This window comes from Lathyrus oleraceus, chromosome 5, assembly GCF_024323335.1.
Source record: "Lathyrus oleraceus cultivar Zhongwan6 chromosome 5, CAAS_Psat_ZW6_1.0, whole genome shotgun sequence".
NCBI lineage: Eukaryota > Viridiplantae > Streptophyta > Magnoliopsida > Fabales > Fabaceae > Lathyrus > Lathyrus oleraceus.
Genome location: NC_066583.1, coordinates 431,594,559 through 431,882,916, shown reverse-complemented (window position 1 = coordinate 431,882,916; position 288,358 = coordinate 431,594,559). Strand labels below are relative to the sequence as shown.

The 288,358-nt window shown below is 39.0% G+C and overlaps 3 protein-coding genes across 3 annotated transcripts; all 3 read left to right on the top strand.

The window, feature by feature from the left end:
• Positions 1–88,604: 88,604 nt before the first annotated feature.
• On the top strand, positions 88,605–89,345 carry LOC127081179 (uncharacterized). The gene has a single exon (XM_051021462.1). It carries the CDS (start codon positions 88,605–88,607, stop codon positions 89,343–89,345), a length of 741 nt encoding a protein of 246 aa, XP_050877419.1.
• A 570-nt stretch (positions 89,346–89,915) lies between these two features.
• Positions 89,916–90,662, top strand: LOC127081178 (uncharacterized). The gene has a single exon (XM_051021461.1). The coding sequence runs from the start codon at positions 89,916–89,918 to the stop codon at positions 90,660–90,662; it is 747 nt and encodes a 248-aa protein (XP_050877418.1).
• A 33-nt stretch (positions 90,663–90,695) lies between these two features.
• LOC127081177 (uncharacterized) lies at positions 90,696–220,594 on the top strand. The gene is made up of 2 exons (XM_051021460.1): positions 90,696–91,231; positions 220,504–220,594. Exons 1-2 carry the CDS (start codon positions 90,696–90,698, stop codon positions 220,592–220,594), a joined length of 627 nt encoding a protein of 208 aa, XP_050877417.1.
• Positions 220,595–288,358: the final 67,764 nt, after the last annotated feature.

Here is a 288,358-nt window from a genome sequence, read left to right as displayed (position 1 = left end):
TATCTAATGCTGAAGAGGAGTCAGAAGCAGGATATACTGAAGGTGATGAAAGTATATCAGAAGCCTTAGCCATGCTTGGGAGACAGTTCAACAAGTTCGTGAAGAAGATTGATCAAAGAGGGAGACCTAATGTCAAGAACATCCCGTCTGACATCAGGAAAAGATCAACTTCTGAAGAAAAGTTCAACCAAGGCAAGGGAATCCAGTGTCATGGTTGTGAAGGGTATGGACACGTCAGAGCTGAATGTCCTACTTATCTCAAGATGAAACAGAAGGGGCTAACTATCACATGGTCTGAAGGAGATTCTGAAAGTGAATCTGAAGGAGAATCTGCCAAACATGTCACTGCACTAACCAGTGTTTGTGCCTCTGATGATGACTCAAGTGCAGATGAACTGACCTTTGATGAACTTGCTGCAGCCTATAAGAAGTTGTGTACCACCAGTGCAGAAGTGCGTGCACAAGGAGAAAAGCAGAAGAACCTCATCAAGGAACTGGAAGATGAGAGACAGAAGCAACTGTCTGTCATAGAGGGTCTAAATGGTGAGATAGCCCTGCTGACCTCCAAGCTGAATCAGATGACCAAATCCATCAGAATGATGAATAAGGGAACTGACATCTTGGAAGAGATACTAAAGGTGGGACAGTAGTCTGGAACCAAATCTGGCCTAGGATTTGGGAAAAGATCCTCAGCTGAACACAAACGCCCAAAGGCTAAAGTTCAGAAGTTCAAGCGGAAGTCAAAGCCAATGTCTCAACATCGAGGAACTAGGATGAATGATCATCAGAAGAGGAAATACCAGGAGTGGAGGTGTCACCACTGTGGTAGGCTTGGTCATATAAAAGCCTTCTGCTACTGGATTCATGGTTTCCCTAACCAAGCCACGCATGTCAAGCCTAAGCATAAACCATATAAGCGCTATGTTCCCATCAAGAAGCAACAATGGTATGCTAGGATAGCACACACTGCTCTAAGGGCTTCTACCAGAGAAGACTGGTACTTTGACAGTGGATGCTCAAGACATATGACTGGTATGGAAAATCTACTGGTGGATATTCAACCTCACACTGTAACACCCTTCTTAATACCCCAATTATTTAATTAAAATAATAACAATATCAATCAGAGTAATTATGCCCCGAAGGGTGCCACACAATCGTTTCATAACAATCATCAAAATATCCTGTCATGCTCATTTATTTAATCAAATAAAACATTTGCATAATTCGCAGCGGAATAGAATCCAACATCAATACAAAACATGTAAGCTTATTCAGCAATCATCAATGAAAACAAGTCAAACATCACGTCCCGATGTTACATCTATCAGAGCATGACCCGCTAAAGAACTACACTAGACTCCAAGCATTCGCTTCTACTCAACTCATTTCTCGTTACCTGAAAAATAGTTGTAAGGGTGAGTTCCTCAATCAATATAATAAGCATTATAAAACATTATGTAATGCTAAGTAATTTTAACACATTTCATCACCCTAATCCAAACATATATTCAGTAACAGCACATCAACTCAACATAATACTCAACACCAACACAAACACACGTATAATATTGGAATACATCCATTCATATTATACGCCATACATAATTTATGCAATGAGACTCCACACATGCGGTACCGACTATTCTTGAACATATAGTTCAAGCTCACCGATCCCTCCAGATACGGCTACTAAGCTCACTAGTCCCACTCATTTGAGACCTAGTGACTCACTCACTAATTCCTCACTATGGAAATTAGCTACAGCCCCGAAGGCTAGACTATGCACACTAATCATCTAGCATGCAAACATCAACAACAAAACCACAATGGTTCACTCACTAATTCCTCACTATGGGAATTAGCTATAGCCCCACAGGCTATGCTATGCACGCTAATCATCTAGCAATGCAACATCAATAACAATCCAAAATGGACACATGCTCACACTCTAAGCCATACAACAGTCCATTCACAAATACATGCATAATATATACATTCACAGCATTATGCATTTCATCATACATCATCAACACATGTATCAACACATCATATCATATCAAATAATTAAACACAGTATTAGCACACTCTACTAATACCTATACTGCTCAAAACAACGGAAAATGATCCCTACTACGTCATACATCAGCTAAGTTACATCACTCAGCCTAAACAACCAAAAACTGCACAACAACAGTTCAGAAAAACCACAAGTCTGCCCATACGCGTATTGCCTATGCCCATACGCGTATGGCGCATTTCCTCGCCCAACCCATACGCGTATCATCCATCTCATACGCGTATGCTACGCGTACCACTCTCCCATACGCGTACCAACAGAGACAAGATCTACGTTCAAATTATCATTTTCCTCACCCATACGTGTAAGGCCTCATCCATACGCGTACCAGCCACATCATACGCGTATTGCCTAGTGCCATACGCGTATGACCAGAAACCAGAATTTCCAGATCTGCAATGGCTTTCTCTGCTACGAGATCTATCCAATTCAACCTTCCACAATCCAAATTTTACACACAATTCATTCATCTCATCTAACACGAATCATACACTTTCGATTTCACAAATTGCTAACCTTTCTACCTCTAATTCCTACGAATTTCTTCAATTTTAATCCCAATTTCGTTCATCCCAAAAGTTCACAAATTCATCATACATCATTCAATCAGAGGCAAATCAATGGTTTCTCACTACCCATCACATATTATCCCATAATACCCATTAATCGATGATAAACCCCCCTTACCTGAGTTAATCCGGCGAATCTTTAAGCGTCCAGCTTTCCTTCCTTCAACCCTTGTTCCCTTGCTCTTTCTCCACTTTCTGTCTTCTTTTCCCTTTTCACGTGAAAATAACCTTTTTACCAAAAATGGGATTTTCTAAATTCCAACTTATATATTTTCCAATAATTATTATCCCAATAATAATAATAATAATAATAATTCCAAAATAATAATAATAATAATCCAATTATCCAATTAAATTAATAAATATATTATTAACTTAATTTAAATAATTATCATATTATTATCGGGGTGTTACAACTCTCCCCCACTAAAGAGTTTTCGTCCTCGAAAACATACCTCAAGCGAACAACTCTGGGTAAGACTCCTTCATCTTACTCTCCAGTTCCCAAGTCACATTGCCACCTGCTGGTCCTCCCCAAGCTACCTTCACCAAGGCAATCTCTTTACCCCGCAACTGCTTCAACTCTCGATCCTCAATCCTCATAGGTGATGTTTCAACAGTCAGGTTATCTCTCACCTGCACATCATCTACTTGGACTACATGCGACGGATCATGAGTGTACCTCCTCAACTGAGACACATGAAAAACCTCATGCAAATTCGCAAGCGACGGCGGTAAAGCGATACGATAGGCTACCTCTCCTATCCTCTCCAAAATCTGATAAGGACCAATAAATCGAGGTGTCAACTTTCTTGACTTCAAAGCTCGACCAACACCAGTTATTGGAGTAACACGAAGAAACACATGATCTCCCTCTTGGAACTCAAGTGACTTCCTCCTCTTATTATGATAACTCTTCTGACGACTCTGAGCAATTCTCATCTTCTCCTGAATCATCTTAATCTTTTCCGTAGTTTGTTGAACAATCTCCGGTCCAACCACAGCACTCTCACCGGACTCATACCAACATAAAGGTGTCCGACATCTCCTACCATACAAAGCTTCAAACGGTGCCATACCAATGCTCGAATGAAAACTATTGTTGTAGGTAAACTCAATCAAAGGCAAATGACAATCCCAAGCACCTCCCTTTTCCAAAACACAAGCCCTCAACAGATCCTCTAGTGACTGAATCGTCCTCTCAGTCTGACCATCAGTCTGCGGATGATATGCAGAACTCAATCTCAGTTTAGTTCCCAAAGCCCTCTGCAAACCTTCCCAGAACTTCGATGTAAATCTAGGATCCCTGTCCGAAACAATACTCGACGGAATACCATGCAAACTTACAATCTTCTCAATATACAACTCGGCTAATCTCTCTAACGGATAATCCATTCTGATCGGAATGAAATGAGCCGACTTTGTCAATCTGTCAACAATCACCCAAATAGCTTCAAAATTCTTATTTGTCCTCGGCAAACCAGAAACAAAATCCATACTGATACTATCCCACTTCCACTCTGGAATAGCCAACGGTTGCATTAGCCCAGACGGCTTCTGATGCTCAATCTTTGACTTCTGACAAGTCAAACAGGAATAAACAAAACTCGCAATTTCTCTTTTCATTCCCGGCCACCAAAATAATTTCTTCAAATCATGATACATCTTTGTAGCTCCAGGATGAATACTCAAGCCACTACGATGTCCTTCTTCAAGGATACTCTTCTTAAGTTCGGTAACATCCGGAATACACACCCGATTACCAAACTTCAAAACACCATTCTCATCAACTCTAAATTCACCACCTTGACCTTGATTTACTAAAGTCAACTTATCAACCAAAAGCATATCAGATTTCTGACCCTCTCTGATCTCATCCAGAATACCACTCGTTAGCTTCAACATTCCCAATTTAACACTATTGTGAGTACTCTCACACACCAAACTCAAGTCTCTAAACTGCTCAATTAAATCCAATTCCTTAACCATTAACATAGACATATGCAATGATTTCCGGCTCAACGCATCAGCCACTACATTTGCTTTACCCGGATGGTAATTCAAACCAAAGTCATAATCCTTCAGAAATTCTAACCATCTCCTCTGTCTCATATTCAGTTCTTTCTGATCAAACAAATACTTTAAACTTTTATGATCACTGAAAACCTCAAATCTTGACCCGTACAAATAGTGTCTCCATAACTTCAGAACAAATACCACAGCTGCCAACTCTAAATCGTGTGTCGGATAGTTCCTCTCATGAACCCTCAGTTGTCTCGAAGCGTAAGCTATAACCTGCTTATTCTGCATCAACACACCACCCAAACCCAACAATGAAGCATCACAGTAAACTTCAAATGGTTCCGACGAACTCGGTAATATCAGAATAGGAGCAGTAGTCAACCTTCTCTTTAACTCTTGGAAACCTTCTTCACATTTTGAGTCCCAAACAAATGCTTGCCCCTTTCTAGTCAACATCGTCAACGGTAACGCCAACTTAGAAAATCCCTCAATGAACTTCCTATAATAACCAACCAAACCAAGAAAACTTCGAATCTCAGCAACAGACTTCGGAGCTTCCCACTTAGATACCGCTTCTATTTTGGAAGGATCAACAGCAACACCACCTCTTGAAATCACATGACCAAGAAAACTAACCTCTTCTAACCAAAATTCACACTTAGACAGTTTAGCAAATAACTTCTTTTCTCGGAGAACTTCTAAAACCACTCTCAAATGCTCAGCATGCTCTTCTTCAGATTTCGAATACACCAAAATGTCATCAATAAACACCACAACAAACTTATCTAGGTACGGATGGAAAATCCTATTCATATATTCCATAAATACTCCAGGCGCATTAGTCACACCAAAAGGCATTACAGAATACTCATCATGTCCATACCTTGTCCTAAAAGCAGTCTTCTGAATATCCTCAGTTTTCACACGTATCTGATGATACCCAGATCTCAAATCTATCTTGCTGAACACACTCGCACCAACCAACTGATCCATCAAATCATCAATCCTCGGCAAAGGATACCGATTCTTGATCGTCACTTTATTCAGTTGCCTGTAGTCCACACACAACCTCATAGTACCTTCTTTCTTCTTAACCAGCAACACTGGTGCACCCCACGGTGACACACTCGGACGAATAAATTTCTTATCCAACAGATCTTCCAACTGACTCTTCAATTCAGCTAACTCAACCGCAGACATACGGTACGGAGCCATCGATATCGGTCTAGTACCAGGTACCAAATCAATCGAGAACTCAACTTCACGTTCTGGCGGCAATTCATTCACTTCTTCAGGAAACACATCAGGAAAATCACACACCACTGCTAGATCGCCAATCACCAGTTTATCTTTAGCCTCCAGAGTCGCTAACAGCATAAACAACTCCGCCCCATCTGCTACTTCCTCATTCACCTGCCTGGCTGATAGAAACAAACTCTTTCCTTCTTCGATCTCAGGAAATATCACAGTCTTATCAAAACAGTTAATAGAAACTCGGTTAAACACCAACCAGTTCATGCCCAGGATAACATCAATCTGCACTAGTGGAAGACACACAAGGTCTATCCCAAAATCTCTACCAAAAATACTCAAAGGACAACCCAAGCAAACTGAAGTAGTAGTCACTGAACCCTTTGCAGGAGTATCAATCACCATACTACCATACATCTCAGATATCTCTAACTTAAGTTTCACAGCACAATCCAAAGATATAAAGGAATGAGTAGCACCGGTGTCAATAATAGCTACAAGAGGAAAGCCATTAATATAACACGTACCTCGGATCAAACGATCATCTGCAGAAGTCTCAGAACCCGATAAAGCAAAGACCTTGCCTCCCGACTGGTTCTCTCTCTTCGGCTTAGGACACTGTGGACTGATATGACCCAACTCTCCACAGTTGAAACAAGTTACAGTCTTCAATCGACACTCTGCAGCCAAATGACCACCTTTTCCACACTTGAAACACTTCATCTCAGCACTGGTACACTCATGGACACGATGTCCAGCCCGACCACATCTATAACACTTAGCAGGGGCACTAGAGTCTCCCCCACTAGGCCTCTTCATCCCACTCTGTTTCCGGAAACCTTTGCCAGCTGCATACGGTTTTCCACGATCATTCTGATTCTTGCCCTTCCTATCAACTCTCTGTTGATAGCTCTCTGCTCTGGCTTTGGAATCCTGTTCAAAAATCCTGCAACAGTCAACCAAGTCAGAAAACACTCTGATCCGCTGATATCCAATAGCCTGCTTGATCTCAGGACGCAACCCGTTCTCAAACTTCACACATTTCGAAAATTCTCTAGCAGCCTCATTATAGGGAGTATAATACTTTGACAGCTCTGTGAACTTAGCAGCATACTCCGTAACAGACTTGTTACCCTGCTTTAATTCCAAGAACTCTATCTCTTTCTTTCCTCTAACATCTTCTGGAAAGTACTTCCTCAGAAATCTCTCTCTGAACACCGCCCAAGTGATCTCAGCATTCCCAGCAGATTCCAACTCAGTGCGGGTAGCAACCCACCAGTCATCTGCTTCTTCTGACAGCATATGCGTACCGAACCTGACCTTCTGGTTATCGGCACATTCAGTCACTCGGAAGATCCTCTCTATCTCCTTCAACCACTTCTGAGCGCCATCTGGATCGTATGCTCCCTTGAACATTGGAGGATTGTTCTTCTGGAACTCACTCAGTTGACGAGCAGCTCCCATTCCCACAACATTCGGATTCCCTCCGAGTACTCCAGCTAGCATACCCAGAGCCTCAGAAAATGCAGCATCATCTCTACCTCTTCCAGCCATCTCTATTCTGAAAACCCAAACAACTAAAAACAATGAGTACTGATAGGGTTTAACAACACCTATACCGTACAGGGGAAACAGAATAATTACGACTCGACTCGACCGACTATGCTCTGATACCACTAATGTAACACCCTTCTTAATACCCCAATTATTTAATTAAAATAATAACAATATCAATCAGAGTAATTATGCCCCGAAGGGTGCCACACAATCGTTTCATAACAATCATCAAAATATCCTGTCATGCTCATTTATTTAATCAAATAAAACATTTGCATAATTCGCAGCGGAATAGAATCCAACATCAATACAAAACATGTAAGCTTATTCATCAATCATCAATGAAAACAAGTCAAACATCCCGTCCCGATGTTACATCTATCAGAGCATGACCCGCTAAAGAACTACACTAGACTCCAAGCATTCGCTTCTACTCAACTCATTTCTCGTTACCTGAAAAATAGTTGTAAGGGTGAGTTCCTCAATCAATATAATAAGCATTATAAAACATTATGTAATGCTAAGTAATTTTAACACATTTCATCACCCTAATCCAAACATATATTCAGTAATAGCACATCAACTCAACATAATACTCAACACCAACACAAACACACGTATAATATTGGAATACATCCATTCATATTATACGCCATACATAATTTATGCAATGAGACTCCACACATGCGGTACCTGTAACACCCAGAATATTGTTAGATTAATTTAAATATTATTTTAATATGATTATTGGAAGGTAAAATGAATTATTAAATAATATTGGGAATTATTATTATTATTATAGATGTTATTTATTTTAATAATAATTAAATAAATAAAATAAATGGAATATGAAGAGTGGAAGGGTAAAAGTGGAAATGGATAAAAGAGGCCAAGGTGAGAACTCAGAGTGTTTTCACGTATTTTTGCCTCAGAGTCAGAGAAAGGGAGAAACGCTGAAGAGAAAGAGAAGGAAGAGGAAAAGGCCAAAGATTGCTCAGAACTTCCTTCAATCCAAAGAGGTAAGGGGTCTGAACCTTATTAAACGATAATATGCGAGCAAATTCATGATATATGTTGGATTGTTGATGGATTTTGGGGATTTTAGGGAGATTGGGAAAGTTTGGGGTTTTGATGGAAATTCTCCGATCTGTGAGTTTTGTTGAGTTATATGCTTAGAAGCCCGCGCGTCCACTGTTTCCGCACTTAAAATCTTATTTATGCACATAACAGCCAAATGACGTTCGCCATTATGCCTTTGGCGCTCGCCATTTGGGCTTTTTTCCAGAATAAGAGCGTTTAACGCTAATGGCGTTCGCCATTAGTCTAATGGCGTTCGCCATATCAGTTTGACGGATAGTTTTTCCAGAATAAGAGCGTTTAACGCTAATGGCGTTCGCCATTAGCCTAATGGCGTTCGCCATATCAGTTTGACGGATAGTTTTTCCAGAATAAGAGCGTTTAACGCTAATGGCGTTCGCCATTAGCCTAATGGCGTTCGCCATATCAGTTTGACGGACAGCTTTCGCGGTTTAAACTCCCAGATGTGATATCGTTGTAATGTTGTTGTTGTTTTGTTGAGTTGTATGTCATGCTATTAATGATGATGATAACATGACTATATGATGCTGTTGTTGCTATGTTGATTATGATGCATGTTTGGTGTGCATGCATTCATGAAAGGCCGATGCCTAGTGATGAACGGACTGAGTTCCAATGATGTTGTTGACTCCGGGCTTGTGGAGAGGCTTGGTTCCTTGCGGGGAACTCGGATTCTATGGTGATGAATCTGGGAGTGGTGATCCTGTAGTTGGTCACAAAATGGGTATACCGAGTCGTGTTGAGTCATGCATGGGTGTGTGCATTGCATTTGATATGTTGTTTTGTTGATGTTCATGAGTATGTTGATTATGATGATTATGATGAGCTGTGTTGGCATATGTGAAATATATTTATGTTTATATTTCTGTCGTTATATTATTATTTAATAATGTAATTCTCACCCCTTCTGCATGTGTTTATGTTCATCTATGATGAGCAATGTGCAGATAAAGAGGAGTAGCTATTGTTGAGGTTTGAAGAATAAGTGTAGAATTATTCTACGGAGTCGAGTCAAATGCTCTGGTCATGTGACACCGGGGTTATGGGATTCGATAGATAATTGGTTATTATTTACGTTGTTTATGATGACTAATATGTTGAGATGCTTTGTTGAGATAATGTTGAAACATTGTTATGAAATGTTATATGATGACTGATAATATTTGTGTTGTTGTCCGCTGCGAAGTTTTAGTAAAATAAATAATATGTTTTATGTTGTGATGCGATAAGTGTTATGTTGTAAGAAATGTAAACTCTTCTACATGTTGTACTCTGATAATTTATTTAAATATGTCGTTTGGGTAGAAGGGTGTTACATTAGTGGTATCAGAGCATAGTCAGTCCAGTCGAGTCATAATGTGATGTTTTCCCTGTTGGTCGATTAGTGTAAATGACACTGTCGATATTTAACGGTGGTGGTTGTGTTGTGCAGAGTATGGCTGGAGAAAATGACCGTGCGATTGCTAAGGCTTTGGCTGCTATGGCGCAGGCTATGCAGGCGCAGCAGAATCCGCCGGTCGACGAGTTTAAGAATTTGGGAAGGTTTCTGAAGAATAACCCTCCTACATTCAAAGGGCGCTATGATCCAGATGGTGCTCAGATTTGGCTGAGGGAAATTGAGAAGATTTTCCGGGTGATGACGTGTACTGAAGCACAGAAGGTGCAGTTTGGTACGCATATGTTATCTGAAGAGGCTGAAAACTGGTGGGATAACACTCGCCAGAGAATTGAAGTACCAGGTGCTGAGATGACTTGGGAAAGGTTCAAGACGGTCTTTCTGGAGAAGTATTTTCCTGCTGATGTGCGATGTAAGAAGGAGATGGAATTTCTAGAACTGAAGCAGGGTAACATGTCTGTTGCTGATTACGCTTCGAAGTTTGAGGAGCTGGTGCAGTATTGTCCTCATTATAATGATGCTGATGCTGAGGAATCCAAGTGTGTCAAGTTTGAGAACGGGTTGCGTCCCGAGATCAAAGAAGGCATTGGTTACCAGGAGATTCGTAGGTTTCCTACACTGGTTAATAAGTGCAGGATATTTGATGAAGATAGCAAGGCTAGGACTGCTCATTACAAGAGTCTTAGTGAGAAGAAGAATAAGGATCGTGGTAGTCCTTATGCATCTCCGAATGGTAAAGGTAAGCAGAAAGTAGTAGATGAGAAGAAGCCAAGTGGGGGAGGATCTCCCATAGCTGGTAAATGTTTCAAGTGTGGCGAGCCAGGCCACCGTGCTGATAGCTGTACCAAGAAAGTGCTGAGATGTTTCCGATGCGGTCAGGCTGGTCATAGAGTTACTGAATGTAAGGATGCTGGTCCGACATGTTTTAATTGTGGCGAGAAAGGCCATATCAGTTCGCAGTGCTCGAAACCGAAGAAGGCGGCTACTGCAGCTCATACTACTGGTAGGGTGTTTGCCCTGAGTGGGGCTGAAGCTCCTAAAGAAGATAATCTGATTAAAGGTACTTGCTTGATTAATAATGTTGAATTGCTTGCTATTGTTGACACTGGTGCTACTCATTCGTTTATTTCGTATGAGTGTGCGACCAGGATTGGTGTGATTATGTCGTCCCTAGGCGGAAGTATGGTGATAGATACTCCTGCTAATGGTTCTGTGAAGACTTCTGTTGTCTGTCGAGGTTGTCATTTGACGATCTTTGAGAGAGAGTTCGTGATTGATTTGGTGTGCTTACCCTTGCACCAAATTGATATTATTCTGGGAATGAATTGGCTAGAATTCTATGGCGTGTTTATCAACTGCTATAGGAAGACGGTGCGGTTTTCTGAAGTTGGTGAGAATGATGAGGCAAGATTTCTATCTGCTAGGCAGGTGGGGGATTTTGTGAAAGATGAAGCTCAGATATTCGCTTTATTTGCGTCTCTGCAAGCGGATAAGAAAGTGGTGAGTGTAGATTTGCCTGTTGTCTGTGAATTTCAGGATGTGTTTCCGGAGGATGTAAGTGATTTACCTCCAGAACGTGAAGTCGAATTTGCCATTGACTTAGTACCAGGTACGAGTCCAGTGTCGATGTCTCCTTATAGAATGTCGGCAACTGAATTAGTTGAATTGAAGAAGCAACTTGAAGAACTGCTTGAGAAGAAGTTTGTGCGTCCAAGTGTTTCTCCTTGGGGTGCACCAGTATTGTTAGTGAAGAAGAAAGAAGGTACGATGAGGTTGTGTGTCGATTATCGGCAGTTGAATAAGGTGACTATCAAGAATCGGTATCCATTGCCGAGGATTGATGATTTGATGGACCAGTTGGTTGGAGCTCATGTTTTCAGTAAGATTGATTTGCGGTCGGGTTATCATCAGATCCGAGTGAAGTCAGATGATATTGCGAAGACTGCTTTCCGTACGAGGTATGGTCATTATGAATACACTGTGATGCCGTTCGGTGTGTCTAATGCTCCAGGTGTGTTTATGGAATATATGAATCGTATATTTCATCCGTACCTTGATAATTTTGTTGTGGTGTTCATAGATGATATATTGATATATTCTAAGACGGAAGAAGAGCATGCAGGACATCTGAGAATTGTTTTGCAGGTGTTAAGAGAAAAGAAATTATATGCAAAGTTATCTAAATGTGAGTTCTGGTTGAAGGAAGTGAGTTTCCTTGGCCATGTGATTTCGAGTGGTGGGATTTCTGTTGATCCTGCTAAAGTTGATGCTGTATTACAGTGGGAGACTCCGAAGTCTGCTACTGAGATACGCAGTTTTCTGGGGTTAGCTGGTTATTATCGCAGATTTATTGAGGGCTTCTCTAAGTTGGCATTGTCGTTGACGCAGTTGACTAAGAAGGGTCAAGTGTATGTGTGGGATGCAGCTTGTGAAGCGAGTTTTGTTGAGTTGAAGAGGCGGTTGACCAGTGCTCCAGTGTTGATCTTGCCTAATCCTGGTAAGTCCTTCGTTGTTTATTGTGATGCTTCTTTGATGGGTCTTGGTGGTGTTTTGATGCAGAATAGTAAAGTTGTAGCTTATGCTTCTAGACAGTTGAAAGTTCATGAGAGGAATTATCCTACGCATGATCTAGAACTTGCAGCTATTGTATTTGTGTTGAAAATGTGGAGGCATTATCTGTATGGTTCCAGATTCGAAGTGTTCAGTGATCACAAGAGTCTGAAGTATCTGTTTGATCAGAAAGAGTTAAATATGAGGCAGAGAAGGTGGTTAGAATTACTGAAGGATTTTGACTTTGAATTGAGTTATCATCCCGGTAAGGCTAATGTAGTTGCAGATGCGCTGAGTAGAAAGTCTCTACATATGTCTATGATGATGGTTCGGGAGCTTGAGTTAATTGAACAGTTCCGTGATATGAGTTTGGGTTGTGAAGTTTCCGCTGATAGTGTAGAGTTGGGTATGCTGAAGTTGACTAGTGAAATTCTGGAAGATATTCGGAATGGTCAGCAAGTTGATGTCGCTCTAGTTGATCATATTACTATGGTTAACCAGGGTAATGGTGGTAATTTTGAGATTGATGAGAATGGCATCCTGCGATTTAAAGGTAGAGTTTGTGTTCCTGAGGTGTCTGAATTGAAAAAGAGTATTCTTGAAGAGGGCCATAGGAGTGGATTGAGTATCCATCCAGGTGCAACTAAAATGTATCAAGATTTGAAGAAGTTGTTTTGGTGGGCTGGTATGAAAAGAGATGTTGCTAAGTTTGTGTATGCCTGTTTGACTTGTCAGAAGTCAAAGATTGAACCTCAGAAACCGGCAGGTATGATGCAACCTTTGAAGATTCCTGAATGGAAGTGGGATAGCATTTCCATGGATTTTGTGACGGGATTGCCGAGGACGGTGAAAGGTAATGATTCTATTTGGGTGATTGTGGATCGATTGACTAAGTCGGCGCATTTCTTGCCGATGAAGATTAATCACTCTTTAGAGAAGTTGGCAGAGTTGTATATTGAGGAGATAGTGAGGCTGCATGGTATTCCATCCAGTATTGTGTCTGATAGAGATCCCAGATTTACTTCTAGATTTTGGGAAAGTTTGCAGAAAGCGTTGGGGACTAAGTTGAGGTTGAGTTCAGCTTATCATCCTCAGACTGATGGTCAGACTGAAAGAACTATCCAATCCTTGGAGGATTTGTTGAGAGCTTGTGTGTTGGAGCAGAGTGGTTCTTGGGATAGTTATTTGCCGTTGGTGGAGTTTACTTATAATAATAGTTTTCATGCTAGTATCGGTATGGCTCCATATGAAGCATTGTATGGTAGGAGGTGTAGAACTCCATTGTGTTGGTATGAACCAGGTGAGAGTGTTGTACTCGGACCTGAGATTGTGCAGCAGACGACTGAAAGGGTTAAGATGATTCAGGAGAAAATGAAGATTTCTCAAAGTCGTCAGAAGAGTTATCATGATAAGAGGAGGAAGGCACTTGAGTTCCAAGAGGGAGATCATGTGTTCTTGAGAGTTACTCCGACGACAGGTGTGGGTAGAGCTTTAAAGTCTAAAAAGCTTACTCCGAGGTTTGTGGGTCCGTATCAGGTTTTGAAGAGGGTTGGGGAAGTGGCGTATCGGATAGCTTTACCGCCATCGCTTTCTAATCTGCATGATGTGTTTCATGTATCTCAGTTGAGAAAATATATTGCGGATCCTTCGCATGTTGTTCAGTTGGATGATATCCAGGTGAGGGATAATTTGACCGTTGAGGTGTTGCCAATTCGGATAGATGACCGAGAAGAGAAGACCCTGAGAGGTAAGAAGATTGCTCTAGTGAAAGTTGTTTGGGGAGGTCCAGCTGGTGAGAGCTTGACTTGGGAGCGTGAAGATCAGATGAAGGAGTCGTATCCGGCTCTATTTGCTTGAGGTATGTTTTCGAGGACGAAAACTTCTAAAGTGGGGGAGAGTTGTAACACCCAGAATATTGTTAGATTAATTTAAATATTATTTTAATATGATTATTGGAAGGTAAAATGAATTATTAAATAATATTGGGAATTATTATTATTATTATTATAGATGTTATTTATTTTAATAATAATTAAATAAATAAAATAAATGGAATATGAAGAGTGGAAGGGTAAAAGTGGAAATGGATAAAAGAGGCCAAGGTGAGAACTCAGAGTGTTTTCATGTATTTTTGCCTCAGAGTCAGAGAAAGGGAGAAACGCTGAAGAGAAAGAGAAGGAAGAGGAAAAGGCCAAAGATTGCTCAGAACTTCCTTCAATCCAAAGAGGTAAGGGGTCTGAACCTTATTAAACGATAATATGCGAGCAAATTCATGATATATGTTGGATTGTTGATGGATTTTGGGGATTTTAGGGAGATTGGGAAAGTTTGGGGTTTTGATGGAAATTCTCCGATCTGTGAGTTTTGTTGAGTTATATGCTTAGAAGCCCGCGCGTCCACTGTTTCCGCACTTAAAATCTTATTTATGCACATAACAGCCAAATGACGTTCGCCATTATGCCTTTGGCGCTCGCCATTTGGGCTTTTTTCCAGAATAAGAGCGTTTAACGCTAATGGCGTTCGCCATTAGTCTAATGGCGTTCGCCATATCAGTTTGACGGATAGTTTTTCCAGAATAAGAGCGTTTAAAGCTAATGGCGTTCGCCATTAGCCTAATGGCGTTCGCCATATCAGTTTGACGGATAGTTTTTCCAGAATAAGAGCGTTTAACGCTAATGGCATTCGCCATTAGCCTAATGGCGTTCGCCATATCAGTTTGACGGACAGCTTTCGCGGTTTAAACTCCCAGATGTGATATCGTTGTAATGTTGTTGTTGTTTTGTTGAGTTGTATGTCATGCTATTAATGATGATGATAACATGACTATATGATGCTGTTGTTGCTATGTTGATTATGATGCATGTTTGGTGTGCATGCATTCATGAAAGGCCGATGCCTAGTGATGAACGGACTGAGTTCCAATGATGTTGTTGACTCCGGGCTTGTGGAGAGGCTTGGTTCCTTGCGGGGAACTCGGATTCTATGGTGATGAATCTGGGAGTGGTGATCCTGTAGTTGGTCACAAAATGGGTATACCGAGTCGTGTTGAGTCATGCATGGGTGTGTGCATTGCATTTGATATGTTGTTTTGTTGATGTTCATGAGTATGTTGATTATGATGATTATGATGAGCTGTGTTGGCATATGTGAAATATATTTATGTTTATATTTCTGTCGTTATATTATTATTTAATAATGTAATTCTCACCCCTTCTGCATGTGTTTATGTTCATCTATGATGAGCAATGTGCAGATAAAGAGGAGTAGCTATTGTTGAGGTTTGAAGAATAAGTGTAGAATTATTCTACGGAGTCGAGTCAAATGCTCTGGTCATGTGACACCGGGGTTATGGGATTCGATAGATAATTGGTTATTATTTACGTTGTTTATGATGACTAATATGTTGAGATGCTTTGTTGAGATAATGTTGAAACATTGTTATGAATTGTTATATGATGAATGATAATATTTGTGTTGTTGTCCGCTGCGAAGTTTTAGTAAAATAAATAATATGTTTTATGTTGTGATGCGATAAGTGTTATGTTGTAAGAAATGTAAACTCTTCTACATGTTGTACTCTGATAATTTATTTAAATATGTCGTTTGGGTAGAAGGGTGTTACAGTACCGACTATTCTTGAACATATAGTTCAAGCTCACCGATCCCTCCAGATACGGCTACTAAGCTCACTAGTCCCACTCATTTGAGACCTAGTGACTCACTCACTAATTCCTCACTATGGAAATTAGCTACAGCCCCGAAGGCTAGACTATGCACACTAATCATCTAGCATGCAAACATCAACAACAAAACCACAATGGTTCACTCACTAATTCCTCACTATGGGAATTAGCTACAGCCCCACAGGCTATGCTATGCACGCTAATCATCTAGCAATGCAACATCAACAACAATCCACAATGGACACATGCTCACACTCTAAGCCATACAACAGTCCATTCACAAATACATGCATAATATATACATTCACAGCATTATGCATTTCATCATACATCATCAACACATGTATCAACACATCATATCATATCAAATAATTAAACACAGTATTAGCACACTCTACTAATACCTATACTGCTCAAAACAACGGGAAATGATCCCTACTACGTCATACATCAGCTAAGTTACATCACTCAGCCTAAACAACCAAAAACTGCACAACAACAGTTCAGAAAAACCACAAGTCTGCCCATACGCGTATTGCCTATGCCCATACGCGTATGGCGCATTTCCTCGCCCAACCCATACGCGTATCATCCATCTCATACGCGTATGCTACGCGTACCACTCTCCCATACGCGTACCAACAGAGACAAGATCTACGTTCAAATTATCATTTTCCTCACCCATACGCGTAAGGCCTCATCCATACGCGTACCAGCCACATCATACGCGTATTGCCTAGTGCCATACGCGTATGACCAGAAACCAGAATTTCCAGATCTGCAATGGCTTTCTCTGCTACGAGATCTATCCAATTCAACCTTCCACAATCCAAATTTTACACACAATTCATTCATCTCATCTAACACGAATCATACACTTTCGATTTCACAAATTGCTAACCTTTCTACCTCTAATTCCTACGAATTTCTTCAATTTTAATCCCAATTTCGTTCATCCCAAAAGTTCACAAATTCATCATACATCATTCAATCAGAGGCAAATCAATGGTTTCTCACTACCCATCACATATTATCCCATAATACCCATTAATCGATGATAAACCCCCCTTACCTGAGTTAATCCGGCGAATCTTTAAGCGTCCAGCTTTCCTTCCTTCAACCCTTGTTCCCTTGCTCTTTCTCCACTTTCTGTCTTCTTTTCCCTTTTCACGTGAAAATAACCTTTTTACCAAAAATGGGATTTTCTAAATTCCAACTTATATATTTTCCAATAATTATTATCCCAATAATAATAATAATAATAATAATTCCAAAATAATAATAATAATCCAATTATCCAATTAAATTAATAAATATATTATTAACTTAATTTAAATAATTATCATTTTATTATCGGGGTGTTACACACACTACCAGCTATGTGACCTTTGGTGATGGTGCCAAAGGTAAAATAAAAGGTGTGGGTAAGCTGGACTGCTCTGGAGTTCCAAAACTGAATAATGTGCTGTTAGTAAGAGGACTAACTGCAAACCTCATCAGCATAAGTCATCTGTGTGATCAAGGGTTTCATGTTCAGTTTACTAAGGAGCTTTGCATTGTGGCTACTGGTGACAATCAGGAAGTTATGAGAGGAACCAGGTCCAAAGATAACTGTTATCTGTGGGAACCTAAAGTCTCTAACTTTTCTACAATATGCTCCTCAACCAAGGAAGAACAGGAGGTGAAGATGTGGCATAGACGTCTTGGACATCTCCACTTAAGGGGAATGAAGAAGATTATATCCAAGGAAGCAGTCAGAGGGATCCCAAAGCTGCTTATTGATGAAGGAAGAGTCTGTGGTGAATGCCAGGTGGGCAAGCAAACCAAGATGTCACATCCGAAGCTGGGACATCCTACAACTTCCAGAGTTCTGGAACTGTTGCATATGGACTGACGAATACTGGATCATTGCCATGCAAGAGGAACTTGAGCAGTTCAAAAGGAATGAAGTATGGGAGCTAGTTCCAAGACCTGAAGGGACCAACATCATTGGTACCAAGTGGATCTACAAAAACAAATCTGATGAGAAAGGAGTAATTACTAGGAATAAGGCAAGACTAGTGGCTCAAGGATACACTCAAGTTGAAGGGGTAGATTTTGATGAGACATTTGCTCCTGTGGCTAGGCTTGAGTCCATCAGATTGCTGTTAGGGGTAGCATGCATCCTGAAGTTTAAACTATTCCAAATGGATGTGAAGAGTGCATTCTTGAATGGCTACTTGAATGAAGAAGTCTTTGTGGAACAACCTAAAGGGTTTTGTGATCCTAACCAACCTAAGCATGTATACAAGTTGAGGAAAGCCTTGTATGGGTTGAAACAAGCACCTAGAGCATGGTATGAAAGGTTGACCGAATTTCTGACCTCAAATGGATACAGAAAAGGTGGAATAGATAAAACTTTGTTTGTGAAGGATGAAGACGGCAAAATCATGATTGCTCAAATCTATGTGGATGATATAGTCTTTGGTGGAATGTCAGAACAAATGGTTCAACAATTTGTTCACCAGATGCAATCTGAGTTTGAAATGAGTCTAGTTGGAGAACTGACCTATTTCCTTGGAATGCAAGTAAACCAAATGGAGGACTCTATGTTTCTCTCCCAAAGCAAGTATGCCAAGAACATAGTTAAGAAGTTTGGTATGGATAATGCTAGGCACAAGAGGACTCATGCGCCTACTCATCTGAAGTTAACCAAAGATGATGGAGGGCCTGGTGTTGATCAATGCTTGTATAGAAGCATGATAGGAAGTCTACTTTACCTAACTGCAAGTAGACCTGACATTTATTATGCAGTTGGAGTATGTGCTAGATACCAATCAGAGCCTAAGGTGAGCCACTTGAATCAAGTCAAAAGGATTCTCAAGTACATCAATGGGACTTGTGACTATTGGATGCTGTATTCACATGGGTCTGAACCTGTCCTATCTGGGTACTGTGACGCTGACTGGGCTGGGAGTGCTGATGACAGAAAAAGCACATCAGGTGGATGTTTCTTCTTAGGAGACAATCTCATATCTTGGTTCAGCAAGAAGCAGAATTGTGTTTCTCTGTCCACTGCAGAGGCTGAATACATAGCTGCTGGAAGCAGTTGTTCCCAACTGGTTTGGATGAAACAGATGCTCACTGAGTACAATGTCACTCAAAATGTCATGACATTGTTCTGTGATAATCTCAGTGCCATCAATATCTCCAAGAATCCCATCCAACACAGCAGGACCAAACATATTGACATTAGGCACCACTTCATCAGAGATCTGGTGGAAGACAAGGTGATCACTTTGGTACATGTAGCCACGGACCTTCAACTGGCTGACATATTTACAAAGGCTCTGGATGCTACTCAGTTTGAAAACTTAAGGAGCAAACTGGGAATATGTCTCTCTGAGAGCTTATAGCAACCACTGATGTTTGGGATGTATTGTTTAATATCTCTGCCTATTAAACAATTGGTACTATGCTCTGATTGTTCAACAGATCACAGCTATGCTACTTGCAACAAGTGTGGCTACAAGTAAGGAGACACCCTACCGTGAGAAGGCCAATGTACCTGCAGGAGTTCAAGGATGTTGTTCATGCAGGAGTGGTTCTGGATGTCAGAAACAAAATCATGGCATCTGATATGGTGGTACCTACTGTAAAGCAAAAGTGGGTGATTAATTGATCAAAGCTGTGAAGTAAGATCAAGTGGATGCTAACTTGGTTGAAACTGTGGAGTAAAACCAAGTTTGTAACTCTGCCATTATTCTCTGGTTTTGTTGTTGGCTTTGGCAACATTTTTGAGAAAAAGGGGGAGTAATAACCACCACCCCTGACAAACAGAGTGGGTCTCTACAACAGACTCTCGTGACAGATTCCCTCCCCTGCAGTATTCTCTTCACTTGGTTTATGTGACTGACTTTTGGTTCAGCTTGATACCTAGCACAAACACCTACAGCAAATGCAATGTCAGGTTAGCTTGCTGTGAGATATAACAGACTACCTATCATGCTTCTGTACAGACTCTGATCTACACTGACACCATTTTCATCTTTGGAGGTTTTCACATGAGTAGAAGCAGGTGTCCTTTTATGGCTTGCATTTTCCATGCCAAACTTCTTCACAATGTTCTTGGCATACTTGCTTTGAGATAGAAAGATAAAGTCTTCCATCTGTTTGACTTGTAGCCCAAGAAAGTAGGTCAATTCTCCAACAAGGCTCATCTCAAACTCAGATTGCATTTGTCTAACAAAATGTTCAACCATCTGTTCTGACATCCCACCAAATACAATGTCATCTACATATATTTGTGCCACCATGAGCTTCCCTCCTTCATTCTTCACAAACAGAGTTTTGTCAATACCTTCTTTCCTGTATCCATTGTCAGTGAGGAACACTATGAGTCTCTCATACCAAGTTCTGGGAGCTTGCTTCAACCCATAAAGGGCTTTCTTCAATCTGTACACATGTTGTGGAAGACTTGGATTTGTGAATCCTTTATGTAGGTGTTTAATTGGCTGCATTATATGGTAAAACACTAGCTGGTTACAAATGTCATGACATGGTATGTATGTGTGACTACATTGTAGGTTAGAATATCTAACTGTACTCTGATGTCTTGACTGATGTCATGACACACTTGAGTAGTTACTGCAGGATTAGCTAACACAGGATTTATTGAATGTCAAACTAGATGCTGTGACATTCATACCTGTCAACAGATACTAAGGAATAGAACAGCTGGTGTTCTGTTAGAACTTAGTATTTATTTCCAGTCTGGTTATCAAGGAAAGACCATACCTGGCATAAGGCCTACTGACTGAATGTCAAATTGGATGTTATGACATTCATCACTGACAGCAGCTACTGAACATTAGACAGAATGGTGTTCTGCTATACTTCAGCATGTAACTTAGTTTGTTCTTCAAGAGAATAACAGAACTAACTTAAGGCCAAATGTGTAAATGTTAAGTTGGACACTTTAACATTTATTAATGTAAGCTGTTACTGTAGTATGGTCATCTTGATCATGTACAGGTCAGCAAAATTGTACAGTCTGTTTTCTGGAAAAACAGACTCAGCATATGGACCTTGATGTCAAGCTGAATGTCGTGACATTCATTCCTGACAGCATATGCTATATTGTAGGTTGTTCAGTTTTCTGTTTCAGCTTTTCTTGGGCTATTCTTCAGGAAGTCAACAGCTTAGAGAAAAACCAGGAAACCAACAACCAAGTTACATTTAATGAACCTAACAAATAGCCTATTTGTTAGTAACCTAAATGTTGAATTTATGGGAACTCGTGTGACCTTAAGTTCAGGAGAATACAGGTGCAAAAGCCCAGGTACTGCAATATAAAAAGGAAGGCGTTCCTTCATTCAGTTTCGGGGATTTTAAGGCGTGAAGATTAAGTGTGTCCATCATACTTCACTGCTGTATTTTTGTGAGTCTTGTATTAGACATATCTTGTAAGCCAAGCCATTGTCACGTTGATGATTGTTTTGGTATAGGGTGTTCATTGAGTTGTAAGTGTTGTGTCACTCAAAGCTTTTAAGCGTGAGTGCTGTGTATCTTGATTAAAGCTGTGAAGCACAATCAAGAGTTGTTTGAAGTGTGACTTCAAAGTGTCTTTCATATTGATTAAAGGTAGTAATCACTGAGGTGATTGAGGGGGAGTGAGTAGGAACTCTGATCTTAGTGTAAGATTGAAACTGCATTGGGTAGGGATTAAGTGATAAGTTGTAAATGGGTGAGTTTAGCTTTGAATTGATACTACTAATAGTGGATTTCCTCCCTGGCTTGGTAGCCCCCAGATGTAGGTCGTGTTGGACTGAACTGGGTAAACAATCACTTGTGTTATTTACTGCACTTACGTTTAAGTTCTGCATAATTCCTGTCTGTGCAGAATTGGATGTCATAAAAACCCGTGTGACATCTAAAGTCTGATAACTAGAATTTCACTTTAGGCTGTTCAACATATACTTCTTCATTTAAGTAGCCATTCAGGAAGGCACTCTTTACATCCATTTGGAACAGTTTGAATTTCAGAATACAAGCCACTCCAAGCAATAATCTAATTGACTCAAGGAGAGCTACAGGAGCAAATGTTTCATCAAAGTCTACTCCTTCAACTTGAGTATATCCTTGAGCTACTAATCTAGCTTTGTTTTTAGTAACAACCCCTTGTTCATCAGATTTATTCTTATATACCCACTTTGTACCTATGACATTTACTCCTTCAGGTCTAGGAACCAATTCCCATACTTCATTCCTCTTGAATTGGCCTAACTCCTCCTGCATGGCATTGATCCAGAACTCATCAGTCAAGCCTTCCTTGACATTCTTGGGTTCAACCTTTGACACAAAGCAACCATGTGAGATCACTTCCCTTGATCTGGTAGTGACTCCTTTATCTGGATCTCCTATGATAAGATCTTTGGGATGATCCTTCTGAATTCTAATAGAGGGTCCCTTGTTGATTTTGTCATCTTCAGGTTCAGCTTGAGGAGGTTCTCCTTCCTTATTTTTGTCTGATAAGTCAACTGGAGATTCATTCAGAGATGTCTCGACATCGTCTGTGACATCAGTCTGTTGGTCATCAACCACAACATTAATGGATTCCATCAATACATTAATTCTGGAATTAAAGACCCTGTAAGCTTTGTTGTTTGTTGAATAGCCCAGAAATATTCCCTCATCACTTTTGGGATCCATCTTCCTTCTTTGCTCACGATCAGCCAAGATATAGCATTTGCTATCAAATACATGGAAGTATTTGACTGTAGGTTTTCTTCCTTTCCAAACTTCATATAGGGTTGTGGGAGTCCCTTTCTTCGATGTCACTCTGTTGTGAACATAGCAGGCTGTGTTCATGGCTTCAGCCTAAAAATGGTAGGGCAATTTCTTAGCGTGAATCATAGCTCTGGCTGATTCTTGAAGAGTCCTATTTTTTCTTTCCACCACACAATTTTGCTGGGGAGTGATGGGAGATGAGAACTCATGATGAATTCCTTCTGAAGAACAAAATTCAGCAAATTTGTTGTTCTCAAATTCCTTCCCATGATCACTTCTAATTTTGATAACAAGACTTTCTTTTTCTCTTTGAAGTTTTAGACAAAGCTCCTTAAATACTTCAAATACATCAGATTTTTCTCTTATAAAATTGATCCAGGTGTATCTGGAGAAATCATCCACCACCACATATGCATACTTCTTCCCACCAAGGCTTTCTACTTGCATTGGTCCCATCAAGTCCATATGAAGGAGTTCCAAAACTTTAGTAGTGGTGTCATGTCTGAGCTTCTGGTGTGACATCCTTGTTTGTTTTCCAATCTGACATTCTCCACAGATTTTTCCCTCATCTATTTTTAAGTTGGGAATTCCTCTAACAGCTTCAACTGATATGATCCTCTTCATACCTTTAAGGTGCAGGTGGCCCAATCTTTGATGCCACATCTTCACTTCTTCCTCTTTGGCTAAGGTACACATTGAAGAGTATCCAGTTTCTTGAGAGCTCCACATGTAGCAGTTGCCTTTGGACCTAACTCCCTTCATGATTACTTCATTTTCCTTGTTAGTAATCAGACATTCAGTTCTGGTGAAGTTTACATTCAGACCTTGATCACACAGTTGACTGATGCTTATAAGATTAACAGTTAATCCCTTAACAAGTAGGACATTGTCAAGGTCAGGAACCCCAGGGCAATCCAACTTACCCATTCCCTTGATCTCACCTTTTGCACCATCACCAAAGGTAACATAACTCATGGTATGAGGATGAAGTTCAGTTAGCCGATTTTTGTTCCCAGTCATATGTCTGGAGCAACCACTATCAAAATACCAATCTTCTTGGGCTGAAGCTCTGAAGGAAGTGTGAGCTATTAGACTTGTAACCTTTGTCTTAGGAACCCATTGCTTTTTGTTGGCAGTCCTGTGATGCTTGGATCTTGATTGATATTGAGACTTAACAGGGCTAGAATAACCATATAGCTTATAGCAGAAGGGCTTCAGGTGGCCAAATTTTCCACAGTATTGGCATCTCCATCTTTGATGTTTCCCTTTCTGCTGTTGTGACATCTCAGGTTTGCTTTTAACATGGCTGCACTTAGGTTTGGGTTTTGGTTTGCAACCAGTGTAAATGCACTCAACCTTGAATCCAATGCTAGATTTGTTTCCTGTTATTTGGCCAGTCTGGAGAATCTTGTCTAAGATGGCAGATCCATTGTTAAGCATTCTAACATACTTAGTCATCTCATCTAGTTTGGAATTCAAGAATACATCTTCAGTCTTTAATTTTGATATGGTTTCCACATACTCTTCCTTTTCATTTTCCAGCTGAGCTATCACTTTCTTCTGGCTTTCAACTAGTCTGGACACTCCTGCACTTTTGTGGCATAACTCTTTGTAGGTAGAGGCCATCTCTTCAAAGGTTCTCTCTTCATCAATTGACTCTTTCTCAGACCCCAATCTTCCTGTCAAAGCAGTCACATGGTTTATAGCTTCTTCTGTTTCACTTCCATCAGACCAAGAGGCAGCAAGATTCCTCTTTTGTTTCTTAAGGTAGGTTCCACATTCAGTTTTAATATGACCATACCCGTTACACAAATAGCACTAAACTTCTTTGGGCTTTTCTTCAGACTTTGTTCTCTTACCAAAGCTGTTGGACTTACTGATGTCAGATGCGATGTTCTTGACATTTCCCTTTGCTCTCACATCTACCTTTTTCATCAGTCTGTTGAACTGTCTTCCCAACATTGCTATCTCATTTTCCAGATCTTCATCACTATCTTAACCACCTTCCTCATCTTCCTCTTTAGTGTTTGACATGAATGCTATGCTCTTTGCTTTCTTTTCAGCTCCATCACATATTCCCATCTCAAATGTTTGGAGGGATCCAATTAGCTCATCAACTCTCATATTTGAGATGTCTTGAGATTCTTCTATGGCTGTTACTTTCATAGCAAATATCTTGGGGAGTGATCTGAGTATTTTTCTTACTAATTTTTCATCTGACATCTTCTCTCCCAAGGCACCAGAGGCATTGGCAATTTCAAGGATACTCATGTGAAATTCATGAATATTTTCATCTTCTTTCATCCTTAAGTTTTCAAACTTGGTGGTTAGCAGCTATAGTCTAGACATTTTCACTCTAGAGGTGCCTTCATGAGTGGTTTTGAGAATGTCCCAAACATCTTTAGCTACCTCACAGTTGTTCACTAATCTGAAGATGTTCTTGTCTACTCCATTGAAGATGGCATTCAATGCTTTAGAATTTCCAAGGGCTAGGTCATCCTCCTCCTTGGACCATTGTTCTTCAGGATTTTTCTCAGCAGTGGCTTCACCTTCTTTAGTAACAACAGGGTGCACCCAACCTATTAACACAGCCTTCCAAGCCTTGTTATCAAGAGATTTTAGAAAGGCTACCATTCGAGGTTTCCAATAGTCGTAGTTAGAACCATCCAAAATTGGTGGCCTGTGAATAGATCCTCAATCTCTCTCCATTGTACCAGAAAGTATTGTCCCTAGATCTCACCCAGAACCAGAGCAGGATGCCTGCTCTGATACCAATTGAAATTCTGGTATCAGATATAAGATGTCGAAGGTAATGTCACGTCATCAATATCTGTTAACACAACCAGGATAAAGATACAGAATGGTAAAGCAAAAGACACAAGCAATTGTTAACCCAGTTCGGTGCAACTCACCTACGTCTGGGGGCTACCAAGCCAGGAAGGAAATTCACTAAAATAGAATCAGTTCAAAGACTCTCCGTACACTTCAACAAGTTACAGTCTTTCTCACCTAATCTCTACCCGTGCAATTTCTACCTAAGCACTCTTAGATATGAGAACCCACTCACTTCCCTACAATCACACCTGTGATCTTAAACAACAATCCCTTGAGAAAAGAAAACACTTTTCAATAACACACTCTTGATTTTACTTCACAGTTTCAATCAAGAAGACACACTCTTGATCTTGCTTCACAGCTTTGATCAAGAAGACACACACTTGATCTTGCTTCACATATTTGATCAAGTGGACACACACTCTTGCTTCACAGCTTTAGAGTGACAAAATTACAAGCACAAATCAGTCCAATTCAATCATCAAAAGATGACTTGAATGGCTTACAAGTCTTACGACTAAACAGACACAAACCCTAACTCTCTCTCTATATTTCGCTCAGTATTGGTTGTGTGTTAAACAGGTTTTCTAAGTCCCTTTTTATAGAAGCTTTCAGCTGGGCTTGGACATCTTGAAAACCCTAAATCTATTTTCCAATCAAATCTTCTTATGACAGCTGGTTAGATCTCCTTGGAAAATAAGTAAATCAGGTTGTAATCAATGATTGAATGCGACTGCAAATAAGATCTTCAATCATACATAGATTTCCATTAATTATGCAATCACAAAACACCAGACATTCATACTGAATGTTCTGTGTACATGATGTCATGACATCGGGTCTGACATCCTGGAAAAATCCTGCATAATTCCATAATTCCTTTTATAACTTCCAGCTGGTACAACCATATCATATGCCATGACCTTGTGTATAACATCTTGAAACAATCCTGTATGAACATGTCTGTCATTTAAACTCCAGCAGGTACACATATATCAGATGCCATGACCTTGTGTATGACATTCTGAAACAATCCTGCATGATCATGTTCTTGAACTCCAGCAGGTACATAGGATATCTTATGTTAAGACATCACACATAACATCTTGTGAACACTCTTTGTTTTACCAAAATTGCTGCCAACACTTAGAATCAACATTTTGTAAATAAACCTAACTTGTAAATATAACCCATTTCAAGTAGTTTTGTGGTTCCAATGGCCACTTGTTAAAACCTTTTTAGAAACATTAGTCATAGGTTTGGGTTATCATAGTGGTTGATGTAAATCTCACCTCATCCTTAGTGTTGGATTATAAGTCTTCCATGCTTATTATAGGGTTAACCCCTCACTAGCATGTTGAAGCCTTCCTCACATGGTGGATTATTGGTTTAGGTTGAGTTTTCTCCCTTTGATAACAAAAGACCTTAAGGCTTTTGATCAAAATCAATTCACAAATCTTTGAGATTTTTTACCACGAACTACGAGGTTTTGATCCTGCTTTGTGAGGGTACGTAGGCAATGGGTTCGTCCATTCAAACAATAAAATTTGTAAATATAATCTATTCTCTTCTCATCCCTCCAATCTTTTGCACAAATCTTTTCACAAATATCAACCTACAACACATATTTGCAAAAAGAGGTTCCCTTAGAGTACTAAGGATGTTTTGGGTGCGTAAAACCTTCCCATTTCATAACCAACCCCCTTACCTAGATCTCTGACATTTTTATTAGTTTTTGATTTGAAAAACTTCTTACTTGGCTTTTGTTCGCTTTTTAGCCTTTCCTTTGGACAAATAAAAGTGTGGTGGCGACTCGAATTGTATGTTGACTTTTGGTTTAGTCAATAAACCTAAAGGTAACGAAAACCCCGCTACACCTGTGCCTAACGCCTATCTTTGAGTTCATCTGATACATGGGAGATTATGAAGAAGATCATGGAGTTTCTAAGCTTGGATGTGGCTATCTTTATTTGATGCCTTTCTCTTCATCTTGCTCTTTGTGTATTGATATTGCTTGATTCTAAAGTCCAAGGGAAATTTGGATTTCTATATGACATTCTTGTCTATTGGATTGCAGCCCATTGGTTAGATCTTTTCAACTCTTAACTTTTAATTTTTGCTTAGGATTAGTCTCTTCATCTCTTCTCCTCCTCTTTGATTTCAAACCTCTCCCTCCTTTTAAAATCTTCATTGATTGTGTTTTTTTAACTTAGACCATATTGCAAATTAGAAACTTTGGCCTTATGCCATTGCATTTTTAAACTCTTTTCTTAATCAAACTTGTAAATGAACCTGACTATACTTGACTTAAAATTTCAAAAGACAAAAAGAACTAGCACTCATTCAAACCTTTTTAGGTCTTTTGTGCCTTTGTTAAACTTAAATTTTTGTTAAAAGCAATACACCCATTTTGAAATTGTTACCACGAAACTACGAGGTTTTGATCCCTAATTTTATGTTGGTACGTAGGCACAAGTCTGAATGTCTTGTCAAACACAAAAATATAATTAATAAATTCTTTTCTCATCCCTCCACTCTATTTTTTTTCCAACATCATTTTGTACAAGAACATACATGCACACAAAAAAGGGCTCCCTAGGAGTACCTAGGACACTTTGGGTGCTAACACCTTTCCTTTGTGTAACCAACCCCCTTACCTGTATTCTCTGGCATTTTACTAGTTTTGATTTGAAAACTTCTTATCTTTGGGTTTTGTTCGTACTTTTCCCTTTTCCCTTGGAAACAATAAAAGCGTGATGGCGACTCTGGTTTAATTGACGTCTAGCTTATCCATAGCTTGATGGTCATGAATTTACCGCTATAGAAATTAAGTGGAGATTCTACTGGGGAGTAGTCTCCAGTGGGTTTAGCCTACTTTTGTGTGTGTATATAATTGTATATTTGTTTGTATGATATAATCTGCTTGTTGTGCTTGGTGATCTCTGAGTGGTGAGATAAGTTCTAACCCGAACTTGAGTGCAATTAAGGTAGGAGGATGGTATAGTTGTAAGACCCAAATTTTGACCCTAAGATCCCTCATGCAATTCCATCATAAGCATTAGCGTTGGGACCATACCTTGGCATCCTCCTTACCCCTCTTTCATTGGGTTTGTTTTGGGAGAGATCACCAAGCACTTTGTGATTGTATCATACTTGTATATTATCATTTTACTAACTAAAATACCAAAAATATGTCTTTGCATTTGTCTAACTCTTTTGTAGGAAGGGCATGATTCATTGATTCATCAAGTTCACATCTAGGGTTTGAGACCCTCATGAACAAAGAGCACAACTAAGAATTGATACAAGAATGGTTATGAGCATCATATATGAGTCCCAATTATCTCTACATTTTATATTGATCAAGTTTTCTTCAAGAGTTTGAGGGTGATTTGCCTTGGAAACCCTAGTTTGACTAGGTATCTTGAGTAACTTCTCCAACAAGCTATCTCACCAATTGATCAAATTTCTCAAGGTACACTTCAAATTTCATCATCTTATGAATATTTGATCTACCATGAGCCAATAAAGTCAAGAGAAGTGGAAGTTAGCAAGTTGGTTGATGGTGGTTGGCCAGATGAATTCATCTAATCAAAACTGGGTCTCCCTAGACCCTATCTCCTACAGTTTTCACCATATGAAAATTATTCCAAGAAAAAACTTACTCTAAATAACATTACAAACAACTTTCATGTTGAGACCTAGAGCTAGTTTTTCTTGGAAAATCATTTTCTATGTTGAAATATTATAGGTCATTTTGTCTAAACCCTAATTTGAAAGTCAACTTCCCAAGGCCATAACTTGCTCAATTTTTATAATATGAAAGATTTCCAAGTTTCAAAATCAAATTCAATGTATCTACTTTAATGTTTATGTTTGGAGTGGGAGCTAATTCAACTTTTTTGAGCATGTGATATGAGGTTACGTTATAGGTCACTTTTGACCTATACCATTGATCAAGTGATTTTTCCAAACTTCAAAAATGCATAACTCTATCATTTCAAATCCAAATGACATGAAATTTGTGACAATTTTAAAGGTATTTGAGATAGCTACAACTTTGATGAAGACACGTTTCTCATTTGAAGCTCCTATAAAAAGTTAAGCAAAGTGGAATATTGAGACATATGGCTTGACACTTAGAAAAAATTTGATATGTCAAAAATTTCCAAACTTCCACCTGAAAAATATCCATGTTCCAAGCTCCAAATGAAAACGTTTTGAACATGAAATTTTTTCCTCTTGATCTCACCTTTCCAAAGAGCTCAAATTCATCCATTTTGGACAAGGAATGCATAGGCTGCGCATGGCTTGAACATGGTGATATCACTTGGCAAGGATCAAACTTCAAACATCAATGCACACTTGCCTTGCAATCCAAGATTACTTCAGACCATCCAATATTCATGTGTGGACCTCAAGAAATGATTTCATGGGCCTGTGCGCGCCCATGCACCCTTGCATCACCATTTGCCAAAATTGGAAAGTGATTTGAAGTGTGCAATTATCAACTGTTTTGGCTATAAATAGAGCTTCATTTGCTCAGAAATGAACACACATTTGCGTCAGCTTTAATCCCCCATCTCAAACCCTCACTTTGCAAAGGATAAGCCTGAGAAATTCTTTTGAATTTGAGGTTGAATTTCCACTATTTTGAAATTCAAATCTCCAGGAATCCATAACCTTTCAAGCATCTAATCCTTCTCCTGCAAGAAAGTGGAGTGAGATCAAGCACAAGCAAGATCAAGATCAGTTGAATCCAGACCTCCATTGAAGGTATTTTCCCAAAATTTTGAACTCTTCGATTCTCTCAAATTCTTGCTCAATTCTATTGAGTCTTTGGTTGTCTGAAGTCTTACCAATGTAGGCAAGAAAATTGAGTTGCTTTGAGGCCAAATCGAAGCAACTCAGTTCCTGTACCTCAAATTTCAACTCCAAGTATTTCTCAATATACTTGGAGTTAGAGTGAATTGAGGCTAGATTCGAGCTCAATGCCATTTTTACTTTAAAATCATGTCCTTGTTTTTCATTTTGGTGATGGTTAATGGTGGACCAGTCCGGTGAGGTCCACCGGAGAAGATGACTGGAGCTCTGGCTCCGGCGATGTGTTGGCAAGACTCTGAACCACATGACCCATTCATTATGTTTTAATCCTGAGTGTTGGTTTTGATTACAAAGTTGCCGCGCGCTGACTAAGGTCTATGGTGGATAGCGTGCTCCTGGCCACTTGATCTGCCACCTCAATTAATGAGGGAGATCAAGTGGTCCACGTATTTTTGATTTTTTTTATTTTTGATTTTAATTGTATTATTTTCAATAATTCATATTAAATTCAAATTGATCCAAAAAATATGGGACTTTCACCAAAAAAATTCAAATATTCTTCTCTTCCATATTCTGAATTAAAATTATTTTTTGGATCATTATTAATATTTTTCATGAATTAATTGAGTTTGCATTTGTTTTTAATTGTTTAAAAATATTTTTAAATGTCCAAAAATTATGATTTTTTTTCTCCAAGGTCCTTTGACCTTGTTTGACCTATGATAAATCTCATGGCCATTTCTTTGGTGTTTTGATGAGATTTTAGGAATTGGACAAACCATATTTAATTTAAATTCACTATTTTAATATTTTTAATTTGAGTAAATGCAAAATAAATTTGTTGACCAATTGTGATGACTTTGTTTATGTTTGACTCTTGTTGTTGGGCCTTGGTCAAGGTTGATTTGACTTTGTCAAATTAATATCATTGGATTTAGGGGATTGATGGAATGTACATTCCATCTCCCAAAATGAATGAATGATATTAATTTGGTAAAAATCCTCCTTTAACCAATTTGTGATTTCATTCCTTCCCCTCCCACTTCATCTCATTCCTCTTCTTTATTCATTCATTCCATTTGGCCTATGACATCTCAAAGTCCTAATGCTAGTTGATTAAAAAATAAACATGAGTATGGATGAGATTAGGCCACCTCTTTTGCATATTCTTTTTGTGTGTGGTATGTTTCATGAGCATAGTCCATTATACTATGTCTCTAACATGCATTAACACCAAAATTCTATTGCCCGACCTCAAATAGTTGTGGCTTCTACATAAGTCCAATTACAATTGCTTAACATAGCGCTAAATTTGTGACATAAAAGGCATAAGCATTCTAGTTAGTGAGATTGTAAGTCTCCTCTCTTTAATGGTATTGTGTGGAAACTTGGCCTTCTTTCCTTCCTTTGGAAGATGTTTTGGTTCAAGGATCCATGCTTGTGATAAGTGGGTTGAGTGTTCTCCAAAGAATATCTTGAAATGAAAAGCAAAAGCAAAACAATACTAACTCTTAATCTACTAACTACTAACTTTTAATTTCAAGCTTTTTACTTTAATGCAATTTACTTTTAGCACTCTATTTCATTTTCCATTGTTCATATCATTCTAATTGTTTATGTTAATGCAATTCTCAGTTTGTCCATTTGGACCATATTGTGTGATATATTTTGTTTGTGTATACTTTGATAGTTTGTGCAGTCTTTGACCATTAATGTACATAATAATAACAAAAACCCTAAAAACTTTTGAGTGGACTGTTGGCTTGATCTTGGACAAATGGACTTAGAATCTAGGCAACCTCCCCATGCTAAAGGACTTGGCCAATGCCAACTTGTTGAAGAACCAAGTGTTTGCAGTTTGAACTTCATCTGATACATCTTTGAAGACCTCTCTAAGTTCATCTGCAACATGATCATTGTGAAGCTGTTATTTTGAACCTGTGACTTATGGAATTCATCTGTTACATGGGCTATTTTGAAGAAGATCATGGAATGGATAAGCTTGGATGTGGCCATCTTTATTTGATTCCTTGCTCTTCAAGATAATTTAATTGTGCATTTGTGTATTTCTTGATTCTAAAAGTCCAAGGGAATTCTGGGTTTCTATTGACATTTTTGTTTATTGGACTGCTACCCATTTGGTCAGTCTTTTCAAATCTAAACTTTTAATTTTGTACATAGGAGATTCTCTTCAAACCTTTTTTGTTTAAAGAACTTTTAATTTTGTTTAAAGAACTTTTAGGCCTTTGTGCCTTTTAGGCCTTTGTGCCTTTCAAACTTAATTTTTGTTAAAAGCAATGCATCCATTTTGAAATTTGTATCACGAACTACAGGGTTTTGATCCCTCATTTTTATGTTGGCACGTAGGCACAAGACCGAAGATCTTGTCAAACACAAAAATATAATTAATGAATTCTTTTCTCATCCCCCATTCTATTTGTTTGTAAACATCACTTTATACAAAATACATATGCATACAAAAAGGGATCCCTAGGAGTACCTAGGACACTTTTGATGCTAACACCTCCCCTCTGTGTAACCAAACCCCTTACCTGTGATCTTTGACTTTTATTAGTTTTTATTTGAAAACTTCTTACTTTTTTGGGTTTTGTTCGTACTTTTTCCCTTTTCCCTTGGAAACAATAAAAGCGCGATGGAGACTCTTGTTAATTGATCTCTAGCTTGTCAATAGCTTGAGGATCATGAATTTCCCGCTACAATAGTCATGTTCGACTTGTGTGGAGTAGTCCTTAACAAGTTGGCTTGAGACTCATCTACTCAGTGGAGACCCTTTTGGAGTTATGAGTGTCACATAAGTCATTTGTGGTTAGGCATTACTCTATCTGATTTAGGGTCCGAGAAGCTGAGGACCGTAGAACATTTAACCCAACTTGGCCTATTTAGGACGTAGTGTGGAGACTGTTCAGGTGTAGACTCGATAACAGTTGTTACGCGATACTACACTCAAACGAGTTTCTCTTGAGAATATTATGGGTTGATGAGTCATTCATCCTAAACTGTAATGTCCAATAGATGGAATTAAGACTCTGGGAACTTTTTAGAATATGGTCTACAGGTTTTATCATTAGTACACTCCTTTGGGATGGTTCTTAACCTGACTCCATGCTCGTGACTCACAACAAACCCTTGATTCTTAGTTGATCCAATCAAGTCTTGTCAATATCAATGGAACTTGGATGTTGATAAGGTGAAAACCATAATCCACCAAAATGGATGATTGATCTTGATAATGACTTGATTCATCCCTTGACATTTGTTTGTTTGCCTTGTGTGTGATCTCTTATTTGTGATTATGGCATTCATGCATTCATGCGCATCATAACATTCATCATACCAAAAATAATTTCAAGGAACTGAGGTCTTATTTGAAAATATTTTCAAACCATGGATTATGGATGAAGGAACACTAAGAAGTATAGTTTCAGATGTCCAGATTTGAAAGAGTTAAGGAAGCTATCATCTTTTGTATTATATCCCTTAGATTCAAGCAACGCCATAGGAAGCTTCTGTCTATCTTGTCTGCTGATGTGGTTGAAGGAATTTGGAGTGTGTTGGTTCAGTTCTATGATCCTCTCTACCATTGCTTCACTTTTCCTGGTTATCAGCTTGTGCCTACGTTGGATGAGTATGCCCATCTCTTGGGAACACTTGTGTCTAGCAAAGTGCCTTTTAGTGGATTGGAGGAGATTCCCAGATCTCACATCATAGCTGAAGCACTTCACTTGAAGAAGTCTGAGATAGAGGCTCATTGGGTGAAGAAAGGAGGATTGTTTGGATTAACTTCTGAGTTCCTCATCAAGGAAGCTACTTCTTTTGCTCAAGTCGGTAGTGTGGATGTTTTTGAAGCTATCTTTGTGGTGCTCATCTATGGTTTGGCTTTGTTCCCTAACATTGATGGTTTTGTTGATGTTAACTCCATTAGAATTTTCTTGATTGAGAATCTTGTGCCTACTCTGTTAGGAGATATGTATTTATCTTTGCACATAAGGAATTCTAAAGGTGGTGGGACTATTGTACGTTGTGTTCCCCTTCTGTACAAGTGGTTTATTTCGCACTTGCCTCAGACGCCTGCTTTTGTGGAGAACAAACGATGTCTAAGATGGTCTCAGAGACTTATGTCTCTCACTAATGATGATATAGTTTGGTATGATTCTTCATTGGGTATCTTGGAGATTATTGATTTTTGTGGTGAATTCTCTAATGTGCCTCTCATTGGTACACAAGGAGGAATCAACTACAACCCTGCTTTGGCTCGTCGTCAACTTGGGTTCCCCTTGAGAGACAAACCTAATAACACTTTGTTAGAAGGTCTTTTCTATCAAGAGGGTAAAGATCCCCAACATTTGAAGCAGAAGATTATGCATGCTTGGCATAATGTGCATAGGAAAGGAAGATCCGAGCTTGGTCCGTGCAACTGTGTAGCTTTGGAAGCTTACACTCTTTGGGTGAAGAAGAGAGCTTTGGAATTGAAGATGCCTTATGCTTGTGAAAGACCTATGTCTATGGTTCTAGTTGAGCCATTAGCTCTCCTTAACCAAGACGTAGAGGAGTTAGAAGACACACTTTCCAATTTTGAAGCAAGAGAAGGATATGTGGGAAGAGTGTTTCCATGCTTTGAGTAGAAAGCATGAGAAGTTGCAGCTTGAGTCTAAGGACAACGATGCACTTATTGAGCTTCTTGAAGATCGAGTAGTGAAGAGACAGAGAGAACCATAGGTTTCATCTTCCTCTAGTATGCCTCAGCCTTCTGTTGCTTGGAAGAAGATTGTCGATCAGCTTGTCCTCGAGAAGACTCAGATGAATACTTCTTTTGAGTCCGAGATCCGACGCATTCGAAGGAAGTACGCGCCTGCGGCTAGATCTTCTGACATCGTTGTTTGGGATCCCTAGGATGATTAGTTTCCTTTTCTCTTGTATTTTGTATTTTGGTTTATGAAATTGTACTAAGTGTAATCCTTCCAATTATATAAATAAAAGAGATTTTATGGTCAAACAAAATTGTGCAATTGTTATTATTATATATTTGCAAATAAAATAGTATGTTCCTTGAAAATAAAAACAAACAAGCATTGCATTTCATGCATCATTTGCATACAGGTTTCTCTTTCGCTAGATGTCTTATTGGTTCTTCTTCTGTACTTCAGCCAAGCTGACTCATCGATACAATACCTGTGCCAATCATCCGCGATTCATGGAACATCTAGAGCAAGAGAACAGAGACATGAAGGATGAGATCACCCGTCTGACTGCCATGATGGAGTCAGTCCTAGCTGCTCAAAGCCAATCTTCTCCAACGCCTGTAACTCCTCCTCCTCAAAGGACGGTCATATCAGAGGTTTTTTCTTCAACCGTGCCTGCCGCTCATTTCGCTCTTGCCATGCCTACCGAATTCCCGTGGGGAATGCCGCCCAACTTTGTGCCTGAGGGTTTCGCACCTACTTTTGCTTCCATGTCGGCATCTAGCCCGGTCATGTCTGTTCCACCGCCGATTATTCACACCCTGCCTCGTGTTGAGGACACCATCTATCATTCCGAGCCGTCTGAGGGTCCGGGTGTTTATGAAAAGATGGATGAAATGAAAGACCAATCCTTGAGCTGCGAAAGGAGTTGAAGACCTTGAGGGGAAAAGATTTGTTTGGTAAGAGTGTTGCGGAACTTTGTTTGGTTCCTAATGTTAAGATCCTGATGAAGTTCGAAGTCCCTGACTTTGAAAAGTATAAGGGGAATACTTGTCTACTCAGTCATCTTATCATGTATGCTAGAAAGATGTCAATGCAAACTAATAATGATCAGTTACTAATTCATTACTTCCAAGACAGTCTGACTGGTGCCGCTCTGAGGTGGTACATGGGTTTGGATAATGCGAGTGTTCGCACGTTCAATGATTTGGGTGAGGATTTCATGAAACAGTACAAGTATAATATGGATATGGCGCCGGATAGGGACCAATTGAGGCCATTCTCTCAAAAGGACAAAGAGACGTTTAAGGAATATGCTCAACGATAGAGAGAGCTTGCCGCTAAGATTAATCCTCCGTTGGAAGAAAAGGAGATGACTAAGATTTTTCTCAAGACCCTGAGCTCATTTTACTATGAGCGCATGCTTTCCAGTTCCCCCAGTGATTTTATCGAAATGGTAAACATGGGGATGAGACTAGAAGAAGGTGTCCGGGAGGGACGGTTGTCTAAAGAGGAGGTTTCGTCTAGCAAGAAGTATGGCAGTGGGTTTGCCAGAAAGAAAGAAGGCGAGACTAATGCAGTATCCGTTGGGAGGCAGAGGAGGCCTCATGTTAGAAGGAGTCCACAACCCCGTCAACACCATCATCAAGTATCATCTATTATTTTGGTATTTTCCAACAACCAATCAATGCCCGTTCAATAACAACGTCAACAACAACCACCGCAAAGAAGAAGCAACTACAACAACAACAATACCAACAATCATCAATAAAAATAAAACTTCGAGAGGAAGAAGGTATCGTTTGACCCGATTCCTATGTCTTATGCTGAATTGTACCCATCATTGGTTCTCAAGAACCTTCTGCAACCAAGAAATCCTCCACAGATTCCTGAACCACTTCCATGGTGGTACAAGCCAGAGCTTCACTGTGCCTTTCACCAAGGGGCTTCTGGGCATGATATTGAGAACTGTTACCCCCTGAAGTTCGAAGTCCAGAAGTTGGTCGAAAGTGGGATGGTGTCCTTTGAGGACCGTGCTCCTAATGTCAAAGCTAACCCACTACCTACTCATGGTAATCCTTCTGTCAATATGGTAGATGGATATCCTGGGGAGTTCAAGGTATATGATGTCCGTTTCATTAGAAGATCTTTGGTGACGATGCACAAGGATATCTGTTTGGTAAGTGATTGTGAGCATGACCATGATGGTTATGCAATCTGCAGTCCCAACCCCTGAGGTTTTGTGGTTGTGAAGAGAGACATCCAGAGGTTGATGGATGAAGATATGATCCAGATTCTTCAGTCCCGTCATTTGGGTGATAATGTGAATGTAATAGTTCATGTGTTCAAGACACCGGAGAGAGTGGTAATCCAATTTGATAGTAGCAGCAGTAACAGTGTCAGCAATAGATCGATATCGTCGTTGGTTATACGGTTAACGGGTCCAATCCCGTATGCATCCGATAAAGCTGTTCTGTACCAGTATAATGTGACTATGTTGGAGAATGGTCAAGAGGTTCCATTGCCTACGACCAGTTCTATTGTAAGCATTATTGATGTTACAAAGGTGACCCATAGCGGTCGTGTTTTTAGGCTGGTGCTCCCAAAGAGTGTAGAAGATGTATCTGTCAGTAAGAGTGTTGAAGTGCCTGCAGTTGATCCGGTTAGTGCTCCAAAGTGTCAGTCAGGTGAGTCCAGTGGTTTGAAGCCTAGTGATGATGAGGTACTCCCGTTGATTAAGAAAAGTGAATTTAATATGGTGGAGCAATTGCTCCAAACCCCTTCCAAGATTTCAGTGTTGTCTCTTCTTATGAACTCTGAAGCGCACAAAGAAGCATTGCAAAAAGTATTGGAGCAAGCTTAAGTAGAGCATGATGTAATGATTGATCAGTTTGATCATATCATGGCTAGCATCACCTTCTGTAACAATTTGAGCTTCTGTGATGAGGAACTTCCTGAGGAGGGTAGAAATCACAATTAGCGTTGCACATTTCAATGAATTGCAAGGAGGATGCTTTTTCGAACGTATTGGTTGATACCGGTTCTTCATTGAATGATCTTCCCAAATCAACTCTTTCCAGATTGTCATATTAAGGAGCTCCAATGAGATATAGTGGTGTGATCGTCAAAGAATTTGACGATTCTCACAAGACTGTGATTGGTGAGGTGGACCTTCCTATGAAGATAGGTCCGAGTGATTTCCAAATTACTTTCCAAGTAATGGATATCCACCCGGCCTATAGTTGCTTGTTAGGAAGGCCATGGATACATGAGGCAGGAGCCGTTACGTCAAAGTTACATCAGAAATTGAAGTTTGTCAAGAATGGAAAGCTTGTTATTATTGGTGGGGAGAAGGCTTTGTTGGTAAGCCACATGTCGTCTTTCTCTTATGTATAAGCTGAGGATAAGGTTGGAACTCCGTTCCATGCTCTATCTATTGCTGAGGAAAAGAGTGTTGGGGCACCCATGTCCTCCTTTAAAGACGCTTAGAAGATTGTTGAAGAAGGTATTTCTGATCAGGGGGGCCGGATGGTAGAGGTCACCAAGAACCAGAGCAGAGCCGATTTGGGATTCCAACGAGGTTCATATGAGATTAGAGCTGAAGATGTACAACCCAGTTTCCATAGCGGAGGGTTCATTCATGGTAATGAACAACACTTAGCTGCCATGATCGAGGGTGATGAAGATGAAGACTGCACCAATTTTGTGACTCATGGAAAAGCTTGCAACAATTGAACTGCTGTTGATGTTCCTATTATTATGCATCATTATAAGTAATTTTTTTTATTATTTTTGAAAATCCTTCTTTTATGCCTAAGGAAGAAGTGAACATTATTGGCATTTTCAAATTTGATCATTAATAAAATTCAATTCTATTCATCCATATCTATGATGTTTTATTTTTCTTTTTGCTTTTTCTGAAAATGGTAATCACAAAAAACATGAATAAATAAATATAATTGTCAATCTGCATAATAATTGGTCAGCAAATCACTTCTCTAAAATCAAAATATCAATTCATTATACAAGTTGGTTTTTAAACCCATTGAATACAATGATCCTACTCCTTCGCCAAATTTTGAATTCCATGTGTTTGAGGATGAGGAAGGAAGTGATGAAGAAATATCTGATGATTTGTCTTGTCTACTTAAGCACGAGGAAGAATCCATTTAGCCGTTCGAAGAGCAGATTGAGTTAGTCAACTTGGGTTCTGAGAATGATGTGAAGGAAGTCAAGGTTGGGTCTCGACTGTGTCCAGAAGTGAAGAAGGGGTTGGTTGATCTTCTCTGAGAGTATTCACATGTGTTTATCTGGTCTTATCAAGACATGCATGGTTTGGATTATGAGATTGTGGAGCATAGATTTCTGTTGAAGCCAGAATGCCCGCCAGTCAAGTAGAAATTGAGGAGGACTCATCCTGATATGGCAGTAAAGATCAAAGAAGAAGTGCAGAAGCAAATTGATGTTGGTTTCCTTATTACTGTTGAGTATCCGCAGTGGGTGGTCAATATTGTGCATGTTCCGAAGAAAGATGGAAAAGTCCGTATGTGTGTTGATTATAGAGATTTGAATAAATCCAATCCGAAAGATGATTTTCCTCTGCGACACATTGATATGTTGGTAGACAATACAACTAAATTCAAAGTCTTTTCGTTTATGGACGGATTTTCCGGATATAATCAGATTAAGATGGCACCCAAGGATATGGAGAAGACCATATTCATTACACCCTAGGGAACATTCTGTTATAGAGTGGTGTCTTTCAGTCTAAAGAATGCTGGTGCAACTTACCAGAGGGCAATGACTACTCTTTTTCATGATATGATGCATAAAGAGATTGAAGTCTATGTTGATGATATGATTGTCAAATCCATTGATGAAGAGAAACATGTTGAGCATTTGTTGAAGCTATTCCAGTGTTTGAGGAAATACAAAGTCCGCTTGAATCCCAATAAGTGTACTTCTGGTGTTCGTTCTGGTAAGTTGTTGGGCTTTATTGTCAGCGAGAAGGGTATTGAAGTTGATCCCGCCAAGGTCAAAGCAATACAAGAGATGCCTGCGCCCAAAACTGAGAAGCAAGTCAGGAGTTTTCTCGGCCGCTTGAATTATTTCTCAAGATTCATTTCACACATGACTGCCACATATGCGCCCATATTCAAGCTTCTTCGGAATGATCAGTCTTGTGATTGGACCGAAGACTGCCAGAAAGCTTTTGATAGTATCAAAGAGTATCTGCTTGAGCCTCTGATTCTGTCTCCTCCTTGTAGCGGGGTATTAATTACCTTTAGATTTATTGACTAAATCAGAAGTAAATCATACAATTCGAGTCGCCACCGCACTTCTATTTATCCAAAGGAAAGGTTAGAAAGCGAACAAAAACCAAGAAGTTTTATCAAATCAAAAACTAATAAAAATGTCAGATATCTGGGTAAGGGGGTTGGTTATGTAATGGGAAGGTTTTAAGCACCCAAAACATCCTTAGTACTCTAAGGGAGCCCTTTTTACAAATATTGTATGGTAGGTTGGTATTTGTGAAAATATTTGTGCAAACATGATTGGGGAGATGAGAAAAGAATATACAAGTTATTTACAATTTTGTGTTTGAATGGATAAACCCATTGCCTATGTACCATCTTAAAAAAGATAGGATCAAAACCTCGTAGTTCGGGGTAAAAATCTCAAAATAAGTTGGTGAATTGATTGGCAAATGCCTTAAGGTATTTTGTTATCAAAGGGAGAAAACTCAACCCAAAACCACAAATCACCATGTGAGGAGAGCTTCAACATGCTACTGAGGGGTTAACCCTATAATAAGCATGGAAGACTTATAGTCCAATCACTAAGGATATAAGTGAGTATTATATCAACCTCTATGATAACTCAAACCTAATAGCTAGTGTTTATGAAAAGCTTTGGCAAAAGTGGCCATTGGAACCACAAAAACAATTGAGTGAGTTGGATTTCCAAATGAAAATTATTAACAAAATAATGTCAAAGTTGACTTAAGATTCAATTCAAAATAAGTGTTATGAAAAAGAGTTTTAAAAATCAAAGGAATAATGCCTAGGTTTCTAATTTTGAAAGCAATGTTAATGTTTGCACAAAAAGTTTGGCTTGGGTTAAAGTGGAGAGAAGAAGAGAAGGGCTAGATCCTAAACATCCAAAGATGAGGGAAGAGAAATAAAACCACTTGGAGTTCTCTTCTTGAGATCATAAAGATGATCCAAGTTGCTCCTTTCCTTTGGATTTAGCAAGCAATAAGCAAATGACTTAAGCAATCAAGCAAATAATCAATTGAGCTCCTAGGAATCTTCCAATTGGCTTTTGTATCTCTTATCTTGGATGTCCATGACAATGGTTCTTCTAATTGGCTCAAGTTTAGGATCCATATCACACAAGAACACACAAATCAAAAAGTTCCACAATGCAAATAAAAGAATGGACAAGAGTGAGTTTAGAATTAGGGTCCTTTCAATGTCATCTTCAAGATTAAGCATTCTAAAGGCATGAGGCATAGTTGCTCTTCAACATATTTAGCATTCTAAAGGCATGAGGCCTAATTGCTCTTGAAACTCCATTTAGCATAGGTAAGGTCCAAAATCTAAGTCCTTTCTCCATTTGCATTGGGTTCACACAAACAAAAACAAAACAAAACACAAGGCAATAGTATATTCACAATAATGTGCTCAAGTGAGCAAAAGGCAAATGACATAAACATAAACATGAGCTCAAGTGAGCAAAGGGCAAAGACAAATGAATTAATGAGAAAGAAATTAAATTGCATTAAAGTAAATTGCAAGAATTAAATGCTTGAATTAAAAGTTAGTGATTAGTAGTTACTGTTAGTGTGCCATAAGGCAATTTAGCGCTATGTTAAGCAATCGTAAATGGACTAATGTAGTAGTCACACCTATCTGAGGCCGATCAATAAAACTATAGGCAAACAAACATAAGTTAGAGACCGTGACTAGTAAGCGAAGCTCCTATAACTTGCCATGCCAAAAGAAAAGAAGAATGACCTTGTATGGATTTAGATTTTTTGCTTGACCAAGAAGCAACTTATCTTTAATGCAAAGCAATTCACTTGATCTTTGATCAAGATGAATTTGATTTGGATCAGAGAAGGTTAAGCCTCTCATATGTCAAGGCTAACCACCAATCATTAACTCATTGGTCAAAAAGAAAAAGAAAAAGAAAAAGAAGAAGATGGAAATGGAATGTACATAATTGAAATTCAAATGACATAACCAACACTCATTGATTAAACATGAACTAAATCAACATCAATAAATGGTAAACAGAAGCGAGATGAAGATTAGAAGTCAAGAAACAATAAAAATATTTTTGGTATTTTTTTGGAATTAAAATATTACTTGAATTAAAATGAACAAATAAAGGTCAAACTTCAAATCCAATTCAAATCAACTTTGAAAAGTCCAATTGGATCATCATAAGTCTAACATGGTCAAACAAGGTTTGACAAAAATTTTCATCAGTTTATGAAAACAGAAACTAATTTTAGACAATTAAAAATGAAGAAAGATAACATAATTGAACTAAAATCTCAAATAAATCTCAAATCAATTAATAAATTTATGAGAATATTTTTCATAGATTAGTCATCATTCAAAGATGTTAAGAAAATATTTTTGGCATTTTTTAATATAGGGAAGTATTTTAAATGAATTAAAAATAACCAGAAAAGAAATAATTCACAAAAAATATTAAATGGAATCACAAAAATAATTAAAAACCATTTTTAGAAACTAGAATTCAAGAGAAATGTTTTGTAATTGGTCCCATATTTTTGTGATTCCAAATAAAGAAGTTATGAATTTTTAAATATAATTGGAATAAAAGAAAATAAAATGGAATTTCAGAAAGTGCAAAAAATCCACAGCGATTGGTTCTTGGTTCATTAATTGACGTGGCGCATCTGGTGGCTGGGAGACGCGCACGCATTGAACACTTGAGTCAACATCCTCACACATGGCATTAAATGAAGTCAGCCAAACCAAGAGCCAAGATTAGATCAGAGGCAATGGATCCAAGGGCCAGGAACTCATCCACGTGGGGACGGTGGTGGAAACCACCGTCTTCTCCGGTGAACCTCACTGTTCCGGCCAGAGTTGCAGGTTTCACAACCTCAACCAAAATTCATGATCCATACATCATTCGAAAGTTGGGTTGACGTACATCACCCCTGTGCCCTTAGTTTTTGCTCAAGACTCTCATAAGAGGAGAAATCTGAGATGGAAAAACAAGGTGTTCAAATTGAACTTTCTTAATTCAGAAAATTAAAAGCACAAATCAATTTCCTCTCACATGAGGACTTCAGAGGTACCAACCAATACAAGAAATGCTCAAAATTAAGAGAGATTTGAATCAAAACAGTTTGAATATAAACCTTTGAAGTGCAACTTTCAATGGCACGATCTGATCCAATTCTTCAGTGTGGCTTGTTCTTGAATTGACAAGGAAGCAAGGCTAAGGAATTATAAGTCAGAGATCAACCAATGAAGTTGAAATCTGAGCTTGAAAATTTGAGAGAAAAATCAAAATTCCTTTAATGGAGGTTTGGGATTTCACTTGTGCAAAATTTCAGGCGCCTTTAGGTTGAAGTTTGAAGTGAATGAAGCCTTCTATTTATAGCCAAGGGTGATGCAATGCCATGAAGAATTCGTGTGCATGTGAAGTTGGATCCTCCATGCATGGGCCTGTACAGGCGCATGGGAGGCCTAAAAGCAATTGCAATTGACTGCTAATCATCAACCAAATGGAAATGGACGTGCAGATTTCATGATATCAGCTTGTGCATGGAATTTTGATATGTTATGCATAATTGAACCCAAAACTTCTCCTCTTCAAAAATGCCATTTGCAAAATTGAAACATAGGCATGTGGGTAATGGTTGGAAAGATCTTGACATAAGGAACAAATGTTATGTTGAACAAAAATCCATTTGGAGTTGGGAAAATATTGAAAACTGGTCATGAAGTTCAATGTACAAAACATGTATATGGAAATTTTGCCAAAATGGACCAACTTCAAGCCCTTCTGTTTCAATGATGCAAGCCTCAAATGACAAAACCTTCAACATCAAATTTGTACTTGAAGTTGGACTTTTTCACATTTCAATGACTTTGGTCCAAAGTGACCTATAATGTTTTGTACTATCACATGTGTTTCTTTTAGGATTATGAAATTTTGTCCAACATAAGCATTGAAGTAGACATCTTAAAATTTCCAATTCACTTGGTCCCACATCAAAATCATAAAAAATGAAGGAGTTAGGTCCTTGGTAAGTTGACCCAAAATTAGGGTTTCAGTCAAAATGACCTATAATGTTTTGAAATGAATGGTGACCTTCTAAGTTTCAAATGAAATTTTGATGAACATGAAAGTTGTTCATATGGTTCTTAAGAACATATTTCCTCTTGGGGTCATCTCTATTTGACAAACACATCAAACGTTAGGTCTCAGTGGATTTCAAAATAGTCAGATGAATTGACTGATCAACTTCTCAAGTCCAAACTTCAAACCTTGATGAATGAGTGATTGAGGACACCTACATAAGCTTATATATGCATAAAATGATGAATGAAAGAACTTCCCTTGATTTTATTTGATCATAGGTTGAGGTTGCTTCATGAGCAAGGCACAGTCAATGCACAGTTGAATTAGGGTTTCCTCGGGAAGCAAGCCTCAAGCCTTTTGGTTTATCTGGATCAAATTGACAAATAGATACTTGGGAGACATATATGATGTTTGAGAGATTTAGGAACCATTATCATGGTTGCTTTCACTTTCATCTGGCCACTTCAATGGGCATAGGGGCCTCCTAGGAGCCTTGGATCACATGACTGCTTGTGCTTCAAAACAAACAAAGTTAGTGACATATTTTTGTGCTTTTGGTTAGTAAACAAAATAAGAAAAGCAATAATATACTATTCAAGCATACTTGGTGGTCTCAAACCAACTCACACAAGTCCCAACCCTAGGGTAAGGAGCCAAGATGCTGTGATCCTTGAGGCAAATGCAATGTGCAATGATATGATGCCATGAGGGATCTTAGGGTCAAAATTAGGGTCTTATAGATGCACCTATTTAAGGTCATTCTAGTCGGAGATATGAAGGTTAAAATCTCTGTCTCGATGAGGTAGAATGGGCTTAAATAATAACAAAAAGACGAATTTTGGTCCCTAAGAGACCTAATGATGCAAATGTATGTATGCAAAAGTTAATACTCTGTGGGGATATATGTCTACAAAGGAAAAAGAAATTAGGAGAAACTGAAAATCCATATGAGTGATACACTCATAAATGGGATAGAGACTCTAGGGACTTTACTGGGAGAATAAAGGAGATAAAATGCGTGAGCAGGTCATGACTTAAAATTTGCTAAGAGACACGAAGGGATTCCATGAAAATAAATCAATGGAAATACTCGAGCTGACGCAAAGATGCATGTATTGGGGAATAGGCCAATACAGCAAACTATCCATAAAGGATACTTCGGATAAAAATCCGGACTCATGCTGGGAATGTCCACAAAAGGACTCAGCTGAGGAAATGATAAGTGAGGTATTACGGTTACTAGGTAATAAGCTCAAAGAGACAAGTGATCAAATACACCGGTATAAGGGCGAGAGAACAACATGCTCGGGGAGAAAGAATATCTAAGACCGGTATAAGGGTGAGAGATATCAATAATCCAAACATCTGAGGAAGACCTAAAGAGGTACACTTCGACTTAGGAAGATCTGACTCCACTAGGGACAAAAAGTCATAATAGGGAGCAGAAAGGAAGGAAACACCAGGGATACCGGTTACTGGGCATATAATAGGTGACCAACCAGGCGTGAATTGGGGAATATTTCCAAGACACTCATCATCCGAAAGGAGGGATGGAAAAAGCAAACTCGATTACAGGATGGACATTCGATTCCATAAGGAAATACGAGTCTTACTTAACTGGGGAAGGAAAAAAAACTTCAACCGAAGAGTGCATGAGATATATTATCTATTACCGTCAGAACGTAGATAATATACTCGCATGGAAGATTATCCACAACCAATTACTGGGTTAATAAAGGATAAATCGACCGAAAAGAAAGGACATCGGGGTACCAGTTACAGGGTATAAAATGATGGCCAATCAAGGGGAGAATCAATCATTACCAATCAAAGGGTAAATGAAAGATGACTCGCTGGGGATAAATTGCTTGATCAGAGCAATTACCCAAAAGATATATCACCGGTTACTGGGTGGTATACTCACAAAATGAAGGAATATCAATACCGAATATTGGATAACGATAACCAACAAAGAGGGGATTACATCTACCAGTTACTGGGTAGAAAAGCACAGAAGAGAGTAACCGTCATCGGTTAGGATGAACAACAAGCAAGGGTTAACTCTTCAAGGGGACAAAATGGGGTTTACAACTACCGGTTACTGGGTAGAAGACCATAGAAATAAGACTTATAACTATCGGTTACTCGGTAGAAGGCCACAGCACCCGCTGGGGAGAGAATGAGCAATCACTGTTTACTGAGCAATTGGTCACTTGAACCACAGGGAACTGCATAGGAAATATCAAGAGTAGTCGATCTAGGAACAAACTAGAGAGACACAATGAAACAATACCCAACCCAATGAGGATATAACTCAGGGAAGTAATTCCATCTCAATACGTGTTTTGGGAGGAAACTGAAAAAGTAATCATCCACGAGGACATAACTCAGTGGGGATGTGGAAGAAAAGATAAACATTTTCTTCCTATGGGGCTGACTCTATATGGAGAGATCAGACACAATCATCTGCTTGGGGAAATGTTTCACCATTAGCAGGAGATAACAAACAAAGATATATGGCAAAGAAATGCAACATGAATATTTGAATGTTATAATTATGCACGTATATGCATGGTTTATGTATGATTAATCCTGACAAACAAACATATCTAACACAAACAGGTCCGAGAATCAATGGACATACATCCGGTACTACATCTCAAAAGAGAAAGCCAGGCCCACTGGAGAAAATCCAATCTGGTGGGGCCAACAACCACCAGGAAACCAATTATCACCGGGGATCAGAGACCGCAGTTGGGGACAAAGACCACTATTAGGAGAATAAACAGGATCACCGGGGATCAGAGACCGCTGTTGGGAATAAGCAAATGATCACAACCACCTAAGTTGGGGATCTTCCAACAGTACGCAGAGACATAGATAAAATCAGTCATAGAAGAACTCTACTAAGAATCTTATCAAGGGGTGATGTGGAATTCTGAGGGGGGGAACAACCACTAAAAAGAAGCACATCAAACAACATTCACTTCTAACCACGGAAGGAATGTCTCTGCTATGGAGACAACATCAAACACTCCGCTGGGGGAGAAGATAAAACATCTTCCTTAGAGTTCCAAATCCACAATAGGATCAAGTAGATTCTTAGCCGGGGAAGCTAAACACGGATAAGATCCACCGTAGAAGTAACTCTAATGGGGAAAAACCAAGGAAAGATAAGAAACTTTGCGGGGAATAACCACCGAACAAAAGTTCTAATAACCATCACAATTCCTCATACTGCTGGAAAAACAATCTCTGCCGAGGAGAAGAGAAACACCGCTCAGTTGGGGATAGAAAAATAAACATTTTCATCACCCACTCTGCTAGGAGGAAAACTATCCAAGAAGGAGGAAGTAACAACAATCAGGCTCCGATCAGGCAACTCCACTAGGGAAACAACTGCTGATGACTGAACCGGGAATAACCTGTAGGCGATCAGCTGGAAATAACCTACTAGTGACCAAACTGGGGAAATCTAATGTGATCAAACCTGCTGAGGATGAACGGTAGGCAAACCTGCTGGATATCAATGTGGGTGAATCCACTGGGGATAAGCTACAAACCAACTTGTTGAGAATTCCTCTCATGCTGGGATTTCCTGCTCACTTTGCGGGAGATTTCCACTCTGAATGAGAGAAGACCAACTTCTTTGAAGAAGATAGCATGTCAATTTATCAATCTATAAGGATTTTAAGTCAATCCGCACAAGGGATGACAACCATATAATTGATGAAACACAGATGCTAGATCTAGACTCACTAGGGAGCTAGAAGACTGAGACCATACTCCAGACTCTCTGGGGACTTTGGTGGTGTATTACCTCTTCTCTACGCTCACTAAGGAGACAACTTGAAAGATGATGAAGAGGACACAAGTATGCCAGGAATATGAGCAAATGTATTACCCTTTCAGAAATCATACTTATCCTTGGGAGAGCACTGAAGACATTCCATTTATCTTTTCAGTCCTTGTGAATGTTTACTTTGTTTAAAAACAGTTTATAAAACTTTATTTGTTTAAAACAATGATATTTATCAATTAAAACATGCAAATATTTGTTGAACAGAAACAAATAAGAGTGCAAAGAATTGGATAAAGGCTCAAATTTATTTGATGGAATGGTAGTCTGCAAATGGCAAGACTCCATGGACCTTTACAAATTTGAAATTGGTGATATATATTGGAAAAGGGCTACATTGAACATAATGACTGTTTCTCCACCAACTCTGAATCCAATGTATTTGAAGCTTCAGTTGATGATGACTGAGCGAGAATCTCTGACAGAAGACGGCTGAAAAACAAAGTCTTGTCAGGCTGCAATTACTTGCCAAATCCCTAATTTTTTCCTAGATTTCCCCAGGGTGAGGTACTCAATCTAGCGGGATATATATTCATTTTTTTATGCCTCTAATTTTTTCCTGGATCGCCCTTTCGGGTTTTCAATCCACCGAGACGCTCATTTTTGCCTAAGTCGCCCTTTCGCGTTTTCAACTTAGCGAGCTATTCTGTTTTTATTTAGGCGAAGCATTTCTTGACTGCATCTGAATTCACAGGACGAGTGAAATCCTCCCCATCCATAGTTGTAAGTATCAAAGCACCGCCTGAAAAGGCTCTCTTAACAACATATGGACCTTCATAGTTTGGAGTCCACTTGCCCCTGGAATCGGGCGAGAAAGACAAGACTTTCTTGAGCACAAGGTCACCTTCTCGGAAGACACGAGGCTTGACTTTCTTATCGAAGACTTTCTTCATTCTTTGCTGATACAACTGACCATGACACATGGCAGTCAATCTCTTCTCTTCAATCAAATTCAGTTGGTCATAACGACTCTGAACCCATTCAGCCTCAGTCAACTTGGCTTCCATCAAGACTTTCATTGATGGGATCTCAACCTCCACGGGGAGCACAACCTCCATGCCATATACTAGGGAGAAATGGGTTGCCCCTATTGAAGTGCGGACAGATGTACGATAACCATGCAAAGCAAATGGCAGCATCTCATGCCAATCTTTGTACGTAACAACCATCTTTTGAATAATCTTCTTGATGTTCTTATTAGCAGCTTCAACAGCCCCATTCATCTTGGGTCTATAAGGAGAGGAATTATGATGTGAAATCTTGAACTCACTACACAGCTCTTTCATCATCTTGTCTGGCACACCATAACGGCATATGAGTTAATTCTTGATAAACTTCACAACCACCTGCTTGGTCACGTTCGCATACGATGCTGCTTCGACCCACTTGGTGAAGTAATCAATTACTACGAGAATAAACTTGTGACCGTTGGATGCTTTTGGCTATATCATGCCAATCATGTCAATTCCCCACATAGAGAAAGGCCATGGTGATGAAATCACATTCAGGAGTGTCGGGGGATTATGAATCTTATTCGCATAAATCTGACACTTGTGGCATTTCTTCACGTATTTGCAGCAGTCAGACTCCATTGTCAGCCAATAGTAGCCTGCTCTCAACATCTTCTTTGCCATGGCATGTCCATTGGAATGAGTACCAAATGAACCCGCATGGACTTCAGTCATTAACGGGTCTACTTCGTGCCTATCCACGCATCAGAGCAAAACCATGTCAAAGTTCCTCTTGTAAAGCACATCGCCATTGAGGTAGAAACTTCCAGATAATCTCCTCAAAGTCTTCCTATCTTTAACAGATGCCCCAGGCGGGTAAATGTGACTCTGAAGGAAACACTTGATATCATAATACCAAGGCTTATCATCTTTCACTTCTTCAACTGCAAATACATGAGATGGTCTATCCAAGCGCATCACAGTAATATTGGGGACTTCATTCCAGAATTTCACCACAATCATCGAAGCAAGTGCAGCAAGAGCATCTGCCATCCGATTCTCATCTCGAGGAATATGATGGAATTCAACCTCAGTAAAGAACGTTGAAATCCTCCTCGCATAATCTCTGTATGGGATGAGGCCAAGCTGATTCGTCTCCCATTCACCCTTAATCTGATTAACAACAAGGGCCCAATCACCGTACACATCAAGATGTTTGATCCTAAGATTAATACACTCTTCCAAACCCATAATACATGCCTCATAATCCACCATATTATTCGTGCATTTGAAAGTTGGCCTTGCTGTAAAAGGAAAATGTGTGCCCTGAGGAGTAATATTCACTGCCCCAATACCATTTCCACATTGATTTACAGCGCCATTAAACACCATGCTCCAACGGGAACCAGGCTATGGCCCTTCATCAAGCGTAGGCTCATCGCAATCTTTCATTTTCAAATACAGAATCTCCTGATCTGGGAAGTCGTACTGAACAGACTGATAATCATCAATTGGTTGATGTGCCAAGTGGTCAGCCAAGATACTACCCTTAATAGCTTTCTGTGCTCGATACTCAATATCATATTCAGACAACAGCATCTGCCAACAGGCGATTCTCCCAGTTAAAGCAGGCTTCTCAAAGATATACTTGATTGGATCCATTTTGGATATCAACCAAGTTGTATGATTCAACATATACTGGCGTAAGCGCTTAGCAGCCCAAGCCAAAGCACAACATGTCTTCTCAAGCATTGAGTATCGTGACTCACAATCAGTGAACTTCTTACTCAGATAGTATATGGCATATTCTTTCTTCCCTGATTCGTCTTGCTGACCCAGTACGCAACCCATAGAGTCTTCGAGAACAGTCAAATACATAATCAAGGGTCTCCCTTCAACAGGCGGAGACAGAATCGGAGGCTCGGACAAATACTCTTTGATACTGTCAAAGGCCTTCTGGAAATCCTTAGTCCAATCACGATGCTGATCTTTCCGGAGGAGCTTGAATATTGGCGTACATGTGGCAGTCATGTGGGATATAAATCTGGAAATATAATTCAAGCGGCCAAGAAAACCTCAGACTTGCTTCTCAATTATGGGCGCAGGCATCTCTTTTATTGCTTTGACCTTGGCAGGATCAACTTCAATACCTCTCTCGCTGACAATAAAGCCCAATAACTTTCCGGAACGGACTCCAAATGTACACTTGTTCGGATTCAGACGGAGTTTGTACTTCCTCAAACGCTGAAAAACCTTCAACAAGTGCTCTACATGTTCAACTTCCGTTCTCGACTTTGCAATCATATCATCAACATACACCTTGATTTCCTTGTGCATCATATCATGAAACAAGGTAGTCATAGCACGTTGATACGTGGCTCCGGCATTCTTCAAAAAGAAGGGCATCACTCGATAACAGAATGTTCCCCAAGGTGTGATGAATATTGTCTTCTCCATATCCTCGGGTGCCATTTTGATATGATTATAGCCGGAAAATCCATCCATAAATGAGAAGACATTGAATTTAGTTGTATTATCTACCAACATATCAATATGTGGTAGAGGAAAATCAACTTTCGGACTAGCTTTATTCAAGTCTCTATAGTCCACATACATTCACACTTTTCCATCTTTCTTAGGTACAGGCACAATATTGACCACCCATTAAGGATATGTAGAAGTCACCAGAAACCCCGTATCAATTTTCTTCTGAACTTCTTCTTTAATCTTCGCTGCCATATCAAGATAAGTTCTTCTGAGCTTTTGCTTCACAGGCACACACTCAGGCTTCAAAGGCAGGAAATGTTGCATGATATTAGTATCCAGACCAGGCATGTCTTCATATGACCAGGCAAAGACGTCGACATATTCTCGTAGCAACTCAATCAACCCCTTCTTTACAGACTCTTCCAGGAGTTCCCCAATCTTCACCTCACGAACACAATCTTTAGACCCCAAGTTGACTGTTTCCAGATTCTCAAGATATGGCTGAATGATCTTCTCTTCGTACTCAAGCAGACGAGTAATCTCATCAGGAATCTCTTCAAAATCATCTTCTTCGGTCTCAAATACAGGGAACTCAAAGTTGGGAGATGGTGTTGGATCATTATGTTCAATGGGTTTGATCAACCTACATAATGATTTTGGATATAAAAGAGATTTTAGAATTCAAGCAAAGCAAATCATTATGCAGATGAAAAGATTGATTTTATTCTCTTTTTTAGGGTTTTTTGTGATCATCAATTTCATGCAAAAAGCAAAAAGTGAAAATAGTTTGGAAAAAACAAACATTTAACATGTAATTATTGAATGAATATCATTGTATTTATGTGCCAACAATGTCATCACTTCTCCTTTTGGCATAGGAGAAGGGTTTTTAAACAAAAATGAACATTACGTGGACTTATGGACAACTGTTGAAACATCAACAGCGACCCAATTATTACAGACTTCTCCAGGTATGACAAAGTTGTCAGAATCTTCTTCTGCATCATCCTCCACTACAGCAGCAGCTTCCTGGTCTTCGACCGTGTGGATGAAACCACCACTCTGAAATAAACCATGCTTGTTGAAAGTGCCTGAAGAGTACCCTATGCCAGCCCAGGATTTATTATCTTCCAGCTTAATCATTTGTCCTAAACCAGTAGTTGCGTCATGCTCAATGGCCAACTTCGCATCATTGTAGGACGCAAATGAAGAAGTTCCTTTCTTAGAAGTCTCAGCAATATACAAGGCTTGGAACAACGTCCCAACCTCATCCTCAACATCAATATAAGAAAAGGAAGACAAATGGCTTACCAAGAGAGCCTTCTCTCCCCCAACCACCACCAACTTCTTGTTCTTGACGAACTTTAACTTTTGGTGTAGGGTGGATGTCACGACGCCTGCCTCGTGAATCCATGGTCTGCCTAACAAACAACTATATGATGGGTGGATATCCATGACCTGGAAAGTGATCTGGAAATCACTAGGTCCTATCTTGATTGGGAGCTCAACCTTGCCAATCACAGTCTTCGAGATCCATCAAAAGCTTTGACGACCACTCCACTCTGCCTCATGGGAGGCCCCTGGTATGAAAGTTTTGTCAAAGTGGATTTTGGCAACACATTTAGTGATGACTCTGTGTCTACCAGCACTTTAGACAAGGCATCATCCTTGCAGTTCATTGAGATGTGAAGTGCCAAATTGTGGTTTTTTCCCTCCTCGGGAAGATCAACATCGCAGAAGCTCAGGTTGTTACAAGAAGTAATGTTTGCAACAATGCTATCAAACTGTTATATGGTGACGTCATGATCCACATACGCCACGTCCAACACCTTCTACAAAGCTTCTCGGTGTGGCTCAGAGTTCATCAACAAAGACAACACATATATCTTTGATGGAGTTTGTAGCAGTTGATCTACATTATACTCGCTCCTCTTGATGAGCCTCAGCATCTCATCACAGTCCTCTCTCAACATGCCATTCTGGCCAGCAGGGACAGGAGCTCTCGTAGTCACGGCAGGTCTATCAACAACAAGTGCCGGATTCAGAGAAGAAGAAGAATTTCCCACAGGACGAGCAGCACCATCAACAACCTCAGTTCTTCTGGTGTCAACCTGGGGTTTCGGCGGCGCCAAGAAAACACGACCACTGCAGGTCAAACCACTGACATCAGAGATACTAGTTGTAACACCCCTTTTTCTACCCCAAAATACTTAACATATAATCAGAGTAAATAAGCACGCATATAAACAAAAGGGCGTCACATCGACGTTTTCAAAAACTAAAAGCTTTCAAAAACCAACACCATTCATCATCAATACACAATACACCTGGTCATTTAAAATAACACATTTCAATTATCATGAATATTCAAGAATATGCGTTCGCAGCGGAAAATAATGAATACTCATGCATTTCATAAAATGATCCATGTCCCATACCATGATCATCTCGCAATAATCTCCTCAAGATAAAATAAAATCATATGCAGAATATTTGGCACGATGGCCTCTCCAACAGAAATTTCAAATAAATATGTTCACAAGTAATAACACAATGCTTATCCAAGCAAGATATGAGTTCAATACTACCAATCTACCCCGTGTTACATGACCAGAGCATTGACTCATTACCTAGTCTTCAAACTAAAAAACGGAAACTCTCCGACTAATCTCGAGTGAGCTACCGTCCACTTACTTTAGCAATACTACTCTGGAGTATATGCACGATGCCGTGTAAAGGATCATTCCAACAGAAGGGTAAGAATTCAAATCATTATGAAGAAGTATAATAAAGCACAATGATTAAATTAAAGGAATTCATCACAGTTCGTATAACCATGTAAATAATACTAACCAATATTTAAATCCAATACTATATTCCCAAATATACACATAACTATAATTATCACATAATCACATATTTTGCCAAGTTATGTATCCAAACATCACCAAATTCAATTACCAAATCTCATACACACCAACTCAATCACATCAATGCATACACTCAATTATCACATAACTCTAATGTGACTCAATGCAAGACATGTGACTCTATGCATGTGGTACCGCAATGTGAACCCAACGTTTCACCACTTTCCGATTCAATATCTAGAATCCAATCCATGCTTCCGATCCGGACAAGATCAAAGCCACTACGTCTATTTCCAATTAAGGATCAACATCTACTACGCCTATTTCCAATTAAGGATCAACGTATGCTACGCCTATTTCCAATTAAGGATCAACGTCTACTACGCCTATTTCCAATTAAGGATCAATGTATGCTACGCCTATTTCCATTCAAGGATCAACGTCTAATACCATGTGAACCCACAGTTTCACCGCTTCCACCATGAAGCCGACCATGCCATGAATGAATGTAAAAATACCAACACATATGCAATTAAGATCATCTCTACCATCTTAACATTCCACATATCACCATAATTCAACTCTATGAATTATCCAACAATGGTACATATACACATTCATAACAATATATCATTCACAAATATAGGCTAATTACCAAATACGCACACCAGATTTCATTGCAAATGAATACAACTTTTAAAATCTCAATTTTTCATTTTTCAATAGTGGTAACCGGTTAACGCTCGGTGGGTAACCAGTTAACATAAAACAGAGCAAGTAACCGGTTAACGCTCGGTGGGTACCCGGTTAACGTAAAACTGAATCAATTTCCTACGCAGATTTTCAAGCAAGTAACTGGTTAATGCTCGGTGAGTAACCGGTTAATGTAAAACAGGATTAACAGATTTTTAAGCAAGTAACCAGTTAACGCTCGGTGGGTAACCGGTTAACATAAAACAGAATTGACAGATTTTCTGCGTTTTTCATCGTTGGAGGACTTTCGGACCTCCGATTTCGATTTCGTAAAAAGCCAAACGTTCAGAAAATTATAACTCATACAATACTCTAAGTATATAACGTTAATTTGCAGTTTTACACAATCAAATCACCACAAATCAAGAATACTCATCAAAACCTAACAATTTCAAACAACTATACAAAATTAGGGATTTAACCTAAACATACTTCTACCCATTGACCCAATCATACTAACCCATAATAATAAGGATTCTCCCCCTTACCTCTTCAATTTTCTGGAAACCCTAGCTCCTCTCTTGTTCTTCCCCTCTTCTCCTTACTTTTCCTCTTCTCATTCTCTATTGTTGTCAAATGATCAAATGAATCATAATTCTCACTCTCCTCACCTCTTATATACTAGTATTCTATTTGGGCTTAAAGCATGATGCCTCTAATTTAATTAATAGGCCCAATAAGGCCTAATATTATAATATCTATATTTAATTCAAATAAATTAAACCAACTCAATATGCACACCAAGTTAATTAATTCAATTATTCATTATATCTCATATCAACTAAATAATTAATTAACACACCAAATTAATTAACATAATCAACTATTATATTACCTAACAACCAATTAATTAATTAACACTCTAAATAAATAAAATAAAATATAATAATAATATTATAAGAAATAATTACTAAAATTTGGGTTGTTACACTAGTCACAGAAGTGGAGGGTAAAGGAACTTCCTTCCCATCTTCCAATGCAACTGCATTATATCGATAGGGAACAACCTTGTCTGAAGAGTATGGAACAGGGTCAACTGGCTTAATGACGAGAGTAGGAGAGGCCTTCTGTTTGCTGCCGTCATATCTGACAACAACATGCTCAGGTATTCTGAATATAGGGGATATAACATTAACTTCATCCTCATCACGATTCTGAAGTATCTCGATCACACCCTGATCCAGCATTTCTTGGATGTCTTTTCTGACTTGACGACACCCCCTCTCATTGACAGTGCATACACGGCAGCTGTCGCGGTCATGCTCATAATGACTGTATCCACATAACAGTCTGTGCATCTCGACCAATGATTGTCTGATATGGATGACATATCTGACCTTGTACTTGCCAGGACAACCCTGAACCATATTAACAGCAGATTTCCCATGCTCGGGCAATGGGTTCTTCTTCACATTAGGACCTACGTCCTCGAAAAACAAAATACCGCTTCTAACAAGGTCTTGAACATTGGTCTTGAGAGGGTAACAGTTCTGCACATCATGTCCGGGACCACCGGAATGATAAACACAGTGAAGCTCGGGCTTATACCACCATTGAGGGTTCGTTGGTATAGCAGGTGGGTCACGTGGAATGATCAACTTCCTTTCAATCAGTGAAGGATATAGCTTGGCATAAGTCATTGGAATAGGATCAAAGGTGACCCTCTTCCTATCATAGCTAGTGCTGGTTTGATTGTTGTTTCGAGGCTGGTAGGCCTGCTGTTGCGGACGATGTTGTTGCTTTTGATATTGTTGATGTTGATGTTGTTGGTTCCGATGCTGATAATGTTGGTTCTCTCTGAATGCAGGTGCTATATGAGCCACCTGGTGCTGGTTACTGGTGGGACGCACAGTCTTCCTCTTCACAGAGGGTCTTCGTTGTTTGACATGGGAGGTCACAACATGTGCCTCTCCATCTTTCTTCTTGGAAAACGCCCCATAACGTTTGGCAGAAGAGCCTTCTTCTCTGGTCAGGCGCCCTTCCCTAACTCCCTCTTCTAGTCGCATCCCCATGTTCACCATCTCGGTGAAGTCAGAGGGAGCACTAGCGATCATCCGCTCGTAAAAGAAAGAGCTTAAAGTCTTGAGAAAGATCTTCGTCATTTCTTTCTCTTTGAGCGGGGGCACAATCTATGCAACCAATTCACGCCAGCTCTAGGCGTACTCCTTGAATGTTTCTTTCTCCTTCTTGGATATGACCCTTAGTTGGTCCCTATCGGGAGCCATATCAATGTTGTACTTGTACTGCTTAACGAAGGCTTCGCCAAGGTCGTTGAAGGAGAGGATGTTCACACTATCCAGACCCATTGACCATCTCAATGCGGCACCAGATAAGCTGTCCTGGAAGTAGTGGATCAGGAGTTGATCATTGTCGGTTTGAGTTGACATCTTGCGTGCGTACATCACAAGATGGCTGAGTGGGAAAGTGTTTCCTTTGTACTTTTCAAAGTCAGACAATTTGAATTTGATAGGAATCTTGACATTTGGCACGAGGCACAGCTCAACACCAGATTTGCCGAAGAGGTCCTTGCCTCTAAGAGTTTTAAGTTCCTTGCGCAGCTCAAGGAATTGATCATTCATAGCGTCCATTTTCTCGTACACATCTGGGCCCTCAGATGGCTTAGAGTGATAAATGGTGTCATCAACTCTTGGCAAAGTATGCACGACTAGAGGTGGCACAGCGAGGACCGGGCTAGATGCCGACAGAGAAGCAAATGTAGGGGCGAGACCCTCTGGAACAAAATTGGCAGGCATCCCCCAGGGAAACCCGGCTGGCATAGCAGACGGAGCAAAGTGAGCACTGGCAGCAGGCACGGTAGAGGAAGCAACCTCTGAAATGACCGCCCTCTAGGGAGGAGTTGAAGGCGTTGGAGAAGACTGGCTTTGGGCGGCCAAGAATGACTCCATCAGGGTAGTTAATCTTGCCACTTCCTCCTTGAGTTCTCTGTTTTCTTGCTCGAGGTGATCCATTAGCTTTGATGAGTTGGCTCTGGTATAGTATCGGTGCGTCAGCTTGTCTTCAAAATAAATGAATAACACAGAGTTAGACCACTGATCAAGAAGCTTGGAACAAAACCTGCTTATGCACATGATGCATGCAATGCTTGTGCATATGATTTATTTTTTAATCAGAGGAACTTTTAGAGATCTATTCGCAAATATTTGAAAATATTAATCATTTAGACATATATGGAATAATCATATCGATAATATCTGGAAACATTTTACACCAAAGAAGTACAGTCTTGGTAACCAAATACAATACAAGACAGAAGGAAAATGAACATCCTATGGAAACCTAGAAACAAACGTCCAAAGCTCTCGAGACCGGAAGATAAGCTACACAAAGCCTCTTCACCTCTCTCTCATAGACTGCCTCCATATTTGCCTTCTCCTTGGCGAGTCGATCATACTTCCTCTTCCAAAACCTAGAAGACTGAGGAAGAAGAGAAGTCACCATATCATCAGGCTCGTCGATAACCTGATGCTCCAGAAATTCTATCAAAGCATCCTTATCTCTGAGTTCCTGAAGTAGCTCCTCTCGCTCACGGACCCAAGCACGCGAACGATCTTCATCTCTCAACTCCTATACTCCTTGGTTAGGGAGGGTTGAAGGCCCAACCATAACCATAGGTGTAGGTCTCGGGTAATCATAGGGCATGCGATACTCAGAAGCTCTCCTCCTAACCCACGAGGTATAGGGTTCCAAAGCAATACAATTCTTCGGACCAAGCTCTTTCCTACCCTTCCTATGAATCTTATGCCAAACGCGGACCATCCTGCCCTTCAAGTTTTGGGATTCTTTACCCTCTTGAAAGAACACACCCTCTAACAAAATGTAATTAGGTTTATCCTTTAAGGGGAACCCAAGATGACGACGTGCCAAAACAAGGTTGTAGTTAATCCCACCACATGTACCAAGAAGAGGCACATTGGAGAACTCACCACAAGAGTCAATGATCTGCACACCATCATAGACACGGTTATACCAAAAGATATCATCATTAGTGAGAGACATAAGTCTCGTGGACCACCGTAGACATCCTTCGTTCTCCTTGAAGGCGAGTGTCTGTGGCAAGTGCGAAATAAACCACTTGTAAAACAGAGGCAAACATCACACAATGGTACCACCACCCTTTGCATTCCTCATATGCAAAGAGAAATAAGTGTCACCCAACAGAGTAGGGACGAGATTAAGAGTAGAGAAAATCCTAATAGCGTTCACATCCACAAAATTGTCGATGTTGGGGAATAACACTAGCCCATAGATGAGAAGTACAAATATGGCTTCAAAGGCGTCCTCGCTCATTGCCTTCCCAAACATAGTAGCTTGAGCAATAAGGAAATCAGATGGGAGACCTTGAGTTCCACCTTTGGTAGTCATATGAGCACCAACAGTAGATTCATCTATATGTAATAGATCAATAATCTCTTGGGCAGACGGAACTCTCTCCAAGCCACTGAACGACAACTGATCCAGGATAGGTATACCCACAAGATAGGCATACTCCTCAAGCGTAGGCAAAAGTTGGAAATCCGGAAAAGTGAAGCAACGGTACAAGGGATCATAGAACTGCACCAACACACTCACCAGACCTTCATCCACCTGAGTAGCAAGAATAGACAGAAGCTTCCCATGGTGAGCTTTGAACTCCAAGGGATCTAATACATAGGATGTCAAACTCCTTAACTCTTTCAAGTCGGGTTGTCTGAAACTCTAGTTCTTCGTATTCCTTCTTTGCTTATCCATGTCTGAAAATTTTCAAATAGACCTCTTAAGTTCCTTGAAAATTTTCTCATTGTTGATGATATGGATGTGTATGAATGCATGAATGCATGGATGTAACAATCACACTCAAGGATCAAGCAAATCACACCATACAAAGGTCACAGGATGGATCAAGTCATGCTTAATATCAATCATCCATTTTGGTGGATTATGGTTTACACCTTATCAACACCCAAGTTCCATTGATATTAAGGATATACGAGAACAGATCAACAGTGAATTAAGGGTTTGTTGCAAGTCACGAGCATGGAGTCTCGGTTAAGAACCACCCAAAGGGAGTGTACTATGGTTAAACCTGACAATCATGTTCTACAAGAGGTTCCCATAGTCATCATCCCATCTTTCGGATATTATCGGATAAACGACTACTCGTATTCCCAAAATATTCTCAAGAGAGACTCTTATGAGTGTAGTATCGCGTAGCAATCGTATAAAATCTTACACTTGAACGACCTCCGCACTACATCCTAAAATAGGCCAAGATGGGCTAGGTAATCTAAGGTCCTTGGCTTCTAAGGCATATATTGGAAAGAGTAATGCCTAACCACGACTACTCATGTGACATTATTGATCCCAACATAACCTCCACCAAGTGAATGGGCTTGCGAGTCAACTTGCTAAGAAATAACTCCACACAAGTCAACAAGACTATGCCATTCTCCTATCATAAGTGCACTCGAGTTCGGGTATAGAACTCATCTCACAAGAGACCACCAAACACACAAGCAATCGATATATCAAGCAATTCATAAATTACAAACAATACAGTCATCCCAAATTTGCACAAAAATATGTCACAAAATAATATAAACATACAATATAACAAAGGTAAAAAGTAGGCAAAACCCACTAGGCAAATGTCATCCCCAGTGAAGTCGCCACTTTTCTGTAGCGGGGTATTCGTTACCTTTAGATTTATTGACTAAATCAAAAGTAAATCATACAATTCGAGTCTCCACCGCACTTCTATTTATCCAAAGGAAAGGTTAGAAAGTGAACAAAAACAAAGAAGTTTTATCAAATCAAAAACTAATAAAAATGTAAGAGATCTGGGTAAGGGGGTTGGTTATGCAATGGGAAGGTTTTAAGCACCCAAAACATCCTTAGTACTCTAAGGGAGCCCTTTTTACAAATGTTGTATGGTAGGTTGGTATTTGTGAAAATATTTGTGCAAACATGATTGAGGAGATGAGAAAAGAATATATAAGTTATTTACAATTTTTTGTTTGAATGGATAAACCCATTGCCTACGTACCATCTTAAAAAAGATAGGATCAAAACCTCGTAGTTCGGGGTAAAAATCTCAAAATAAGTTGGTGAATTGATTGGTCAAAAGCCTTAAGGTCTTTTGTTATCAAAGGGAGAAAACTCAACCCAAAACCACAAATCCACCATGTGAGGAGAGCTTCAACATGCTAGTGAGGGGTTAACCCTATAATAAGCATGGAAGACTTATAGTCCAATCACTAAGGATATAGGTGAGTATTATATCAACCTCTATGATAAATCAAACCTAATAGCTAGTGTTTATGAAAAGCTTTGGCAAAAGTGGCCATTGGAACCACAAAAACAATTGAGTGAGTTGGATTTACAAATGAAAAGTATTCACAAAATAATGTCAAAGTTGACTTAAGATTCAATTCAAAATAAGTGTTATGAAAAAGAGTTTGAAAAATCAAAGGAATAATGCCTAGGTTTCTAATTTTGAAAGCAATGTTAATGTTTGCACAAAAAGTTTGGCTTGGGTTAGAGTGGAGAGAAGAAGAGAAGGGCTAGATCCTAAACATGCAAAGATGAGGGAAGAGAAATAAAACCACTTGGAGTTCTCTTCTTGAGATCATAAAGATGATCCAAGTTGCTCCTTTCCTTTGGATTTAGCAAGCAATAAGCAAATGACTCAAGCAATTAAGCAAATAATCAATCAAGCTCCTAGGAATCTTCCAATTGGCTTTTGTATCTCTTATCTTGGATGTCCATGACAATGGTTCTTCTAATAGGCTCAAGTTTAGGATCCCTATCACACAAGAACACACAAATCAAAAAGTTCCACAATGCAAATAAAAGAATGGACAAAAGTGAGTTTAGAATTAGGGTCCTTTCAATGTCATCTTCAAGATTAAGCATTTTAAAGGCATGAGGCCTAGTTGCTCTTCAATATATTTAGCATTCTAAAGGCATGAGGCCTAGTTGCTCTTGAAACTCCATTTAGCATAGGTGAGGTCCTAAATTTAAGTCCTTTCTCCATTTGCATTGGGTTCACACAAACAAAAACAAAACAAAACACAAGGCAATAGTATATTCACAATAATGTGCTCAAGTGAGCAAAAGGCAAATGGCATAAACATAAACATGAGCTCAAGTGAGCAAAGGGCAAAGACAAATGAATTAATGAGCAAGAAATTAAATTGCATTAAAGTAAATTGCAAGAATTAAATTCTTGAATTAAAAGTTAGTGATTAGTAGTTAGTATTAGTGTGCCATAAGGCAATTTAGCGATATGTTAAGCAATCGTAAGTGGACTAATGTAGTAGTCACACCTATCTGAGGCCGGTCAATAAAACTATTGGCAAACAAACACAAGTTAGAAACCATGACTAGTAAGCCAAGATCCTACAACTTGTCATGCCAAAAGAAAAGAAGAATGACCTTGTACGGATTTAGGTTTTTTGCTTGACCAAGAAGCAACCTATCTTTAATGCAAAGCAATTCACTTGATCTTTGATCAAGATGAATTTGATTTGGATCAGAGAAAGTTAAGCCTCTCATATGTCAAGGCTAACCACCAATCATTACCTCATTGGTCAAAAAGAAAAAGAAAAAGAAAAAGAAAAAGAAGAAGATGGAAATGGAATGTTCATAATTGAAATTCAAATGACATAACCAACACACATTGATCAAACATGAATGGAATCAACATCAATCAATTGTAAACAGAAGTGAGATGAAGATTAGAAGTCAAGAAACAATAAAAATATTTGTGGTAATTTTTTGGAATTAAAATAATACTTGAATTAAAATAAACAAATAAAGGTCAAACTTCAAATCCAATTCAAATCAACTTGGAAAAGTCCAATTGTATCATCATAAGTCTAACTTGGTCAGACAAGGTTTGACAAAAAATTTCATCATTATTTGAAAACAGAAACTAATTTTAAACAATTAAAATGAAGAAAAATAACATAATTGAACTAAAATCTCAAATAAATCTCAAACCAATTAAGAAGTTGATGAGAATATTTTTCATAGATTCATCATCATTCAAAGATGTTAAGAAAATATTTTTGGCATTTTTGAATATAGGAAAGTATTTTAAATGAATTAAAAATAACCAGAAAAGAAATAAATCACAAAAAAAATTAAATGGAATCACAAAAATAATTAAAAATCGTTTTTAGAAACTAGAATTCAAGAGAAATTTTTTGCAATTGGTCCCATATTTTTGTGATTCCAAATAAAGAAGTTATGAATTTTTAAAAATAATTGGAATAAAAGAAAATAAAATGGAATTTCAGAAATTGCAAAAAATCCACAGCGCTTGGATCTTGGTTCATTAATTGACGTGGCGCATCTGGTGGCTGGGAGACGGACGCGCATGGAACACTTGAGTCAACAGCATCACACATGGCATTAAATGAAGTCAGTCAAACCAAGAGCCAAGATTAGATCTGAGGCAATGGATCCAAGGGCCAGGAACTCATCCACGTGGGAACGGTGGTGGAAACCACCGTCTTCTCCGGTGAACCTCACTGTTCCGGCAGAGTTGCAGGTTTCACAACCCCAACCAAAATTCATGATCCATACATCATTCGAAAGCTGGGGTGATGTACATCACCCCTGTGCCCTTAGATTTTGCTCAAGACTCTCATAGGAGGAGAAATCTGAGATGGAAAAACAAGGTGTTCAAACTGAACTTGCTCAATTCACAAAATTAAAAGCACAAATCAATTGTCTCTCACATGTGGACTTCAGAGGTACCAACCAATACAAGAAATGCTCAATATTAAGAGAGATTCGAATCAAAACAGTTTGAATATAAACCTTTGAAGTGCAGCTTTCAATGGCACGATCTGATCCAATTCTTCAGTGTAGCTTGTTCTTGAAGTGACAAGGAAGCAAGGCTAAGGAATTATAAGTCAGAGATCAACCAATGAAGTTGAAATCTGAGCTTGAGAATTGAGAGAAAAATCAAAATTCCTTTAATGGAGGTTTGGGATTTCACTTGTGCAGAATTTCAGGCGCCTTTAGGTTGAAGTTTGAAGTGAATGAAGCCTTCTATTTATAGCCAAGGGTGATGCAATGCCATGAAGAATTCGTGTGCATGTGAAGTTGGGTCCTCCATGCATGGGCCTGTACAGGCGCATGGGAGGCCCAAAAGCAATTGCAATTGTGTGCTAATCATCAACCAAATGGAAATGGACGTGCAAATTTCATGATATCAGCTTGTGCATGGAATTTTGATATGTTATGCATAATTGAACCTAAAACTTCTCCTCTTCGAAAAGGCCATATGCAAAATTGAAACATAGGCATGTGGGTAATGGTTGGAAAGATCTTGACATAAGGAACAAATGTTATGTTGAACAAAAATCTATTTGGAGTTGGTAAAATATTGAAAACTGGTCATGAAGTTCAATGTACAAAACATGTATATGGAAATTTTGCCAAAATGGAACAACTTCAAGCCCTTATGTTTCAATGATGCACGCCTCAAATAACAAAACCTTCAACATCAAAGTTGTATATCGTTTCAATAAAATCAATTTGGACTTAAATTGTGCATCATTTGGATTTTTTATGAGAGTTATGGGGACTTGAAGTTGGACTTTTTCACATTTCACTAACTTTGGTCCAAAGTGACCTATAATGTTTTGTATTATCACATGTGTTTCTTTTAGGATTATGAAATTTTGTCCAACATAACAATTGAAGTAGACATATTAAACTTTTCAATGAACTTGGTACCACCTCAAAATCATAAAAAATGAAGGAGTTGGGTCCTTGGGAAGTTGACCCAAAATTAGGGTTTTAGTCAAAATGACCTATAATGTTTTGAAATGAATGATGACCTTCCAAGTTTCAAATGAAATTTTGATGAACATTAAAGTTGTTAATATGGTTCTTAAGAACATTTTTTCTCTTGGGGTCATATCCATTTGACAAACACATCAAAATTTAGGTCTTAGTGGATTTCAAAATAGTTAGATGAATTGACTGATCAACTTCTCAAGTCCAAACTTCAAACCTTGATGAATGAATGATTGAGGAAACCCATATAAGCTCATATATGCATAAAATGATGAATTAAATAACTTCCCTTGATTGTATTTGATCATAGGTTGAGGTTGCTTCATGAGCAAGGCACAGTCAATGCATAGTTGAATTAGGGTTTCCTTGGGAAGCAAGCCTCAAGCCTTTTGGTTTATCTAGATAAAATTGACAAATTGAGATACTTGGGAGACATATATGATGTTTGAGAGCTTTGGGGACCATTTTCATGGTTGCTTTCACTTTCATCTGGCCAGTTCAATGGGCATAGGGGCCTCCTATGAGCCTTGGATCACATGACTGCTTGAGCTTCAAAACAAACAAAGTTAGTGACATATTTTTGTGCTTTTGGTTAGTAAACAAAATAAGAAAAGCAATAATATACAATTCAAGCATACTTGGTGGTCTCAAACCAACTCACACAAGTCCTAACCCTAGGGCAAGGAGCCAAGATGCTGTGATCCTTGGGGAAAATGCAATGTGCAATGATATGATGCCATGAGGGATATTAGGGTCAAAATTAGGGTCTTACACTCCTGTTGAAGGAAGACCATTGATCATGTATTTGATTGTGCTTGATGAGAGTATGAGTTGTGTTCTTGGTCAGCAAGATGAGACTGGAAAGAAAGAAGATGTTATTTACTACCTCAGTAAGAAGTTCACCGATTATGAGACTCGGTTTTCTATGCTTGATAAGACTTGTTGCACATTGGCTTGGGCTGCTAAGCGTCTGCGTCAATATATGTTGAATCATACCACTTGGTTGATATCCAAAATGGATCCAATCAAGTATATTTTTGAGAAACCTGCTTTAACTGGGAGGGTTGCTCGTTGGCAGATGTTGTTATCCGAGTATGATATTGAATACCGATCTCAAAAAGCTATTAAAGGTTGTGTCTTGGCTGACCATTTGGCTCACTAACCAATTGAAGATTATTAGTCAGTGTAGTATGATTTTCTGATGAAAAGATCTTGTACTTGAAAATGAAATATTGTGATTAACCATTGCTTGAAGAAGGGCTAGAATATGGTTTCCGTTGGGGTATGGTATTTGATGGAGCTATTAATCAATATGGTAATGGCATTGGGGCAGTGATTATTACTCCTCAAGGCACTCATTTTCCGTTTACAGATAGATTGACTTTCAAGTGTACAAATAATATGGATGAGTATGAAGCTTACATTATGGGACATTAAGAAGCCATAGATCTCAGAATCAAGTATTTAGACGTCTATGGAGATTCAGCTTTGGTTGTGAATCAGATCAAAGGGGAACGGGAGACGAATCAACCCGGTTTGATACCATATAGAGATTATGCAAGGAGGATTTCAACTTTATTTACAAAGGTTGAGTTTCATCATATCCCTTGACATGAAAATCGGATGGCAGATGCTCTTGCAACATTGGCTTCAATGATTATGGTGAAGTATTGGAATGAAGTTCCTAATTTGACTATGATGCGTCTTGATAGGCCAACTCATGTGTTTGCTGTTGAAGAAGCCAAAGATGAAAATCCGTGGTATTTTGATATCAAGTGTTTCCTCAAAAGTCAGATTTACCCGCCCGAGGCATCTTTGAAAGATAAGAAGACTTTGAGAAGATTAGCCGACAATTTCTACCTGAATGGTGATGTATTGTACAAGAGAAACTTCGATATGGTTGTGCTCAGATGCGTGGATAGACACGAAGTAGACCTATTGATGACTGAAGTCCATGAAGGTTTCTTTGGTACTCATTCCAATGGACATGCTATGGCAAAGAAGATGTTGCGAGCAGGTTACTATTGGTTGACAATAGAATCTGACTGTTGCAAGTTTGTGAAGAAATGCCACAAGTATCAAATTTATGTAGATAAGATTCACGTTCCTCTGATACTGTTGAATGTCATTTCCTCCCCATGGCCCTTTTCCATGTGGGGAATTGATATGATTGGTATGATTGAGCCTAAAGCTTCAAATGGACATCGTTTCATTTTGGTGGCTATTGACTACTTCACAAAGTGGGTTGAAGCGGCATCGTATGCAAATGTAACCAAGCAAGTTGTTATAAGGTTTATCAAGAATCATATTATATGCCGGTATGGTTTGCCAAGTAAGATCATTATTGACAATGGATCAAACTTGAACAATAATATGGTGGAAGCTCTTTGCAAAGACTTCAAGATTGCACATCATAATTCTTCTCCCTACAGACCTAAGATGAATGGGGCTGTTGAAACTGCAAACAAGAACATCAAGAAGATTATCCAGAAGATGGTTGTGATGTACAAGGATTGGCATGAGATGCTCCCATTTGCTTTGCATGGGTATCATACTTCCATCCGCACTTCAACAGGGGCAACCCCTTTCTCACTTTTTTATGGCATGGAAGATGTGCTTCTAGTAGGGGTTGAGATCCCATCATTGCGTGTCTTGATGGAAGCCAAGTTGACTGAGGCTGAATGGTGTCAGACCAGGTATGACCAGTTGGATTTTTGATTGAAGAGAAGAGGTTGACGACCATGTGTCATGGTTAGTTATATCAGCAAAGGATGAAGGAAGCTTTTGATAAGAAGGTCAGACCTCGTATGTTCAGAGAAGGTGACCTTGTGCTCAAGAAAATTCTATCTTTCAAGCCAGATTCTATGGGCAAATGGACTCCTAATTATGAAGGCTCATATGTTGTTAAGAGAGCCTTTTAAGGCGGTGCTTTGATTCTTACAACTATGGATGGTGAAGAGTCCACTCGTCCTGTGAATGCAGATGCAGTCAAGAAATACTTCGCCTAAAAAAAATAAAAAGAACAGCTCGCTAAGTTGAAAACCTGAAAGGCCGGCTTAGGAAAAAATGAGCGTCTCGGTAGATTGAAACCCGAAAGGGCGATGCAGGCAAAAATTAGAGACATAAAATAGAAAGAATTATCCCGATAAATTGAGTACCCCACCTTGGGGAAATTTATGCAAAAATTAGGGATTATGGCAAGTAACTGCATTTTGCTAATCTTCAATTTTGAAGACATTCTCCAGCCGTCGCCAAGAGCAATATGGATATCGAAAGTTGGTAGAAGGATTAGTGATCATTGTATTCAATGTAGCCCTTTTACATATAAATTACCATTTTTCAACTTTTGTAAAGATCTATGGAGTCTTGTCATTTACAGACTACCATCATATTAAATAAAGTTGAGCTTTTTGTCCAATTGTTTCTACTCTTGTTTAATTCAGCCAAATATATTTAAATTTTATTATGATCATTTTTGAAATTAATTTTTTAAAATCAAAAACATGTTTTCTTAAATATATAAAAGAAATTATTTTAAGAAGTCGATATCATTTAAAAGAATATCAACAGCGGTTTGAAGAGCGGTAAGCCCTAAATGCGGAGCAGTATTGGTTCTCCCCAAGCAGTGGGCGTAATCCCCATTTCACCCCCGACAACGTTTCAGTAGCCGAGTTCTGTTGGTTTCCCCAGTCGAGTTTGTTGGCCACCCTTGAGATGTAGGCGTGTTGTTTCGGCAGATTGCATGGTTTCGGAAAATTTCGTTTCTCCGCAAGTCGTCAGAGTTACTCCTGATTTTGAGCAGCTATTGTGTTAATCCCCTGCAGGGTTGTCTCCCATTTGGTATGGTGTTGACCTAAAACTCCCCGCAGGAGTTGTAGCAATTTCTCAGCAGATCCTCTCCTTGTGCTTTACCCATCCAGGATTAAGCCTTTGAGACGTTTGTTCGTTTCTCTCCAGAAGTTGTTTCCCTCCTGTGAGGATTGGCTAAGGGTTGTATCGATGATTCAAATCAGTGAAATTTGTATCCTTTGTGATTGTTTTGTCAGCATAATCATCATATATAGATATACACTCATATAATTTCATTATTGCATTATTGCACTTTGTGATTCTCTCTGATCCTCTACTATGGCAATATACTTTCTCCCCATGCAAATTTGGTTTATTTGTCCTCTTGCAATTGTAGAGTGTCAGCCTATTAAGCAGGAAGACTTTAACCTTTCTCTTTCCCCCTCTGAGTTATTTCCTCGTGGATGGCCATTATTTCAGCATCCTCCCTAGTTGATTATCTGGATGGAACCACTCCCCTAGAGTTATATCCTCATTGGATTGAGTCCTTTGATTGACCTTTTATTTCTAGATCTTACCTAGATAGATGCTTTTGGTCCCCTGAGAGCCTATTACCCAGTAACTGGTAATATTCTTCTCATGTTTGTCATTTTTGCCCAATACCCGGCAAAGGTAACCTTGTTTCCCCAACGGATTCGTTTCCACGTCTACCAGGAAGTATATCCTTGATATGTTCATCCTAACCGATGACAAATATTTTCTTCCCTTGTTTGAGTTTATCCTTGATATGTTCATCCTAATCGGTGACGGATATTCTCTCCTTGAGGTCTTCTACCCAATAACCAGAAGTTGCAATCCCTATTTTGTTCCCCAGAGAGTTAATCCTTGATATGTTCATCCTAACTGGTGATGGATTTCCTTCTCTTTACAGTCTTCTGCCCGGTAACCGGTAGTTGTAAATTCTGCTTTTTCCTCTTTGTAGAGTTTATCCTTGGTATGTTCATCCTAACCGGCGACAGATATTCTCTTGTTGGTATTCTATCTAGTAACTGATAGATGCAATTCCTATTTCTCCCCTCTGAGTCTATCCTTGATATGTTCATCCTAACCAATGACGGATATTCTCTTTTCGGTGTTCTATCCAGTATTCGATAGATGTAATCCCCACTTTTCAGGCAGTTTATCCTTGATATATTAATCCTAACCGATGATAGATACCCTTCCTAAATTCCCCAAGCAAGTCTATCCTTGATATGTTCATCCTAACCGATGACGGATTTTCTTTCCTATGAGTCTATCCTTGATATGTTCACTTTAACCAGTGACGGATATTCTCTCTCTTTGGTGTTCTGCCCAGTAGCCGATAGTTGTAAATGCTATTTTATGGCTTTTCCCCAACAGTTTATTATTACCCAGTAACTGGTAACGAATACACCTCCTGGTTTCCCTCAGCGAGTCATCCTTGATATGTTTACCCTAACGGGTAACAGATGTCCTCCCTGTCAGACCTTGTTATTCCCTTACCCAGAAACCGGTAATGGATAATATATTTCTGCTCTGTAAAACCCTAATTTGGACCCAAAGATCCCTCATGGCATCATATCATTGCTCAGTGCATTGCCTCAAGGATCATAGCATGTTTGGCTCCTTAACCCTAGGGTGGGACTTGTGTGAGTGGTTTGAGACCATCAAGCATGCTTGTATTGTCTATTATTTCTTATCTCATTTTTATTACTAACCAAAAGCACAAAAATATGTCACTAAATATTTTTGTTTTGAAGCTCAAGTGATCAGGTGCTCCAATGCTCATAAGAGGCTCCAAAGCTCAATGAAGTGGCTAGATGAAGATGAGAATAAGCATGACAATGGTCCACAAAGCTCCTATTCATCGTATATGTCTCCCAAGTGTCTCAAATTTCCAATTTGATCAAGATAACCCAAAGGGCTTGAGGATTGTTTCCCAAGGAAACCCTAATTCAACCGTGCTTTGACTGTGCCTTGCTCATGAAGAAACCTCAACCTATGATCAGATTTAATCAAGGGAAGTTCTTTCATTAATTATTTTATGCATATATGAGCCTATTTGAGGCCCCTCAATCATTTATTCATCAAGATTGGAAGTTTGGCCTAGAAAAGTTGACCAGTCAAGTCATCTGACTAAGCTGAGGGTCCATGAGATACAACTTCTAATGTGTTATTCAAATCAAGATGACCCCAAGAGAAAACATGTTCTTAAGAACTATATGAACAACTTTAAGGTTCATAAAAAATACATTTGAAACTTTTAAGGTCATCATTCATTTCAAAACATTATAGGTCATTTTGACTGAAACCCTAATTTTGGGTCAACTTCCCAAGGACCTAACTTCCTTAATATTTATGATTTTGAGGTGAGACCAAATGCATTGGAAATCTTAAGATGTATAATTCAAATGTTATGTTGGACAAAATTTCATAATCCTAAAATAAATACATGTGATAATACAAAACATTATAGGTTACTTTGGACCTAAGTCATTGAATTTGAAAAATGCCCAACTTCAAATGCCCATAACTTTCTCATGAAAAATCCAAATGATGCAAAATTTGAGTCTAAATTGATCATCTTGTAAAGATATACAACTTTGATGTTGGAGGTTTTTTCATTTGAATCTTGCATCACTGAAACAGAAGGGCTTGAAAAGGCTTGCTTTTGGTGAAAATTTTCAAAGGGTGACTTAGACATGTTTTGTGCCCAAACTTTCACAGCCAGTTTTCATTAATTTCCAAAAGCCAAATGAATTTTTTCCCAACATGACTTTTGTTCCTTATTTCAAGGGCTTTCCAACCATTACTCACATTTTTTTTTACTTTCCATGTGTGAGTTTCGAAGAGCTTTCTCTTTATGTCCATTTTGGCATTTCATGATATAACTTGATGTGCAAGCTTGTGTGGTTCATTATGCACGTCCAATTCATTTCCAGTTGACCTCAGCATGGTGTATCACCCATCATTGGGCCATACATGCGCCTGTACAGGCCCATGAAAGGAGAATTCAAATCTCATGCACACGAGGGAAGCATGATCTCAGCCACATTTCAGCCATAAATAGGAGCTCAATCCCATTCATTTTGCAACCAAGTGGAGACCTGAATTGCTGCTGAATTGAAATCCCAACCCTCACTAAAGGAATTTTCAGATTTCTCTTTCTCTTTCAAGCTTGAAATTCAACATCATTAGTTGATTTTCAAAGCTCAATTCCTTAACCTATCATCTCCATCACACTTCCAGAGCAAAAGCAGATCAAGATCTTGAAGAATTCGTGGCATTTGAGGCTTCATTTCAGAGGTAGAACCTCAAACTTTCTTGATCTAGATCTTGCAATTCAATGTGATTTTCTTTGGTTTATGAGGTTTTTTGAAGTCCTCATACTTGAGGCAGGCGAGTGGTGGTCTTAATTGTTCAAATCGTGCCATTCCAGTTGACACACCATGATCTTCTATCTCACATTTCTCTCTAAATAGGAAGAGTGAGGATGATCCATGGTTACAGTGGTGATGTACATCACCTGAGCTTCATTTTGATGTCCTTACATTTCATTTTTATTACAAAAAAATTTCCTGCGTGTGCTGGCCAGAGATTGTTGGATCACCGGAGAAGAAGGTGTTTTCCACTGCCTGTACCACGTGTGCACCTTCCCAGCCCTTGGATTGTGCTTCCACGTTATAATCTTGACCATCCAGTGTGTTTACTTATTTTAATGCAATTTGTTGCGCGCTTGACTTGAGTTCACCATGCATCCGCGCCTCTGAGCCTTTGATCCCTTGCCGCATCAATTAATGAATTGATCTGATGGCTGCGCATTTTCCTATTATTCCTATTTTCTTCTATTTTCAGTTAATTCCATTTATTTTCAAAAATTCATAGAAAATTCATTTGAAGTCACAATAATATAAGACCAATGCCAATAAAATTCTCGAAAAATCTAGTTCCATATTTTGATTTTTAATCATTTTTGTGACTTCATTTAATATTTTTTGTGAATTATTTGATTTTTATTAGTTTTAATTCATTTTAAAATACTTTTTGATATTTAAAAAATCCAAAAATATTTTCCTAACACCTATGGATCATGATAAGTCAATGAAAAATAGTCTCATCAATTTTATGTTTGATTTGAGATTTATTTGAGATTTTAATTCATATTGTGTTATTTTCCTTTGTTTTTTAATGGTTTTTTAATAGTTTCTGATTTCTAAAATTGTTGAGCATTTGTCAAAGTTTGTTTGACCATGTTAGACCTATGAGAATCTAATTGGACTTGTTGAAGTTGATTTGAATTAAATTTGAGGTTTGACCATATTTTGTTTATTTTATTTTTCATTTACTTTTAATTCAAAAATTACCAAAAAATTATGGTTGACTTGTTGACTTGTAATCTTCATTTCTCTTTTGTTTGGCATTGATTGATGATGACTTGGTTCACATTTGATCAATTGAGTTTGATACTTGAATTCTCTTTCCATCCATTTCATCTTCATCCCTTTCTTTTCATACTTTGGCCAATGAGTTAATGCCTTATGGTTGGTCTTGACAAATGAGAGGTTTAACCTTCTTTGATCCAAACTAAACTCAACTTGATCCAAGATCAAGTGAGTTGTTTTGTGTCCAAGATAGGTTGCTTCTTAGTCAAGCAAAAAACCTAAAGTCCATACAAGGCCCTTCCCCTTTTGTTTTGGCATGGCAAGTTTGTGGAGCTTGGCTTACTAGTCATGATCTCTAACTTGTGTTTATTTGCCTATAATTTTATTGACCGGCCTCAGATAGGTGTGACTACTACATTAGTCCACTTACGATTGCTTAACATAGCGCTACATTGTCTTATGACAAACTAACATGACTCCACTAATTACTAACTTTAATTTGAGCATTTAATTTCTTGCCCTTTACTTTAATGCCATTTATTTCTTGCTCATTTATTCATATTTCTTTTCATTTTGCTCACTTGAGCATATATTTTATGTTTATGTCATTTTTCTTTTGCTCATTTGTGCTCATTATTGTATATAAACATATTGTTGCCTTGTGTTTGTTTTGTCTTTGTTTTGTGTGAACTTAATGCAAAAAGGATAAAGGACTTAGAATTAGGACATAATTATGCTTAAAGGAGTTCAAGAGCAACTAGGCCTCATGCCTTTAGAATACTAAACTTGTTGAAGAGCAATTAGGCCTCATGCCTTTAGAATGCTAAATTTCAAAGTTAACTTTAAAAGACTTCTCACCTAAACTTATTCTTTGTCCATTCCCCTTATTGTGTTGTGAACTTTTTGATGTTTGCTCTTGTGTGATAGGGATTCCATCTTGAGATTGTGTAAGAGGACCATTGTCATGAATAGCCAAGTTAAGAGAGACAAGCCAAAATGGAGATCCTAGGAGCTTGAATCTAAATTGTTTGATTGCTTGATTGTGTGCTAAGTACAAAGGAAAGGAGTATCTTGAATCATCTCTATGATTTCAAGAAAAGGAACTCCAAGGGTTTTATCTTCTTTCTCTTATCTTTGTATGCTTTAGGACTAGCCCTTCTCTTATTCTCCTCACTCTAACCCAAGCCAAAATCTTTTCTTGCAAACTTTGATATTGCTTTCAAATTAGAACCTAGGCCTTATGCCTTCGACTTTTCAAAATCTTTTCATTAATACTCATTGTGAATGAATCTTAATCTAACTTTGACTTCATTTTGTAAACACATCTAACTTGTAAATATAAATCACTTCAAGTTGTTTTTGTGGTTCCAATGGCCACCTTTGTTAAGAATTTTCATAAACATTAGTCACATGTTTGAGTTATCATAGTGGTTGATGTGAACATCACCTTGTCCTTAGTGATTGGATTATAAGTCTTCCATACTTATTATAGGGTTAACCCCTCACTAGTATGTTGAAGCTTTCCTCACATGGTGGATTGTTGGTTTAGGTTGAGTTTTCTCCCTTTGATAACAAAAGACCTTAAGGCTTTTGATCAAATAAATTCACCAATCTTTGTGATTTTTACCCCGAACTACGAGGTTTTGATCCTATCTTTGTGATGGTACGTAGGCAATGGGTTCATCCATTCAAACAACAAATTTGTAAATATAATCTATTCTCTTCTCATCCCTCCAATCTTTTGCACATATTTTCACAAATACGAACCTACAACACATGTTTGCAAAAAGAGGTTCCCTTAGAGTACTAAGGATGTTTTGGGTGCGTAAAACCTTCCCATTTCATAACCAACCCCCTTACTTAGATCTCTGACTTTTTTATTAGTTTTTGATTTGATAAAACTTCTTACCTTGGATTTTGTTCGCTTTTTAGCCTTTCCTTTGGACAAATAAAAGTGCGGTGGCGACTCGAATTGTATGTTTACTTTTGGTTTAATCAATAAACCAAAAGGTAACGAAAACCCCGCTACATGCTCCTCCTATGTTGAAGATCTTTTCATCCCCAGTTAAGTTTTAGTGCGCATTTCCTTAGTGAAATGGTTGTTTCCTGTTTGGTTCGAGTATTTTAGCTTTGTTCTGATCTACTCACAGACGTTCCTCTTGTTCCCTGGCTGAGTCGTTCCATTGATTTATTTTCATGGAATCCCCCGAGTCCCCCAATTGTTTTAAGTTGTAGCTTGGCCTACGCACAACCCTTTTTCCCCAGAGTCTCATTCTCCCGAGTGAGTTTTCCTTATGGAATGCATTACACTCCTGTGGACTTTCGGTCTCTCTAGATTCTTTTTCTTTGTGGTAACATTTCCCCACAAAGATTATTTCAACATTTCATATCATATGCATCATGAGGTCTCTTAGGGACCAAAATTTGTTTCTATATGTTGTTATTTAATCCCATTCTACTGAGTCGATGCGAAGATTTTAACCTTCATCTCCTCAGCTAGAACATCCTTAAATAGGGGCATCTGTAAGACCGCAATTTTGGCCCTAAGATCCCTCATGCTATCTCATCATATGCATTAGAATGAGGATCACATCTTGGCATCCTCCTTACCCCTCATTCATTGGATTTGCATTGGGAGAGATCACCAAGCACCATTTGATTGTATCATACTTTGTATTTTATCATTTTTATAACCAAAATACCAAAAATATGTCTTTGTATAATCTAACTCTTTTGTAGGTAGAGCACATGCTCACCTTTGATCTATCAAGCTCACATCTAGGGTTTAAGACCCTTAATGCAAGGAGTTCAATCAAGAATTGGTTTACTATGGCTCTAAGAATCATATATTAATCTCCATGGTCTTTACATGTTATTTTGATCAAGAATGCATCAAGAGTTTGGAGTTGGTTTGCCTTGGAAACCGTAATTCATCTAGGTATCTTGTGTAACTTCTTCAACAAGCTTCTTCACCAATTGATCAAATATTTCACTGGATACTTCAAATTTCATCATCTTATGCATATATGATCCTCCATGAGTCCCAAAAGTTAAGAGAATATCAAGCTAGCAAGTTGGTTCATGGTTGTTGACTAGAGGAATTCATCTTATCAAAATTGGGGTTCCCTAGACCCTATCTCCTACAATTTTTGTCATGAGAAAATGATTCCAAGAGAAAAGTTACTCTAAATGACATTCCAAACAACTTTCATATTAAGGTAAAGAGTTAGTTTTTCTTAGAAAGTCATTTTTTATGGTGAAAGATTATAGGTCATTTTGTCTAAACCCTAATTGGGAGGTCAACTTCCCAAGGCCATAACTGGATCAATTTTTATGATATGAAAGATATTCAGGTTGCACAATCAAATTCAAGATGCCTAGTTCAACTTTGATGTTTGGAGGAAGAGTAAATTCAAATTTTATATGCATGTGATATAAGGAGACATTATAGGTCATTTTGGACCAATGCCATTGAACAAGTGATTTTCCTCAACTTCAAAAATGCATATCTCCTTCATTCTAAATCCAAATGAGGTCAAATTTGTGACCATTTTGAAGGACTTTGAGAGAGATACAACTTTTATGAAGGAACGTTTCTCATTTGAAGCTCATATAAAAAGTTAGCCAAGGTGGAATAAGTAAACATATGGCAAGATCAAGAGCAATTGGAAGCAAGATCGTGTTCATACAGACCTGCATTGAAGGTGATTTTCAGAATTTTTCATCTCTTCGATTCTCACTCAATTCTCCATAATTCTTCTTGATCTTTGGTTGTCTGGAGTCCTACCAATGTAGGCAACAAGACTGAGTTGCTTTGAGGTTAAATCGAAGCAACTCAGATCATGATCCTCAAATTTCAACTCCCTGTATCTTTCAAGGTCTTGAGGTCTTGAGCATTTTTAAGGCCAAATTAAGGCCAAATTCGAGGTCTTGAGCATTTTCAAGGTCTTGAGGTCTAGATGAAATTAAGGCCAAATTCGAGGTCTTGAGCATTTTTACTTTAAATTCATGTCCTTCTTTTTTATTTTGGTGATGGTTGAGAGTGAACCAGTCCGGTAAGACCCACTTGAGAAGGAGACCGGAGCTTTGGCTCCGGTGGTGTGTTGACGTTCATTTGAGCCATAGGATCCTTTTAAATGTTCTAATCCCGCACGTTGGTTCTGATTACCTTTCCTACTGCGCATTGACTAAAGTCTATTGTGGAACGCGCACTAGGAGCCACTTGATATGCCACCTCAATTAATGAGGGAGATCAAGTGGTCCACGTTTTTTTTTTTCTATTTTCTGATTTTCATTTTATTTGGTTTATTCTCATTAATTCATATTAATTTTAATATTGATCCAAAAAATATGAGAGTTTCACCAAAAAATTTTAAATAAATTCCTCTTTCATTTTCTGAATTAAAATTATTTTTTGGATCATTATTAATATATTTCATGGTTTAATTGTTTTTGTGAATATTTTTAATTTGATAAAAGTCCTTCTTTGACCAATTTGTGTTGATTCCATTTCCCCTCTCTCTTCATCTCAATCCCATTCTCTTCTCGTTCATTTCATGGATCTATGATGTCTCTATATCCTAAGGCTAGTTTATTGTAAAATTAACATAAGTTTGGATGAGATTAGGTCCACCCCTTTTGCATATTATTTTAAGTGTGATATGTTTTAGGAATATGGTTCATAATGCCATATCTCTAAGATGCATTAACACTAAAAAATTTATTTCCCGGCCTAAAATAGTTGTGACTTCTACATAAGTCCAATTACGATTGTTTAATATAGTGCTAAATTTTTGACACAAAAGGCATAGCATTCTAGTAAGTGAGATTGCAAGTCTCCCCACTTTCATGGTATTGTGTGGAAACTTGGCCTTTTTTCCTTCCTTTGGAAGATGTCTTGGTTCAAGAATCCATGCTTGTGAATAGTGGGTTGAGTGTTCTCCAAAGAATGACTTAAACAAAACAAAAGCAAAAGCAATACTAACTTCTAATCAACTAACAACTAACATTTAATTTCAAGCCATTTACTTTTATGCACTATAATTTTTAAGTCTTTATTCATTTGCCATTATTCATACCATTTAACTTGTTTACCTTAATGTCATTTTCACTTTGCTCATTTGAGCCTTATCTTGTGATTATATTTTGATTGTATATACTTGCTTGTGTTTGTGGTCCTTTGACCTTAATGTACATAATAACAACAAAAACCCTAAAAGACATTTGTGTGGACTGTTGGATTGGATCTGAGATATTGGACTTAGAATTAGGCAACACTCCCTATGCAAAAGGAATTGGCCAATGCCAACTTTCATGAAACCAAGTGCTTGTGAATTGAAACTTCATCAGAAGCAAGTATTGAAGATCCATTTGAGTTCATCTGCTACATGGTCTTATTGAAGCTATTACTTTGAACCTGTGCCTAGTGCCTATCTTTGAGTTCATCTGATACATGGGAGATTATGAATAAGATCATGGAGTTGCTAAGCTTGGATGTGGCTATCTTTATTTGATGCCTTGCTCTTCATCTTGCTATTTGTGTATTGATATTGCTTGATTATAAAGTCCAAGGGAAATTTGGGTTTCTATATGACATTCTTGTCTATTGGATTGCAGCCCATTGGTCAGGTCTTTTCAACTCTTAACTTTTAATTTTTTCTTAGGATTAGTCTCTTCATCTCTTCCCTACCTCTTTAATTTCAAATCTCTCCCTCCTTTTAAAATCTTCTTTGCTTGTGTTTTTTAACTTTAACCATATTGCAAATTAGAAACTTTGACCTTATGCCATTGCATTTTTAAACTCTTTTCTTAATCAAATTTTTAAATGAACCTAACTATACTTGACTTAAAATTTCAAAAGAAAAAAAGAATTAACACTCATTCAAACCTTTTTAGGCGGTTTGTGCCTTTGTTAAACTTAAATTTTTGTTAAAAGCAATACACCCATTTTAAATTTGTTACCACGAACTACGAGGTTTTGATCCCTCATTTTATGTTGGTACGTAGGCACAAGTCTGAGGGTATTGTCTAACATAAAAATATAATTAATAAATTCTTTTCTCATCCCTCCACTCTATTTTTTTTTGCCAATATCATTTTGTACAAAAACACATATGCATACAAAAAAGGGCTCCCTAGGAGTACCTAGGACACTTTGGGTGCTAACATCTTCCCTCTGTGTAACCAACCCCCTTACCTGTAATCTCTGACATTTTATTAGTTTTGATTTGAAAACTTCTTATGTTTGAGTTTTGTTCGTACTTTTCCCTTTTCCCTTAGAAACAATAAAAGCACGACGGCGACTCTGGTTTAATTGACGTCTAGCTTATCCATAGCTTGATGGTCATGAATTTACCGCCACACTCCTCACTGGAAACCAAGACCATCGTGAGTTTCTTGAATCGCCGCGGTCTAATATAGAATCTTTAACAAGGAATTTAGCCAGAGAGTGAACAACTAAATTTTGGAAAGAATAGGCAGCAATATCCATATATGGGCTTTGTCTAAAAAAAATGATTTTCATATATACATTGCTTTTTTTCTTCATTTCAGGCGCTATCTAATGGTGAATATTAGACAATGCTTTTGTTTTTTTAGCCTTATCTTAAAAAAAAACGGTAATTTTACATATTTTTCAATAATTTTTTATTTTTATTTAGCATATAAAAAATGTTTATACAAAGAAGCGTTGTAATATTTGTCTTATACGACACTAATTTTTCAAAACATTGGACTCATTTTTTAAAAAATGTTTTTTACTCATTTTTCTTTCTCCATTTTAGCCTTGTATCTATGGAATGTTGAAGATGATGGACAATTTCTTCTCTTCATTTTTTTAGTTATTAAATTTTCTACTTAAGATGAAATCACTCTTTATAAAGGCTTTATTGTGTATTTAGATAGGAAGGAATCTATTACTATATATAAAGGGGATACATGAAAATGGTATGGCCTTTTTTTTCTTCCAATTTTATCCTTTATCAATTCTTACAATTACTATCAATTATTAAATTTAAAAAAAAATACAAAAAAAAACTCATTTATTAAATATGTAACCTCCATGAACACATCAAATAACTTCCTCTAACACATCAACTATACTAAATAACTTCCTCCTACACCACTATATATGATAACTGCATATTTCAAAAATAAAAACATTTATTTCTTTCTCTCTCTTTCTTTCTCTCTCCATGTCAAAGTTAGGAGAAAAATTCATAACCATACAAACCCCACATTTGCCTCCTTCCTCTTTTACTATATCTCTCTCTTCCATAACCAAATCATTTTCTCAAATTCATTTTGAAATAAGAGGTACGAGTATGTTTGAAATGAATTGAATCTTAATTTCAGTGGATTGCTTCTAAGAAAATTGTTCACTGACTTAACTTTTTGATATATGGAGGATTATGTGGTTTATGTTTTGATTTCTATTACTCTTTTTCTGTGTTTTATCACTTACTTAATTTGGCCTAAAACTGATTGCAGTGTCTATTTGAATGGATGGATTGAGTGATGGGTGTTATAGTAAGATGTGTGAGGTTAGAGATAGTTGTTCTTATTGTCTAAGGTGAAACGCGGTGATGTATTTCTAAATATGAAGGATATGTCATCAGATCAACTTCCATGGTTGAATTTTTGACTTAATTAATGGTACTTGTGAAAGACGTAAAAATCAATTGAATATTCATGTAGCTTTTTATAAGGACTGAAGCTATACTATGGATATTTTGTTGCAAAAAAATGTCATGGATTGTGTAAAATATGATATATCTTTTTGTCATAATCTTGATCTGATCATAATTATAAGGATTCATTGTAGGTATATTTCTTATGTCCTTAACTGACTTGCTCAATATTTATCTGTTGCAGGGAGAAGTTTTGGAAGTGAAAGTAAACAAATTAACATCAATAAAGACCCAGCTCCCATACTCATATTATTCACTTCCTTATCCTGCACCAAAAAAAATACAAGATAGTGCAGAAAATCTTGGGGAAGTGCTTCGCGTTGACCGCATTGAAAATTCACTCTATGTGGTCAGTTTCACATGTTAATTCTTGAATCTTTATCAATTTATAAGAAAGGAATTCTTAATGAAATATATAGCTTTGGAAACATTTAACCTCTGAATTGGTTAGCCACCATGTTGGAAGGGTAGTTAGTTAATGGGTAATCACTCTTTAATTAATTTAATTAATTATATTTAATTGATTTAGTGGATTGTCATGTCCACAACTTCTAGAATCATATTGGTTGTTATATTTTATGAAAAATGTAAAGGAAAACAAGAGATCAAATGACTGCCACTACATATTTTCTTTTAAAAGAAAACATAATAATAACGCAAAAAATAGTCAAACCCTATAACAACATACAAAATCGCCTCTCTTAAATTTTGGAATATAAGCTTCCAAATTTATGGTATATATAATAGTCATAAGAGAGAAGCTTACCGATAAGACGATTTCCTGCTGCATCTATTGTTGCTGTCATTGAAACTGATAAGTTTTGTTCATTGTCGGATGATTCCAAACCAGAAATAGATGGATGGTCAACATAACCTGCCTCCATCAAGCCATGGTTCAATTGAAGAGAATTGAAGTTTTGAAGTGCGAGTAGGTGAGCCTTCACGCCAAACAGAATAAATAAAATAATACAGAAAACAATCAGATGACAAAATAAATTGATCAGATCAAAACATTTTATTCATTTTAAAGGGTTTAGTTTTACTCATGATACGACAATATTCTATTTGCATGACCATGAACTTAGGATCAACAATCCAAACATTTTTGTTTGGGCACCAACATGTTTTAGATGAGTGGCTAGAATGCCCTAGCAGGATTTCAGAATCCAAAAGTCAAAGCCAACTAATATCCTGAAAGTCCTATGACATAACAAAACTCAAAATACAAAATCAAGTAAGACTAAGGCTTGAAATTTAAAACCATCCCACCTTTAATTTTAATTTTGGAGAGAAGCATTATTGTAGAAAAATGAAAGTTTAGAGGGAAATTTGAGATTTGAATGTTGAGAATGATTTTTCAACAGAGTACAGATAAACAAATTCCACAAACCAAAGAGTACAAATGCGTAGTCTTTGGCAAAATAAAACAAACTACATAGTAGTAAAGCATACCAAAGTGCTTAGTAGTTAGTAGACTACATTGTTTGGAATAACGAAACAATGAAGGGATTCAAAGGCGTGCAAGATTGAGTCAGTTCAAGTTGTATAAAGACACACCTTTCTGGGCCTTACAGGAACATGAAACTCCATTCCCCAATGCACGTGTATTTTTATAGGACATATTTATATTTTTATAGGAACATGAAACCTGATGAAACCTTTCATAGGGTCATCATAAAATTCTGCATATCTTCCTTTTGATGCAAAGTTCCTGTTAGCCTACATATCCATAATGAAATTGTAACTATGTGTCTGCAATCATATAACATCACACTGATATTGACAAGTCTGTAATAAAGAAAAATGTAAATCTATACCTATATATAAAGTGGATACCGTTTTTTATGTAGCTTTTTTCCCTTCAATTTTTCCCATCATTTAAACTATTTTATTTATAATTTTGTATAATCAACTTTGTGATATGCTTTTTCATATTTATTTTGCATTGCATTTTGACTTTGTTCTCTCTTATAGAATACAATTTTTTTTAATTTTAATTTTACGGTAAAGATGAAGATGAAATAAATATTTTTGATATTGTGTAATATTTATGCATCTAAATATGAAAATAATTACCAAGTACATAGTATGAAAATAATTACCAAGTACACAATTTTTTTAATTATATTGTGTTATTTATTTACAAAGAACTAAAGATAAATTATGCCATCTATATATAGGTATAGGTAACTTATAACATGCATAGTTAATTTTATTTAGTCTATAATATGTAGTGATTGAAAAAGAAAATTTATATCAAATCATCTTCTGATGATATATCAGTTCTCGATCAATTGTTTTTGTAGAGGACTCGGTATAGTTTCCAGTTGACAATTACATTAATAAAATGGAAAATAATACCCGTCAAATATCAAGTCAACAACAGAGGTCAAGAAGGGCCGAAAATGAAAGGAAGAGGAGACAAAATATGAGCAACGAGCAGAGAGAAAATAATTTGTCAAGACGACGTGGAAATTATAGGCGGCGAAAAGAGCAAGAGAAACAAGCTCAAACATCTCGCCCTATAAACAGTCAGTCGAGAGTTCCATTTCAAAATTTTACAAATATGACTTTTCCAAGATCACACTTTCAAGGAACTCATGACAGTGAAGTCGGCCCAAGTAGAATTGCACATGTTAATGATGTTGCACTTGGTTGGTGATGATCAATATATATATTATACATTACATTTCATAATTTTGTTCGCTTTCGTCATATCTTATTTTATGTATTTAAACCCGCAGATCGTAATTGTACATCACCTAATCAATGAAACAACACGAGTCAATCCGATACAGGTATAAGTGATATAGTTCTAAGTATGCGAATATTAAGTTTTACAAATGTATATATATTAATTATTATTTTTGTATCAGATGATATGGATGTTGATGAAGCTTTTGAGGATGCAGTAATATCATATGTTAACATGGATGCCAGAGAAAATGGTGCATTATCACGTCGTCCTCAAGGTATGTTCGTAAAAAATTTGCTTCAAATAAATGTAGCCTTTGCTCATGTGACATAAAATTTAAAATCATGCAATATTAAAATATAATAATTGAGGCATCTTGCATATATTTTTTATTTGTATTTTAGATTTTAGATAATATTTAGTAATCAATATCAAACTCCTGCCTGTAGAATCAGGACATGCTTTTCGAGCAAAGCACAATATTGCTCGAAATTTCAAAAATAATATGATGATGGCAAAATCCCGGTTGCCTCATCCATTTACCTGTAGACACTGCAATGCAATATTGTTTCATCATGAATCACGTGACACGTGTTGTAATGGTGGTAAGGTATCATTCTCACGAGTTGATGCTCCTATAGAATTGCAACAATTATTTTTGGATGGTTCAGCTGAAGGAAAACATTTTAGGCAACATATTCGAAGTTATAACCATGTGCTTTCATTCACTTCAATTGGTGTTCATGTTGATGAGAATATTCTTGCATCTGGTCGTGGTATATACACATTTCGTGCTCAAGGTGCTTTTTACCGTAACATAGGAGGTTTCTATCCAAATGAGGGTGTCAGACCGTGTTTCTTACAACTATACATCTACGACACCGATAATGAGCAACATAATAGAATGCAGGAAAATCTACAGCTGCACCAAAATGTAGTTCACAAATTACAGAAAATGCTCCATCAGTTTAATCCTTTTGTAATTAGGTTCAAGCAACTTTCAATACTTCCAAATATCAGTGAATGTAGCCTCATACTTAAAGAGTGTCCACGTAATCACCATCAATACAATCTTCCAACTGTTGAACAAGTTTCGGCAATTATTGTTGGATGTGGTGCAAATTCTATGGATTATGGAAGGGATATTAATGTTATTCGTTGTGATGGAAATCTCAAGAAAGTTCAAGAGACAAAGGGATATTATGATCCTTTGCAATACCCTGTATTGTTTCCATTTGGGACGCATGGTTGGGACATCAACACAACAAATTGCAATGGACGAAGAGTGTCATGTCGAGCATATTACAGTTACATGCTTCAAGTAAATTTGGATTAATTTTAGTAGATAATCGACTTAGCTAAGTGTTGTTTAAAAAACTTTACATTTAACACCGACATTTTTTTCAATCAACTGTAGATTCGCCCAAATGATCAATCAATGTTGTTAAATGCGGGTCGACTGTTGAAACAATATGTTGTAGACAATTATGTCAATATTGAATCAGGGAGATTAAGGTGGATTAAAGAGCACCAAAGTGATATACGTTCTGAGTTGTACCAAGGTTTACATGATGCTTTGCATGTTGGTGAAACTAATGCAGGTACAAATTCATATAGCATAAATATACAGTTTTGGATTAATAATCAGTTGTACTTCTAATGCTAATAATTCATATATTCTAATACTAATGCATTTCATGAATCATCGTAGAAAACATTGGAAAAAGAACAATATTGCCATCATCATTTATTGGCAGTCGTCGAGACATGACACAACGTTATGAAGATGGCATGGCTATTGTTCTTAATGGCGGTAAACCAAATATTTTTCTAACAATGACTGTCGCATTACGCGAAAAACCGGCGGGAAAACAAAACAACAGAGCCGCCACCGTGCGTTATTTATCCCAAAGGAGGGAAAGGAAACGCTCGAAGTAAACCTGGAAAAGACATGGTCTCGCGACCAAAGAGAATGGGATCGGGAGTCGGTTATGCGAAGGGAAGGTATTAGCACCCCTACGCATCCGTCGTACTCGACGGGATCCACGCACAAAAGGAAGGATAAAGGTTGCTAACCGCTCAAACATCAAACACTGGCTGAAAAGAGACACAGGAAACAAAAGAAACTAACTCGACAGGATATCGCATCCTGGGCCTACGTAGTCTGTCAGGCACAGACATCAGAGTCGACGTAGTTCGGGACAGGGGAAACATGCTCGCTAGGATGTCGCATCCTATGCATACGTATCTTCTCGGACTAAAGAAGAATCAGAGCACTCGTAGCTCGGCTAACGCACGCCAAACAAAACCAACACAGGAAACCGACTGCCAATCGCTGGACTTACGTCAGACTCCACACAACCAGGCAAACATGGAAACCGAATGCCAATCGCTGGACTTACATCAGACTCCGAACCAACAAACACACACTCAGGAAACCAACTGCCAATCACTGGACTTACGTCAGACTCTAAGCACACAATAGAAGGATACAGAATGCCAATCGTTGGGCTTACATCCATCTCCTAACATACACAAAGACAAAACAAAACGGGCGCCTGGAGAGATCAACTCATCTCCTGCCTACGTACCTCATCTGGTATAAGGATCAGGGCGACGTAGTTCCCCTACGCAGGGACAAAGGACTAGCCTAACCAGAGACTGGGAAATGACAAACTAGAAGGGAGACTAACTCGAGCCTAATAGTTATCATGCAAATTCACCATGGTCCTAGGTCAAGGTTTCTAGCTAACTTGCACAGGGAGCAAGCTAAACCTAAGCAGCACACGCAAAGCAATCAATCACACAAATAGCACACACTATATACAAACAAAGTGGGCTCACACAAGGTTAGGCTATGAAACACAAGCCAACTGGAATCGGGTGATGTTAGCTCTTAACCCTAACATTGAGAGTTAGGGTGAAGCAGATGAAATGCGAGGTGAGGGAGTTAGGGATTCAAGAACAAAAGTCCACCAAAATTTAAATCCAGCATATCATTAGATTCATCTTCCAACGTACATTAACATGCTATAATCAATTTGACCTAATTCTCATTATCATGCACAGATCGAGCAAAAGAAGTTTTGTGTATCAAACTTAAAATCAACAGAACTAAGTCATTTCTTAATGAAATTCGATACTACAAAGCTCAGTGTGATCACCAATGAAGGATCTACCAAAAGCATACAACAATTTCATGAATGGTGATGATCGAATTCTAACCTTAATTGAAGTGCAGAAGTGAAACAAGTTGATTCAAGCTTTGCCACATCCAAACAGTCCTTCTTTAGCTCTTGTATGATGATTTGGATGAAGGTTTGGAGATTGATCTTGCACGATCTAGCTGGAATCTTCAACTGCCATTGATGAGCAAAACTTCAACAGTTCCAAAATATGCTTGTAATCCTTCGAATCTTGCTTCAATCCAGCTCCAAAATGGTCGTGGATCATAGATTAATCAAGATGAAAGCAATGTTTGTGAAGAAAATTGAAGAAAAATTGAGAGAAAAAAATGTGAAGATTGGTGAATAAGATCTAGATCTGAGCAAAATGAAATGTTAACCAGGTTTTCTGTTATGATTATCTTTATATATGAGCTGCTAATGATGCTCCTAATCATAATTAGGCAAATGCAATTGGAATTAGTGAAATCCAAGGTGTAAGTGCAAATTTTCCAATGCACCCTCATGCATGAAATGAATGCTACAATACACGATTTTCTTCTCAATTCACTTGCAAAACCTGTTTTGAGCCAAATGCACATGATTGGAAGTGAAAACAATGCATAGTTTTTGAATTTGGAAATTCCCTCCAAAATTCAAATGGAAAATGCAAAAAATTTGTAATGGAAGTGCATGGTATATGATGCATGAATTGGATAGTAGAGATCAAGAGAGAAATGTTCCAAAAAGAACCATCTCATTTGGCCTTTTGGTTCAAAAGTTATGCACTTGTGAAGTTCAAATTCCATTGACCATGATTGATCCATATCTTGCCAACCACACATGGGAAATTCATGTTCTTGGACTTTTTGAAAATGGGAGAACAATATCTTCAACTTTCATGTTGGACAAAATTTCATTTGAAGCTTTCTTGATGATGTAAACTTGAGGAGAAAACCTTTCCATTTTTGGCAATTTCAAAATACAGGTCACTTACTATTTTTGGAAACTTTTCATCTGACCTCAAATTCTTCATTGTTGATGTTTGCAATGTCAAATGAGACTTGTATGGACATGAATGAAGCCTCTCTAACCATCTCCCACCTTCAAATCCATGATTGAATGCACAGTTGACTTTGGTTGACTTTCTAGGGTTTCAGATGAATTGCATCTTGACTGATGATCTCTGAGACTCCAATCTTTGGTCAAACCACTTCAAAATGATCCCTAGGTCATATGAACTCAATGGACCAACCCTAGGGCTTTTCTTCAATTGGAATTGCACTTGCTTGCTTGCACAATTGGATCTCCTGACCAGTCTTGATTGATGACTTGCACTTGGGCAATGGACAATGCAATGCTATGCAGTGGACAATACTAATGTTAATGACCTAAAATGAAAATGAATGTACAAAATGGGAGGTGCAAATTTGAGGTGCTACAATGACATGCAATCCTTCTTGGAGTGAGATGACATCAGAACTTTTGCCTTTTCAAACACCACAAGATCGTCCAGATTTGCTAACAAGAATATTTCGTTCGAAATTTGAGAAATTGAAGGATGATGTTATTAATAAAAGAGTCTTGGGTAAAGTTAAAAGCTACATGTATGTCACTGAATTTCAAAAGCGAGGACTGCCGCATGTGCATATGTTATTGGTCTTAGAAAGTAACGATAAGTTGCGTGACCCAAAAGATTATGATAGTATGGTAAGAGCAGAAATACCTAAATTAGAATGTGAACCACAGTTGCATGAAGCTGTTGTAAGACATATGATCCACGGGCCTTGTGGCAGAATCAACCGAAAGTCTCCATGTATGAAAGACGGACATTGTAAAAAAAGGTATCCCAAACAATTCTTGGATGAAACACGTCAAGGCACTGACTCATATCCCGAGTATAGGAGAAGGTTTGATGAGTCTGTATCGTTAGGTAAAGATAGGTCTGTCGAGAATAGATGGGTGGTTCCTTATAACCCTTGGTTATTATTAAAGTATGACTGTCACATCAATGTAGAGATTTGCAGTAGCACTAAAAGTATCAAGTATCTATATAAATATGTGTACAAGGGCCCTGATCGTGTGGCTATGGAGGTTCATAAAGGATCATACATGGATGAAGTTCAGCAATATGTTGATGCAAGATGGATTTGTGCTCCCGAGGCATTATGGAAAATATTTTGATTCACTCTTTACCGATTATATCCTTCGGTTGAAAGATTGCAGACCCACTTGCCGAACCACCATCAAGTGCGCTTTTATGATCATCAGCAAACTGCAGATGTGTTAAATAATGAACATAAATCCAAAACAATGCTCACACAATTCTTTGCATTGAATCTACGAGATCCACAAGCAAGAAAGTATCTGTATAGAGAGATTCCAGAGCATTCTTGTTAGAACAAGCGGGATATGGAATGGCATCGTAGGCGATCAACAAGAAAAGTTATCGGGAGAATATATACAGTATCACCTTCGGAGGGGGATAAGTTTTACTTGCGACTGTTGTTATCGCATGTCACAGGTCCAACCAGTTGGGAATATCTTCTTACAAATAATGGAATGACTTTCAGTACATTCAAAAAACCAGCCGAGGATAGGGGATTTCTAGAGACTGGTCATAGTATTCGTGATTGTTTGGTTGAGGCTACGAGTCTCTGAATGCCATATGCTTTACGAAGTTTATTCGTGACGATTTTAATATTTTGTGAACCTACTGATGTTAGAGGCCTTTGGAATGAGTTTTTTACACATATGGTAGAGGATTATCAAACAACTAACAATGTTGTGGAATCAAACTTAACTAATATGTTGTTGAAGGACTTGAATGAACTCCTAAACCTGCACGGTAAAAAGATTGATGATTATGATCTCCCATCTTTACCCCCTAATACAATAGACAGAGGTGCAGTTCCAAGTATCATACAAGAGGAGTTAGCGATCGATATCCCCAATGAAGATATTGAATCTATTACTAAGTTAAATAATGATCAAATGATTGCATTCAACACCATTATGAATGTAATTGTTAAAAAACACAGTGGGGTATTTTTTGTTGATGGTCCAGGAGGAACAGGTAAAACATTCCTTTATAGAACATTAATGGCAAGTTTAAGAAGTAGAGGAGAAATTGTCTTAGCAACTGCATCATCTGGTATAGCTGCAACATTGTTACCCGGTGGTAGGACTGCACACTCTCGATTTAAGATACCTATTGATATTCAACCGAGTTCCATTTGTGGTATTGAAAAGCAAAAGGATCTTGCAAATCTCATTAGAGTTGCTTCCGCAATAATTTGGGATGAAGCACCAATGACAAACAAAAACTGTTTGGAAGCCTTAGATCGATCATTACAAGACATTTGTAGCAACAATGCTCCATTTGGTGGAAAAGTTCTGATCATGGGGGGGGGGGGGGATTTTTGTCAAGTTCTTCCTGTTGTAAGAAAAGGTACTAAGGCACAAATGATTTCAGCGTGTATTGTTCAGTCTCATTTATAGAATCATACCAAGATTTTGCATTTGTATCAAAAAATGCGATCATTGCATGATCAAGAGTTTGCAGAATTTCTTATTCGCATTGGTGATGGTGTTGAACCTACCAAACCAGGTGACATGGTGAGGTTACCTTTACATATTGCAATCCCATGGGAAGGTGAACATTCCATACAAGTACTTATCCAACATATTTTTCCTAATTTAGAATTGCATGGTTGGGATGCCCCATATATGGTACAAAGAGCTATTTTGACACCAATAAATGATGATGTCCAGAAATTGAATGATATGATTATCGATCAGTTTCCAGGAGAAGAACATAATTTGTTATCGTTTGATAAGGTTGAAGGAGATAATCATAATTTATACCAGCAAGAATTCTTAAACTCAATCGCACAAGGTAGTTTGCCACCACATATTCTAAAGATAAAAAAGGGTGCACCATTGATGTTGTTACAAAATCTAGATTCTAGATATGGATTGTGTAATAGGACCCGGTTATTATGTCCTGGTTTATTTATGAATATGTTGGATGTGGAAATCTTGACAGGAAGCAACACAGGTGTAGCGGGGTATTTGTTACCATTAGAGATATTGATTAAATCCAAGGTAAACCATACAAGTCGAGTCGCCACCGCACTTCTATTTATCCAAAGGAATGGGTAGAAAGCGAATAAAAACCTAAAAGTTTTTATCAAATCAAAAACTAGTAAAAATCTCAGAGATCTGGGTAAGGGGGTTGGTTATGCAATGGGAAGGTTTTAAGCACCCAAAACATCTTAGGTACTCCTACGGAGCCCTTTTCATACTTGTTGTAAGGTTGGGTATTTTGTGAAAGTTTATTTGTGCAAACATGATTGAAGAGATGAGAAGAGAATATACAAGTTATTTACATTTTGTGTTTGGATGGATAAACCCATTGCCTACGTGCCATCTTAAAAAAGATTAGGATCAAAACCTTGTAGTTCGGGGTAAAAAATCTCAAAATGAGTTGGTGAATTGATTGGTCCAAAAGCCTTAAGGTCTTTTGTTATCCAAGGGAGAAAACTCACCCTAAAACCACAAATCCACCATGTGAGGATAGCGTCAACATGCTAGTGAGGGGTTAACCCTATAATAAGCATGGAAGACTCATTGTCCATCACTAAGGATATAGGTGAGTATTACATCTACCTCAAGGATAACTCAAACCTAATAGCTAAGGGTTATGGAAAATTTGATTAAGAAGGTGGCCATTGAAACCACAAAAAGGCATTTGAATGGGTTATATTTACCAATGAAAAGTATGTACAAAATATGGTCAAAGTTGATTTAAGGATTCAATTCAAAATAAGTGTTATGAAAAGAGTTTGAAAATCAAAAACATAAGGCTTAGGTTTCTAATGTTTGAAAACAAATGTTAAATGTTTGCACAAAAGCTTTGGCTTGGGTTAGAGTGGAGGGAAGAAGAAGAATGGCTAAAGTCCTAGACATACAAGAGATAATGGATAAGAGAACAAGACCACAAATGGAGTTCCTCTCTTGAGATCATATTGATGATCCAAGTAGTTCCCATCCTTTGGAATATGCAAGCAAAATAATAGTAAGCTCAAGCAATCAACAATCAATTTAGCCCTTGGAAAGTTCCTCAATGGCTCTTAGATCTCTCTCTCTTAGAAGCTCATGGCAATGGTTCCTCACTTAGGCTCAATGTTGGAATCCCTAGCACAAGAACAAACACATTAAAAGGTTCCATAAAAAAAACAAGAATGAACAAGAAGGAGTTTTTAGAGGTTGGTCCTTTCAAAGTTCTCTTCAACATTTATAGCATTATAAAGGCCCAATGCCTAGTTGCTCTTTGACTTTTATAGCACTCTAAAGGCTCAATGCCTAGTTGCTCTTTGACTCCACATTTGCATAGGGAAAGTCCTAAAGTCTAAGTCCATTTGTCCATTTCTTTGCATTTGGTCCACAACAATCAAAACAAAACACAAGCACAATGATATATACACAAATATGTGCTCAAGTGAGCAAAAGGCAAATTGCATTAACATAAACATGTGCTCAAGTGAGCAAAGGAAAAAAATCAAATGAATAATATGTACAAGAATAATAAATTGCATAAAAGTAAAGGTCAAAAAGTAAATGTTAATTGTTAATGATTAATGTTAGTAGTTAGTGTGCCATAAGGCAAATTTAGCGCTATGTTAAGCAATCGTAATTGGACTTATGTAGAAGTCACAACTATCTGAGGTCGGTCAATAATAATGTAGGCAACAACATAAGTTAGAAGTCTTGATTAGTGAACCATGTTCCAACAACTTGCCATGCCAAAAAGAAGATGAGAAATGATCTTGTATTGGTTTAAGTCCTTTGCATGATTTAAGAAGCAATCTATCCTTAATGCAAAGCCATTCACTTGATCATTTGATCAAGAAGAATTAGATTTGAATCAAGGAAGATTAAACCTCCCTAATCAATGCTAACTTATCAACCTTTAACTCATTGATCAAAAAAAGAAAAGAAGAAGAAGAAGATGAAGGAGATGGATAATAGAAATGAAGAAAATAAAGTGCATCCAATGAAAAGGAATGTACCAATCCATAAATGTTGACCAAAGATAGGGAAGATCAAGGTCAAACCCTCAAAATCAGAAATGAGATGAGGATTGGAAGTCAAGAAATAAACAAAATATTTTTGGCATTTTTAATATTTGAAAATAAACTTGAATTAAAATATTAAAGAAAGGTCAAACTTCAAAATCAACTCAAATCAACTTTAAAAAGTCCAAGTGAATTATCCCAAGTTCAACAAGGTCAAACCAAGTTTGACAAAAAATTTCAGCATTTTTAAAAGTCAGAAACTATTTTTTATCAATTAAAAATGAAGAAAAATAACCTAATTGAACTAAAATCTCAAATAAATCTCAAATCAATTAATAAATTGATGAGAATATTTTCCATAGATCTATCATCATTCAAAGAGGTTGAGAAAATATTTTTGTATTTTTTTGAATATCAAAAACTATTTAAAATGAATTAAAAATAAACAGAAAAGAGAAAATTCACAAAAAATATCAAATGATAAAGTAAAAATTATTAAAAATCATTTTTAGAAACTAGAATTAAAAAGAGAAATAACGTAATTGGTCCCATATTTTTTGGACCAATAGTAAAAGAGATATGAATTTTTGAAATAAAAGGAAATAAAAATCAGAAATAAGAAAATAGCAAAAAATCAGGAAGCGTTGGATGACTTCATTAATTGACGTGGCAACATCCAATGGATCAGGAGCGCGCGCGTTCCATAGTCATTAGTCAACTGAGAAACATATTGAATTAAAAAAAGTCATAACAATGGAGCGTGGAGATTAGATCTGGAGATTGAGATCAATGGCTCACAATCAATCTGGCAATGAGACGGTGGCCAGCGCCACCGTCTTCTCCGGTGACCTCCGGCGAAGGTCAAAAAATGCAGAGACTCAAATGCTCACTAAAATGGACGATCCAGGCACCATTCGAAAGGTGAAGTGATGTACATCACTCCTATATCACTCACTTCCACTCTAGATTCCTATTAAGAGAGAAATCAGGGATGGAAGTTTGGTGATGTTCAACTGAACTTGCTTGATTTCAACAATTAAGCACTTAATAATAATGCCTCTATAGAGAGGACTTCAGACCACACAATATCAAGGTTAATAGATCAAAGAATAAGGAGATTCGAAGCAAAAACCATTTGATCCAAACCTTTTGATTATGAAGATTTGAGTCCCTTTCCTTGGTTCCTTTTGCAAAACAGAACTTCAATAGATCAAATGATGAAGGTCTAGGAACTTTAGATCTGAAAATTCAACCAAATGCAATTGAATTTCAGATCTGAATTTTTGAAGAAAGATGAACTTGTTCCTTTAGGTATGGATAGGGATTCAATCTTGCAGCATTTCAGGCGCCTTCAGGTTGGAGAATTATGAAGCATAGCACATGTATTTATAGCTGGAAAGGGCTGAGTGCATGAGTTAGCTTGTGTGTATGGAAAATGGATTTTTCATTGGATGGGCTTGTGTGATCATGTGGAAGGCCCAATGAAGGCTGAAATAACCTGCTGAGTTCATGTGAATTGCAAATGGTCGTGTACAATAAGTATAAACAGCTCATGCATGGCAATTTGAATGGAATTTCACAAAATGCACTTAATCTTCATGTCTTCGAAAATGGTGCTTCCAAACTCCAAATGCCACCTTATGAGTAATGGTTAGAGAGCTTGTTGCATAAGGAACAAATGATATGTTGATCAAAATTTCAATTGGGCCTTGGAAATTAGTGAATTTTGAGTTTAAAGTGTAGGGTACAAAACATGCATGAGTGAAGTTTCCAAATTTGGCCAATGTTCAAGCCCTTCTGTCTCAATGATGCAAGCTCCAAATGATAAAACCTTCAACATCAAAGTTGTAGATCTTTTCAATAAAATCAATTTGGACTTAAATTTTTCATAATTTGGATTTTTAATGAAAAAGTTATGGGCACTTGAAGTTGGACTTTTTTCCATTTCAATGACTTTGGTCCAAAGTGACCTATAATGTCTTGCATTATCACATGTATTTCTTTTGAGATTTGGAAAAAAATTTCTCAACATAACATTTGAAGTAAACACAATAAGCCTTCCAATTCATTTGGTTCCACCTCAAAATCATCAAAAATGAATGAGTTATGTTCTTGGGAAGTTGACCCAAAATTAGGGTTTCAGTCAAAATGACCTATAATGTCTTGGAATGGATGATGATTTTCCAAGCTTCAAATCCAATTTTGATGAACATGAACGTTGTTCACATTGTCCTTAAGAACATTGTTTATCTTGGGATTATCTCCATTTGACCAACACATGAAAAGTTAGGTCTCAATGTATTTCAACAAGGACAGATGAATTGACTGATCAACTTCTCAAGTCCACAACTCATACCTTGACGAAATGATGATTGAGGACACTCAAATAAGTTCAAATATGCATGGAATAATGAATTTAAGAACTTCCCTTGATGGTATTTGACCATGGGCTGAGGTTGCTTCATGAGCAAGGCATTGTTGATGATCAGATGAATCAGGGTTTCCTTGAGAAACAATCCTTAAATCCTTTGACTTGCTTTGATCAAAAATGATGAATTGAGATACTAGGGAGGCATATTTGATGGATGAGATCTTTGGGAACCATTTCCATGCTTGCTTTCATCTTCTCTTGACCTTATCATTACACAAAGGATCTCCTAGAAGCTTTTAGACTTTGTGATTGCTCAAACTGCAAACAAGAAGTGTTAGTGACATATTTTTGTGCTTTTGGTTAGTAAAATAAAATGAGAAAAAGCAATGATATACAATTCAAGCATGCTTGGTGATCTCAAACCACTCACAAGAGGTCCCACCCAAAGGCAAAGGGAACCAAGATGCTCATGATCCTTGAGGCTTTTGCAAATGCAATGCTATGATGCCATGAGGGATCTTAGGGCCAAAATTGGGGTCTTACAGATGCCCCTATTTAAGGTCATTCTAGACGAAGATATGAAGGTTAAAATCTTCGTCTCGACGAGATAGAATGGGCTTAAATAATAACAAAGAGACGAATTTTGGTCCTAAGAGACCTCATGATGCAGATGTATGTATGCAAGAAAGGGTAATACTTCGTGGGGATATGTGTCCACAAAGAAGAAAAGAAATCCGGGGAAACTGACAATCCATATGAGTAATACACTCAATGGGACAGAGACTCTGGGACTTCTATGGGGATAGAAAAGGGGATAAATTGCGTGAGCAGGACACGACTCAAAGCTTGGGGAGCAGAATTCCAAAAGAATAAATCAATGGAGAGCCCTGAGCTGACTCCAAGGCACACGTATTGGGGATTATGCCAATATAGCGGAGTTATCCACCAAGGATACTTCGGATGAAAATCCGGACTCAGATGGGGAGAATCCACTAAAGGATCTCGCTGGGGAACATCCAAACAGGACTTCTCCGGGGAAACACCAGGGCGAGGTATTACTGGTTACTGGGTAATAAGCTCAAGGAGACATATGATAAAAACACCGGTATGAGGGTGAAAGAACAACATGCTCGGGGAGAATGAATATCTAAGACCGATATAAGGGTGAGAGATATCAAACATCCGAAATCATCTAAGGAAAACCTAAAAGGGTATATTTCAACTCAGGAAACATCTGACTCCCCAGGGGACAAAGGTCATAATAGGGAGCAGAGAGGAAGGAACACCAGGGATACCGGTTACTGGGCATATAATAGGTGACCGACCAAGGCGTGAATTGGGGAATATTCCCAAGACACTCATCATCCAAAAGAGGGCTAAAAGCAAACTCAATTACAGGATGGGCATTCGACTCCGCAAAGGGGATACGAATCTTACTCGACTGGGGCAGAACAAAGACTTCGTCCGACGAGTGCATGAGATATATTATCTATTACCGTCAGAACATAGATAACATACTCGCATGGAGGATTATCCACAATCGGTTACTGGGTTAATAAAGGATAAATCGAACGAAAAGAAAGGACATTGGGATACCGAAACCAGGTATAAAATAATGACCAATCAAAGGGAGAAACGATCATAGCCGACAAACGGCAAATGAAAGATGACCCGCTGAGGATTATTGACGAAGGAAATGATCAGGGAGATATATTCAAAAGGGGTGAAGGACTATCAATTACCGAATATTGGGTAGTGATAACCGTCAAGGAGGGGATTACATATACCAGTTACTGGGTAGAAAACCACGGAAAAGTAACCGTCATCGGTTAACTCTGCCAAGAGGATAAACAAAAGGGTTTACAACTACCGGTATGAGGGAAGAAAACCACAGATTCCTCCGTGGAAAAGATGGATAATTACTGGTTACTGAGCAATCATTCATCCGACTACGGGGAACTGCAAGGATAATCTCCAGAAGCCAAATCTAGGAACGAACTAGAGATGCACAATGAAACAAGACTCATCCCTATGAGGATATAACTCAATGGGGGGTTCCATCCCAATATATGTGTTGGGAGGAAACAGAAACAAACATCATCCACGAGGTCGTAACTCGGTGGGGAATATGGAAGAAAGGATACACATTTTCTGCTTATGGGGCTGACTCTTCATGGGGAGACCAGACACAAACAATCTGCTTGGGAATATGTTTCCAACTAGCAGGAGATAACAAACAAAGATATATGGCAAAGGATGCAACATGAATATCTGAATGTTAAAATTATGCATGTATGTATGGTTTATGTATAATGAATGCTGACAGAACAGACATATCTAACACAAACAAGTCCACCGATCGATTGAGTAAACATCCGGTACTACATCTCAGGAGAGAAAGCCAGACTTAAAGGAGAACATCCTTTCTGCCGGGGATCAGGAACAAAGATCTCTGCAGGGGAATGAACAACAACCAATCCAACTAGGAACAGGATCATGGCACAGATAAGTTCCGCTGGGGAAGCCACTCTAACGGGAAAATAATCAAAGGGGATGATGGATCTTCGTGGGGATACAACCACCAATCAAGAGCTTCCAAGGGTCAACCAAGTATTATCCCCACCCAAGATCACATCTGCTGAGGAGGAAAGGAGGCTGAATACCTTTACCATACACTCTGCTCGGGAAAGGAAACCACAAAAGGCTTCGGAGGGAGAGGATACCAATCACTCCAGGAATATGAACGAATGTCTTACCCTGTTGAGAATCATGCCATCTTTAGGAGAGCACTGAAAACATCCCCAATATCCTTTTTGTCATTGTGAATGTTCACTTTGCTTAAAAACAAGTTATGAAAAATTTATTTATTTAAAACAATGATATTTCTCAATTAAAACATGCAAAAAATTTGTTAAATAGAAACAAATAAGAGTGTAAATAATTGGATAAAGGCTCAAATTTATTTGATGGAATGGTAGTCCGCAAATGGTAAGACTCCATAGATCTTTACAAATTTGAAATTGGTGATATATATTGGAAAAGGGCTACATTGAACATAATGACCATTTCTCCACCAACTCTAAATCCGATGTATTTGAAGCTTCAGTTGACAATGACTGAGCGAGAATCTCTGACGGATGACAGTTTGTAAAACAAAGTCTTGTCAGGATGCGGTTACTTGCCAAATCCCTAATTTTTGCCTAGATTGCCCCAGGATGAGGTGCTCAATCTAGCGGGATACGTATTTATTTTTTATGTCTCTAACTTTTGCCTGGATCGCCCTTTCGGGTTTTCAATCCACCGAGACGCTCATTTTTGCCTAAGCCGCCCTTTCGGGTTTTCAACTTAGCGAGCTATTCTGTTTTCATTTTTAGGCGAAGTATTTCTTGACTGCATCTGAATTCACAGGATGAGTGAAATCCTCCCCATCCATAGTTGTAAGTATCAATGCACTGCCTGAAAAGGCTCTCTTGACAACATATGGACCTTCATAGTTTGGAGTCCACTTGCCCCTGGAATTGGGCGCGAAAGACAAGACTTTCTTGAGCACAAGGTCACCTTCTCGGAACACACGAGGCTTGACCTTCTTATCAAAAGCTTTCTTCGTCCTCTGCTGATATAACTGACCATGTCACATGGCAGTCAATCCCTTTTCTTCAATCAAATTCAGCTGGTCATAACGACTCTAAATCCATTCAGCATCAGTCAACTTGGCTTCCATCAAGACTCTCATTGATGGGATCTCCACCTCTACTTGGAGCACAACCTCCATGCCGTAAACAAGAGAGAAAGGGTTTTCCCCTGCTGAAGTGCGGACAGATGTACGATATCCATGCAAAGCAAATGGCAACATCTCATGCCAATCTTTGTACGTAACAACCATCTTCTGGATAATCTTATTGATAGTCTTATTAGCAGCTTCAGCAGCCCCATTCATCTTGGGTCTATAGGGAGAAGAATTATGATGCGCAATCTTGAACTCATTACACAACTCTTTCATCGTCTTGTTGTTCAAGTTAGATCCATTATCAGTAATGATCTTATCTGGCACACCATACTGGCATATGAGTTGATTATTGATAAACTTCACGACCACCTGCCTAGTCACATTTGCATATGATGCCGCTTCCACCCACATGGTGAAGTAATCAATTGCTACGAGAATGAATATGTGACTATTGGACGCTTTCGGCTCTATCATGCCAATCATGTCAATTCCCCACATAGAGAAAAGCCATGGCGATGAAATCACATTCAGAAGTGTTGGGGGAATATGAATCGTATCCGTGTAGATCTGACACTTATGGCATTTCTTCACGTATTTGCAGAAATCAGACTCCATTGTCAGCCAATAGTAGCCTGCTCTCAACATCTTTCTAGCCATGGCATGTCCATTGGAATGAGTGCCAAATGAACCCTCATGAACCTCAATCATTAACAGGTCTGCTTCGCGTCTATCCACGCATCTGAGCAGAAGCATGTCGAAATTTCTCTTATAAAGCACATCGCCATTGAGGTAGAAATTGTCTGACAATCTCCTCAAAGTCTTCCTATCTTTCACCGATGCCCCAGGGGGCAAATCTGGCTCTGAAGAAAGCACTTGATATCATAATACCACGGCTTACCATCTTGCACTTCCTCTACTGCAAATACATGAGCTGGTCTGTCCAAGCGCATCATAGTGATATTGGGAACTTCATTCCAAAGTCTTACCACAATCATCGAAGCAAGTGTAGCAAGAGCATCTTCCATCCGATTCTCGTCTCGAGGAATATGATGAAAGTCAACCTCATTAAAGAATGTGGAAATCCTCCTCGCATAATCTCTATATGGGATGAGGCCAGGCTGATTCGTTTCCCATTCACCCTTAATCTGGTTAACAACGAGGGCCGAATCACCATAAACATCAAGATGCTTGATCCTTAGATCAATGCACTCTTCCAATCCCATGATACAAGCCTCATACTCAGCCATATTATTTGTGCATTTGAAAGTTAGCCTTGCTGTAAAAGGAAAATGTGTACCCTGAGGAGTAATAATCACTGCCCCAATACCATTTCCATATTGATTTACAGCGTCATCAAACACCATACTCCCTCTGGAACCAGGCTCTAGCCCTTCATCGAGCGTAGGCTCATCGCAATCTTTCATTTTCAAATACAGAATCTCCTCATCTGGGAAGTCATACTGAACTAACTGATAGTCTTCATTCGGTTGATGTGCCAAGTGGTCAGCCAAAATACTACCTTTTATCTCCTTCTGAGCTCGATAATCAATACCGTACTCAGATAACAACATCTGCCAACGTGAAATCCTTCTAGTTAAAGCAGGCTTCTCAAAGATATACTTGATTGGATCCATTTTGGATATCAACCAAGTCGTATGATTCAACATATACTGGCGTAAGCGCTTAGCAGCCCAAGCCAAATCACATCATGTCTTCTCAAGCATTGAGTCTCGAGACTCACAATCAGTAAACTTCTTACTCAAGTAGTAGATAGCATATTCTTTCTTCCCAGATTCATCTTGCTGACCAAGGACACAACCCATTGAGTCTTCAAGAACTGCCAGATACATAATCAATGGTCTCCCTTCCACAGGCGGAAATAGAATTGGAGGTTCAGACAAATACTTTTTAATGCTATCAAAAGCTTTTTGGCAATCCTCGGTCCAATCATGAGACTGATCTTTCCGGAAGAGCTTGAATATGGGCGCACATGTGGCAGTCATGTGGGATATGAATCTGGAAATATAATTCAAGCGACCAAGAAACCCTCGGACTTGCTTCTCAGTTTTGGGCGCAGGCATCTCTTATCTTGCTTTGACCTTTGCAGGATCAACCTCAATACCTCTTTCACTAACGATAAAGCCCAATAACTTGTCGGAACGGACTCCAAATATACACTTGTTGGGGTTCAAACGAAGCTTATACTTCCTCAAATGCTGAAAAAGCTTCAACAAGTGCTCTACATGTTCAACTTCCGTTCTCGACTTTGCAATCATATCATCAACATATACCTCGATCTCCTTGTGCATCATATCATGAAACAAGGTAGTCATAGCTCGTTGATATGTGGCTCCGGCGTTCTTCAAACCGAAGGGCATCACTCAATAACAGAATGTTCCCCAAGCTGTGATGAATGTCGTCTTCTCCATATCCTCGGGTGCCATTTTAATCTGATTATATCCGGAAAATTCGTCCATAAAGGAGAAGACATTGAATTTAGCTGTATTGTCTACCAACATATCAATGTGTGGTAGAGGTAAATCATCTTTCGCACTAGCTTTATTCAAGTCTCTATAGTCCACACACATTTGGACTTTTCCATCTTTCTTAGGCACAGGCATAATATTGGCCACCCATTGAGGATATGTAGAAGTCACCAAAAACCCCGCGTCAATTTGCTTCTGAACTTCTTCTTTGGTCTTTACTGCCATGTCGGGATGAGTTCTTCTGAGCTTCTGCTTCACAGGCACGCACTCAGGCTTCAAAGGCAAGAAATGTTGTACAATATTTGTATCTAGACCAAGCATGTCTTCATATGACCAGGAAAAGACGTCGACGTATTCTCGTAGCAACTCAATCAACCCCTTCTTAACAGACTCTTCCAGGAGTGCCCCAATCTTCACTTCTCGCACACAATCTTCAGACCCTAAGTTGACTGTTTCTAGATTCTCAAGATGCGGCTGAATGATCTTCTCTTCATGCTCAAGTAGACGGGTAATCTCCTCAGGAATCTCTTCAACATCATCTTCTTCCGCCTCAAATACAGGGAATTCAAAATTGGGAGATGGTGTTGGATCATTATGTTCAATGGGTTTGATCAACCTGCATAATGGTTTTGGATATGAAAAGATTTTATAATTCAAACAAGGCAAATCATTATGCAGATGAAAAGATTGATCTTATGTTTATTTTTAGGGTTTTATGTGATCACCATTTTCATGCAAAAAGCAAAAAGGGAAAATAATTGGAAAAACAAACATTTAACATGAATTTATTGAATGAAAATATCATTGTATTTATGCGCCAACAATGTCATCACTTCTCCTTTTGGCATGGGTGTCGCATTACGCGAAAAACCGGCGGGAAAACAGAACAACAGAGCCGCCACCGTGCGTTATTTATCCCAAAAGAGGGAAAGGAAACGCTCAGAGTAAACCTGGAAAAGACGTGGTCTCGCGACCAAAGAGAATGGGATCGGGAGTCGGTTATGCGAAGGGAAGGTATTAGCACCCCTACGCATCCGTCGTACTCGACGGGATCCACGCACAATAGGAAGGGAAAATGGTTGCTAAAACACTGCTCAAACACACACACTGGCTGAAAGAGACACAAGAAAACAGACTGAAATTGACTCGGCAGGATATCGTGTCCTGGGCCTACTTAGTCTATCAGGCATAGACATCAGAGTCGAAGTAGTTCGGACTGGGAAACGACACATGCTCGCTAGGATGTCGCATCCTATGCATACGTATCTTCTTGGACGAAGAAGAATCAGAGCATTCGTAGCTCGACTGACACGCACACAAACAAACACTGGCAAAGGCAAACGTGGAGCCCGACTGCTAATCACTGGACTTACATCAACATCCGAACCAAAACACACACAAAGAGGCAAACATGGAGCCCGAATGCCAATCACTGGACTTACATCAGCATCCGAACCAAACAAAACCACACTGGAACCCAAATGCCACTCGATGGACTTATATCAGCTTCCAAGCACACAACAAACACACACAGAGGGATAACACAAAAAGACACAAAGGTTGAAAAAGAAAAAGGGCGCCCGGAGAGATCAGCTCATCTCCTGCCTACGTACCTCATCTGGTATGAGGATCAGGGCGACGTAGTTCCCCTACGCAGGGACACAGGACTAGCCTAACCAGATAACAGAGGGAGACACAACTATGGAGACTACGACTCGAGCCTAGATGTTATCATGCAAATCATCCCTAAGTTAAGGTTTCTAGCTAACTTGCACAGGAAGCAAGCCTAAACTAAACCTAACTTGCACAGGAAGCAAGCCTAAACACACAAGCACAAGTAACACACACTATATGCAAGCAATGGGCTCAAACAAGGTTAGGTTTTAGTGGAGGGGTCATATCAACCTCAACAAACAAACCACTGGAACTGGGTAGTGTTAGCTCTTAACCTTGCCATTGAGGGGCTAAGGTGAAGCAGATGAAAGGAGATGATGGGTGTGCCTCATTGCTCTTATCCCTGGTCAGGGAGAGCATTCGAATATCAGAAGATGTGGGAGTTCAGAAAGTGGGAACTCTCTCCACAAGTTAGACTCTATAGATCTTGGGTTTTTACTCACTATGCATCAACACAGGTAGTGTGAGCAAGGTGAGTGACACACAGAATAGTAGGAGATAGGTTGCTTATCTCTTGGATTCTACCAATTGCCTCTTCACTTAGGAGGTCTTTGAATATGCAAGGACAAATGTAAACAGTCACAAACATTGCCTCTTAAGGAGGACTTCAGACAGTTGCCTGGCCAAGTAACAGGCCAGGTCTTCCAGACTACATGAAGATAAGAAAATATACCTCAGTGCAAATTGCTCTTAAGCAAAGCAAAGCAAAGTTCTTAAAGAACTATAAGCAACTAAAGGCACCTGAAACCAGTCAGACAACATCAGTATTCAATTCAAAGTCAAATCAAAATGAGGTAGAGATCAACAGTCAACACAAACAGTTAAATGTGCAATGCACAAGGCTCAAAGCATTTGAGCCAAGCAACCTACAAAACAAACAAGTTAGTCATGATAATCCATCAAACTCAACCAATTTGTATTGGTCTCTTTGGGTATTTGTTTCTTAACCTGAAAAAATGAACTCAAACATGAGCAACAAGACCACTAGGACAAGCCTAGGGTCAAAAGGGGATGAGAAAGTCAAAACAGCAAGTGGAATCCAATCAAAATCATATTCAAACACTCAAGAAGAAAACTCAAGTGGTTCCATGTTCATATCATTCATCATTATGATTTCATAAGCAAATTAGGTCAAAGCATGGCATATGGAAGCTCCTAGAAGTCAACAGAAATATGCAACTCAAATCCAATCACAAACAATTCAAAAAATTCTCAAATAATTCATGATCAAACACCATCCATAACATGATAAGCACACCAAATTTCAGCTCAATTGGATCATGGTAAGTAGGGAAATGAAAATCAGAAAGGCAGGGCAAGTTCAAACATACTCAAAGAAGTCAACCAAACATGCACCAACTTCAATAAATCATAAATCAGTGACAACATATGAGAAATGAATGGGATTAAAACCATGATAAACCTTAAGATGTCTACTAATCACATGTCAAATTTCAAGTTCATCCAATAATGTATGAGAATTTCACAAATCATATGGCATCATGTGTGACAAAAGTCAACATTTTGGTCCAACAGGGGAGAAATTATCAATCAAATAGAAAATGCACTCCAAAATTCCAGAAAGATTCATACACACTCTCAACACCCATAAGCATGTTCATGCAAAAAATCAGACCAATTTGAGTTCATTAGGCAAGGTAATTAAAATCATGAAGTTGGACATCAATGGTGTGACACAAATTGTCACACCCTAATTCAAAAAATCATAACTCACAAACCAGCAATGATAAATTCACAAACTCTACACCAAAATCATCATGGATGTGTCTAGTTTGAGCACAAAAAATTTGGGAAGCATTGGATAAAGTATCATCATTTCACAATTGATTTGGCAACACATACATAAAATGGACACATATGACAAACCCTAGCACACTTTAAAATCCATACATGCAAAAAATCTGGAAAAATCATGATAAAAAACTAGAGATCAAGATGAACATTTTGCAAAAAATCCCATGCATTTTGGATTAAAAATGAGTGCTCTATGATTTTTGTAATATGGCCATGGCAAATGAAATAAAATTGCAAAATAACATGAATTAATTAAATAATAAAACGTGGAATGGCAGTTTGGTAATTATTTGGAACTTAAATGGAACGCTGCGTTCCACTTAGCCTGCGTGGCGCCCTCTGATTCGCTCATGGCCAATGTAATAATGAACACATGTAGAACAAAAACTCAGCAACCATACGTGAATTCTGGAAAAACATGAAACTAGGGTTTTGTGTGCTACAGTACATCATCAACATGATGAAGAACAAAAATCCCAGAGAATGGAATTGAGCAAAGCATTCGAACCAGCAAACATCACACAATCCAAATCCAAGTTTATTTTTCATTAATTCGAGCTAAACAGTAAGAAACAAACACAAACATATATGATAACCAAACTTCAACTCAACATAACTTCTACAATACTTGACCATTTTCAATGATTCAAAGCTCAAAGTGTTCAGCGTGAAGAGATCTATACAAAGCATGGCATGATTTTGAGAAATGGGAGAGTCGAATTCTTACCAAATTTGGAGAACAGTTGTGATTCGATGGTTATTTGGCTGTATGCGCTCGAAACAGATGCTCCTGGAGGTTCCAAATGTTGATTGGATAGTAGCTCGTGGCTCAAGCTTGCTTGATTGTGCTCAAAATGAAAACTGCCATGGATGAGAGCTTAGTGCAACAGTCACGATTCCTTGCTTACAGCTGGACAATAATGCTCACAATAGCTCCCAAATGGTTGGTATATGATGGAACAATCAAACAAGGCTCGTGTTCTTTGAGAATTTTCAGCAAAAGTTCAAATGGAGCAAAAGTGAGTTTTTAAGAGAAAGAGATTTTTTGATCTGTTTGCAAAGAGTGGCTAGGGCTTCTGCAGATTGGAAAATGAAATATATATGTCTGTTTAGCATTGTTAATCATGATTAATTGAAATGGTAATTGGAATTTGGTTAAAAGAGGTGTTTTGCCAATTTTGCTAAAGACCAACACAAGTTGCATGGGGGTGCATGGATGTGCACGAATTTGGGCCTTAGACAACCTCTAAACATGATTTCTGAACTATTCCAATTGGCACAAAGTGTTGGAAATGCTTATTTTGAAAGTCCATTTTTTTACTTCACTTAATTTAATTCATGCTACTTTGAAAATGGCCATTTTGATTGGTAAACTTTTGATGAATTGTGATGACAAATTTGGATAGAGCACATCAAATAGGACTTGTAGCAAAAAGCCCCCACCCAATTTGGCCAAATGGTTTGGAAGATATGCCACTTTGAAGTTCAAAAATTTTTGAGAATGATTTGATCATAACTTACCAACCATACATGGGAATTGAGTGTTCTTTGACTTTTTGGAAAGGCAAGAACAAGATCTTCAACTTTCATGTTGGGCAAAAACTCATTTGAAGCTTGTATCATGATGTAATTTTGAGGATCAAGACTTTCCATTTTGGGCAAATTCCAATTACAGGTCAACTTTCTATTTTTGGAAATTTCTTGTTTGACTTCAAATTCTTCAATCTTGACCTTTGAAATGTTGAATGAGACTTGTATGGACATGAATGAGACCTCTCAAACCAATTCCCACCATCCAATCAGTGATTAAATGCACAGTTGACCACAGTTGACCATATTTGACCTCCTAGGGTTTCTGGTGGACTGCACATTGACTGATGACTTCTGAGCAACCAATCCTTGACCAAAACACTTCCAAAGGACCCCTAAGTCATGTGAACATGTTGGACCAACCCTAGGGCCTTGTCTCAATGGAAATTGCACTAGCTTGCTTGATGGACTGATCTCCTGACCAGTTTGACCTAATTCTGTCAGTTGAACTTGCACTTGGGCAAAGGACAATGCAATGCTATGCAGTGGACTATGTTAATGTTATGACCTAATAATGAAAATGTATGTAGAATGATTGGTGCAAATTTGAGGTGCTACAGCTGCCCCTATTCAATCAGCTGGGAACCCGAACGGATGATAGCAACGGCTGTCAGACTTTCAGGGTAAACAGGGATTGAATACCAAAGAACCGTGGAAATTTGCACTCTGCCGGATATGATACAAGAAGAACCACGTCATTTACCGATGACGACTGCAAGACAAACTTCAAGAAAGCAAAACCATTTACCGATGGTTGGATACTGGAAACTTGATATTTACCGATATCAACTTCAGCGAGACCATTTACCGATGGCTGCTGGGAAACAACTTGATGTTAAGAGGAAGCAAGACCATTTACCGATGGTGGCTTCAGAGAAACTTGACATTTACTGATATCAACTTCAACAAGACCATTTACCGATGGCTGCTCCAACTGGGGATTCGATATTTACCGATATCGAAGAAAACAGGGCCATTTACCGATGGCGGATAAAACTGGGCATTCGATATTTACCGATATCGAAGAAAACAGGGACATTTACCGATGGCGTCTCCACTTGGGGAGGAACGAAATATATTTGTAACGGAATCAGACAAGACGTTTACTGACGACTCTTGGAGATCTTGATTTTATTAACAAGAAAATAAAGCACGACCAGACCTTTACCGATGACTGGGACGAGACTCGATGTTTACCGACATCGAAAGATGATGTTTACCGACATCCAAAAACGACCAGACATTTACCGATGACTGGGGACGAGACTCGATGTTTACCGACACCGAAAGATGATGTTTACGGACACCAAAAAAAGATCGACCAGACATTTACTGATGAATGGGAAAAAGAGAAATACAACCAGACGTCAACGGAAGAATGGGAAAAACTCGGCGTTTATCGAAACCAACGGAGAGGTAAATCCACATGGGGAATGGTACTACTAGACATCATCGGATGACTAGGAAAAACTCAACGTTTATTGACACCAACGGAGAGGAGGAATCTTCACTAGGGAAGGGAGGACGACGTTACGAACATCGAAAGATGATGTTTACCGACATCAAAAGAAGACCAGACACTTACGCATGACTGGGAAAGCACCGAAAGATGGTGTTTACCGACACCAAAGAAGACCAGACACTTACGCATGACTGGGAAATCACCGAAAGATGGTGTTTACCGACACCAAGGAAACAACACACGCGGGTGCTGATAGGGTAATGACATCTACATGTCTGGGCAAGGCTACACACTTGCAGGGGATCTCACTGGGGATCAAGGTCACGACAGCGAGCAAACAGGAAGGAACACCAAGGATACCGGGTTGTAGGTATGAAACAGGTGACCGACCAAAGCGTGAATTGGTTTGTGTTCCAAAACACTCAACATCCTGAAGAGGGCTAGAAAAGCAGTCTTGTTAAAGGATGGACATCCGATTCCATAGGGAATACGAATCTTACTCTGCTGGAGAAAACAATCAAAAGATTGACCAAAGAGTGCATGAGATATATCATCTATAGCCGTCAAAACGTAGATAATACATTCGCAAGGAAGATTATCCATAACCGGGTTGGTTGTTAGATGGATAGATCGACCGACAAGAAAGGCATCGGGATACCAGGACTAGGTATGCAAAGATGACCAATCAAAAAGGACAGGGAAAGGCCCGCTGGGGATAAGGTTGCTGACTCGGAGCAAATATCCAAAAGGATGGGAATATCAATTCCAACTGGATAATGATAACCACAAAGAGGGGATTACATCTACCGGTTAGTAGGCAGAAGACCACCAAGATAGGACTTACAACTACTGGTTCGTAGGCAGAGGCCAACACAATCTGCTGAGGATAAGATGAATGAGTGCCGGTTAGTGAGTCACTATTCATTTATGCCCCAGGGAGGCACAAGAGACAGTTACAAGGAAGCCAGTTTAGGATCGATCCAAAAAGGCAAACTGAATCAAGACTCATCCTAATGAGGAAAGAACTCAATAGGGAAAACCCATCCCATTATATGTAGGGAGGGAACGGAAACAACCGTCATCCACGAGGATGTATCTCATGGGGGAAATGGCAGGAAAGGATAGACACTTTCTGCTTAAGGGGTTGGCTCTACATGGAGAGATCAGACACACCCATATCTGCTAGGGAGGATCTACTGGAGAGATCTGTATCAACAAATAGCAGGAGACAACCATCAACAGATACACGGCAACAGCTGCATCATGAGTATCCGAATGCTATGATTATGCATGTATGCATTATGCATGATGAATGTATGATGAATGCTGACAAACAGACATGTAAACACACAGGTCCAGGAATCAACCACCCGGTACTACTCTTCTTCCATAGGGAAGGCCAAAAACACCAGAGAGCAAACGCGATCTGCGGGAAACCGGGATATCAGGGAACAACACCATCCTGCGGGGAGAGGAGAAGACTGCTCTGCTGGAGAGACGAACGCTAACGTCTTCAGTAAACACTCTGCCTGGGGAACTGCCCCACAAAAGTATTTCAACAGCAACCTTGCTGGGAATGCCCCACGGTAGGGCTCAAACAAACCTATACTGGAGATGCCCCACAATAGGGTTAACAGGGACTTGGAGGAAGAATGTTGTACTGCCGGGAACGTGAAGGCGAACAACTTCAACCGACACTGCACTGAGCAACCTTGCTGAGGAGAAGCCAAAAGAGGTTCGACAGGAAAAAGATACAGTTATGCTCGAGATACGAACAAATGTCTTACCTGTTGGTAATCATACCACCCTCGGGAGAGCACTGCGGATCTCCTAAGTATCCTTCCATCATCGTGAATGTTCACTTTGTTTAAGAATAATTTTTTTGAAAAATTTGTTTATTTTGAAAACAATGATACTTTATCAATTAAAAACATGCAAAACATTTGTTGAGTTGAAACAAATAAGAATGCAAATAATTGGATAAAAGCTCAAATTGATGTGATGGAATGGTAGTCTGCAAAGGGCAGGACTCCATAGATCTGTACAAGTTTGAAATTGGTGATATATATTGGAGAGGGCTACATTGAACATAATGACCTTTCCTCTACCATTCCGAATTTTCGATGTATTCAGAGCTTCAGTCGATGACGAATCGAGAATCACTGACGGATGACAGATATAGAGCACAGTCTTGTCAAGATGCAGTTACTTGCCAAATCCCTAATTTTTGCCTAGATTGCCCCAGTGTGAGGTGATCAATCCAGCGGGATGCAAATTCTTTTTTTTTTCAAGGTCTCTAACTTTTGCCTGGATCGCCCTTTCGGGTTTTCAATCCACCGAGACGCTCCTTTTTGCCTAAGTCGCCCTTTGGGGTGTTCGACTTAGCGAGTTATTCTGCTTTTTTGTTTTAGGCGAAGTATTTCTTGACTGCATCGGAATTCACAGGACGAGTGAACTTCTCCATCCATTGTTGTAAGTGTCAAAACATTGCCTGAAAAGGCTCTCTTGACAACATATGGACGTTCATAGCTTGGGGTTCACTTGCCCCTGGAATCGGGCACGAAAGACAAGACCTTCTTGAACACAAGGTCCTTTTCTCAGAACTCAGGACTTGACCTTCTTATCGAATGCTTTCTTCACTCTCTGCTGATGTAACTGACCATGACACATGGCAGTTGATCTCTTCCTTTCGATCGGATTCACTTGGTCGTAGTGACTCTGGATCCATTCAGCATCAGTCAACTTGGGACTTTGAGGGTGCTATTTTTCTTTTGTTTCTTTCCTTCTTTTTCTTTCTTTTGATTTGGATTTCTTTTGATTTTGCACCCTCTTTTTCTTCTTTTTCTTTTTTTATTTTACATTTTTTTTTGATGCCCCAGTTGGCTGTTCTGCTGATTCTCGAGATGCAGCTGAGTGATCTTCTTTTCTTGCTCAAGAAGTCGGGAAATCTCGTCAGGAATCCCTTCAACATCATCTTCTTCCTCTTCAAATACAGGGAATTCAAAATTGGGAGATGACGTCAAATCATTATGTTCAATGGGTTTAAGAAACAACCTGCATAATGATTTTGATATGAAAAGCTTTTTGAAAATCAAACAAGACAATCGTTATGCAGATGAAAAGATTGCTTTTATTCTTGTTATTAGGTTTTTTTTGTGATCACCAATTTCATGCAAAAAGCGAAAAGGGAAAACTAATGGGAAAACAAATGTTTAATCATGAATTTATTTGAATGAAAATATCATTGCACAAAATGTTGCCAACAATGTCATCACTTCTCCTTTTGGCATGGGAGAAGGGTTTTTAAACAAAGTGATTATTACTCTGACTTATGAACAACTGTAGGAACGCCCACAGTGACCCAATTGTGATAGATCCCACCGGGGATGACAACTGTCAGTATCTTTTGCATCAGCAGCTTCTGTTTTCTGAACAACCCTTCTGAAGAAAAGTCGGCGCCAACCCAGGACTTGTTATCTTCAAGCTTGATTATCACGGGGACCCAAGTCTTCAAAGTTCAGAATACCTGACCTCACGAGGTCTTGAACCTTCATCTTCAACTGAAAGCAACTATCCACATCATGACCAGGAGCACCTGAATGATACACACAATGCTGCTCAGGCCTATACCACCACCGAGGGTTGACGGGTATAGCCGGCGGGTCTCTGGGAGTAATCAAGTTCCGCTCTATCAACGAGGGATACAGCTCTGCGTAAGACATGGGAATCGGGTCAAAAATGATCCTCTTCCTCTCATTACCCGTATTGGCTTGATTATCATAAGGAGGCTAGTAAGCCTGCTGTTGAGGACGATGTTGCTGATGTTGATATTGCTGAGTTGGTCTTCTCTGTTGCTGTTGAGTTGTTGGAATAGTCACAGCAGCGACCTGACGATATGGGCCTCTGTTCGCACTCCTTCGACGGTGCACAGCATTTGTTTCACTTTCTCCCCTTTTGGGTGCCCCAGAGGATGGCTTATTAGAACCGGAAGAACTTGAAGAGCCAGGATGGCGAACCGGAGTGCGGGTTGCTCTGACATTAATAGTCTCTGCAGCAAGAGGCTGTTCACTGATTCTGATCCCCCTCAATTCATCACTCACGGCACAATCATTGACGAGAATAGTGACAGCAGCATTCTCATTAACGGGTACACCCACTGGTGAAGTACGGTGGACTGGTGGAATCACGGCTTCCAGTCTCTGGGCTAAGGCACGCAGCTCCTCTTGCCCCTGAACAACTCCTTGCATCATTGTCATGAACTGGGCCATGTTTGCCCTCATCTCAGTCAACTCTGCTTGAACCTGATCCATACTTCTTTGTTGATTCAATCTGGTTGCGGTGCGAACGATGATCAACAATCCTGTCTCAGTCAAAACCCAAAGTGAGAAGTCGTGTCCCCAAACATGTCTGCAATGCAAGGATGATATGTGTATGATGCGGATGCTATTTTATCATGAATGATCCTGAAAAGGATATGCATATGCGAGTTAACATTTTTTCTTTTTCATGCACTATTATTATTTTTTTGGAAAATAAACAAGCTATGATGCAAATGATGGAACCAAGACTGGCAGGCTGTGCATCTCAGAACACCGGATCGAAGCTTCGGCTTGAACTCGGAGTCGCAATTCATCTGAAACCCAAGGTCAATCTGATCAACTGGCATCTGAACCCATTCTGAGGAGCCAAAACACTATCTGAGCGAGTACCCTCAAATTCAGCCCAGGGATCCGAAATAAACGGAACCCTCTGATCAATACCAGGGTCGAACCTCCGGCGCCCAGAAACAAATGTCCAGAATTCATAGTCACCAACAGTACCGGGAGTCACCAATTGTACCTGTTAAAATGATCAATCCCCCCCACTCACGGGTCTCATCTAGGCCAGGGTAAGGTCGAGAGAAACGCAACATAAATAACCTTTCGCAGAATATCATCCTGTGCACACCCGATGTATGCACCGATAATATCCCACCAGGGTCTGAACTGCTCGTGATATCAATGTTCCGCTAAGTGGCGCATACCACCCGCTTCCCATGAATCACTCTATTCCTAGGTTTCCTAGATTTCACTCATGGCCTGGGTATTGGGCCTTTTACCTCGAGTGAGTCCCACCCCAACAGAGAGAAACAGCACAGCCAGCAATGAATATGAATGAATGCAAACATTAATGCAAACAATAAATGCAAACAATAAACAATGAATGCAATAAATAACACAACAAAAAGCAACCGAAGCCCTAACCTAGAGAGCGCTAGGAGAGACTCGCTTAGGGAAGACGGACCAGCACAGGTCAACTTCTCAAGATCCCCAACAGAGTCGCCAGCTGTCGCATTACGCGAAAAACCGGCGGGAAAACAGAACAACAGAGCCGCCACCGTGCGTTATTTATCCCAAAAGAGGGAAAGGAAACGCTCAGAGTAAACCTGGAAAAGACGTGGTCTCGCGACCAAAGAGAATGGGATCGGGAGTCGGTTATGCGAAGGGAAGGTATTAGCACCCCTACGCATCCGTCGTACTCGACGGGATCCACGCACAATAGGAAGGGAAAATGGTTGCTAAAACACTGCTCAAACACACACACTGGCTGAAAGAGACACAAGAAAACAGACTGAAACTGACTCGGCAGGATATCGTGTCCTGGGCCTACTTAGTCTATCAGGCATAGACATCAGAGTCGAAGTAGTTCGGACTGGGAAACGACACATGCTCGCTAGGATGTCGCATCCTATGCATACGTATCTTCTTGGACGAAGAAGAATCAGAGCATTCGTAGCTCGGCTGACACGCACACAAACAAACACTGGCAAAGGCAAACGTGGAGCCCGACTGCCAATCACTGGACTTACATCAACATCCGAACCAAAACACACACAAAGAGGCAAACATGGAGCCCGAATGCCAATCACTGGACTTACATCAGCATCCGAACCAAACAAAACCACACTGGAACGCAAATGCCACTCGATGGACTTATATCAGCTTCCAAGCACACAACAAACACACACAGAGGGATAACACAAAAAGACACAAAGGTTGAAAAAGAAAAAGGGCGCCCGAAGAGATCAACTCATCTCCTGCCTACGTACCTCATCTGGTATGAGGATCAGGGCGACGTAGTTCCCCTACGCAGGGACACATGACTAGCCTAACCAGATAACAGAGGGAGACACAACTAGGGAGACTACGACTCGAGCCTAGATGTTATCATGCAAATCATCCCTAAGTTAAGGTTTCTAGCTAACTTGCACAGGAAGCAAGCCTATCCTAATCATGACTCGCACAGGAAGCAAGCCACACCTAAACTAACTTGCACAGGAAGCAAGCCTAAACTAAACCTAACTTGCACAGGAAGCAAGCCTAAACACACAAGCACAAGTAACACACACTATATGCAAGCAATGGGCTCAAACAAGGTTAGGTTTTAGTGGAGGGGTCATATCAACCTCAATAAACAAACCACTGGAACTGGGTAGTGTTAGCTCTTAACCTTGCCATTGAGGGGCTAAGGTGAAGCAGATGAAAGGAGATGAGGGGTGTGCCTCATTGCTCTTATCCCTGGTCAGGGAGAGCATTTGAATATCAGAAGATGTGGGAGTTCAGAAAGTGGGAACTCTCTCCACAAGTTAGACTCTATAGATCTTGGGTTTTTACTCACTATGCATCAACACAGGTAGTGTGAGCAAGGTGAGTGACACACAGAATAGTAGGAGATAGGTTGCTTATCTCTTGGATTCTACCAATTTCCTCTTCACTTAGGAGGTCTTTGAATATGAAAAAGACAAATGTAAACAGTCACAAACATTGCCTCTTAAGGAGGACTTCAGACAGTTGCCTGGCCAAGTAACAGGCCAGGTCTTCCAGACTACATGAAGATAAGAAAATATACCTCAGTGCAAATTGCTCTTAAGCAAAGCAAAGCAAAGTTCTTAAAGAACTATAAGCAACTAAAGGCACCTGAAACCAGTCAGACAACATCAGTATTCAATTCAAAGTCAAATCAAAATGAGGTAGAGATCAACAGTCAACACAAACAGTTAAATGTGCAATGCACAAGGCTCAAAGCATGTGAGCCAAGCAACCTACAAAACAAACAAGTTAGTCATGATAATCCATCAAACTCAACCAATTTGTATTGGTCTCTTTGGGTATTTGTTTCTTAACCTGAAAAAATGAACTCAAACATGAGCAACAAGACCACTAGGACAAGCCTAGGGTCAAAAGGGGATGAGAAAGTCAAAACAGCAAGTGGAATCCAATCAAAATCATATTCAAACAATCAAGAAGCAAACTCAAGTGGTTCCATGTTCATATCATTCATCATTATGATTTCATAAGCAAATTAGGTCAAAGCATGGCATATGGAAGCTCCTAGCAGTCAACAGAAATATGCAACTCAAATTCAATCACAAACAATTCAAAAAATTCTCAAATAATTCATGATCAAACACCATCCATAACATGATAAGCACACAAAATTTCAGCTCAATTGGATCATGGGAAGTAGGGAAATGAAAATCAGAAAGGCAGGGCAAGTTCAAACATACTCAAAGAAGTCAACCAAACATGCACCAACTTCAATAAATCATAAATCAGTGACAACATATGAGAAATGAATGGGATTAAAACCATGATAAACCTTAAGATGTCTACTAACCACATGTCAAATTTCAAGTTCATCCAATAATGTATGAGAATTTCACAAATCATATGGCATCATGTGTCACAAAAGTCAACATTTTGGTCCAACAGGGGAGAAATTATCAATCAAATAGAAAATGCACTCCAAAATTCCAAAAAGATTCATACACATTCTCAACATCCATAAGCATGTTCATGCAAAACATCAGACCAATTTGAGTTCATTAGGCAAGGTAATTAAAATCATGAAGTTGGACATCAATGGTGTGACACAAATTGTCACACCCTAATTCAAAAAATCATAACTCACAAACCAACAATGATAAATTCACAAACTCTACACCAAAATCATCATGGATGTGTCTAGTTTGAGCACAAAAAATTTGGGAAGCATTGGATAAAGTATCATCATTTCACAATTGATTTGGCAACACATACATAAAATGGACACATATGACAAACCCTAGCACACTTTAAAATCCATACATGCAAAAAATCTGGAAAAATCATGATAAAAAACTAGAGATCAAGATGAACATTTTGCAAAAAATCCCATGCATTTTGGATTAAAAATGAGTGCTCTATGATTTTTGTAATATGGCCATGGCAAATGAAATAAAATTGCAAAATAACATGAATTAATTAAATAATAAAACGTGGAATGGCAGTTTGGTAATTATTTGGAACTTAAATGGAACGCTGCGTTCCACTTAGCCTGCGTGGCGCCCTCTGATTCGTTCATGGCCAATGTAATAGTGAACACATGCAGAACAAAAACTCAGCAGCCATACGTGAATTCTGGAAAAACATGAAACTAGGGTTTTGCGTGCTACAGTACATCATCAACATGATGAAGAACAAAAATCCCAGAAAATGGAATTGAGCAAAGCATTCGAACCAGCAAACATCACACAATCCAAATCCAAGTTTAATTTTCATTAATTCGAGCTAAACAGTAAGAAACAAACACAAACATATATGATAACCAAACTTCAACTCAACATAACTTCTACAATACTTGACCATTTTCAATGATTCAAAGCTCAAAGTGTTAAGCGTGAAGAGATATATACAAAGCATGGCATGATTTTGAGAAATGGGAGAGTCGAATTCTTACCAAATTTGGAGAACAGTTGTGATTCGATGGTTATTTGGCTGTATGCGCTCGAAACAGATGCTCCTGGAGGTTCCAAATGTTGATTGGATAGTAGCTCGTGGCTCAAGCTTGCTTGATTGTGCTCAAAATGAAAACTGCCATGGATGAGAGCTTAGTGCAACAGTCACGATTCCTTGCTTACAGCTGGATAATAATGCTCACAATAGCTCCCAAATGGTTGGTATATGATGGAACAATCAAACAAGGCTCGTGTTCTTTGAGAATTTTCAGCAAAAGCTCAAATGGAGCAAAAGTGAGTTTTTGAGAGAAAGAGATTTTTTGATCTGTTTGCAAAGAGTGGCTAGGGCTTCTGCAGATTGGAAAATGAAATATATATGTCTGTTTAGCATTGTTAATCATGATTAATTGAAATGGTAATTGGAATTTGGTTAAAAGAGGTGTTTTGCCAATTTTGCTAAAGACCAACACAAGTTGCATGGGGGTGCATGGATGTGCACGAATTTGGGCCTTAGACAACCTCTAAACATGATTTCTAAACTATTCCAATTGGCACAAAGTGTTGGAAATGCTTATTTTGAAAGTCCATTTTTTTACTTCACTTAATTTAATTCATGCTACTTTGAAAATGGCCATTTTGATTGGTAAACTTTTGATGAATTGTGATGACAAATTTGGATAGAGCACATCAAATAGGACTTGTAGCAAAGAGCCCCACCCAATTTGGCCAAATGGTTTGGAAGATATGCCACTTTGAAGTTCAAAACTTTTTGAGAATGATTTGATCATAACTTGCCAACCATACATGGGAATTGAGTGTTCTTGGACTTTTTGGAAAGGCAAGAACAAGATCTTCAACTTTCATGTTGGGCAAAAACTCATTTGAAGCTTGTATCATGATGTAATTTTGAGGATCAAGACTTTCCATTTTGGGTAAATTCCAATTACAGGTCAACTTTCTATTTTTGGAAATTTCTTGTTTGACTTCAAATTCTTCAATCTTGACCTTTGAAATGTTGAATGAGACTTGTATGGACATGAATGAGACCTCTCAAACCAATTCCCACCATCCAATCACTGATTAAATGCACAGTTGACCACAGTTGACCATATTTGACCTCCTAGGGTTTCTGGTGGACTGCACATTGACTGATGACTTCTGAGCAACCAATCCTTGACCAAAACACTTCCAAAGGACCCCTAAGTCATGTGAACATGTTGGACCAACCCTAGGGCCTTGTCTCAATGGAAATTGCACTGGCTTGCTTGATGGACTGATCTCCTGACCAGTTTAACCTAATTCTGTCAGTTGAACTTGCACTTGGGCAAAGGACAATGCAATGCTATGCAGTGGACTATGTTAATGTTATGACCTAATAATGAAAATGTATGTACAATGATTGGTGCAAATTTGAGGTGCTACAATGGGAGAAGGGTTTTTAAACACAATGAACATTACTTTGAGTTATGGATAACTGTCGGAATATCCACAACGACCCAATTATTGCAGATCCCTCCAGGGATGATGAAATTGCCAAAATCATCTTCGTCTTCTTCCAGAATGGCTGCAGCCTCTTCATCTTGACCAGTGTGGATGAAACCTCCACTCTTGAACAACCCTTGCTTGTTGAAGACACCAGAAGAGTAGCCTATGCCAGCCCGGGATTTATTGTCTTCCAACTCAATCATTTGCCCCAATCCAGCAGTTGCACCATGCTCAATGGTCAACTTTGCATCTTTATAGGATGCAATTGAAGGAGTTCTCTTTTTAACAGGTTCAACAATAGATAAAGCTTGGAAGGGAGTTCCAACTTCATCCTCAGCATCTATATAAGAGAAAGAAGGCAAATGGCTAACCAGGAGAGCCTTTTCTTCCCTTACCACTCCCAGCTTCTTATTCTTTACAAACTTCAATTTCTGGTGTAGGGTGGATGTCACGGCGCCAGCCTCGTGAATCCATGGTCTGCCTAAGAGACAGCTATACGATGGGTGAATGTCCATAACCTGGAAGGTAATCTGGAAATCACTTGGCCCAATTTTGACTGGGAGATCAACTTCTCCAATCACAGTTTTGCAGGACCCATCAAAGCCTTCACAACTACCCCACTCTACCTCATGGGAGGCCCCTGATATGATAACCTCGTAAGAGTGGACTTTGGCAATACATTCAATGATGACCTAGTGTCCACCAGCACATTGGACATGGCGTCATCCTTGCAGCTCATAGATATGTGTAATGCCAAGTTGTGGTCTCTTCCCTCCTCGGGGAGATCAGCGTCACAGAAACTCAAATTGTTACAAGCGGTGATGTTTGCAACAATACTGTCAAATTTCTCTATCGTGACGTTGTGATCTACCTACGCCACATCCAACACCTTCTGCAGAGCTTCTCGATGCGGTTCTGAATTCATCAGCAATGATAAAATAGAGATTTTGGATGGCGTTTGTAGAAGTTGATCTACAATGTTGTACTCACTTCTCTTGATGAGCCTCAGCATCTCATCACAGTCTTCTTTAGCATTGCCACTCGGGACAACAGAAGCAAGAGTTCTCAATGTAGAGGCAGGTTTAGCAACAAGTGTCGGATTCGGAGCGTTCACAGCATTCCCAACCGGGCTTTCAGCATAAATAGCACTGTCATTCCTTCGAGCGTCAGCTTGCGGCTTCGGCGGAGCCGAGAAAACACGACCGTTGCGGGTTAGGCCGCTGACGTCGGCAATATTAACAACAAACGAAGAGGGCAGGGGCGCCTCTTTCCCATTTTCCACTACTACATCATTGTAGCGATATGGGACAGCCTTCTCAGAAGAGTACGGTATAGGACCGGCCGACTTAATAGTCAGAGCAGGAGAAACCTTCTGCTTGCTACCATCATACTTGATGACAACAGGCTCAGGTATCTGGAATACCGGAGAAATTACATTGACTTCAACAGCGTCTTCATCAACATTTCTATTTTGAAGGATCTCAATGACTCCTTCATCCAACATTTCCTGAACATCCTTGCGCACCTGGCGATAACCTCTCTGGTTAACAGAACAAACTCGACATCTATCGTGGTCATGCTCATAATGGCTATAATCACACAGCAAACGATGCATCTCAACCAGCGATTATCGGATATGACTGACATATTTGACCTTGTACTTGCCAGGACAGCCCTGGACCATATTGTAGGTGTTTAATTGGCTGCATTATATGGTAAAATACTAGATGGTTACTAATGTCTTGACTGATGTCATGACATGTATGTGTGACTACAGTGTAGTTACTGCAGGACTAGCTAACACAGGATTTATTGAATGTCAAACTTGATGCTGTGACATTCATACCTGTCAACAGATACTAAGGAATAGAACAGCAGGTGTTCTGTTAGAACTTAGTATTTATTTCCAGTCTGGTTATCAAGGAAAGACCAGACCTGGCATAAGGCCTACTGACTGAATGTCAAACTGGATGTTATGACATTCATCATTGACAGCAGCTGCTGAAGATTAGACAGAGTGGTGTTCTGCTATACTTCAGCATGTAACTTAGTTTGTTCTTCAAAAGAATAACAGAACTAACTTAAGGCCAATTGTGTAAATGTTAAGTTGGACACTTTGACATTTATTAATGTAAGCTGTCACTATAGTATGGTCATTTTGATCATGTACAGGTCAGCAAAATTGTACAGTCTGTTTTATGGAAAAACAGACTCAGCATATGGACCTTGATGTCAAGCTGAATGTCGTGACATTCATGCCTGACAGCATATGCTATATTGTAGGTTGTTCAGTTTTCTGTTTCAGCTTTTTCTCAGGCTATTCTTCAGGAAGTCAACAGCTTAGAGAAAAACCAGGAAATCAACAACCAATCTACATTCAATGAACCTAACAAATAGCCTATTTGTTAGTAACCTAAATGTTGAATTTATGGGAACTTGTGTGACCTTACATTCAGGAGAATACAGGTGCAAAAGCCCAGGATACTGCAATATAAAAGGAAGGCGTTCCTTCATTCAGTTTCAGGGATTTTGAGGCGTGAAGATTTTGTGTGTCCATCATACTTCACTGCTGTATTTTTGTGAGTCTTGTATTAGACGTATCTTGTAAGCCAAGTCATTATCAAGTAGATGATAGCTTTGGCATAGGGTGTTCATTGAGTTGTAAGTGTTGTGTCACTCAAAGCTTTTAAGCGTGAGTGCTGTGTATCTTGATTAAAGCTGTGAAGCACAATCAAGAGTTGTTTGAAGTGTGACTTCAACTTGTCTTTAATATTGTTTAAAGATAGTAATCACTGAGGTGATTGAGGGGGAGTGAGTAGGAACTCTGATCTTAGGTTAAGATTGAAATTGCATTGGGTAGGGATTAAGTGATAAGTTGTAAACGGGTGAGTTTAGCTTTGAATTGATACTACTAATAGTGGATTTCCTCCCTGGCTTGGTAGCCCCCAGATGTAGGTCATGTTGGACTGAACTGGGTGAACAATTACTTGTGTTATTTACTGCACTTACTGTTAAGTTCTGCATAATCCCTGTCTGTGCAGAATTGGATGTCATAACAACCAGTGTGACATCCAAAGTCTGATAACTAGAATTTCAATTGGCATCAGAGCAGGCACCCTGCCTGTGAATTTCTGGGTGAGATCTAGGGAAGTTACTTTCTAGTACCATGGACAAGGATTTAGGACACTCAAACAGACCACCCATGTTGGATGGATCTAATTATGATGACTGGAAGCCTCGTATGATAGCCTTCTTAAGGTCTCTAGACAGCAAAGTCTGGAGAGCTGTCAACAAAGGATGGGAACATCCAATGAGGACAGGTGAAGATGGAGTCAGTGTGCAGATTCCTGAAGAAGAGTGGGACAAGGAGCAAGAGGCATTAGCTCTTGGAAATTCCAAGGCCTTGAATGCATTGTTCAATGGAATCAGCAAGAACATCTTCAGGCTGGTACACCACTGTGAACTAGCTAAGGAAGTTTGGGATACCCTCAAGGTAACTCATGAAGGTACTTCCAAGGTGAAGATGTCCAAACTTCAGATGCTGACCACCAAGTTTGAAAATCTGAGGATGAAAGAGGATGAGACTATTCATGACTTTCACATGAATATTCTTGAAATTGCAAACACCTCTGGTGGACTAGGTGAGAAAATGGCTGAAGAGAAACTTGTAAGAAAGATTCTCAGGTCCTTGCCTAAGAGATTTGCTATGAAGGTCACAGCCATAGAGGAGGCGCAGGACATCTGCAACATGAAGGTGGATGAACTCATTGGTTCCCTCCAAACCTTTGAAATGGGCTTGGGTGAGTATGCTGAGAAGAAGAACAAAAGCATAGCTTTTGTATCTAATGCTGAAGAGGAGTCAGAAGCAGGATATACTGGAGGTGATGAAAGTATATCAGAAGCCTTAGCCATGCTTGGGAGACAGTTCAACAAGCTCATAAAGAAATTTGATCAACAGGGTAGACCTAATGTCAAGAACATCCCGTCTGACATAAATAAAAGATCAACTTCTGAAGAAAAGGTCAACCAAGGCAAGGGAATCCAGTGCCATGGATGTGAAGGATATGGTCATATTAAGGCTGACTGCCCTACCTTTCTCATGAGGCAAAGGAAAGGGCTATCTGTCACCTGGTCAAAAGAAGACACTGAGAGTGAATCTGAAGGAGAATCGGCCAAACATGTCACTGCTCTGACCAGTGTTTGTGCCTCTGAGGATAACTCAAGTGGAGATGAGCTCACCTTGGATGAGCTTGCTGTCTCATATAAAGAATTATGTGTTAAAAGTGCAGAAGTTTGCATCCAAGGAGAAAAGCATAAGAAACTCATCAAAGAGCTAGAAGCTGAGAAACTAGAGCAGCTGAAAGTCATAGAGGGTCTGAAGGGTGAGATTTCTTCGCTGATCTCTAAGCTAGACCAAATGACCAAATCCATCAAAATGTTGAATAAGGGATCTGACACCTTGGAAGAGATCCTGAAGACAGGACAGAAGTCTGGAACCACATCTGGTTTAGGCTTTGGGAAAAGATCCTCAGCTGAACGCAAACGCCCAAAGGCTAAAGTTCAGAAATCCAAAGGGAAGTCACATCCAAAGTCACAACATCGAGGAACCAGAATGAACAATCATCAGAAGAAGAAATTCAAGAGATGGAAATGTCATTACTGTGGTAGATTCGGTCACATAAAACCATTCTGCTATAGGCTGCATGGTTACCCAAACCAGACCCCTCAAGGTAGGCCTAAGAAAAAGGTGTGTACGCATAATGTCCCCATTAAGAAACAAACATGGGCGGCTAAGCAGACACCTCAGGTCAATCCTAAGCAACTGGCATCTAAGATTCACTTCTCGCCTGAGAATCAACAGTGTGTTGCTAACCTTGCTCACACTTCCTCAAGGGGACATATCAGACAAGATTGGTACCTTGATAGTGGCTGCTCAAGGCATATGACTGGGATGAACAACCTAGTGGTGAATCTACATCCTGCTAACACCAAGTTTGTGACTTTAGGTGATGGAACTAAAAGAGAAGTCATGGGTGTTGGGAAGCTGGACTGTCCAGAAACTCCAAAATTGAGTGATGTATTGTTAGTAAAAGGACTAATTGTGAACCTCATAAGCATAAGCCAGCTGTGTGACCAAGGATACAAGGTGGAATTTACCAAGGGAGGATGTGTGGTGTTGAATGGGTGCAATCAAGAAGTGATGAGAGGAGATAAATCCAAAGATAATTGCTATTTATGGAAATCTAAAGACCCTCTCAACCTTCCCAAATGTCCTTTGGCCAAGGGAGATCAGGAAGGGAAGCTGGGACATGGAAGACTTGATCCCCTTCAGGTAAAAGGAGTGAAGAAGATAATATCCAAGGAAGCTGTCAGAGGAATTCCAAAGCTCCTGATTGATGAAGGAAGAGTCTGTGGAGAATGCCAGGTGGGCAAGCAAACCAAGATGTCACATCCAAAGCTGGGACATCCCACAACCTCTAGAGTTCTGGAACTGTTGCACATGGACCTAATGGGACCTATGCAGGTTGAAAGTCTTGGTGGGAAGAAATATGTATACGTGGTGGTGGATGACCATTCCAGATACACGTGGATAAGCTTCATCAGAGAGAAGTCAGATACATTTGATGTCTTCAAAGACCTGTGCATAAGACTTCAAAGGGAAAAGGACAATTGTGTGGTCCGGATTAGAAGTGATCATGGTACGGAGTTCAAGAATTCCAAGTTTGATGAGTTTTGCTCGTCTGAAGGAATAACTCATGAGTTCTCCTCACCTATAACTCCTCAGCAGAATGGAATAGTTGAAAGAAAAAATAGAACTATTCAAGAATCTGCCAGAGCAATGATTCATGCAAAGAAGCTCCCCATGCACTTCTGGGCTGAAGCAATGAACACCGCATGCTATGTTCACAACAGAGTCACCTTGAGAAAAGGAACCTCCTCCACTCTATATGAAATATGGAAAGGCAGAAAACCCACTGTGAAGTACTTTCATATCTTTGGAAGTAAATGCTACATTCTCACAGATCGTGAACAGAGAAGGAAGCTAGATCCCAAAAGTGATGAAGGTATATTTTTGGGATACTCCACAAACAGCAGAGCCTACAGAGTGTTCAACTACAGGACCAATGTCCTAATGGAATCCATAAATGTCATTGTGGACGATAAAGAGGAAGGAACCGATGTCATGGAGGATGTTGAAACATTCCTTGACAGTTCAACTGACAGTCCAGTCAAGTCTGAAGAAGTACAGGAACCTCCTCCTGAATGTGAAGTAGATGCAACCACCAAAGTGCCATCTATCTGAATTCAAAAAGACCACCCTAAGGATCTTATCATAGGGGATCCCACCAGTGGTGTAACTACCTGGTCAAGAGGAATAAACTCAAATTCCTGCTTTGTATCCAAGGTTGAACCAAAGAATGTGAAGGAAGCCCTGACTGATGAATACTGGATCACTGCCATGCAAGAGGAACTTGAGCAGTTCAAAAGGAATGAAGTCTGGGAGCTAGTTCCAAGACCTGAAGGGACCAACATCATTGGTACCAAGTGGATCTACAAAAACAAATCTGATGAGAAAGGAGTAATTACTAGGAATAAAGCAAGACTAGTAGCTCAAGGATACACTCAAGTTGAAGGGGTAGATTTTGATGAGACATTTGCTCATGTGGCTAGACTTGAGTCCATCAGATTGCTGTTGGGGGTAGCATGCATCCTGAAGTTTAAGCTATTGCAAATGGATGTGAAGAGTGCATTCTTGAATGGCTACCTGAATGAAGAAGTCTATGTGGAACAACCTAAAGGGTTATGTGATCCTAACCAACCTGAGCATGTATACAAGTTGAGGAAAGCCTTGTATGGGTTGAAACAAGCACCTAGAGCATGGTATGAAAGGTTAATCGAATTTCTGACCTCAAATGGATACAGAAAGGGTGGCATAGATAAAACCTTGTTTGTGAAGGATGAAGAAGGCAAAATCATGATAGCTCAAATCTATGTTGATGATATAGTCTTTGGTGGAATGTCAGAACAAATGGTTCAAAAATTTGTTCACCAGATGCAGTCTGAGTTTGAAATGAGTCTAGTGGGAGAACTGACCTATTTCCTTGGAATGCAAGTAAACCAAATGGAGGACTCTATGTTTCTCTCCCAAAGCAAGTATGCCAAGAACATAGTTAAGAAGTTTGGTATGGATAATGCTAGGCACAAGAGGACTCCCGCTCCCACTCATCTGAAGTTAACCAAAGATGATGGAGGGCCTAGTGTTGATCAATGCCTGTATAGAAGCATGATAGGTAGCCTGCTGTACCTAACTGCAAGTAGACCTGACATTTCTTATGCAGTTGGAGTGTGTGCCAGATATCAAGCAGAGCCTAAGGTGAGCCACTTGAATCAAGTCAAACGGATTCTCAAGTACATCAATGGGACATGTGACTATGGGATGCTGTACTCACATGGGTCTGAGCCTGTCCTATCTGGGTATTGTGATGCAGACTGGGCTGGGAGTGCTGATGATAGAAAAAGCACATCAGGTGGATGCTTCTTCTTAGGAGACAACCTCATATCTTGGTTCAGCAAGAAGCAGAACTGTGTCTCTCTGTCCACTGCAGAGGCTGAATACATAGCAGCTGGAAGCAGTTGTTCCCAACTGGTTTGGATGAAACAAATGCTCACTGAGTACAATGTCACTCAAAATGTCATGACATTGTTCTGTGATAATCTCAGTGCCATCAATATCTCCAAGAATCCCATCCTACACAGCAGGACCAAACATATTGACATTAGGCACCACTTCATCAGAGATCTGGTGGAAGACAAGGTGATCACTTTGGAACATGTAGCCACGGAGCTTCAACTGGCTGACATATTTACAAAGGCTCTGGATGCTACTCAGTTTGAAAACTTAAGGAGCAAACTGGGAATATGTCTCTCTGAGACCTTATAGCAACCACTGATGTTTGGGATAAATTGTTTGATATCTCTGCCTATTAAACAATTTGTACTAGGCTATGATTGGTCACCAGATCATAGCTATGCTACCTGCAACAAGGGTGGTTACAGGAGGGTAAGGAGACACCCTACTGTGAGAAGGCCAATGTATCTGCAGGAGTTCAAGGATGTTGTTCATGCTGGAGTGGTTCTGGATGTCAGAAACAACATCATGGCATCTGATATGGTGGCAGCTACTGTAAAGCAAAAGTGGGTGATTACTTGATCAAAGCTATGAAGCATGATCAAGTGGATGGTAACTTGGTTGAAACTGTGAAGTAAAACCAAGTCTGTAACTCTGTCGTTATTCTCTGTTTATGTTGTTGGCTTTGGCAACATTTTTGACAAAAAGGGGGAGTAACCCCTGAACAAACAGAGTGGGTGTCTCTACAACAGACACTCATGGGTCTCTACAACAGACTCTCAGGACGACAGATTCCTCCCCTGCAGCAATTGTGTGTGAAGTTTTTATTTAACTTCCATGTGTGTGAGTGTGCTGCCACTCTGAGTGTATTAGCTAGTACTATTTCCTGCTAGGTGTGTGATTCCGCTGCCATGAACTCTGTTATGGGGATCAAAGTGTTTTAGCCAAAAAAATTGCCAAAGGGGAAGTTTGTAGGTGTTTAATTGGCTACATTATATGGTAAAACACTAGATGGTTACTAATGTCTTGGCTGATGTCATGACATGTATGTGTGACTACAGTGTAGTTACTGCAGGACTAGCTAACACAGGATTTATTGAATGTCAAACTGGATGCTGTGACGTTCATACCTGTCAACAGATACTAAGGAATAGAACAGCAGGTGTTCTGTTAGAACTTAGTATTTATTTCCAGTCTGGTTATCAAGGAAAGACCTGACCTGGCATAAGGCCTACTGACTGAATGTCAAACTGGATGTTATGACATTCATCATTGACAGCAGCTGCTGAAGATTAGACAGAGTGGTGTTCTGCTATACTTCAGCATGTAACTTAGTTTGTTCTTCAAAAGAATAACAGAACTAACTTAAGGCCAATTGTGTAAATGTTAAGTTGGACACTTTGACATTTATTAATGTAAGTTGTCACTGTAGTATGGTCATTTTGATCATGTACAGGTCAGCAAAATTGTACAGTCTGTTTTCTGGAAAAACAGACTCAGCATATGGACCTTGATGTCAAGCTGAATGTCGTGACATTCATGCCTGACAGCATATGCTATATTGTAGGTTGTTCAGTTTTCTGTTTCAGCTTTTTCTCAGGCTATTCTTCAGGAAGTCAACAGCTTAGAGAAAAACCAGGAAATCAACAACCAATCTACATTCAATGAACCTAACAAATAGCCTATTTGTTAGTAACCTAAATGTTGAATTTATGGGAACTTGTGTGACCTTACATTCAGGAGAATACAGGTGCAAAAGCCCAGGATACTGCAATATAAAAGGAAGGCGTTCCTTCATTCAGTTTCAGGGATTTTGAGGCGTGAAGATTTTGTGTGTCCATCATACTTCACTGCTGTATTTTTGTGAGTCTTGTATTAGACGTATCTTGTAAGCCAAGTCATTATCAAGTAGATGATAGCTTTGGCATAGGGTGTTCATTGAGTTGTAAGTGTTGTGTCACTCAAAGCTTTTAAGCGTGAGTGCTGTGTATCTTGATTAAAGTTGTGAAGCACAATCAAGAGTTGTTTGAAGTGTGACTTCAACTTGTCTTTAATATTGTTTAAAGATAGTAATCACTGAGGTGATTGAGGGGGAGTGAGTAGGAACTCTGATCTTAGGTTAAGATTGAAATTGCATTGGGTAGGGATTAAGTGATAAGTTGTAAACGGGTGAGTTTAGCTTTGAATTGATACTACTAATAGTGGATTTCCTCCCTGGCTTGGTAGCCCCCAGATGTAGGTCATGTTGGACTGAACTAGGTGAACAATTACTTGTGTTATTTACTGCACTTACTGTTAAGTTCTGCATAATCCCTGTCTGTGCAGAATTGGATGTCATAACAACCAGTGTGACATCCAAAGTCTGATAACTAGAATTTCACATATTTACAGGTTTCCCATGCTCGGGCAATGGGTTCTTCTTCACATTCGGACCTACGTCCTCGAAAAATAAAATCCCACTTCTCACAAGGTCTTGCACCTTGGTCTTTAAGGGATAACAATTTTCCACGTCATGTCCGGGAGTACCGGAATGATATACGCAGTGAAGCTCAGGCTTGTACCATCACTAGGGGTTTGCACGTACAGCGGGAGGCTCTCGTGGAGTGATTAACTTTCTATCAATCAAAGATGGATAGAGTTCAGCATAAGTCATCGGAATTGGATCAAAGGTGACCCTCTTCCTCTCGTAGCTGGTGCCGGTATTGTTGTTATTGCGAGGTTGGTAGGTCAGTTGTTGTGGACGCTGCTGTTGTTGCTGATAATGCTGAGATTGTTGTTGTTGATATTGTTGGGCTTCTCTGAAAACAGGTGTTATGTGAGCCACCTGATGCTGGTTGTTATTGGGGCGGACAATCTTCCTCTTCCCAGAGGGTCTTCTCTTGATATGGGAAGACACAGCATGTTCCTCTCCCTCCTCCTTCTTTGCAAAGCTTCCATATCTCTTTGCTGAAGAGCCTTCATCTCTAGTTAAACGTCCTTCACGCACCCCCTCTTCCAGTCTCATTCCCATATTCACCATCTCGGTGAAGTCTGAGGGAGCACTGACTATCATTCTCTCATAGTAAAATGAACTCAAGGTCTTCAAAAAGATCTTGATCATCTCTTTCTCCTCAAGGGGTGGTACTATTTGAGCTGCCAACTCGCGCCACCTCTGGGCGTATTCTTTGAAGGTCTCTTTCTCTTTCTGGGACATTGCCCTCAGCTAGTCCCTATCAGGAGCCATATCCATATTATATTTATATTGCTTGACGAAGGCCTCGCCAAGATCGTTGAAAGAGCGGATGTTCGAACTTTCCAGACCCATCTACCACCGGAGAGCAGCACCAGACAGACTGTCCTGGAAATAGTGGATGAGCAATTGGTCATTATCAGTTTGCGTCGACATCTTGGGAGCGTACATCACAAGATGGTTGAGAGGGCATGTGTTTCCTTTATACTTCTCAAAGTCAGGTACTTTGAATTTAATATGGATCTTCACGTTGGGCACAAGGCACAACTCAGCAGCACTTTTGCCAAAGAGGTCCTTTCCCCTCAGAGTTTTCAGTTCCTTGCGAAGCTCAGGGAATTGATCTTTCATGTCATCCATCTTCTCATAAACATCTGAACCTTCAAATGGTTTAGAAAGGTAGATGGTGTCTTCAACTCTTGGTAATGTGTGCATAACGGGAGGTGGCACTGAAAGGACCGGGCTAGATGCCAGCAAAGAAGCAAAGGTAGGAGCGAAACCTTCTGGCATGAAATTGGCAGGCATTCCCCACGGGAACCCGGCCGGCATGGATGGCGCAAAGTGGGTTGTTGCAGCAGGCACAACATAAGTCATGACCTCAGAAATAACCATCCTCTGGGGAGGAGTTGAGGGTGTCAGAGAAGACTGGCTCTGGGCAGCCATGAATGACTCCATCAGGGCAGTCAATCTGGCTACTTCCTCCTTCAGATTGCGGTTCTCTTGTTCTAAATGATCCATCAGTCTCGATGAGTTGGCTCTGGTGTAGTACCGGTGAGTCAGTTTGTCGTTAAAATAAATGAAGAACACAGAGTTAGACCATAGGACAAGAAGCCTGGAACAAAACCTGCTTATGCACATGATGCATGCAATGCTTGTGCATATGATTTGTTTTTATATCAAAGGAACTTTAGAGTTCTATTTGCAAACATTGGAAATATTAAACATTCATCATGTATGAAAATATCTCGTCAATAATAATCTGGGAAATGCTTTTACATCAAAGAAGTACAGCATGGGTAGCCAAATTTAATACAAGAGAGAAGGAAAATGATCATCTTATGGATCCCTAGAATCAATCATCTAAAGCTCGAGAGACCGGAAGATAAGATGCACGAAGCCTCTTCAGCTCCTCCTCATAGGCTGCCTCCATATATGCCTTCTCCTTGGCGAGCCGATCGTACTTCCTCTTCCAAAACCTGGAAGACTGAGGAAGTAGAGAAGTCCACGCATCATTAGGATCATCAATAACCTGATGCTCGAGGAACTCTATCAAAGCGTCTTTCTCCTTGATCTGCTGAAGCAACTCCTCTTGTTCACGGGTCCAAGCACGTGAATGGTCTTCGTCTCTCAACTCCTCTACTCCTTGGTCAGGGAGGGTTGAAGGCCCAACCACAACCAAAGGTGTAGGTCTCGGATACTCGTAAGGCATGAGGTATTCGGCAGCTCTCCTCCTAACCCAAGAAGTATAAGGTTCCAAAGCAATACAATTCTTCGGACCCACTTCCTTCCTTCCTTTCTTATGGATCTTGCACCATGCGCGGACCATCCTACCCTTCAAGCCTTAGGGATCTTTATCCTCCTGAAAGAACACACCCTCTAACAGAATGTTATTGGGTTTATCCTTTAGGGGGAACCCAAGCTGACGACGTGCCAAAATAGGGTTGTAGTTAATCCCACCACATGTACCAAGAAAAGGCACATTGGAGAATTCACCACAAGAGTCGATAATCTTCACACCATCATACACACGGTTGTACCAAAAGATATCATCATTAGTGAGAGACATAAGTCTCGTGGACCACCGTAGACATCCTTTATTTTCCTTGAAGGCGACCGTCTGCGGCAAGTGAGAAATAAACCACTTGTACAATAGAGGCAAACAACACACAATGGTACCTCCACCCTTTGCATTCCTCATATGCAAAGAAAAGTAAGTGTCACCCAACAGAGTTGGAACGGGATTAAGAGTAGAGAAAATCCTAATAGCGTTCACATCCACAAACTTGTCGATGTTGGGGAACAATACTAGCCCATAGATAAGAAGTACAAATATGGCTTCAAAGGCGTCCTCACTCATGGCCTTCCCATACATAGTAGCTTGAGCAATGAGGAAGTCGGAAGGGAGACCTTGAATTCCACCTTTGGTAGTCATATGAGCACCAACCAGAGATTCATCTATATGCAACATGTCAGCTATCTCTTGAGAATTAGGAATACTCTCTAAGCCACTGAATGGCAACTGGTCTAGAATAGGGATACCCACGAGGTAGGCATACTCCTCAAGTGTAGGCAAAAGCTGGAAGTCCGGAAAAGTGAAGCAACAGTACAAGGGATCATAAAACTGCACCAATACACTCATCAATCCTTCTTCCACTTGAGTAGTCATAAGAGAAAGAAGCTTCCCAAAACGAGCCTTGAAACCCATGGGATCTAGTACATAGGATGTCAAATTCCTTAACTCTTTCAAGTCGGGCTATTTGAAACTGTACTTCTTTGTATTCCTTCTTTGTCTTTCCATGTCTGAAAATTTGCAAATAGACCTCTTAAGTTCCTTGAAAATTTTCTCATTAATTATGATATGGATGCAAATGAGTGCATTAATGCATGAATGCAACAATCACACTCAAGGATCAAGCAAAGCATACCAAACAAAGGTCATGGGGTGGATCATGTCATCCTTAATATCAATCATCCATTTTGGTGGATTATGGTTTGCACCTTATCAACACCCAAGTTCCATTGATATTAAGGATACATGAACGGATCAACCATGAATCAAGGGTTTGTTGCAAGTCACGAGCATGGAGTCTCGGTTAAGAACCACCCAAAGGGAGTGTACTAGGGTTTAAACCTGCCAAACATGTTCTACGAGAGGTTCCCATAGTCATCATCCCATCTTTCGGATATTATCGGATAAACGACTACTCGTTTTCCAAAAATATTCTCAAAAGAGACTCTTATGAGTGTAGTATCGTGTAATAATCGTACCAAATCTTACACTTGAACGACTTTCGCACTACATCCTAAGAATAGGCCAAGATGGGCTTGGTAAACTAAGGTCCTCGGCTTCTAAGGTCTATATTGGAAAGAGTAATATCTAACCACAACTACTTGTGTGACATTATTGATCCCAACATGACCTTCACCAAGTGAATGGACTTGCATGTCAACTTGCTAAGGAATAACTCCACACAAGTCAACAAGACTATGTCATTCTCCTATCCTAAGTGCACTCGAGTTAGGGTATAGAACTCATCTCACCAAGATCACCAAGCATACAAGGAATTAACATCAAGCAAATCAGTCATTACATGTAATACAGTAATCCCAAATTGCACAAAAATATGTCACAAAACAATATATAATACAAAACAACAAACTATGAAAAGTAGGCAAAACCCATTAGGTGTAACACCCTAAAATTTGCCCTCCTTATTCACGCATTCATTTTTAGGTCATTTAACATTAGATACATTGCATTTCATCATGTCAATCGGGATTAGCTCCAAGAAGCTTGAATATCATCCAGGACACTTTGTGGGTTCTATTTAGATGATCAGTCAACACAAGGGAAAGACTTGAGTTACTTCCAACAGGGGTCTATTCGTCAGTCAAAACGTTAATCTTGAAGGAGCAAAGGTTTGTTCATGAGCTGTCATGCTCGCTAGGCGAAGCCCACGTGTTATGCAAACAAACAAACAAACAAACAAACAAAAACGAAAAAAAAGAAAAAAAAACGAAAAACGAAAAAAAATATTATAAATAAAAAATTTAAATAAGTAAATAAAAGAAAAATCTTGGACTTGGACCTCTCTCATTTGAGCCCACAGAGCCATGAAAATCAGGTTATAAAAGAGGGAGAACAGACAGAAAAAAGAAGAGAAGCAAAACACTCTGAGGTTTCCTTGAAACAAAACCCTGAACAAAACCTGGAGAGAAACCTGACAGAGAACTCAGAGCAGCCTCCAAATCCTGAAGGGAACTCAATTGCACAGAATCACCTCTGCCTCACATAAACCCTAAAGATTGTTTTGTAAACCTCACGGGTGCAACTCAATTTCAATCAAGCTCTCCAATCAGGTTTGCCTTTATTCCCATTACCTTTATGCTCTTAATTTGGATCATCTGAATGTTTGAGGTATGATGGATGAATTTCATTAGGTTTTTGCCCACGGGTTTTAAATGTATATGAATGTATAAATAATGCCTTGAATGCTCAATCCTTATCGTGTTTCACTAACCCTTTTGTTGAGCTTTTGTAAAGGCTCACATGACTTTTGTAGGGATAGCTCGCTGGATATTCCACTTTGCTCGTGGGATACCATTTGGGAGATTTATTCTGATTGCCTTATTGGCTCATTTACTTTATGCATGTTTGTTTTGTATGTGTTCGTATCCCCACAGGTAGCGCGGTTCCTTCGTCGAGGACTTCCCTTTTGCCCTTGAGCATCCCCCAAACCCTAAAACCCAAAGCAACACGTTAACTCCTTCTACTACAGGCGAGTAAGCCTCCAAAGGTCGAGCATCCGGTAGGTTGCGTAGTAACGTCGTTCGTCCAAAACCCAATCCATAACCCCGTAGTTAGCCGAACTACGGCTTGCTCTAATTCTCATTCCAGATGAGATACGTAGGCATAAGACGCGATGTCTTAGCGAGCACAATTACCCTTAACCCCTAGGTAGCCGAGCTACAAAGACTCTGATTCTCATATTCAGATGAGATACGTATGCAGTGGATGCGACATCCGTGCGAGTCATTTTCTTTTTACCCCTTTTTTTTTAGTAAATAACACATTAGATAAACCCACACCCTTTAGACAAGAACTACAAAAGTGGATCCCATAGAGTACTACGGATGCGTAGGGGTGCTAATACCTTCCCTTCGCATAATCGACTCCCGAACCCAAGATTTGGTTGTGAGACCCTGTCTTGTCCTTTCCTTTTTCCAGGTTTACTTCGAGCGTTTCCTTTTCCTCCTTTGGGATAAATAACGCATGGTGGCGACTCTCCTGTCTTTCTTCGCCGGTTGTTTTTTTTGCATTCCATTTTTCAGGTTGCGACAGTTGGCGACTCTGCTGGGGACCCGGTTTCCCTAAGCGAGTCCCTCCTAGCTTTTGTAGGTTGTTTGTTTATTGGGTGTTTATTCTTTTGTACAGTTATTTATCTTTCAGCATTTACCTGCTTTATTGCATTGTGTACATATGACTGCCGTATCTGCTGGTTCTGTTTGTGAGATGAGTTCTATACCCGAACTCGAGTGCACTTAGGATAGGAGAATGGCATAGTCTTGTTGACTTGTGTGGAGTTATTCCTTAGCAAGTTGACTTGCAAGCCCATTCACTTGGTGGAGGTCATGTTGGGATCAATAATGTCACACAAGTAAGTTGTGGTTAGACATTACTTTTTCCAATATAGACCTTAGAAGCCAAAGACCTTAGTTTACCAAACCCATCTTGGCCTATTCGTAGGACGTAGTGCGAAAGTCGTTCAAGTGTAAGATTTGATACGATTGTTACGCGATACTACACTCATAAGAGTCTCTCTTGAGAATATTTTTGGAATACGAGTAGTCGTTCCTCCGATAATATCCGAAAGATGGGATTATGACTATGGGAACCTTTTGTAGAACATGTTTGGTAGGTTTAAACCTTAGTACACTCCCTTTGGGTGATTCTTAACCTAAACTCCATGCTCGTGACTTGCAACAAACCCTTGATTCATGGTTGATCCGTTCAGGTATCCTTAATATCAATGAAACTTGGGTGTTGATAAGGTGTAAACCATAATCCACCAAAAATGGATGGTTGATATTAAGGATAACATGATCCATCCCATGACCTTTGTTTGGGGTGCTTTGCTTGATCCTCTTAATTTCTCTCCAGGCAGTGCAACCTGACAGATGTTCAAGCGGATCCAGCAATTCTGATTGACATGCCATTACATTGCATAACATCATCTGCATATTTGCATCCAACATCTCATGCTTATTCATTTACAGGGTATTCCCTTTTTAAGGGGGGGCCTTAAAATCGAATAAGCAGTGCATCACATACCATGCATACTAACCCTTGTTTGTTTTGCAGGTGTCACCGCAGTGTCTAATGTTTGTTCCCTGTTGCAGGCAGCTATTGGTCCCAAGCGAGTTCACAGGTACCCGACAAAGGAAAACCGTCCACGACTAGCAATGGACCAGATACAGAAAGAACTGGATGATATGCGTGAAAGGATGGATCAGTTCATGACATTGATGACTGGTATGGCAGAAGGCCAAGAAAAGCTGAAGGAATTGGTTGAGCAACCGAGGCCCGATCCAGAGGTGGAAATACCAAGTGCTGAGGGGAACCCTGGTAACCCTGGGAATGTTGATAACCCTGTGAACAATGGAAACGCGGGTAACGCAAATGTTGATGGAAACCCGGGTAATGTTGGCAACACGGGAAATGTTGGGAATGGTATTGGCGGAAGGTACAATGTGAATCAAGGGATTCGGATTAACGGGCTCCCCGTTACTGAAGATTGTCAATATGATCAATTTCCTTTGCACGACGAGGCCCTCGAGACCACTCGCCGTATGGATGAGCTTGCTGAGAAGCTCAAATCTTTGGAGTCTCAAAATTCCTTAGGTTTTGATGTCACCAGTTTTGGTCTGGTTCAGGGAGTAAGGATCCCTCACAAGTTCAAACCCCCTACTTTTGAGAAATACAACGGGGCTTCTTGCCCACACACTCATCTCCAATCTTATCTGGGAAGGTTGGGATCTCACACTGAAGATGAAAAGTTGTGGATGTACTATTTTGAAGACAGTTTAACTGGAGCTTCTCGTGAATGGTATTCTCATTTGTCTCGTACTACCATCAAGAGTTGGAAAGACTTGGCAGAGGCTTTTGTCAAGCAATATCAATACAACTTGGACATGGCTCCAAATCGGACCTTGTTGTAAGGAATGTCTCAAACTGCCAAGGAAACCTTTAGAGAATACGCTCAGCGTTGGAGACAGATTACTGCATCCGTCCAACCCCCTATGTCTGAAAGGGAGATGGCGGACATGTTCATGAACACTCTTCAAGGCAATTATATCGAGAGATTGGCTGCTTGCCCGTCAATCAGCTTTGCAGAGATAGTGATTGCTGGATAAAGGATTGAGAGTCTGTTGAAGATGGGCCGAATTCAAGACAACAGTGCTTCCAACTCATCGGTTCCCAAGAAACCGTTTGCTGGTAACGGTCAGCAAAGAAGAGAAGGTGAGACGAGCGTTCTATATGCCGGCAGAGGCAGGGGCAGAGGACGCCCTAATTATTATCAAGATCAAGTGGCCGCAGTCACTATTCCAACACCTGTTCCTCAACCGCAGTATCATCCGCAACAGCAACCCAGGTACAACAATCAATAACAAGGAGGTAATCCGGGTCAGTAGAGACCCTATCAACAACGTCCAAGGCAGGCGGACCAGGTTATTGAGCCAATCCCAAATCCTTATTCTGTATTACTTCCCAAGTTGATTGACATGAATCTGGTTACGTTGAGAACTCTGGCCCCACCGGTTGATCCCAACAATATGCCTAGAGGTTATGATGTCAACGCCAGATGTGCTTTTCACTCCAACGCACCTTGCCATACTACAGATAATTGCAAGGCTCTCCAGCTAAAGGTACAAGATTTGAGAGAAGCCCAGGCCATCAATTTTTCTCCGGTGCCTAATGTTATCCAAAACCCGATGCCAGCTCACGGCGGGCAGAGGATTAATGTTGTTGATAGTGGGGAAACTTTGAATTTGGTTTCTGATGTGACTAAAGTGAAGACTTCGCTATCGGTGGTCAAAGACCGACTCTTGAAAGGACGGATTTTCCCGGGCTGTGGGGGAGAGTGCAAAATGGTCAAGCTGCCGAGAACGAATGTGACAGTCTGAGAAGGGGTATTCAGCAACTGATAGATGAAGGTTGTCTTCAGTTCGATCAGACTCGTCCAGTGAAGAATGATGTGTCGACAATAACGTTTTATTTCACTCCTGAAGAAATATATGTTCCCGAGAGACCCGCTCCGACAATAATATATTTCCCAGAAAGTCCAGCACCAATTTACTCTGACAATTCTCAACCGACTTTGATTGGTCCGGTCACCATCACGGTACCAGGACCTGTTCCCTATGAGAAAGACAGTGCTATCCCGTGGCACTATGGGGCTGATATCTACTGCCAGGGGAAGAAAGTTAACGAAGAAGACATTGACATTGGTAGCTCCGTTGTAGACAATGTTGGAGGAATTGGTGGCTTCACTCGCAGTGGACGCCGATTTGAACCATCAACATTGCGCACGAATGCTGAAGCTGAGGCAACTGCCAAGGCTAAAGGAAAACAGGTATCCACCGAAGAGGTTACTACCGAGGAAGCTCCTCCTAAGACCGCATTCGAGAAGGAAGTGGATGAGTTTATGAGGATTATCAAGAAAAGTGACTACAAGGTAGTCGACCAGCTAAATCAGACACCCTCAAAGATCTCCATTCTCTCACTATTGATGTGCTCTGAGGCACACAGAGCAGCCTTGTTGAAAGTACTGAATATGGCTTATGTTCCCCCAGAGATAACTGTTGACCAGCTGGAGTCGGTAGTTTCGAATGGACACACTAGCCATGCGCTAGGTTTCACCGATTATGACCTAACATATGAGGGCATGAATCACAACAAAGCCTTGCATATCACAATGGAATGCAAAGGGACGGTGCTTTCCCATGTTTTGGTTGATACAGGTTCTTCTCTGAATGTTCTCCCAAAGAAAGCCTTAACGAAGTTGGATTGCGATGACGCCGCCCTGAGGCCGAGTAATTTAGTTGTAAGGGCTTTTGATGGCTCTAAGCGAGCTGTTTGTGGCGAAGTTGAGTTGCCAGTTAAGATTGGACCGCAGGTATTCAAGAGTACCTTTTATGTGATGGATATCCAGCCTGCCTATAGCTGTCTGCTAGGTCGACCCTGAATTCATGTTGCCGGTGCTGTTACTTCTACTCTCCACCAGAAGCTCAAATATGGACTAGAAGGTCAGATCGTCACCGTCGGTGGTGAAGAGGATATTTTTGTTAGCCACCTGTCTACATTTAAGTATGTGGAGATGGATGGCGAGATGCATGAGATGCTGTGTCAGGGCTTAGAAGCCATAAACATCAGTGAGGTCGCGCCAGAAACTGTCTTTTCACCTGAGTCTGAGAAGGTCGGGACTTCTATCTCTTCATATAAGCAAGCTGTTGAAGTGGTTAAGGCTGGTAATGCCCAAGGATGGGGCAAATTTGTGGAGCCAATCATAAAAGAAGACAAGTTTGGATTAAGGTATACTCCAGGGTCTCAGAAGAATGAAGCGGATACTTTCTCCAGCGGGGGTTTGGTTTCTCCCCACACCGTCAATGCTGCAGATGAAGACAAGGCTAACAACGACTGTGACTTAGATAGCCGGATTCGCCCGTGTGTCCCAGGAGAAAAGCTCAACAATTGGTCGTCTGAAAAAGTCGTCTGGTTTACTCTACTGAAGGAGTAATTTTTATTGTTTTCCTTTTATCACATGCGTAACAAAGTCTTACACTTTGACCAAGGTGTAATGACTCATCTGTAGGGCCATCCATTTAGTTACATTTCGCAATTATTTTCATCATCAATAAAGGACAGCTTTTGCAAACAATTTTGTGTTCTCTTTCTTTCAATTATTTTTACTTTTACAAAAACGGCAATGTTTCTTTTTCGTTTTTCTTTCCAAAAAAACACCTCGTAAAACTGATCACCCGGATCTCACTGCTAACGACACTGCTATGGTCAAGTATGACTTCGACAATCCTATCTATCAAGCCGAAGAAGGGGTTGAGGAAGATTGTGAATTGCCTGAGGAGTTAGCCAGGTTGTTGAAACAGGAGGACCGAGCTATCACACCTTATCAGGAGGTGGTTGAGACCATCAACATTGGTACCGAAGACGACAAGAAAGAGATCAAGATCGGGGCCAGTCTACAGGCCGAGAGGAAAAGACCGTTGATCATGTACTTGACTGTGTTAGAAAGGTCAATGGGTTGTGTGCTCGGTCAGCATGACGAGTCAGGTCGAAAAGAGCATGCAATATACTACCTTAGCAAAAAGTTTACCGACTGTGAACAAAGATACTCACTGCTCGAGAAAACTTGTCGCGCTTTGGCATGGGCTGCTCGCCGACTAAGACAGTATATGTTGACTCACACGACTTTATTGATATCAAAGATGGATCAAGTCAAGTATATTTTTTGAAAAGCCAGCAGGGTTGCTAGGTGGCAAATGATGCTGACAGAGTATGACATCCAATACACTTCACAAAAAGCCATCAAAGGAAGTGTCTTGTCAGACTATCTTGTCGCGCAACCGATTAATGATTACCAACCTATGAGGTTCGACTTTCCTGATGAGGACATCATGTTTCTCAAATCGAAAGATTGCGAGGAACCACTCCCGGAGGAGGGGCCTGACCCTGAATCCAAATGGATTATGATGTTTGATGGGGCGGTCAACGTCAATGGTCACGGAGTTGGTGCATTGTTGATCACACCGGAGGGGGTTCATATGCCATTTTGTGCCAGAATAACTTTTCCCTGCACCAACAATGAAGCCGGACAAAGCAGAATAGGTCCGCTCTCGATACAATCAGCTAAGCCTAGTTGAGGAAAAGAGACTAGCAGATATATGCCATGGCCAGCTATATCAGAGACGGACGAAGAGAGCGTTTGATCAGAAAGTGCGCCCTCGGGAGTATCGAGTCGGTGAATTGGTACTCAAAAGAATTCTTCCTCCCAACACAGATCACAGGGGCAAATGGACACCGAACTACGAGGGTCCATACGTGGTTAAAAGAGTTTTCTCTGGCGGGGCTCTGATGCTAACAACCATGGATGGCGAAGACTTCCCGTCCCCTGTCAACTCAGACGCAGTTAAAAAATACTTCGCATAAAATAGACCCGCTGGACAGTAAAAAGAATAGTCCAGGCAAAAAAGGGGCATCCCGACGAACCAAAAAAAAGAATGAAGAGGTTCGGGCAAAAATTAGGGATATAAAAATAAAAAAAAATGTACACCCGGTGAGTCGAAAACCCGAAAGGGCGGCTCAGACAAAAAAGGGTATCCCGGTGGATTGAAAATCCAAAAGGGCGGTCCACATAAAAGTTAGGGAATAAGCGAATAACTGCGATCTGAGTTCATCCATGTTATATCACCGTTTCATTCAATCCGGCAATCTTCGAAGGTAAAAGATCGACTAATCATCCACTTCAGAAAGCAAGATGAGCAGAGCATCTTGAGGACATACGAGCCATAGCAGAGTCGAAACTTGGTGGGACCCCGTTTCCACATTGCCATTAGGATAGTTTCTCTTGTTCAATTTATAGCGATCGCCTCTTTCCAAGGATCAGCTTCCTGATGTACTCGCCTATTCCTGGCACAAATTTTTCAACCAACAAAAGTCGAATAATTCAGTTAAAAAGCCTCTTTACTTTTTACTTATCAGTTTGTTTGCAAAAGATGTGTGAATTCTTGAGGAAACATATTGCATCTGAATGTAATGGTGGCTTTTGCAGATGACTTGCGCAGGAAAACAGTCAAAATTGCTTTGAATGTGCTTAATCCCGGACGGTGAATTCAAACCGAGTAATTCCCCGGGGCATACGTGTATTTTTTTGTTACAGGTCACAGGAACCGGATGCCAAGTCATGAATCCTCACCCCCAAGCGGTTGACAAAGCCTCTCCTCTGCAGAGCAGGTTCCCCAGTAGAGTTGACAATATCCAGACTGTATATCCCCAGTAGAGTTGACAGTATCCAGACTGTATATCCCCAGCGGAGTTGACAGTGCCAGACTGTATCTTCCCAGCAACAGCGGAGTAGTCGCATACCCAACAGACAAGAGGGTGGTGTTCCTAGTGTTCATCTCGTCCCCCGCAGATTATTATTTTTTAAAAGATTTGTTTTAATCCCCAGCCTGAGGACGATTAGCAAGTTCATATCCCCAGCAAAGGTCGATTCCTACGACATTTCCCCAGGAAGTGCTTTCCTCACAGACTCTCCTCGCAGAGCCTCACCAAGCAAAGTTTCCATAGTTGATACTTCCCCAGGAAGGTCAACTTTTCAAAAAAGGCCGATTTATTTTCGGTGGCTCCCCGGTCCCGGCAGACGGATCGTTCCCCACAGAGCATTCAAGGATTGATACAGTGATCCGCTCCCTGCCAGAGTTGCTTCCCCAAGCAGATTTCTTTTTTCTTTTGCACCATGCATAACATTTGCATTTGCATGCATATCATATCAAGCATACACATAAGCTGATAAACAGGTTCTTCAAAGCAGACTGAAAAATTACTTTACAACCAAAGTCATGAGATTCGGCCAGAGGATCAAGTGTGTGTGACCCAGCATGAGGGTCATTTCAAAGATTCATCCTGAGAATCGTTTTCCAGAGATCCAGCCTGAGGGTCATTTCGAAGATTCAGCCAGAGAGTCGACTATGAGCGTTATTTCCCCAGCAAGCCAGCTGGAGGAATAGATTGACAGCTCAACAGAAAATCAACCTACAAGAGAATCCAGCCCGCGGATCGCATTTAAAAAACAAAGTCTAATCGAAGAGTCGTTATAACATGTTCTAGCCTGAAGAATATGTACGAAGCCCAAAAGTGGGATATTCTCGAAGCTGCATATCTAACATGAAGACTGTTGATTTCGAAAGAGGGTCAACCAACGCATGCCCCAGATGCGAGATCCTGATGATGGGAATTTGTCATCAAAACAATCCAGATCTAGCCCGAAGATCAAATTCAGGTCTAGCCCGAAGACCGAAAAATAGATAGATTCAGCCAGAGAATCAAAGAAAATAGATTCAACCAGAGAATCGAAACAGTTTAGATCTAGCCAGAAGATCGAAGTAGATTCAGCCAGAGAATCAAAGAAAATAGATTCAGCCAGAGAATCGAAACAAAGGAGATCTAGCCAGAAGATCAAAGAAGATCTAGCTAGAAGATCGAAGAAGATCTAGCCAGAAGATTGAAATCGTATCCAGCCCGAGGATCAAAATTAACATCCAACCAGAGGACTAAATTGAGTATAGATTCAGCCAGAGGATCGAAACTCCAGATTAAGTCAGAAGACTGATTCAGATTCAGCCAGAGGATCGGAAGAGAAATAAACAGCACGGTGTATTTCAACATTTTTGTGGTGTTCTCGGAGCGTAAATTTTCGGTCTGTCTTTGGTATTCAATCACAGCTCACCTTGTTTGTCTGATAAGATGTTCGCTTTCGTCCTGCTCGGGTTAGCTGATGACTGAATAGGGACAGCTGTAACACCCCAAAATTTGCCCTCCTTATTCACGCATTCATTTTTAAGTCACTTAACATTAGATACATTGCATTTCATCATGTCAATCGGGATTAGCTCCAAGAAGCTTGAACATCGTCCAGGACACTTTGTGGGTTTTATTTAGATGATCAGTCAACACAAGGGAAAGACTTGAGTTACTTCCAACAGGGGTCTATTCGTCAGTCAAAACGTTAATCTTGAAGGAGCAAAGGTTTGTTCATGAGTTGTCATGCTCGCTAGGCGAAGCCCACGTGTTATGCAAACAAACAAACAAAAATAAAAACAAAAAACAAAAAACAAAAAAAAATTATAAATAAACAAAAAATTTAAATAAATAAATAAAAGAAAAATCTTGGACTTGGACCTCTCTCATTTGAGCCCACAAAGCCATGAAAATCAGGTTATAAAAGAGGGAGAACAGACAGAAAAAAGAAGAGAAGCAAAACACTCTGAGGTTTCCTTGAAACAAAACCCTAGACAAAACCTGGAGAGAAACCTGACAGAGAACTCAGAGCAGCCTCCAAACCCTGAAGGGAACTCAACTGCACAGAATCACCTCTGCCTCACATAAACCCTAAAGATTGTTTTGTAAACCTCACGGGTGCAACTCAATTTCAATCAAGCTCTCCAATCAGGTTTGCCTTTATTTCCATTACCTTTATGCTCTTAATTTGGATCATCTGAATGTTTGAGGTATGATGGATGAATTTCATTAGGTTTTTGCCCACGGGTTTTAAATGTATATGAATGTATAAATAATGCCTTGAATGCTCAATCCTTATCGTGTTTCACTAACCCTTTTGTTGAGTTTTTGTGAAGGCTCACATGACTTTTGTAGGGATAGCTCGCTGGATATTCCACTTTACTCGTGGGATACCATTTGGGAGATTTATTCTGATTGCCTTGTTGGCTCATTTACTTTATGCATGTTTGTTTTGTATGTGTTCGTATCCCCACAGATAGTTTGGTTCCTTCGTCGAGGACTGCCCTTTTTCCCTTGAGCATCCCCCAAACCCTAAAACCCAAAGCACCACGTTAACTCTTTCTACTACAGGCGAGTAAGTCTGCAAAGGTCGAGCATCCGGTAGGTTGCGTAGTAACGTCGTTCGTCCAAAACCCAATCCATAACCCCGTAGTTAGCCGAACTACGGCTTGCTCTGGTTCTCATTCCATATGAGATACGTAGGCATAAGACGCGATGTCTTAGCGAGCACAATTACCCTTAACCCCTAGGTAGCCGAGCTACGAAGACTCTGATTCTCATATTCAGATGAGATACGTATGCAGTGGATGCATCCGTGCGAGTCATTTTCTTTTGACCCCTTTTTTTAGTAAATAACACATTAGATAAACCCACACCCTTTAGACAAAAACTACAAAAGTGGATCCCGTAGAGTACTACGGATGCGTAGGGGTGCTAATACCTTCCCTTCGCATAATCGACTCCCGAACCCAAGATTTGGTTGCGAGACCCTGTCTTGTACTTTCCTTTCCAGGTTTACTTCGAGCGTTTCCTTTCCCTCCTTTGGGATAAATAACGCACGGTGGCGACTCTCCTGTCTTTCTTCGCCGGTTGTTTTTTTTCGCATTCCCTTTTTCAGGTTGCGACACTAGGCAATTGATCCCCAGCAGAGTCGCCACTTTTCTGTAGTGGGGTATTCGTTACCGTTAGAGATATTGATTAAATCCAAGGTAAACCATACAAGTCGAGTCGCCACCGCACTTCTATTTATCCAAAGGAATGGTTAGAAAGCGAACAAAAACCTAAAAGTTTTATCAAATCAAAAACTAGTAAAAATGTCAGAGATCTGGGTAAGGGGGTTGGTTATGCAATGGGAAGGTTTTAAGCACCCAAAACATCCTAGGTACTCCTAGGGATCCCTTTTCATACTTGTTGTAAGGTTGGGTATTTTGTGAAAGTTTATTTGGGCAAACATGATTGAAGAGATGAGAAGAGAATATACAAGTTATTTACATTTTGTGTTTGAATGGATAAACCCATTGCCTACGTACCATCTTAAAAAAGATTAGGATCAAAACCCCGTAGTTAGGGGTAAAAAATCTCAAAATTAGTTGGTGAATTGATTGGTCCAAGAGCCTTAAGGTCTTTTGTTATCCAAGGGAGAAAACTCAACCTAAAACCACAAATCCACCATGTGAGGATAGCTTCAACATGCTAGTGAGGGGTTAACCCTTAAATAAGCATGGAAGACTCATTGTCCATCACTAAGGATATAGGTGAGTATTACATCTACCTCAAGGATAACTCAAACCTAATAGCTAAGGGTTATGGAAAATTTGATTAAGAAGGTGGCCATTGAAACCACAAAAAGGCATTTGAATGGGTTATATTTACCAATGAAAAGTATGTACAAAATATGGTCAAAGTTGATTTAAGGATTCAATTCAAAATAAGTGTTATGAAAAGAGTTTGAAAATAAAAAACATAAGGCTTAGGTTTCTAATGTTTGAAAACAAATGTTAAATGTTTGCACAAAAGCTTTGGCTTGGGTTAGAATGGAGGGAAGAAGAAGAATGGCTAAAGTCCTAGACATATAAGAGATAAGGGATAAGAGAACAAGACCACAAATGGAGTTCCTCTCTTGAGATCATATTGATGATCCAAGTAGCTCCCATCCTTTGGAATATGCAAGCAAAATAATAGTAAGCTCAAGCAATCAACAATTAATTTAGCCCTTGGAAAGTTCCTCAATGGCTCTTAGATCTCTCTCTCTTAGAAGCTCATGGCAATGGTTTCTCACTTAGGCTCAATGTTGGAATCCCTAGCACAAGAACACACACATTAAAAGGTTCCATAAAAAAAACAAGAATGAACAAGAAGGAGTTTTTAGAGGTTGGTCCTTTCAAAGTTCTCTTCAACATTTGTAGCATTCTAAAGGCCCAATGCCTAGTTGCTCTTTGACTTTTATAGCACTCTAAAGGCTCAATGCCTAGTTGCTCTTTGACTCCACATTTGCATAGGGAAAGTCCTAAAGTCTAACTCCATTTGTCCATTTCTTTGCATTTGGTCCACAACAATCAAAACAAAACACAAGCACAATGATATATACACAAATATGTGCTCAAGTGAGCAAAAGGCAAATTGCATTAACATAAACATGTGCTCAAGTGAGCAAAGGAAAAAAAGCAAATGAATAATATGTACAAGAATAATAAATTGCATAAAAGTAAAGGTCAAAAAGTAAATGTTAATTGTTAATGGTTAATGTTAGTAGTTAGTGTGCCATAAGGCAAATTTAGCGCTATGTTAAGCAATCGTAATTGGACTTATGTAGAAGTCACAACTATCTGAGGCCGGTCAATAATAATGTAGGCAACAACATAAGTTAGAAGTCTTGATTAGTGAACCAAGTTCCAACAACTTGCCATGCCAAAAAGAAGATGAAAAATGATCTTGTATTGGTTTAAGTCCTTTGCATGATTTAAGAAGCAATTTATCCTTAATGCAAAGCCATTCACTTGATCATTTGATCAAGATGAATTATATTTGAATCAAGGAAGATTAAACCTCCCTAATCAATGCTAACTTATCAACCTTTAACTCATTGATCAAAAAAAGAAAAGAAGAAGAAGAAGATGAAGGAGATGGATAATAGAAATGAAGAAAACAAAGTGCATCCAATGAAAAGGAATGTACCAATCCATAAATGTTGACCAGAGATAGGGAAGATCAAGGTCAAACCCTCAAAATCAGAAATGAGATGAGGATTGGAAGTCAAGAAATAAACAAAATATTTTTGGCATTTTTAATATTTGAAAATAAACTTGAATTAAAATATTAAAGAAAGGTCAAACTTCAAAATCACCTCAAATCAACTTTAAAAAATCCAAGTGAATTATCCCAAGTTCAACAAGGTCAAACAAAGTTTGACAAAAATTTTCAGTATTTTTAAAAGTCAGAAACTATTTTTTATCAATTAAAAATGAAGAAAAATAAGCTAATTGAACTAAAATCTCAAATAAATCTCAAATCAATTAATAAATTGATGAGAATATTTTCCATAGATCTATCATCATTCAAAGAGGTTGAGAAAATATTTTTGTATTTTTTGAATATCAAAAACTATTTAAAATGAATTAAAAATAACCAGAAAAGAGAAAATTCACAAAAAATATCAAATGATAAAATAAAAAATGTTAAAAATCATTTTTAGAAACTAGAATTAAAAAGAGAAATAATGCAATTGGTCCCATATTTTTTGGACCAATAATAAAAGAGATATGAATTTTTGAAATAAAAGGAAATAAAAATCAGAAATAAGAAAATAGCAAAAAATCAGGAAGCGTCGGATGACTTCATTAATTGACGTGGCAACATCCAATGGGCCAGGAGCGCGCGTGTACCATAGTCATTAGTCAAGTGAGAAACATATTGAATTAAAAAAAGTTATAACAATGGAGCGTGGAGATTAGATCTGGAGATTGAGATCAATGGCTCACAATCAATCTGGCAATGAGACGGTGGCCAGCGCCACCGTCTTCTCCGGTGAGCTTCGGCGAAGGTCAAAAAATGAAGAGACTCAAATGCTCACAAAAATGGACGATCCAGGCACCATTCGAAAGGTGAAGTGATGTACATCACTCCTATATCACTCACTTCCACTCTAGATTCCTATTAAGAGAGAAATCAAGGATGGAAGTTTGGTGATGTTCAACTGAACTTGCTTGATTTCAACAATTAAGCACTTAATAATAATGCCTCTATAGAGAGGACTTTAGACCACACAATATCAAGGTTAATGGATCAAAGAATAAGGAGATTCGAAGCAAAAACCAGTTGATCCAAACCTTTGGATTATGAAGATTTGAGTCCCTTTCCTTGGTTCCTTTCGCAAAACAGAACTTCAATAGATCAAATGATGAAGGTCTAGGAACTTTAGATCTGAAAAGTCAACCAAATGCAATTGAATTTCAGATCTGAATTTTTGAAGAAAGATGAACTTGTTCCTTTAGGTATGGCTAGGGATTCAATCTTGCAGCATTTCAGGCGCCTTCAGGTTGGAGAATTATGAAGCATAGCACATGTATTTATAGCTGGAAAGGGCTGAGTGCCTGAGTTAGCGCGTGTGCATGGCAAATGGATTTTTCATTGCATGGGCTTGTGTGATCATGTGGAAGGCCCAATGAAGGCTGAAATAACCTGCTAAGTTCATGTGAATTGCAAATGGTCGTGTACAATAAGTGCAAACAGCTCATGCATGGCAATTTGAATGGAATTTCACAAAATGCACTTAATCTTCATGTCTTCGAAAATGGTGCTTCCTGTAACACCCTTCTAAATACCCCAAATTATTTAATTAAAATAATAACATGTTAATCAGAGTAATTATGCCCCGAAGGGTGTCACACAATCATTTCACAAACATTTATCAAAACATCCTGTCATGCTCATTTATTTATCAAATAAAACAGTTGCATAATACGCAGCGGATACAAAACATCAACATTCAAAGCATGTACTACATTACATGTAAAGTTGATCAACAACTAAATTAAAACATAGTCAAACATCCCCTCCCGATGTTACATCTACCAGAGCATGACCCACTAAGGACGACACTAGACTCCATAGCACTAGCTTCTACTCAACTCACTGCTCGTTACCTGAAAAATAGTTGTAAGGGTGAGTTCTTCAATCAATATAATAAGCATTATAGAACAACATGTAATGCTAAGTAAATAACACATTAATTCACCCTAATCAAACTACGCACTCAGCAACGGCAATATCCATCCAACCATCATATTCAACAGTAAAAATCTCAATCATATTCAACATTAACAACACAACACACAACACACATATGATACTGGAATGCATCCATTCATATCATATGCCATACATTCATTGTGCAATGAGACTCTTATGCATGCGGTACCGACTATGTTGTGAACATATAGTTCAACCTCACCGTCCAAATCCAGGCACGGCTACCAAGCTCACTAGTCCCACTCATTTGAGACATAGTGACTCACTCACTAATTCCTCACCATGGGAATTAGCTACCACCCCAAATGGGCCATGATATGCACGCTAATCACCTAGCATGCAAACAACAACAACAACAATCAACATGATTTACTCACTAATTCCTCACCATGGGAATTAGCTACCACCCGAAGGCCACAATACGCATGCTAATCACCTAGCAATGCAACATCAACGATAATCAAGAATAGACACATGCTCACACTCTAAGCCATAGAATAGTCTATTCACAAATGCATACATTCACAACATCATGTATACCATTCCACATTATCAACACAATTTATCACAAAAGCATATTATATCATGCCAAACAACAACCACAATATTAGCACACTCCACTAATATCTATACTGCTCAAAACAGCGGGAATTAATCTCTATTACATCATAGGCCAACATAGGCCAACCCTCAAATAGGCACACAACATTAAAATTAACATTTTTCCACTCTGCAACAGCGTTAACCGGTTAACGCCCTGGGTTAACCGGTTAACGCAGCACAACACGCCTTCTGTCTCAAAATTTAACAGTGTTAACCGGTTAACGCCCTGGGTTAACCGGTTAACGCAGCACAAACAGCCAAATATCAGAAATTACAACAGTGTTAACCGGTTAACACCCTGGGTTAACCGGTTAACGCAGACAAAACAGCACATATTCATAATCCAACACAGTGTTAACCGGTTAACACCCTGGGTTAACCGGTTAACGCAAGACAGAAGCTGTTCCTGCGCTAACTCAAGGCAGAATGCAGAATTCTCCGCATTTTCCGCCATTGGAGGACTTCCGGACCTCCGAATCCGATTCCGTAAAAAGCCATACGATCGGGAAATTACAACAGACTCAATTACCGACTAAATTTCAACTTCTAACACGGTTCATCCAACAAAATTTCAGCATTCACAATTCCCAATTAGGGTCAATCAACAGCTTATCACTACCCATGACATATTATCCCATAATACCCGTTAATTGACGATAAACCCCCCTTACCTGAGTTAATCCGGCGAATCTCTAAGCTCAAGCCCTTCCTTCTTCAACCTTCAGCCCTCGCTCTGTCTCTTTGCCTTTTTCCTCTTCTTTCACGATCGTTCTCTGTTTCACGTAAAACCTTTTCTTACCAAATGGGATATTTCCTTAAGTCCAACTTATATATTTTCCAAAATAATAATCCAATAATAATAATAATAAAATTTCCAATTATTTAATTAAATTAATAAATAAATTATTAACTCAATTCAAATAATTATTTTATTTTTATCGGGGTGTTACAACTCTCCCCCACTAAAAGAGTTTTCGTCCTCGAAAACATACCTCAAGCGAATAACTCCGGATAAGACTCTTTCATCTGACTCTCAAGTTCCCAAGTCACATTGCCACCTGCTGGTCCTCCCCAAGCTACCTTCACCAAGGCAATCTCTTTACCCCGCAACTGCTTCAACTCTCGATCCTCAATCCTCATAGGTGATGTTTCAACAGTCAGGTTATCTCTCACCTGTACATCATCTACTTGGACAACATGCGACGGATCATGAATGTATCTCCTCAACTGAGACACATGAAAAACATCATGCAAATTCGCAAGCAACGGTGGTAAGGCGATACGATAGGCTACCTCTCCTATCCTCTCCAAAATCTGATAGGGACCAATAAATCGAGGTGTCAACTTCTTCGACTTCAAAGCTCGACCAACACCAGTTATCGGAGTAACACGAAGAAACACATGATCTCCCTCTTGGAACTCAAGTGACTTCCTCCTCTTATCATGATAACTCTTCTGACGACTCTGAGCAATTCTCATCTTCTCCTGAATCATCTTAATCTTTTCTGTAGTTTGTTGAACAATTTCCGGTCCAACCACAGCACCCTCACCGGACTCATACCAACATAAAGGTGTCCGACATCTCCTACCATACAAAGCTTCAAACGGTGCCATACCGATGCTCGAATGAAAACTATTGTTGTAGGTAAACTCAATCAAAGGCAAATAACAATCCCAAGCACCTCCTTTTTCCAAAACACAAGCTCTCAAAAGATCTTCTAATGACTGAATCGTCCTCTCAGTCTGACCATCAGTCTGCGGATGATATGCAGAACTCAATCTCAGCTTAGTTCCCAAAGCCCTCTGCAAACCTTCCCAGAACTTCGATGTAAATCTAGGATCTCTGTCCGAAACAATACTCGACGGAATACCATGCAAACTTACAATCTTCTCAATATACAACTCGGCTAGCCTCTCTAACGGATAATCCATTCTGATCGGAATGAAATGAGCCGACTTTGTCAATCTGTCAACAATCACCCAAATAGCCTCAAAATTCTTACTTGTCCTCGGCAAACCAGAAACAAAATCCATACTGATACTATCCCACTTCCACTCTGGAATAGCCAACGGTTGCATTAGCCCAGACGGCTTCTGATGCTCAATCTTTGACTTCTGACAAGTCAAACAGGAATAAACAAAACTCGCAATTTCTCTCTTCATTCCTGGCCACCAAAATAATCTTTTCAAATCATGATACATCTTCGTAGCTCCAGGATGAATACTCAAACCACTACGATGTCCTTCTTCAAGAATACTCTTCTTAAGTCCTGTAACATCTGGAATACACACCCGATTACCAAATCTCAAAACACCATTCTCATCAACTCAGAATTCACCACCCTGACCTTGATTCACTAAAGTCAACTTATCAACCAAAAGCATATCAGATTTCTGACCCTCTCTAATCTCATCCAGAATCCCACTTGTTAACTTCAACATTCCCAATTTAACACTATTGTGAGTACTCTCACACACCAAACTCAAGTCTCTAAACTGTTCAATTAAATCCAATTCCTTAACCATTAACATAGACATATGCAATGATTTCCGACTCAATGCATCAGCCACCACGTTTGCTTTACCCGGATGGTAATTCAAACCAAAATCATAATCTTTCAGAAATTCTAACCATCTTCTCTGTCTCATATTCAGCTCTTTCTGATCAAACAAATACTTTAAACTTTTATGGTCACTGAAAACCTCAAATCTTGATCCATACAAATAATGCCTCCACAACTTCAGAACAAATACCACAGCTGCCAACTCTAAATCGTGTGTCGGATAGTTCCTCTCATGAACCCTTAGCTGTCTCGAAGCATAAGCTATAACCTGCTTATTCTGCATCAACACACCACCTAAACCCAACAATGAAGCATCACAATAAACCTCAAATAATTCCGACGAACTCGGTAATATCAGAATAGGAGCAGTAGTTAACCTTCTCTTTAACTCTTGGAAACCTTCTTCACATTTTGAATCCCAAACAAACGCTTGCCCCTTTCTAGTCAACATCGTCAACGGTAACGCCAACTTAGAGAATCCCTCAATAAACTTCCTATAGTAACCTGCCAGTCCAAGAAAACTTCTTATTTCAGAAACTGACTTCGGAGCTTCCCACTTAGATACCGCTTCTATCTTAGAAGGATCAACGGCAACACCACCTCTGGAAATCACATGGCCAAGAAAACTAACCTCTTCTAACCAAAATTCACACTTCGACAGTTTAGCAAATAACTCCTTTTCTCGCAGAACTCCCAAAACCACTCTCAAATGTTCAGCATGCTCTTCTTCAGATTTCGAATACACCAAAATGTCATCAATAAACACCACAACAAACTGATCTAGGTACGGATGGAAAATCCTATTCATATACTCCATAAATACTCCAGGTGCATTAGTCACACCAAAAGGCATCACAGAATACTCATAATGTCCATACCTTGTTCTGAAAGCAGTCTTCTGAATATCCTCATTTTTCACACGTATCTGATGATACCCAGATCTCAAATCTATCTTGCTGAACACACTTGCACCAACCAACTGATCCATCAAATCATCAATTCTCGGCAAAGGATACCGATTCTTGATCGTCACTTTATTCAGTTGTCTGTAGTCCACACACAACCTCATAGTACCTTCTTTCTTCTTAACCAATAACACTGGTGCACCCCACGGTGACACACTCGGACGAATAAATTTCTTATCCAACAAATCTTCCAACTGACTCTTCAATTCAGCTAGCTCAACAGCAGACATACGATAAGGAGCCATCGATATCGGTCTAGTACCAGGTACCAAATCAATCGAGAACTCAACTTCACGCTCTGGCGGTAATTCATTCACTTCTTCCGGAAACACATCAGGAAAATCACACACCACAGCTAGATCACCAATCACCAGTTTATCTTTAGCCTCCAAAGTCGCTAACAGCATAAACAACTCTGCCCCATCTGCTACTTCCTCATTCACCTGCCTCGCTGATAGAAACAAACTCTTGCCTTCCTCAATCTCAGGAAATATCACAGTCTTATCAAAACAATTGATAGAAACCCGGTTAAACACCAACCAGTTCATACCCAAGATAACATCAATCTGCACTAATGGAAGACACACAAGGTCTATCCCAAAGTTCCTACCAAAAATACTCAAAGGGCAACTTAAACAAATTGAAGTAGTAGTCACTGAACCCTTCGCAGGAGTGTCAATCACCATACTACCAAACATCTCAGATATTTCTAACTTAAATTTCACAGCACAATCCAAAGATATAAAGGAATGAGTAGCACCGGTGTCAATAATAGCTACAAGAGGAAAGCCATTAATATAACACGTACCTCGGATCAAACGCTCATCTGCAAAAGTCTCAGAACCTGATAAAGCAAAAACCTTGCCTCCCGACTGATTCTCTTTCTTTGGCTTAGGACACTGTGGACTGATATGACCCACCTCTCCACAGTTGAAGCAAGTCACAGTCTTCAACCGGCAATCTGCAGCCAAATGACCACCTTTTCCACATTTGAAACACTTCTTCTCATTACTGGTACACTCATGGATACGATGTCCAGCCTGACCACATCTGTAACACTTAGCAGGAGCACTAGAATCTCCTCCACTAGGCCTCTTCATTCCACTCTGCCTCTGAAAACCTTTGCCAGCTGCATACGGTTTCCCACGATCAACCTGATTCTTACCCTTCCTATCAACCCTCTGCTGATAGCTCTCTGCTCTGGCTTTGGAATCCTGTTCAAAAATCCTGCAACAGTCAACCAAATCAGAAAACACCCTGATTCGCTGATATCCAATTGCCTGCTTGATCTCGGGACGCAACCCGTTCTCAAACTTCACACACTTCGAAAATTCTCCAGCAGCCTCACTATAAGGAGTATAGTACTTTGACAGCTCTGTGAACTTCGCAGCATACTCAGTAACAGACCTGTTACCCTGCTTCAATTCCAAGAATTCTATCTCTTTCTTCCCTCTGACATCCTCTGGAAAGTACTTCCTCAGGAATCTTTCCCTGAACACAGCCCAAGTAATCTCAGCATTTCCAGCAGTTTCCAACTCAGTGCGGGTAGCAACCCACCAATCATCAGCTTCTTCTGACAGCATATGTGTACCGAACCTGACCTTCTGGTTATCAGCACACTCAGTTACTCTGAAGATCCTCTCTATCTCTTTCAACCACTTCTGAGCACCATCTGGATCGTATGCTCCTTTGAACATCGGAGGATTGTTCTTCTGGAACTCACTCAACTGACGAGCAGCTCCCATCCCCACAACATTCGGATTTCCTCCAAGTACTCCAGCTAGCATACCCAGAGCCTCAGCAATCGCAGCATCATCTCTACCTCTTCCAGCCATCTCTATTCTGAAAACCCAACAACTAAAACAAATAAGTACTGATAGGGTTACACAACAACTATCCCGTACAGGGGAACAGAATAACTACGACTCAACACGACCGACTATGCTCTGATACCACTAATGTAACACCCTTCTAAATACCCCAAATTATTTAATTAAAATAATAACATGTTAATCAGAGTAATTATGCCCCGAAGGGTGTCACACAATCATTTCACAAACATTTATCAAAACATCCTGTCATGCTCATTTATTTATCAAATAAAACAGTTGCATAATACGCAGCGGATACAAAACATCAACATTCAAAGCATGTACTACATTACATGTAAAGTTGATCAACAACTAAATTAAAACATAGTCAAACATCCCCTCCCGATGTTACATCTACCAGAGCATGACCCACTAAGGACGACACTAGACTCCATAGCACTAGCTTCTACTCAACTCACTGCTCGTTACCTGAAAAATAGTTGTAAGGGTGAGTTCTTCAATCAATATAATAAGCATTATAGAACAACATGTAATGCTAAGTAAATAACACATTAATTCACCCTAATCAAACTACGCACTCAGCAACGGCAATATCCATCCAACCATCATATTCAACAGTAAAAATCTCAATCATATTCAACATTAACAACACAACACACAACACACATATGATACTGGAATGCATCCATTCATATCATATGCCATACATTCATTGTGCAATGAGACTCTTATGCATGCGGTACCGACTATGTTGTGAACATATAGTTCAACCTCACCGTCCAAATCCAGGCACGGCTACCAAGCTCACTAGTCCCACTCATTTGAGACATAGTGACTCACTCACTAATTCCTCACCATGGGAATTAGCTACCACCCCAAATGGGCCATGATATGCACGCTAATCACCTAGCATGCAAACAACAACAACAACAATCAACATGATTTACTCACTAATTCCTCACCATGGGAATTAGCTACCACCCGAAGGCCACAATACGCATGCTAATCACCTAGCAATGCAACATCAACGATAATCAAGAATAGACACATGCTCACACTCTAAGCCATAGAATAGTCTATTCACAAATGCATACATTCACAACATCATGTATACCATTCCACATTATCAACACAATTTATCACAAAAGCATATTATATCATGCCAAACAACAACCACAATATTAGCACACTCCACTAATATCTATACTGCTCAAAACAGCGGGAATTAATCTCTATTACATCATAGGCCAACATAGGCCAACCCTCAAATAGGCACACAACATTAAAATTAACATTTTTCCACTCTGCAACAGCGTTAACGGTTAACGCCCTGGGTTAACCGGTTAACGCAGCACAACACGCCTTCTGTCTCAAAATTTAACAGTGTTAACCGGTTAACGCCCTGGGTTAACCGGTTAACGCAGCACAAACAGCCAAATATCAGAAATTACAACAGTGTTAACCGGTTAACACCCTGGGTTAACCGGTTAACGCAGACAAAACAGCACATATTCATAATCCAACACAGTGTTAACCGGTTAACACCCTGGGTTAACCGGTTAACGCAAGACAGAAGCTGTTCCTGCGCTAACTCAAGGCAGAATGCAGAATTCTCCGCATTTTCCGCCATTGGAGGACTTCCGGACCTCCGAATCCGATTCCGTAAAAAGCCATACGATCGGGAAATTACAACAGACTCAATTACCGACTAAATTTCAACTTCTAACACGGTTCATCCAACAAAATTTCAGCATTCACAATTCCCAATTAGGGTCAATCAACAGCTTATCACTACCCATGACATATTATCCCATAATACCCGTTAATTGACGATAAACCCCCCTTACCTGAGTTAATCCGGCGAATCTCTAAGCTCAAGCCCTTCCTTCTTCAACCTTCAGCCCTCGCTCTGTCTCTTTGCCTTTTTCCTCTTCTTTCACGATCGTTCTCTGTTTCACGTAAAACCTTTTCTTACCAAATGGGATATTTCCTTAAGTCCAACTTATATATTTTCCAAAATAATAATCCAATAATAATAATAATAAAATTTCCAATTATTTAATTAAATTAATAAATAAATTATTAACTCAATTCAAATAATTATTTTATTATTATCGGGGTGTTACACTTCCAAACTCCAAATGCCACCTTATGAGTAATGGTTAGAGAGCTTGTTTCATAAGGAACAAATGATATGTTGATCAAAATTTCAACTGGGCCTTGGAAATTAGTGAATTTTGAGTTTAAAGTGTAGGGTGCAAAACATGCATGAGTGAAGTTTCCAAATTTGGCCAATGTTCAAGCCCTTCTGTCTCAATGATGCAAGCTCCAAATTATAAAACCTTCAACATCAAAGTTGTATATCTTTTCAATAAAATCAATTTGGACTTAAAGTTTTCATCATTTGGATTTTTAATGAAGAAGTTATGGGCACTTGAAGTTGGACTTTTTTCCATTTCAATGACTTTGGTCCAAAGTGACATATAATGTCTTACATTATCACATGTATTTATTTTGAGATTTTGAAATTTTGTTCAACATAACATTTGAAGTAGACACAATAATATTTCTAATGCATTTGGTACCACCTAAAAATCATAAAAAATGAATGAGTTATGTTCTTGGTAAGTTGACCCAAAATTAGGGTTTCAGTCAAAATGACCTATAATGTCTTGGAATGGATTATGATCTTCCAAGCTTCAAATCCAATTTTGATGAACATGAAAGTCGTCCACATTGTCCTTAAGAAAATGTTTTCTCTTGGGATTATCTCCATTTGACCAACACATAAAAAGTTAGGTCTCAGTGTATTTCAACAAGGACAGATGAATTGACTGATCAACTTCTCAAGTCCACAACTCATACCTTGACGAATTGATGATTGAGGACACTCAAATAAGTTCAAATATGCATGGAATAATGAATTTAAGAACTTCCCTTGATGGTATTTGACCATGGACTGAGGTTGCTTCATGAGCAAGGCATTGTTGATGATCAGATGAATCAGGGTTTCCTTGAGAAACAATCCTCAAATCCTTTGACTTGCTTTGATCAAAAATGATGAATTGAGATACTAGGGAGGCATATTTGATGGATGAGAGCTTTGGGAACAATTTCCATGCTTGCTTTCATCTTCTCTTGACCTTATCATTGCACAAAGGATCTCCTAGAAGCTTTTAGACTTTGTGATTGCTCAAACTGCAAACAAGAAGTGTTAGTGACATATTTTTGTGCTTTTGGTTAGTAAAATAAAATGAGAAAAAGCAATGATATACAATTCAAGCATGCTTGGTGATCTCAAACCACTCACAAGAGGTCCCACCCAAAGGCAAAGGGAACCAAGATGCTCATGATCCTTGAGGCTTTTGCAAATGCAATGCTATGATGCCATGAGGGATCTTAGGGCCAAAAAACGAGTCAAGTGTTCTGAATGTATTTCTTTTATAATATGACATTACGTCATGTATTTGTAGTTTTTTAAATCTCAAGAGCGCATTGATAAAGGGATGTACGAAGAATTGATTCGAATCTTTATAAGGTAAGCAAAAGCTATATTATACTACTTACTATTATTTTTACTATCTTTTTCTCTAAAAAAAATCTAATTTAAGAGTCTTACATTTTTTCTTTACTACGGAAAATAATTGCAGGGAAAAAGAAAATACTTCGAATAAAGATTTCATGTTCAGCATTCCTCTTAAAGAATGTCATTGATTACACCGTATCAATATTACTTTGCATGTTTCGATATAATTTTCAATATCTTTATTTACCATTTTCAAAATGTAATAATATTATTTTTAATGCGACCTACAGTAAAAACCTCATAAAAAGAAAACAAATATTTATTTTCTTCTACATTGTGCGCATTAAAAAAAGCGGGCAGACGGGCACGGGAGTTCCCGTCTAAACCCTAGTGATAAATAATGGGGAGATATTGAATTAAAACCATTTGTATCTTCATTCTAATTAGCACATACTTTTTTATACCAATGGTTGCTTCAAAATAAATCTTTATTATCTTCATTCTAATTAGCACATACTTTTTTATACCAATGGTTGCTTCAAAATAAATCTTTATTAGATCATCACGAAAATTAGTATGGTGCGCAGTGTCGCACATTCTTGTGGTCAAAATTGCCAATATAAGAAGTGCACGGAGGACAACAATCCAATTCAAAGCTCATGGTTTCATGGGTGTTGATAAGTGTAATATTTACTCATTTATCATAAGCACTTGTTAATTTAAGACACAACAAAACACATGAAAATTTTCAATTTATCATAAAAATAAAAATAAATTAAAACACATTTGTGAATGTTTTAATCGCGAAATTCATTAGTATAGGTGAAATCGCACAAACTGCAAAAGTTGATATGAGAAAAATTGTTAGGCGAGGCAAAAGACTCGGCCAACCAGAGACAGGTCAAAGCCAAAGCAAAACAGGGACCTTGATGACTTTGTCTCGCCAAGCGGCGAGATTAGCTCTCTAGGAGAGCACATGCAGTTGGAGATTTCTTTAAGATCAATTTACTTCATGTTGAAGCAAGATATCTCTCCATGCGAGGTGATAAGTTCTCCAAGAAAAAAAAGGCGATTCATAAGTCCCCCTAGTTTAGTAATTCAGGGTTGAAGAAAGGTTTATCTCGCTTGGTAGGACATAAGCTTCGCCAAACGAGATATGGAGGACAAACCCAAGTGGAACAAGTTGATAGAAAACTATTGGTGAAGAAAGGAAAGCTCTCTAGACCAGTTAAAGACCTAGCTAGGCGAGGATACCATAAGATAACTCTATAAGAAGAGTTATCGGTCAATTTAATTGTGGTCAATTCAATTGTAATTTATTCTATGTTTTATTCATTCCAAAGTCCATTTTGTGATAGTTTGATACTCTATAAAACAATAAATAATTGAGAGGGAAATTCTCAAGAGAGAGATCGAATGATGAAGTCAAAAGCTCTATTCGACCAAGAAATTATCGAGGATGCTTTTTTATCTCCTTCTTCCTAATCATCATTGTAAAGCTACTATAAGTAATAGCAGCTAAATCATCTTTTGTTAGCGTTAGATATAGTTATCCAAATACTCATGTATTCAAATTCATCATGACGTTATGTGTGTGAAGGTGTGAAAAACACAAGACAGGGGGGGAGGGGGGTGAATTGGGTTTTAAAAACAAAAGCTTTTTATCAACTCAAAAATACCACTCAAATGTTAATAACAAAACACAAGTACTTTTATTCTTATACAAAAAGACTTAATCCATTATAATCAACTGATTATAATAATCATAAAGAATAACTTTCTTTGTATTCTCAAGGATCCGAGGTGATTTCGCCTTATACACAAGGCCTTAATCCACTATAATCAACCGGTTACAATAACAAAAAAGAATAGCCTTCTTTGTCTTCTCAAGGATTCGACTATACCCTAGTCTCCTTAAGGAATTACAAAGAACAACTTTCTTTGTCTTCTCAAGGATCCGACTATACCCTAATCTCCTTAAGGAATTACAAACAATAAGTTTGAATAAAATGTTTTGCGTTTACAAGATGCTTCTACATAACTAGATTTTACACAAATGATAAACAAACACTTAAAGAAAAACTGTGTACAAAAATGATAACTTTTCACAAAGAAATAGACTTGTCAAATAATGTAGTCTCATAATAGCAGCGAGGGTATTTATTCAAGTCTCCAAGCCTCACTTATATAGCATAAGAAAAGAGACCATTGGAGGGAAAATAGGGATACCAAATAGAGCGATTGTGCATTAATGGGTTGGTGAAAGGAGTGATACATAATACTGTCATTTGCCCATAATTTCAATGACATGTGTGATGTATAATACATCATTTTCCCACGATATCAGGTAGTGGAATGAATATTTTATTTTGTAACATGTACTATTTGATCACGTATCTATTTTGATCTTATGTTTAAATTCATTGGCTTCTGATGAAAGTTGATGAAGCATGAAATGAAGAAACACACAACTAGATTCAGAATCTTTAGTTAGAACCTTGACAACATCAGTAGTCTGGATTGAGATCTTCTGTATCTTCAGAATCTTTATATTCTTTAGAGTCTTTAGTCAAAACCTTGATAACCTCAACATCTGGCTTGAGATCTTCAGAATCTTCAGCTAAGTAACACAACTTTAGAAGTTTGCCATTCTTTAGAAGCTTTATGATCAGAGTCACGTCCATAAGCATAAACCGAGAGAACGTTGCAGCAGCAACATAGCGTCTCCTCAGAAAATTCTTAGGAGTGAATCAACACAAATTCAGAAAGATCATTATAGCAGCAACTTGAACATCTTTTAGAACTTCTCATGATTGGCGCATAAGCGAAATTGGAACACAATGTTCATGAAATGATGATGTTACACGTCATAAACTCAGAATAAAAACTGGTTATTAAATCTACACAATAACAAACCATTACGGTACTAAAATTATTCTCACACAAATACAACATTGTTATCATCAAAACTCAAGTTATAGATGCAGAACCAAGTGTTGCTCTAACAATCTCCCCCTTTTTGATGATGACAAAGACATGTATTTTGATGAACAATTTTGTACATGGTAATCACAGAAAGATACATCTTACAGAAGCACCAAGATCCCCCTGAGATGTATAATTCTAAAAAGACAAATCAGAATGAAAGAGCACTTTCCTAAATAACCTTTTTGAAGTACCAGAATGATCTTTCATCAGAATCTAGTTTGTCTTCAGTAGTTGTTTGATGTTTTCCATAGCACTAGTTATTAACATCAACATTATGATGAACTTCACTTCATAAGCTTGGTTGAACTCTTTTGAAGCTTCAGAGGTTGTTTCTCTTTGAAATTCTTTATGAATATTTGAAATAGATTTTAGAGCCTGGTTACGAATTCTTCTTAAAGAGCTTGAATGTCAATTCTAATTACCATGGAATTTACAATTCCTTAGAACTTGATGCCGAATTTTTAATTCCTCAAAAGTTGATGTCAACAATAATGTTAAAGCTTCAGACTCAGAGAGTAGACCATTTCTTCATAAACTAGTAATTAAGTTCTGATCTGAAAGACACTTAACAAACTATTCTTCGAAGTAGTTGTTAGCAGAAACATTAAACAATGTTTTGATTCTGATTCATGAATATATGTATATCAAAATCAATTACGATTCTCCCCCTAAATATGTTTCTCCCCCGTTGTTATTAATAAAAAAGACAGACAAAAAATAATGGAAAGAAACAAAGATTTTAGAAACAGAGAAACACTTAAACAAAATAAGGAAGTTTCGTTTTAACTGACTGTATTCCTATCTTTTTCTTTTTTTTTCTTTAAATGTCATCATAATTGGATCTGTTTTAATGTGGTTGTTAATTGGGTAGATCAACATTTATTTTCTTTTGATTCTCCATCTCTCATTAGTGTTGGTTGTTGGTATTCATTTTTTTTTTAGATTTCCCATGAAGAGGTTACACGTGTAACCAGCAAAGAGGAAGGGAGCAACTGTAACAAATTAGGGTTCCCACATGTCGTGAGGAAACCGAATCGGGACAATTGAGGCCCAGTCTGGACCTCCTGACCTGCGTTCAACCCCTCTCCCTTAGGCTTTAGCTCTTTTCCTTGGCCCATTTGTTACTATTTCATTTTGTTTTTTTGTTTTTTTAAAATTAAGTTATAAAAAAAAGTAAAGTTTAACATATTATTATTTTAGATTATGTTATAAAAATATAAAAGGAAGTTAATTTAGTTATTTTCATTATTATTTTTAAATCATGTTAGGTTTAATTTATTTTCTTTTTCTATTTTTATTTTAGTTAAGTTTTAAAAAAGAACAAAAATAATATTTAATTATTTTATCATCAATTTTTTTTAGTAAAAGAATATTCATATGACTAATATTAAGTTGGTCTTATTTTCTCATTTCATTTTATTAGACATAAAAAGAATATGATTTTATTTTTCTCCAACTTAATTTCTTGCTATTTTCTCTAAATGTTTGAATAACTATAGACTTTTTATTTTCAAATAATGTTGATTTCTTTGTAGTTTTATTTATTATTGTTAGAATATTACGAATAAATAATTAAATAAATATCTAGTAATGATGATGATAGAATAAAAAAATTTAGGACGAATTTCTTAAACTTTGGTCATGCCCTAAGTTGTACCTTTTAATCTGATTAATTTGTTTTTATCCCGATCATTTAAGTTTATATCAAAACTTTTTCAAAACAAATATGAAAGAAGAAGACCTTTGGAATCTAGAATTCTGGTGGGAACCCTCGAATGATTGGTCCCGAGCCTCACGTTTTGGGTTAACCGTTCATTCTTTTCTTTCGTTCTTAGAACACTTAAATCAACTTGGACAAAATAAGGGGTGTTGTGATCAAGCATTCTCGCGTAACACTTTGAACAATTGATTCTTATCAAGCATTCGTTGTCCATCAAACAATTTTCTCAATTAATCTTGAATGAAAAATGACCGTTGGAATCTAGCATTCGGGTGAAATCCCGAGTGATTGATCCCAAGGCTTAGGTCTCGTTCTCATCAAACATACGTCACAAACGAAATACATTTTGTCTTAAGATGAAGCAAAACAATGCTTCATCCATAATCGTTGAGTTAAGATAAGTGACATTTTTCCGTGAATGTTGATTTGTAAATCCATTCAATGTGATGCAAACATCTGTTCCTCTCCTGTTTTAGGTAAAACAATGTTTTTTGTCGATTAATACAAGACATCTTTCGCTAAAATCGACCAACAAAAAACATTTGCTACCCAGAACTACGTAAGCCTTAAATTCTCTATTGCGAAATCTTGCCAGACCCCCTAATAATAAAAACCTTTATAAGTCCTTTCTCATTAATAAAAATTCAAAAAACATTCTCTTCTCTCTCTTTTTTCTATCCAAAATAAGAAGAAGATCACAAATTAATATAAGCTAATATTCAAATCAAAACTAACTAAATGGTTCCCGTTGAGTACAACGGATGTGGAGGATGCTAAAAGCTTCCCCTTGTTGCATAACTGACTCACAAACTTTGATATTAGTTGCGATGACCATATCTTATCCTTTCTTTTAGGGGCTTTATTGATATTTTCCCTTTCCCTCTTTGGGAATAAATAAAGTTCGGCAATGACTCAGTAAAATCCATCCCCGATCGTGCGATTACGCTTTGCTAGGTCGTGTTCTCATTTTTTGAGGTATGACAACGCTGCTAAGTTAAAAGAAAAAGAGTAACTCAAACTTTGTAATCTATCGGTATTATATTTCTTTGTATATAATGAGAAAATATCAGTTTTATGGTTGAGAAAATTTGAGAGATCCGTTTACTCCAAAAATATTTCTTCTTTTAATTCTTTTTAAAAATAAACTAAAATAGTTTAATCTTCCGTCAAATCAACTTAGTTGATAGTGTGCAGGGACATCCGATACAAGAGCATAAGCTTGGATACCACTTATACATCTTTAAATTCTAATCACAAAATATTTATACATTAAATAAAAAAAATTAATTTCATTATTTTATTTTAAAAACTTTATGACCTCCTTTGTATTGATGCATTGAAACAATTTCTTAAACTCTTTCCTTTCCCTTTGTATTGTAAATTTTATTTCTCCATTCATATTATTATGATTTCCTCTATGCCATTATCTCTTGATTTTATATGTGATATAAAATTAGCCAATAACTCTTGATTTTATATCTAGTATAAAGTTTGATTATATGATACTCAATATTGACTCTTTTATTTGTTTTCCTTAGGTTCTGTTGGTCTTCTTTGTTTAGCTTGGTCCATTTTGTTGTCTTTACTTTTAAAGTTTAAATGTAGTTTTAATTTTTTACGATTTTTTATTTAAATTTTAAAAATCAATCGTTAGTCAACGTTTAATCGTTAAGATTTAGTGTTACATATGTTTTTGGTCACCCTAAATATCTCAGATTTCATTGTTAGTCCCTAAGAAGAACTCCTTCAAATAATGGTCCTCCTAAAGTTTTCCATCCATTATTTTTGTCTTTGCCATCTATGTCTATTTCCTCTAACAGAAGTTAACGTGGCACGCCATGTTGCATGTCAGGTCACTTAAAGTCAAAATCATGCTTGACTATAAAAAACGTGTTTGTGGTCTTCATCCATTTCTACCACAACATCCATGACTTGTTCGAAGAAAATCCCAAATGAAAATCACACTCTTAATAAATATGCAACCAAAGGAGTATTAGTCATTGAATTTCAATCACTACACAACAAATCTGAAACTTGAAAAATTGAAAGTCCAAACACCAATACCATACATAAGCCATGAATCACATTTACACCATTTTCAATGAACCAAACGACAATACCACATATAACAAAAAAGGATGGTGTAATACCACACTTATTCTTCCATGGTATGTATGTAAAATTATATTAAGATCAATATTTATCCCTTATACTTATTTTATTTACCGATCAATGTAATTAAGGGATCTTTTGTGTCTTATACTCTTTTGTTTTCACTATCTAATTATACACTTGAAGCTTTTATATTAAACAATTGAAACTTGTTTGTTACGTTACGTTGTACTTTAGTGAAAATAAGTCCTAACATGGCTGAAGCTTCTATGGGAAGAGTGACACTGGGAATAAAGGTCCTGGCAGAAGATGGATACAAGAAGATATATCTGAGTTTGTTTGCATGATATTTGTCCACGTCAGTTGGTTCTGGAATGGGAGTGTTGTATATATCTACAACAAAGATTGAATATTATATAAGGTACACATTCAATAAACTATCATAGAAAAGAGAAAGAGATGCCTTGCATCATTGTAGGACCCCAATTTTGACCCTAAGATCCCTCATGGCCTCATAACATGTCATTTGCCATAGCCTCAAGGATCATAAGCATCTTGGTTCCCTTTGCCTTTGGGTGGGACCTCTTGTGAGTGGTTTGAGATCACCAAGCATGCTTGAATTATATATCATTGCTTTTATCATTTTATTTACTAACCAAAAGCACAAAAATATGTCACTAACTTTTCTTGTTTGTAGTTTGAGCAATCACAAGGTCTAAAAGCTTCTAGAAGATCCTACGTGCATTAATATGGTCAAGAGGAGATGAAGGCAAGCATGACAATGGTTCCCAAAGCTATCATCCATCAAATATGCCTCCCTAGCATCTCAATTCATTATTTTGATCAAAGCAAGTCAAAGGGTTTGAGGTTTGTTCCTCAAGGAAACCCTAATTCATCTGATCACCCATAATGCCTTGCTAATAAAGCAACCTCAACACATGGTCAAATACAATCAAGGGAAGTTCTTTAATTCACCATTTCATGCATATTTGAACTTATTTGAGTGTCCTCAATCATCAATTTATCAAGATATGAGTTGTGGACTTGAGAAGTTGATCAGTCAATTCATCTGACTATTTTGAAATGCACTGAGACCTAACTTTTTATGTGTTGATCAAATGGAGATTATGCCAAAAGAAAAAATGTTATTAAGGACAATATGAACAACTTTCATGTTCATCAAAAATTTATTTGAAGCTTGGAAGGTCATCTCCCTTTCCAAGACATTATAGGTCATTTTGACTAAAACCCTAATTTTGGGTCAACTTCCCTATGACATAACTTATTCATTTTGCATGATTTTGATGTGGTATTAAATGCATTGGAACGTCTATTGTGTCTACTTCGAATGTTATGTTGAACAAAATTCCAAAATCTCAAAAGAAATACATGTGATAATGCAAAACATTATAGGTCACTTTGGACCAAATGCATTGAAAGGCAAAAAAGTCCAACTTCAAGTGCCCGTAACTCCTTCGTCAAAAATCCAAATGATGCAAACTTTAAGTTCATTTTGATTTTACTTGAAAATACCTACAACTTTGATGTTGGAGGTTTTTCCATTTGAGACTTGCATCATCAAGGAAGAAGGGCTTGAAGTTGGTCCAATTTGGCAAAATTCTCAAAGGCATGTTTTGCACTATAAACTTCATGGCCTGTTTTCATAAATTTCCACACTCCAAATGAGTTTTGATCCAACATAACATTTGTTCCTTATGTCAAGACCTTTCCAACCATTACCCACATGCCTATGTTTAAATTTTTCGAGTGGCATTTTCGAAGAGGGGAAGATTTTGGTGCAATTATGGAAACTTGTTTGAAACTCATTGCACACTCCAAACCAGTTGCATGTACACGTCCATTTCAGCTCAATTATACTTCATCTTGCATTTGGCATTGGATTTGGGCTCTCCATGCGCCTGTACAGGCCCATGCATGGAGGCCTTCAACTTTCATGCACACGGGTATTTCCTTGCCTTGCCTCCAATTTAGCTATAAATAGACATGCTTGCTCACTTCAAATCTCAACCTGAAGGCGCCTGATATGCTGCACAATTGAATCCCTAGCCATACCTAAAGGAACTAGTTCATTTCTCTCAAAAAATTCAGATCTGAAATTCAATTGCATTTGGTTGAATTTTCAGATCTAAAGTTCCTAAACCTTCATCATCTAGTCCATAGAAGTTCTGTTTGGCAAGAGGAAGCAAGGAAGGTAGCTCAAAACTTCATAATCCAAAGGTGTGCTTCAACTGGTTTTTTCTTCGAAACTCCCTATTCCTTGATCTATTTGCTTGGCTATTGTGTTGTCTGAAGTCCTCTCTATAGAGGCATCATTGCTGTATGTTCAATTTTCAAAATCAAGCAAGTTCATGATGAACACCATCAAGTTTCAACCTCTGATTTCTCTCACTATGGAGATCTAGAGTAGAAATAGATGGCACAGGGGTGATGTACATCACCCCCGCTTTAATTTGGTACCTAGATCGTGAGTTTTGGTTGAGTTTGGAGGACCTGTAACTATGGCCGGAGCTTGTATGCTCGTCGGAGAAGACGGTGGCGCTGGCCACCGTCCACCATGCCAGATTTAATATGGACCATTGGATGCATCTCCCACGTTTTAATCTCAGCCATGCGTTTGGATTACTTTTAATAATGCCAGGTGTGTCTCAGTTGACTAAAGCCTACCATGGAAGCGCGCTTCTGGACCATTAGATGTTGCCACGTCAATTAATGAGTTCCATCCAACGCTTCCTGATTTTTACTATTTTCTAATTTCTGTTTCATTTTCTTTTATTTCATTTAACTTCAAAAATTCATAACTCTTTCATTTTTAATCCAAAAAATATGGGACCAATTGCATTCTTCTCCATTTAAATTCTAGTTTCTAAAAATGATTTTTAATATTTTTTATTTTGTCATTTGATATTTTTGTGAATTTTCTCTTTTCTGGTTATTTTTAATTCATTTTAAATAGTTTTCAATATTCAAAAAATACAAAAATATTTTCCTAACCTCTTTGAATAATGATGGATCTATGAAAAATATTCTGATCAATTTTTTAATTGATTTGAGATTTATTTGAGATTTTAGTTCAATTAGGTTATTTTTATTCATTTTTAATTGATTAAAAATAGTTTATGACTTTTAAAAATGCTGAAATTTTTTGTCAAACTTTGTTTGACCTTGTTGAACTTAGGATAAATCACTTGGACTTTTCAAAGTTGATTTGAAGTAATTTTGAAGTTTGACCTTTCTTTAATATTTTAATTCAAGTTTATTTTAAATATTAAAAATGCCAAAAAATATGTTATTCATTTCTTGACTTCCAATCTTCATCTCACTTCTGTTTTTGATTGTTTGACCATGATTCTCAATGTCATTGGTCAACACTTGTTGATTGGTACATTTTATTTCATTTAATGCACTTTATTCTTTCCTTTTCCATTTTCCATTATTCATCTTCTTCTTCTTCTTTCTTCTTTTTGATCAATGAGTTGAAGGTTGATAAGTTAGCATTGATTAGGGAGGTTTAATCTTCCTTGATTCAAATCTAATTCATCTTGATCAAATGATCAAGTGAATGGCTTTGCATTAAGGATAGGTTGCTTCCTAAATCATGCAAAGGACTTAAACCAATACAAGATCAATTCCCATTTTCTTTTTGGCATGGCAAGTTGTTGGAACTTGGTTCACTAATCAAGACTTCTAACTTGTGTTGTTACCTACATTATTATTGACCGGCCTCAGATAGTTGTGACTTCTACATAAGTCCAATTACGATTGCTTAACATAGCGCTAAATTTGCCTTATGACACACTAACTACTAACACTAACTATTAACCATTAACATTTACTTTTTGCACTTTACATTTATGCAATTTATTATTCTTGTACATATTATCCATTTGCTTTTTCCTTTGCTCATTGGAGCACATGTTTATGTTAATGCCATTTGCCTTTTGCTCACTTGAGCATACAATTGTGTATATATCTTTTGTGCTTGTGTTTGTCTGTTTGTTGTGAACCAAATGCAAAGAATTGGACAAATGGACTTAGACTTTAGGACTTTACCCAAGCTAGTGGAGTTTGAAGAGCAACTAGGCCTCATGCCTTTAGAGTGCTTAAATGTCAAAGACCAACTAGGCCTCATGCCTTTAGAATGCTTAAAGCTTGAAGATGAACATTGAAATGACTATATTCTAAACTCCCTCTTGTCCATTCTTTGATTGTTTATAGAACTTTTTGATGTGTGTGTTCTTGTGCTAGGTATTCCAATATTGAGCCAAATTGAGGAACCATTACCATGAGCTCCTAAGAGAGAGGGATCTAAGATACATTGAGGAACTTTCCAAGGGTTCATTTGATTGTTGATTGCTTGAGTCTATGCTTATGTGATTGCTTATTCCAACGGATGGGAGCTACTTGGATCATCAATATGATCTCAAGAGAGGAACTCCATTGTGGTCTTATTCTTTATCCCTCACCTCTTGTATGCTTAGGACTTTAGCCTTTCTTCTTCTTCTCTCCACTCTAACCCAAGCCAAAACTTTTGTGCAAACATTTAACACTTGTTTTAAACATTAGAAACCTAAGCCTTATGCTTTTGATTTTCAAACTTTCTTTTCATAACACTTATTTTGAATTAAACTTCTAAGTCAACTTTGACCATTTTTGTACATACTTTTCATTGGTAAATACAACCCATTCAAATGTCTTTTTGTGGTTTCAATGGCCACTTCCCTAATCAAATTTTCCATAACCTTTAGTTATTAGGTTTGAGTTATCCTTGAGGTAGATGTAATACTCACCTTTATCCTTAATGATGGACAATGAGTCTTCCATGCTTATTAAAGGGTTAACCCCTCACTAGCATGTTGAAGTTATCCTCACATGGTGGATTTATGGTTTTAGGTTGTGTTTTCTCCCTTGGATAACAAAAGACCTTAAGGCTTTTGGACCAATCAATTCACCAACTCATTTTGAGATTTTTACCCCGAACTACGAGGTTTTGATCCTAATCTTTTTTAAGATGGTACGTAGGTAATGGGTTCATCCATCCAAACACAAAATATAAATAAATTTATATATTCTTTTGTCATCTCTTCAATCATGTTTGCACAAATAAATTTTCACAAAATACCAACCTTACAACAAATGTGAAAAGGGCTCCCTAGGAGTACCTAGGATGTTTTGGGTGCCTAAAACCTTCCCATTGCATAACCAACCCCCTTACCCAGATCTCTGACATTTTTACTAGTTTTTGATTCGATAAAACTTTTAGGTTTTTGTTCGCTTTCTAACCATTCCTTTGGATAAATAGAAGTGCGGTGGCGACTCGACTTGTATGGTTTACCTTGGATTTAGTCAATATCTCTAATGGTAACGAATATCCCGCTACAATCATGAAGTGCTATTTTCCAAAACAATCTTTTTTTTGTGTAAGGTAATCTATTCATGTTATTTTTATCATCAAATTTGTATTCTTGTCGTGTATCTTTATCATTGTCCCCTTGTATTCATAATTACTACGAGTTTATTGTTTTTGGATAGAATCAGTGTGATTTTAAATTCATATGATTTATGTGTTAATCTTGACTATTATTGAGAAAATTGAGAATATATATTTTATCCTAGTTCATATCGTTTACATTTGACACGAGTAAGAAGACGATGATGTATTGTCTGTGACATTGAGACGATCATTAGTGATGGATTGCTAAAGTGGTTGGTTGAATATTTTAAAGAGCATTGTGAATATCATAGTGCATATGAGTACCATAATTAGTAGGAGAATTTCCCTAAGGTGGAGATATTTTTAATTTGTTGAATAAAAAGCATTACAATGTACAATCTAACCAAAGTTGTGTATTATGTTTGGGTAACAACTTAATCAAGAGTGTATAACAGCAGCTAACTTATTAGGAGGTTGATGTTTTATATAAAAAAGAAAGGAAAGATCATTTTTTTGAAGAGAAAATTTACTGGTTTCCATATAATTACTTTTAGAATTATCTTGAACAAGAATATTTAGTTTCGATGGTGGGTAATTGTTGTACCCTAAAATTTTCCCTCCCGTTTCTTCACATCTCCATCTAACCATCTGACTAAGGATTCAATTGCATACATTAATAACTCATGCATAAGCACCATTCATTACCATGGATTCCAAGTGTTTGACTTACAAGGCTTTGGTTTGTTTATGCAATAACTGGAAACGCTTGGTTTGGACTTGCACCAAGGCACATAGGCCTCCAAAACCCTAATCTTAGGTAATCTCAGTGTGTCGCACTCAACATCCTGTACTTGGTCCGTCCATTTTGTCCCCTTGGTGCCCGAGTCTATTGGTCATAATCTGAGTCCTTGGTCTCATAGCTTTCATCCACCTTCGTTCATTCGTCTAATCATGGCCATACCACTATTGCTTGGGCCATAGGTTCACGTCTCTCGCTTCCATGTGTCAGTTATAGATCTCGGGTTTGATTTTATGGTCATGTTCATGTATTAAGTTGATTCATTTTCATTCAATTAGCCATTTTCTTTTATTTCCATCCCTAAAATATCCATTACATGCAAAAAGGGTGCAAAAAGGGTGTGTTACATCGGAAAAACTCATTTTTTTGAAAATTTTACTCTGTGAGTCGACTCATGACTCGACGCAAAACCCTCGGCCCCGGACAGGTTGAGTCTCAGGTCGACCTAATTTTGGGGAACTTGAGTGAGTTGACTCACTCACTCCTTGCGTCGACTCAACTCTCAGTTTTAATTGAACCAGGTTGCTTCGGGTCCGAACAGGTCGACTCTCAGGTCGACTAAATTCTGGGAAATCCTGATTGAGTCGACTCATTCCCTCCTTGCGTCGACTCATTTCCAGTTTTCGTTTGATCATTTCGTCGTGGGTCCGGACATATCGACTCCCCGGTCGACTCAGCCATGGGAAAGACTCTGTTTGAGTCGACTCATTCCCTGTTTGAGTCGATTCATAACTTGTTTTGCAGGAATTTTACACTGTTGTAAGGATGGAACTTGTGGGATTGATACTTGAACTCTCATCATTAAAGATAGCCAAAGCTTGCGATTCACGACGAGTATGCACACCTGCATAAACACCAGAAAAACCGTGAGCATTCGACGGCACTTCAAAGTTCAGTACTTCATCAAGCTTCAACCACACACATTTTGAACACAGTAAATCTGCAGCAAAACAAGTGCAGCAAAATTCACAAACACTTCAACCTGCACAAACCAAAGCCAAAATCACAGTTTTCACAACATCGCCACTGGTAACCTAGAACTGCAAGTCACCCACACATAAATCAAATAAATAGCATGTCATTAGCCAACATCAAAGCCTAATTTCATTCAATTTTTCACCTGCACTAGCCAGTCATAAAAACACCATTTGAACACATTCCATTAAGTTAACCAATTAACTAACTTCCAACTCAGTGAGTTAACTACCTAAACTCACTGAGTTCATCCCAACTAACTCCTAAGCTAACTCCAAACTTGTCAATAACTAACTCCAAGCCACATTAATCCCAAGCCTAATCACTATAGATTCTCATCTTCATCATCATTTGAGGGTTTTCTCTACACTCTACACTTTCTACACTCTTTGAAATCATCACCTTCAATTCTCTGCAATTTCTGAATCCTCTCCCTCTCACACTCAAAGCTCAATTTCCAAAACTCCATTGAAGCTTCACATTGAAGCTTCAAGAAGAGTGATCTCAACCTCATCACACTACAGTATTTTTGAAGAAGAAGAATTGGAAAAAACAAGCTAATTGGAAGGGAGTAAAAGCAATATCTTACCTTCTTGTACAAGTGATTTTCCGTTTTCATCTTCTCCGATCAACACTCACTAGATCAAATCTCAGCTTCAGAGGTAGGTCCATTTTTCACCATTTCATTGCATTTTAGTTTCTATGATGAACCTTGCACCATGTTGTTGCAAACCCCTGTCATGAAGAACTTAGAATCTTGCTCATGGAGATGTATTATAGATATGAGTTTATAGGGATTCTTGAGGATTCAGTCTAATTATTGAATTTAGGCCAGAAATTAGAGATTTTGGAGTTTAGATTCTGGTTCAGAGTTGGAGATGAAGATGAAGGTGTCTCCTCTGTTCATTTTCGATAGCCGCCACCGCCGGAAGCGACTTCCGGTGCGGTGGCCCGTAGTGGAGCTCCGACGCCAGCGGTCTGAACTGCCATGGAGGAGGCGCGCAAAAATACATTCAAATTTTTACTGGTTTTTTCTCTCTTTTTCCTGCATCCAAATCAGGCCCACATCCTCTGTTTTGCAAAGGCCCCACTATTTTTGTTTGTTTTGTTTGTTATTGTTTTGTTAATTAGATAATTTTGATTGTAGAATTTAGGTTAATTAGATCAATTAGGAGTTCAATTAGAATTCTCATAATTAGAATTTTAGATTCAATAATCATAAAAATTTGTCAAAAGACCATTTTACCCTTTAAGGGTAATTTTGGACATTTTACTCATATAATCACATGCTCCTTTAGGAATAGAATTTAACTTAGAATTTTAATCCAAAGTCTCAACCATAACATGTTCCCGTAGGATTAACTTGTGAATAATTCTAACCATTAGATTAGGTCTTACCTAGTTTCTTAAATCAAAACAAACCCATGATTAGGTTGATCAAAAGTAATTTTGATCAATTAAATCCTTTGAACTTGTATAATCCCGTAGTCTAAATTGAGTGACCAAAAGACCCTTAGTCACTTGATAAGACTTTTATTCTAAGATGTGGAAATCAAAGCCTCAAGTCAAGATCTTCAATCAAGGCATCCTCAGTCACACCAAGAAGCGTATTATACAAGATAAATCAAAGGTCAACACTTGGTAAACACGATTCAAGTTGTACGAAACGAGCCTTAAGCAATAGGGAATGACGAGATGGAGTCTCTCCTATCCTTGTCTAGAGAGATTTTGCGTATGGGGCGTATGCCTCAAATGTTCAAAGCGTTCTCCCTTATTCATAGACTTTAGTGCAATACAAATTGATTAAACTACCAAGTCTTCTTCACACAAGGTCAACATAAACACAAGGATCAACAATGAAGATTCTTCACCAACAACTTGTCAGTTAAGAGAAGTATCATGCGAAAAGAGCCTTAAGTGACAGGGAATGATGAGACGGAGTCTCTCCTATCCTCGTCTAGAGCGACTTTGCGTATGAGGCGTATTCCCTAAATATTAAAAGTGTTCGCCCTTATTCATAGACTTTAGTGTTATTCTTATCAATCGACTGTCAAGTCTCTTATCACTTCACTCTCTTATTTTCACTCATTCTCCATTTCTAATCATTTCGATTCAACACATTGTTTTTCCTCCACCATCCTTGTTTTCAGCCCTAGTGGACTGAACTACGAAAGCTCTGGTTTCCTTATTACACTATAAGGATAAGTAGGCAGGAGAATTCAGATTCTTCACGAGCTATATTATTTATCAATCTACCTTATCTATTGCTACCCTATTTATCAATCAATCATTCTTCATTCATCGATCTATACCATATTTTTGAGATCAATCATACTTCTCCTCGGACTCCTTGTCTATCCTCTTGGGACGTCTTAACAACAGCCCACCTCATCAATTGATATTTGTTTGGCACGTCATCCAAACATTTAATTCATTCATTTTCGGCTAAAATGCTACTTTTCTCTTTGACTAAGAGTCTATCCCTTCCTTGGATCCAAGATACTATCCTTATTTGATCTCAAATTGTTGATTCCCCATCCAGTGATATATTGTTCCTTGTACACAATGATACTTTCTCCCGGGCCCCGCTTTTACCCCTTGAAGAAGTTGTTACACCAGTTCATCTTGTCTATCTAGAGTTGTTTGGCTCGTACCCAGACATTTAATTCATTCCTTTGGTTGAGAGGCTTGTTTACTCTTTGATTCCAAGTTCCATCCATTTGTGGGTTCCCTTTATATCGTTTTGTTGGTACAAGTTATGCTTTCCATCATTGTATGTCTCTCTCTTTCTATTCTCGTGGTTCCGAACTACAATTGCTCTAACTTTCTCATTGCACGATGAGAACACGTAGGCACGGGGATGCGAATCCTTGGCGAGCATACTTCTAATTATTCCTTCTTCCCCCTTAGGGCATCATTCATACCTTTCACTATTCATTATCTACCTTCGATCATAAATCATTCACCCAGTGGCATATTATTCCTTTGACATCGAAATACACTTTCTTTGGAATTCCATATACATCCTTTAAGGAATCCTAGTGTAAAGTCTATATTTCTATCTAGAGTTGTTTGACCCGTCACTCAGACATCCCTATGGTACAAATCCCATTTCTCTTATGGATTCCAATACACTTTCATCTTTCGATTTCAACAATACTTCTTCAATCACTTATCACCAAATATTTGACCCTGTGACTTCGGTCACTCTATCCCATTCATCTTCATCACATTCATATTCTACCTTCCTTCACTCCATGTGATATACCTATTCTTTGAGCCAAATACAATATACCTTTGTGCTCCATCTTGTACCTTCTTGTAAACCAAGAGTTGTTTGGCCCTTATCCCAAACACCTAATTCCTCTCTTTTTTTGTTGTCCCAATACAGTGATACTGTGTTGTAGGCCCTCACTTGTTGGTTCATACCCGTTTACTCTTGGGTTCACGTTTTCACCCCTTGTTGGAGTTCAAATCACACAATTCTTTGGTTCAAACCATGCTTTGATCACAATTATTTTCATCTCCCACTTCTAGTTCCTTGAACTACGAAGCTCTGAATTCCTCATTGCACTATGAGGATACGTAGGCATGGGGGCCCTAATCCTCACCGAGCACTTTATCTATTTCCTTCCTTTTCCCATTCTTTTGCGAGTAATCTTTAGATATCACACCTATTCGAGCGAGAATAATCAAAATGGTTCCCATGTAGTACCATGGATGTTTAGGGTGCTAATACCTTCCCCTTGCATAACCGACTTCCTTACCCAGCATATCTCTTTCCCACAGGTTTTATCGATGTTTTCCCTTCCCTTTGGGGATAAATAAAGTTTGATGGCGACTCTGTTGTATGTTCGAGCGTGCGATACGCTCGGGTATATTTCTGCTAGCTTCAGTAATAAGAAGGGTGGAATAAATAGTGTTTAGTTTCGACCATTGTGTTATTTACATTAGCAATGGCAACAACAACTGGTTTAGATGCAGTGCCCTTCTTCTTTGTAGAACTTGATCCACTGCAAGTTTTGACTTACATTGTCTAATGCGTTTTTTTTTTGTAGTCAAGTATTATGTTGAATTTAAGTAGCGTGTCACGTCAGCTTCCGTCAGAAGAAGTAGATGACAAAGTTCAAAATTGTGTACGAAATTTTTTAGGAGGATTATTATTCAAAGGAACTTTTTATAGAAGCTAAAATTGAATTATGAGTTATTTATACTGGAAAAAACATATTTAACCCTAGCATTTAATAGTGAGTTTTGTTTTCTATTTATATTGAAGAAAAAAAATAGATTTTTAAAGAAGATGAAGTAAGTTAATGAGAAGATGAACCTTTTTTGTTTTTGCCTTTCGCATTTTTATTTATTTATAAAATAAATAATTGATTTAGGTTAATTTAAATCAACGTTCATATTTTGTATTTCAAATATAATAATTTGTATTATTATTAAGATAAATAAGGCTTAATTTTATATTTTTGTCTCGTATGTTACCATCATAATTTGTTTTGGTCCCTTAACTTAAAAAGGGTTCATATTAATCCTTTAACTCTTCAAAATGTATTATCTTAGTATTTTTTGTCTAATTAATCTATAAAATTTGTCATTATTTAGACAAAAAATGATTAACATAGTATGTTTTAAAGAGTTAAAAGATCAATATGAACTTTTTAAAAGGTTAATTGAAAAAAATGGACCTCAAAGTTAACATATAATACCAAAAAGTTACTAAACCAATAAATAATAACCTTAAATGATGTAAAATTTTCATAAAACTAGATTAACACAACCATGTCACCAGTTGGAATGTCACATTAACAAAAATGACACATAAATGGTGGAGGGGTACAAATTTTAAAATATTAAAATAGAGGGATTAAATAACTAATTTTTAAAAATATTAATAAAACATTATTTAAAATACGAAAACAAGGGGCTTGAATTACATTTAAGTCTATTTTTAGCGTGGTTTTCTTATCTTTGTTTGATATAGTAAAATAAATATCTTTAAATAAATATGTTAATAATGTGATTGTTTCTTATAATACTTCATTAGTCTCTTTAAAATTAAACATTACTCATCAATTATAAATGAACAAGTTAATGAATCTGGAAGAAGTAAAAGGCAAAGAATAGAAAGTAGTTTTGGACAAGATTTTGTTACTTCTTTCTTGGTTGAAAACAATGCTTTTTTGGTTGAAAACAATGATGTTAATTAAATAATTGATGTATTTTCATATACATTTCATATTAAAGAAGATTCTTAAATCTATAATGAGGTAGTAGGAGTGGCAAACGAGCATGTCTGCTCCGTTTAGACCAACCTTGTAAAATTCCATAAAAAACGGCATCGACATAGTTGATGGTGCGTGCTAAAAAACTTGATCTACCCCACCAAAAATTTAGGGAAAGAGGGGTGGGAGTTGCACCTTTTAAGCCTATAAATGAAAAAATATATTTTAATATCCACTCCGTAAAAAATATGGGCGGGACATGTGTCATACCCCAAAATTTCCCCTCCCCTTTTCATCTTTTCACTTAACCCTTGGCTAGAGAATCATCTGCATACACTCATGTTTCATTCATGTGCATCAATCATTCAACCATTAGTTGGTCATTATAGATTCAAAGCTCTTGGCTTGCAAAGTTAGGGTTTGTGTGTGGATCAAACCTCAAAGGTATGGCTTGGTTATTCATCTGTTCACGGGGGAATGTGAAACCCTAATTGCTTGATCTTTGGAACATGAATTCAACAAGATTCCATCATGGTACTACTCAGGGGTTTCAAACCCTAATTTATTTATGATTTGGTTGTAGTACCTCATGGATGTTATTTGGGCCTTGTCCTGACTTCTAAACCCTATTTTAGGGTTCATGCATGAGAGATTTGCTTGTGAAGCATCTTGTTTGATTCAAAGACTTTGCTCGGAGGATATGACTCATGGAAACCCTAATCAGGAGCCATGGTTATAGTGTGCCTGATTGGCTTAACTTTTCATCTTACGATTGTTTCAAACCCTAGTTCATTAGAGGATTGCACTTGACTATTATGGCATGTATCATCAATCATCAAAATTTATCTTGGTCTTGGGAATCATTCAACAAATTGATCATTGGATTTTGCTTGATGATTCATGTTGATCAAAAGCAATGGCATTCAAGTCTTACTCAAGCTTGCATCCATGTCATGTGCACCCTGGATCTATAGTGCAGTAAAGTCCATGAATCCATGTTTCTTAAGTTCTTTGGTTCGTGATCACCTAATCCTTGATTTCATTATGCATCCTTAGGCCATTAATCTTTGACTCAATGAGCATTGTTCTAGTCCATTGGTTCGTATGCTATTATGTATTCATAATCCTTTGTTTCAAATGTTGGTTTTCCATTAATCCATTCCAAGTTTCATTTTAGAGATTGATTCAAACATGAATTTGTGGAAGGCCAAGCCATAACTTGAGACACAAGGCTTTGTTCTTAGAACCATAAAAGATCCATTCAAGTAACATTTACATTATTTACACAAAAGGAAATATAAAAAAAATACATTTTTTACAGAAGTTGACTTTTGGTCAATTGTTGACTTTTTGGTCAACAAGTTGACCAAAATCAACAAAATAAAAAATTCCATTTCTAAGCATAAATTTTGATTTCCTGTCATACATATTTCACATAGATACTTCACAACAACAAAATAATTACATGCTAAAACTTGGACTCACAATTGGAAAAATCAATTACATTATGGGTTTATTACATGAGGATGGCCCAAATGAGACTTCAGTTGTGTTCATTTATGTTTATTGGGGTTACAACAAGCTTAGAGGGTCATCCTCTCATCAAATTATCACAAGCATATTGAAGTTGAAACATGATCCAAGTGATCCCAAGTGGAAGTGAAGCCAAGTAGTATCCCCATGATTTGCTTATGGGAAACCTCAGAATCTGCAGAATGTCTCCAACCTAGCCACGGGAGCCTTTTCCCACTTCATGCAGACTGACCAAAGATGACTCACAAGGCTGCACATATTTTCACATGAGTGATCCTAGATTTGGAATGGGGGTCCATTTAAGGGATTATGTAATGAAGGGAATTGTCTACCTGAGTTCCATGCAGAAGCAGTCCATTTCCAGATTTGGTATGCAATGATAAACACTGAGATGCAACCATACTGACATATGATTGAGCTCATTAGTATCCTTCAAACCCATAGTATTTCCTACAACACACCAACTTATAGATGTGTGAAGAATAAACCAACAAGTTCTAGATGATTTTAAGAGTATACTAACAAGAAATTCAGCAGGAGAACCATTGGCCTAGTTTCACATCTGTCATTCTCATTAACACCAATCCCACTTAATAAGCATGAAAAATGGAAAAATTTTAGAAGAAAACAACTTAAGGCTCCATCCTGTATTTTTCAATAAGGTAAGGCATTATATCAACATGGTTCAAATAATCTCACAGTAGCAGTTCTAGGTTATCACCAGTTGAACTAATTAACATAGCTCATAAGAATTTCATCATTCAACTTAACAAACCATTACCCTAACTAACACTAACCACCACTGAACATGACATTTAACAGAAAGTTACAAGTCAGTTAAAACACTAACTCGAATTTCCCAATCTCATTTCTCAGTAACTGAACCATTCTACCACCAACTAACCTAACTATTTTCTAACTAACCTTACCTTTAATAACTAATTGTAACTGAATTTCTAACCAACTTCCTCTTTCAATTCACTCACAAATTAACCCTGCCCAGAATTCCTAACAACCATTGCATGAACTCTGCCCCATTCAGTTATCATCAAGCCCTATATATGCAATCACCAATCTCAGAGGCAATGGGCATTCCAATAATTCAATCACAACCATTTTTCTCTCTCATAATCTCTGTAATATCTCTCTCTCCTACCCTCACCCACACTAGAGCTTTGAATCTTCGTTGTTGTTAGAGTTTCAATATCTGAAACTCTAAACAACCGAGCTAAACATATCAAACCGGTTCCTCTCAATTCACAACAATCACGCACAACAATGATGCAGCAAGGACAAATCACTAGAGAAGAAGAATCATACAAAAAGAAGAAGGAGGAAGATTGAAGCATAAGAGAAGAAGGAAGAAAGATTTCAAGAATCGAGAATACCTGAGATCTTCATCATCAGCGGCGTCTTCTCCGGAAGGCAGGTCATTCTTTCTTCACTATTTCGCTTTAAAATCATACACCACAAGGTAGCTTAGGACGTGCGAAAGCAAAGCCCTAACTTGAGGGGATTCGATTCCTTCATCCTTCCGTTTAATTTATGTTCCTAGTTCTAGGGCTCTTGGTTAACTTGGATCGATTGAGGAGTTAGGTTTAGAATCATAAATTTTGAGTGCAATATTTGGGATGAGGAGAATGAGTAGGTTTGATTGGTATGTCCAAATTTTGTTTCTGGTGGCCACCGCCGCCGGAGGCGATTTCTAGCGCGGTGGTGCACCAGAGTGTGACCTGAGTTGATGAGGTTTGAGCATGGCGCGTTTTCACGTTTTAAATTCAATTCAAGTTGAAATTATTCCAAATGTGCTCAATTTTCTGGCTGATCAATTGTCCAAGCATGCATTGACCTTGTTTCTGACTTTGGGCCAACATGGTAATGGGCCAACCGGGTTTTACTGACCATGCTGTGATTTTGGATCGGGCTTTGGTATTTAGGCCCAGGAGTGTTGCTTCTTAGAAACACCTTGTACACGGCCTGCACCCCCATTGAGCCCACTTTGTTAATTGTTTTGGTTATCTTGTTAATTGTTTGATTGTTTTTTTAATTTTTGATTAATTAGGCCAAGTAGAGAATTTTAATTAGGGATTAGTTTAATTAGCTTGTTTAGAATTTTAGGGATAATTAGAATTAGATATGTGTTAGAATTAATTGTGTTTTAGTTAGGAAATTAGATAACTAGGATAATTGGTTTTTAATTAGCTTTAATTTTAGAATTAAGTTCCTAATTAAACATCCATGTGAATTGACCTTTTTACCCTTAGGTTTTATTTTAATCTTAGAATTTCGTGATCCCTTAAGGTTAGAATTTGACTTAGAATAGTTAGCCATTTTAATCATATTAATTTTCACGGGGTATTGGATTAATGTGACTTTAACTTTTGCATGGTCCCTTAAGAATAACTTGTACATAATATTAACCTTTAGGTTAGGTTGACCATAAATTTCAATCTAATTCAAACTCTTTGACTAAAGTTGATCAAAATAACTTTTGATTAACTAAATCCTTTGATCATGTATAATCCTGCAGTCTATTCAAGTGATCAAAAGTCCTTTGATCACTTGATAAAACTATTTCTAATGTCGTGGATCCCAAGGCATCAAGTATAGACTTTCAAGCAAGGCATCCTAGGCAAATCAAGCAATGGTTTATACAATAATCAACAAAGGTCGACACTTGGCAACCATGGTTCAAATTGTATGCCACAAGCCTTAAGTAATGAGGAATGGTGAGACAGAGTTTCTCATACCCTTGTCTAGAGTAACTTTGTGTATGGGGCATATGCCCTAGCTATTCAAAGCATTCATCTTCATTCATAGACGTTAATACAATGTGAATCAATTAAATTGCCAAGTCTTCTTCACTAAAGCAACATCAACTCAAGGAGCAACAAGGATTCTTCTCCAACAACTTATCAGTCATGATAAAAATTACATAAAATGAGCCTTAAGTAATGAATAATGATGAGATAGAGTTTCTCCCACCCTTGTCTAGAGTGACTTTGCATACGAGGTGTAGGCCCTAGCTATTCAAAGCATTCACCTTCGTTCATAGACTTTAATGTGATTCATATTGTAGCGGGGTATTCCTTACCTTTAGATTTATTGACTAAATCAAAAGTAAACCATACAAGTTGAGTCGCCACCGCACTTCTATTTATCCAAAGGAAAGGTTAGAAAGCGAACAAAAACCGAGAAGTTTTATCAAATCAAAAACTAATAAAAATGTCAGAGAACGGGGTAAGGGGGTTGGTTATGCAATGGGAAGGTTTTAAGCACCCAAAACATCCTAGGTACTCCTAGGGATCCCTTTTCATAATTTTTGTAAGGTAGGTTGGTATTTGTGAAAATTTATTTGTGCAAACATGATTGGGGAGATGAGAGAAGAATATACAAGTTATTTATAATTTTGTGTTTGAATGGATAAACCCACTTCCTACGTACCATCTTAAAAAAGATTAGGATCAAAACCTCGTAGTTCGGGGTAAAAATATCAAAACAAGTTGGTGAATTGATTGGTCCAAAAGCCTTAAGGTCTTTTGTTATCCAAGGGAGAAAACTCAACCTAAAACCACAAATCCACCATGTGAGGATAACTTCAATATGCTAGTGAGGGGTTAACCCTGTAATAAGCATGGAAGACTTATTGTCCATCACTAAGGATATAGGTGAGTATTACATCTACCTCAAGGATAACTCAAACCTAATAGCTAAAGGTTATGAAAAGTTTTAATAAGGAAGTGGCCATTGAAACCACAAAAGCATTTGAGTGAGTAACATTTACCAATGAAAAGTATTTACAAAATATGGTCAAAGTTGACTTAAGGATTCAATTCAAAATAAGTGTCATGAAAAGAAAGTTTGAAAATCAAAAGCATAATGCTTAGGTTTCTAATGTTTGAAAACAAGTGTTAATGTTTGCACAAAAGTTTTGGCTTGGGTTAGAGTGGAGGGAAGAAGAAGAATGGCTAAGTCCCAAACATACAAGAGATGAAGGAGAAGAAATAAAACCACAAATGGAGTTCCCTTCTTGAGATCATATTGATGATCCAAGTAGCTCCCATCATTTGGAATAAGCAAGAAAATAAGCATAAACTCAAGCAATCAATCAATCAAGCAAAGCTCTTAGGAATCTTCCAATGGCTCTTGTATCTCTCACTTTAGAAGCACATGACAATGGTTCTTCAATTTGGCTCAAATAGGAATCCCTAGCATAAGAACACACACATCAAAAAGTTCTATAATGTCAATAAGGAATGGACAAGAATGAGTTTAGAGATTTAGTCCTTCCAATTCATCTTCAACATTAAGTCCTTTTTTACTACATTTTTGCATAGGGAATGTCCTAAAATCTAAGTCCTTTTGTCCATTTTGCATTTGGTTCACAACAATCAAAACAAAACACAAGCATAATAATATATACACAATTATGTGCTCAAGTGAGCAAAAGGCAAATTGCATTAACATAAACATGTGCTCAAATGAGCAAATGGCAAAAGCAAATGAATAATATGTACAAGAATATTAAATTGCATAAATGTAAAGTGCAAGAATTAAATGTTAATGGTTAATGGTTAGTGTTAGTATTAGTGTGCCATAAGGCAATTTAGCGCTATGTTAAGCAATCGTAAGTGGACTAATGTAGTAGTCACACCTATCTGAGGCCTGTCAATAAAATATAGGCAACAAAAACAAGTTAGAGATCTTGATTAGTGAATCAATCTCCTACAACTTGCCATGCCAAAAGAAGATGAGAAATGATCTTGTATTGATTTAGGTTCTTTGCTTGATTAGGAAGCAACCCATCCTTAATGCAAAGCCATTCAGTTGATCCATGATCAAGATGAATTAGATTTAAATCAAGGAAGGTTAAACCTCCCATACATCAAGGCTAACCACCAATCTGTAACTCATTGATCAAAAAAAAGAAAAAGAAGAAGAAGAAGAAGAAGAAGAAGATGAATAAGAAAGTGCATTAATGGAAATCAAATGAGGTAATCAACATACATTGACCAAAGGTAGATGAAATCAAGGTCAAACATTAGCAAACAGAAGCAAAATGAAGATTAGAGGTCAAGAAACAAATAAAATATTTTTGGTATTTTTTAGAAATTAAAATAATACTTGAATTAAAATAAACAATTAAAGGTCAAACTTCAAATTCACTTCAAATCAACTTTGAAAAGTCCAAGTGAATCATCCTAAGTTCAACAAGGTCAAACAAAGTTTGACAAAAAATTTCAGCATTTTTAGAAACCAGAAATTATTTTTAATCAATTAAAAATGCAGAAAAATAACCTAATTGAATTAAAATCTCAAATAAATCTCAAATCAATTAATAAATTGATGAGAATATTTTTCATAGATCCATCATCATTCAAAGAGGTTGGGAAAATATTTTTGTATTTTTTGATTATAAAAAACTATTTTAAAAAAATTAAAAATAACCAGAAAATAGAAAATTCATAAAAAATATCAAATGATAAAATAAAAAATATTAAAAATCATTTTTAGAAACTAAAAATTAAAAGAGAAATAATGCAATTGGTCTCACATTTTTTGGACCAATAATGAGTGAGATATGATTTTTTGAAATAAAATTGAATAAAACAAATAAAATGGAAATTAAAATCAGAAATTAAAAATGTGAAAAAAACGTAAGGCATTGGATTGAGCTCATTAATTGAGCTGGCACATCATGTGGATCATATGCGCGCATCCACCATACACTCAAGTCAACCGAGTCACGTGCTGCCATTAAATAAGTCATAACATGGAACGATCCAGATCAGATCTGGAAACAAGATCGTGTGGCCAGGATCTGATCTGGAGTTGGGACGGTGGTGTACACCACCGTCTTCTCCGGCCAGACCTCCAACGCCTGTGAGAGTTGCAGACATGGCAACCTCCATCAAATGCCACGATCCATATATCAAATGAAAGCTGGGGTGATGTACATCACCCCTGTGCCAACTATTTCCACTCTAGATTTCTATGGTGAGAGAAATCAGAGGTTGAAATTCATGGTGTTCAACAGAAACTTAGTGTATTTGCAAAATTCAAAGCACAATTATGTTGCCTCTGATGAGAGGACTTCAGCCAACCTAGTAAATGCAATAAACAAGCTATGAACAAAGAGTTTCGAAGAAAATAAGTTTGGACATAAACCTCTGAAATGAGGATCTTGAGAGCACGATTCTTCAATGCTTTTGCTTGTAGTGTAGTCTAGTGATGAAGATGAGCAAGGTTTAGGAACTATAGATCTAGAAATCAATCAATGAAATTGAAATTCAGATCTGAAATTTTTGAGAGAAATAGAGAGTTCCTTTAAGTGAGGCTAGGGAGAGATTCTTGCAGCATAATAGGTGCCTTCAGGTTGTGTAAATGTGAAGTTATGCACTCCTATATATAGCAATTGGCAAGGTAGAAGCATGAACAAAGCATGTGCATGGATGAAGAGGGCCTCCAGGCATGGGCCTGTACAGGCGCATGGAGGGCCCAATTCTGATTGGAAATGAATGCTTAACATCATCAAATATGTTTTGGATGTGCAGAAGTAATGTAATGAGCTCATGCAATGTGTTTTCAATAAGTTTCCAAAAATGCACTAAAACTTTCTCCTCTTCGAAAATGACATTTCCAAAAATGAAACATAGCCTTATGGGTAATGGTTGGAAAGCTGCTGGCATGAGGATCAATTGTTATGTTGGGCAAAACTTCATTTGGAATTGGGAAATTGGTGAAAAATGATCATAAAGTGCAAGGTGCAAAACATGTACATGTGAAAAATTCCAAAATGGCCAAACTTCAAGCCCTTCTGTTTCAATGATGCATGCTCCAAATGACAAAACCTTCAACATCAAAGTTGTAGATATTTTCAAGAAAATCAATTTGAACTTAACTTTTGCATCATTTGGATTTTTGATGAGGAAGGTATGGGCACTTGAAGTTGGACTTTTTCACATTTCAACGCCTTTGGTCCAAAGTGACCTATAATGTTTTGCATTATCACATGTATTTCTTTTAGGATTATGAAAATTTGCTCAACATGAAAAATGAATTAGACATCTTAAAATTTCCAGTTCATTTGATCCCATATCAAAATCATGAAAAATGAATGAGTTATGCTCTTGGGAAGTTGACCCAAAATTAGGGTTTCAGTCAAAATGACCTATAATGTTTTGAAATGGATGATGACCTTCCAAGCATCAAATAAATTTTTGATGAACATGAAAGTTGTTCATATGGTTCTTAAGAACATTGTTTCGCTTGGGTTCATCTCCATTTGACAAACACATCAAAAGTTAGGTCACAGTGTACTTCACAATAGTCAGATGAATTGACTGATCAACTTCTCAAGTCCATGCCTCAAATCTTGATGAATTAATGATTGAGGACACTCAAATAAGCTCAAATATGCATGAGATGATGAATGAAAGAACTTCCCTTGATTGTATTTGATCATGGGTTGAGGTTGCTTCATGGGCAAGGCACAGTTGATGCACAGATGAATTAGGGTTTCCTTGGGAAACAAGCCTCAACCCCTTTGGTTTGCTTTGATAAAATTGATGAATTGAGATACTTGGGTGGAATATTTGATGAATTAGATCTTTGAGAACCATTTTCATGCTTTCTTTCCTCTTCATCTGGCCACTTCAATGGGCATAGGGCCTCTATGAGCCTTGGATCTTGTAATTGCTCAAGCTACAAAACAAAAGATATTAGTGACATATTTTTGTGCTTTTGGTTAGTAAACAAAATAAGAAAAGCAATAATATACAATTCAAGCATGCTTGGTGATCTCAAACCAAATCACAAGAGTTCCCACCCTAGGGTTAAGGAGCCAAGATGCTATGATCCTTGAGGCAAATGCAAATGCAATGTTATGATGCCATGAGGGATCTTAGGGTCAAAATTAGGGTCTTACAGATGCCCCTATTTAAGGTCATTCTAGCCAGAGAAGTGAAGGTTAAAATCTTCGTCTCGACGAGGTAGAATGGGCTTAAATAATAACAAAGAGACGAATTTTGGTCCCTAAGAGACCTCATGATGTGAATGTATGTATGCAAAAGGTAATAATTTATGGGGATATATGTCCACAAAGAATAAAAGAAATCAGGAGAAACTGCGAATCCATAGGAGTAATATACTCATAAATGGGGCAGAGACTCTGGGGACTTTACTGGGGAATAAAAGGGAATAAAATGCGTGAGCAGGTCACGACTTAAAACTTGCTGAGAGACACGAGAGGGATTCCATGAAAATAAATCAATGGAAAGACTCGAGCTGACGCAAAGATGCATGTATTGGGGAATATGCCAATACAGCAAAACTATCCATAAAGGACTCAGACTGAGAAAATCCACCAAGGGACCTCGCTGGGGAAAATCCACAAAAGACTTCGATGGGGCATGTCCAAAGAGAAGTCAGCTGAGGAAACAACAAAATGAGGTATTACCAGTTACTGGGTAATAAGCTCAAAGAGACATGTGATCAAAATACCGGTATACGGGCGAGAAAACCACCTGTTCGGGGAGAATGAATATCTAAGACTGGTATAAGGGTGAGAGATATCAAACATCCACAACATCTGAGGAAGACCCTAAGAGGTATATTTCAACTCAAGAAATCTGACTCCACAGGGGACAAAAGTCCTAATAGGGAGCAGAAAGGAAGGAACACCAGGGATACCGGTTACTGGGCATATAATAGGTGACCAACCAAGCGTGAATTGGGGAATATTCCCAAAACACTCATCATCTGAAAAGAGGGCTGAAAAAGAAAACTCAATTACAGGATGAACATTCGATTCCATAAGGAAATACAAATCTTACTCAATTGGGGAAGAAAAAGACTTCGACCGAAGAGCGCATGAGATATATTATCTATTACCATCAGAACATAGATAACATACTCGCATGGAAGATTATCCACAACTGGTTATTGGGTTAATAAAGGATAAATCGACCGAAAAGAGAGGACATCGGGATACCGAACGCTAGGTATAAAATGATGACCAATTGAAATGGGAGAAACAATCATTACCAAACAAGGGTAAATGAAAGATGACTCGCTAGGGATAAATTGCTTGATCAGAGCAATCATCCAGGAGATATATCACCAGTTACTGGGTGGTATACTCAAAAAGTGAAGGAATACCGATACCAAATATTGGATAAAGATAACCGACAAAGAGGGGATTACATCAACCGGTTACTGGGTAGAAAAACCACAGAAGAGAGTAACCGTCATCGATTAGGATGAACAAAACAAGGTTAACTCTGCAAGGGGATAAAATTGGGGTTTACAACTACCAGTATGAGGGTAGAAAACCGCAGAAATTGGACTTACAACTACCGGTTACTGGGTAGAAGGCCACAAACTCCGTCGATGAAAAGATGGATAATTATTGGTTGCTGAGCAATCATTCATCTGAACTTCGAGGAAGTGCAGGGGAAATAACAAGAGTATTCAATCTAGGAACACGTTAGAGAGACACAATGAAACAAGACTCGACCCTATGAGGATATAACTCAAGAGAGAAATTCCATCCCAGTACATATTTTGGGAGGAAACTGAAATAATAATCATCCACAAGGACATAACTCATTGGGGAATAGGGAAGAAAGGGTAGACACTTTCTGCCTATGGGGCTGACTCTATATGGAGAGATCAGACACAAACATCTGCTTTAGGGAAATATGTATCACCAAATAGCAGGAGATAACAAACAAAGATATATGGCAAAGGAATGCAACATGAATATCTGAATGTTAAAAATATGCATGTATATGCGTGGTTTATGTGTGATTAATGCTGACAAACAGACATATCTAACACAACCAGGTCCAGGAATCAATGGAAAAACATCCGGTACTACTTCTCAAAAGAGAAAACCAGGCCCACTGGAGAACATCCAATCTGATGGGGGCAACAGATACCAGGAAACAATGATCTCTGCAGGGTAAGGAAAACCAATCACTCCACTGGGAAGGAATCAACACATCTTCTTCAAAAGTTTCAACGCCATTCTAAAATCAGGCAAAGTCTTGGCTGGGGAACTGAACATGGATACGATCCATCGTAGAAAGCCATTCTACTGGGGAAATTATCCAGGGGGAGGATGAAACTCTATGGGGAACAACCACCAATCAAAAAGTTCCAACACCAACATATTTCCTTGCATTGCTGGATAAATCATATCTGCCGAGGAGAAGAGAACACCACTCCGCTGGGGATAGAAAATAAACATTTTCAACACCCGCTCTACTCAGGAGGAAAATAACAAACAGGATCTGATCAGACAACTCCATTGGGAAAACACTGCTGACGACCGTACTGAGGAGTAAAAGTGGGATCAACCTTGCAGAGGATGGTCGAGGAGCAAATCTGCTGGAGATCAAAGTAGACAAGTCCACAGGGGAAAAGCTACAAACCAAACTCGATGAGAATTCCGCTCATGCTGGGAATTTCCTGCTTACTCTGGCGGAGAGATTTCTACCTTGAAGTGAGGGGATACCAACTTCTTCGAAAAGATAGCATGTCAATTTATCAATTTATAAGGGATTTTAGATCAATCCAGTCAAGGGATGACAACCATATAATTGATAACACAAATGCTAGATCCAACCTCAACTGGGGAGCTAGAAAACTGAGACCAAATTCCAGACTCTCTGGGGATTTGATGGGGCTTAATTTTCTTCTACGCTCGCGGAGGAGACAACCTGAAAGATAATGAAGAGGATACAAGTACGTTGGGAATATGAACAACATGTCTTACCCTTTTGGAGATCATACTATCCTTGGGAGAGCACTGAAGGCATCCCAACTATCCTTTTTGTCATTGTGAATGTTCACTTTGTTTAAAAACATATTATGAAAGATTTTATTTATTTGAAACATTGATATTTATCAATTAAAACATGCAAAATATTTGTTGAATAGAACAAATAAGAGTGCAAAGAATTGGATAAAGGCTCAAATTTATTTGATGGAATGGTAGTCTGCAAATGGCAAGACTCCATGGATCTTTACAAATTTGAAATTGGTGATATATATTGGAAAAGGGCTACATTGAACATAATGACGATTTCTCCACCAACTCTGAATCCAATGTATTTGAAGCTTCAGCTGACGATGACTGAGCGAGAATCTTTGACAGATGGCAGTTGTAGAACGAAGTCTTGTCAGGATGCAGTTACTTGTCAAATCCCTAATTTTTGCCTAGATTTCCCCAGGGTGGGGTACTCAATCTAGCAGGATATATATTCATTTTTTATGTCTATAACTTTTGCCTGGATCGCCCTTTCGGGTTTTCATTCCACCGAGACGCTCATTTTTGCCTAAGCCGCCCTTTCGTGTTTTCAACTTAGCAAGCTATTCTGTTTTTCTTTTTAGGCGAAGTATTTCTTGACTGCATCTGAATTCACAGGACGAGTGAAATCCTCCCCATCCATAGTTGTAAGTATCAAAGCACCGCCTGAAAAGGCTCTCTTAACAACATATGGACCTTCATAGTTTGGAGTCCACTTGCCCCTGGAATTGGACGCGAAAGACAAGACTTTCTTGAGAATAAGGTCACCCTCTCGAAACACACGAGGCTTGACCTTCTTATCAAAGGCTTTCTTCATCCTTTGTTGATACAACTGACCATGGCACATGGCAATCAATCTCTTCTCTTCTATTAGATTCAGTTGGTCATAATTACTCTGGACCCATTCAGCATCAGTCAACTTGGCTTCCATCAAGACTCTCATTGATGGGATCTCCACCTCTACTGGGAGCATAACCTCCATGCCATATACAAGAGAGAAAGGGGTTGCCCCTGTTGAAGTGCGGACAGATGTACGATAACCATGCAAAGCAAATGGCAGCATCTCATGCCAATTATTGTACGTAACAACCATCTTCTGGATAATCTTCTTAATATTCTTATTAGCAGCTTCAACAACCCCATTCATCTTGGGTCTGTAAGGAGAAGAATTATGATATGCTATCTTGAACTCGCTACACAGCTCTTTCATCATCTTGTTGTTCAAGTTAGATCCATTATCAGTAATGATCTTATCTGGCACACCATAACGGCATATGAGGTTATTCTTGATAAACTTTACAACCACCTGCCTGGTTATGTTTGCATACTACGCCGCTTCGACCCACTTGGTGAAGTAATCAATTTCTACGAGAATAAATCTGTGACCGTTGGATGCTTTCGGCTCTATCATACCAATCATGTCAATTCCCCACATGGAGAAAGGCCATGGTGATGAAATCACATTCAGAAGTGTCGGGGGAATATGAATCTTGTCCGTATAAATCTGACACTTGTGGCATTTCTTCACATATTTGCAGCAGTCAGACTCCATTGTCAGCCAATAGTAGCCTGCTCTCAACATCTTCCTTGCCATGGCATGTCCATTGGAATGAGTATCAAATGAACCCTCATGGACTTCAGTCATTAACAGGTCTGCTTCGTGTCTATCCACGCATCTGAGCAGAACCATGTCAAAATTCCTCTTGTAAAGCACATTGCCATTGAGGTAAAAATTGCCAGATAATCTCCTCAAAGTCTTCCTATCTTTCACAGATGCCCCAGGCGGGTAAATCTGACTCTGAAGAAGACACTTGATGTCATAATACCATGGCTTATCATCCTTCACCTCCTCTGCTGCAAATACATGAGCTGGTCTATCCAAGCGCATCACAATGATATTGGGAACCTCATTCCAGAGTCTCACCATAATCATCGAAGCAAGCGTAGCAAGAGCATCTGCCATCCGATTCTCATCTCGAGGAATATGATGGAAGTCAACCTCAGTAAAGAATGTTGAAATCCTCATCGCATAGTCTCTATATGGGATGAGGCCAGGCTGATTCGTCTCCCATTCACCCTTAATCTAATTAACAACAAGGGCCGAATCACCATAAACATCAAGATGATTGATCCTAAGATCAATACATTATTCCAATCTCATGATACAGGCCTCATATTCCGCCATATTATTCGTGCATTTCAAAGTTAGCCTTGCTGTAAAAGGAAAATGTGTGCCCTGAGGAGTAATAATCACGACCCCAATACCATTTCCATATTGATTTACAGCGCCAGCAAATACCATACTCCATCGGGAACCAGGCTTTGGTCCTTCATCAAGCGTAGGCTCATCGCAATCTTTCATTTTCAAATACAGAATCTCCTCGTCTAGGAAGTCGTACTGAATTGACTGATAATCCTCAATTGGTTGATGTGCCAAGTGGTCAGCCAAGATACTACCTTTAATAGCTTTCTGAGCTCGATACTCGATATCATACTCAGACAACAGCATCTGCCAACGGGAAATCCTCCCAGTTAAAGCAGGCTTCTCAAAGATATACTTGATTGGATCAATTTTGGATATCAACCAAGTCGTATGATTCAACATATACTCGCGTAAGCGCTTAGCAGCCCAAGCCAAAGCACAGTATGTCTTCTCAAGCATCGAGTACCGAGACTCACAATCAGTGAACTTCTTACTCAGGTAGTAGATGGCATACTCTTTCTTCCCCGATTCATCTTGCTGACCTAGGACACAACCCATTGAGTCTTCAAGAACTGTCAGATACATAATCAAAGGTCTCCCTTTGTCATACCCCGATTTTGGTCCTGAATTTTTTATGTTTTTATTTTTGTTTAGCATGTTTGGCCTAACCTTACTTTGGTCTTGTATGAGGATTGGTCTTGGTCCAAAGTCATGGTGTTGTTCATGTGATTGTTAATACTCATATGGTCTTGGTCATCCAAACAACCAACCTTCTTGTGTCACAAGCCAATTGCCAATCATGCCACTTGATTCATGAATATCCCTTTCAAACCCTAATCTTGTGCCCTCATTTCATGGCCTTGTTAACCTATATTGTCAGTCAAGTTATTTTCTTTTTCAAAGTCAGGCATCCAAGTCATAAATAAACCAATGGTAAAACCAAATTTCAAACCATTTCAATCCATTTCATGTCATTTTAAACCATTACATTTGATTCTACACAAAAAAATACAAGTCTTGACATTTTTGAGCAAATGTTGATTTTGGTCAATAGTTGACTTTTCGGTCAACTTTGACCAAAGTCAAATTTCATTTCTTTCTCAGTTAAAACATTTGCACCAATTGAGAGTTGTAGACTTGAGCATCCCGAGTACTACAGTTTTGCCCAGGGACTTGTTCTTTGACAGATTAACGGATTACAAAATTGTGATTGGAGACTTCAAGATGCTTTCATCTGGAGATTTCAGGATGCCACCTTTTCAGTTCAAGTTTTTTATGCCACTCTGACATTTACTACTGTTACAGTTGTATTGGTTTTGCCTTGGATTATGCCTATGAAAACTCGTGAAATGTGCTCAAAATGGAACCTCTACATGTCTGCTTCTGTTCCTGCGGAAGTCCATAATATGATTATGTGAAAGAGTATTTGAACTAGAAAGGAGGTTAATGAGAAGCTAAAGAGTTTAAGTGCACCTATTGTTGGTTTGATTTTGCAAAGGAGTCGTATTGTTACCGACAATGATGGTCATTATGCTTCTAGTACTACGTACTTGTATCCACTAACTGATGGTGATACAAGGCAGGGATTGAACAACTTGCAAGCAACAATGGATTCCATGGTAACCAAGTAAAGGAACCTGTGACCTGCAAGAAACACACATCCACAAGCAGTCCACTCGCCAGAACCTTGCTTTGTCGCGCCGGAACCGGAGGCAACAGAGCTGAGCTAAAACGAACCATAATTCCATCAAAATAAACCTCTTAACATCTTCTATCTTAATCTCGTCTCAGCTTTTTCTAAAACTACATCAGACCTCCAAATCGAAACATCCCTGGATCAATATCAGAAGCGGTTGTGACCACCAATACTTGTAACAGTTGCACTCCTGGTCCTGTTTCCCTATGAAAATCCAAACCAGAACCAACAGTAGCAGAAAATCAAAGTTCACAACGCAAGAGTTATATCAATGGAAGGAACAGATTTCTCACCTGTTGAATGTCGCAAACGACTACATTCGTGAAATTCTCACCAACCAACTTTATGTTGCTGCTGCTATCGCGGACTCAGCGGGAATGAGAAAATCAAACCAATGCTCCAATCTTCACTGCGGTAAAACAAAAAACACAAGTTAATTAGCCAAAGCTATAAAAATCCAAGAATTCCCAAATTGGCATCAGGACAAAAACGAAGAAGAAAGTGTGGCTTTGTGTTACCTCTTCCGAATTTAACCATCAAGCAGGGCGACCAAAGCCTGACAACCCAAAAGAGATTTCGCAGGATGCTCTTTTGGACTCCATAGACCAAATCCCAAACCCTAATTTACAGAGGATAAATAGAGAGGCGAATCAGTGAACGAAAAAGAAGGAACAACGAAAAATTGGAGGCGACCATAAACAAAAAACGGCGAAAAGGTTTCAAAGACAAAAACCCTAAATCTCAAATAAAAAAAAAACCAGTATTGGAAGAGAGGAGGCGGAAGATTTAAGCACCTGATTCGTCGTCGTCATCGAAGGTGAGATTTCCGCTTGAGGTTTTTTTGAAACCGTGGATTTACGCTCTTTGGTTAACGTTTGAGCATCTGAGTTTGAATGAGTGAGGTTGAGAGCGATTGAGCGAGCTTTGCTGAGAGTTTGAAAGGGATTCGTGAGTTTGTAAGAGACGAGTTTGTGATAGGAGCTCGTGAGAGTGTGAGAGAGACGAGAGGTTGAAGACGTGGGGTGGAGAGAGCGAGTCTGTGAGATTGGGGAGAGAGTGAGGTTGAGGGCAATCTGCATCTTTTCCAAAAATTTTTTTCTTTTCTTTAATTCATTTTAAATAGGATAGGTTTTTGAAAATATTAAAGATTTTGTTTAAAATTCCTAAGATATCAGTTAATAATTGTTTTATGTTTTCAACTTATCCCTCATTGAAAAACCCAACAGCCAAACGGCTGGGTTTGAATGTGGTAGTCCAACAGTTTTCCTTTTTTATTAGTTTTTTTTATTTTAATTCTAATTTTTATTCTATCTTAGTTTATATATCTAAATTAGCATTGTAGATAACAACTAGTCATGAGTGGTCTGGTGGAGAGGGGTGGTTTCTAAGGTCTTTAGTGTAGTGGGTTCGATACCCGTATTGAGCTTTTTATTTCTTTCAGCATTTGCATTTTATTTGCTTTTAGCATTTTATTTTATGTTTATGTTTTTATTATACTCATGGTTGATCTGCTTTCTTTTAATTTCATCATTCATTCAAAGCCATTTTTAAACTATAAAAATCATATTTTTCTCGATTTAATATCGAGCCCATTTTCCACACCCTTGTAAGTCGATTGCTTTTTAAGCGTCGCCATCAACCTCACATAGCTTACTCTTGGGCTTTCTTACAATGAGCCGGTTCTCTTGCACTTACACTCATATTTCGCATCATTTGTTGTTTGTGCCTGATCTAATTATTTCATGATTTTGAATCCCCATTTGACAAAATGTACCCCACTTCCCCAATGTGTATATAATGTTGTATTGTTTTATTTCTCTATTTGTTTTAGACACTAACCAAAGAGTAAAATCCACCATTTCTGAAAAAATACAAAAATATGACTCGATCCAACGTCGAGTATTTTCTCAATAAACAAATCAATTCATTTCGCCCTTCTATTCAATTCCTTTTCTTCCAAACTTTCATCAAATGCTTGATTCAACGTCAAGCCATTTTCTCTAATAAAAACTCAAAAAATATTAATTCATAGTCAAGACTTTTTCAATAAAGATGGAAGTGGAACGTGGTGTATACCACGCACTCCTGAGACTAGGATTCGAGATGTATATCTCGCCAATCCTAGCTCTCGCCATCATCCAATTTACCCACTTTGTTTTCTCAAAAACCCATTCAAATCTTTCTCGAACGTCCATCAATACTTGATCTAGGTCAAGTCATTTTCACAACAAAACTCAAAATACCTAATTCTTATTTAACACTTTTTCAATAAAGGTGGAAATGGAACATGGTGTATACCATGCACTCCTGAGACTAGGATTCGAGATGTATATCTCGCCAATCTTAGCTCTCGCCATCGTCTAAAATTGTCAATGTGGTTTCTTCAAACCCTTTTTCAATCAAATTCCAAAATACTTAATTCCTATCTTAACCCTTTTTAATAAAGATGGAAATGGAACATGGTGTATACCATGCACTCCTGAGGCTAGGATTCGAGATGTATATCTCGCCAATCCTAGTTCTCGCCATCACTCAAAGCACATCCAACCAATCAAACTCTTTTTTCTCGCTGCCGTGCGACCAATCAAAAACCTTTTAAAATGAATGATATATTGCCTTAAGAGATACAAAACAATGTTTCGGCCACGATTGTTGAGTAGAGATAGATCACGCTTTTCCGAATGTAGATTTGTAAATCCTAATACCTAAGTACATATTGCATGACAACTCTAGGGCAGAGCTTCCCCATCTTTAGACCTTTCCGAGCGTCTCCGATCTTGTGGCATGTAGTCCGTTCTATTGCAAAGAGGTAACTGCCTAAGACTCGATTCAGCGAGCTGCGACACCTACTGCTAGGACGTGAACACATTGCCCACTCTCCTTTGACACAACTAGTGTCCTCCTTTGTAAGTCCATGTTCAGATGGCAACCCCTATGTAGCCGAACTACGGCAACTCTGATTCTCATGTTCAGATGAGATATGTAGGCACAAGATGCGATGTCTTGCCGAGTTTGACTAACGACTAACAACTAATCCTTGTTTGCTTTCGCCCTTGTTGCGATCCTTTCTCTCGCCCTCGTTGCGATCGAGACCTTCCCTTTCTCTTGCCCTAGTTGCAATCGAGACCTTTGTTCCCGTAGTTAGCCGAACTACGGCTTGCTCTGATTCTCATTCCAGATGAGATATGTAGGCATAAGACGCGATGTCTTGGCGAGCACACATCTCTTTAACCCATAGGTACCCGAGCTACGAAGACTCTGATTCTCATATTCAGATGAGATACGTATGCAATGGATGCGATATCTGTGCGAGTCATTTTTCTCTTGACCCTTTTAGTAAATAGTACATTAGATAAACACACACCCTTTAGATAAGAACAACAAGAGTGGATCCCGTAGAGTACTACGGATGCGTAGGGGTGCTAATACCTTCCCTTCGCATAATCAACTCCCGAACCCAAGATTTGGTTGCGAGACCTTGTCTTTTCCTTTCCTCTCTTCAGGTTTACTTCGAGCGTTTCCTTTCCCTCCTTTGGGATAAATAACGCACGGTGGCGACTCTTCTGTCATTTTCTTTCTCGCCGGTTGTTTTTTCGCGCCTTTGTATTTTTCGGGTTACGACAGCTGGCGACTCTGCTGGGGATCCGGTTTCCCTAAGCGAGTCCCTCCTAGATTTTGTAGATTTCTTGTTTGTTGGGTGTTTATGCTTTTGTACAGTCGTTTACTTTCCGTATTTACCTGCTTTATCTTATTGCATTCATGTACATATGTTTGTTGTATTTGTGGGTTCCGTGGGTTGTTTATTTGTTGGGGTGGGATATTTTATGAGAGATAAGCCCACTACCCAGGCTTGAGCGTACATATAGGTTTTAGAGTGGATAGTCATGAGGCTTGCGTGGCATGTTGCTGCGTTAAGTCGTTCATGAAGACCCACACCCAGACGAGGTTTCTTTGGATATGTTTTGTCCTATGAGTGTTCCATAACGACAAACGTTCCTTTAGAAATCGTCGACTCTGGTGACCATTTCCCGAGAACTCAGTCGAGGCCTCTCCTCCGAGACGCGTTTATGTTAGCTCTGGTGGGCGCATTCTCGCTGCTCAATCCGAGAACCCCGAGACTGGGAACTTGCTTTAGGATATCCTGTTGAGGGGAGTCAGCAGAGGTCTTTTATCCCGTAATAATGCCAAACCTTCAGTGGTAAACGTATTATTCTCGACTGAAGGGCTGAAGCTGATAAACTTCTGTTCTTAGAACCTACCAGTGAGGGGCGGGCTAAATTCAGGGAACCTTAACCTCCAACCAACCCGGTTTTCTGAAGCAGAGTTTTGATCTTATATTATATTCTTCAGTGGGTTTCTTTTCAGACAGTGCAACCCGACAGATGTTCAAGCAGATACAGCAGTCCTAATTCCCATGTCACTGCATTGCATCACATCATTTTGCATTCGTATCATTTAACACATGTTTATCTATTCCCAGGGGTTCATATCTTCTTCTTGATTCTAGTCGGAGTTTTCTTCTTACACTGTTTATCAAATGTGAGACTGGAATCAAGGGGGTAGAATGCCCTTTGGAATTGATAAACATGTCAGTGCATTTGCATATCCCATAACATGTCACCATGCTGGGGCAATCTCTTCAACTTTACATCAGAAGGTTAAATTCCCGGTCAATGGAAGGATTATCACTGTCTGTGGTGAGGAGGACATTCTGGTCAGTAACCTGTCTACATTCAAGTATTTAGAGGTAGAAGGTGAATTTCATGAGACCCTATGTCAGGCCTTTGAGTCAGTTCAGATCAAGGATGCAGCTCCGGCGGAAGGGGTTAAAGCAGGAGCCCCTATCTCATCTTTCAAGCAGGCGCAAGCCTTGGTGGATTCAGGTATTGCTCCCGGTTGGGGACGTCTGTTGGAGTTACCAATGAAAGACGACAAGTTCGGGATTGGGTATCAACCAGCGCTGACTTCTACAACTTCAACACTTCAGGCTCGTCAGGGGCCGATTACTTTCTCCAGTGCTGGCGTCATCCAATATGGCCAGATCTCGGTGATCAACGATGAAGATGGGGATAGTGATTGCGACATCGACAACTGGGTGTGTCCGAGGATTCCTGGTGAAGTCATCAACAATTGGTCTTCCGAGGAGATTGTCCAAGTCACCCTTCTAGAGGAGTAATTTTTCTTTGTTTATTCATGCATGTCCAAGTCTTACGTTCCGCCCAAGGCGTAATGACTCATTGTAGGGCTCATCTATGTGAATACCTGCATTGTTTATCATAAATGAAGGACGTCTTTTGCATTCAAAATCTTGTTCACTGTCTTTCTATTTTTGCAGTTTTCAAAATTTCAAAAGAATAAAAATATTTGGCAATGTTTTGTTTAATTTTCACTCACTGTTCACACTCATAAGCACATACCATCACTCATGCAGATGCACATCACCGGATCCCATTGATAACAGTTCTGCTATGGCTCGCTTCGACTTCGAAAATCCAGCCTTCCAAGCTTAAGAAGGGGGTGATGAAGACTGTGAACTCCCTGAGGAACTTGCCAGGCTGTTAAAACAGGAGGAAAGGGTCATTCAACCGCATCAAGAGTCTACTGAAGTGATTAATCTTGGCACCGAGGACGTCAAGAAAGAAATCAAGATAGGGGCTGCTTTGGAAGATGATGGGAAGAAGGGGTTGATTGAACTGTTGCAAGAGTATGTTGACGTCTTCGCGTGGTCTTATCAGGACATGCCAGGGCTTGACACGGACATTGTGGTACACCGTTTGCCTCTCAAAGAGAATTGTCCTCCGGTCAAGCAGAAGCTCCGAAGAACAAGACCAGGGATGGCTGTCAAGATAAAGGAAGAAGTGCAAAAACAGTTGGATGCAGGGTTCCTAGCGGTTACCAATTATCCGCCATGGGTCGCAAACATCGTTCCAGTAGCTAAGAAGGATGGAAAGGTACGGATGTGTGTCGACTACCGGGATCTGAACAGAGCTAGCCCTAAAGATGATTTCCCATTACCTCACATCGACGTTTTGGTGGATAACACAGCTCAGTTCTCGGTATTCTCCTTCATGGATGGCTTTTCTGGCTATAACCAAATCAAGATGCCACCAGAAGACGTGGAGAAGACAACTTTCATAACCCCATGGGGCACCTTCTGGTACAAGGTGATGCCGTTTGGTCTGAAAAACGCTGGGGCAACATATCAACGAGCTATGGTGACTCTATTCCATGATATGATTCATCATGAAATCGAGGTTTATGTGGACGATATGATTGCCAAATCTAAGACAGAAGAAGAACATCTGGTGAATCTGCAGAAGCTGTTTGAGCGTTTAAGGAAATTCAAGCTGAGGCTTAATCCGAACAAGTGCATTTTCGGGGTGAGGTCTGAAAATTGCTAGGTTTTATTGTTAGCGGAAAAGGGATTGAGGTGGATCCTGACAAGGTAAAAGCGATACAAGAAATGCCTGAGCCAAGAACAGAGAAGCAAGTCCGTGGTTTCTTAGGAAGGTTGAACTACATTGCAAGGTTCATCTCTCACCTAACAGCCACGTGTGAGCCAATTTTCAAATTGTTGAGGAAAGATCAGGCTATCAGGTGGAACGACGATTGTCAAAGGGATTTTGAAAAGATAAAAGAGTATTTGCAGAATCCTCCTATCCTTATGCCTCCAGTCTCAGGGAGACCGCTGATTATGTACTTGACAGTACTTGACAATTCTATGGATTGTGTTCTCGGTCAACACAACGAGACAGGTAGGAAAGAACATGCCATCTACTACTTGAGTAAGAAGTTCACAGATTGCGAGTCGAGATACCCAATGCTTGAGAAGACATGTTGTGCACTTGCATGGGCTGCTAAGCGATTGAGACAATATATGCTGACTCACACAACTTTACTGATCTCCAAAATGGATCCAGTCAAGTACATATTTGAGAAGCCAGCTCTCACCGGAAGGGTTGCTCGTTGGCAAATGGTACTGACAAAGTACGACATCCAGTATACATCCCAGAAAGCCATCAAAGGGAGTATTCTGTCAGACTATCTTGCTCAGCAGCCGATTGATGATTACGAGCCGATGAAGTTTGATTTTCCAGATGAAGACATCATGTTCCTCAAGATGAAAGACTGTGAAGAGCCAGTTGTTGAGGAGGGACCTGATCCAGATAAAAAGTGGACTTTAATGTTTGATGGGGCCGTCAACGCCAGAGGAAGTGGAATTGGTGCTGTCATTACAACTCCGAAAGGTGCCCACATGCCTTTCACCGCTCGTCTGACCTTCGAGTGCACCAATAATGAAGCTGAGTACGAGGCCTGTATCTTGGGTATTGAGCAAGCCATTGATTTGAGAATCAAGACTCTGGACATCTTCGGAGATTCAGCTCTAGTGATCAATCAAGTGAATGGTGATTGGAATACTCTCCAGCCCACTCTGGTCCCCTACAGAGATTACACGAGAAGACTGTTGACTTTCTTCACAACAGTAAAGCTGTATCATATACCTCGTGATGAGAACCAGATGGCAGACGCACTTGCTACTCTATCCTCCATGATCAAGGTAATTCGTTGGAACCATGCTCCCAGGATCGATGTGATGCGCCTTGATAGGGCCGCGTATGTGTTTGCTGCTGAACTGGTAGTCGATGACAAGCCCTGGTATCACGATATCAAGTGCTTTCTGAAGAATCAAGAGTACCCTGCAGGGGCATCCAACAATGACAGAAAAACTTTGAGAAGATTGGCAGGCAGTTTCTTCTTGAACAAAGACGATGTGCTGTATAAGAGGAACTTCGACATGGTTTTGCTCAGATGCGTGGACAAACACGAGGCAGACATGTTAATGCAGGAAGTTCATGAAGGTTCCTTCGGTACTCATGCTGGCGGACATGCAATGGCTAAGAAATTGTTAAGGGCAGGTTATTACTGGATGACCATGGAATCAGATTGTTTCAAGTATGCTCGGAAGTGTCATAAATGCCAGATTTATGCTGATAAGGTGCATGTACCACCGAATCCTCTGAATGTGATGTCTTTGCCGTGGCCGTTTGCAATGTGGGGCATTGACATGATTGGAAAGATTGAGCCGGCTGCTTCCAATGGGCATCGCTTCATCCTTGTTGCCATCGACTATTTCACCAAGTAGGTCGAAGCAGCGTCGTTTGCGAATGTCACCAGACATGTGGTTGCCCGATTCATTAAGAAAGAAATCATTTGTCGTTATGGGGTTCCTGAAAGAATCATTATTGGTAATGGTTCCAATCTCAATAACAAAATGATGAGGGAGTTGTGTCAGAACTTCAACATTCAGCATCACAATTCTTCCCCCTATCGTCCTAAGATGAACGATGATGTTGAGGCAGCAAATAAGAACATAAAGAAGATTGTGCAGAAGATGGTCGTTACGTACAGAGATTGGCACGAGATGCTACCCTTCGCCTTGCATGGGTACCGCACTTCAGTACGTACGCCGACCGGGGCGACCCCTTACTCCCTGGTGTATGGTATGGAAGCAGTCCTACCTGTTGAAGTGGAGATTCCTTCTCTAAGAGTCCTGTTGGATGTCAAGCTAGATGAAGCTGAATGGATTCGGACAAGGTTCAATGAGTTGAGTCTTATCGAAGAGAAGCGAATGGCAGCCATTTGTCATGGGCAGTTGTATCAGAGTCGGATGAAGAGAGCCTTTGACCAGAAAGTGCGCCCTCGATGTTTCCAAGTCGGAGATTTGGTGTTGAAAAGGATCCTTCCTCCTCAGACGGATCACAGGGGCAAGTGGACTCCTAACTATGAGGGACCGTATATCGTCACCAAGGTTTTCGATGGTGAGGCCTTAATGCTTGCAACGATGGATGGTGAAGACTTCACTTCCCCGGTAAACTCAGACGCAGTTAAAAAATACTTCGCATAAAATAGACCCGCTGGACGGTAAAAAGAACAGTCCAGGCAAAAATGGGCATCCCGACGAACCAAGAAAATGAAAAGGTTCGGGCAAAGATTAGGGATTGAAAAATGAAAAGATCATACACCCGGTAAGTTGAAAACCTGAAAAGGCAACTTAGGCAAAAATGGGTATCCCGGTGGATTGAAAACCCGAAAAGGGAAATCCAGGCAAAAGTTACGGATTTAGCGAATGACTGCGTTCTGAGTTAGTTCTGAATCTCATCTCATGTCGGTGACTGGAAACTTTCAAAAGGGTAGGAAACAGTCCAATCACTTTTTCAGAAGGCTGATCATCTGGAGGATCTTGAAGACGGGCAAGTCATAGCAGAATTTGAACCCAGTAGAAATCCATTTCACATTGCCACTAGATTAATTTATGTTTTGCGATTACCTCTTCCTAGGGATTGCTTCCTGATGTAAATGCCTATTCAGAGGCCATTCAATCAATAAAATCATGTTATTCAATATATCTCTGTTTTCATTTTCATTTTACTGTTTTGTTTGCAAAAATGACGTCCGAATTTTTGATAAACATTGCATCATGACACATAAGGGCTTTATAGGTATATGCTTAATAAACATTTAAAGTTGATGTGAATTTTAAGTGCTTTGGATCATCTATTCAGAACAGATACCCTCGGGGCATTTCCTAAGCATGTGTGTCAGACTATACACTCCCCAGCGGAGTTGACAGTACCAGACTGTATCTTCCCAGCAGAAGCAGCTGCTCCTCAGAGTTCGATGCCAGATCAAGGATTTCAATCCCAGATCGATGATCTCTTTCCTGGAAGCATGACCTCGGTACCGTATCGGTGTTTGCTCCCCCCTGCTGAGTCATCTCTCGTAGATTATGGTTGCCAAAACCACTATCGCTTCGCCCAACAACAGTTTTGCAGCGCCGTTCTCTCCCCAGTCAGAGTCTCGGTATCTCGTCATTGCCAGAACACCGCGTGGCCGGTCATTTCCCCACATAGTTCATTATGCTGTGCATCTCCAACAGTAGTGCCAGGGTCCGGAAGATTGTGATCATTTCCCCAACAGGATTCCTTGCTTCAACTTGGCATTTTCCCCAGCTTTTCGCATCCCTGCATGTAGAATCATATTGCATTGCATCCTCCCAAATCGCGTAGCATTTCCATTTTCATGGAACATTACGCCATCGCAAAATTCAAACATACGCATGTAAGCATAAAACATTCTTGGTATCCCAAGTGATAAGCCAGAAGTTTGTTTCCAGTGCTCAGACTGAAGGTTGTTCATGACTTATTATCCCCAGCATGGGTCGTTGGCCCACGTGCCGCCTCAATTATCATTTTCCCTATTTCTGCCGATGCTGACAGGCATGAAGTTTCCGGTATCCAGACCGAAGTGGCATTCAGGTCAGTTTTTCCGATATTCAGATCGAAGAAGTTTCCGACAATCAGGTCGAAGTACTTGTGGCATTCAGGCCAGTTTTCCGATATTCAGATCGAAGAAGTTTCCGACATTCAGGTCGATGCAACTTGTGGCATTCAGGCCAGTTTTTCCGGTATCCAGACCGAAGTGGCATTCAGGCCAATTTTTCCGATATCCTGACCGAAGTGGCATTCAGGCCAGTTTTTCCGATTTTCAGATCGAAGAAGTTTCCGACATTCAGGTCGATGCAACTTGTGGCATTCAGGCCAGTTTCCGGTATCCAGACCAAAGTGGCATTCAGGCCAGTTTCCGATGTTCAGATCGAAGAAGTTTCCGACAATCAGGTCGAAGTACTTGTGGCATTCAGGCCAGTTTTTTCCGATATTCAGATCGAAGAAGTTTCCGACAATCAGGTCGAAGTACTTGTGGCATTCAGGCCAGTTTCCGATTTTCAGATCGAAGAAATTTCCGACGATCAAGTCGAAGTACTTGTGACATTCAGGCCAGTTTTCCGATTTTCAGATCGAAGTGGTGTTCAGACCAGATTTCCGGTGATCAGACCAACATTGATACTCTCATATTCTGATGCTTAGTGTTCAGACTAATGTGCGGCGTTCAGGCCATGGGTATTCCTGTGTTACCATTTATTTTGGTATCCAGGTGAACTTTCTGTTTCGGTACTCAGGCCGATTTTCACTGTACCAGACGGATTCTTCTTTTGAGATTGCTTCTTTGCCGATTCTGACAGGCATTGTTAATTATTTCATAGGGATTCAGGATCAAAATCCGGGTCTTCTTAGTATTTAACCATCTCCCACTATGATCATATGAAGAACGTCCTGCTTCATATTCTCTAGTCGAAGACGCTTAAATAGGGGCAACTGTCATACCCCGATTTTGGTCCTGAATTTTTTATGTTTTTATTTTTGTTTAGCATGTTTGGCCTAACCTTACTTTGGTCTTGTATGAGGATTGGTCTTGGTCCAAAGTCATGGTGTTGTTCATGTGATTGTTAATACTCATATGGTCTTGGTCATCCAAACAACCAACCTTCTTGTGTCACAAGCCAATTGCCAATCATGCCACTTGATTCATGAATATCCCTTTCAAACCCTAATCTTGTGCCCTCATTTCATGGCCTTGTTAACCTATATTGTCAGTCAAGTTATTTTCTTTTTCAAAGTCAGGCATCCAAGTCATAAATAAACCAATGGTAAAACCAAATTTCAAATCATTTTTCAAACCATTTCAATCCATTTCATGTCATTTTAAACCATTACATTTGATTCTACACAAGAAAATACAAGTCTTGACATTTTTGAGCAAATGTTGATTTTGGTCAATAGTTGACTTTTCGGTCAACTTTGACCAAAGTCAAATTTCATTTCTTTCTCAGTTAAAACATTTGCACCAATTGAGAGTTGTAGACTTGAGCATCCCGAGTACTACAGTTTTGCCCAGGGACTTGTTCTTTGACAGATTAACGGATTACAAAATTGTGATTGGAGACTTCAAGATGCTTTCATCTGGAGATTTCAGGATGCCACCTTTTCAGTTCAAGTTTTTTATGCCACTCTGACATTTACTACTGTTACAGTTGTATTGGTTTTTCCTTGGATTATGCCTATGAAAACTCGTGAAATGTGCTCAAAATGGAACCTCTACATGTCTGCTTCTGTTCCTGCGGAAGTCCATAATATGACTATGTGAAAGAGTATTTGAACTAGAAAGGAGGTTAATGAGAAGCTAAAGAGTTTAAGTGCACCTATTGTTGGTTTGATTTTGCAAAGGAGTCGTATTGTTACCGACAATGATGGTCATTATGCTTCTAGTACTACGTACTTGTATCCACTAACTGATGGTGATACAAGGCAGGGATTGAACAACTTGCAAGCAACAATGGATTCCAGTTTGGTAACCAAGTAAAGGAACCTGTGACCTGCAAGAAACACACATCCACAAGCAGTCCACTCGCCAGAACCTTGCTTTGTCGCGCCGGAACCGGAGGCAACAGAGCTGAGCTAAAACGAACCATAATTCCATCAAAATAAACCTCTTAACATCTTCTATCTTAATCTCGTCTTAGCTTTTCCTAAAACTACATCAGACCTCCAAATCGAAACATCCCTGGATCAATATCAGAAGCGGTTGTGACCACCAATACTTGTAACAGTTGCACTCCTGGTCCTGTTTCCCTGTGAAAATCCAAACCAGAACCAACAGTAGCAGAAAATCAAAGTTCACAACGCAAGAGTTATATCAATGGAAGGAACAGATTTCTCACCTGTTGAATGTCGCAAACGACTACATTCGTGAAATTCCCACCAACCAACTTTATGTTGCTGCTGCTATCGCGGACTCAGCGGGAATGAGAAAATCAAACCAATGCTCCAATATTCACTGCGGTAAAACAAAAAACACAAGTTAATTAGCCAAAGCTGTAAAAATCCAAGAATTCCCAAATTGGCATCAGGACAAAAACGAAGAAGAAAGTGTGGCTTTGTGTTACCTCTTCCGAATTTAACCATCAAGTAGGGCGACCAAAGCCTGACAACCCAAAAGAGATTTCGCAGGATGCTCTTTTGGACTCCATAGACCAAATCCCAAACCCTAATTTACAGAGGATAAATAGAGAGGCGAATCAGTGAACGAAAAAGAAGGAACAACGAAAAATTGGAGGCGACCATAAACAAAAAACGGCGAAAAGGTTTCAAAGACAAAAACCCTAAATCCCAAATAAAAAAAAACCAGTATTGGAAGAGAGGAGGCGGAAGATTTAAGCACCTGATTCGGCGTCGTCATCGAAGGTGAGATTTCCGCTTGAGGTTTTTTTGAAACCGTGGATTTACGCTCTTTGGTTAACGTTTGAGCATCTGAGTTTGAATGAGTGAGGTTGAGAGTGATTGAGCGAGCTTTGCTGAGAGTTTGAAAGGGATTCGTAAGTTTGTAAGAGACGAGTTTGTGAGAGGAGCTCGTGAGAGTGTGAGAGAGACGAGAGGTTGAAGACGTGGGGTGGAGAGAGCGAGTCTGTGAGATTGGGGAGAGAGTGAGGTTGAGGGCAATTTGCATCTTTTCCAATTTATTTTTTTTTCTTTTCTTTAATTCATTTTAAATAGGATAGGTTTTTGAAAATATTAAATATTTTCTTTAAAATTCCTAAGATATCAGTTAATAATTGTTTTATGTTTTCAACTTATCCCTCATTGAAAAACCCAACAGCCAAGCGGCTGGGTTTGAATGTGGTAGTCCAACAGTTTTCCTTTTTTATTAGTTTTTTTATTTTAATTCTAATTTTTATTCTATCTTAGTTTATATATCTAAATTAGCATTGTAGATAACAACTAGTCATGAGTGGTCTGGTGGAGAGGGGTGGTTTCTAAGGTCTTTAGTGTAGTGGGTTCGATACCCGTATTGAGCTTTTTATTTCTTTCAGCATTTGCATTTTATTTGCTTTTAGCATTTTATTTTATGTTTATGTTTTTATTATACTCATGGTTGATCTGCTTTCTTTTAATTTCATCATTCATTCAAAGCCATTTTTAAACTATAAAAATCATATTTTTCTCGATTTAATATCGAGCCCATTTTCCACACCCTTGTAAGTCGATTGCTTTTTAAGCGTCGCCATCAACCTCACATAGCTTACTCTTGGGCTTTCTTACAATGAGCCGGTTCTCTTGCACTTACACTCATATTTCACATAATTTGTTGTTTGTGCTTGATCTAATTATTTCATGATTTTGAATCCCCATTTGACAAAATGTACCCCACTTCCCCAATGTGTATATAATGTTGTATTATTTTATTTCTCTATTTGTTTTAGACACTAACCAAAGAGTAAAATCCACCATTTCTGAAAAAATACAAAAATATGACTCGATCCAACGTCGAGTATTTTCTCAATAAACAAATCAATTCATTTCGCCCTCCTATTCTAATCCTTTTCTTCCAAACTTTCATCTTATGCTTGATTCAACGTCAAGCCATTTTCTCTAATAAAAACTCAAAAAATATTAATTCATAGTCAAGACTTTTTCAATAAAGATGGAAGTGGAACGTGGTGTATGTAACACCCTTCTAAAAATACCCCAAATATTTAATTAAAACCACAAAATATAATCAGAGTAGATATGCAATGAGACTCCATGCATGCGGTACCGACTATTCGTGAACACATAGTTCAACCTCACCGATCAAATCCAGATACGGCTACCAAGCTCACTAGTCCCACTCATTTGAGACCTAGTGACTCACTCACTAATTCCTCACCATGGGAATTAGCTACCACCCCAAGGGCTATGATATGCACGCTAATCACCTAGCATGCAAACATCAACAACAATCCACAATAACTCACTCACTAATTCCTCACCATGGGAATTAGCTACCACCATAAAGGCCATAATATACATGCTAAATCACCTAGCATGCAAACATCAACAACAATTCAAAATAGACATATGCTCACACTCTAAGCCATAAACAGTCCATTCACAATTGCATACAGAACAGATACATTCACAGTATTATGCATACCATCATACATCATCAGCATGTTATCACAAAAATCATATCATGTCATGCCAATTAATAATCACAGTATTAGCACACTCTACTAATACCTACACTGCTCAAAACAACGGGAAACGATCCCTACTATATCATACGTCAGCTAAAATTTCATTACTCAGCTGAACAGCCAAAAACTGCACAACAACAGCACAGAAAAATCACAATTCTGCCCATACACGTATTGCCTAGTCCCATACGCGTATGGCCCATTTCTCAGCCAATCCCATACACGTATTGCTTGCCTCATACGCGTATGCTACGCGTACCAACAGAGACAAAACTACGTTAAAATCATCATCTTCTTCATCCATACGCGTATTGCCTAGTGCCATACGCGTACCAGACCATCTCATACGCGTATTGCCTAGTGCCATACGCGTATGACCAGAAACCAGAATTCCAGATCTGCTATGGTTTTCTCTGCTACGAGATTCTCAGATCCCACCTTCCACATTCCAATTTTTACACAACATTCATTCATATTGTCTAACACAGATCATACACATTCAATCTCACAATTTCTAACCTTATTACCTCTAATTCCTATGAATTTCCTCAATCATACTCATATCTCATTCATCCAAAATTTCACAATTTCAACATTCATCATCTAATTAGAGTCAAATCAATGGTTTATCACTACCCATTACATGTTAACCCATAATACCCATTAAACGACGATAAACCCCCCTTACCTGAGTTAATCCGGCAAATCTCTGAGCTTCAAGCTTTTCCTTCCTTCAACCCTTGTTCTCTGGCTCTTTGCCCTTTTTCCACTTTAGAGTCGTTTCTCTGTTTTCACGTGAAAACCTCTTTTACCAAATGGGACCTTTTCTAATTCCAACTTTTATATTCCAATAATAATAATCCAATTATTTAATTAAATTAATAAATATATTATTAACTTATTTTAAATAATTATCTTATTTTTATCGGGGTGTTACAACTCTCCCCCACTAAAAGAGTTTTCGTCCTCGAAAACATACCTCAAGTGAATAACTCAGGATAAGACTCCTTCATCTGACTCTCAAGTTCCCAAGTCACATTGCCACCTGCTGGTCCTCCCCAAGCTACCTTTACTAAAACAATCTCTTTACCCCGCAACTGCTTCAACTCTCGATCCTCGATCCTCATAGGTGATGTTTCAACAGTCAGGTTATCTCTCACCTGTACATCATCTACTTGGACCACATGCGACGGATCAGGAATGTACCTCCTCAACTGAGACACATGAAAAACCTCATGCAAATTCACAAGTGACGGCGGTAAAGCGATACGATAGGCTACCTCCCCTATCCTCTCCAAAATCTGATAAGGACCAATAAATCGAGGTGTCAACTTCTTCGACTTCAAAGCTCGACCAACCCCAGTTATCGGAGTAACACGAAGAAACACATGATCTCCCTCTTGAAACTCAAGTGACTTCCTCCTCTTGTCGTGATAACTCTTCTGACGACTCTGAGCAATCCTCATCTTCTCCTGAATCATCTTAATCTTTTCCGTAGTTTGTTGAACAATCTCCGGTCCAACCACAGCACTCTCACCGGACTCATACCAACATAAAGGTGTCCGACATCTCCTACCATACAAAGCTTCATACGGTGCCATACCAATGCTCGAATGAAAACTATTGTTGTAGGTAAACTCAATCAAAGGTAAATAACAATCCCAAGCACCTCCCTTTTCCAAAACACAAGCCCTCAAAAGATCCTCTAGTGACTGAATCGTCCTCTCAGTCTGACCATCAGTTTGCGGATGATATGCAGAACTCAATCTCAGCTTAGTTCCCAAAGCCCTCTGCAAACCTTCCCAGAACTTCGATGTAAATCTAGGATCTCTGTCCGAAACAATACTCGACGGAATACCATGCAAACTTACAATCTTCTCAATATACAACTCAGCTAATCTCTCTAACGGATAATCCATTCTGATCGGAATGAAATGAGCCGATTTTGTCAATCTGTCAACAATCACCCAAATAGCTTCAAAATTCTTAATTGTCCTCGGTAAACCAGAAACAAAATCCATACTGATACTATCCCACTTCCACTCTGGAATAACCAACGGTTGCATTAGCCCAGACGGCTTCTGATGCTCAATCTTTGACTTCTGACAAGTCAAACAAGAATAAACAAAACTCGCAATTTCTCTTTTCATTCCCGGCCACCAAAATAACTTTTTCAAATCATGATACATCTTCGTAGCCCCAGGATGAATACTCAGGCCACTACGGTGTCCTTCCTCAAGAATACTCTTCTTCAGTTCGGTAACATCCGGAATACACACCCGATTACCAAATTTCAAAACACCATTCTCATCAACTCTGAATTCACCACCTTGACCTTGATTCACTAGAGTCAACTTATCAACCAAAAGCACATCGGATTTCTGACCCTCTCTAATCTCATCCAGAATACCACTCGTTAACTTCAACATTCCCAATTTAACACTATGGTGAGTACTCTCACACACCAAACTCAAGTCTCTAAACTGCTCAATTAAATCCAATTCCTTAACCATTAACATAGACATATGCAATGATTTCCGACTCAATGCATCAGCCACTACGTTTGCTTTACCCGGATGGTAATTCAAACCAAAGTCATAATCCTTCAGAAACTCTAACCATCTCCTTTGTCTCATATTCAGCTCTTTCTGATCAAACAAATACTTTAAACTTTTATGGTCACTGAAAACCTCAAATATTGACCCGTACAAGTAATGCCTCCATAACTTCAGAACAAATACCACAGCTGCCAACTCTAAATCGTGTGTCGGATAGTTCCTCTCATGAACCTTCAGTTGTCTCGAAGCATAAGCTACAACCTGCTTATTCTGCATCAAAACACCACCCAAACCCAACAATGAAGCATCACAGTAAACCTCAAATGGTTCCGACGGACTTGGTAATATCAGAATAGGAGCAGTAGTTAACCTTCTCTTTAACTCTTGAAAACCTTCTTCACACTTTGAGTCCCAAACAAACGCTTGGCCCTTTCTAGTCAACATCGTCAATGGTAACGCCAACTTAGAAAATCCCTCAATGAATTTCCTATAATAACCTGCAAGTCCAAGAAAACTCCTTATCTCGGAAACTGACTTCGGAGCTTCCCACTTAGATACCGCTTCAATCTTAGAAGGATCAACAGCAACACCACCTCTTGAAATCACATGACCAAGAAAACTAACCTCTTCTAACCAAAATTCACACTTAGACAGTTTAGCAAATAACTTCTTTTCTCGTAGAACTCCTAAAACCACTCTCAAATGTTCAGCATGCTCTTCTTCAGATTTCGAATACACCAAAATATCGTCAATAAACACCACAACAAACTTGTCTAGGTACGGATGGAAAATCCTATTCATATACTCCATAAATACTCCAGGCGCATTAGTCACACCAAAAGGCATTACAGAATACTCATAATGTCCATACCTTGTTCTGAAAGCAGTCTTCTGAATATCCTCAGTTTTCACACGTATCTGATGATACCCCGATCTCAAATCTATTTTACTGAACACACTCGCACCAACCAACTAATCCATCAAATCATCAATCCTCGGCAAAGGATACCGATTCTTGATCGTCACTTTATTCAGTTGCCTGTAGTCCACACACAACCTCATAGTACCTTCTTTCTTTTTAACTAACAACACTGGTGCACCCCACGGCGACACACTCGGACGAATAAATTTCTTATCCAACAGATCTTCCAGCTGACTCTTCAATTCAGCTAACTCAACAGCAGACATACGGTACGGAGCCATCGATATCGGTCTAGTACCAGGTACCAAATCAATCGAGAACTCAACTTCACGTTCTGGTGGTAATTCATTCACTTCTTCAGGAAACACATCAGGAAAATCACACACCACGGCTAGATCACAAATCGCCAGTTTATCTTTAGCCTCCAAAGTCGCTAACAGCATAAACAACTCTGCTCCATCTACTACTGCCTCATTCACCTGCCTTGCTGATAGGAACAAACTCTTTCCTTCCTCAATCTCAGGAAAAATCACAGTCTTATCAAAACAGTTGATATAAACTCGGTTAAACACCAACCAGTTCATACCCAAGATAACATCAATCTGCACTAGTGGGAGACACACGAGGTCCATCCCAAAGTCTCTACCAAAAATACTCAAAGGACAATTTAAACAAACTGAAGTAGTAGTCACTGAACCCTTCGCAGGAGTATCAATCACCATACTACCATGCATCTCAGATATCTCTAATTCAAGTTTCACAGCACAATCCAAAGATATAAAGGAATGAGTCGCTCCTGTGTCAATAATAGCTACAAGAGGAAAGCCATTAATATAACACGTACCTCGGATCAAACGATCATCTGCAGAAGTCTCAGAACCCGATAAAGCAAAGACCTTGCCTTCCGACTGGTTCTCTCTCTTCGGCTTAGGACACTGTGGACTGATATGACCCACCTCTCCACAGTTGAAACAAGTCATAGTCTTCAACCGACACTCTGCAGCCAAGTGACCACCTTTTCCACACTTGAAACACTTCTTCTCATTACTGGTACACTCATGGATACGATGTCCAGCCTGACCACATCTGTAACACTTAGCAGGGGCACTGGAGTCTCCCCCACTAGGCCTCTTCATCCCACTTTGTCTCTGGAAACCTTTGCCAGCTGCATACGGTTTCCCACGATCATTCTGATTCTTGCCTTTCCTATCAACCCTTTGCTAATAGCTCTCCGCTCTGGCCTTGGTATCCTGTTCAAAAATCCTACAACAGTCAACCAAGTCAGAAAACACTCTAATCCACTGATACCCAATAGCCTGCTTGATCTCGGGACGTAGCCCGTTCTCAAACTTCACACATTTTGAAAATTCCCCAGTAGCCTCGTTATAGGGAGTGTAATACTTCGACAGCTCTGTGAACTTAGCAGCATACTCAGTAACAGACCGGTTGCCCTGCTTCAATTCCAAGAACTCTATCTCTTTCTTTCCTCTGACATCCTCTGGAAAGTACTTCCTCAGGAATCTCTCTCTGAACACCGCCCACGTGATTTCAGTACTTCCAGCAGCTTCCAACTCAGTGCGGGTAGCAACCCACCAATCATCTGCTTCCTCTGACAGCATATGCGTACCGAACCTGACCTTCTGGTTATCGGCACACTCAGTCACTCGGAAGATCCTTTCGATCTCCTTCAACCACTTCTGAGCACCATCTGGATCGTATGCTCCCTTAAACATTGGAGGATTGTTCTTCTGGAACTCACTCAGTTGACGAGCAGCTCCCAGTCCCACAACATTCGGATTTCCTCCAAGTACTCCAGCTAGCATACCCAGAGCCTCAGCAATCGCAGCATCGTCTCTACCCTTTCCAACCATCTCTATTTTGAAAACCCAACAAGCTAAAACAATAAGTACTGATAGGGTTGCACAACACCTATCACGTACAGGGAAACAGGATAATTACGACTCGACTCGACCGACTATGCTCTGATACCACTAATGTAACACCCTTCTAAAAATACCCCAAATATTTAATTAAAACCACAAAATATAATCAGAGTAGATATGCAATGAGACTCCATGCATGCGGTACCGACTATTCGTGAACACATAGTTCAACCTCACCGATCAAATCCAGATACGGCTACCAAGCTCACTAGTCCCACTCATTTGAGACCTAGTGACTCACTCACTAATTCCTCACCATGGGAATTAGCTACCACCCCAAGGGCTATGATATGCATGCTAATCACCTAGCATGCAAACATCAACAACAATCCACAACAACTCACTCACTAATTCCTCACCATGGGAATTAGCTACCACCATAAAGGCCATAATATACATGCTAAATCACCTAGCATGCAAACATCAACAACAATTCAAAATAGACATATGCTCACACTCTAAGCCATAAACAGTCCATTCACAATTGCATACAGAACAGATACATTCACAGTATTATGCATACCATCATACATCATCAGCATGTTATCACAAAAATCATATCATGTCATGCCAATTAATAATCACAGTATTAGCACACTCTACTAATACCTACACTGCTCAAAACAACGGGAAACGATCCCTACTATATCATACGTCAGCTAAAATTTCATTACTCAGCTGAACAACCAAAAACTGCACAACAACAGCACAGAAAAATCACAATTCTGCCCATACACATATTGCCTAGTCCCATACGCATATGGCCCATTTCTCAGCCAATCCCATACGCGTATTGCCTGCCTCATACGCGTATGCTACTCGTACCACATCCTCATACGCGTACCAACAGAGACAAAGCTACGTTAAAATCATCATCTTCTTCATCCATACGCGTATTGCCTAGTGCCATACGCGTACCAGACCATCTCATACGCGTATTACCTAGTGCCATACGCGTATGACCAGAAACCAGAATTCCAGATCTGCTATGGTTTTCTCTGCTACGAGATTCTCAGATCCCACCTTCCACATTCTAATTTTTACACAACATTCGTTCATATTGTCTAACACAGATCATACACATTCAATCTCACAATTTCTAACCTTATTACCTCTAATTCCTACGAATTTCCTCAATCATACTCATATCTCATTCATCCAAAATTTCACAATTTCAACATTCATCATCTAATTAGAGTCAAATCAATGGTTTATCACTACCCATTACATGTTAACCCATAATACCCATTAAACGACGATAAACCCCCCTTACCTGAGTTAATCCGGCAAATCTCTGAGCTTCAAGCTTTTCCTTCCTTCAACCCTTGTTCTCTGGCTCTTTGCCTTTTTTCCACTTTAGAGTCGTTTCTCTGTTTTCACGTGAAAACCTCTTTTACCAAATGGGACCTTTTCTAATTCCAACTTTTATATTCCAATAATAATAATCCAATTATTTAATTAAATTAATAAATATATTATTAACTTATTTTAAATAATTATCTTATTTTTATCGGGGTGTTACAGTGTATACCACGCACTCCTGAGACTAGGATTCGAGATGTATATCTCGCCAATCCTAGCTCTCGCCATCATCCAATTTACCCACTTTGTTTTCTTAAACACCCATTCAAATCTTTCTCAAACGTCTATCAATACTTGATCTAGGTCAAGTCATTTTCACAACAAAACTCAAAATACCTAATTCTTATTTAACACTTTTTCAATAAAGGTGGAAATGGAACATGGTGTATACCATGCACTCCTGAGACTAGGATTCGAGATGTATATCTCGCCAATCTTAGCTCTCGCCATCGTCTAAAATTGTCAATGCGGTTTCTTCAAACCCTTTTTCAATCAAATTCCAAAATACTTAATTCCTATCTTAACCCTTTTTAATAAAGATGGAAATGGAACATGGTGTATACCATGCACTCCTGAGGCTAGGATTCGAGATGTATATCTCGCCAATCCTAGTTCTCGCCATCACTCAAAGCACATCCAACCAATCAAACTCTTTTTTCTCGCCGCCGTGCGACCAATCAAAAACCTTTTAAAATGAAAGATATATTGCCTTAAGAGATACAAAACAATGTTTCGGCCACGATTGTTGAGTAGAGATAGATGACGCTTTTCCGAATGTAGATTTGTAAATCCTAATACCTAAGTACATATTGCATGACAACTCTAGGGCAGAGCTTCCCCATCTTTAGACCTTTCCGAGCGTCTCCGATCTTGTGGCATGTAGTCCGTTCTATTGCAAAGAGGTAACTGCCTAAGACTCGATTCAGCGAGCTGCGACACCTACTGCTAGGACGTGAACACATTGCCCACTCTCCTTTGACACAACTGGTGTCCTCCTTTGTAAGTCCATGTTCAGATGGCAACCCCTATGTAGCCGAACTATGGCAACTCTGATTCTCATGTTCAGATGAGATACGTAGGCACAAGATGCGATGTCTTGCCGAGTTTGACTAACGACTAACAACTAATCCTTGTTTGCTTTCGCCCTTGTTGCGATCCTTTCTCTCGCCCTCGTTGCGATCGAGACCTTCCCTTTCTCTTGCCCTAGTTGCAATCGAGACCTTTGTTCCCGTAGTTAGCCGAACTACGGCTTGCTCTGATTCTCATTCCAGATGAGATATGTAGGCATAAGACGCGATGTCTTGGCGAGCACACATCTCTTTAACCCATAGGTACCCGAGCTACGAAGACTCTGATTCTCATATTCATATGAGATACGTATGCAATGTATGTGATATCTGTGCGAGTCATTTTTCTCTTGACCCTTTTAGTAAATAGTACATTAGATAAACACACACCCTTTAGACAAGAACAACAAGAGTGGATCCCGTAGAGTACTACGGATGCGTAGGGGTGCTAATACCTTCCCTTCGCATAATCGACTCCCGAACCCAAGATTTGGTTGCGAGACCTTGTCTTTTCCTTTCCTCTTTTCAGGTTTACTTCGAGCGTTTCCTTTCCCTCCTTTGGGATAAATAACGCATGGTGGCGACTCTTCTGTCATTTTCTTTCTCGCCGGTTGTTTTTTCGCGCCTTTGTATTTTTCGGGTTGCGACACCCTTCCACAGGCGGAGACAGAATCGGAGGCTTAGACAGATACTCTGTAATACTGTTAAAGGCTTTTTGGCAATCCTCGATCCAATCATGACACTGATCTTTCCGGAGGAGCTTGAATATTGGCGCACATGTGGCAGTCATGTGGGATATAAATTTGGAAATATAATTCAAGCGGCCAAGAAAACCTCAGACTTGCTTCTCAGTTTTGAGTGTAGGCATCTCTTGTATTGCTTTGACCTTGGCAGGATCAACCTCAATACCTTCCTCACTGACAATAAAACCCAATAACTTGCCTGAACGTACTCCAAATGTACACTTGTTAGGATTCAGATGAAGCTTATACTTCCTCAAACACTGAAAAAGCTTCAACAAGTGCTCTACATGTTCAACCTCCGTTCTCGACTTCACAATCATATCATCAACATATACCTCGATCTCCTTGTGCATCATATCTTGAAACAAGGTAGTCATAGCTCGTTGATACGTGGCTCCGGCGTTCTTCAAACCGAAGGGCATCACTCGATAACAGAATGTTCCCCAAGGTAAGATGAATGTTGTCTTCTCCATATCCTCGGGTGCCATTTTAATCTGATTATATCCGGAAAATCCATCCATAAATGAGAAGACATTGAATTTAGCTGTATTATCTACCAACATATCAATATGTGGTAAAGGAAAATCATCCTTTGGACTAGATTTATTCAAGTCTCTATAGTCCACACACATTCGGACTTTTCCATCTTTCTTTGGCACAGGCACAATATTGGCCACCCATTGAGGATATGTAGAAGTCACTAGAAACCCAACATCAATTTGCTTCTGAACTTCTTCTTTAATCTTCACTGCCATATCAGGATGAGTTCTTCTGAGCTTCTGCTTCACAGGCACACACTCAGGCTTCAAAGGCAGGAAATGTTGCACGATATCCGTATCTAGACCAGGCATGTCTTCATATGACCAGGCAAAGACGTTGACGTATTCTCGTAGCAACTCAATCAACCCCTTCTTAACAGACTCTTCTAGGAGTGCCCCAATCTTCACCTCAGGAACACAATCCTTAGACCCCAAGTTGACTGTTTCCAGATTCTCAAGATACGGCTGAATGATCTTCTCTTCGTGCTCAAGTAGACGGGTGATCTCATCAGGAATCTCTTCAACATCATCTTCTTCGGCCTCAAATACAGGGAACTCAAAGTTGGGAGATGGTGTTGGATCATTATGTTCAATGGGTTTGATCAACCTGCATAATGATTTCAGATATAAAAGAGATTTTAGAATTCAAACAAGGAAAATCATTATGCAGATGAAAAGATTAATTTTATTCTATTTTTAGGGTTTTATGTGATCACCAATTTCATGCAAAAAGCAAAAAGTGAAAATAATTGGAAAAAACAAACATTTAACATGAATTTATTGAATGAAATATCATTGTATTTATGAGCCAACAATGTCATCACTCCTCCTTTTGGCATGGGAGGAGGGTTTTTAAACAAACAGCGAACATTACGTTGACTTATGGACAACTGTTGGAACATCAACAGCGACCCAATTATTGTAGACCCCTCCAGGGATGACGAAGTTGCCAGAATCCTCCTCTGCATCCTCTTCCACAATAGCAGCAGCTCCCTCATCTTGGACGGTGTGGATGAATCCACCACTCTGAAACAGCCCACGTTTGTTGAAAGTGCCAGAAGAATACCCTATGCCAGCCCGGGATTTATTGTCTTCTATCTTGATCATTTGTCCTAAATCAGTAGTTGTGCCATGCTCAATGGCCAACTTAGCACCATTGTAGGACACAAATGAAGAAGTTCCTTTCTTAGAAGGCTCAGCAATAGATAAAGCTTGGAACGGCGTCCCAACTTCATCTCAGCGTCTATATAAGAAAAGGAAGACAAATGGCTAACCAGAAGAGCCTTCTCTCCCCCTACCATCACCAGCTTTTTGTTCTTGACAAATTTCAATTTCTGGTGTAGGGTGGATGTCACGGCACCTGCCTCGTGAATCCATGGTCTGCCCAACAGACAGCTATATGATGGGTGGATATCCATGACCTGAAAAGTAATCTGGAAATCACTTGGTCCAATCTTGACTGGGAGTTCAATCTCACCAATCACCATTTTACGGGATCCATCAAAAGCTTTTACCACCACTCCACTCTGCCTCATGGGAGGCCCCTGGTATGACAATCTGGTCAGTTGGACTTTGGTAACACATTCAATGATGATCCAGTGTCTACCAGCACATTAGACATGGCATCATCCTTGCAACTCATAGATATGTGAAGTGCCAAATTATGGTCTCTTCCCTCCTCGGGGAGATCAACATCACAAAAACTCAAATTGTTACAAGAAGTAACATATGCAACAATACTATCAAATTGTTCTATTCTGACATCATGGTCTACATACGCCACATCCAACACCTTCTGCAGAGCTTCACGGTGTGGTTCTGAATTCATCGACAAAGATAGCACATAGATTTTTGATGGCATTTGTAAGAGCTGATCTACAATGTTATATTCACTCCTCTTGATGAGCCTCAGCATCTCATCATAGTCTTCTTTCATCGTGCCATTCTGGCCAGCAGAGACATGAGTTCTTACAGCGGTGGCAGGTTTATTAGCAACAAGTGCCGGATTCGGAGCAACAACAACATTTCCAACCGGACGCACAACACAATCAGCAACATCAGCTCTTCTGATGTCAGCCTGGGGTTTCGGCGGAGCCGAGAAAACACGACCACTACGGGTCAGGCCGCTGACATCAGCGATATTAACAACATAGCTAGAGGGAAGGGGTACCTCCTTCCCATCTTCCAATGCCACATCATTGTAACGATAGGGGACAGCTTTATCAGAAGAATATGGCACAGGGCCAGCTGGTTTAATTATCAAAGAGGGAGAAGCCTTCTGTTTGCTGCCATCATATCGGATGACAATAGGCTCTGGGATCCCAAATGCTGGTGATATCATATTGACTTCATCATCTCCATCGCGATTCTAAAGTATTTCAATTACACCTTCATCCAGCATTTCTTGGATGTCTTTACGGACTTGGCGACATCCCCTCTGATTGACAGTGCATACGCGGCTCTGTCATGGTCGTGCTCATAATGACTGTATTCACACAACAGTCTGTGCATCTCGACCAGTAATTGTCGAATATGGCTGACATATTTGACCTTATATTTACCAGGGCAACCCTGGACCATGTTGACAGCAGATTTCCCATGCTCGGGGAATGGGTTCTTCTTGACGTTGGGACTTACTTCCTCGAAACACAAGATACCACTTCTCACAAGGTCTTGAACCTTTGTCTTCAGTGGGTAACAATTCCACGTCATGTCCGGGGGCACCGGAGTGATAAACACAATGTAGCTCGGGCATATACCACCACTGAGGGTTGGTAGGTATAGCCAGTGGGTCGCGTGGAGTGATTAGTTTCCTCTCTATCAAAGAGGGATATAGCTCTGCGTAGGTCATAGGAATAGGATCAAAAGTGACCCTTTTCCTCTCATAGCTGGTATTGGTCTGATTATTGTTTTGAGGTTGGTAGGTCTGCTGTTGAGAACGGTGTTGTTGTTGTTGATATTGTTGATGTTGCTGTTGCTGATTATTATTATGTTGATAGTGCTGGTTTTCTCTGAAGACAGATGCTATGTGAGCCACCTGATGCTGATTACCGGCGGGACGCACGGTCTTCCTCATAGAGGGTCTTCTGGGTTTAACATGGGAGGTCACAGCATGTGCCTCACCATCTTTCTTCTTTCCAAACGCCCCATATCGTTTGGCAGAAGAGCCTTCTTCTCTAGTCAGGCGCCCTTCCCTGACTCCTTCCTTCAAACGCATCCCCATATTCACCATCTCGGTGAAATCAGAAGGAGCAATGGCAATCATCCGCTCATAATAAAATGAGCTCAAGGTCGTCAGGAAGATCTTGGTCATTTCTTTCTCTTCCAGCGGAGGCACAATCTATGCAGCTAATTCTCGCCACCTCTGGGCGTACTCTTTGAAAGTCTCCTTGTCCTATCGGGATCCATATCCATGTTATACTTGTATTACTTGACGAAAGCTTCGCCAAGGTCATTGAAGGATCGGATGTTCGCGCTGTCCAAGCCCATATACCATCTCAGGGCAGCACCGGACAGACTGTCCTGGAAATAATGAATGAGGAGCTGATCGTTGTCGGTCTGAGTCGACATCTTCCTCGCATACATAACCAAGTGGCTGAGAGGGCAAGTATTTCCCTTGTACTTTTCAAAGTCAGGTACTTTGAACTTTACAGGGATTTTGACATTCGGAACTAGGCAGAGTTCAGCAGCAGACTTGCCAAAGAGGTCATTTCCTCTGAGATTTTTGAGTTCCTTGCGGAGCTCAAGAAACTGATCATTCATTGCATCCATCTTTCCATACACGTCTGGGCCCTCAGACGGCTCAGAGTGGTAGATGGTGTCGTCTACTCTTGGCATAGTATGCATGACCGGAGGTGGAACGGCAAGGACCGGGCTAGATGCCGGAAGAGAAGCAAACGTTGGGGCAAGACCCTCGAGAACAAAGTTTGCGGGCATCCCCCAGGGAAACCCGGCTGGCATAGCAGTTGGCGCGAAGTGGGCACTGGCAGCAGGCACTGTCGAAGAGGCAATCTCAGAGATGACTGTCCTCTGGGGAGGAGTTGAAGGCGTTGGAGATGACTGGCTTTGGGCGGCCATGAAAGACTCCATGAGGGCAGTCAATCTTGCCACTTCCTCCTTGAGTTCTCGGTTCTCTTGCTCTAAGTGATCCATCAGTCTTGAAGTGTTGGCTCGAGTGTAGTACCGGTGAGTCAGCTTGTCTTCAAAATAAATGAAGAACACAGAGTTAGACCAACTGAACAAGAAGCCTGGAGCAAAACCTGCTTATGCACATGATGCATGCAATGCTAGTGCATATGATGTTTTTTTATTTATCAGAGGAACTCTTGAGTTCTATTTGCAAATATTGAAAATATTAATCATTTAGACATATATGGAAATCTCATATCAATAATATCTGGAAAATATTTTTACACCAAAGAAGTACAATCTTGGTAACCAAATACAATACAAGAGAGAAGGAAAATGAACATCCTATGGAACCCTAGAAATAATCGTCTAAAGCTCTGGAGACTGGAAGATAAGTTGCACGAAGCCTCTTCACTTCTCTCTCATAGGCTGCCTCCATATCTTCCTTCTCTTTGGCGAGTCGATCGTACTTCCTCTTCCAGAACTTGGAAGAATGAGGAAGAAGAGAAGTCACCACATCATCAGGCTCGTCGATAACCTGATGCTCAAGAAACTCTATCAATGCATCCTTATCTCTAAGCTGCTGAAGTAGCTCCTCTCGTTCACAGATCCAAGCACGTGAACGATCTTCGTCTCTCAACTCCTCTACTCCTTGGTCAGGGAGGGTTGAAGGCCCAGCCACAACCAAAGGTGTAGGTCTTGGATACTCATAAGGCATAAGGTACTCGGAAGCTCTCCTCCTTACCCACGAGGTATAGGGTTCCAAAGCAATATAGTTCTTCGGACCAAGCTCTTTCCTTCCCTTCCTATGGATCTTGCGCCAAGCGCCAACCATCCTGCCCTTCAAGCCTTGGGGATCTTTACCCTCCTGAAAGAATACACCCTCTAACAGAATGTTATTAGGTTTACCCTTTAAGGGGAACCCAAGCTGACGACGTGCCAAAATAGGGTTGTAGTTAATCCCACCACATGTACCAAGAAGAGGCACATTGGAGAATTCACCACAAGAGTCGATAATCTGCACACCATCATATACACGGTTGTACCAAAAGATATCATCATTAGTGAGAGACATAAGCCTCGTGGACCACCGTAGACATCCTTTGTTCTCCTTGAAGGCGACCGTCTGTGGCAAGTGCGAAATAAACCACTTGTATAATAGCGGCAAACAACACAAAATGGTACCACCACCCTTTGCATTCCTCATATGCAAAGAGAAATAAGTGTCACCCAACAGAGTCGAAACGGGATTAAGAGTAGAGAAAATCCTAATAGCGTTCACATCCACGAACTTGTCGATGTTGGGGAATAACACTAGCCCATAGATGAGAAGTACAAATATGGCCTCAAAGGCGTCCTCACTCATGGCCTTCCCATACAAAGTAGCTTGAGCAATAAGGAACTCAGAAGGGAGACCTTGAATTCCACCTTTGGTAGTCATATGAGCACCAACCAGAGATTCATCTATATGCAACATATCAGCAATCTCTTGAGAAGTAGGAATCCTCTCTAAGCCACTGAACAACAACTGGTCTAGGATAGGTATACCCACAAGATAGGCATACTCCTCAAGCATAGGCAAAATCTGGAAATCCAGAAATGTGAAGCAACGATACAAGGGATCATAGAACTGCACCAATACACTGATTAGACCTTCGTCCACCTGAGTAGCAAGAATAGATATAAGCTTCCCATGACGAGCCTTGAACTCCAAGGGGTCTAATACATAGGATGTCAAATTCCTTAGCTCTTTCAAGTCGGATTGTCTGAAACTGTACTTCTTTGTATTCCTTCTTTGTCTGTCCATGTCTGAAAATTTGCAAAATAGACCTCTTAAGTTCCTTGAAAATTTTCTCATTATTGATGATATGGATGCAAATGGGTGCATGAATCCATGGATGCAACAATCACACTCAAGGATCAAGCAAAGCACACCACACAAAGGTCATGGGACGGATCAAGTCATCCTTAATATCAATCATCCATTTTGGTGGATTATGGTTTACACCTTATCAACACCCAAGTTCCATTGATATTAAGGCTACACAAGAACGGATCAACCATGAATCAAGGGGTTGTTGCAAGTCACGAGCAAGGGTTCTCGGTTAAGAACCACCCAAAGGGAGTGTACTAGGGTTTAAACCTGCCAAACATGTTCTACAAGAGGTTCCCATAGTCATCATCCCAACTTTCGGATATTATCGGATAAACGACTACTCGTATTCCAAAAATATTCTCAAGAGAGACTCTTATGAGTGTAGTATCGCGTAACAATCGTATCAAATCTTACACTTGAACGATCTTCGCACTACGTCCTAAAAATAGGCCAAGATGGGCTTGGTAAACTAAGGTCCTTGGCTTCTAAGGTCTATATTGGAAAGAGTAATGCCTAACCACGACTACTCGTGTGACATTATTGATCCCAACATGACCTCCACCAAGTGAATGGGCTTGCAAGTCAACTTGCTAAGGAATAATTCCACACAAGTCAACAAGACTATGCCATTCTCCTATCCTAAGTGCACTTGAGTTCGAGTATAGAACTCATCTCAGAAAGATTACCAAGCATACAAGGAATTAATGTATCAAGCAATTCATACATTACATACAATACAGTAATCCCAAATTGCACAAAAAATATCTCACAAAATAATATACAATACAATACAACAAATGTGAAAAGTAGGCAAAACCCACTCGGCAAAAATCCCCAGCAGAGTCGTCACTTTTTTGTAGCGGGGTATTCGTTACCTTTAGATTTATTGACTAAAACTAATAAAAATGTCAGCGATCGGGGTAAGGGGGTTGGTTATGCAATGGGAAGGTTTTAAGCACCCAAAACATCCTAGGTACTCCTAGGGAGCCCTTTTCACAATTGTTGTAAGGTAGGTTGGTATTTGTGAAAATTTATTTGTGCAAACATGATTGGGGAGATGAGAGAATAATATACAAGTTATTTACAATTTTGTGTTTGAATGGATAAACCCACTGCCTACGTACCATCTTAAAAAAGATTAGGATCAAAACCTCGTAGTTCGGGGTAAAAATCTCAAAACAAGTTGGTGAATTGATTGGTCCAAAAGCCTTAAGGTCTTTTGTTATCCAAGGAAGAAAACTCAACCTAAAACCACAAATCCACCATGTGAGGATAGCTTCAACATGGTAGTGAAGGGTTAACCCTATAATAAGCATGGAAGACTTATTGTCCATCACTAAGAATATAGGTGAGTATTACATCTACCTCAAGGATAACTCAAACCTAATAGCTAAAGGTTATGAAAAGTTTTGATAAGGAAGTGGCCATTGAAACCACAAAAGCATTTGAGTGAGTTACATTTACCAATGAAAAGTATTTATAAAATATGGTCAAAGTTGACTTAAGGATTCAATTCAAAATAAGTGCATGAAAAGAAAGTTTGAAAATCAAAAGCATAATGCTTAGGTTTCTAATGTTTGAAAATAAGTGTTAATGTTTGCACAAAAGTTTTGGCTTGGGTTAGCGTGGAGGGAAGAAGAAGAATGGCTAAGTCCTAAACATACAAGAGATGAAGGAGAAGAAATAAAACCACAAATCGAGTTCCCTTCTTGAGATCATATTGATGATCCAATTAGCTCCCATCCTTTGGAATAAGCAAGCAAATAAGCATAAACTCAAGCAATCAATCAATCAAGCAAAGCTCTTAGGAATCTTCCAATGGCTCTTGTATCTCTCACTTTAAAGCACATGACAATGGTTCTTCAATTTGGCTCAAATAGGAATCCCTAGCACAAGAACACACGCATCAAAAAGTTCTATAATGTCAACAAGGAATGGACAAGAATGAGTTTAGAGATTTAGTCCTTCCAATTCATCTTCAACATTAAGTCCTTTTTAACTCTATTTTTGCATAGGGAATGTCCTAAAATCTAAGTCCTTTTGTCCATTTTGCATTTGGTTCACAACAATCAAAACAAAACACAAGCACAATAATATATACATAATTATGTGCTCAAGTGAGCAAAAGGCAAATTGCATTAACATAAACATGTGCTCAAATGAGCAAAGGGCAAAAGCAAATGAATAATATGTACAAGAATAGTAAATTGCATAAATGTAAAGACAAGAATTAAATGTTAATGTTTAATGGTTAGTGTTAGTATTAGTGGGTCATAAGGAAATTTAGCGCTATCTTAAGCAATCGTAAGTGGACTAATGTAGTAGTCACACCTATTTGAGGTCAGTCAATAAAATATAGGCAACAAACACAAGTTAGAGATCTTGATTAGTGAATCAAGCTCCTACAACTTGCCATGCCAAAAGAAGATGAGAAATGATCTTGTATTTATTTAGGTTCTTTGCTTGATTAGGAAGCAACCTATCCTTAATGCAAAGCCATTCACTTGATCCATGATCAAGATGAATTAGATTTGAATCAAGGATGGTTAAACCTCCCATACATCAAGGCTAACCACCAATATTTAACTCATTGATCAAAAAAAAGAAAAAGAAGAAGAATAAGAAGATGAATAAGAAAGTGCATTAATGGAAATCAAATGAGGTAATCAACTTACATTGACCAAAGGTAGATGAAATCAAGGTCAAACATTAGTAAACAGAAGCAAAATGAAGATTAGAGGTCAAGAAACAAATAAAATATTTTTGGTATTTTTTAGAAATTAAAATAATACTTGAATTAAAATAAACAATTAAAGGTCAAACTTCAAATTCACTTCAAATCAACTTTGAAAAGTCCAAGTGAATCATCCTAAGTTAAACAAGGTCAAACAAAGTTTGACAAAAAATTTCAGCATTTTTAGAAACCAGAAACTATTTTTAATCAATAAAAATGCATAAAAATAACCTAATTGAATTAAAATCTCAAATAAATCTCAAATCAATTAATAAATTGATGAGAATATTTTTCATAGATCCATCATCATTCAAAGAGGTTGGGAAAATATTTTTGTATTTTTTGAATATCAAAAACTATTTAAAATAAATTAAAAATAACCAGAAAAGAGAAAATTCATAAAAAATATCAAATGATAAAATAAAAAATATTAAAAATCATTTTAAGAAACTAGAAATTAAAAGAGAAATAATTCAATTGGTCTCACATTTTTTGGACCAATAATGAGTGAGATATGATTTTTTGAAATGAAATGGAATAAAAGAAATAAAATGGAAATTAAAATCAGAAATTAAAAATGTGAAAAAACGTGAGGCATTGAATTGAGCTCATTAATTGAGCTGGCGCATCATGTGGATCATATGCGAGCATCCACCATACACTCAAGTCAACCGAGTCACATGCTGCCATTAAATAAGTCATAACATGGAACGGTCCATATTAGATCTGGAAACAAGATCGTGTGGCCAGGAATTGATCTGGAGTTGGGACGGTGTACACCATCGTCTTCTCCGGCGAGACCTCCAACGCTGGTGAGAGTTGCAGACATGGCAACCTCCATCAAATACCACGATCCATATATCAAATGAAAGCTGGGGTGATGTACATCACCCCTGTGCCAACTATTTCCACTCTAGATTTCTATGGTGAGAGAAATCAGAGGTTGAAATTCATGGTGTTCAACTGAAACTTAGTGTATATGCAAAATTCAAAGCACAATTATGTTGCCTCTGATGAGAGGACTTCAGCCAACCCAGTAAATGTAATAAACAAGCTATGAACAAAGAGTTTCGAAGAAAATAAGCATGATTCTTCAATGTTTTTGCTTGCAGTGTAGTCTAGTGATGAAGATGAGCAAGGTTTAGGAACTATAGATCTAGAAATCAATCAATGAAATTGAAATTCAGATCTGAAAATTTTGAGAGAAATAGAGAGTTCCTTTAAGTGAGGCTATGGAGATATTCTTGCAGCATAACAGGTGCCTTCAGGTTATGTAAATGTGAAGCTATGCACTCCTATATATAGCAATTGGCAAGGTAGAAGCATGAACAAAGCATGTGCATGGATGAAGAGGGCCTCCATGCATGAGCCTGTACAGGAGCATGGAGGGCCCAATTTTGATTGGAAATGAATGCTTAACATCAACAAATATGTTTTGGACGTACAGAAGTAATGTAATGAGCTCATGCAATGTACAGAACTTTCTCCTCTTCGAAAATGACATTTCCAAAAACGAAACATAGCCTTATGGGTAATGGTTGGAAAGCTGTTGGCATGATGATCAATTGTTATGTTGGGCAAAACTTCATTTGGAATTGGGAAATTGGTGAAAATTGATCATAAAGTGCAAGGTGCAAAACATGTACATGTGAAAATTTCCAAAATGGCTAAATTTCAAGCTCTTCTGTTTCTATGATGCAAGCTCCAAATGACAAAACCTTCAACATCAAAGTTGTAGATATTTTAAAGACAATCAATTTGGACTTAAATGTTGCATCATTTGGATTTTTGACGAGGAAGTTATGAGCACTTGAAGTTGGACTTTTTCACATTTCAATGCCTTTGGTCCAAAGTGACCTATAATGTTTTGCATTATCACATGTATTTCTTTTAGGATTATGAAAATTTTCTAAACATAAAGAATGAATTAGACATCTTAAATTTTCCAATGCATTTGATCCAATCTCAAAATCATGAAAAATGAATGAGTTATGCTCTTGGGAAGTTGACCCAAAATTAGGGTTTCAGTCAAAATGACCTATAATGTTTTGAAATGGATGATGACCTTCCAAGCTTCAAATAAATTTTTGATGAACATGAAAGTTGTTCATATGGTTCTTAAGAACAGTTTTTATCTTGGGGTTATCTCCATTTGACAAATACATCAAAAGTTAGGTCACAGTGTACTTCAAAATAGTCAGATGAATTGACTGATCAACTCCTCAAGTCCATGCCTCAAATCTTGATGAATTAATGATTTAGGACACTCAAATAAGCTCAAATATTAATGAGAGGATGAATTAAAGAACTTACCTTGATTGTATTTGATCATGGGTTGAGGTTGTTTCATGGGCAAGGCATAGTTGATGCATAGATGAATTAGGGTTTCCTTGGGAAACAAGCCTCAACCCCTTTGGTTTGCTTTGATAAAATTGATGAATTGAGATACTTGGTTGGCATATTTGATGAATGAGATCTTTGGGAACCATTGTCATGCTTGCTTTCCTCTTCATCTGGCCACTTCAATGGGCATAGGGTCTCTATGAGCCTTGGATCTTGTGATTGCTCAAGCTACAAAACAAAAGATATTAGTGACATATTTTTGTGCTTTTGGTTAGTAAAAAAAAGAATAAAAGCAATAATATACAATTCAAGCATGCTTGGTGATCTCAAACCAAATCACAAGAGTTCCCACCCTAGGGTTAAGGAGCCAAGATGCTATGATCCTTGAGGCAAATGCAAATGCAATGTTATGATGCCACGAGGGATCTTAGGGTCAAAATTAGGGTCTCACACATATCAAATGACTGCCAAGTCTTCTTCATCTTCCATTATCATATCATTTCTCTTGCCTCAATCTCTTATTGTTGGCCTAGTAGGCTGAACTACGAAAGCTCTGACTTTCTTATTACATGGTTAGAATACGTAGGCACGAGGATTCATATTCTTAATGAGCTATCTTATTTATTTCTACCCTATTCAGTGATTTTTAATTCATCATCAGTCTATCTTTCCTTCATTTCGTAGTAGGCTGAACTACGAAAGCTCTGACTTTCTCATTGCACGATGAGAATACGCAGGCACGAGGATTCAGATTCTCCGTGAGCTATCTAATTTTTTTCTACCTTATTTATCTCTACCTCATTTCTTCTTTCGTCAATCAATAGCATCTTTTTGAGATTAAATACATTTTTTCATGGATTCCATGCATATCCTTTTAGGATGATATAGCGACATTCCACCTTGTGAACCAAGATTTATTTGTCTCGTATACAAACACTTTATTCCTTATTTTTCGGCTAAGACTCCTTTTTACTATTTGGTTCAGAGTTTATTCCTTCATGGGTCCAATATACCATTCTTATTTGATTTTAAATTGTCTATACCCTATAGTGATATAATGTTCCTTATACCAAACAACACTTTCTTGTGGGCCCCGTACATACCCTTTTAGGACGATATAGCGACAATCCACCTTGTGAACTAAAAGTTGTTTGTCTCGTGCAAAAACACTTTATTCCTTCTTTTTTGGCCTAGATGCCTATTTACTCTTCGGTTCAAAGTTCATTCTCCTTTGTGGGTTCCCATGTTACCATTTTGTTGGTGCAAGTTATACTTTTCATCACATCTCTCTCTTTGTTCTCGTGGTTCCACGAACTACGAATGCTCTGACTTTCTCATTGCATGATGAGAATACATAGGAAAGAGGATGTGAATCCTTGACAAGCACATTCCTAATTATTTCTTCCACCTTAGGGTACCATCCATGTCTTTCATAATTCATTACCTACCTTCAATCATCGAACCACTCACCCCAGTGACATAGTATTTCTTTGAAACCAAATACAATTTTTTTTGGAGTTCCATATATACCCTTTTATAATGATATAACGGCAGTCCATCTTTGTACCTAGAGTTGTTTGTCTCGTACACAAACATTTTATTCTTTCTTTTTTGGCCAATAATCATGTTTCAAATCTCATTCCTCCTATGGATTCCAATATACCCTTACCTTTGGTTTCAAATTATACCATCCAGTCACTTTTACCAAACCACTAGAGGGTGCGAGCTTAAAACCTTAGTTCATCTCGCAGAAAAGTGCGGGTAAAATAGGCTTGTCTGGTGGGTCGGACCCATTTTACCACCCTTATGAGATAGAAAAATTTATTGGTGCTAACTCTTTGGAGATATGCGATTAATAGTGAGTAAGATTACTGTGAAGTATATTATGGTGAACTTAAGTTATTTTTTAATCACGGTAAAATACTAAAATAACAATTGATTTAATAATAAATTAATTCAATTTTTATGATTGATTATGGTTGACCTACTATTCAATGAAACGAATATTTATATTTATACTATAACATATATTTCTAACTTGATACCAATATTTATCAGAAATTGCAATTGCAATTTAATTTATTAAAAAAACTAAAACAATATTTAAATATAAATTGTTAAAAATACTGGTCATGTAGAATTATTAATTAAAAATTCTATTGAATTGTGAAATAAAGGGTATTTCATTATGGATATTTTTAAAATTCCTCAGTCAAATCTCGTTTGATCCAAAGACAGACCGCAATGGAATAATAATAGGAAGGTGAAATTCATCCCTAACCTCGTGTCATGCAACTCTTCCTTAAAACCTCTCGATCCAGCGTCTGATTTTGATTACTAAGTTGAGGAAACCGAGAAGAAAATTTTGTGATAATAAGAATCTCCTACCATCATATCTGATATCATCATAAGGTAAATCGACAAGATCTATGAGCTTGCAGGGATAATCAAGAAGTGATCGAAGAAGCCGAAGCTCATGGATAGCAAGATACAAGTCAATAAGTAACTACTTAGTTTTGACGATGAGATGGTTTTAATGATGACAACACTTGAAGTCAAGCAATTACTTAAGTTAGCTCAAGCAATTAAATATGCATAAGGTGGTTGATTAATCTATTATCCTTAGTCAAGATAAAGACATTTGTTTAAAGCCAATATTGTAGTCCAACGATTCTCAAGTGAAGACTTAGGGTTTATGATCATAAGGTGGTTTAAACTTTCAATATCTCATATGATTGTAACTAATATGGAAATATCTCAAGCCTCATCAAGAAGACTCAAGTCTCTTATGTTATGCAAAAGTCAAAGATAATGATGCTAAGACTTGAAGCTTCAGAGTGTGAAAGAGAGAAAGTGGCATGATCATTTTTGTTTGAGTGATTAGTGTCTGGTTAAGACACAAGAGCATTTTAGGAAGTATTATGGTTAAATGACACACACACACTTAGAACATCGAGAAACCTCTCACTTTTTTTTATTAAAATAACAAAAAAATTATTTTTAGAGTCTAGTTAGTTGATTATAGGAATGTCTTCTTGATTCAGAAAACCTTTTTTAAATTATCTAATCGATTAGATTTATAGCCTAACTGATTAAATAATGCATAATATAGTATCTAATGGATTATGATTATCTCTTAATGATTGGTAATGGGTATATATTTAAACCTTCCATTCTAGACAACCATAATATAGAATCTAATGGATTATTTGGCCGTTTATTTCTAGCTCTTACCTAGATAGATCTTTTGGTCCCAAAGAGTTTATCACCTGGTAATTGATAATATTCTTCTTGGTGTTGAGTACTTTACTTGCGTTAATTTATGCAGTAACCAGTAAAAGGTAATTTACTTCTTCTTTGATTTCCCCAGCGGATTCGTTTTCATGTTTCCCCAGTAAGTTTATCCTCTATATGTTCATCTTAATCGGTGGAAAATATTCTTCCTTTTTGGTATTCTACCCAGTAAAAAGGTAGTTGTAATTCCTATTATTCCCCCAGAGAATCTATCCTCGATATGTTCACTTTTACCGGTGACGAATTTTCTCTTCTTTGCGGTATTTTGTCCAGTAATGAAAAATATAAATCCTATTCTCCCCTCTGAGTTTATCCTTGATATATTCATCCTAACCGATGATATATACTCTCTCCGGTCTTCTGCCCAGTAACCGGTAGTTGTAAGTCATATTCCTTTTGGTGGTTTATCCTTTATATGTTCATCTTAACCGGTGACGGATATTCTTCCTCTTTCCCCAGGTGGTTTATCCTTGATATGATCATCCTAACCGATGAAGGATATTCTTCCCTTTGAGTTTATCCTTGATATGTTCATCCTAACCGATGACGGATACTCTCTCTTTGAGTTCTCTACCCAATAAAAAGGTAGTTGTAATTCCTATTTGGTTTCCTTTCCCTAGTAGGTTATTCTTACCCAGTAACCGATAATGAATATTCCTCATTTTCCTCAGCAAGTCATCCTTGATATGTTTACCCTAACCGGTAATGGATGTCCCTCTGTCCGTGTGTATTATTTTCCTACCCAGTAACCGGTGGCGGATAGTATATCTCTTTTACTCCTGTGCTGAAGTTTTTCTTCCCCAATTGAGTTTAGGTTCGTATTTCTTTATGAAATCGAATTTCCTTTGGCTTGAGTATTTTATCTTTGTTATGATCTACTCTTGTCCCCCGCAGATAGCTTTATCCCCAGGTTGAGTCTTTCCATTGATTTATTTTCGTGGAAATCTCCCTGTGTCTCTAGTAGTTGTAAGTCGTAGCCTAGCCTACGTATAATTTTTATCCCTAGAGTCTTTGTCTTCCCAGTGAGTTTTTCTTTATGGAATACATTTTGCTCCTGTAGACTTTCAGTCTCTCCGAATTCTTTTCCTTTGTGGCAATATACTCCCCATATAGATTATTTTAGCATTCATATCATATGCATCATGAGGTCTCTTAGGGACCAAAATTTGTTTCTTGATGTTGTTATTTAACTCCATTCTAATGAGTTTATACTAATATTTTAACCTTCACATCCTCATTTAGAATGTCTTTAAATAGGGGCAACTGTAAAACCCTGATTTTCACCATAAGATCCATCATGCTATCTCATCATTTGCATTGGCTTTGGGATCACACCTTGGTATCCTCCTTACACCTATCATTCATTGGGTTTGCATTGGGAGAGATCACCAAGCACATTTGATTGTATCATACTTTATATTCTTTTGTTTACTAACCAAAATACCCAAAAAATATGTCTAGTATAATTTCATTTCTTTTGTAGGTAGTATTTGCATCCATCTGTGCCCTATCAAGTTCATATCCTCAATGCAAGGGATAAATCAAGGAAAGGTTCACATTGGTTCTAAGCATCATATCTGGATCCCCATGTTCATTATTTGTTATTTTGATCAAGAATTCATCAAGAGATTGAAGCTTGTTTGCCTTGGAAACCCTAATTCATCTAGGTATATTGTGTGACTTCCTTAGCAAGTTTCTTCAACAATTGGTTAAATATTTCAAGGGATACTTCATTATACATCACCTCAAGAATATATGATTCTCCATGAGCCTCAAAGAGCAAAATAACTTCAAGTTTGCAAGTTGGTTCAAAGAGGTTGACCAGAGAAAGTCAACTAGTCAAAACTAGGGTTCCCTAGATCCTATCTCCTACACGTTTTGTCATATGAAAATGATCCCAAGAGAAACACTACTCTATATGACATTCAAAACAACTTTAATGTTGGAATAAAGAGCTAATTTGTCTTGGAAAGTCATTTTTTATGGTGAAATATTATAGGTCATTTTGTATGTGCCCTAGTTAGGAGGTCAATTTCCATGAACCATAAGTTGCTAAATGTTTATGGTATGAAGACCATACAAGTTTCATGATCAAACTCAAGATGTCTTCTACAAGTTTTCTTATTTTAGAAAGATCAAATTATACTTGCAAAGGCATGTACCAAGAGGAAACATTATAGGTCATCTTGAGCCATCATCATTAAACAAGCAATTTTCCTCAACTTCTAAAATCCATAACTCCCTCATGCAAGATTCAAATGGTGTCATATTTGTGACCAAATTGAAGCGTAATGAAAGGGATACAACTTTTATGAGGAACCATTTTTATTTTAAGCTCATAGCAAAAGTTGTTCAAGGTGGAAGAAGTGGTCATTTGACTTTATACTTAGAAAATTTTCAACTATATTTGGTTTCTCCAACTTCCACCTCAAAATTTATCATGATACAACCTCCAAATAAAAAGGTGTTTAACAGAAAAGTTGTTCCCCTTAATTCCACCTTTCCATAGAGTCTAAGATCATGGCATTTCGAGCATTTTTCAAGGACTTGCGCATGGTTACATTTCATGGTCCCATTTGGATAAATCACATAACCAATTCTCAAGTACAATTGCGTGGCCTCATGTTAAGCTTTCATCATTATTCATACACAATTATGGACCTTTTCCAATCATTTCATGGGCATATCACATGCCAATGCAAGCATGCACTAACATTGCTATTTTTGACATTTTTTGGATTGGTGTAGAAATGAATCATGGAGCCTATATATACATGCCCTCCTGCTCATAAGAAAGGGACCTTGCCCAAGATTTGAACTACAAACACCCTTACCGCCATTAAAGGATAATTTTGAAGCTTTTCATTTGAAAATCGAGTTTCAATTTCAGTTCTGTTTTGAAGTTGAAACTCCAAGAGTCCAAGCCATTTGAGCTCTCATTTCACTTCCTGCAAACAAGTAGAAGCAAGCCCAAGCCAATTGAGATTGAGATCAAGCTTCTTCACTGCAAACAGAAGGTGAATTTTGTGAAACTTTATCTCTTCGATTCTCTCTCAGTTCTCCATCATTTCAAGTAATTTTTGGTTGGCTAAAGTCCTACCAATGTAGGCAACAAGATTGAGTTTCTTTAAGGCCAAATTGAAGTTACTCAGGTCATGCACCTCAAATTTCAAATCCATGTATCTTTCAATATATTTGGAATTTGGAGAAATTGAGACCATATTTGAGCTCCTGAGCATTTTTCCTTTAAAATAGTATACACACTTTGGTGCAAGTTGAGGGTGGACCAGTCCGGTGAGGCCCACCAGAGAAAATGACCAGAGATAGGGCTTATGTGCTGCGCTGGAACGTCCTAGACCATCTGATCATGATACCATGTTATAATCTTGGCCTTTGATTTGAGTTACCACGTTTGTAACGCATTGACTGAGGCGCATGATGGATTGCACACGTGTAACCATCAGATCTGCCACCTCAATTAATGAGGGAGATCTGATGGCCCTTGTTTTTTCTTATTTTATTTTAATTTCTGATTTTCTGTTTTATCCATTTATTTTATTTAATTCATAGAAATTTCATTTTTAATCCAAAACATATGGGACTTTCACCAAAAATCTTAAAATATTTTCTTATTCCATATTTTGAATTAAAATCATTTTTTGGATTAATTTTGATTTTTTTCATGAATTAAATGATTTTTGACTTGTTTTTAAATATTTTAAAATACCTTTGACTTTCCAAAGATTATGAAATTTTTTGTCTAAGGTCCTTTGACCTTGTTTGACATAGGATAAATCCCTTGGGCATATATTTGGTGATTTGAAGGGGTTTGAGGTTTTGTCCATTTAAAAATGCATTTTAATTCATTTTAAATTGATTTTTAATTATTTATAAATTATGTTGAGCTATTAAATTGGTCTTGTAATGTTTGACTTTCTGGTTGGCCTTGGTCATGGTTTATTTGACTTTTGTTTGACCAATACTATTTGATTTAGGGGGTTGATAAAATGTACATTTCATCCCCAAAATGAATGGATAATATTGATCAGATGAAATTCCTCCTATGATCAATTTGGGTTTCTACTTCCCTTTCCCTCTTCATTTTCATCCATATTCTTCCCCAATCCATCATTGACCAATGAAATCTCAAATGTCTAATGCTAGTTGATTCATCAATGACCTTGTGTCAAATGAATCAACATAAGTATGACTTAGATAGGTCCCTCCCTTTTTTAGTATGTGGTATGTTTTAGGAGTATGGTTCTTTGTACCATATCTCTAACATGCATTAACACCAATATCTTTATTGCTCGACCTCAAATAGTTGTGACTTCTACGTAAGTCCAATTATGATTGCTTAACATAGAGCTAAATTTGTCCAGAAAGGCATATCATTCTTGTAAGTGAGATTGTAAGTCTCCCATTCTTCATGGCATTATGTGAAAAATATGTTGGTGGATTGTTGGACTTGATTTAAACTTTTGGACTTAGAGTATGCAACTTCCCTATGCTTTGAGGACTTGGGCATTACCACTATTCTGAGACTGAGATATCTTTGACAGTGCCTTTTATCTGATGCAAGACCTTGAGTGCCCTTGATTGATCTGTCACTCTGTCCTTGTGCTTAATTGTTATGTTGTTATTCTAATGATGTTTGATGATTGTTCCTAAGAGTTTGCCAAGGAAATACTTCATCTGATACATTTGAAGACACTGAAGACTGCATTCTTTTAGAGTGCTTGCTTGGATGTTATGGCTATCTTTATTTGATGCATTGGTCTTCATATTATTGACTTGGATGTTTGCTTTTGATTATTGCTTGTTCAAAAGTCCAAAGGAAATGGGTTTCTATCTGACATTCTTGCATTGTGGATTGCCTCCCATTAGTGAGATCGTTTTAACTCTTAACTTTTAATTTTTTTATCTAGGATAGTCCCTTCATCTCTCCCCACTTCTTTAATTTCAAAAATCTCTCCCTCTTTTTAAAAAAAAAACTTTCTTTGCTTGTATTTTTTCAACTTAGACATGTTTTAGTGACTAGAATCTTTGGCCTTATGCCATTGAATTTTTAAACTTTTTATTAAATCAAACTTGTGAATGAACTTAACCATATTGACTTTAATTTCAAAAGGACAAAAAGAACTAACAACCCCATTCAAATCTCTGGCTATTTTTGTGCCTTTCTCTGTTAAACTTTTTGTTAAAAATCAATTCACTAATTCCTTTGAAATTTTTACCACGAACTACGGTGTTTTGATCCCTCATTTTTATGTTGGTACGTAGGCATAAGATCGAAGGTCATGTCAAACACAAAAATATAATTAATGAATTCTTTTCTCATCCCCCACTCAATATTTTACCAAGCATCATTTTGACCAAAACACTTGCACACAAAAAAGGGCTCCTTAGGAGTACCTATGACACTTTGGGTGTTAACACCTTCCCTCTATGTAACCAACCCCTTTACCCGTAATCTCTGGCATTTTATTAGTTTTGATTTGAAAACTTCTTATCTTTGGGTTTTGTTCATACTTTTTCCTTTGGAAATGATAAAAGCACGATGGTGACTCTGGTTTTATTGACGTCAAGTTTACCCATAGCTTGATGGCATGAATTTACTGCTACAACCAGTTACTGGGTAGAAGACCAAAGGAAGAATATATATTACTGGTTAAGGTAAACATATCAAGGATAAGCTTGCTGGGGAAACAAAAGTAAATTCGCCAGAGAAATCAAAGAAGTAAATTACCTTTTACCGGTTACTAGGTAAAATTAACATAGGTAAAGTACTTAACATCAAGAAGGATATTACCAGTTACTGGGTAATAAACTCTCGGAGGATCAAAAGATCTATCTAGGTAAGAACTTGAAAGAAACGGTCAAACAAGACTCAACCCAATGAGGGTATAACTCAAGGGGAGTGGTTCCTTCCAGATAATAAATAGGGGAGGAAACAAAAGTAATAATCATCTATGAGGAAATAACTCAGTGAGGAAGAAGAAAGGATAAACTCTTTCTGCTTAAGTGGCTGACACTCTAAATTGAAGAAAGACAGACACACCACATCTGCATGAGGAAATGCTATCACCAAAGCAGGGGATCAGAAAAATTAGGTCAATGTGTAAAAATGCATAATGAGATATCTGATGTTATGAATATGCATGTATATGATTATGCTTACAAACGAGCACAAAGGATACAAACAGGAAGATCCAATCATCATAACTAGATACTCGTCTAATCTCAACAAGATGGGAACACCAACTGGAGAACCTCCTAGGGATGAAAATAAATCATCAAGGATAGTACACAACCATGTACTCAAGGGAGTTTGAGGATATTACAATCCAGATTAATGCTCAACTCTGGTTGGAGAAAGTCATGGAGAACATGCATCCGACCAAAAACTGTCTAAGACTCGGCACTCAGAGGAAATGAAGAATATATATATATATATATATATATATATATATATATATATATATATATATATATATATATATATATCACTAGCAATCGCGGGGATTAAAACAAATCTAACTTCAATACTCCACTCTCAGGGGAGGAGGAAATAATTTTTAGGGGATAAACAATGATTGACAAAGATATTGCTTAAAGCTCAAACTCTCTGGGAGAGGAGAAAATTCAGCTTGGCAACTTCGTAGGGAATGAAAGCACTGCCGAGGATCTCAACCAACATGCTAAGGACAGGAGAGATCTGCTGAGGATCCACATCTCAAACCGAGGGATTTATAAACTCTTCAAAGCCACAAGTCAACGCTACAGGAAATTTTATATCAACACCATATTAAATGGGAGACAACCCTACAAGGGATGGCTTCATCAATATTTCTCAGAATCAAATACTTCCTGAATGGGGAGATCTTTCATCATAAGAGGAAACTCCGCGGGGAATCCACATAACAACAAGAGGCAAAACTCTGAGTGGTGAACTGGGCAACTTACTGGGGACTCTATTAATCAAAATCAACTATGTGGGGACTTCACTAGGGAATGAAATCTATCAAGACAAATCATGTGTTGCACGAGGATGCAAACAAAAACATATTCCTCAAGAGGAAAAACAACATTCACAAGACTCTTCTTGGAGATTGAGAAATAAACCAATTCCAAGGTACCAAAAATATCAACCGGCCTATAGAAACTCACAATGGGAGAAACCATGCCATGGCTATGCAACCACCAAATAAAGGTGCGTTGGGGATTTGAAAACCAAATAAAGGTTTTCCCGGAGATCCAGGGTTCAATCACAATATCAATGCAAACCGGAGATGAAAAATCCACAAAGGTCTCAGCTAGAGAAAAAATAATGAACTACGAGGAGAACAACACATCAACCATGGTGGGGATAAATGATGAACTATTTGGGGGAGAAAACACCTCCAAACATTGCTTGGCAAAGGCGACAATACTTCACACGTCAAGACTTACTATTCTCAGATTTCTATTGACATTCTTTTTCGAATTCAATGTTCTTAAAGTAAATGTCTTATTATTTTCAAAAAAAATAATTAATTATTGATTTATTTATTTCAAAATTATCATGATAAAAATATAAAATTATTAAATAGAAACAAATAAAAATAGCAAATAATTGGATAAAGGCTCAATTTATTTAATAAAATGGTAGTCCGCGAATGGCAGGACTCCACGGATCTTTACAAAGTTTGAAAATGGTAATTTGAATGGAAAAGGGATACATTGAATACAATGACCACTACTCTCCCTACCGACTTTGAAATCCATTGTGCTTGGTCTTTGGTCGGGAATGATGAATCAGAACCAAACTGACTGGCAACTTTGCTTTAACGATCAGATCTAGTCGGATGCAGTTACTCGCCATAATCCCTAATTTTTGCCTAGATTTCCCCAAGGTGGGTACTCAATCTACCGAGATAATTTTTCTGTTTTATGTCTCTAAATTTTTCCTGGACCTCTCTTTTGGATTTTCAATCCACCGAGACGCTCATTTTTTCCTAAGCTTCCCTTTCGGGTTTTCAACTTAGCGAGTTGTTCTTTTCTTTTTTAGGCGAAGTATTTTTTGACTGCATCGGCATTCACAGGACGAGTGAACTCTTCACCATCCATAGTTGTAAGAATCAATGCACCGCCTGAGAAGGCTCTCTTAACAATATATGGGCCTTCATAATTAGGAGTCCACTTGCCCCAGAATCAGGTTTGGAAGATAAGATATTCTTGAGCACAAGGTCACCTTCTCGCAACACACAAGGTTTGACCTTCTTATCAAAATATTTCTTCATTCTCTGCTGATATAACTGACCATGACACATGGCAGACAATCTTTTCTCTTCAATAAAATTCAAGTGATCATATATGCTCTGACACCATTCAACTTCGGTCATCTTGGCCTCCATCAATAGACACGTTGATGGGATATCAACCTCTACGGGAAGCACAATGTCCATGCCATAAACAAGAGAGAAAAGGGTTGCCCCTGTCGAAGTGAGGACGGATGTACGGGTACCCATGCAAATCAAATGGGAGTATCTCATGCCAATCTTTTTATGTCACAACCATCTTCTCGATAATCTTCTTAATATTCTTGTTCCGCGGCTTCAACAACCTCATTCATCTTGGGTCTGTAGGGAGAAGAATTATGATGTGCTATTTTGAAGTCTTTGCAAGAATTTTCCACCATGTTATTATTCAAGTTCGATCCATTACCAGTAATGATCTTACTTGGCACACCATATCAGCATATAATCTGATTCTTGATAAACCTCACAACAACTTTCTTGGTCACATTAGCATACGATGTCGCTTCAACCCACTTTGTGAAGTAATCAATAGCCACCAAAATGCAACGATGTTTGTTCGAAGTTTTAGGCTCTATCATGCCAATCATATCAATTCCCCACATAGAGAAGGGACATGGAAAGGAAATTCCATTCAAAAGTTTCGGAGGAACATGAATCTTATCCGCATAGATTTGACACTTGTGGCATTTCTTCACATACTTGCAGCAGTCAAATTCCATTGTTAGCCAATAGTAACCTACTTTCAACATCTTCTTTGCCATAACATGTCCATTGGAATGAGTACCAAAGGAACCTTCATGGAATTCTATCATCAATAAGTTTACTTCGTGTCTATCCACACATCTGAGCAAAACCATATCAAAATTTCTCTTATAAAGCACATTGTTGTACCCCTAAATTTGCCCTCCCCTTTCTCACCTATGCATCCAATCACATGATCAGGAGATGATTTGCATACATTCATAATTCATTCACATGCATCATTCATCATGGATTCAGAAGAAACTAGGGCTTGTAAAGTCAGGGTTTGTATAGATATCAAAGCTCAAGGGCATGGTCTAATCACATCATCAGCATGGGGGATGTGAAACCCTAATGATGGTGATGAAGGTTTGATTTCAACAAAGGTGTGGCCAGACAGTCTAGGGCCTTCAAAGCCCTAATTCCTCAAGGCATGACTTCATGGAGCTTCCCCAGGCCTTATCTTGGTCTCCAAAGACCTAATCAGAAAATGGGGAATCAGATGAACTTGGTGGCTTCATTGTGCATTCATGACCCTTCAATCTTTACCCTTTGTCATTTCTGCTTGGCCTAACCCTTCTTGGAGCATTGGTTTTGGTCTCAAGTCAATGGTTCTATTCATATGGTTGTGGATATATCTTTGGTCCTGGTCATGTGACCAAACTTCTTGTATTTCAAGCCACTTGTTGGTCATGCCATTGGTTCATGGATACTATATCAAAACCCTAACCTTATGGTCTCATTTAGTGGCTTCGTTCATAAACATCATCAGTCAAGTCATTTTCTTTGCAAAAGTCAAACATCCAAGTCATAAATAAACCAATTGTAAAACCAATTCCAATCACTTTTAAAACCATTTCAATTCATTCCATGTCATTTTAAACCATTATATATGATTCTACACTAGAAAATACAAAATTTGACATGTTTGACCAATTGTTGACTTTGGTCAACGATTGACTTTTTGGTCAACTTTGACCAAAGTCAACCCAAGACCCTAACGACCTAAATTATTTGAATCATCATCCAGTAATCCATTTATAATTCATAACCATGTAGATATCCAATTCTAGTAAGCCATAGCTATCTTCCACTTATCCATTTTTCAATTAAACAAAGCCAATTCTCCATAAAAATTCAATTACCCAAAACCAAAATCCATATCCAAATTCTTAAATCCATTTCCATATCCAATCCCAATTTTTATTTTTCAAATCCCACTACATGAACCATACAACTTCATTTACAATTCAATTTCAATTGTCAAAATAAGATTGTCATTTACATTTCCATATTACAGTTCATTACAAAGCAGGAGGTTCTCTTTTATGTCAACAACTCTGGAGAGAGATATCATTATGGCATACATGGATAACAAAACTTTTCCTCAAACAAACATCAATGATATGCTTCCCAAGAATCCCCTCTACGTAGGTATTTCAGATTCCATGGATTCCAATAATTGGATACCTGATCAGGGTTCTAAACCCACTCTCGACACTATTGATTGGAGAACTCAACTGGATCCTGAATCCAGTCAAAGAATTGTCAACAAAATAATGGACACATTAAAAAACATCTTCCGGTTTCTGGGACGGAGGGATTACGCGAACTTCGGAAGATTGCTCAAAGGTTTGAAGATAATATTTATTATCTCCGTAAGATTTCTATAAAAATGCTTATAGTGGAGACCAAATCTCAAAGCACCATTGCCAGCAATATGACATCAAATGAAGGAGGTCCTAGCAATAATCCACCTGATCAAGGACTTGTTTTACAGTCTCAAGTTCTTAATCCTTGGATCTCAACATCCAGGTTTAACTCGGCTTGGGTTTTGGTTTACAAGTTGAATCGGTAATTAAGTCTATACATGATTAGAGGTGAAGCTGTGATTATATAGTTGAAAATGGGTTTTGATAATGAGTGCATAATTAATATTCAATCTCTTGCTGGAGAATATTTTTGTCCTGTTTGTCGCCTTCTTGTGTTTCCGAATGAAGCTTTGCAGTCACAATGTACTCATTTATATTGCAAGCCGGGTTTGACGTATGTAGTGAGTACTACCAGGGCTTGTCCTTATGACGGTTATTTGGTGACCGAAGCTGATTCCAAGCCTTTGGTAGAGACGAATAAGGCACTTGCTGAAACTATTGAGAAAATAGTAGTTCATTGCTTGTATCATAGGAGTGGATGCTCATGGCAAGGAACTTTGTTTGAGTGTACATCGCATTGTTCTGGATGTACTTTTGGCAACTCTCCTGTTGTTTGCAACAGGTGTGGGATTCAAATAGTGCACAATCAAGTTCAAGAACATGCACAAACTTGTTCTGGCGTGCAAGGTCAGGTACAGCAGGGGGGCATTGCCCAGGACCCTTCAACTATCGGTGCTTCTGCTGTTGCATCTACCGATCAAAACCAGGTTGCGGCTCCAGTTGCAGCAACAGCTTCACAACCAGTGACTTCTCAATCAGTGGTTGCAACTAGTGCAACTGGGCATGTTTCAAATCAGCCACCCAACCTGGCATCTCAAACCCAAGCTTTAGGGCAAGCGGCTGTGCAGCCAAAGCAGATCAATGGTATCAGCAGCAAGACGATCAATACCAACAGCAGTATCAACAGTATTACCATTATCAACAGTCTTCTGTTCCACAATACCAACAGGCCTATGTCCAGCCACAGCAACAACCACAGAATCAACAAATTCTTTACCAGCAGCAGCAACAGATTATGAAGCATATGTTATCTCAGATGCAACAACAACAACAGTAGAACCTTCTGCAACCAAACCATGTGAACGCCTCTCACAATCGGTTATGCAAACGTCATCTGTTATGCAGCCTTCGACGATGCAATCGATTCTATCTAGCCTTCAACAAAATCAGCAGTCTAACAATGTTCAACAGTCAACACAGTCTAGGCTTCAACAACATTCCCAAATTATTAGTCAACAACATCAACAGAATTCTATTCCTCAACAGCAACAAGAACACCAAGCTTCTGAAGACGAGAAATACACTCAATGGAAGTCTCTCGTTCCTGTTCTCTACGATGGGCTTGCGAATCATAACCTCGTTTGGCCTTCTCTCTCTTGCAGGTGGGGTCCTCAGCTTGAACAAGCTACTTATAAGAATCAGCAGCGACTCTATCCTTCTGAGCAGACTGATGGCAGTGTCCCAAATACTTTGGTGATTGTGAATTGTGAGGTTGTGAAAACTAGGGTTGCAGCTGCAGAGCATATTCCACAATTTAATGAAGAGGCTCGCTCTCCATTTGTTAAGAAGTACAAGACCATCATACATCCGGGGGAGGTGAACAAAATTAGGGAATTGCCGCAAAATTATAAAATAGTGGCTACTCACACAGGCAGCCCTAATGTTCTCATTTGGGATGTTGAAAGTCGACCTAACCGTCACGCTGTTCTTGAAGCTACAAACTCTCCTCCAGGTTTTTTTTTCCAACATGCTGGTCATAGAGACAAGGTTGTTGACTTCCATTAGAATGCTTATGATCCATGGGTAATTGTAAGTGTGTCTGATGATTGTGAAAGTACTGGTGGAGGAGGAACATTGCAGACATGGTGCATGAGTGATTTGCTCTATAGACCGTGGACGAGTTTTGACTCTAAGCACTACCTGACCAATGCTTCACCACTTAAGACCTGCGAGAAAACCATGTTAGATTTCAACTCAACAGCATAACGAATCCACGACAATTCACGACACAATTCACCGCAAACAATAAATTCGTACCAATTTCATGCAACATAGCACTCCTAGAATCAACATTATGTGCATCAATTCTTGGCTTCACATGGAAAAAGAATCCACCGTGCAATTGTAGTTGGAGTCAGTACAAGTCAACCTGCATAATCTAATCCACCGCATATCCTGCGAAACAAATTGACAGCAACCATTACAGCCAACCGTCTTCATAGCAGGAAAGTTCATTTTTCAACTTAGAGTTCTAACTGAATTCTGTGTATAAGTGAACTTCATTGAAAGGTTAAAATAGAAATTTCATAAAAGAATTCAACACACATAACTAACTGAGTTTCCCTAACATAACTAACTGAGTTTTCAATTAACTCATTGAGTTAAGTTTAACTAACTCCAAGCCACCCTCAACTAATACCTAACCTCAATCCGAAGCTAGAAAATCCCGAGCCTTAACTCTATTTAAGGGATTGATCACTCACACTTTGAGCCCTTGGCATTTTTTGGCTTAAACCTACACTCTCTCTTGCAACCTTCTCCCTCACCCTCACCAGAGCTCTTTTTCTCTTTCAAAGAAGTCATTGAAGCTTCGATTTCTCTTTCAAAGAAGTCATTGAAGCTTCGCATCGAAGCGTTAATTCTGCTTGAGCTAAGCCTCCTCAGTCTCTTTTCACCGCTCATGAATTCAGAAGAAGAAGAAAGGAGAAGAAGAAACTGTAGAAAGCACACAAAGAAAGTCACCTGTGAACGACATCGACGACACCGGAACCTCTGGGTCGCTTCATTCTGGTAAGTCGCTTCAGTTATCGTAACTCATATACATGGTGTCATTCCATTAGTTGATGCGATTTGCTAGTCTTGTTTCCGGGATGTTCTTGACGTGGGTTGACGCGGAAAGAGTGGAATTAGGGCTCGAATTATCAAATTGCAATTCCTCCGATCTCTTTCTGTTTCGTTCCATGATTCCGTGCTCCACCATTTTCATTGGATTTCTTCAATCCCTTCCATGCTTCGACCCTCGAAACTGCTTTGTTCTACCCCCAATCTTCAATCAACTTCAACCATAGGTTCACCTCATCCTCTTCCACTCTTCAACCATCAAACGGCAATGATAAAGTGACACACAAGCTCAACGTAGCAGCCGCAATCATGTACCAAATTGCAGGAGCAGAAGCGTAGATAAGCAGAGATTTCATAACCGTTTTCACCACCACGCCGAAACTGGTAATGTTAGCTTCAGTATGCCATTAGCGTTTGTCGTTGAAAATCGAATTGTTCGAATTCTTAATGCACAAACGTGACGCGCCACGAGGTTGAATCCGTGAGGAGAAGAATGCGATTTATGATACGAGGATGTTGAATGTATTGAAACCGACACGAGGGATGCGCGGTAATGAAGGTGTGAGAGAAAGCGCTTCTGTGCAGCTTATGGAGATAATCAAGTTTTCAAAGTAGACTCAATTTGGGCATGTGACCCAAACGGGTTCCTTGGCCTCGTTGAACCATTCCACATGACCCAAACCCTCTCTTCCCCATAAAGGCCAGAAAATTTTACCTCATACCCCTACATTTATCCTTATACCCCCTACATTTCATAAAAATACCAATTTTATCCTTATATATTTTAAACTAATTTATTATTTTATTTTTATTTTTAAAATTGTGTACTGGAAGACTTTATAAAAGAGTTCCGGTAATCATTTTTTAAACATTTTTTCAATATTTTTTTTGTATACCGGAAGACTTTGCAAAAGAGTTCCGGTAGTCAATTTTTGTGTACCGGAAGACTTTGCAAAAGAGTTTCGGTAGTCATTTAAAAAAAAATATATATATATTTTTTTGTGTACCGGAAGACTTTGCAAAAGAGTTCCGGAAGTCAATTTTTGTGTACCGGAAGACTTTGCAAAAGAGTTCCGGTAGTCATTTTTAAAGCATTTTTTAAATATTTTTTGTGTGTACCGGAAGACTTTGGAAAAGAGTTCCGGTAGTCAATTTTTGTGTACCGGAAGACTTTGCAAAAGAGTTCCGGTAGTCAATTTTTGTATACTGGAACTCTTTTGCAAAATCTTCCGGTACACAAAAAAAAGTTAAAAAATACTACCGGAACTCTTTTGCAAACTCTTCCGGTACACAAATTAAAATTTAAAAGAATTTAAAAATAAAATAATAAATTAGTTAAAAATATATAAGGGTAAAATCGATACTTTTTATAAAATGTAGGGGTACATGGATAAATGTAGGGGTATAAAGTAAAATTTTCTAAAGGCCAATGCTTCCTTTTTCATGATTTCTGCTATTTGGTCTTGGTTGGATAATTAGAGGCTAATTGGATCTTAAAAGTTGATTTAGGATAGGATTAGATGTTTGTAAAGCTCTTTAGATTTTTAGAGTTAATTAGAAATATTAGATTTAGAATTTTAGAAATTAGAGTTTGATAATTAGATTTTAGGACTTTAATTAGGTTTGTTAGAAGTAATTGGAATCGTAGAGTTCTCATTAGGAATAGTTTTAATTGTTCTTATTTGATTTCAATCAACTTGATTCTTGTTAGGCTTTGTTTTGATCTTGTGATTTAATTGATTTACAACCAATTACGTCCCCCTTTAGGACTAGAACTTGACATTAAAATTTAATCAATTCCTAGCAATTGCATGTTCCCCTAGAATTTTTACATAGAATCTTAATCAAAACTTCGACTAACTATGACACGATCCCTTAGGTTAGTTTCTAACGATTACTAATTTTAATTAGATCCAAAATTAGTTCCCTTCAAAACTAAAACGAAACCCCTGATTAAGTTGATCAAAAGCAATTTTGATCAATTAAATCCTTTGAACTTTTATAATCCCCCAGTCTAATTTGAGTGACAAAAAGACCCTTGGTCTAAGACTTTTCTTTCAAGCTGTGGAGCTCAAGGCATTAAGGCAAGATCTTCAATCAAGGCATCCTCTGTCACACCAAGCAGCGGATTATACAAGACAAATCAAAGGTCAACACTTGGTAAATATGATTCAAATTGTACGAAACGAGCCTTAAGTAATAAGGAATGATGAGAGGGAGTCTCTCCTACCCTTGTTTAGAGCGACTTTGCGTATGGGGTGTATGCCCCAAATATTCAAAGTGTTCGCCATTATTCATAGACTTTAGTACAATACGAATCGATTAAACTACCAAGTCTTCTTCATGCAAGTTCAATATCAACACAAGGGTCAACAACAAAGGTTCTTCACCAACAACTTGTCAATCAAGAGAAGTATCATGCGCTTCGAGTCTTAAGTAATGAGGAATGATGAGAGGGAGTCTCTCCTACCCTTGTCTAGAGCGACTTTGCGTATGGGGCGTATGCCCCAAATATTCAAAGCGTTCGCCCTTATTCGTAGACTTTAGTGTGATTCCTATCAATTGACTATCAAGTCTCTTCTCACCTCACTCTCTTACTTCATTCCTCATTCTATTCAATTAAATCTCAATCATTCATTTCTTTTGCCTCTAATCAATTTCTTTTCAGCCATAGTGGGCTGAACTACGAAAGCTCTGATTTCCTTATTGCACAATAAGGGTATGTAGGCAGGAGAACCTGGTTTCTTCCCGAGCTATCTTGTTTATCAACTTATCTTTTCTATCCCATGGATCACTCTCCATTCATGCAATCTATACCATCTTTTCGAGATCAATCATACTTCTCCTAGCTTTCCTTGTCCATCCTTTTAGGACGTTCTGATGACAGTCTGTCTCTTCAATCGAGGTTTGTTTGGCGCTTATCCCCAACGCTAACTTCTCCTTTGTTTGGCGCTTATCCGAAACACTAACTTCATCCTTTGTTTGGCGCTTATCCCAAACACTAACTTCATCTTTGTTTGGCTCTCATCCCAAACGCTAACTCCTTCTTTTCGGCTTTACCTTATAGTGGCGGTCCGCTAGCCCACGTATTGGTAAATGTCTGCTGTATTCTTCGATTGAGAGTCTATCCTTCTCTTGGATCCAAGCTACTACCCCGATTTGATCTCGAATTGTCGATTCCCCAGCAAGTGATACAATATTCCTTGCACTCCAGTTCTGCAATTCTCCCTTGAGAGTTTGTCTTGTGAGTCCTTGTTGCTTAAACAAACATCTCTCCCTTTCTTCTCGTACTTCTGAACTACGAATGCTCTAACTTTCTCATTACACAATGAGAATACGTAGGCACGAGGATGCGAATCCTTGGCGAGCATACTTCTAATTATTCATCCTTCACCTTAGGGCACCATTCATATCTTTCACAATTCACTATCTACCTTCGATCATAAATCGTTCACCCAGTGACATATCTGTCTCTTTGACATCGAAATACACCTTCTTTGGTATTCCATACACATCCTTTTAGGACACTTGATACATTCCGCATTTCATACCTAGAGTTGTTTGGCGCTAATCCCAAACATTTAATTCCTTCTTTTTTAGCTAAAACCCTACAGTGGCGGTCCGCTAGTCCACGTATTGGTTAACGCGGTTTTCCTCTATGGTAGAAATCGCACTTCTCTTATGGATTCCAATACACTTTCATCCTTCGACTTCAAACAATACTTATCCAGTCACTTGTTACCAAGTTCCTCTATTTTGTGACTTCGGTCACTGCACTCCATTCATTCCATGATGCCTTCATAATCTACCTTCTTTCACTCCATGTGATATACTTATGCTTTGAGACAAATACACTACCCCTTTGTGCTCCTTCTTGCATCACCTGGTGAACCAAGAGATGTTTGGGATTGCACCCAAACACCTATTTCTTCGTCTTTTCGGCTTTATCTTATAGTGGCGGCCTGCTAGTCCACGTATTGATAATAGCCACCTTACTCTTGGGTTCACATTTTCACCCCTTATTGGAGTTCAAACAACATTATTCTTTGGTTCAAATCATACCTTTGATCACACTTCTTTTCACCTTCTTCCTCTAGTTCCTTGAACTACGAAGCTCTGAATTCCTCATTGCACTATGAGGATACGTAGGCATGAGGGCGCCAATCCTCACCGAGCACTCTATCTATTTCTTTCCTTTCCCTTATTCTTCTGCGATTAATCTCTAGTTAACACCTATTCGAGCGAGAACGATCAAAACGGTTCCCATGGAGTACCATGAATGTTTGGGGTGCTAATACCTTCCCATTGCATAACCGACTTCCTTACCCAATATATCTCTTTCCCCCGGGTTTTATCGATGTTTTCCCTTCCCTCTGAGGATAAATAAAGTTTGATAGCGACTCTGTTGTATGTTCGAGCGTGCGATACATTCGGGTATATTTCTGCTAGCTTCAGCTGGCAACTCTGCTGGGGATACTTCGCTACTTGGAGTACTTCCTAGTTGCTAAAAGGAGTCGAGCCTAGTTTAGGTTGTTTCCTCGCTAGTTTCTAGGTGTTCATATTTATACCTTACTCGCTTTATTTTATTTGCTATTTACTTTATTAACGCATTCTGGATATCTATATGTGTTGTTGTTTGTGTTGGGCTATTGATACATGAGAGAGAAGCTCTATACCCGAGCTTGAGTATACCCACAAGATAGTAACGTAACTAGATTCGTGTTTGACCTCCGTGGAGTTATTCCGCGATTATGGTTGACACGAGACGTCACACCTAGAGTAGATCCTTTTGGGAGCATCATTGTCCGACGAGTCATTCGTCCAAGACAATGGTATCTCAAATTGGGTCGTTGACTCTAGGAACCTTTTAGGACCATCCTTTGAGGATAGTACACACCTGTGAGGGGATAGGGGTCTTTCTTGCAGGAAACCAAGACTCTTGATACCCGTTCTTGTGTATATGTCGAACTTTTGAACCTGCAACAAGCAGATTATGTAGTCTATCCAGTGAATGCCAGAATTCTGATTATGTGACATCCTGCCATCATTGCATCACATAACATCATTACATCATTGCATTAACCATTACATGTTACATTTGCATTTTTCAGGGACCTACTGTGCCAGTTGCTAGTGTCAGTACAACCATGTATAAGATCGTCCGAAGAAAAACCTATCAGTACAAATTAAGAGACTCCAAGGTTAATGAGTTGAGGAAGCTCAGCGAGTGCCTTACCGAAGATTACCGAGTAGCCTTCAAGCAAGCCTATGGCAATCTGTTGGGAGTTTTAAATACCAAGGAAGATTCATGGTTGATGTTTACTTTCGCACAGTTCTATGACCCCACCTTGCACTGCTTCACGTTCCAGGACTTTCTTCTAGCTCCCACACTAGAGGAGTTTGCTCATCTACTACAGTTGCCAGTCAAGAACCAAGCACCCTACATGATTGATGAAGACTTCCCAAATTCTGCAAATATAGCTCATGCCTTGTGCATGAAGAAGGATCTAGTTGAGGCCACTCTCTGATTCAAGGGTAACACGCAGGGCCTACCGTCCAAATTCTTATTCGAGAACGCTGCGATATTTGCCAACAGTGGAAGCTGGGATGCATTTTACGCCAGCTTTGCATTACTCATCTATGGATTGGTGTTATTCCCGAATGTTGAAGGTTTCGTTGACAAGACCGCTATCACCATATTCATCTCCCAGAACCTGGTGCCCACCTTACTAGCTGATGTATTTTTCTCCTTCCATTGGAGAAATATGAAGAAAGGGGGAACCATCAATTGTTGTATTCCTTTGCTTCAGAAATGGATTGTGTCCCATCTCCCGAAGAAAGGGCCATTTGTTGATAATGTGGGTGATCTGAAATGGTCACAAAGGTTGATGTCATTAGATGCTGAGGACTTCGTATGGTTTTGTCTTGATTACTTAAGAGTGGAGTTGATATTCCGATGTGGGGAGTTCCCAAACGTCCCTCTTGTCAGCACAAAAGGGGGTGTGATAAACTGTAATCCCGTCCTCTCATTACGACAATTGGGATATTCGCTCAAAGAGAAACCTGAAGACCGTTTGTTGGAAGAGATGTTGTTGGCCAAAGGGGTTGAGAGTCCAGAGCTGATGAAGAAAGTGCGTAGAGCGTGGGGCAAAATACAGTGAGTGGGAAAGAAAGACCTAGGCAAGTAGTTGTGTATTGTGACTACCTCCTATGCTGATTGGGTGAAGTCAAGGGCCAAGATGATCAAACTGTCATACCCATGGGAACCTTCCATGTGCATCAAAGCCCCCAAGCCACCTGCCGCCGTCACTTCTGAAGTGGATTGTCTCAAGGAAATCATCAAGAAGTTGGAAAAAGAGAATGTCGATCTCCCTTCCAGCCTGATAAAAGTTACCTCCGAAAAGAATACCCTGAAGGCCAGCCTCAGTCAGAAAAGGGAAAGGTTCAACAAAGCAGATACTGATATCCAGATTGAGCAAAACAAAAGGAGAAAGGTGGGAGATGCTCTAAAAGGGTCTTTTGAGACCATTGCGAACAAGAAGAAAGAGTGTGCGAAAGCCCAGTATCGAGCCTGCAAGCGAGAGATTGACTACCAAGGTCAAATCAAATCTCTACAAGACCTATTGGAGAAATCGCTAAAGGAGTTGAAGGATGAGCAAGACCGCACCAAGAAGCTAGAAAAAATCCTCACACAACTCCAAAGTGACATCGACAAAAGGTTTGAAGAGATACGATCCTTGAATCACCAGGCCCATCAGAACTTGGAGGAAAGGAAACAGCTGCAAGAGGAAGCTACCCAATGGGAAATTCAGAGTCGTCACTTGCAAGTAATCTTGGACCAGAAGGAAGAATTCGTGCAAGACATCTTGAATGGACCAAGTCTTTCCTTGCTACATAACCTCGTTAGAGATGCCCAGTATTGGACTGACAGACATGCCCGCTTGGCCGAATTTGCTAGCCAATCACTCGAGGACATTCTTGGGTTATTGAAGAAGGCCTATGCTGACATGCTTCCTCACAACACCCCGAAGACTATTTTTCATTTTGTTTCTGTATGTAGGGTTGTTATGGAAAGGATCAAGTATGATCTTCATGCTAGTGCATCGAAATGACCTCGAGTTGTAATAATTTGTATTGTTGGTCGTTCAAATGAATAAAAGAGATTTTGTTGAGATACTTCTGTTATCTAATCCTTGCTCACTGTATGACTATGAATGCACACTGACATAGTGGTACCCTAGAAATAATATTTTTTTCTACTTGTTAAACATGCATATATTACATTCATAGCATAAAGCTGTCAGAAAACAAAATGCTTACACTCTCCGTTTCACTGCAGCAACAACGACGACTCGTCATCCGTACTACACCCGTTCCAGCAAATTTAAGATCATGGCCGAATACGAAGCCGACAATGCTATTGTCTATGAATCCCTTGCCCAGGTGCAAGGAGAGATGAACTTGTTCAGGGGCAACATGGAGACCATCCTTGAACTCCTCCAATCTCAGAGGAACCCTACCTCTGATGCTGCCAACGTCACCCGTGCTACTGGGGTGACCATTTCTGATACCGCTGTTGGCACTACCGTCGACCCTCTGGCGAAAACTATGGTGCCTAACTCTGGGAACCGCCAGGTGGTCCCCACGGATCCTGCTAGGCTTGCTGCTGCCTACCCGTGGGGAATGGCTCCACACCTTGCTACTAGCCTCACTAGTGGGGGAGATTTCTTCCCTCATTCGGCTCTCACTACTGCTGTTGGAAACTCTGGTTTCCCTTGGGTTCTCCCCGCTCTCCAAACTACCCCCGTCATTGCTGCTGACCCGGAGGACAACCAGGGCCAGGTCCCTGACGACCTCCCCAATGACGAAGAAGACTACTGAGGCCCGCACCTCCACTTCCAACTGCCTAGTCAGGCTGCTCAAGCTGCGAGCATCGGCCAGATCCCCATCCCTTTTGGCTACCCAGGGGTAGGCTCTATGCCCATGATGATGAACCCTGCATCCCAGTATATGCAGGCAGGGGAACCTCAGGCTCCCAATGCTTAGCCTGGGATGCAGTACTTTTAACCTCCCACTGCTGCTCAGATTGTGCCACCAGGCTTCTCTTACCCGCCAATATGGTTCAACCCGAATGTACCTACGCCAATCGCTCCTGAAGTCTCTCGATCGGCCAGTCAGGTTCATCCTCCCGTTGTTGATCCGGCCAAACTGGCGGATTACCAACTCTTGGACTACAGAATAAGGGCCATTGAGGGCTTCTTTTCTTTTGGCATAGACACTCGAGACCTCTGCTTGGTCCTGAACGTGGTGTTGCCTCAAAAGTTTAAGGTGCCCGACCTCCCCAAGTACAAAGGCCTTAGTTGTCTTCGTAGTCATCTCACTATGTACTGTAGGAAGATGGCTTCGCACATTGATAAAGAAAACCTCCTGATTCATTGCTTCCAAGACAGCTTGACTGGGGCTTCCTTGGATTGGTATATGAGTTTGGAGCGCTCGAAGATCCGATCATGGAGGGACCTCTCCGAGGCATTTTTGAAACAATACAAGTACAACCTTGACATGGCTCCAACAAGGCTTCAACTACAGAACCAGTCGCAAAGGTCTAATGAAACCTTCAAAGAGTATGCTCAACGGTGGCACGAAATGGCATCTAGGGTTCAACCAGCACTATCTGACAATGAGTTGGTTGACATCTTCATGGGTATGTTGCATGGGCTATATTTTGAGAAAATGATTGGCAGTTCATCAACAAACTTCGCCGATATGGTCAATATTGGGGAACGTGTTGAGAGTGGGTTGAAATCAGGGAAATAGTAGACACGACCGCGCCACAGTCAGTCAACAAGAGACCGTATGGGGGCTTCGCAAAGAAGAAGGAGGGGGAAGAAAACGCCGTAATGGTGAAGGCTCGCCCCCGGCATCGAGTTCCGGTAGCCCCTATGCCGTATTACCCATACCAATACGTTGCCGTAACTCAATACCAACAGCCGCCTTTCCAGTATCAACCGCAGAGAGACAATCGACAATCAACATCCACTCAGAGGAATCCAAACCAACAATCTAATCGAGCACAGAACCGAGGGAACAATTTTGGGAACAGACCCCAATTTGACAAAATTCCAGTGTCGTACTTTGAATTAGTCCCCTATCTGATTCATGTAGGGGCGATCATACCAAAAGAATTTCCCGTGGCCACTCCTCCATTCCATAACAACCACGATCCTAACGCTTCGTGCGCGTATCACACCGGTTTCATAGGGCACTCCACAGAAAATTGTTGGGCACTTAAGTGCAAGATTCAAGATGTGATCAACCAGAACATCCTGACCTTCTCCGAAGAAAAACCGAATGTAAAGACCAATCCTTTTTCCGAATCATAGTGGCGCGTCAGTCAATACCGTGATTGAGGAGGTAAATGCCAAAGTCGTACTGAAAGTTGAAGAGGTGAAGACTCCGATGTCTGTTGTGTTATAAAAGCTTGATCAGTTTGGGTTTTTAGAAGAGGTGCATGAAGATTGTACAGTATGCGAGTTTGATCAAGATAGTTGTGAGCAGTTGAAAGGGTGCGTGCAGGCACTAATGGACCAAGGGTTAATACAGTTCTCTAAAGCTCAAGCAGCAGAAGAGGTAGTGGTAATTGAACCAATAACTATTGTATACAGGAAGAAGAAGGATGAAGCTCCTCCCAAGGTAATGCCTTGGAATTATGAGACCACAGCATATTTGGGAGGGAAAGAAATCTGCATTCCTGATACAAAGATCGTCAACATCGCTGGAGCGGGAGGCATGACTCGAAGTGGCCGTGTATTCTCTCCTAAATACACTCCTAGGGTGTCTCTAACACCCACAGTTGTCTCACCTAAAGAGAAGGCAACTCCTACGCCGACTCCGCAGGCAAGGGCAACTGTACTCGCCACTCCGACTATGATGACTGCTCTAGTGTTGACGAGAGTTATTGACAATAATAAAGCTGCAGAGGCCGAAGTCTCCAAGGGTAAAGGGTCGATGATTGAAAAACAACAGTCTGATGATCATAAGAAGAGTATCACCTTTGAGGAAAGTCAGGAATTCCTCAAACTGATCAGAAAAAGTGACTTCAAGATTGTTGAACAGTTGAATCAGACGCCTTCCAAAATATCAATTTTGTCTTTGCTGTTGAGTTTTGAGGCTCATCGCAAAGCATTGCTGAAAGTTCTAAATGTCGCTCACGTGATGCAAGATATCACGATCGATCAATTTGACGACGTGGTTGCCAACATCACCGCTAGTAGGTATCTGGGATTTAATGAAGCAGAGTTACCTCCTGAGGGAAAGGCCCGCAAAAAAGCACTAAATATTTTGGTCACGTGTACTGACTCTCTCTTATTTCGAGTCCTTGTTGATACTGGATCCTCGCTTAATATACTGCAAAAATCTACATTAAGCCAATTATAGTTTAAGGGGCCCGAGATGAGGACCAGTGCATTGATTGTTAGAGCTTTTGATGATTCCCGAAGGCAGGTAATTGGGGAGGTCGACTTGCCTATCTGTGTTGGACCACACCAGTTCGATATTACTTTTCAAGTCATGGACATCAACCTAACCTACAATTGTTTGCTGGGCCGATCACAGATTCATGCCGCTGCGGCAGTCACTTCTACTTTGCATCAGAAGTTGAAGTACTTGATAGATGACAAACTGGTAATTGTGTGTGGGGAAGAGGATTTGTTGGTCAGTGAACTCTCCTCCTTCAGATATGTTGAAACAAATGAGGGGATCGTCGAGGTTCCACTCTACTGTCTAGAGTTTGAAGATGTCAGTTCCGCATCCGTCAACAACAATCAATCATCCGCTACCATCCTATCCTCAGTGAAGAGTGCCAAGCAGACATTGGAGAAAGGCCCACTTCCCGTTTGGGGCAAGGTCATCAATGTGGCAGAAAAACGCGACAGGTTTGGTATCGGTTATCACCCAGCAACATGAAGGTGAGAAAAACAAGAAAGGGGGGGTTTGAATTGTTTGGAAAATAAGCGCTTTTTCAAAATGAAAATCACACAAGGATTTTATACTGGTTCGCTTATAACACAAAGCTACTCCAGTCCACCCGGCCAAGGTGATTTCGCCTTCAACAAGGACTTAATCCACTAATCTTGAAAGATTGATTACAAACAACGTCTAAGAGAAAGATCTCTTAGTCCTCTCAAGTATACAGACTGCACAGAGTCACTTGAGGAAATACAACAAGGATAAAAACTTATGTAATCTAGAGTGCTTCTAAGATAAGCAAATATTACAACAGTAAGAACAAAAAGTGTTTCACGTTTTAAGCAAAAGCTTTGTGAAGATTGAGAGAATAAAACGTTTTTATGTGTGTTGATGTTTCAGTATGTTCTTTTTGTGTTGTTGTACTTGTATGTTCTACACACAATGTTGATTTGCAGTCCTTTATATATAGGAGTGAAGTAGTCGTTGAAACTGATGGTCAATGCTTTGAAATAATGCCATAACTTATATAGCTTCTTGCCAAAAATGACTTTCTCTCCTTGAATGACTACTTTCCAAATATAGTTCCTTTTCATTTGAATTTGGAGTTTAACGTCTCTTTCTGCATTAGGAAATCCATTTCCAAAACTTTATTTGAAGTTAACGTTACTCTTCCTTATTTAGCAATTCCATAATCAGAGTCTTCGTGTTTCTGGAGATCTTGGAATCTTGCTATCTAACTTCTGATGTTGATCTCTTTTGAGTTCTGATGGTTTCTTCAGATAACGCTGAGAACTTCTGGAGTTTGACATACCGTTGTTCAGAGTCAGAACTTCTAGAGCGTACTTCTTGTTCAGATGCTTCTGATATTTTGCTGTTTTGCTCAGAGTTAGACTTTCTTGAACGTGTTTCTACTTCAGATGCTTCTGGTCTTCTGATAATTTGTATCTGATATGATTCTGTATCTGATGATTTCTTCCTTCTTTCCTTAGAACCCTGCACACTTAGAAACTTTTCGTTAGGGTGCCATTTTTGGTTTCATCCTTTGTTATCATCAAAATCATGGAATCTGTTGTAGAACAATTTTTGTTCTTACACAACACGCAAGGTGAGTTCGAAGAAAAAGCGATTCAACCCGGTCAATTTCAGCAGCGCCGGCTATCAAAATGAGCATACCGTAGCAGTCATCAGAGAGTCTAGTGGTACCAATCCAGGGGCACCCAACCTCGTTCGCAGATGTCCTCTAGGATTCAAGCTTCCCAATTGGACAACCACCGTGATACCTATGGTGTACTCGGAATAAACGTAATGCATTTTGTTTTCTCCGTCCCTCGTCCCTGCCCGAGACGAGAGGATAGCTTGTAAGGGCCCCCATGTTTAAAAGTATTATGTTAATAAATAAAATTACTTTTTTGCATGCAAAACTCGTATTCCTTTTCTTTCAGATATTTTTCGTTTTCACTAAAAACAACGAAATGGAAAAAGATTTATTTTTCTTTTTTCCACTTTTTCTAAAAAAAAGCATACTAAAATAAGCTCATCATATGCAGAGCAAATAAAATCACTGATTACAACTTGGCTAAAATCAACAGTGAATCTGGACTTCTAATCAACCAAGCTGAAGATGACAGTGAGGAAGATTGCGAATTACCAGTTGAACTAACACGACTCCTTGAGCATGAAGAGAAAGAGATTCAGCCATACAAAGAACCAGTGGATGTCATTAACTTGGGTTCTGAGACTGACAAAAAAGAGGTAAAAGTTGGGGCATCTCTCGCCAAGCATGTACACTCCGAGTTGGTAGAACTGTTGCGTGAATATGTCGACGTCTTCGCTTGGTCATATCAAGATATGCCAGGGTTAGACACCTGCATTGTTGAACATCATCTACCACTCAAGCCCGAATGTCCTCCAGTGAAGCAGAAGCTCAGAAGGACCAGACCCGATATGGCACTCAAGATCATGGAAGAGGTTAAAAAGCAGCTAGATGCTGGCTTCTTAGACATTTATGAGTATCCGCAGTGGTGTTGCTAATATCGTTCCAGTTCCTAAGAAAGATGGTAAAGTCAAAATGTGTGTAGATTATCGAGATCTCAATAGAGCCAACCCAAAGGATGACTTCCCTTTGCCTCATATTGATGTTTTGGTCGACAACACAACTCAATTCTCCGTCTTTTCTTTCATGGATGGATTCTCCAGGTACAATCAGATAAAGATGTCAGCAGACGATATGGAGAAGACATCCTTTATCACGCCTTGGGGAACTTACTACTACAAAGTCATGCCGTTCGGCTTGAAGAATGCAGGGGCAACATATCAACGCGCCATGGTAACACTCTTTCACGACATGATTCATGAAGAGATCTAGGTTTACGTGGACGACATGATTGCCAAATCCAGAACTGAGGAAGATCACTTGGTTAATCTGAGAAAGTTGTTTTTCAAACTCCGAAAGTTTAAACTGCGTCTGAATCCAGCCAAATGTACTTTTGGGGTCCGATCAGGTAAACTCCTGGGTTTCATAGTCAGTTAGAAGGGTATTAAGATTGATCCCGACAAAGTTCGAGCCATCCAAGATATGTCAGCTCCCCGAACATAAAAAGAAGTCCGAGGTTTTCTTGGGCGACTTAATTACATCTCCAGATTCATATCTCACCTGACAGCTACCTGCGAACCGATTTTCAAGTTGTTAAGAAAGAATCAATCGATTGTGTGGAACGACGATTGCCAAGGAGCATTCGATAAAATAAAAAAGTACTTGCAAGAACCACCAATCTTGGTACCTCCGGTTCCTGGTAGACCGCTCATTATGTATCTGACCGTTTTGGATGAATCTATGGGTTGCGTTTTGGGTCAACACGATGACACAAGCAAGAAAGAACATACTATCTACTATCTCAGCAAGAAATTCACTGAATGTGAGACCTGATACTCACTTTTAGAGAAGACTTGTTGTGCCTTGACTTGGGTTGCTCGACGCCTGAGACAATATATGATTTGCGACACTACTTTATTGATATCCAAGATGGACCCGATAAAGTATATATTTGAAAAGCCTGTTGTTACTGGTAGAATTTCCCGATGGCAAATGCGGCTAACCGAGTATGATATACAGTACGTGACCCAGAAAGCAATTAAAGGGAGTATTTTGTCTGACTATCTAGCCCACCTTCCTGTTGAAGGCTACCAACCGTTGAAGTTTGACTTTCCAAATGAGGATATCATGTTTATCAGAGATTTGACTATGCCAGGCTTCGAGGTAAGCCCTGAGCAAGGCCCCGAACCAGGATCGTGATGGACGCTTGTGTTCGACGGTGCTTCGAATGCCCGAGGTCATGGTGTAGGTGTTGTTATCACTTCTCCAACTGGTTTTTACATCCCCTTTACCGCTAGATTATGTTTTGACTGCACCAATAATATGGCAGAGTATGAAGCATGTATCTACGGTTTAGAGGCGACAATCGATTTGAGAATCAAAATCCTCGAGGTATTCGGTGATTCAGCTCTGGTAATCAGTCAGGTGAAAGGCGACTGGGAGACTCGGGATATCAAGTTGATACCCTAAAAAGAGCATATCAAAAAACTGATCCCCTATTTTGATGAGATCTCCTTTCATCATATTTCTAGGGAAGAAAATTAGTTAGCAGACGCTCTAGCTACGTTGGCATCTATATTCAAAGTCAAATGGAAGAATGAGGCACCATCCATCCAAATTGACCACTTAGATGAACCATCACATTGTCTAGCAATTGAGGTTGATCCTGACGATAAGCCTTGGTTCTATGACATAAAGACATTTCTGGAGAAACAACAGTATCCTGAGGGTATATCCATCACCGATAAGAAAGCTCTGAGAAGACTCTCTTATAAGTTCTTCCTAAACGGTGATGTACTATACAAAAGAAATTATGATTTTGTACTGCTCAGATGCGTGGATAGACACGAAGCTAGTACAATCATAAGATCCATACACGAAGGCTGCGAGGGTGTACATGCGAAGGGTCCCGCTATGGCCAAGAAGATTCTCCGGGCTAGTTATTATTGGACAATAATGGAGGTTGATTGCTACAACTTTGTGAAGAGATGCCATAAATGCCAGATATATTGTGATAAGATCTTTGTACCACCTACTCCGTTGAATGTTCTAACTTCTCCATGGCCCTTTTCTATGTGGGGCATCGATATGATTGGGATGATAGAACCAAAAGCTTCCAATGGACATCGATTCATCCTAGTCGCTATTGATTACTTCACGAAGTGGGTCGAGGCTGCTTCATATGCTAATGTCACTCGACAAGTGGTTACCCGATTTATCAAGAAAGAGATAATCTGCCGCTATGGGATACCTAGCAAGATCATCACTGACAACGCTAGTAACCTCAACAACACTATGATGAGGGAGTTGTGCGAAGAATTTAAGATCGAGCACCACAACTATTCACCATACCGGCCCAAGATGAATGGCGCCATAGAAGCAGCTAATAAGAATATCAAGAGGATCATCCACAAGATGGTCAAGACATATAAGGACTGGCATGAGATGTTACCCTTCGCTTTGCATGGTTACAGAACTTCAGTCCGCACATCCACTGGGGCAACTCCGTACTCTCTAGTTTATGGGATGGAGGTTGTCCTACCAATCGAAGTTGAGATTCCTTCACTCAGGGTCATCATGGAAGTAGATCTTAATGAAGCTGAATGGGTTCAATCTCGGTATGACCAACTAAATCTAATTGAAGAGAAGCGTTTGACGGCCGTCTGTCATGGTCAGTTATACCAAAGACGTCTCAAACAAGCTTTTGATAAGAAGGTTCTTCCTCGGTCGTACCATGCTGGAGACCTCGTGCTCAAGAGATATTCTGCCATTCACTCAGACCCGCGAGGCAAATGGACTCCCAACTATGAGGGACCTTTCATAGTCAAAAAGGCCTTCTCAGGTGGATCTTTAATCCTCACAACAATGGATGGGGAAGATTTTCCCTCGCCAGTGAATGCAACCATAGTCAAAAAAGTTTATGCCTAAAAAGAAATGATGAAAAGCCCGCTAGATTAACCTCCACAAGGTGAATCTAGGCAAAAATGGCTATCCCGATGGACCAAAAAATGATTTTTCCATGCAAAAGTTAGGGAACACATATGAAGCTCGCTAAGCCGAAAACCCGAAAGGGCGGCTTAGGAAAAAAGGAGCATCTCGGTGGACAAAAAGAATTGAAAGATCCAGACAAAAAGGAGCATCTCTTGATATATTCATAACACTCTCTTTGCATTGCTAAGATATTGATTTAAAGAAAGCTGAACTTGTGACAATCAACTATTCTTTTTAATCTTGATCATGCTTAATTTTCGAAGATAGTTAATTGCAAAATCAACCTAAGTTACTTCCACTCTCTATGGATACAATATCCTTACATTTTGTCACTTGCTACTTTATAACGAAAATGCATACTTGCATGTAAAACGTTTTCAGGCAACAAGTTTTTGGCGCCATTGTCGGGGAATGGCAAGTTAGCATTTTGAGTTTGTATTTAATACTATTTTGTGGTTAAGTATTTAAGCTTCTAACGTTTCTATAATATGGTGTCTCGACAATTGCTCGATTGTTGTATGCACATGACTTTGAACCCAATTTACATAGACGATCCTAAACCTGAAAGAACTCTCATGTTACTGGACATTTTCCTTGGAGTCCCACTCCCTTCCTTGCTGTAGACATCATAGACCAGGAGGAGTTTGTGTAAGAAGATTTGGAGTAGGAAGAACTTGTTATGGAAGATAACGAGCCAATGATAGATCGTGTAACATTAAGGATTATGTTGTGTTTGATCTAAATTCCATGAACACAAGACAATTCTTGGAAGTGGCCATTAAGAGATGCCTCTATATTTAGTCAGAAAAAGCTAGTTGGAGTGCATAAAGTTACTAAAACTACTGCTCTTGCTGCTCAAATAGCTCAAATTCATCAAATGATAAAAACTATGATGACTAGTCTTGTCGTGCTAGCAGCTAAACTTGTCAATGTGGTGAGTGATGCATCAGAAGTTTCATGTGTCTACTGCGGAGGTGCCCAGCTATTTGAGGACTGATATGCTAATCCAGTATCAGTTAACCATGTTGGTAACAACAAGTATAATAACCTCTACATCAAGACCCACAATCCTGGTTGGCGCAACCACCTAAATTCTCCATGGAGCAACAACCAAAATCAACTCAAATCTTAAGCACCTTAAACACCACAAGTCTCGGCTGGTTTTTCCTCACCAAATTATGATGTGGCTAATCAAGGGAATAACTAGTTGGAGAACATACTAAAATCCTTCACTCAAGAGACTAAAAATCAGTTTCATTCTCAGGGAGTTAGCATAAAAAACTTAGAGAATCAAGTGGGGAAAATCGTTATTGCCCTTAGTTCAAGAAATATTGGTGCTCTCCTAAGCTCTACTGAAACTCCAGCCATAATATTTGGAGTCAAGAATGTTGAAACATACAAGGTCATTAATCTTAGAAGTGGAAAAAAGTGTGAAGGATCAACCTCTACAAGAAATGAGGTGTCAACTGAGGAAATGTCAACTCAGGACAAATCAGAAAATGAGAAAACTGATTTAAGTGAGGAACTGGTTTCAGAAGAAGACAATGAAGAAATACCGGTGCAAGAACTGGCTTAGTTGGAGACAACTGGAACAAACTCAAACTGTAACACCCCGATAAAAATAAGATAATTATTTAAAATAAGTTAATAATATATTTATTAATTTAATTAAATAATTGGATTATTATTATTGGAATATAAAAGTTGGAATTAGAAAAGGTCCCATTTGGTAAAAGAGGTTTTCACGTGAAAACAGAGAAACGACTCCAAAGTGGAAAAAGGGCAAAGAGCCAGAGAACAAGGGTTGAAGGAAGGAAAAGCTTGAAGCTCAGAGATTTGCCGGATTAACTCAGGTAAGGGGGGTTTATCGTCGTTTAATGGGTATTATGGGTTAACATGTAATGGGTAGTGATAAACCATTGATTTGACTCTAATTAGATGATGAATGTTGAAATTTTGAAATTTTGGATGAATGAGATATGAGTATGATTGAGGAAATTCGTAGGAATTAGAGGTAATAAGGTTAGAAATTGTGAGATTGAATGTGTATGATCTGTGTTAGACAATATGAATGAATGTTGTGTAAAAATTGGAATGTGGAAGGTGGGATCTGAGAATCTCGTAGCAGAGAAAACCATAGCAGATCTGGAATTCTGGTTTCTGGTCATACGCGTATGGCACTAGGCAATACGCGTATGAGATGGTCTGGTACGCGTATGGCACTAGGCAATACGCGTATGGATGAAGAAGATGATGATTTTAACGTAGTTTTGTCTCTGTTGGTACGCGTATGAGGATGTGGTACGCGTAGCATACGCGTATGAGGCAGGCAATACGCGTATGGGATTGGCTGAGAAATGGGCCATACGCGTATGGGACTAGGCAATACGTGTATGGGCAGAATTGTGATTTTTCTGTGCTGTTGTTGTGCAGTTTTTGGTTGTTCAGCTGAGTAATGAAATTTTAGCTGACGTATGATATAGTAGGGATCGTTTCCCGTTGTTTTGAGCAGTGTAGGTATTAGTAGAGTGTGCTAATACTGTGATTATTAATTGGCATGACATGATATGATTTTTGTGATAACATGCTGATGATGTATGATGGTATGCATAATACTGTGAATGTATCTGTTCTGTATGCAATTGTGAATGGACTGTTTATGGCTTAGAGTGTGAGCATATGTCTATTTTGAATTGTTGTTGATGTTTGCATGCTAGGTGATTTAGCATGTATATTATGGCCTTTATGGTGGTAGCTGATTCCCATGGTGAGGAATTAGTGAGTGAGTTGTTGTGGATTGTTGTTGATGTTTGCATGCTAGGTGATTAGCGTGCATATCATAGCCCTTGGGGTGGTAGCTAATTCCCATGGTGAGGAATTAGTGAGTGAGTCACTAGGTCTCAAATGAGTGGGACTAGTGAGCTTGGTAGCCGTATCTGGATTTGATCGGTGAGGTTGAACTATGTGTTCACGAATAGTCGGTACCGCATGCATGGAGTCTCATTGCATAATGTATGTATGGCGTATAATGTGAATGGATGTATTCCAATATTATACGTGTGTTTTGTGTTGAGTTGAGTATGATGATGATTATGAGTTGATGTTACCGTTGTTGAATGTGTGATATGATTAGGGTGATGAAATGTGTTAATTTACTTAGCATTACATGATATTTTATAATGCTTATTATATCGATTGAGGAACTCACCCTTACAACTATGTTTCAGGTAACGAGCAGTGATTGAGTAGAAGCTAGTCCTTGGAGTCTAGTGTAGTTCCTTAGTGGGTCATGCTCTAGTAGATGTAACATCGGGACGGGATGTTTTACTTGTTTTTCATTGTTGATTGTTGAACAAGTTTACATGTAATGTGTTACATGTTTTGCATTGTTGTTAGATTTTATCCGCTGCGAATTATGCAAATGTTTTATTTTGATTAAATAAATGAGCATGACAGGATATTTTGGTGAATGGTGTGAAGTGTCAAGTGTGACACCCTTAATTGCATATCTACTCTGATTATATTTTGTGGTTTTAATTAAATATTTGGGGTATTTTTAGAAGGGTGTTACATTAGTGGTATCAGAGCATAGTCGGTCGAGTCGAGTCGTAATTATTCTGTTTCCCTGTACGTGATAGGTGTTGTGCAACCCTATCAGTACTTATTGTTTTAGCTTGTTGGGTTTTCAGAATAGAGATGGCTGGAAGGGGTAGAGACGATGCTGCGATTGCTGAGGCTCTGGGTATGCTAGCTGGAGTACTTGGAGGAAATCCGAATGTTGTGGGACTGGGAGCTGCTCGTTAACTGAGTGAGTTCCAGAAGAACAATCCTCCAATGTTTAAGGGAGCATACGATCCAGATGGTGCTCAGAAGTGGTTGAAGGAGATCGAGAGGATCTTCCGAGTGACTGAGTGTACCGATAACCAGAAGGTCAGGTTCGGTACGCATATGCTGTCAGAGGAAGCAGATGATTGGTGGGTTGCTACCCGCACTGAGTTGGAAGCTGCTGGAAGTACTGAAATCACGTGGGCGGTGTTCAGAGAGAGATTCCTGAGGAAGTACTTTCCAGAGGATGTCAGAGGAAAGAAAGAGATAGAGTTCTTGGAATTGAAGCAGGGCAACCGGTCTGTTACTGAGTATGCTTCTAAGTTCACAGAGCTGTCGAAGTATTACACTCCCTATAACGAGGCTACTGGGGAATTTTCAAAATGTGTGAAGTTTGAGAACGGGCTACGTCCCGAGATCAAGCAGGCTATTGGGTATCAGCGGATTAGAGTGTTTTCTGACTTGGTTGACTGTTGCAGGATTTTTGAACAGGATACCAAGGCCAGAGCAGAGAGCTATCAGCAAAGGGTTGATAGGAAAGGCAAGAATCAGAATGATCGTGGGAAACCGTATGCAGCTGGCAAAGGTTTCCAGAGACAAAGTGGGATGAAGAGGCCTAGTGGGGGAGACTCCAGTGCCCCTGCTAAGTGTTACAGATGTGGTCAGGCTGGACATCGTATCCATGAGTGTACCAGTAATGAGAAGAAGTGTTTCAAGTGTGGAAAAGGTGGTCACTTGGCTGCAGAGTGTCGGTTGAAGACTATGACTTGTTTCAACTGTGGAGAGGTGGGTCATATCAGTCCACAGTGTCCTAAGCCGAAGAGAGAGAACCAGTCGGAAGGCAAGGTCTTTGCTTTATCGGGTTCTGAGACTTCTGCAGATGATCGTTTGATCCGAGGTACGTGTTATATTAATGGCTTTCCTCTTGTAGCTATTATTGACACAGGAGCGACTCATTCCTTTATATCTTTGGATTGTGCTGTGAAACTTGAATTAGAGATATCTGAGATGCATGGTAGTATGGTGATTGATACTCCTGCGAAGGGTTCAGTGACTACTACTTCAGTTTGTTTAAATTGTCCTTTGAGTATTTTTGGTAGAGACTTTGGGATGGACCTCGTGTGTCTCCCACTAGTGCAGATTGATGTTATCTTGGGTATGAACTGGTTGGTGTTTAACCGAGTTTATATCAACTGTTTTAATAAGACTGTGATTTTTCCTGAGATTGAGGAAGGAAAGAGTTTGTTCCTATCAGCAAGGCAGGTGAATGAGGCAGTAGTAGATGGAGCAGAGTTGTTTATGCTGTTAGCGACTTTGGAGGCTAAAGATAAACTGGCGATTTGTGATCTAGCCGTGGTGTGTGATTTTCCTGATGTGTTTCCTGAAGAAGTGAATGAATTACCACCAGAACGTGAAGTTGAGTTCTCGATTGATTTGGTACCTGGTACTAGACCGATATCGATGGCTCCGTACCGTATGTCTGCTGTTGAGTTAGCTGAATTGAAGAGTCAGCTGGAAGATCTGTTGGATAAGAAATTTATTCGTCCGAGTGTGTCGCCGTGGGGTGCACCAGTGTTGTTAGTTAAGAAGAAAGAAGGTACTATGAGGTTGTGTGTGGACTACAGGCAACTGAATAAAGTGACGATCAAGAATCGGTATCCTTTGCCGAGGATTGATGATTTGATGGATCAGTTGGTTGGTGCGAGTGTGTTCAGTAAAATAGATTTGAGATCGGGGTATCATCAGATACGTGTGAAAACTGAGGATATTCAGAAGACTGCTTTCAGAACAAGGTATGGACATTATGAGTATTCTGTAATGCCTTTTGGTGTGACTAATGCGCCTGGAGTATTTATGGAGTATATGAATAGGATTTTCCATCCGTACCTAGACAAGTTTGTTGTGGTGTTTATTGACGATATTTTGGTGTATTCGAAATCTGAAGAAGAGCATGCTGAACATTTGAGAGTGGTTTTAGGAGTTCTACGAGAAAAGAAGTTATTTGCTAAACTGTCTAAGTGTGAATTTTGGTTAGAAGAGGTTAGTTTTCTTGGTCATGTGATTTCAAGAGGTGGTGTTGCTGTTGATCCTTCTAAGATTGAAGCGGTATCTAAGTGGGAAGCTCCGAAGTCAGTTTCCGAGATAAGGAGTTTTCTTGGACTTGCAGGTTATTATAGGAAATTCATTGAGGGATTTTCTAAGTTGGCGTTACCATTGACGATGTTGACTAGAAAGGGGCAAGCGTTTGTTTGGGACTCAAAGTGTGAAGAAGGTTTTCAAGAGTTAAAGAGAAGGTTAACTACTGCTCCTATTCTGATATTACCAAGTCCGTCGGAACCATTTGAGGTTTACTGTGATGCTTCATTGTTGGGTTTGGGTGGTGTTTTGATGCAGAATAAGCAGGTTGTAGCTTATGCTTCGAGACAACTGAAGGTTCATGAGAGGAACTATCCGACACACGATTTAGAGTTGGCAGCTGTGGTATTTGTTCTGAAGTTATGGAGGCATTACTTGTACGGGTCAAGATTTGTGGTTTTCAGTGACCATAAAAGTTTAAAGTATTTGTTTGATCATAAAGAGCTGAATATGAGACAGAGGAGATGGTTAGAGTTTCTGAAGGATTATGACTTTGGTTTGAATTACCATCCGGGTAAAGCAAACGTAGTGGTTGATGCATTGAGTCGGAAATCATTGCATATGTCTATGTTAATGGTTAAGGAATTGGATTTAATTGAGCAGTTTAGAGACTTGAGTTTGGTGTGTGAGAGTACTCACCATAGTGTTAAATTGGGAATGTTGAAGTTAACGAGTGGTATTCTGGATGAGATTAGAGAGGGTCAGAAATCCGATGTGCTTTTGGTTGATAAGTTGACTCTAGTGAATCAAGGTCAAGGTGGTGAATTCAGAGTTGATGAGAATGGTGTTTTGAAATTTGGTAATCGGGTGTGTATTCCGGATGTTACCGAACTGAAGAAGAGTATTCTTGAGGAAGGACACCGTAGTGGCCTGAGTATTCATCCTGGGGCTACGAAGATGTATCATGATTTGAAAAAGTTATTTTGGTGGCCGGGAATGAAAAGAGAAATTGCGAGTTTTGTTTATTCTTGTTTGACTTGTCAGAAGTCAAAGATTGAGCATCAGAAGCCGTCTGGGCTAATGCAACCGTTGGTTATTCCAGAGTGGAAGTGGGATAGTATCAGTATGGATTTTGTTTCTGGTTTACCGAGGACAATTAAGAATTTTGAAGCTATTTGGGTGATTGTTGACAGATTGACAAAATCGGCTCATTTCATTCCGATCAGAATGGATTATCCATTAGAGAGATTAGCTGAGTTGTATATTGAGAAGATTGTAAGTTTGCATGGTATTCCGTCGAGTATTGTTTCAGACAGAGATCCTAGATTTACATCGAAGTTCTGGGAAGGTTTGCAGAGGGCTTTGGGAACTAAGCTGAGTTTGAGTTCTGCATATCATCCGCAAACTGATGGTCAGACTGAGAGGACGATTCAGTCACTAGAGGATCTTTTGAGGGCTTGTGTTTTGGAAAAGGGAGGTGCTTGGGATTGTTATTTACCTTTGATTGAGTTTACCTACAACAATAGTTTTCATTCGAGCATTGGTATGGCACCGTATGAAGCTTTGTATGGTAGGAGATGTCGGACACCTTTATGTTGGTATGAGTCCGGTGAGAGTGCTGTGGTTGGACCGGAGATTGTTCAACAAACTACGGAAAAGATTAAGATGATTCAGGAGAAGATGAGGATTGCTCAGAGTCGTCAGAAGAGTTATCACGACAAGAGGAGGAAGTCACTTGAGTTTCAAGAGGGAGATCATGTGTTTCTTCGTGTTACTCCGATAACTGGGGTTGGTCGAGCTTTGAAGTCGAAGAAGTTGACACCTCGATTTATTGGTCCTTATCAGATTTTGGAGAGGATAGGGGAGGTAGCCTATCGTATCGCTTTACCGCCGTCACTTGCGAATTTGCATGAGGTTTTTCATGTGTCTCAGTTGAGGAGGTACATTCCTGATCCGTCGCATGTGGTCCAAGTAGATGATGTACAGGTGAGAGATAACCTGACTGTTGAAACATCACCTATGAGGATCGAGGATCGAGAGTTGAAGCAGTTGCGGGGTAAAGAGATTGTTTTAGTAAAGGTAGCTTGGGGAGGACCAGCAGGTGGCAATGTGACTTGGGAACTTGAGAGTCAGATGAAGGAGTCTTATCCTGAGTTATTCACTTGAGGTATGTTTTCGAGGACGAAAACTCTTTTAGTGGGGGAGAGTTGTAACACCCCGATAAAAATAAGATAATTATTTAAAATAAGTTAATAATATATTTATTAATTTAATTAAATAATTGGATTATTATTATTGGAATATAAAAGTTGGAATTAGAAAAGGTCCCATTTGGTAAAAGAGGTTTTCACGTGAAAACAGAGAAACGACTCTAAAGTGGAAAAAGGGCAAAGAGCCAGAGAACAAGGGTTGAAGGAAGGAAAAGCTTGAAGCTCAGAGATTTGCCGGATTAACTCAGGTAAGGGGGGTTTATCGTCGTTTAATGGGTATTATGGGTTAACATGTAATGGGTAGTGATAAACCATTGATTTGACTCTAATTAGATGATGAATGTTGAAATTGTGAAATTTTGGATGAATGAGATATGAGTATGATTGAGGAAATTCGTAGGAATTAGAGGTAATAAGGTTAGAAATTGTGAGATTGAATGTGTATGATCTGTGTTAGACAATATGAATGAATGTTGTGTAAAAATTGGAATGTGGAAGGTGGGATCTGAGAATCTCGTAGCAGAGAAAACCATAGCAGATCTGGAATTCTGGTTTCTGGTCATACGCGTATGGCACTAGGCAATACGCGTATGAGATGGTCTGGTACGCGTATGGCATTAGGCAATACGCGTATGGATGAAAAAGATGATGATTTTAACGTAGTTTTGTCTCTGTTGGTACGCGTATGAGGATGTGGTACGCGTAGCATACGCGTATGAGGCAGGCAATACGCGTATGGGATTGGCTGAGAAATGGGCCATACGCGTATGGGACTAGGCAATACGTGTATGGGCAGAATTGTGATTTTTCTGTGCTGTTGTTGTGCAGTTTTTGGTTGTTCAGCTGAGTAATGAAATTTTAGCTGACGTATGATATAGTAGGGATCGTTTCCCGTTGTTTTGAGCAGTGTAGGTATTAGTAGAGTGTGCTAATACTGTGATTATTAATTGGCATGACATGATATGATTTTTGTGATAACATGCTGATGATGTATGATGGTATGCATAATACTGTGAATGTATCTGTTCTGTATGCAATTGTGAATGGACTGTTTATGGCTTAGAGTGTGAGCATATGTCTATTTTGAATTGTTGTTGATGTTTGCATGCTAGGTGATTTAGCATGTATATTATGGCCTTTATGGTGGTAGCTGATTCCCATGGTGAGGAATTAGTGAGTGAGTTGTTATGGATTGTTGTTGATGTTTGCATGCTAGGTGATTAGCGTGCATATCATAGCCCTTGGGGTGGTAGCTAATTCCCATGGTGAGGAATTAGTGAGTGAGTCACTAGGTCTCAAATGAGTGGGACTAGTGAGCTTGGTAGCCGTATCTGGATTTGATCGGTGAGGTTGAACTATGTGTTCACGAATAGTCGGTACCGCATGCATGGAGTCTCATTGCATAATGTATGTATGGCGTATAATGTGAATGGATGTATTCCAATATTATACGTGTGTTTTGTGTTGAGTTGAGTATGATGATGATTATGAGTTGATGTTACCGTTGTTGAATGTGTGATATGATTAGGGTGATGAAATGTGTTAATTTACTTAGCATTACATGATATTTTATAATGCTTATTATATCGATTGAGGAACTCACCCTTACAACTATGTTTCAGGTAACGAGCAGTGATTGAGTAGAAGCTAGTCCTTGGAGTCTAGTGTAGTTCCTTAGTGGGTCATGCTCTGGTAGATGTAACATCGGGACGGGATGTTTTACTTGTTTTTCATTGTTGATTGTTGAACAAGTTTACATGTAATGTTTACATGTTTTGCATTGTTGTTAGATTTTATCCGCTGCGAATTATGCAAATGTTTTATTTTGATTAAATAAATGAGCATGACAGGATATTTTGGTGAATGGTGTGAAGTGTCAAGTGTGACACCCTTAATTGCATATCTACTCTGATTATATTTTGTGGTTTTAATTAAATATTTGGGGTATTTTTAGAAGGGTGTTACACAAACCCTAAAGAGAAATCTGTAGCCATGCCAAAGGTTAACGACTTTTCCATATTTACTCAAGAAATACCACCACCTCTCTTTCCTTGGAGAATCAAAAAAGCTAAGAAAAGAACAACCGGTTAGCAAGTTCATGAAGATTCTTAAACAACTTCGTATGAACATACCATTGATTGATGTTATTCAACAAATGCCCAATTACTCCAAATTCATGAAAGATGTTCTCACAAAAAGAAAGAGGGTATGAGAATTTTCAATTGTAGCATTAACTCAAGAGTGCATCCTGTAAGACCTCAATTTTGACCCTAAGATCCCTCATGTTATTCTAATCATATGCACTAGCATTGGGATCACACCTTGACATCCTCCTTACCCCTCATTCATTGGGTTTGCATTGGGAGTGATCACCAAGCACCATTTGATTGTATCATACTTCATTTTTCTTTATTTACTAACCAAAATACCAAAAATATGTCATTGTATAGCTTAACTCTTTTGTAGGTAGTGCAAATGCTCATCTATGCTCTATCAAGCTCACATCTAGGATTTAAGACCCTCATTGCAAGGAGCTCAATCAAGAATTGGTTTACTATGGCTCTAAGTATCATATATGAATCCCCATGATATTCACATGTTATTTTGATCAAGAAATCTTTAAGAGTTTGGAATTGGTTTGCCTTGGAAACCCTAATTCATCTGGGTATCTTATGTAACTTCTTCAACAAGTTTCTTCAACAATTGATCAAATATTCAAATGGATACTTCACATTACATCATCTTATGCATATATGATCCTCCGTGGTTCCCAAAAGTCAAGAGAATATCAAGCTAGCAAGTTGGTTCATGGTTGTTGACTAGAGGAATTCAACTAGTCAAAACTGGGGTTCCCTACACCCTATCTCCTACAATTTTTGTCATATGAAAATGATTCCTAGATAAATTTTACTCTAAATGACATTCCAAACAAATTTCATGTTGAGGTTAAGATCTAGTTTTTCTTGGAAAGTCATTTTTTATGGTGAACGATTATAGGTCATTTTGTCTAAACCCTAATTTGGAGGTTAACTTCCCAAGACCATAACTTGCTCAATTTTTATAAGATGAAATCTATTCAAGTTTCATGATCAAATTCAATATGTCTACTTCAACGTTGATGTTTGGAGGAAGTGAAAATTCAACTTTTAAATGCATGTGATATGAGGAAACATTATAGGTCATTTTGGGCCAATACCATTGAACAAGTGATTTTCCTCAACTTCTAAAATGCATAACTCCTTCATGGTAAATCCAAATTAGGTCAAATTTGTGACCAATTTTAAGGACTTTGAGAGAGATACAACTTTTTTGAAGGATTGTTTCTCATTTGAAGTCCATAGAAAAAGTTACTCAAGGTGGAAGAAGTGAACATATGGCTTGGTACTTAGAATATTTTTTGATATGTTTGATTTCCAAACTTCCACCTCAAAATTCATCATGATCCAAGCTTCAAATGAAAACGTGTTCAACATGAAAGTTGTTCCTCATGATCTAAACTTTCCAAAAAGTCTAAATTCATCCCATTTGGACAAAGAATGAATGACTTGCGCATGGCTTAAAGTTGAACAACCATTTGGAAGATTTGAAGTTCCACTTTCCATACACGAATGCATGGCCTTTCCACATGACTTAAGCATTGCTTACACTCATTTTTGGATCTAAACGCATCATTACATGGGCCTATCTCACACCCATGCGTCCATGGAAAGAATATTGCTATTTTTAGAATTTTGAAAGAAGTGTGCAATTATCAATCACTTGGCCTATAAATAGAGCCCCTCTTGCTCAGAATTACGGACCCTGGCGCGCAAGCTTTAAATCAGTAACCCTAAACCCTCACATTAAAAGGATAAGCTTGGTGGTTTTCATTGAAAATCGAGTTTGAATCTCTCAACTATTTTGAGATTGAAACTCCATGAGTCCATCACTTTTCTTGATCCATTTCCACTACATCAAACACTTGAAGCAAGACCAAGCACAATTGAGAGCAAGATCGTGCCAATCTGAACCTGCAGTGAAGGTGAATTTCTGAATTTTTCATCTTTTCGATTCTTACCCAATTCTCCACTATTCTTGTTGATTTTTGGTTGTCTGAAGTCCTACCAATGTAGGAAACAAGATTGAGTTTCTTAGAGGTCAAATTGAAGCAACTCAGACCATGATCCTCAAAATTCAACTCCCTGTATCTTTCTATATACTTGGAGTTAGGTGAAATTGAGGCTAGATTCGAGCTCCTGGGCGTTTTTACTTTAAATTCATATCCTTCTTTTTTTATTTTGGTGATGGTTGAAGGTGGACCAGTTCGGTGAGGTCTACAGGAGAAGAAGACCGGAGCTCTGGCTCCGGCGGTGTGTTGGCACGCTTCTGAACCACATGGTCCTTCTATTTTGTTTTAATCTAGGGCGTCCAAAGTGATTACCACGCGTGTGGAACATTTGACTTGGAGTATGGTGGAACTCGCGCTCAGATCCACTTGATTTGTCACCTCAATTAATGAGGGAGATTAAATGATCCACGTTTTCTTGTAATTTCTGATTTTCATTTTAATTGACTTATTTTCATTAATTCATATTAATTTTAATATTGATCCAAAAAATATGAGACTTTCACCAAAAATTCTCGAATATTTTTCTATTTCATTTTTTGAATTAAAATTATTTTTTGGACCAATATTAATATTATCATGATTTAATTGTTTTTGTGCATATTTTTAATTGTTTAAAAATACTTTTAAGTTTCCAAAAATTATGAATTTTTTTCTCCAAGGTCCTTTGAACTTGTTTGACCTATGATATATCTCTTAGCCATTTATTTGGTGTTTTGAAGTGGTTTTAGGTTTTTGATAAACCATATTTTAATTTAATGCATTTTTAATTGATTTTTAATTGTTTAATTTTAAATAAATTGTGTTGAGCTATTTTTGTTAACTTGTTGAGTTTGACTATTGTTGTTGGGTCTTGGTCAAGGTTGATTTGAATTTGTAGGATTAAAATCATTGGATTTAGGGGATTGATGAAATGTACATTTCATCTCCCAAAATGAATGAATGATTTTAATTTGATAAAAGTCCTCCTCCTATGACCAATTTGAGTTTATTTCATTCCCCCTCCCTCTTCATCTTCAATACCTTTCTATCTCAGCCATTCCATTGACCTATGATATCTCTATATCATAAGGCTAATTGGTTCATAAACCAATATAAGTATGGATGAGATTAGGTCCACCCTTTTTCCATTTTCTTTTAAATGTGGTATATTTTAGGATTATGGTTCATAATACCATATCTCTAACATGCATTAACACTAAAAAATTTATTGCCCGACCTCAAATAGTTGTGACTTCTACATAAGTCCAATTACGATTGCTTAACATATCACTAAACTTGGTCTTTTTTCCTTTCTTTGGAAGATGTCTTGGTTCAAGGATCCATTCTTATGAATAGAGGGTTGAGTGTTCTCCAAAGAATGACTTATATAATTGAAAAGCAAAAGCAAATACTAACTTCTAATCAACTAACATTTGACTAACTTTTAATTTTAAGTCATTTACTTTATGCATTTTAAATTCAAGTCTTTATCATTTGCCATTATTCATACCACTTAACTTGTTTATTTTAATGCCATTTTCATTTTGCTCACTTGAGCCATATCCCGGATATACTTGTTTGTGTATTTTGCTTGTGTTTGTGGTCTTTTGACCTTAATGTACATAATAACAACAAAAAAACCTAAAAAAGAATAGTGTGGACTGTTGGATTTGATTTGAGACATTGGACTTAGAATTAGGCAACATTCCCTATGCAAAAAGGTCTTGGCCAATGCCAACTTTTCTGAAGCCAGTCATTATGAATTGAACTTTCATCTGAAGCAAGTAGTGAGATCACTTTTGAGTTCATATGCAACATGGTCTTGAGGCAATTGTTATTTTGAACCTGTGTCTAATGCCTTATTCTGAGCCATTTAAGGAGTATGTCATCTGATGCATGGAAGCTTAAGAAGAAGACTATGAAGTTGCTAGCTTGGATGTGGCTATATTTATTTGATGCCTTGCTCTTCACCTTGCTATTTGTGTATTGATATTGCTTGATTCTAAAGTCCAAGGGAAATTTGGGTTTCTATATGACATTCTTGTCTATTGGATTGCATCCCATTGGTAAGATCTTTTTAACTCTTAACTTTTAAATTTTTGCTTAGGATAGCTTCTTCATCTTCTCCCACTTCTTAAATTTCAAAATCTCTCCCCCTTTTTCAAAAACTTTCTTTGCTTGTGATTTAAAACCTATGTATTATTGCAAGTTAGAAACTTTGGCCTTATGCCATTGCATTTTCAAACTTCTTTTTCTTAATCAAACTTGTAAACGAACTTAACTTTACTTGACTTAAATTTTCAAAAGACAAAAAAGGAACTAACACTCGTTCAAACTCTTTTGAGCCTTTTGTGCCTCTCTCAAACTTAAAATTTTGTTAAAAGCAACTCATTCACATTGAAATTGTTACCACGAACTACGAGGTTTTGATCCCTCATTTTTATGTTGGTACGTAGACACAAGTCCTAAGGTCTTATCAAACACAAAAATATAATTAATAAATTGTTTTCTCATCCCTACACTCTATTTATTGCAAACATCATTTTATACCAAAACACATGTACACACAAAAAAGGGCTCCCTAGGAGTACCTAGGACACTTTGGGTGCTAACACCTTCCCTCTGTGTAACCAACCCCCTTACCTATAATCTCTGGTATTTTATTAGTTTTGATTTGAAAACTTCTTATCTTTGGGTTTTATTCGTACTTTCCCCTATTCCCTTGGAAACAATAAAAGCGCGGTGGCGACTCTGGTTTTTAATGACATTAAATTTATCGATAGCTTAATGGTCATGAATTTACCGCTACATAAATTAAGTGGCGACTCTGCTGGGAAGTAGTCTCCAGTGGGTTTAGCCTACTTTTTGTGTGTATATAATTGTACATTTGATGTATGTATATTTGTATGTATGATATAATTTGCTTGTTGTGTTTGGTGATCTCTGAGTGGTGAGATAAGTCCTAACTTGAACTTTAGTGCAATTAAGATATGAGGATGGAATAGTCATGTTCAACTTGTGTGGAGTAGTCCTTAACAAGATGACTTGAGACCCATCTACTCAATGGAGGCCCTTTTGGAGTTATTGATGTCACACAAGTTATTTGTGGTTACGCATTACTTTCTTTGATTTGGGGTCCGAGAAGCTGAGGACCGTAGAACACTTAACCCATCTTGGCCTATTTAGGACGTAGTGCGGAGATTGTTTAGGTGTAGACTTGATAACAGTTGTTACATGATACTACACTCAAACGAGTTTCTCTTGAGAATATTATGTGTTGATGACTCATTCACCCTAACCTGTAATATCCGATAGATGGAATTAAGACTCTGGGAACTTTTTAGAACATGATCTACAAGTTTTTATCCTTAGTACACTCCTTTGGGGATGGTTCTTAACCCGACTTCATGCTCATGACTCACGACAAACCCTTGATTCTTGATTGATCCAATCAAGTCTTGTCAATATCAATGGAACTTGGGTGTTGATAAGGTGAAAACCATAATCCACCAAAATGGATGATTGATCTTGACAATGATTTGATTCATCCCTTGACCTTTGTTTGCTGGCCTCGTGTGTGATCCCCTACTTGTGATTGTTGCATTCATTCATTCATGCACATCATAACATTTATCACACCAAAAATAACTTCAAGGAACTGAGGTTTTATTTGCAAATATTTCAGACCATGGATTGTGGACGAAGGAACACTAAGAAGTACAGTTTCAGATGTCCTGATTTGAAAGAGCTAAGGAAGCTATCATCTTTTGTATTAGATCCCTTGGACTTCAAGCAACACCATGGGAAACTTTTATCTGTGTTATTTGCTGATGTGGTCGAAGGACTCTTGAGTGTGTTGGTTTAGTTTTATGACCCTCTCTAACGTTGCTTCACTTTTCCCGATTATCGGCTCGTGCCTACGGTAGAGGAGTATATCCATCTCTTGGGAATACCCATTTCTGAAAAAGTTCCCTTTAGTGGATTGGAGGAGATTCCCAGATCTCATATTATAGATAAAGCTCTTCATCTGAAGAAGTCTGAGATTGAGGCTCAGTGGGTGAAGAAAGGAGGTATTTTTGGGTTGACTTCTGAGTTTCTCATAGGGAAAGCTACTGCCTTTGCTCAAGCCGGTAGTGTGGATGATTTTGAAGCTATATTTGTGTTGATCATCTATGGCTTGGCTTTGTTCCCTAACATTGATGGTTTTGTTGATGTTAACGCTATTAGAATCTTCTTGATTGGGAATCATGTGCCTACTTTGTTGGGTGATATGTATTTCTCTTTGCATCTAAGGAATTCCAAAGGTGGTGGAACTATTGTGTGTTGTGTTCCTCTTCTGTAAAAGTGATTTATTTCGCACTTGCCTCAGACACCTACTTTTGTGGAGAACAAACAATGTCTAAGGTGGTCCAAGAGACTTATGTCTCTCACTAATGATGATATAGTTTGGTATGATTCTTCATTGGGTAGCTTGGAGATTATTGATAGTTGTGGTGAATTCTCTAATGTGCCTCTCATTGGTACATAAGGAGGAATCAACTACACCTGCTTTGGCTCGTCGTCAACTTGGGTTCCCCTTGAGAGACAAACCTAATAACACTCAGTTAGAAGGTCTTTTTCTATCAAGAGGGTAAAGATCCCCAACATTTGAAGCAGAAAATGGTTCAGGCTTGGCATAAGGTGCATAGGAAATGAAGATCCGAGCTTGGTCCGTGCAACTGTGTAGCTTTGGAAGCTTACACTTCTTGGGTGAAGAAGAGAGCTTTGGAATTGAAGATGCCTTTTACTTGTGAGAGACCTATGTCTATGGTTGTGGCTGAGCCATCAACTATCCCTAACCAAGATGTAGAAGAGTTGGAAGACACAATCGCTAAGATGAAGCAAGAGAAGGATATGTGGGAAGAGCGATTCCATGATTTTTGAGCAGAAAGCATGAGGAGTTACAGCTCGAGTCTAAGAACAAGGATGCACTTATTGAACTTCTTGAAGATCGAGTAGTGAACAAACAGAGAGAGCCAGAGGGTCCATCTTCCTCTAGTATGCCTCAACCTTCCGTTGCTTGGAAGAAGATTGTTGATCAACTTGTCCTTGAGAAGGCTCAGATGAAGACTTCTTTTGAGTCTAAGATTCGACGCATCCGAAGGAAGTACGCGCCTGCATCCAGATCATTTGACACCGTTGTTAGGGGATCCTTAGGGTGACTAGTTTCCTTTTCTCTTGTATTTGTATTTTGGTTTCTGAAATTGCACTCAGTGTAATTCTTCCAAATTATATGAATAAAAGAGATTTTTATGGTCAATCAAATTGTTACAATTGTTATTATATATTTGCAAATAAAATAGTATGTTCCTTGAAAATAAAAACAATCAAAGCATTGCATTTCATGCATCATTTGCATAGCAGGTTTTTCTTCCACCATGTATCTTATTAGTTATTCTTTTGTGCTTCAGCCAAGCTGACTCATCAATACAATACTCGTGCCAATCATCCGAGAATCATGGAACACTTGGAACAAGAGAACCGAGAGTTGAAGGACGATATTTCCCGCTTGACTGCCATGATGGAGTCAATTCTAGATGCTCAAAGTCAATCTTCTCCAACGCCTGCAACTCCTCCTCCTCAAAGGACTGTCATTTCAGAGGTTGTGACTTCAACCATGCCTTCCACTCAGTTTGCTCTTGCCATGCCTGTCGGATTCTCATGGGGAATGTCTCCCAACTTTGTGCCTAAAGGTTTTTCCCATAATTTTTCTTCCATGCCGGCATCTAGCCCAAACATGTTTGTTCCTCCTCCAGTTGTTCACACCCTGCCTCGTGTTGAGGACACCATCTACCATTCCGAGCCGTCTGAGGGTTCGGGTGTTTATGAGAAGATGGACGAGATGAAAGACCAATTCCTTGAGCTGCGAAAGGAGTTGAAGACCTTGAGAGGAAAATATTTGTTTGGTAAGAGTGCTGCGGAACTTTGCTTGGTTCCCAATGTCAAGATCCCGATGAAGTTCAAAGTCTTTGACTTTGAAAAGTATAAGAGAAACACCTGTCCACTTAGCCATTTTGTCATGTATGTCAGGAAAATGTTGACGCAAACCGATAATGGTCAGTTACTGATTCATTACTTTCAAGATAGCCTGACTGGTGCCACCCTGAGGTGGTACATGGGTTTGGATAGTGCAAGTGTCCGCACGTTCAATGATTTGGGTGAAGCATTTGTGAAACAGTAGAAATACAACGTGGACATGGCGCCAGATAGGGACCAGCTCCGGTCGATATCTCAGAAGGATGAAGAGACATTTAAAGAGTACGCCAAGAGATGGAGAGAGCTAGCTGCTCATATCAACCCTCTGTTGGAAGAAAAGGAGATGACCAAGATCTTCCTCAAGACCATGAGCTCGTTTTACTATGAGCGAATGATTGCTAGTGCGCCCAGTGACTTTACTGAAATGGTAAACATGGGGATGAGATTAGAAGAAGGTGTCCGTGAGGGACGTTTATCTAAGGAAGAAGCATCATCAAGCAAGAGGTATGGTAACAGTTTCGCTAAGAAGAAGGAAGATGAAACCAATGTAGTATCAGTTGGGAAGCAAAGGAGGCATCATGTTAGAAGAAGTATGAAACCCCGTCAACACCATCATCAAGTAACATCTATTATTCCAGTATATTCCAATAATCTATCAGTACCAGTTCAATAACAACGTCAATAATAGCCACAACAAAGAACAAACAACTACAACAACAACAACACCAACAATAATCAACAACAACAGAACTTTGAGAGGAAGAAGGTCTCTTTCGACCCGATTCCTATGTCTTATGCTGAGTTATAACCATCTTTGGTTCTCAAGAACCTTCTTCAACCAAGAAATTCGCCGCAAATTCCAGAACCACTTCCATGGTGGTATAAGCCAGAGCTTCATTGTGCCTTTCACCAAGGGGCTCCCGACCATGATATAGAGAATTTCTACCCACTGAAATATGAGGTTCAGAAGCTCGTGAAGAGTGGGATGGTGTCCTTTGAGGACCGTGCGTCGAATGTGAAAGCAAACCCATTGCCCGCTCATGGTAATTCCTCTGTCAATATGGTAGATGGTTGTCTAGGAAGTTTCCTAGTATTTGATGTGCGATGTATTCGTCGATCTTTGGTTGAGATGCATAAGACCTTGTGTACTATTAGTGATTGCGAGCATAATCACAACAGTTGTGCAATATGCAGTATGAACCCCCATGGATGTTCAACTGTCAAGAAAGATATCCAGAAGTTGATGGATGAGAATGTAATCCAGATTCAACAGTCAAGGGATATAGATGATGTCAACATAATAGTACCAATGTTCAAAACTCCTGAGAGGGTGGTAATTTAGTTCGATAGTAGCAACAGTAATAGCAGCAATAGATCGGTATCGCCGTTAGTGATACGGTTAACGGACCCTTTCCCATATGCATCCGATAGAGTTATTCTGTATCAGTATAACACTACTATGTTAGAGAATGGTCAAGAGGTTCCGTTGCCTACGACCAGTTCTATTGTGAGTATTACTGATGTTACAAAGGTGACCCGTAGCGGTCATGTTTTTGGACATGTGTTCCCAAAGGGTGTAAAGGATGTTGGTAAGAAGGTGGAGGTGCCTGCAGTAGATCCAGTTAATGCTCCAAAGTATCAGTCTGGTGAACCCAGCAGTTTGAAGCCTAATGATAATGATGAGGTGCTTCATTTGATTAAGAAAAGCGAATTTAATATGGTGGAGCAACTGCTCCAAACTCCTTCCAAGATTTCAGTGTTGTCTTTGCTCATGAATTCTGAAGCGCACAAAGAAGAATTGCAAAGGGTATTAGAGCAAGCTTATGTGGAACATGATGTAATAGTAGACCAGTTTGATCATATTGTGGCTAACATTACTTCCTACAACAATCTGAGCTTTTGTGATGAAGAACTTCCCGAGGAAGGCAGAAATCACAACTTAGTGTTGCACATATCGATGAACTTCAAGGAGGATACATTGTCAAATTTGTTGGTTGATACCAGCTCTTCTTTGAATGTACTCCCGAAGTCAACTCTTTCTAAATTGTCGTATCAAGGAGCTCTAATGAGATATAGTGGCCTGATCGTCAAAGCTTTTGATGGTTCTCACAAAACTGCTATATGAGAAGTGGACCTTCTAGTGAAGACAGGTCCGAATGATTTCCAAATTACTTTCCAAGTAATAGATATCCACCCAGCCTATAGCTGCTTGTTGGGAAGGCTGTGGATACATGAGGCAGGAGTTGTGACGTCAACTCTGCATCAGAAGTTAAAGTTTGTGAAGAATGGTAAGCTCGTTATTATTGGAGGAGAGAAAGCTTTCTTAGTAAGCCACCTGTCATCTTTCTCGTATGTTGAAGCTGAGTATCAGATTGGAACTCCGTTCCAAGCTCTACCTATTGCTGAAGAAAAGAGAGTTGGGGCACCCATGTCCTCTTTTAAAGATGCGCATAAGATTGTTGAAAACGGTAATTCTGATAAGTGGGGCAGGATGGTAGAGGTCGCCAAGAACAAGAGCAGAGTTGGTTTGGGATTTCAACAAGGGTCGTCAGTTGAATATGTGCAACCCAATTTCCGTAGCAGAGGGTTCATTCATGGTAATGAATAACACTCAGCTGCAGTAATCGAGAGGGATGAAGATGAAGACTGCACCAACTTTATAACGCATGGAAAAGCTTGCAACAATTAGACCGCTGTCGATGTTCCTATTATTGTTCATCATTCTAAGTAATTGCTTTATTATTTTTGAAAATCCTTCTCCTATGCCTAAGGGAGAAGTGAACATTGTTTGGGATCTTTTAATTTGATCATTAATAAAATACAATTCTATTCATCCACATCTATGATGTTTTTATTTTTACTTTTTGCTTTTCTGAAAATGGTAATCACAAAAAACATAAATAAATAAACAATAATTGTCCATATGCATAATATTTGGTCACAATCCACTTCTCTAAAATCAAAATATCAAATCATTATGCAAGTTGGTTTCTAAACCCATTGAGTACAATGATCCTACTCCTACTCCAAACTTTGAATTCCCTGTGTTTGAGGCTGAGGAAGAAAGTGATGAAGAAGTGTCTGATGAATTGTCTCGTCTACTTGAGCACAAGGAAAAAGCCATTCAGCCATTTAAAGAGCAGATTGAGTTAGTAAACTTGGGTTTCGAAGATGATGTGAAGGAAGTCAAGATTGGGTCTCAACTGTGTCCAGAGGTTAAGAAGGGGTTGGTTGATCTTCTCCGAGAGTATTCAAATGTGTTTGCTTGGTCCTATCAAAACATGTCTGGTTTGGATTCTGAGATTGTGGAGCATAGATTGCCGTTGAAGCCAGAATGCCCGCCAGTCAAACAAAAGTTGAGGAGGACTCATCCTGATATGGCAGTGAAGATCAAAGAAGAAGTGCAAAAGTAGATCGATGTCGGTTTCCTTGTTACTGTTGAGTATCCGCAGTGGGTGGACAATATTGTGCCTGTTCCTAAGAAAGATATAAAATTCCGCATGTTTGTTGATTACAGAGATTTGAACAAAGCTAGTCTGAAAGATGATTTTCCTCTGCCACGCATTGATATGTTGGTAGACAATACAACTAATTCAAAGTCTTTTCATTTATGGATGGATTTTCTGGTTATAATAAGATCAAAATGGCACCCGAAGATATGGAGAAGACCATATTCATTACACCTTGGGGAACATTCTGTTATATAGTGATGTCGTTCGGTTTAAAGAATGCTGGTGTAACTTACCAGAGAGAAATGACCACTCTTTTTCATGATATGATGCATAAAGAGATCTAAGTCTATGTTGATGATTGTAAGACCCTAATTTTGACCCTAAGATCCCTCATGGCATCATGCCATTGCACATTGCATTTGCCTCAAGGATCATAGCATCTTGGTTCCTTACCCTTGGGTTGGGACTTATGTGAGTGGTTTGAGACCACCAAGCATGCTTGAATTGTATATTATTTCTTTTCTTATTTTGTTTACTAACCAAAAGCACAAAAATATGTCACTAACTTGTTTTGTTTTGAAGCTCAAGCAATCATGTGTGCCCTTGCTCCTAGGAGGCTCCTATGCTCAGTGAAGTGGCTAGATGAAGATGAAAGCAGGCATGACAATGGTTCCCAAATATCTTAATCATCATATATGTCTCCCAAGTATCTCAATTTGCCAATTTGATCAAGATCAACCAAAGGGCTTGAGGATTGCTTCCCAAGGAAACCCTAATTCAACTGTGCATTGATTGTGCCTTGCTCATGAAGCAACCTCAACCTATGATCAAATCCAAACAAGGGAAGTTCTTTCACTCATTATTTTATGCATATATGAGCCTATGTGAGTATCCTCAATTATTCATTCATCAAGATTTGAAGTTTGGCTTTGAGAAGTTGATCAGTCAAATCATCTGACTATTTTGAAATCCACTGAGACCTAACTTTTGATGTGTTTGTCAAATGAAGATGACACCAATAGAAAAAAATGTTATTAATAACCATATTAACAACTTTCATGTTCATCAAAAATTCATTTGAAACTTGTAAGGTCATCATTCATTTCAAAACATTATAGGTCATTTTGACTGAAACCCTAATTTTGGGTCAACTTCCCAAGGACCTAACTCACTCATTTTTTATGATTTTGAGGTTAGACCAATTTCATTGGAAATATTAAGATGTCTACTTCAAATGTTATGTTGGACAAAATTTGATAATCCTAAGATAAACACATGTGATAATACAAAACATTATAGGTCACTTTGGACCAAAGTCGTTGAATCTTAAAAAAGTCCAACTTCAAATGCCCATAACTTTCTCATAAAAAATCCAAATGATACAGAATTTAAGTCCCAATTGATCATATTGAAACTATATACAACTTTTATGTTGGAGGTGTTTCCATTTGAGGCTTGCATCATTAAAAGAGAAGGGCTTGAAGTTGGTCACTTTTGGCAAAAGTTTCAAAGACATGTTTTGTACATCAAACTTCATGGCCAGTTTTCACAATTTTCCAAACTCCAAATGGATTTTTGTTCAACATAGATTTTGTTCCTTATGTCAAGAACTTTCCAACCATTACCCACATGCCTATGTTTGGATTTTCTAAGAGTGACTTTCAAAGAGGAGAACATTTGTGACCATTTATGGAATCCAAGTGAAACCTTCATGCACAAGCTATTGCCATTCAATCTGCACGTCCAAACCTTCTCCAAATCAATTCAGCTTGCATTTCCAATAGGTTTTGGGCCTCACATGCGCCTGTACAGGCCCATGCATGGAGGACCCAATGATCATGCACACGGATTCCATTCACCTTGCCTTGCATTTTCAGCTATAAATAGCATGCTCACTTCATTCATTTCTCAACCTGAAGGCGCCTAAAGCTCTGCAGAAATTGAATCCCAACCTCACACCAAAGGAATTTTGAGTTTTAATTTCACTTTTCAAGATTGAATTTCAACAAAATCAGTTGATCTTCAATACTAATTCCTAAGCCTTGAACTCATACCATACCTCAAGATCAAGCTGCAAGCAAGAGTTTGGTTGGATCGGGCTCATTAAAGCTGCACTTCAAAGGTTTACATCTTAACTGTTTTGATTCGAATCTCATCATATATTGTGCTTTCCTTGTCTTTGTTTCGTTTTCCGAAGTCCTCGGGTGAGAGGCAAACCAATGGTGGCTTTAATTTCATGAATTCATGCATTTCAGATTGAACACCTGGATTTTCCATCTCAGATTTATCCTTCATAGAGATCTAGAGAACAATCCAGGGTTACAGGGGTGATGTACATCACCCCAGCTTTAATTTGGTATAAGGCACGTTTGGTTTGGTTGAGGTTGCAAAACCTGCAACTGGTGGCCGGTTTCTATTTGTTCGCCAGAGAAGACGGTGGTTTCCACCACCGTCCCCACGTGGAACTCTCTTTGGCCGTTGGATCCAATTGCCATGATCTAATCTGAGCCTTTATTTCATTTGACTTTTTTTAAATGTGTTTTCTTCGTGTTTGATTGTGGAACATAATGAGCGCGCGCCTGAGAGCCTTAGGATCATCCGCGTCAATTAATGAATGCTGATCCAAGCGCTGTGGATTTTCCAGTTTTTATTAATTTCTGTTTTATTTTCTTTAATTCCTTTTATTTTCAAAAATTCATAACTCATTTATTTGGAATCACAAAAATATGGGACCAATTGCAAAAATATTCTTTTAAAATCTAGTTTCATAATATGATTTTTAATTATTTTTGTGATTCCATTTAATATTTTTTGTGAATTGTTTTGTTTTTAATAGTATTTAATTCATTTTAATTACTTTTAGATATTCAAAAATTCCAAAAATATTTTCTTAACACCTTTGAATCATGATAAGTCTATGAAAGTATTCTCATCAATTTCTTAATTGATTTGAGATTTATTTGAGATTTTACTTCATTTGTGTTATATTTTTATGCTTTTAATTGATTTTAAAATAGTTTCTGTTTTCAAAAAATGTTGAGAAAATTTGTCAAACCTTATTTGATCATGTTAGACTTATGATGATCCAATTGGACTTATCCAAGTTGATTTGTATTGGATTTGAAGTTTGACCTTACATTGTTCATTTCATTTTATGTATTATTTTAATTCCAAAAAATACCAAAAATATGTTTGACCTTTCTTGACTTCTAATATTCTTTTCACTTCTGTTTACCATTGATTGATGTTGATTCCATTTACATTTGATCATTGTGTTTTGGTTATGTCATTTGAATTTCCATTTTGTACATTCCATCTTCATCTCTCATCTTCTTCTTTTTCTTTTGACCAAAGAGTTAATGATTTGTGGTTAGCCTTGACATATGAGAGGCTTAACCTTCTTTGATCCAAATCAAATTCAACTTGATCAAAGATCAAGTGAATTGCTTTGTGTCCAAGATAGGTTGCTTCTTGGTCAAGCAAAAAACCTAAAATCCATACAAGGTCATTCTTCTTTTCTTTTGGTATGGCAAGTTGTAGGAGCTTGGCTTACTAGTCATGATCTCTAACTTGTGTTTATTTGCCTATAGTTTTATTGACCGACCTCAGATAAGTGTGACTACTACATTATTCCACTTACGATTGCTTAACATAGCGCTAAATTGCCTTATGGCACACTAACACTAACTACTAATTACTAACTTTAAATCAAGCATTTAATTCTTGCAATTTACTTTAATGAAATTTAATTTCTTGCTCATTTATTCATATTGTCTTTTCCTTTTTCTCATTTGAGTTCATGTTTATGTTTATGCCATTTGCCTTTTGCTTACTTGAGCACATTATTTTGTAAATATATTGTGGCTTTGTGCTTGTTTTGTCTTTGTTTGTATGAACCCAATGCAAAAAGGAGAAAGGACTTAGAATTAGGACCTCACCTATGCTTAATGGAGTTCAAAGAGCAACTATGCCTCATGCCTTTTGAATGTTAAACTTGTTGAAGAGCAACTAGGCCTCATGCCTTTAGAATGCTTAAATCTTGAAGATGACTTGAAAGGATCCCTAATATAGACTCTCTCTTGTCCATTCCTCTTATTGCATTGTGAACTTTTTGATTGTTTGTTCTTGTGTGATAGGGATTACAAACTTGAGATAGTTAGAAGAACCATTGTCACAAGCATCCAAGTTAAGAGAAAGACAAGCCAAATGGAGATCCTAGGAGCTTGATTGAATATTTGTTCGATTGCTTGAGTTAATTGGTAAGTCCAAAGGAAAGGAGCATCTTGAATCATCTTTATGATCTCAAGCAAGGAACTCCAAGGGTTTTATCTCTTCCCTCATCTTTGCATGCTTAGGACTAGCCCTCCTCTTCTTCTCTCCAACAAAATCAGTTGATCTTCAATACTAAGTCCTAAGCCTTGCACTCATACCATACCTCAAGATCAAGCTGCAAGCAAGAGTTTGGTTGGATCGTGCTCATCAAAGCTGCACTTCAAAGGTTTATATCTCAACTGTTTTGATTCGAATCTCATCATATATTGTGTTTTGCTTGTGTTTGTTTGGTTTTTTGAAGTCCTCGTGTGAGAGGCAAGCCAATTGTGGCTTTAATTTCATGAATTCATGCATTTCAGATTGAACACCTGGATTTTCCATCTCATATTTCTCCTTCCATAGAGATCTAGAGAACAATCCAGGGGTACAGGGGTGATGTACATCACCCCAGCTTTAATTTGGTATAAGGCACGTTTGGTTTGGTTGAGGTTGCAAAACCTGCAACTGGTGGCCGGTTTCTGTTTGTTCGCCGGAGAAGACGGTGGTTTCCACCACCGTCCTCACGTGGAACTCTCTTTGGCCGTTGGATCCAATTGTCATGATCGAATCTGAGCTTTTATTTCATTTGACTTGTTTTTTAAATGTGTTTGCTTCGCGTTTGACTGTGGAACACAATGAGCGCACGCCTGAGAGCCTTAGGATCATCCACGTCAATTAATGAATGTTGATCCAAGCGCTGTGGATTTTCCAGTTTTTATTAATTTATGTTTTCTTTTCTTTAATTCCTTTTATTTTCAAAAACTCATAACTCATTTGTTTGGAATC

What these genes read in the sequence shown, in the direction of transcription:
- LOC127081177 (XM_051021460.1), top strand. Translation starts at nt 90,696, where the DNA reads ATGCGATCATTGCATGATCAAGAGTTTGCAGAATTTCTTATTCGCATT. An exon ending in AGCAACACAGGTGTAGCGGG is followed by an intron (nt 91,232 to 220,503) that starts GTATTTGTTACC and finishes TGAGGTTGGTAG; the next exon opens with GTCTGCTGTTGAGAACGGTG.
- LOC127081179 (XM_051021462.1), top strand. Translation starts at nt 88,605, where the DNA reads ATGACATGCAATCCTTCTTGGAGTGAGATGACATCAGAACTTTTGCCT.
- LOC127081178 (XM_051021461.1), top strand. Translation starts at nt 89,916, where the DNA reads ATGGTAGAGGATTATCAAACAACTAACAATGTTGTGGAATCAAACTTA.